The sequence below is a fragment of the Mesoplodon mirus genome, assembly GCF_964341445.2.
Source record: "Mesoplodon mirus genome assembly, chromosome: 8".
Lineage (NCBI taxonomy): Eukaryota > Metazoa > Chordata > Mammalia > Artiodactyla > Ziphiidae > Mesoplodon > Mesoplodon mirus.
In genome coordinates this window covers 87,464,055-87,752,412 of record NC_138984.1, presented here as the reverse complement: position 1 = coordinate 87,752,412, position 288,358 = coordinate 87,464,055, and the positions used below count along the sequence as shown (strand labels likewise).

The following is a 288,358-nucleotide window of genomic DNA, read 5'->3' as shown; positions in this document are numbered from 1 at the left end:
CCAGAACTGCAAGGAAATACATTCCTCTCTTTAAGCCACCTATTCTATGGCATTTTGTTATGGCAGCTCTAGCAAACTAATACACATACCAATCTAAGGCTTTACTTTCCTGTTTAAACACCAGACTTAATGTGTTCAATATCTGCCTAATTGAATGTTTAGGGAGAAAAATGCCATTTGAAAGAGCAGCACTTTGGAGACAGGCCCCACTACCACTCTTCTTGGTCCTATAATCTTCAGCAAGCCTTTTAACTCTTTGGAGCCTCAGTTGCCAGACCTGTCCAATGGGCTTAACACACAACTTTAACACACTGATCTATGTCGTAGGAGCAAGAGCTGCACAAGATCAGCTGATTTTACTGATCACTTCTTCAAGTAGAGCTCTTCCTCACCTTATGATGGGGTTACATCCCGGTAAACCCATCGTAAATTGAAAATATTGTAAGTCCAAAATGCATTTAATACACTTACCTACCGAGCATCAAGCCTAGTCTACCCTACCTTCAATGTGCTCAGAACATTTCCATTAGCCTACAGTTGGGTAAATTCATCTAATACAAAGTCTATTTTAAAATAAAGTTTTGAGGGACTTCCCTGGTGGTCCAGTGGTTAAGACTACACTCCCAATGCAGGGGCCCCAGGTTTGATCTCTGGTCAGGGAACTAGATCCCACATGCCGCAACTAAGAGCTCTTATGCCACAACTAAAGATCCCTCATGCGGCAACGAAGATCCTGCATGCTGCAACTAAGACCTGGTGCAGCCAAATAAATAAATAAATATACATATGTTTTTTTTAAAAAAATAAATAAATTGTTAAAAATCAAAGATAATGGGTACACAAAAAGAAATTGAAAAACATGAATACATAAAACATTAGAGGCAATACCAACAATATCTTAATTTGATAGTTGCTTGCAATTTAACTCTGTGGAGATCATAGCTACAAAACAATCATGACGCTGATTTTATTGTGGCTCTTTTTTTCTTTCTTCTGATAGTGAAGATTATTGATGTATGTTAACCAGATTTATAACATTAAATTTAAAAAGACATTTGGATGATTTAGAGGCGTTTTTTTAGAGGCTTTTCTTAGAAATCTATTTACAAATAATAATAATAACAAAGCTTTAGACCAAGGTAATCTATCAAGATGAACTATCTAGAGAGAAAGGAGAAGAAAAACAAAATTAATTGAACTTCCTATATTTTCTAGGCCCTATGTTCAGCACATTACATGTAGTATTTTATTTAGTCCTCACAACAATTCAGTTAGCTAGGTATTATTATCCTCATAACATTAAGCCTATATTAGGGGCTAAAAAATTTGTTCATGATCTCCCTTTTCAAAGGAGGAAGAACTGGAGTTCAAAATCAATGTCTTTCAGTTCATGGTCCATGGCTTCTTAGATTTTTTTTAATAAATGGCAATATGGTGATCATGGTCAAAATAAAGATTATGATCTTAACCTTGAGGAATCTGCGACCTCAAATAACCAAATATATATCATCAACTTAACATTCTAAGATGGTGTTTCCCAGGCTATATGTAGAACAATAGTCTTTGTTAATTTTCTATGTTTTTAAAAAATTGTTCTATGGTCAACTATGTTTTGGTAAGTGCTGCATTTTACATCCCCTTCTTGGAGACTCATGGTGCTCGTCACCATATTAAGGGCTCAGAGGAAGATCTCCCTTTCATCAGGTAGCTCCAGTATTCCCAGAAACACACTTTGGGAAACCCTGTTCTAAGGCAGTGTCTAACAAAGTCCAATTATAGGAATAAGACGGATAGCTCTGTTGTTTAGAGGAGGGAAAGACAGATTGTGAGCTAACGGGTTTGGAACTGGAATTTTATCTAGGCCTAAGGGTCTAGACAAGAAGACGATCCAGGAAGTGAAAGGTATTCTCCAAATAGCATGAGAAAAGACCTGTTGGTGGCACAGAAGGGCATCAGCTTGGCTGAAGTAAGGATTGTTTCTGGGAAAGAGCTGGAGGAAGTGAAGTTAGGTAACCAGAGTTAGAGCATGGATGCCTTTGCAGGCAGGTCAGAGGACACTGGAATTTTCCCTGTAACAGGGTTACCAATGACACCTTATCAGTGCTTAAGGCTCTACAGTTTTCAAGGTGCCCTTTCCTGTCTTATCTCATACACATTATCACAACAAGGGACAGACGGGTTAGGAGGGAACTGGAGGAGTGGGGTTTTGTACTCAGACTCCCTCCTTCCTATCTCCCCATGCGGAGAAAGGAGTTTATAAGGAGAGAGCCCTTTACCTTTGGCCACTACAAGAACATTCTGCAACTTCAAGAGTAAAGGATCAGTAAATTACACATTACTTGATTATCTCATTTAATTATTATTTCATTAATTCACTCACTACAGCACTGTGAGGTGTTGGCACTTCACAGATGAGGAGACTGAGATTCAACGAGTTAAATAAGGTGTTTAGACGCTCCGGAAGCCCAAGCCAGGAATCACAATCATGACGAGAGCAGAGGCAAGGAGAGGAGTGACTTACAGGTTTGTGGAATTAAGGGAAGAAATCAGGGGTGAAGAAAAGACTGGAAAAAGCCACGTAGAAAAGGAGCTAATTGAGTATAAGGGGTTCTGAGAGGTGCGGGGAGGCTGGGCAAATGAGGGCATAGGTGTGGTGAATGGAGAGTTCCTTGTCTAAGACTGTGAGCAAAAATGAGGGCTAATTCGAGGGAATTATCCTGAGCTAGAGAGGAGAGTAAATGTGGGAATCTCTGGTTGGCCTCAATCTAACTGGCCAAGGAGGAGGTGAAATAGTCCACTGGGATAGAGGAGGCGTCACCAAAAGAGGAACAGGAGATGATTTGCCTATGAAGCTAAACAGCAGGATACCCTCACTAGCAATGCTCTCCAGTCCAGAATGTAGTGATTAGTGGGTCTTGTTTTCCCAAACTTCCAGAAAAGTAAAAGAGATCTAGGGGTTTGTGAATGATCCTGGGATCTCATAACATCCTAGGCCTGCCTGTATCACTGCATCATTTACACTCTGAACCAATATCCCTGGCTAGACTGATAACTTATCTGGCCTCCACTAGATCAACCTTTTGGGCATCAGGGACCGGTTTTGTGGAAGACAATTTTTGCATGGACGGGGGTTGGGGATGGTTTCAGGATGATTCAGGCACATTACATTTATTGTGCACTTTATTTCTATTACTATTACATTGTAATATATAAAGAAATAATTATACAACTCACCATAATGCTGACAGGAGGTGGAGTTCAAGTGGTAATGTGAGCGATGGGGAGCGGCTGTAAATACAGATGAAGCCTTGCTCGCTCACCCGACACTCACCTCCTGCTGTGTGGCCCGGTTCCTAACAGGCCACAGACCAGTGGATTGGGGACCCCTGCACTACATGATAAACTCCTTGAGAAAGGGACCCTGTCTTAGTTGACATGCAAGCCACGATGATTTGTGCTATGTCTGGCAGATAGGAAGCATGCAATGAGCATCTAAGGATGGAGAAAAGTCGAAGAAGGAGAGACTGGCTGACCCTGGGGTCAAGACTGGATAAAGTATCTGAGCTGCCCAAGAGGGGATTCCTCACTGAATGAAAGGAGAAAGCTCGTGGTCCGAAGGGAGATGAAATTGCACTGGAACCAGCTCACACTAGCTCCTAAGAGTAGATTTTGCATCTCTTCCCAACTGCATGTCAGTGAAATTATATTGGCAGCTTAAAATCAGCAGTGGTGTGAGTATTTACACCATGGTAATTGGCAAATGCTACATATCAGGGCTTCTTTTTTTCTGAAGAGGTGGCTGTTAAAGAGATATTGGCACACCACTGTATAACACCCAGATTCGTCACAGGTGGAACAGTAGAAGTGATGATTAGAGACTGCAAACAGTGAAGGAGGCCTCCGCACAAGACAGCAGCCCCAGGTCGCCTCTGCAGAGGACACACATACCAAAAGAGTCACCCAGAACCAATTCTCATGCTTTTGTTTTTAAGGGCAGGGGTCAGAGGAGCTCCTGTCTTGCTATCTCATCTCTTCTGTCTGTTATTATGACACAAGGAAAGTGTACAGATGAAGAGGAGGAGTAAAGTAAAGGCAAGCAGTATAAAGACGAGTTGGTTTACTATCACCTTTAATTCTCTGGGGAATTGTTTGGGTTTTGGCCTTTAGCTTTTGCAACGGGACAGAAATAAGAGAATGCTCTTGGGAATGTGCACATGCACAGACCAGAGAAAAGAGGTGATATAGACAAGACTTTAAAGGGACACATCTGATGCCCTCCTGTGCTTAAGCGCTGTAACCCTTTGGCAGGAATGGTTGAAAAGTGTCTACACCCCCTTACCCAATACAGACAATATTCCAAACTTTTTCTCACTACTCACCCAGCTCTATGTAACCCTATCTCAGTCATGCACACTAGCGTGGACTCAGAAATCAAAAGAAATTAGAGCAGAACCAAGAAAAACTGAGTTGTGGATCATACAAGGTTTAATGAAGGTTCACAGTCCTTCCCAGGGACCATCTTCAGTCTGATAACTGGGAGCTACTACGTGAATGAGTATAAGCTTTACATTGGAACAGCCAAGGCCATTCTGTGAGAAGTTAAAGGATTTTTATGCTTATCAATTGATTGTCAGAGCGAATTCTTGTGCCAGCAGCACACATAGGAACTGAGACCCAGTGACACAGCAGCATGTTTGTGGTCAGACCTGGCTGCTGGAATTTTTCACTACTGTTGTCCTAGGCACATATTTTATGTGCAGATAATTTTGAGTGAAAAATAAAATCTCTCTTCAAACAAAAGAATGTTTATGTTCAAGAGTGATAAAAAAGAAGTTATTAACCAGGAAGTGTACATGATTAAAACAAGGCAATTTGGTGCATAAACCCAAGAAAAAATTTGCATATCACAGGTAGTTCACTTATAATAACTCTTGAAACCGACATGGCTATTTCGATTTAAAATGGACAGTCTGAGATTTTCTCCTTCACCAATTTAATTTAAAATTTAAAAATGCAATAAATATTTCCAAGGAAAGTATGAAATTGAATCAAAAATTATACCAGAGTTAAATTTGACTGTTTAAAAAAAATCAGTGGATAGTTAATAATCCGTGATATTTAGAGCTGAAAATCTGACATTTGTTTATTGCACTTCTGTTATTTGATGCCTAAGCAACATATGGTATGTACAAAATGTATTATAAGGCCAGAATAACACACCAACTTTTAAGTTAATATAATCTAATCTACTCACTCACATTCTCTACCAGTGTTTAAATGTTCATTGAGTTCCTAAGGAAAATTAGGAATAAGTAGAATAGCAATTCTTATTTCTGGACTTTAAGAGTGTTTCAAGTAAATAAACATTAAATTTTGTTTGACAGATGAGAACTCTAGTTAAGTGATATGACAAGGCTATTCAAAAGTTTGGGTGAAAATGTTTAAATGCAATGATGAATTAGTGGTCCTGATTTTTATATCCCTACTCAAAACACTAAACTTTTCTTAAGGGGTAGAGTTTGAAGATTAAATTCAAAATGGCACAAATTTGATTCTGTGATTCCAATTCCTATCATGTAGTCTAAGAAAATAATTCTCAAAATAGAAGATGCTTCATGCTCATAGATGTTGATCCAGCATTATTTATAATCTAAAAGTGTTAAATGACTAAAACATCCAGTGATGTTTGGGGAGGTCATCTTGAATATATCAGCGCTATGGGATGATTTGTGAGGGGTTCTTGCATAACTGAGTCACATACCTGGGAGGTACCAGGCCCCACTGTGAAGATCATGGGATCTGGGTCATTTCTCCAAGGATGCTTAAAAAGGTCAAAGACAGTATATCTTTTCTCTTTTTGAGATAGCAAAAGGTGATATTTTGATGTCTACAGCCACCTCTGATTAATTCCACTTGTTAGTTTTAAAAGTATAATCAAATAAGTCTACATAATTAAGAGGATGCCTGCAACTTTTGCCAAAATGTCAGTGTATTATAGAGCTGACTCTAGTTAACCAGAGAAAAGGGAGTACAGAAAAAGGTAGTAAACTTCCTGTTTTCAAATTGTTTATGCTCCTGTTAGGTTAGCACACTAAATTTTTTTAATGGTAAACATTGGGAAAAAAAATCATTTCAGGGTGCTTTAAAATACAGTATAAATGAAACTCATCAACACTGAGAGGCTTTCGCATAAAAGGGCTAATCAAAGGCAGGCAGTGTAATCCAGGCCCGCGCACCAGGGCCGGGGGGAAGCGGTCAGGACTGCACAGAGCTCGCTGCTGCCCTGTTTCTGTAAAGTTTTAAGGGACGTGAACAAAGTACAGCCCTCGTCCAGCCAGTGACATGTTTGCTCACTTCATAATCTGCTTCCTACATAAGCTGTTACTGAATGGAAACCAAATGGACGCGCAGCAAGTCTGTGAACAGATGGCGCTTCTGTGTGATGAGAAAAACTGAGCGCGGAGGGACAGCAAGTTTAAAAAGGTGGCTCTGTCCCCCTCCCCCACCGTCGCCTAGCTCCCTCTTCAACCTCCTCGGGTAGCCCCGTCCTTCTCGGCGGCTCCTCCCACCTTTGTTAGGATGAAAGACGTTACAGGTTAGAGAGAGAGAAGATGATGCTTAATCCTAAATCCCCTTTGTACGTTTCAGTCGGGCTCTTGTCTCCTCAAGTAAAATAAAGAGGCAAAGGCAGCTGGAAAATGGCAGCGAGGCCATACACAAAGAGCACCCGGCATATGGTGCCCTTCCCTTCTCCCAGACTGGTTGAGCCTCCCTGGTCATGCTGGGGGCTTGTTCTTAAATATCATTTGGATGCTATTGTTTGTCTGAGGCCCAGAAAAATGTGACTGTCTTGCTGAGCTGGAGGGAAGAAGAATCTAAAAAGGGTTTATGGAAATGCCTGGAAATTTTGCCAAGATGTCAGTGTGCTAATTGTATGTTGAACTACATCTGAGGCAGCTCCATCTCTATGTATGGGTCTGAAAGTGTGTGTGTACTTTCTTGTTACCCTTTGGTTCTTCTTGCCTTGTTTTGGATTAGGATTCTATAGCATCACGGTAAAAGCGGTGTGGTATGTGTTATAATGAGAACATTCTGCTAGTGACAATAACCACACAAATCACATTTTCCAGGGTAGTTCCTATTTCAAACATTCTGTTTCTGTGCATCTATTTGGGACTCTCCTACTTGTCAGACCATATGTTGCCCAGGTTTTTTATTCCAAAAATAGATGGTCCCTTGTTTATTATGAAACAAGTATAGAGTAGGCATGAATAAACATTGTGGAAAGGAAGGGAGGGAGATATGAATGAGTGAATGAATGGATGAAAGTGCTATACTAGGAGGTGTCAGGAGGCTTAACTAGTTGTGTTAGCGCTTGACCAAGAAAAGTAACCCTCTGTGTCTTTGGTTTCTTCACCCAGAAAATGTCTAGTCAAACCTAATGTATTTCTGAGACCCATCCAGACCCAAAAATCTATATTCTAATAAAAAAGGACTTCACCCAACATTCTTAGCCTCTTTTTCTGAGCTCCTGGTCTGATGACTTAATTGTGACTAATCAGATTTACCAGTCCTCTACACGAACATAGGCAATGACGTTTAAGTTTCTTTATCTTATGGTAGGCGGCAAGTCCAAGACTGGAAGCCACTCAAAGAACAATCTATAATGGCGGGGGGATATATGCAGAAACTAGATGATTTAGTCTTATTGTGTTTCTTTAAGGGGAAAACAACTATTAGCTTTAAGGCAGAGAGGATGCCAAGGTGTAGAGGCAAAAATTAAAGGAAACTTAGAAAAGAATTTGAATAGATGATTTAAGAATAATATACTAAGTGAATCGAAAAACATAAAAGTGAAACATGAGCAATTTGGGGCTTGCATGGGACTGTTCTATAATGAAGACAAGACATCTGAATTTATGGCCAAGGGAAGAATGCCTTGTAGTTAACTGCATGCACTCAAAATGTGGTCCAAGTTATAAAAAGAAGAATTGAGGGGTATTTTTGAAAATAATTTTTATTCTAATATTTAATTTTGCTAGAAAGAGTGTTGTAAATTAAATACAATAGTTAAATTAAAGCTGGTAGATATGTAAGCAATGCATTCTTTCAGAGCCCAGGGTTTCTTAAGGGCCCTCCAAGCTGGGGCAGGGTGAGAAGCCCCTGGCAAAAGAACCAGCAACTTCTCCTCTCAGCACACCCTTGCCCCCAGCAGGGTGAAGAAGATCTCTCTGAGAACTAGGGGGAGGAGAAGGAAACCAGAGTGGGAGCAGGGGGGAGAAACCTGGGTCTGGGAACAGTCAGGGAACATCTCCCAGAAAGGCCTCCACGGTTCTAGTACATATGGACCAGAACACCAATATTGAGTAGTGTATGCTATTTGCTACATTAGCAACATAATGAACTCTTTAGTTACTTTTTAGTTAACTTACTTTTTTTTTAAAGCATTTACTCTTTTATTTATTTATTTATTTATTTGCCTGCACCGGGTCTTAGTTGCAGCACGTGGGATCTTCAGTTTTGGCATGTGGGATCTAGTTCCCTGACCAGGGATGCCCACTGGACCCACCGCCAGACAAATCCTGTAACTTACTCTGTTTTTATTTGACACTTTGTATTGATCAGTTGGAAAACAGATAAGTTTATTCAAGGGGATTTTTTTTTTTTTTAGAATTGATAATTTTTTAAGAGAGAATGAGAAAGAAAGAAAAAGGAAAGAAAGGAGGAGGGAAGAAAGGAGGGAGGAAAGGAAGAAAATGTGCTACAACCCTTCCGTCCCCCTGCGTTAAAAGCTTCATGTTTTTTAAATCCAGGCTCAGTGTATGGTTTCTCACTAAAATCCTGGCCTGTGGCCCTGGCCAGGAGAGTAAACTGCTGGTCACCAGAACATAATTCTGAACTTGTTCTTTAATATCTGTTGAAGTTCCCAGGGCAGCATCCAGGCATAAAACAAAACAACCGAGTTTTTGTGTGGCACTGAAGCAAGGCAAGGAAATAGTCCTCTGCTACTCTCCACTCCCCACTTCCTGCCTCCCGGGAGCCCCCTCCTTGCTTAGAAAAACTCAACAAAAAGAGAAAATCTTTTTTTAAAACATAAGCCTATGTTAGTCCACATTAGACTTTGCACAATTTTACTAGCTCTGCCATTGATCTAAGTGTCTATTCCATCTAAAATAATAATAATAATATCTATCATGTATTCAGCACTTAACATGTGCCAGGTAGTGTTCTAAGCACTCTACATGCAACTCCATAGGGAAGTTAGCAAATATTAGTCCCATTTTGAAGATGGAGAAATTGAGGCAAATGAGGTGAATGACTTGCCTGGGTCACAAGACCAGGATCAACCATAGGCATTCTGGCTGCAGCATCTATTTTCCTAATCAGGGAGGTTGAAAACTTTTTGCAGGAATTAAGCCTCCTATTTTCTCTTATCTTCTTCTTGGTAAACCATACAGAATGCTTCATCTCTTCAATGAAATCTGGAATCATGCAAATATACAGAGTAGCTCAAAGACATTCAAGTCCAAGAAAGCTTTGGAAGTGCATATTTGTTCATTTTAAAGGACTTTCAGCAAAAAATTGCTAGTGTTTTCATCTCTACTCCCATATGTTTAAAATAAAAAACATTTATTAGAGCAGGTCATTCAAGTAAGATACACATTTTTTTAAAAAGAAAAAGGAAGGAAGGAAGGAAGGGAGGAAGGAAAGCTCTCCTGAATGACCCAGAGCCATTGTCTGGGAAGAAAATGATAACTAGGACTACAGATATAAACAGTTTTTAAAATCTCAAAAGAGTGTTTGAATTTAGTTTGGATAGTTTTTTGGGGTTTTTTTTGTTTGTTTGTTTGTTTTTTTGGCTGTGTTGGGTCTTCGTTTCGTGAGAGGGCTTTCTCTAGTTGTGGCAAGTGGGGGCCACTCTTCATCACAGTGCGCGGGCCTTTCACTATCGCGGCCTCTCTCATTGCAGGGCACAGGCTCCAGACGCGCAGGCTCGGTAGTTGTGGCTCACAGGCCTAGTTGCTCCGCGGCATGTGGGATCTTCCCAGACCAGGGCTCGAACCTGTGTCTCCTGCATTGGGAGGCAGATTCTCAACCACTGCGCCACCAGGGAAGCCCTTGGTTTTTTTTTTTTAATTTTATTTATTTTTAATTTATTTCTGGCTGTGTTGGGTCTTTGTTGCGCACAGGCTTTCTCTAGTTGTGGTGAGCAGGGGCTACTCTTCGTTGCGGTGCACAGGCTTCTCATTGTGGTGGCTTCTCTTGTTGCAGAGCACAGGCTCTAGGTGCACAGGCTTCAGTAGGTGTGGCATGCAGGCTCAGTAGTTGTGGCTCGGAGGCTCTAGAGCGCAGGCTCAGTAGTTGTGGCGCACAGGCTTAGTTGCTCTGCAGCACGTGGGATCTTCCCAGACCAGGGCTCGAACCCGTGTCCCCTGCACTGGCAGGCAGATTCTTAACCACTGCATCAGAGAAGCCCTAGTTTGGATAGTTTTTACATCTACCTTTAATCAACAAGTATGGTCATTGTTAGCATTTTGGAGTATTTCCTCCAATAAGCATTAATATTTCTAATCACAACCATATTGCTTACATAATTTAACTTCCAGATTATGAGTGGGTTGTTTTTGTTTGGGGGGAGGGTTTTGGAGGATTGTTGTGCCTTATAAATAGCCCCCAGAGCCTTGGGGGAAAGTAATGGTATTAATGCATCAAAAGAAAGCACCTATAATACCAAAAAAGCAAAAAGTTCCATGAAGAAGTTAGTTTTGATTCAAGAATAAGTCCACATTTAATATGCTTTACATTTCACTGTTTCTCATCCACAGAATGAACATCTGTGGCACCAGAACAGCTTGCCAGGAAAATAGCTAGATTCTAGTTATTAAACAAACAAAAATCCAACCAAGTAAGAGTTCTGAGATCATGAAATTGATGCAAAAAAATTAACCATTGGGAAAGTCTAAGTTTTAAACTTTTCCCCCAATGTTTGAGCCTGTGGTCAAAGATACAGCTTAATTTGATCATTTCCTTTCTTGAGTTCCTTAATGGGTTTGGTACAATACAACCACTAGCAGAATATACATAGCTCGATGAACTTATTTAAAACATCTCAAGGTGCTTGTTAAATTGGAATGGAAAAAAGAGGTCAGTACGGTCTGAAATCTCCCTGTGGAATGCCTAATGTGTGGGATGTTCATAGAATGGATTGATAATTGTGTTCAGGGGCATCCACTTTTTTTCTTGTCTGTCCCCCATTACAGTTTGCATGATCTTTGTCACCTGTGACCCATGTGATCCAGGTAAATGTATGTGACATCATGAGGTTGTAAGTTGGTGGGTGGTATGACGTAACCCAGTGGTTTCTAACCCTAGCATCTTGGTAGAATTGCTGGGTGAGTTTCTTAAAAATAATGATGCCCTGGCCCCAGCCCAGACCAATTTCTTTAGAATTTCTGGGTGTGGAACAGGAGCATTGGTGTATTTTTAACTCCCAGAGGATAGGATTGTGGAACCCAGTTTGAGGCACACTGATACAGAGAATCCACCCAGGCTCTGGAGCCAGCTAGTGCTGGGCGCAGAGACTGGCCCTGCCCCTCATGAACTGTGCAAATTTGAATCTTGTTTTCCTGTCTGGAAAAGGGGATGATAAGACCTACTTTATAAAGCCACTGTAACTATTAGATGATAAAATATGTGGAATATGCTTGGTAAATAATAGATACTCATTAATGCCAGGTCTCTTCTTCAAATTTTGTCCTACTCTGAAACAAATCTAATTTTGCTGAATTATTTCAAGAAAGTAGCTCACATAGCCAATGTCTTTTCATTCTGTCCCCAAAACTGGCTTTTTGAAGCTGTGGAGTCCCTGGCTCAGGAGCTTGTCTGGCGGGGCTGTTCAAAAACAAGGCAAGTGTGAACACCATATCCATAGGCAGTAACGCTGTCCCATGCCACACCATAGGAGGAACAGAAAAGTCTGCTCTTGACTATATCTCTGCAGATATAATGTGTAGACTTCCCCCCCCTTAGGAAATGACTCCTTGAAGCAGCCTGGAGGCTCCCTGTTGGATGACTTGCTGAGTCGTAAAGGTTCTGGTGTCCATTTCCAGTGATATCCTACAAACGTGTGGAGCAATGGGAATCTGATGCAAGGCATTTTCTTTAAAATAAGATACATAATGTGGTCTTAAGACCACAACAGACCTCCTCTTAATGACCTGGAGATATCCCATGAGCTCTGTAAGGAGGCACAGAGGGAGTGAACGTTTGCAAGTGCGTGCTGCAGCTTCATTCTCCTGGCAGCCCCACCCAGGGGTGTGTGAGCAGGAAAAAGTCACAAGCCCTTCTCCTTAGCGCTGCTCTTTTTCCATCTTCAAGTCTTCAGCAGACTTCTGCCCACTCGACATTCTAGAAAGGACCAGTAATGTTGTTGACTTCTGTGTTCACTTCAGAACGAGGGGAAGAATTATTCTTATTTTTGTTATCATATTTCATTGGCCTAAATTAAATACTCTCCACTCTTCCTTAGTGTTCATTATTTTGCCATGGAACAATGTATGTTTGGGGGTTCAAGTCTGGATTTTCACCAGTCAGAAAAAACTCAGAATGTATCCTTGAGGCAAAGACAGGAAACTTCAGCACAAACAGTGATGGCAACTGCATCAAAAGAAGGCCACTGGGGCTTCCCTGATGGCGCAGTGGTTGAGAGTCTACCTGCCAATGTGGGGGACACGGGTTCGTGCCCCGGTCCGGGAAGATCCCACATGCCACAGAGTGGCTGGGCCCGTGAGCCATGGCCGCTGAGCCCGTGTTTCCGGAGGCTGTGCTCTGCAACGGGAGAGGCCACAGCAGTGAGAGGCCCGCGTACCGCGCAAAAAAAAAAAAAAAAAAAAAGGCGGCCACTGGGTTCTACTTCAAATAAGTCCGCATTTCTTGTTACATCTGTGGTGCATTGCGGGACTGAAATCTGTAGCTTTTCAACATAATATGTGTCTAGATCAAACAGTATTAAATAATCATTAAAATCTGCTTTGTCCTTCTTGAAGAGCTGCTCATAGCCTCACATTGTGCTGTGTATTAATGGAACGTTGGATATTATATAAAATGTGAATTGCAACTGTCTTGTGTGGTAGACAGTTTACTAAAGTATTATCCAGAACACATGCTATCTGATTTACTAACTTATTATCCATTAAAAAAATCCCTGGGTAAATAAATGTGTAACTAAAAGAATTGTTACTCTGTATAATCAGATGAATAGATACAAACAGGGAAGATTGCTGTCATTATGTTGTATATTGTGCCAAACAGATGCACATGATTTTTTCAAATAGTGTGCTATATCAAACTGCTTCCTTCCATCTAGGCTTTGCTTTTATCAATAAGACATTTCATATTTCAAATCAATCGTTGTTTTCTGAGAAGGCCATTCCCCCTCCCCTCCTTCTCCTCTCACCCTCCTGCCTTTCCCCCCTGCCCCAAAGCTTCCAGCCAATGGGCTTGGCAAGGAAGAGAAATGACTGGAAACATCGGGTCTATAATGCGTTGCTAGTGCTGGGTCTGCCCTCACCCCAAGGAGCATGTCATGCCCCAGAGAATGCTGGAAACTCAACACAAATCACAGTGACTGGAAAACGAGTCCTTGGAAGTTTGCCAGTTGCCCCAGATAACTGCTCTGACAGAAATGGGCTAAACTGCATCAACAACATCTGTGTTTTGGATTCTTGGGTAGATGACAATGGTGGTGGGGCTGCATGCATCTACCCATCCTGCAGCCATTCTCCCATTGGCGCACATATCTTAGGTGACTGGTAGGACTGCTAAGGCAGTGGTCATGGGCAGAAACGATAACTGGCCCTTTCCCTCTTTCTATCCCATCCAACCATTCCATCCATCCCATCCACGCAAGAAACCTTCTTAGGTACCTAGCACATCAGGCAGCATGCTAGGAATGCTGAAAGACCCCCAGAGACTTGCTAGTGTGGCACCAAGTAGGATATGGAATAATAAAAGAGATGTTCATGTATGAGATGCTTCTGGAGCACAGAGGGGGAGCACTTGACCCAAATTGAGGCCCAATTCCTGCACTAAGAGTTGGAATCAGGGAAGGAGGTAAGCCATGAACTGAAAGAGTTGAAGATGTCAGGATAAATTTCAGAGCTTGGATTTGGCAAAATGGGTAGAGAGTGTGGCATTTACTAGAATAAACAAGAAGGATATGGCAACTTCCGTGTCCTCAGCCCCTCCTATGGAAAACTACCCACCAAACACTTTTTATTTATCTTTTATTTTATTTATTTACTTTTTAAAACATCTTTATTGGAGTATAATTGCTTTACAATGGTGTGCTAGTTTCTGCTCTATAACAAAGTGAATCAGGTATGTGTACACATATATCCCCATATCTCCTCCCTCTTGCGTCTCCCTCCCTCCCACCCTCCCTATCCCACCCCTCTAGGTGGTCACAAAGCACCGAGCTGATCTCCCTGTGCTATGCAGCTGCTTCCCACTAGCTATCGATTTTACATTTGGTAGTGTATATATGTCCATACCACTCTGTCACTTCATCCCAGCTTACCTTTCCCACTCCCTGCAAACACTTTTTTTTTTAAAAGCACCTTTATTCAGATTAATTCACTTACCATACAGTTTACCCATTTAAAGTGTGCATGTTAAACGATAACTAGATTTATCATGGTGATCATTTTGAAATGTATAGAAATATCAAACCACTATTTTGTATACCAGGAACTAACACAGTGTTATAGGTGAATTATAATTCAAAAACAAAGAAACAAACTCAGAGAAAAAAAGGTCAGATTTGTGTTTACCAGAGGCAGGGGGTGAGTGGAGGGGGGATTGGATGAAGGTGGTCAAGAGGTACAAACTTCCAGTTAGTATAAGATAAATAAGTACTAGGGATGTCATGTACAATGTGATAAATATAATGAACACTGCTTTATGTTATGTACAAAAGTTGTTAAGAGTAAATCCTGAGTTCTCATCACAAGGAAAAAAATTTTCCATTTCTTTAATATTATGTCTATATGAGATGATGAATGTTCACTTAAAAAAGAAAAAGACTCATAAGCAACCACCATAAAGATATTTTAAAAAACCTTTGAGCTAAAAAAGGTAATAAAAATAAATAAAGTATACACTTTAACAGCTTTTAGTGCATGCACAGAATTTTGCAACCATCACTACAATCAATTTTAAAACATTTTCATCACCCCAAAAGAAACACCACACCCCTTAACTATCATCTTCCAATTCCTTACCCACCCCCAGCCCTAGGCAACCACTCATCTACTTTCTGTCTCTATAGATTTTTCTATTTTAGACATTTCATAAAAGTGGAATCATACAGTATCCGAACCTTTACAACTGGCTTTTTCACTTAGCATGAGAATTTGGGTTGTAGAAACACTCTTGAAGAAAGGCAGCCCAGGGGTCCTACCCTTGGCCACAGCTGACTGGATTGGATCCGACCCAAGCGTAGCAAATCCATATATACTGGTCAATAACCAGTAAGGTGGTCTGGCAAGAAAGGATGTGCTTGGCAATCAGATTCTCTCCAATCTGAGCTGCAAAAGTACTGAGAGAATGATTCAGTAGGATTCAGTGGCAACAAGCAGCGGGGAGCTGACGATGGCAGGATGCACAGCGCTTCCATGAGCTAGAGTCAGGCTGTGAGGGGTCAAGGCAAGCCAAAGTTATGCTGGAGCAAACTCTATAGTCAAGGTGAGGAAGAGGGAAGTTAACAGAAGCAATGAGGTAAAAAGAAAAGGATGGGGCTTCCCTGGTGGCGCAGTGGTTGAGAGTCCGCCTGCCGACACAGGGGACACGGGTTCGTGCCCCGGTCCGGGAAGATCCCACATGCTGCGGAGCGGCTGGGCCCGTGAGCCACGGTCGCGGAGCCTGTGCGTCCGGAGCCTGTGCTCCGCGACGGGAGAGGCCACGACAGTGAGAGGCCCGTGTACCGCAAAAAAAAAAAAAAAAAAAAAAAGGAAAGGATGCACAGCATGTAGGGTGGACCAGCTACTCAGTAACAAGTACAGAATCTGGCAGACCCTGGAGGATAGCTGAGTAAGGTTAGCAATGGGGACCAGACTAAAAGCATCCCAGCTCCTGCTGTTTATGTTCCCAGAGCTGCTCTGGGATTCTGCTTTTCCTGATCCACTGTGGTTTCTCTTCTCCTGAAGCCTGGTTTTGTTTTTGTTTTTTCAGCTTTAACAGGTTCTCTCACGTATGTATTTTTACAATAAAACCATCTTTACCTGAAATGATACGAATAAGCTTAAAAAGAAAAGCAGCTAAGCGGGATGAGGGAATAATGAATTCAGTACAAGATGCGTTACATATGAGGTGTGGGGCTCCAAGCTGAGTGGGTGTTGGGAATATAACTGCATAACAGGAAGGTGAACAGAGAAAGAGAAGCCAGGGAGATGGGTGAAGAACCAGAGATGGTGTTTGGGGACCAAAGCCACAACTCTGGCGTCATTATGCTCCGGCATAGATGCCAGCAACTTTTGCAATATGGTTGCTTGGGTCTTCATATATTTCCTCCACCTGCTTAGAAAAGCAAAAGGATTTCCTCATTCTCAGCTTTGATTTCCATTTAACTCAATGAACCTTTACTGAGAATCAACTTATACAAGTTGATATTATGGCACTATACCATACGGACTATCTATCTGGCAGGGGTTAGAGGGTGGGGTGATTAGGTCCCTAGACTCAAGGGAAAGGAGAGAAAGACCTAGTGTTTATTGTGAGCTTACTGTGGGTCAGGCTTGCACCATGCTATTTATCTTATTTAAACCTCTCAACAACCAATGCAGAAACCATAAATAATCACTGGCTAAAACCAGACAAAATATGGCTTTCAATCCTAGCAGCATCAGTAAGTAACCGTGAACCCTTGCTCTAATCTCCACTGTAGAACAGGATAAGAATATAGGCCTCGGGAATTCCCTGGAGGTCCAGTGGTTGGGACTCCATGCTCTCGCTGCTGAGGGCCCAGGTTTGATCACTGGTCGGGATCCTGCAGGCTGCACGGCACAGCCAAAAAAAAAAGAAGAATATATGCCTCTCGGGCTGTCATGAGTATTAGATGAGTGCCCCAGACTGAATGTCTGTGTCCCCCCTAAATTCAGATGTTAAATCCTAGTCCCCAATATGATGGTAGTTGGAAGTGGTGCCTTTGGGAGGTGATGAGGTCATGAGGGTAGAGCCCTCATGAATGCGATTAGTGCCCTTTAAAAGAGACCCCAGAGAGCTCTCTCACCACTTCTGCCATGTGAGGACACAGCGAGAAGGCGGCGGTCTATGAACCAGGAAACAGATTCTATCACCAAACACGGAAGCTGCTAGTGCCCTGATCTTGGACTTCCCAGCCTCCAGAACTGTGAGGAATGAATGTTTGTTAGCAAGTCTCTGGCATTAGCAGCCCAAATAGACTAAGACAACGAGGTAAAATGTGTACAATTCCTCGTACATGGTGAGTACTGAATCACGGGAGCTGTTATTATCATCATCATTACTGTCCACTGGCGTGTGAGGGGCAGGCCGACTTTTAGCCCCAGATTTGCAGACTGCATACTTGTCCTCTACATCTTACTACAGGCTCTGAGGGTAAGAGACGGATCTGCCAATAACCATAAGACAAGGCAAAGCACAGGGCAGGGGAGGGTCAGAAGAACCCGGTTCCAGCCCTGCCATCTCTTCCTCCCTCTTTGTGTCAGTCACCCGCCCTCGGCCCCTCCACCACTCCCCTCAGTTCACCTGGATGTTTACAGCACAGCTGACTCTGCATGGAAGCATTCTGTGGACTCTAAAAACTATTGTGCAAAGGTTACAAATTAGGGTAATTGGGAAAGACCAGTCAAGTTAGGCTTTGTGAAAGACTTCTGGATATTCCAGATCGACTGTTCATGCAAGTGCACACTTGGAAGGGACCCCGCTGTAAAGGCTCATCAGCCCCCACCCTACTTAGGCAATAACCCTGCAGCAGGGAACACCTAAATTGGGTTCCAGGGACTTCCCTCGTGGCGCAGTGGTTAAGAATCTGCCTGCCAATGCAGGGGACACAGGTTCGAGCCCTGGTCCAGGAAGATCCCACATGCCGTGGAGCAACTAAGCCCGTGAGCCACAACTACTGAGCCTGGCTCTAGAGCCTGCGAGCCACAACTACTGAGCCCACGCGCCTAGAGCCCGTGCTCCGCAACAAGAGAAGCCACCACAATGAGAAGCCTGCGCAACACAATGAAGAGTGGCCCCCGCTCGCCTCAACTAGAGGAAGCCCATGCGCAGCAACGGAGACCCAACGCAGCCAAAAATAATTAAATTAAAAAAAAAAATTGGGTTCCAGAGTAGGTAGAGGGAGTGGCTCCAGAAGGTGAGCAACGATGTCAGGAGGAGAGACGTGTGAAAGGCAGAGACAAACGCCCACAATCGTATTGCTCATCTCCCTGTGGGTCTCTCTGAAGGAGCCCAGACCGCACAGCCCCACAAATCCCCTTCTGGGCCATCTGGAGTGTTGGTGCCATCTGTGGTCATCAAACTGACTGAAACCCTCATAATTAGCCACAAACTTGTAAAACAGAAAGCCAGGGAAAAGACCACATCAGTGGAAGTTGCCTTTGGAGATGAATTCAGACCACCCAGAAAGGCACTTAATTCTGCAGAGTTCAACAAATGTTACTGCACAACATTTTCAACAACCAATACTGAGAAGTAAACCCAAAATCTGACCCTCTAATTCTGAAACTAACAAAAACCCACTGAAACAAAGAGAGTAGACAAAATAGATAGTTATGCGCACTTAACACGCAACATACACCATTGGCTCAAAAACACGTTTTAATACTCTGAGGTGCAGAGACCTGTTGTCTGAAGGATTCCCCGGATTTGCTGTGATTTGGTGAGTTGTATTTATAGAGGTACCATGGGCAAGGAAAAGTGTTAGGATGTAGTCCCTGCTGTCATGAAGTTTACATCCTAGTTAGGAATTCATATAAAACTACAGCAACAAGGCAGGATATAATGCGTGCTAAGCTGCGCGATCCAACCAAAACTGTTTAGCATTTGGCAGCTATCAGTGAAGGCTGCAAATATCAGTGAAGGCTCCAGAAAGGAGCCTGAATTTGAGCCAGAGCTTGGAAGAGAAGACCTTCCACTTGGTGAGAATAAGCACCTGGCACATAGTAGGTGCTCAACCAACATCTGCTAGATTCATTCAACATTGCTGAACAAGGACTTGCAGATGGGCATGCGCAAGATGGATGTCCAGTAACATATCACAAACCCCCGTTTCCCCATCTTCCTTCTGATTCACCTCACCAATATCCCCAAGGAAAGGCATTCATGGTAATACCATTTCTACTTCCAAGAGAAGGAGAGGCAGGGATCTGGGGAAAGACCAGAAAGGCTCTTTCATCCCAGAGGACCCGATACTTCAACCACTGTTCCTTATAGCTCTTTTAGCAAAACCTCTGGCTGTATGCTTTCCAACTTGCACTGTTTCATCAACGCCAGTCCCTAACCACCACCAGCAGGCATTCTGGTTCCTGCTGCTGCTCAGAGAAGCCTGTATGTCCTTGCAATCTGTGGAATCCCTGTTAAGATTCCGGATAAATGTCCTCAACAATTAAAATTCATTCATTACATAAACTAAATCAAAACAAGACCCTTGCAGTTTTGCACATGGAAAGCACAGAGAACCATGCATGCAGCTAATCCATTAAGTAAAGCGGACAGATAAAAACACACAGAAGTAGCCACAGGACTAGTGTGGTTTATAAACCAAATACAAAGAGAAAGGAATATTGCCTCCTCCTGTCGTATGATTTTTGTCAGTTTTGTCTGTTCATAGACAAAAGTTCACAACTTACTTTCCACATAAACATGTGATCAATTTCCATCTTCAGAAACACAGGTTTTAGGAGCTCTGAATGTATCTGAACATCTGGGATTCCCAATGCAGCCAGGATCCACATAGATGTGTAGAACTGAAGGATCATCACTTTACGGAAGAGGAAACTGAGGCCCAGAGAGGCTAGATGACTCATCACAAATCATAACAACAGGGAATTCCCTGGCGGTCCAGTGGTTAGGACTCCATGCTTTCACTGCCAAGGACCAGGGGTTCAATCCCTGGTCGGGGAACTAAGATCCCACAAGCCACGTGGCATCGCCAAAAAAAAAAAAAAATCATAACAGTTAAATTCAGAGCCAATCTGCAGAAACGCACAAGTTTCTTCACCCCTAGAACGTGGCTCTTTTATGCATACTCAGCATTTCTCAAAGTGCGCTCCAGAGAACACAAGTGCCCGGGGGATAGGTACTGTCTGGAGAGGGGAACAAATATTTCATGGTCAGATCAATTATGGAAATGCTGTAGTAAAGAAAATTAAGTTGTTTTTTTCACTTGTTCATTTGAAGTGGTAACAAGCGTTCTTGCCAGGAGAGGTGGGGAAGGGGGGAATGCATGGATAGCGGTACAGCCTTTCTCAAACTCTATAAGGCAGAAGTTTTTTTGTCCCCGAAATACCTGGAAACTCCCTAGGGACACTGTCATGTGGAACGTTGACACAGCTTGGAACAAGCCGCTGGAAGCCCGGCTGCTTCTCAGATATTTCATGGGCTGGAATGGTTTTTATGTGTCTGCCTTTTGTGGGGCTGCCTTTCTCTCTCTGCAGAACCTTCTACAACAAGCACAGAAGACATGGTAAGTGGAGCCTCTTGGCCCTGATATAGTTACAACTGAAGGGTTTTCTGTGTCTCCTGCTCAAAAAAAATGAGAGCAGCAGGGACCCAGCTGTGACCCAGAGCTGATGGAGGGCATCGAGAAATGTGGTTCATTCCAACGACTGGCAGCTTGTACAGCCCGGGAGGCTCCCCCTACCAAATATGTCTTTGGCGTGTCCCATCAGACCGCGGTCCTGGTCCCCAAGAAACAGAGCTGTGTCCAGGGGCAGAGGAAGGGAAAGAAGGAGGAAGAAGACGCTTTTTCTCTGATGCCTTTGTAAGACTTTGGTCACTGGCTCTTAAAATGTCTCTTTTAGCTCTGTTGCTATAAAGGTATTAACTGCTCTCCTCGTCCAGAGCCCATGCGAAAGGAGACCTCTGTTTCAGGTTCAGTGACGTCACTCGTGGGTCTTCTTACCGACCTCTACGACCACAGAGCTTTCAACTCCTTGGAAAGATCTAGACTCGGTGAAGAGCTTTCCGGGACCACTGACGGGTTTCCGGAGCTAGAGCTCCCCCTGCTGGCAGCCAAAGCGCTTCGTAACGCCGTCCGGCGTTATTTCATTCCTGCAAGTGCTGAAGCCCTGATCGAGTGAGCTTTCAGTCAGCCACTCTATTCTCCTATAGTGGCTCTTTCCAAGGACTTGAGCTGACGTCGGTGTTCAGCCATTTGTGATTCTTACTTCCCCTTGGCTATCTCCCTTTTACTGAAAGATACTCCAGTTTGCCCAGCCTGGATCGAATCGAGCTCCTCTGGACCGGGAAATTAGGTTTGGGAAATTTCCCAAATTAAAACAAGGTCCTTGTAGGACAAGTTTCTCACTAATAAAATTACATTTTCAAATATCAGACCCTTTGCATTGCCCATCTAGATGGAAGAAAGAAAAAGAAGGAAAGAAGGAAGGGAGGATGGCAGGGAGGGAAGGAGAGAGAGAAAGAACAGCCCTGCTTTAGTATCATGGGGAAAAGACATGTCTAAAAAAATGTTTCCCTTAATTGGGATCCAGGGGATGAAGGGTGGAAAAATACCTCAAGAAAGTTGCCCTTAGGAGTGAAGTCTGCTGCACAAACTTTGGGAATCTGGTTTCACTCTGCTCGGATTGCTAAGCCTTTCCTTGCTATAGGACCCTGTGGGTTTCTGTCGAATAGAAGAATGAACAGTGAACATTCCCTCATTTCTAAGTTCATCTTCAGAGACCAGACTCTCCAGGATCCCTGGTGGCTGAGTAACTTCATGTCCCTATTTGGCAAATTCCTGCTAGGTAAAGCATTAATAGACACTATCCTATTTTAAATTGAGAACTCTGTGCATCTTTTAATTTCCCAAATAGAAAGATGAAGGGAAGGTTCAGAACTGAGACAGTCTGAAATGGACCTCTGGCTTTATGATGTGTGATAGGGGCAAGGTTTTCTGCTGTTTTTTTTTTTTTTTCAATCAGACGATGACTCATTATGATCATTGGCACAGAATTTGGAGGCTCTTTATGACCTAAGAATCAGAGAGTGTGTTTGCTATGTTTCCTTCCTCTAAAGGTGGAATGTGTGCACATTTGTGGGCTCATTGAAAATAAGAAATGGAAAGACACCAAATGCAAAAACCTAAATAAAAGCATACCTCCTTCAACCCACTGAATAATTATTCAGATTTACAAAAATGAATAACAAGGGAGCAAATCTTCATTTTACAGAAGGATGCACCATGGGATTCCTTTACATTTCAAGTTCCCCTGATGCATAAAACATATGATTAGATTTACAAAACTTGATTTACACAGTTTTTTAGGAAAACATCTTTGCAGAAAGATTAGGTGTGATTAGACGCAAGAGCTCTTCTCTCAGGAGGGAAAACAAATGAGCTTAGCTAACAGGAGATGGTAGAGTTAGCAACCCAAATCTCTTTATGCCATTTGGGAGGGCTGATTTCAATTTTGTGGAGTTCTTAGAGATTTCTTAGGCAACTCCAAATGACTGCTTACAGGGATGGGAATAGTGCTCCTCTAATGGCCTGCCTCTCACACTGGGTGGGGTTCAACCTTTTCTGATCTCATGAGTTCTAGAAAAGTCTGAACACGGCAGCTGGGAAATGGTGGCATGGGGCCCCCTGTGAGGCAAAGCACTGCTGGTAGAGAGAGAGAGACAGAGAGAAACAGACAGAGAGACCTGCGTGGCATTGAGAGTATTTGGCTGAGGCTAAAAGAAGAAATGTGTTCTTCTAAATTAATTGGGTTGTTCCAGGGAGGTCTAAGAAGACTCTCAGAGCCTACAGGATACAGCCGGGTTTTCCAGTTGCAATCTCCGTTATTTCCAAAGACCTGTCTTCCCATGAAGTCTTGCCATGTACAGGGCAAACAGTACAGCCAGGTAGGTGATGGGCAGGATAAGCTCTCATCTAGTTCCCTGGATGGTCAGAACTCACTCTATTATTAAATTCAGATTCAGGATAATGAGCCATTCTAACCTTAAAGGAAAAACAAGATTCAATTCACATACTCTCTTTTCTAATAAAGAAATACTACCCTGATCCATTCTGAAGTGTCTAGGAATTTCTGTCACATTGTGGTCTAATCCCTGATCTGCCTTTAGCCTTCTGATCTGAGAAGGAGCCATGAGAATCGATATCCACATTCCTTTCTCTCCCTTTCATTCTCACCACGGTCGCACTTTAGGATGGTTAGGAAAGGGAGCGTTCCCTTTCTTTCTTCTCTCTCTTGGACTCAAAGCCACAATAACATTGAAAACCAGTGCAGACGTCCACTTCCGTCTCTGTTCATGCTACAGTATTTGTTTATGATTTTGCCCCCGTTCTGATGATGCAGCACATTTACTGCTCGTGAATATTTGATACTGAATTAAACCATTTGTCATTTGATTACATAAAGAACATAATTCAGTTCAGAGCAAACCATTTGAAAGAGAACTCATTATTATGATACCACGATTTTATTTTATTTTATTGAAGCATTTCGATTGTTAAATAGACAGGTCTTTCTTTTAATTTTTTTTTTTTGTCTAAAAGATGAAACCCTGCCTTTTACTTTGCAAACTGCATTACTTGATTTCATTTAAATAGGGAATAGTTGTTTTCTAAAATATTAAATTGTTTAATTTGGGACAAGTGGAATAATCATGTTTTGCCACAAGACAGAGCTTCAAACATTAGAAAGGGAATGTATGCCCCCCCACCCCCCGTTTTTTTTAAATAAAGGCCAAGTTAGTATTTCATAACAATTCAGCTAAAAGAACCAGCAGCAGCCAGGTTAGAATGTCTGTCAATGAAGAATCTGTAATTGTGTTCTGTGCATATTGTTTTAATGATACAGATTCATTTAGGCATGCAGGGATGCATTATAAATGTTGGGCCATTATCAACGTGACTGCCACAACAGAATCGTTGCCTTGTGCATCTGATCAGGGCACCTACTGCGAGCGATGATGACAACAACTGGGGTTTTGGTAGGTGAGCTGCACAGGCAGCGGGTTCTTGCCCTCCCCACCCTGTTTGGTGGCGGCTTCTCGCCAGATTTCCAGAGATGACCTAGCTGCACAGATGAAAGACTGCCTCAGGGAGGCCTGACCCTGCATGCTCTGTTCCCTCAGGTAGAGGCGGACTTCCTGACGGTGATATTGAGCAGCCTGTTCTACAGCCTGCGCGCCCATCATTGGTGAGGGGACACCACCGGCAATTAGTAAATACACAGAGATGCTCAGAGGGAGGGGTCCATAAACACGCAGAGATGGGAAATTGTTCGCAACAGTGGCAAAGCATTTGTGTTCTTCTCAATGTTCATCGATGTCACTTAACATAGCTATTTTCTTGTTTGATTTTTTTCTCTTCCCTTTAAGTTGACCAAAGCAAAGCAGGAAATGGCCTTACAGCTGTAAAAAAAAAAAAAAAAAAAAAAGCCAATAAAACAAATCAAACTAAATAAACCACCCTTTGAAATCATAAAGATATTTGCTTTTATTTTCAATAATTGATAAGACGTAGCCACATATGAAATTTTGATTTAGAGAACCAGTTCTCAATATACCATATCAGTAGCAACCATCCCCAAATATTTTCCTTTCCTCATGTTCCTCCCTGTAAGAATATCTTTTGCTTTTTTCCCAGGACACAAATTGCTTTTAAAGGTCCAGCGTAATATTCTACATGCCCAGCATTTGCTGATTCACGTTCTAATATCGAACATTTTTTTTCATCAAATGCTTCATTGGGTGTATAATTTAGATGAAACCATCGTCACATATAACTAGGACAAACTGACCCCTGAATGCTAACCGACTGTATAAGACACCAAAAATATTTAGGATTCCTGTTCTTGCTTACATTTGATAAGTCTACTGTATGATATTCTTTAAAAACTTCCAAAAGCACATGAGCTACATCTGATATTACTTCTAGAATAGCAAGTGGCTCTCTGTAACTTTGTAGAGGATACAGGCAGTCCTCTGTATCCTTGAGTTCCACATCCATGGATTCAACCAACAGAGGACTGACAATATTTCGGAAAAAAAAATCCAGAAAGTTCCAAAAAGCAAAACTTGAATTTGCTGCACACCAGTAACAATTTACATGGCATTTACACTGTATTTACAAGTATTTACCTGGCATTTACATTGTATTAGGTGTTATAAGTAATCTAGAGATGATTTAAAGTATATGGGAGGATGTGCATAGGTTACATGCAAACACTACACCATTTTATATAATGGATTTGTGCATCCAAGGACTTTGGTGTCCCCTGCGAGTACCGAGGAATGACTGTAAGGGAAAGACGACACCAGTCAAATTGTGCTCTCTCTTCAATAATCTGTTTCATGTCAAAAGTTACTGTACATGTGTTTGTGATGATTTTTCCTCTTGATTAACTTTCTACAGTAATCTGTGTGCATCTGCATTGATCAAATATAATGCCCAGATCATCACAATTTGTGTTTTCATATTAGTTCCCCATTGTTGATCAAAAGGCAGTGAACTCTAAGGTAGATTTTATTTGTTAAAAGATTAATAATAACAAAAAGCTGAAGTCATGCAGTTGTTTAAGTGAAGTGCCATGTCTGCACAATGGTATTGCATTTTTTGTTTGTTTGGTTGGTCATTTTTGATCATTTGAGGACCCAGTGTCCTTAGCTGTAAAATGAGGACATTGGATTACATGGTATCTAGGTTTCTTACAATTCTGTTTCAACTTAAGGGTTGGTTTATAGAACAAAGCTTGTCATTTTAGGGTAAAATAATTTAGGCTAACTCATGTGCGGTCTCATCAGCCACCTGGTGTCACTGTCAGATTACCTGGTGGGTGTTGCTGACCTCAGAAATTTGGGGGCAGGACACCATTCTCTGGGTTTTGATGTTGTTATTGTTGTTTGCTTTTGGTTGTTGCCTTTTTTTTTTGGTTTTCACTCAAGTACTTTGATTTCTTTCCCCGGCCTTCTTACTGTTTGTTCTCTTTCTCTGTTTCTCTAACACGCACAGCCTCCCTCTCTTTTCCTTTCAGGACCCCTGATTCCCGTTTCTAGCTTGCTTGCCTGCCTTCTTCTCCCCAGTCCTCACAAGAGTTTCCTTCTCCGACTTTCTGTTTATTCACCATTTCCCTCAATTACTTGTTTCTAAATCACTTTAGATCCAGGGGCTCCTGAAAGGATTCTCTAGGGGCTCAAACAGGGCCAAGGGTCCTTCAAAAGATAAAGATCGGCCCAGGGAGGAGTCAAGTTTGTCTCCCAGAGGTCACCTAAATGTGGAAAGACCCAGACCTGTATCTGGTCTCCTCTGTGGGCAGGTGAGGGCTTCCCAATGCTGCTGAAGTCACCAAATTAGTGACTGGCATAACCTGAGCATGTCATTCCCACTGACCAACAGAGACGCGCCTTATTGTTCATTGTAGTCCTCCCGTCACCGTGAGTGGACAGATCACCGCAGCCTCCCAGCCAGTCATCCTTAAAAGAGCAGCTTTCAGGGAAATGCAAACCCCTCAGAGACTAAAGGTTAATCACACCAAGATTCAAACTGCTTTAAGTCTCAGGAGAAAGTATGGCATTTAAAAAATATAGTGAAGTTGGTCATCAAAGGATGTAATGGTAGAGGCCAGCACCCAAAGAGATGAAAGAAGCACTTTCTAAAAAATCAGAAAGCTCCCCTACCCCATTGTTATTACTGGTATTTGGTATTGACCATGTTTTCTACCTACACCCAAATGTGGACAGGAAGTGCTATTTCCTACCCTGTTGGTGCTTACATGGCTGACAGGTCACAAAGCCCAGAAGACTTTCCTCTCCACCCCTGCCAGCACCTGGCCTTTCAGATGCATATATAAGAGCCTGTCTTGATTCACTGGGTAACTCCCATCATGAACTCCAAAAGCCAATGCTTGTGCATGTAGGAAGCTTGCATGGGTAGGAATCGGTGGCAGAGATCCTTGGACTTGACTGGAGCATATAGAGACCGAGGCTCAGTCAGAATCCTCTTCTTGAGATCCATGCTAAACAAAACTCTCCAGAGCTCTCAGCAACTCTGGATCAACTAAGTGCAGCAAGCATTTGTTAAGGACCCACTCCAGGCCCAGACCCTGAGGACGCCTAGAGGGGCCAGCCTGGCCCAAAGCTAAGCTCCTACAGCAAGCTCTTGAGATCTAGAACCACGTCTGCTCAGGTCAGAGGAGCCCCACCACCTACTAGACATGGCCTGGTTTGCCATGAGCAGGAGACTCCCCCAGGAGCACCTTGGGGGCCTAGGAATGTTGTGAGAATGCAGGGTCAGCGAGGAGAAAAGTGACTGCTTCCTGCAGGTGCCGTGTGGACTTGAGCTGTCTGTCAAAGCATTTTCATCTCCACATGCAACTTGTTCACTACGTATCAACTCTTGTGTATTAGCTCAGGAAGCAAGCCTGACAAGATGATCTGAAAACACTTGAAATTGGTGCCATCCCTGAAATTAATGAGGGGTAAAGCATCTCGAGGGGACATCCTATTTGGATACACCCAAGTTCATCCAGGTAGTTTCAGAATCATAATAAACACCCTCGGTGAATCCGTTATACAAACCCCTGTTCCGGGCTATGCCAAATGTAGACCCTACTCTGGATCTTGTGGAGGGAGGAGATCTGCCTAATTCCTTTTTGCTTCACAGTACACTGCGTCTTCTCGTGCAGGCTACCAATGGTCACAGTAAAGCAACTAGAGAAAAGGTACGAAATATTTAAGATTTCTCTTAAGAGTTCTCTTAAAGCTGTTGGCAACACTAGAGAACTTATGCTAAAATTTTTGCAGACGCTTTTGGGGTTCAGACCAGCTTGCCTTCTTAAAATAAACAAGCCTCGGGCTTCCCTGGTGGCGCAGTGGTTAAGAATCCACCTGCCAATGGAGGGGACATGGATTCGAGCTCTGGTCCAGGAAGATCCCACATGCCGCGAAGCAACTAAGCCCGTGTGCCACAACTACTGAGCCTGCACTCCAGAGCCCGCATGCCACAACTACTGAAGCTCACGTGCCACAACTACTGAAGCCCACGCACCTAGAGCCCGTGCTCCACAAGAGAAGCCACTGCAATGAGAAGCCCGCTCACCGCAATGAAGAGTAGACCCCGCTCGCCACAACTAGAAAAAGCCCGTGCGCAGCAATGAAGACTCAACGCAGCCAAAAATAAATTTATTTAAAAAAAAAATAATAATAAAATAATCTTCATCAATGTGCGAGCTGAGGTTTTCTTTGCACTACACGATTTAGCTATCTCGTGTGTTTTTATGGCAACCTCCCTCCCACCCCTAGCCCCACCCCACCATTTATCACGTCATCTTATCATAGTCTCTTTCTAGGAGACGCAAATAGCACACTAATGTTTCCTTTTGTTAGGGTGAGTTGTCAATCTCTTCAGAAAGGGAACAACTACAGACAGCTCTTTCTTTTGATAATCTTCCTGACACCTGCCTGAGCCCGGCTGATCCATCACAGAGAGCCTGGCTCCGCGGAGAGGCACATGCCGACAGTCAATCAGTATGGATGTCACTTTGTGTCCATCAAGAAAATATGTAAAGTGAACTATCTTGTATTTTGCGCTAGTAAATAGCGTTCCTTTTTATTCCTAAATCTTGTCTGTTTTTCATAGGCTGACAGTACAAACACAACACACAGACCTCTGCCCTTCTAACACGCAAGTCTGAAAGCCGTCCTCTTTGTGCAGTTTCCGGCTTATTGGTGTACTCTGTTATTTTCCATGACGAGGGAGGGGGAGCACAAACATGAAGACTCAGAACGCCGTACTCTGGGCTCAAGAGCACCTGGTTAGATTCAGGAATGCTGGACTTGGTGTGAAACTGCTACTACATTACATCATCAACCATAAACCTTCCAGCCACCGGAAATCCTCAGAGACCACAGTCATCAGGTTGTAAATGCAGAACAATCCAGAGAACTTGTAGGAGAAAACTAGGAATATGGAACCAGAAAAATAGAATGCAGTCATTTCTCTAAACGAGTTTGATACATCAGCCTAGTTGCTAAGCCCAAAACTTTCTTTTGGAAACTTTTTTCCATGTGGGGGGAAGAGAGGAGGCATGTGGGAGGAAGGAGGTGGGGAGGCTGGGAGGGAAGAAGGAAAAAATAGGTTTTATAGTTACATTCGTGTGCTGGGTAGGCAGGCCAATCACTGGCTGTGGATTCCCCCATTTCTTCTCTTCTGGGAATAGAAATGGATAAAAATAACCACCAACTGCCAATTGCGACTGGTTAAGATCTGTGGCTATAATTATAACGGGACCTGTGAGACATTTAGATTCAATATACAGGCTTGTAAATAGAAAAATCTGTAGGAAAACCTAGATGTCCATTGATCAACAATGGTTAAAAAAATTATAGGGATTCGTGCTATGGAATCTTCTACTGCCACTCTAATGAGGTAGATCTTTGTGTTCTGCCATAGAGATGTGTCCAATACATGTGGAGTGAAAACAGCTTTTTGCATCATGATATGAATAATGCAATCCCATATTTTATTTCTAAAGCATGATACAAATGCCAACTATTAACAATGGTTACACCTGAGGTAATGGGACTGTGAGAGACCAAATTTTATTTTTTACATTTCAGAGGTTTGCTTGAATTTTTTTCCAAACAAGTCTTTTTTTGCATGGCTATTTCTTTTAAGCCTATAAGAAAATTTTACTTTCACTCATACATAATCTAGCCAGGGAGGGTTTTAGGAGAGAAACTTCATGTGCCTCATTGCCTTGGAGAAGAGGCTATGTGTATTTTATATATATATTTCCCCCTGGTGGGGGAAAAATTATAATGGAAAATCCATGTTTAAAAAACTCCCAGGCAGGGACTTCCCTGGTAGCACAGTGGTTAAGAATCTGCCTGCTGGGCTTCCCTGGTGGCGCAGTGGTTGAGAGTCCGCCTGCCGATGCAAGGGACGCGGGTTCGTGCCCCGGTCCGGGAGGATCCCACATGCCGTGGAGTGGCTGGGCCCGTGAGCCGTGGCCGCTGAGCCTGCGCGTCCGGAACCTGTGCTCCGCAACGGGAGAGGCCACAACAGTGAGAGGCCCGCGTACCACAAAAAAAAAAAAAAAAAAGAATCTGCCTGCCAATGTAGGGGACACAGGTTCAAGCCCTGGTCCGGGAAGATCCCACATGCCACGGAGCAACTAAGCCCGTGCGCCACAACTACTGATCCTGCGCTCTAGAGCTCACGAACCACAACTACTGAGCCCACTACTGAGCGCCTAGAACCCATGCTCCGCAACAAGAGAAGCCACCGCAATGAGAAGCCTGCGCACGGCAAGGAAGAGTAGCCCCCGCTCGCCGCAACTAGAGAAAGCCCGCACGCAGCAACAAACACCCAACGCAGCCAAAAATAAAAAATAAAAAATAATAATTTAAAAACTCCCAGACTTTCCTCTCCTTGGCTGAAAAAAATAAGATTTTGGTGTGCTCTGCCAATGCTAGTGAATTGAATTTGTTTAAATGGAAGAGAAACTGGTTCTTCTAGGCTTCCCACAAAGATCTAGGGATTCCATGACAAAGAAATAATAATCCCTGTGGCTTCTAGACTAAAAAGAACTCTGTAGAGTCAACATAAACAAACATCCTAATAAAACCCCCTTTTACTTTAAACACATATCTCTGAGAATTATTTTTCTTTGTCCTTTTGAGTGAAAATAAAAGATGTCTTTAAAAAATAAATAACTGACCAGGAAAATGAACCCGATTTGAAAATTCAACGAGCGTGCCAACCCACAGCACTGGAATTTTGTACAAGACTCTCACTCCTAATAAAGAGAATGGAGTATTTCACAAAAAGCCTGAGGTCGGGGGCTGAGAGACCAGGCCAGTGATACTCACGGATTAGAGCAGAAAGAAACGCACTGTGCGTATTCATGGAAATGCTTTCTAGTCAAGGGGAAGGGGTGACGTTACAATAAGGATGGAATCAGAGGACTTGAGCCAGATACCTTTTTTTTTGCCCCTGTAAAAAGAATGATCTGTGAAGATGTGAAATCCGATGAGAATTTTTAAATGACTTTTAAAACCTCATGACATGATGTGTGGACCCGAACATAACTTTCTGTCTCCTGCTCCAAGACTGGGCTAGATTGGGACTACTACATTAACAATATCTGAATAAACACACACACACACACACACACACACACACAGTCCTTTAGCATGTGCTGAAAGATGAGTACACACAAGAGAAAGAACAAATGTGGAACAAAAGAGATGGATAATATAAAAATGTAGAAGCATGTAAGAAATACTCACACTCAACAGTAAAGGATTACAAAGCCTTTGGAATAAGTTTGCTCATAAATGTTACCCTAATGGCAATTTCTAAATATAATCAAAAGGGAACAATGCTAAATGTCCATCAGTAGGAAAGTAGTTTACAAATTATGCTACACCTAATAATGGGATGCAGCCATCACAGATGATGGTTTAGTTTTAGATTTAATGACATAGAAAGAATATGAAGTGATAATTATGTAAATTATATATTTGTATATTATATAAATGTGAGATCTTATTGGTATTATATAAAGTGAATTTATATTTTTTATTATATATAAATGTAAATTTTTTATTACATAAAGTGAGAAGATTGGATCACAATACTATATGAAGAGTTTGGTTTCTTTTTGTAAAAATGCCTGCTATACATAAGCAAAGCATAAAAAGTGTAATATAGAGAAAACAGTCTAAAATGGGATACATATATTATATGTGCTCAGGAAGGGATGTCTGGTATTGACTAGGAGGGGACACAACAGAGTTTGCTATGGTACAAGGAATGTTTTGATGTAGGTGGTGGTGATATGGATATATACTATTAAAAAAATTTTTTTAATGTTGAGATGTGCATTTATGATTTGTGTACCTTTTCATGTGTATTTTATACCTCAATGTAATAAAAGAAAGAAAAACACAGGACAAAGGTATTAATGATACTATCTTTGGAAAATATGGTTGATGCTTATTTTTCTTGGTCTATCTTTCTATTACTTAAATTTTTTTTACAACAATCACATACTTCTTTTATGATCTGAAAAAAATAATAAAGCAGTTATTTTGAATACAAATAAAGCCATAAAGACCATGATCATAGTGATTTTTCAGAATCAAGCTAGAGCATCCCTCTGCTAGACTCATTTCTTTATTTGTGGGAGATACATATTACCCATATCGTGATTTCCATACATTGTACACATTTTCCCCCATCCCAACGAAATCAAGTTTTCACTTTGTGGTTAAAAGGTGTAAGTAACATGGAGACCTCATCCTCCTGCCTCATTAGGAAAACATCCAACCAAAAAAGGTCAGAAACCAGAGCAGTGTCCAGCCCGGGAGGGAAGTGAATGAGAGAGGAGATGAAGGAAGGCCCGTCTCAGATTCCCGCAGCTCTGGCCTACAAGTTGAAGGGCTCCGTTGAGGTGTGTTGCTGTGTACGTGCCAGGTTATGTTTATTTCATGTTCTGAATGATTCCTTTTTAACCTACCAAGTATTTATAGCCCATAGAAACTCAGAGATGAAAGTTTTTCCAATGTGCAAAAGCCACAAATGACAAATTCTTGTTAGAGTGGCCAAAGCCAGGAGGGCTCTCAAGCCCGCGTGTGTGTCTGTCCGTCTGAAGCCCCGTTCATTACGACTGAGCTTTTCTGGGCTGGTCCTCAGTGGAGAATGGGTGACCCTAGGAGACCATTGCGACCACTGTGTTGTGAGCTGAAGGAGAGCCATTGAACACAACAAAAAGGATGCTTCAAGGACGCACTGCAACACAATCAGAACCATGCCACAGGCTCTGATGGCTAGGAGGTGACAGCAGGAGTGACACAATTAGGGACAGGAGTGGTTCAATTTAGGGGGAAAAAAAGCTCACAGAAGTATGCTGTTTTCGGGACAAAGAGGCCGAGTTCTAAAGTACCCCCAGTAAGCAGCTTCCACAAAGGGCTGACCATGTGCCTGTAGCAGATGGCCTTTAAGCCACACTCAGACCTGGTGCTCTAAAGAGTTCAGGGGCAGCAGGCTTGCAGGCGAGGGAGAGCGGAGCTGCGTGAGGATGCACGGGTGCCCCGGGTACCAGAGACAGGCCAGGCCAGACAAAGCTGCCCCTGGCAGGACTGGTGAGTCTCCAGCCTGTGTCTCTTCTCCTCCTGCCTCTTCCCCGTCGCCCCCCTCCCCACAACTCCCCACTTTATGCATTCTGAAAGGATAAGCCAGTTCAAAATGCCCACGTCTCATTTGTTCAGCCATTTGGACTACAAAGCTCAGTCAACCCATCAGTGAATGCTTTTCCTCTAGACAAAATTCTTGGAAAATAAGAGCTTTATCATCTTCTGGAAGTCCGGGTTGGAAAAAGCTACGTCTTCCCTAGCAGGAATACTAAAGATGCACACGATACCCTCATCAACAATGACTCATATCAAGAAGAAGTAGGGGATGATGTAGATGAAGACAAAATGGAATAAAATACGTGTTTAACCAAATCGTTTTCCTGGACTGTAGTAGCCCAGGTTAATCCTTTATAAATATATTCACAACCCACTCATGACAAATGAATCTCAGCCAGGCTTTGACGTGCTCTTGGGATAGGAGCGATGAGGAATCTCTTCAGCACTTCATCTTTTCCATGTTGCTCTTGAGTTTGGGGACGAGGAGTTCAGGGGTGGCAAAGATCCAACTCGACATACTCTAAACACTGACATCTTTGACTTCTGGGAGGGCTCTGGGTACACATTTTTAATTTTTCTTGCAGTTCTTGCAGGTAAGTTTCCTTCTGCAAATGTGAGTGCTGGGTGCAATAACATTAGTGAGAGGAATATACATGCATCTTTTAGAAAAGATAAACCCTGTAAATCCTATCAGTTTTAGGAAGCAGACTTTCTGTACTAGTAGGCACAAGAGCAGTCTGTCTTGGAAAAAATATACACTTCAGACTGACCACTCTTTAGGCACTCAAAGAATGGTGTGTTGGACTCAGGGCTTCTGAGTGCGGTTGTGCAGTTTGCGTACTGAAGAAATCTCAAAGAAACTATAATGTGCAAGCTCATCTACCATACGTGGAGGTGTTGCTTGATGCTAACAAAGTAGATGAATGTTTACTTTGGGATACTGTTATCCTAAGTCAACATAAGTACTTGCTCTTCTGGTCTTCTCTACGCCCTGACTCGGGTATAATGGTACTGCTATGCCTTCACATGCCTCACCTTTGTCCAACTCCCCAGCAGTCCATCTACCACCGAACAAGCACTTGGCTGTCTGCACACCGCCACAGAGCAAGAAGCTCACCAGCCTGCCCCTCAGTAACAATAATGATTATTTCCACGCACTGATTTCTACTACATGCCAGGACCCGTGTGTGCTGAGGGCTTTACGGATGATGTTATTTAGGCCCTTACAACGAACACAGAGAGGTCGACTGGCCCTGTCTTTCTGACCCCGGAAGTCACGTTCTTCATGTGATGACTACGGGATCCCCTCTTCCCTCCATCCCTCTGACCTTCCGCCAGTTCCCACAGGCTCAACGTGCTCTCCTGGGCAGGAATGCTGCTTCCTGTGCCTCAAATGCCAACCCCCCCCCACCATTCCCCTCCTAACTCCTCATCTTTTGAGTTCTCAGCTCCAATATCACTTCCGCTAAATAAATTAGGTCTTTCCCTCCCCAGCACTTACACCACACGGACACTGCAGGTTAGTTTGTACTTGTGCTTGTTCAGTGTCTGCACTGCTCACCGCGGGCCTCACCTCACCTCACGGGTGCCTGGGCCTGGTACCCGTACTGCTGGGTGCCTGATGCCGAGTGCCGGGCACGCAGGAGGCTTATAAACATCTGATGAAGGAATGAATGGCCGAGGGCTTACGCAAGGCAGATAACACTCCTCTTCAAATTGCTTCTAGTTTAGCCACATGCGATTCTAATTGTGATGAAAACTCACAACTGACACTGACTCCTTCCTTCATTTTCTGTCGGGGGCTTCAATCCGTCTCCCTGAGGAGCCCCTGGCTCCCTGCTGCTCTGGTCTCCCCACACAACCCTCATCTTGTCCCTCCCCACTATTTCTCCCTCTCCAAAGAGGGCTTCTTGACCTTCCCTGATGATGAAATTCCGGCCTCACGTCCCGCAGGGCAGCATCTTTCCTAGGTCCTCTGGTAAGACGCAAGGCTGCTCACCGTTTTCAATGTTAGTGTGACTCAGTCCCACCACTAAGTACAATATTACTCATTAGTTTCGTGTACCATAATCATATTATAGTGATATAATACACTGTGACAATCTTGATACTTTCGTCTGACGAGCCAACAAACCTGACAATTTCATTTTAAGGCATCTGCAATTTAAAGAAAAAAAATGTACACTCTAATGTCATTGCACCCTCCCCACGAGAGGAGGGGCTGGACCCACTTGGAGTACGACATTCAGAGATGCTGTCAGAATTCTGAAAGTTAAACAAAAATCCTCTGGGTGTTACAAGTGAGAAGACAAAAGCAGCCACCACCTGAATAGATAGTTGTCACTCCAGACGACAGCCTGCCTGCTATTCAGAGACGTTACTTTGGAGAGGGACACTGTGCTGAGGCTTCAGCGGGCGTTTCTACTGGGTACCTGACTCCAGCTGCTGGTGGGTGGGAGACCCTCACTCAGCGTGGCTGGTCCCTCATCGGCAGGCCATGGTTCTGTGTCTGGGGAACAAAGGCTACCATAGGGACCTGACATAGTAGCCCTGTTATGGAGTAAGGCTAGTATCCATCGTTTATATTAATCCAGAAAACTGCAGTACAAAGCTGTGTTGAACCATACCTTGTTGGATATTTAATGTGCCCACTTAACCCTGTTGCTGTATTTTTTTAAAATTGTGCCTACCGGGCTTCCCTGGTGGCGCAGTGGTTAAGAGTGTGCCTACCAAAGCAGGGGACACAGGTTCGTGCCCCGGCCTGGGAAGATACCACATGCCGCGGAGCGGCTGGGCCCGTGAGCCATGGCTGCTGAGCCTGCGCGTCCGGAGCCTGTGCTCCACAACGGGAGAGGCCACAACAGTGAGAGGCCCGCGTACCGCAAAAAATAAATAAATAAAATAAAATAAAATTGTGCCTACCACCAGATCAATATATTTTCTGGCTTTTTCACATATAGACTTTCAATCAAAATTAATTACTTGCATCCTTTAAAAAAAACACTTAGCTCCATGCTATAAATAAAGAGCAAAAATTCTATCTAGTTCTGAGCTTTCAGAGCAGGAAGAAACCCGCAGGAGCTTGTAAAAACCATCAGCTGTGTTTGCATTAGAGCCCAGGCTCAGCGGCTGGTTTTGAAAGCGCCGAGCGGAACCTGTACCTCAGCGGTCAGAGTCGAGCCCCCAGACTTGAAGGGCGGCGTGTGTCTGGAATCATTTCCCAGCCTTAATAAGAAGCTCTGTCCTTCCCAGGCACAGATTAGTGCTCCTCTGTGACCCCAGCACGCCGGCAACTCCAAGTCGCTGAGATGATGCTCACCTTTGGGAAAAGAATGCTCTAATCTTGATCCTGTTCCGACGGCTGCAAGAATCCTCCCCCCCACCCCCACCCGGGTTGCATGTCCTTGGTCTTTTTTCTTGTTTGCTTTTGTGGTCTGGGTACACTGCTCCTCTCCTGCCTGGGTGAGGGAGCGCGGAGCCTGTGGGGCTCCCTCCCTCGCATCCTCATCTGGGTAGCAGGCTTTTTCAACCCCCAGTCCTTCTTCACAGGTAGGAAGCACATCACAACTCATTAGTAATTTACTGCTACAGTAATTTTTATAATTACTGCCAGGAGGCCTCATTAAATTTGATCTAATGAATAAATATTGTATTTTTCAACGTGATTACCAGAACAGCTTAAGCTGAGTGCCATAAACAATTATTTTCCTCACTACTCAGGATGTCGGTGACTATTGATTTTTATTTCATAAAGAATTTACTGTAGTAATACTAATATAAATGACTTCAGGAATAGGCAACGTCCCCCATGTCAATTCACAAGCAGCATAGAGCCCCAGAAACAGCCAGAGGGGAAGAAGGCTGGGAGTCAGAAGGAAAGAAAAATCTGTCTGGAATATAGAGGTTGGCTGAGTGTTTGTGGCCAGCTGGGGCGAGGTGGGGACAGGTTGGTGCTGCTCTGACTTCCGACAGTGTACGGAGATCAAGATTCCTGACATGTGGGTATGGAGCTCCCCGGCTGAGCTATACTGCTGGCAGTTGATTTTTGCATATTATAAAATAGTCAATACATTCTGCTCAGTTACAAAGTAAAACATGAAAACCAGGCTCTGATGGGGGACGACTCACACCAAACCCTACTTGCTCATTTTTGTTACTTCACGGCCACTGAATATCGTGTGCTTTCCTGCTTCATTTTTTTTCTTGGTTTCTAATGTCATGGACTGGAATTTCACACCTTCACTAGCGGGATGGCTATTTCCCTATATCTTCTGCTTTCTATCCCACTCGATACCCCCTCCTCTTCATATCTAAGCTACTATGAAACATTGGGATTCTCTGTGAATTTTATTACTCTTTCTGTAACCGAAACATGAATTTGCTGCCCCAGGTGACCCTCACCTGTCCGGGCTGGCTCACTGCTCTCGCCAGACCTCTCTTCCACACCAGAGCAGTCATCCTCAACCCTGGCTGCACATTAGAATCATAGAGGAACTTTAAAAATATGCTGGTACCCAGGCCCTACCCCAGAGATTCTGATTTAATTGGTCTGGGGTAGGGCATGGCTTCAACTCTTCTTTTTTGAGCTCACCAGATGATTCTAATGTGTGGCTAGGGTCTAAAACCACCGCCCAGGAAGATAAAGCAGACGAAGGCAGGAGGTAGAGAGCGAGTCAGGAGCCAGAGCTCCACGCCCTGTGGGTAGTTGTTATAGGCTGAACTGTGTCTTCCCCAAATGCGTATGTTGACATTCTAACCCCCAGTACCTCAGAATATTACTGTATTTGAATATAGGGCCTTTCAAGAGGTAATTAAGGTAAAATGAGGTCATACATGTAGGCTCTGTCCTTATAAGAAGAGAAGATTAGGACATCGGAGAGCACAAAGGGAAGACCGTGTGAAGATACAGTGGAAAGATGGCATCTACAAGCCAAGGAGAGAGGCTTCAGGAGGAACCAACCCTGCCAACACCTTGATATTGGACTTGTGAGAAAATACATTTCCATTGTTTAAACTACCCAGTCTGTGGTACTTTGTTATGGCAGCCCTAGCAAACGAATACAGTAGTTTTCACAGATTGTGGAACCTAGTGGCTAAAAGCAGAGATTCTGGAGGTGGAACCCTCCTCAAATCCAAGGCTCAAACCCAAGGTCTGTCACTTACCAGATGTATGGTGCCTTGATGTTTTGGTTACCTATTGCTGTGTATGAAATTACCTCAAAGCTTAGTGGCATAAAACTACTCTTTGTCACATTCACCAGTTCTGTGGGTCAGGAATGTGGACAGGGCATAAAGGGGGCAATTTGTCTCTGTTCTACAATGTCTGGGGCCTCAGCTGGAAGATTGGAAGGATGAGAGCGACTCATCAGCTGAGGGCTTGTTTTCTCACATGTCTGGTGATTGATGCCAGCTGTTGTGCTGGCTGGACCCTAAGTTGACACTATTAGCCAGATAACCTACATGTGGCTTCTTCATGGAGCCTGGGCTTCCTTACAACATGGTGGTTGGGTTCCAAGGGTGAGAATCCACAGGGAGAGAGACATTAAGAAGCGTTCCACCTTTCTAAACCCAGGCAAGTCATGCAGCAGCAATATATCCACAGCATTCTACTCATCAAGTCAGCCACAAAGGCTTGCCCAGGCTTAAGGGGTGAGGAAATAGACTCCAAGGCAATGGGGAAATAAATGGCAGTGTTCTGGAAAAGCAGGTGGGACCAGAAATACTGTTGTGGCCATGTTTTGGAAAATGCGATCTGCCACACTTGGACAAGTTTCTACCTCTTTGAACCTCTGTTTCCTTACCATTAAACTAGAATGATGTAAACTAACTCATTCAGTTGTTGTAAGGATTAAAATGGCAACTTTAGAGCAGAGCCTGGTACATAGTAAGTGCTTAGGAAATTCTAGTCTCTCCTTATATCTGGGCCAATGTGCTTATTCTGGTCAGGCCTCGAGGGATGATGAGGATGTAGGGAAGAAAGGTCAGGAGATCCAATATATTAGTGTCTAAAGTTGCTAAATCAAAAAATATCAGGAAAAATATTGAGATATGGAGGTCATTCCTCAAAAGTTACAAAAACTGGAGTTAAAAGTGATTTCCCCCTAGAGATCAGCACTGGGATTCTGGAGAAGTGGAGAAAGGCACCATTGCTTTCCATTATGAATCCTTCAGAACTATTTGATTGTTTTAACCAAATGCATGCGTTACATTTATTTAAAAAAAAAAAAAAGGCCCATGAAAGACATGCCAAAAGTGGCTGTCCGAAATAAATGTAAAGAAATTACTATTACTCTTTATTTTTATCGTGTATTTAAATTGATGTTTTCTAACAGTGAGTCATTATTATGGAATTTAGATATTTTAAAAATAGAAAAAAATTATATGAAGAGTATGATCTTAGCAATGTTAACAATACTTATGTTCAGCACCCATGAGTAATCTAATTCTCAACTGTGGTTACCTGTGAGTAGCAGGATTATGGGTGATTTAAATTATGGCATTCTAATTTTATATAATAAGTGATTTAAAAATATAAGTAAGAATAAATTTTTAAAATATGATGACTATAAGCTTATTGCCCATATCTCTCTTTTTTTGTGGTACGCAGGCCTCTCACTGTTGTGGCCTCTCCCATTGCGGAGCACAGGCTCCAGACGCACAGGCTCAGCGGCCATGGCTCATGGGTCTAGCCGCTCCACGGCATGTGGGATCTCCCCCGACCAGGACACGAATCTGCGTCCCCTACATCGGCAGGCAGACTCCCAACCACTGAGCCACCAGGGAAGCCCCATATCTCTCTTTTTTTCTCCTCCCCAACATACCAGTCAGCATTTTAAAATGTAGTATTATCCATGGTTAATTAAAGAGCAGAAACTTCTTGCTAACAAGACAGTGTTGAAATCCCTATATCAAGATGGATGAAACTAAGGAGGTATTAATATCCTTCAGCATGAAGGCCAGAGAGTAACTGTTAAATCCAAAGAATTAGCACAAATTATCAAGGATGCACTGGTGAGAAAACAGTTTCCTTAAAAATAATAGTAACTTCAGGGCTTCCCTGGTGGCGCCGTGGTTGAGAGTCCGCCTGCCAATGCAGGGGACACGGGTTTGTGCCCCAGTCCAGGAGGATCCCACATGCTGCCGAGTGGCTGGGCCCGTGAGCCATGGCCGCCAAGCCTGCGTGTCCAGAGCCTGTGCTCTGCAACGGGAGAGGTCACAACAGTGAGAGGCCCGCGTACCACAAAAAAATATATAATAATAATAATAGTAACTTCAATATACAAAAACGAGTTGTATTTCTATATATAAGCAATAAATAATCTGAAAATAAAATTAAGAAAATAATTTCAATTATAATAGCATCAAAAAGAATAAAATATTTGGGAATAAATTTAACCAGGGAGATGCAAGACTTGTACACTAGAAACTATAAAACATGGTTGAAAGAAATTTTAAAATACCTAAATAAATGGAAAAACATCCCATGTTCATGGATTAGAAGACTTAATTTTGTTAACATGGCAGTACTCCACAAATCACAGATTCAATGCAATTCTTATCAAAATCCCAACTTCTAATTTTGCAGAAATGGATAAACTGATCCTAAAAATCATATGGAATTGCAAAGGACCCCAAATAATTGAAACAATCTTGAAAAAGAAGAAAGTTGGAGGGATCACATGTCCCAATTTTATAGCTTACTACAAAATAGCAGTAATCAAAACAGTGCAATCTTGGCACAGGATAGACATAAAGATCAATGAAATAGAAATTAAGAGTCCAGAAATAAACCCATACATCTCTGGTTAACTGATTTTCAACAAGGGTGCCAAGATCATTGAACAGGGGAAAAAAAGTCTTTTCAACAAATTGTGCTTGGACAATTGGATATCCACATGCAACAGAATGAAATTGGACACTTACCACACACCATATACAAAAAATTAACTCAGAATGGACCATAGACCTAAATGTAAGAGTTAAAAAGCATAAAACTCTTAGAAGAAAAACACAGGCATAGATCTTCATGATTCTGGATTTGGCAGTGGATTCTTAGATACAACATCAAAAGCACAAGCACCTAAAGAAAAAAATCAATAAATTGGACCCTATGAAAATGAAAACTTTTGTGCATAATAGAGTACAATCAAGCAAGTAAAAAGACAGTCTGGCAGTTACTCAAACTCTATATCCTAGAAATTCCACTCCTCGGTATATACCCAAGAGAACTGAAATCAGGTGTTTAAACAAAACCTTGCAAATGAATGTTCATAGAAGCACTATTCACAACAGCCCAAAGTGACACAAACAAAATATCCATCAACTGATGGAGAAATTGTGGTATATCTATAAAATGGAATGTAATTAGGTCACAAAAAGGAATAAAGTGCTGAGAACTACTATAAGGTTGAACCTTGAAAACATGCTAAGTGAAAGAAATCAGACACAAAAAGCCACATATTGTATGTTCCCAAATGTCCAAAATAGGCATATCCATGAGACAGAAAAGCAGATGGGTTCTTATGGACTGAGGAGAGAGAAGAAGGGGAGTGATTGTTTTAGTGACTGGTTTCTTTTGGGGAGTGATGAAAATGTTCTGGAGTTACATAGTGGCAATGGTTGCACAACATGGTGAATGTACTGGAAGCCACAGAATTGTACACTTTAAAATAGTTAAAATGGTAAATTTTATGTTATGTGAATTTTACTTCCATCTTTTTTTAAAGTTAAGAATAAAAGTGACAAAAAGCTAAACACTAGGCGAAGACCCAATGAGCTTGATATTAGGTTGTTTCCAAAACCCAGTTTTCTGGTAAAGCAAAGTAAGTTGCAATCAAACCTCTCTCTTACCAGGGCCAGCTCTCCCCAATTCTTAAGAATCCCACATCTCACTTTGCTGAAATCAATTAATAGAGTTCTTGGTGTCTGCCCTAATCATCCTTTTCTCCCTCCCCAACACTGAAAAGTAAGATAAATAGAATCTATCTTCATAATTTTACTTAGTCATTTAGTTTGGTAGCATCTGTTTATCATGATTTACAGAAATCTGACTGGCTATGAGAGTTGCAGGGAGCATTTGCATGAAGGAATTTTATTTACATATTTTTCTCCTCAAGCACTAGGTTACTCAAAATGGTCATGTCGGAAATTCAGGCAAGCTCCAGTGGTCATTGTTACTTTTTTAAAAGACATACTGGAGGGTCTTCAACAAGTGAGAAACATTTATAGCTATACAATTTAGAAGACAAACTTGAGGACCAGTCTATTAAAAAATGTGTAATCAAATAAAAATAAAACTGAAATACTGGTTCCTACTGATATGGCTTGCCTACTAGGCATGTGAGAAGAGAGAATTTGACTATCTTAGCACGAGCTCACAGAAGAGTCTATCCTTCAGTGTTTGAGTAGGAGAGAAAACCACTCTCTATAATATCTTTTTCTCTGAAACCTCAAGGCTTAGTTCCATGTTCATACATGTGAGTATATTTCAGAATTCTTTGTATAATAAAATTAATCATGACTCTCTCCCATATGTAATTAAGTAAAAAAGGCAAGATAAAGAGAAGTATGTAGTGAGTAGGATACTATCATTTAACTGAGAAGGCAAAAGGAGGGTACATATATATATACGTATTTGCTTATAGTTCTGAAAATCAGAGTATAAGTCATAAAAAATTTTAAGATGTTAATCTAGAGAGGGAGAGAAGGATAAGGGTGGAAGGATAGGAATAAAATTTAGACTTCACTAAAAACACCTTATTTTCTGAGCTTGACTTTGGAAACATGTAACTGTTTCACATCATTACAAGACAAAATTAAATCCTAATTTTTTGAAGAGCAGTCTTTAAAAGCAAAAGCAAAATAACACAAGTAAACCTAACAATGTATCAAGTTGGTGGCTTAACGACATTAAGAGTTTAAGGGCTTCCTTGGTGGCACGGTGGTTAAGAATCCGCCTGACAATTCAGGGGACACGGGTTCGAGCCCTGGTTCGGGAAGATCCCACACGCTGCGGAGCAACTAAGCCCGTGTGCCACAACTATTGAGCCTGTGCTCTAGAGCCCCCGAGCCACAACGACTGAGCCCACATGCCACAGCTACTGAAGCCTGCGCGCCTAGAGCCCATGCTCTGCAACAAGAGAAGCCATTGCAAGGAGAAGCCTGCGCACTGCAACGAAGAGTAGCCCCCGCTCACCACAACTAGAGAAAGCCCGTGCACAGCAACGAAGACCCAATGCAGCCAAAAATAAATAAATAAATAAATTCATTATTTTAAAAAAAAGAGTTTAAAATTACTTTAAAAACAGTAATATGTACCAAAGGACTGACGAAAACAGAAAATTACCTTCAACTGTTTTCAGTAATAATGTTAATATTTAAGTAAAATATTGGTACTATTATTCTGACACCATATATATATTTATATATAGTGATGTTACTAATATATTTATATATAAATGCTAATACATAATTGCTTATATAGGAGCACATTTACACATAAGTACACATAAGTTGTGTGTATATGTAATACATAGATAGATATGAAAGAAATGTGTTTTGAAAACAAAATACTTTGAAGGAATGGTTGATTCTAGGTTTAGGGCAGAAAATGTGTAAGATAAGCCTGGAACATTTTGTCTTACCAGCAAACAAAGGAAACTATCAAAGACCACTGGGGTCATATCAGAAGGATGCAGGAGTCTATGACAAATCTCCCAATGGGCCAAAATTGGGCATCAATAAGAATAATAACTGCTATGGACTGAATCACATCAAATATTTGAAAAATCCAAGAGTTCATGTGATACTTAAACAAATAAACAAAAACCCTTGGTAGGCACCATTAGAAGATACTAGAGAACCAATTCTTGATCCTGAAGACTGGTTAAAAAAAATACTCAAGTCCTTAATACACCTTTTATGTAATATAAACTCTACCTTGTGTAATTAGATACTTGAGGGGAAGTTTCCAGTTGATTAAGGAAGAGAGAATTTACAGAAAATGTTTATCAATGGCCACTAACAGTACAAAAAGGGAGAGAACAGGATAGTAAGAGTCTTCTGATGTCAGTACACAATATAAAGTACTGTTGTTGCATCTGAATCAGATCAAGCTTCTAGATAACAGAGAAGACAGAGGAACATATTAAATGACACCATGGGGCTGCAATTAGTAAAATGTGGGAAACTCTTTGGGAAAGATGACTTTTTTCAACAAATAAACAGCAAGGGGAACAAAGGGAGGGGAAACCTAATAATTAAGAGACATTAATATATAAATGAATAAGAGTCGAGTCCTGAATTCAAATAAACCAATTGTATAAATGGAAGGTGAGGGGTGGGATAGTGAAAATTTGAACACTGATTGGATATTTGACATTAAGGAACTCTTGCTAACTTTATGTAGGTGTAATAATGATATTTTATTATGGTTCTAAAAAAAGAGTCATTATCTTTTAGAAATACTGAAGTGTGTATGAATGTCATGTAATGTCTGGGCTTTTCTTCAAAATAATTCAGTGGACTGGGGGTAGTAAAAGAGTATAGATGAAACAGGATGGGCCATGCTTTGATCACTGCTGAAGTTAGTGATGGGCACACACAGTGGGGGAGGGTCTCTTCTCTCTTTAAAAAAAGTTTAACTTCTACGCACACAATTTTTGCCACCAAAAGTTTTCCCCCAACAAATGGATAACACTCAGAGCTACTATATCTAAAATTATCTTTTTGTAGCTCATTTATAGCTCAATAATACAAATTCTTTACTCAGTAGAATATATTCTTTAAAGTTAGTATAATGAAGTAAAATGTATTTTTCCCATAGAAAAATACATTACTAGAAATACATGATTCTTAGTGAATTGACCATTGCAGCTTCATAGAAAGCTAAGCATTATATCACAAAGAAAGGTTACACCTCATAGGGGTTAATGCTGGGATTGACCAACTCTTCAATGTTGGGATCTATCCATTATTTCTCCTCCACCATGACTTTAGTTCTCTCCACCCAAATCTCAGGAACTTTCCTGCCCAGAACCCTCAACTCATCTTTTGATACATATTTAGTGAACTTTTTTCTTTTCTTTTTTTTTTTTTTTTGCCACGTGGCTTGCGGAATCTCGGTTCCCTGACCAGGGATTGAACCTGGGCCATGGCAGTGAAAGCCCGGCATCCTAACCACTAGACCACCAAGGTGCTCCCTTAGTAAACATTTGTTGAGTACCTAGTACATGATAAGGGTATTCGGATCAAAGATGGTCTTGCTCTCAATGACTTCAGTCTTAATGAGGGGAGAAAGTGAAATAAACACATAACTATGGGTGGCTGGTATTATATGTTATGATCAAGATTATGTAGCCCTATCAAGTATGTAGCCTGGTCTATCAGAAGTCCTCAGGACAGTGTTTGGTTCTAATATCTCTCTTCTCTGGCTAGAAAAGCAGGCATGGGCTCTTGAGTTTTCATAAGTTACTTAACCTCGCTGAGTCTCCTCATCTCTAAAATACCTGCTATGAAGAGCTAACGTACATACTGTACTGAGCACTGTGTCTCGTACCTAGGAGGTGGCTCAACTAACTCTAGTGTCCCTCCTTTGGCAAATATTTATCAATATAATGTTGGATTGAGCATTGCTGCAATCATGTGTTATCAGCGGGTACTTTCATCTGACAATCAACACTCCCAACAAACCTTCTAGGCACAGGATTACGTTAAAAAAAAAAAGTTTCCTATTTGGCAGACTATGCACATTTGCAATCCTACAGGTTGAGTTCACCTACAATGAGCCATGCCTCCCATTTTGGTGTCTAGTCAAGTAGCTTTCCTCCTCTCTCCCCACCCTTGGGCTACACACAAGTTCACCTAGAACTCTGTGCTACAGTCTAGGGCTACAGACCAGCCCCACACTCTCCAAAATTCTCAGCCTCCTACCTTTCTTCATCCTTGTAACTAAGAGTTACCACACTTTCTAGAAATCTATTTTGACCAAAGATTTGGGCATAACAATACTAACAATAGCATTACTCGTAATATCAAAAGATTGTTAACCACCAAGATACCCCAAAAATTGGGGAATTGTTTAAGTAAAATATGGGCCATTCAGATAAACAAATACTATTATAGAGCCATTTTAAATGTTTTGACATTCTTAATGCTATAGAACTTGCATATAGAGTACAATTGCTACCATATAAAACAAAATGCAGGGAAGATTGAAAAAAAAAAAAACGTTAGTGACTTTTAACCTTAAGTGATGTCTCCTTTGTTTCTGGCTTTTTGCCTCAAACAAGTCTTTCATCACCTGGCTATTATTATGAATAAAGGTCTCTACCTGGAGCACACCAATTTCTCTACAGCTGAGCCCATACCTTATACATTGGAAAGCAAAGATCCCCAGCTCCCTCCCGCCATTCCAGGTGTTAGTCCATCCTCCACTATCTCATAGCAATGCCTCCTTTGGAAGTTCTCACCCTCTTCTCCTCCTTCCTCAACCTTGTAGTTAACTAAGGAGTCTTCTAACCACAGGACTTTAATGCCCTGCAGTTAAGAGCCTCATGAGTTTCTAACATCTATGCTGCATGAGCCAATACCTACCACAGTAAGCAGACCCTTTTTATCCGCAGTCTTGCTTTCCTCGGATTCAGTGACCCAAGGTCAACCTTGGTCCAAAAATACTAAATGGAAAATTCCAGAAACAAACAATTCAGAAGCTTTAAATTGTGTGCCATTCAGAGTAGCACAATGAAGTCTCGTGCTGCCCTGCTTGTCTGCTCCTGACATCCAGGGTCACGGGAAGGAGATGATCAACAGTGGCCTAATGCTACGTCTCAACGCCCGCTGTCATTCACCTCACTTCAGCTCATCACGTAGGGCATTTTATCCTCTCACATGGCCATCAGAAGGGTGAGTGCAGTAGAATATTGTAAAAGAGCGAGTGTGCACATTCACCTTTTATTACACCTTTGTTCTACTGTATTATTAGGTGTGGTTGTTCATCTCTAACTGTGCCTAATTTATAAATTAAACTTTATCATAGGTATGTATGGATAGGAAAAAGTATAGTATACATAGGGTTTGGTGCTATCTGTGGTTTCCGGCATCCACTGGGGGTCTTGGAACATATCCCCCAGGGATGAGGGGGGCCTACGGAATCCTACCCCCAGCCCCTCCTGACCACAGAAGCCCTCAGCCCCTCCCGGCCATCCTGTCTCCCCACCAACAGGGTTTCCCCATAAGCCACCTCGGCCGGTACTGTCCCAGCACCCAGGACGCCCTTGTTCTCACTGCCACAACCTGATCCACAGCCCTTTCCTCTGCTTCTGACTCCTAAGGCTGCCCGAGTTTTGCTTAGTTACCAAAAAAAGAAAAAAAAGGCTTCTCCCTACAATACTCTAGTCAAGCTCAGCCACTTTAGCTGCGTGGCATTGGGCACTTTTCTCAACTTCTCTGGATTTAGTTCATCCTTGAGCTACTACCCCACAAATGTGCAGTTAACATTAACACAGAAGTCACATATGCTCACCTTTTATTCCCCTCAGGACTTGTTATCACTTTCCTATCAGAACCTAATCCTCTGCAGCCATGCTCTAAATCCCTGAACCTGTAATCCATTCCCCTGGCATGCAAATAACTCAATTGTCTACCCGACCTTGAGCCATCAGGAGCTCCCTCTCACTCCTTTTCTGAAAGCAAAATAAAACACAAATAACCCCCTCAGTGCAGCACCTTCTAACTACTGCCTTTGCCCCTCCTATGAAACTACTAAAGTCTATTATAGTTTCTATTTCCTTTCTCAACCTCTTAGTAGGTGAAGATAAAGGTGGATACCATCTCTACCTCTGGGAACCCAGGATGGAGAAATACAAAGGCAAATTCCTGAAGCATAAATATCCTCACACTACTTTTACATCTAATTGTCCAAACTGGAGTTCTCTCAACTCTAAGGATGGTGTGTGGAGCTTTACAGTGGGGTGCATGGGAGAAAGTAGAGGTTCCCACAGTCAAGGCTGAGAGAGCAGCAGACCTGCCCATCAACGCTGTAAAACGCCTACTAGTGAGAAAACGCCAACTGCTTTTCCTCTCTTCATTCCTACAGAACGTTACTTTTAGGTTTTTGTCTTAGTTCTTCCACTAGATTGTAAATCCTTTCAGGGTATAAGGCTTCAGCATCTACTGTTGCTAGCATTATTTTTAATGAAAACCACCTAAATGCCACTTCATAATTTTAAAACATGGTAACACCAAAAATGTTCCAAACGACGACCAATTTCGATTTACTCCAAACATATAAGCCTCCCAATTGCATCCCTAAAAGGGCTGGGTTATAATTGGGCTTCTTAAGATACTAAGAGTTTATGAAAAGAAATGTCAATTTCTTTTGGACTTGTATAGAATACAGTTACAGTTGTGTAACTTCATTTATCTTGGTCTTCTCCCCAAATGTATGTGGTGTAAACGTGGTTTCTCAGATAAGTCTAGAGCAAGAGTCAGCAAACTTACCATAAAGTATTTCAGGCTTTGTGGGCCACTATGTCACATGCTTTCTTTTTTTAAAAACTCTCTAAAAATGTAAAAGACCATACTTAGTTCATGTGTCATATGAATATAGGCTGCAGCAGAATCTGGTCCCCAGGATGTAGCTTGCCAACCCTGGTCTAAAGAATCGGGTATGAGAACTTTTGAACCATGCTTTTTTCGTCTTTTGATTCTCTCAGTTCTGGAACAGGTCTCAAGGCACAGCGTGCCTGTAATAAATATCTGAACGGTTGATAAAAGCAAGCCAGGTATTGTGAAATCACTGTTGGTTCTTGGGTTGGCAAATGGTCAAAGAAAAGAAAACAACATTGTAAAACCTCAGGGGCTCGTATTTTCTATCTGGTGATGTAGCCGTCTTAGCCGATTCTGATTCACAGCTATCAGGCGTATCACCAAGCCAGGCCCTGTTCAAAAGAGCTGGCCCTTGACTGTCAGAAACTTAAGCCGAAGTGTGTGTGTGCAGGTGGGGGGTGGGGTGGGGCCTCTCGAAAAGGCAGAAATGGTCTTTTGTTTAAATAGGAGGAAAAAATTAGGACTCAGTGCAGTAAGATTGAGCATCAAAGATTTTAAAAAAAGCAGACAAGCTAGAACAAAATGTTTTATTATTAAAATAAAAAACTTTGTATAAAAGCATAACAGATCAAATGCTCTATTTACATTTATTGATTCAAGGTCCAATTACGCACGAAACACTGCACAGGCACAGCTACGGGCTGCAGACGCGAAGCAAAATGAACACAGACACTTAGATTCTACCTCTATTGAACAATTTGATTCATGCCGAAACAGGCGGAGGGACAGACATGGACTCTGCCCAGAAACTAAACTGGCAGAGATGTCAAGTTAGCAAACTGTTGAAAGTCACCCTTCTCCCAAAAGGCACTTCTCAGTGTTATAAAAGTGCTTCAAACCTGAATGTGAGCCCTGTGCCTGGCTTATAATTTCTTCAAGAAAGTAAAAACTGCAAAGAATTGTAGCTGAGTATAAGTATCAATTTTCCATGCAACATAAGCAAGAATTTATTTGAAATACCTTACGTTATGAACTGAAATCAACTTGGCAAACTACAGTTATCCTGAAGTTTTATTCCATGAATTCAAGTCGGCCTGTTCCTAGAGGCTCCCCGTCCCAATTCCCCAGGATGGCTTTTCTACAATGATTTCAAGCGTAGCACTGCCCGAGAACCTCTGGGTCGTGACCGTGTGGGCCAGATGCACTTGGTGGAAGAAATCAGCAGCAACTAAGCCTCAACTGTGACAACTTGAATAAGCACAATACATGGAATATTCTCCTGAGAGGCCTCCACAGTCATATACTCCACTTGCCAAAAATCACCTAATTTTTCCACATGGTTTTAAGACTTTTGTGCCTTGATTCTGTTAAAAATGTCAGCGAACACTACATCAGACCCAGTGTTTTCACGTAAGCAAGTTAGAGGGCTAGTCTCTGGAAATCGAGAGATGTAGTTAGTTAACACTACTACTGTGTTTCTAAGTGCTTGGTTTTATGGGTGGATTCCAGGGCTATTTCAACACCAATTCAATCAAACATGCTTTCATAAAATTATCATTTAAAAAGGATTCTGAAACTACCACTGGAGATAAAGAGGGGGATGGCATGGGATGAGGGGTGGGGGGAAATGCAAAGGAGAAACTGCAGGAGGGCAGAGTACAGCGGGCACTACACCCCCATGACGCCCAGACACGCATGCATGTCTCATGAGGTTAACCTGATGTGCCTATAAGACAGACTGATCATCAGAATTCTTAAACTCCGGTTTCAATCACATGACAAAATTGAAAACGTTAAAACAAGGAAGGTTTGTGAAGTGGAAGGCAGGTAGTGGATCTTCCAATTATTATGCTTGCATTTCAAACTCCTGTTTTAGACTGAAAGAGAAGAGGGAACATGTCAGGATATGGTTTTCGGCCTGAGAATTATCTTCTGAAAACTAATTCCAAGAGACACACGCACCCCAATGTCGACAGCAGCACTATTTACAATAGCCAAGATATAGAAGCAACTTAAGTGTCTATCGACAGAGGAATGGATAAAGAAGATGTGGTACATATATACAATGGAATATTACTCAGCCATTAAAAAGAATGAAATAATGCCATTTGCACCAACAGGGATGGACCTGGAGATTATCATACTAAGTGAAATAAGATAGAGAAAGACAAATACCATATGATATCACTTACATGCAGAATCTAAAATATGATACAAATGAAAACTTATTTACAAAACAAAAACAGACTGACAGACATAGAAAACAAACTTATGGTTACCAAAGGGGAAGGGAGTTGAGGGGATAATAAATCAGAAGTCTGGGATTAACGGATACAAACTACTACATATACAATAGATAACCAACAAGGTCCTACTGTATAGCACAGGGAACTAAACTCAGTATCTTGTAATAAACCATAATGGAAAAGAATATGAAATATATATATATATATATATGTATGTATGTATAACTGAATCACTTTACTGTATACCTGAAATACAACATTGTAAATCAACTATACTTCAATTTTAAAAAAGCTAAAAAAAAATAGTCTTCTGAGAGCCTAATTCACTCTTTTAAACGTTTCTATCGAGTTATAACACATCTTAAGTGTACAGCTTGAATTTTACACACGCACGCCCACGAGGGTCACCATCACCCAGGTGAAGATATAAAATGTTTCCAACGCTCCCCGACTCCCCATGTGCCCCTTTCTAGTTAATACCTGCACCCTCCTGCCCTCCATAAGACCACTATTCTGACTTGTACCATCTTTTTATTAAGATACAAAAATGAATGTCAGATTTGGGTGTAGAAGAGGGAAAAAACAGCCCTACCTTTTCAAGTAAGCATGCACGTTCCCGAAGCCGTGGTACTTGGCTAAGTACACGAGCACCCCAGTTGCACACCGCCCGTCTCTCTGCCGACAGAAGCTACAGTTGCAGATCCCGCGACAAGGTGGGCAGTGCCAGCTCTGAATAAGCATGAAAAGGCACCATTAAGTTAAACCTCATGCCGCCGCTTACTTATCTACTGTTTCACCTTTAAGGTGGGCATGATCAATTGCATTCAGATCTTTTTAGTTATTAAAAAACTCGTGGGCTTCCCTGGTGGCTCAGTGGTTGAGAGTCCGCCTGCCGATGAAGGGGACACGGGTTCGTGCCCCTGTTCAGGAAGATCCCACCTGCCGCGGAGCGGCTGGGCCCGTGAGCCATGGCTGCTGAGCCTGCGTGTCTGGAGCCTGTGCTCCGCAGCGGGAGAGGCCACAACAGTGAGAGGCCCGCGTACCGCAAAAAAAAAAAAAAAAAAAAAAACTCGTGGGCTTCCCTGGTGGCGCAGTGGTTGAGAGTCCGCCTGCTGATGCAGGCGACACAGGTTCGTGCACTGGTCCGGGAAGATCCCACATGCTGCGGAGTGGCTGGGCCCATGAGCCATGGCCGCTCAGCCTGCGCGTCCGGAGCCTGTGCTCCGCAACGGGAGAGGCCACAGCAGTGAGAGGCCAGCTTACCGCAAAAAAAAAAACCAAAAAAACCCAAAAAAACCCTCTTAACATGGTTAACATCCATTAGTCATGCATCACATTCCCTTAGGAAATCCCACAGAAAAAGTTCCACAGCCACTAGCAGGGCTAAGTGGAGAATGGACTTCCCCGAATTGCCGGGTCGGGAGCACTCCAGAAGGGCTCACAGCTATCTAGCACCAACACTCTGAATTCATCTGCCTTCCCCGAAATGAATGTCCCACGACACTAAGGGCTCAATCTCTTTCTGGCCCTATCAGCTCACGACAGACTCTCGAGCCCACAGGACCCCCCGCTACAAGGCACCTACTGGGTCTAGCAGAGCATCCCTGACTTCTTCACCGTAACGGTTTCGAAGGCAAGGCCCGCAGAACTGGCCTCGAACGCCCCAGCACTCTGGGTTTCTGCAGTTTGTCTTGGTATCCATAGTTTTCTGGCGGCACTGATGACAAGTCGATCCCTGCAAATAATAAGCAAATAAGAACCGAAAACAAAAACACTGCTTTTTGTAGACAAAATACTTAAAGAACGTCCTTCTTTGGGAATTCCCTGGAGGTCCAGTGGTTAGGACTCCACACTTTCACTGCGGAGGGCAAGCCGCACAGCCAAAAAAAGGATGAATTTGACTACAAAAAAAAATTTAAAGAATGTCCTTCTTTGTGGGTAGTCTCGTATTTTCTCTTTGAATCCTAGTTCACATCTATATACACATGTATACAAAAGGACATGAAAAGTATCTCAAGCATGGTGATTTCATTCAACTGGCAGACGCAATACCTTATGTTATCAAAACTATATCAAGAAAAGATCTGTTTATCTTTAGCACACCACCATATCCCCAGCACCTATCTATGTAGGCACACGTTAATAGATACTTAGGTTGAATGAATCAATTTCTAAATTAAGAGAAAAGATTTAATGCTACTGAAGACTAAGCAACTACTACTATTGCAGACTTACTAAGCTAAATCCCAAGGATGCTACAAAACTCTCTTACATGAAAAAAACACACAGGCACACATCCCGTACGCTAAGATTGTTAGAACGTTAGCAAAATGTCTCTCTCACAGAGGTATACATTTCCAGACATCATTTAGAGGCTCTGACCAATGAACGGTTATAGATCTTCTCTCGAGAGTTGTTGCAGATGTTGTCCAATTCTTCCTCCGTGATTTCGTCCACTGGGCGAATTATATGGGGAAGGGTCACGGATCCGGGGCGACGACTTCGGGGCATGTCATCTTCCTGCATAATGAGAAACATGGAACAGAGTGGTCTTCCTGGCTCTCGCCAGCTCTGAATCTCAAGATACTTGCTTTGTCATTTCTTCAGAGAATTCAAGCTGGAAATCATTCTTAGAGCTTACGGAGAAGGGGAGAATCCTACATTTACTAAGGATCATGGGACAACATCATGGAAATGACTCCTACAATTAAGAAAAGCCCAAGATAATTTTGATCCTCTCGCCTGCTACCAAGAACCATCAAAATAAGCCGATGTGGGCTTCCCTGGTGGCGCAGTGGTTGGGGGTCCGCCTGCCGATGCAGGGGACACGGGTTCGTGCCCCGGTCCGGGAAGATCTCACATGCCGCGGAGCGGCTGGGCCCGTGAGCCATGGCCGCTGAGCCTGCGTGTCCGAAGCCTGTGCTCCGCAATGGGAGAGGCCATAACAGTGAGAGGCCCACGTACCGCAAAAAAAAAAAAAAAAAAAAAAAAAAAGCTGATGTGACCTTAACCGTTCTGGAGCCTTTGAGACGAACATTAATACGGATCATTGGTGTTGAGGGTGTGTGTGCTCCCATGCTGTGTCCATGATCCTGGGCCCAAACAGAAGAGAAAGCATAAAAGCGGAGAACTCACGTTCATGTAGCCGGCCACGGGCTTCCTCTTTCTCACCAACATGTACTTATCCTCCTCCTCCTCGTCCTCCTCGTCCTCCTCCTCCTCCGTGGGCAGGGCACTGTGCGACCCAAGGACCCGAGACCTTGACCTGGTGAGAGGACGAGCTCTCCGCTCAGGGTTTCTCCTGCAGGAGACACCTGGGAATGTGCGCCTTCGGGGTGTCTTTGGACGCTGAACAAAACACAGAGGATTGGACCCGTTTATTCCACAATGAGAAGTGGCACCTTCTCCTGAACCAGGCTGTCCTTTAAGTAAAAGGAGTACTCCACTTTCCGATTTCCTTCATCCTCTCTGTAATGCATGGAAAATGAGCCCAGAAATGATACAGCCATTGTAATTTGGCTTTTGTTAACACCAAACCTGGTTTCTCTCAAACTGAGGGATGATCTATTTATTCTTTACTCAATAAAGATGTAAGAAAGAATCTCGTTCTCCAAATAAAAACCTTTTCTACAACATCTCTTGAGCCCTGAAACATATTCACTGTTCCTATACTGCCCAAGAGAGAAACGTATGTATGGTTTTCCTTGTTCTATTCTTGCTCACAGAGAGGCGGGAAAGGAAATCTTTCCTTTTGTACCACACCAGACACACCAGATTCCCCTGGGTTGCACCAGCTTAGTTTCCTCAGAATATAATCACATATATTAGGCCATGACTTGGTTAACAAATTGTTTTTTCTTTCTTTTTTTTCATTCTCAGATTTTAAAAACATCCATTACCATGTAGGAGGAATCTGCCAATGCCGGGGATACAGAAAAAACAATTTTCGATCTTTATTTCCTACCCCTGACGGTCTTAGGTTTACTTGGGTGGGAGGAAGAGAAACAACCAATCAAAAGAGGTTTGAGGAACTTCCCTGGCGGTCCAGTGGTGGAGGCTCCGTGCTTCCACTGCAGGGGGCGTGGGTTCGATCTCTGGTTCAGGAACTAGGACCCCACATGCCACGTGGGTGGCCAAGGAAAATGGAGGGGGGTGGGGTTTGAGCCCCACAGGAGCTCGGCATCAGGGGGCAGGGGCACCCCTGGCCCAGGGTGCAAGGAAGAGGTCCCAGAGATCTATCAGAAGCTTTCCTCTATCACCTCTAAGTATGTCTACAAGACCACATGAAATAACGAAATTGGACTTTAAAACCAGACCTGCCCAAAACAGTACCATACAAACAAGGATTTGTACTTACTGAACTGGAGCCTGGCAGGGAACGCCTTCCAGGGAAGGAGCCAGGAAAGCTTTCTAATTCTGACATTAGTTTTGCAAGCTAAAAAGGGAGGAAATTAAACAGAAGTTACTGGTTTAGAATAACTACTGAAAACAAGTAAATTCTGGAAATCACAGTAGCACGTTTCAAAGAGTTTCTGATCTCCCCTATACATCTACCAAGACTTTAATAGATTAAAAAAAAAGAAAAGTTAGTTTAGGGAAAGAAACACATTTTAAAACATATGTTATGAAAATTTCAGAGCTACATGGAAAATAACTCTTATGACAAAGATATAAGCAACAAGTGGCTTAGAGAAAAGCTGGGAAGGGTGAGTTCTAATACATTCAAAGTCAGATACCTACCATTGCTTTGTTTTGCTTTATATTTAAAGCCCTTTTCTCCAAAAAATTCATGCCACTTTCATCTTCTGAATCAGAATTGCAATCGGTCACAGAATTCTCTGAGGGTTCGGGGGGCACTGCTCTCTCGTTGGCTGCTCCCCTGGTGTTTCGAGTTGGAAACTTCATGGCCACCCGGAGAGGTCCGGAACTTCTGCACTGACTGCGGGTCCGACAGCCCGCGTGGTCTGTCTGCAGCCTCTAGTCAATCAGAACGAGTGAGGCATTAATGACTTGCTGATAGTTGCACAGTCTGCAAGAGTATGACCACAAAACATGCCTTTGGAACAAAAAAAGCTTCAGGCAAATACATTTGCACTGAACACTTTAATTGTCAAGTTTAATTGACAGCACTGGGTAACAAAATCAAGAATTACAAATAAATACAACAACCTGAGTGTAGTTTAACTCGGGGAGCCTACCTGAGACACATTGTTATAAGCCACCTTCACAGTCCCTAGGCCAGCGATTCCGAGCCTTTTTTTTTTTTTTTTTTTTTTTTTGCGGTACGCGGGCGTCTCACTGTTGTGGCCTCTCCGGAGCACAGGCTCCGGATGCGCAGGCTCAGCGGCCATGGCTCACGGGCCTAGCCGCTCCGCGGCATGTGGGATCCTCCCGGACCGGGGCACGAACCCATGTCCCCTGCATCGGCAGGCGGACTCTCAACCACTGCGCCACCAGGGAAGCCCAAGCCATTTTTTAAATGTGAAAATCCCAGCTCCCTTTTTCATTTCTTTAAAAATAGAATCTTTATGCATTTTTTTTTTTTTTTTCGTACGCGGGCCTCTCACTGTTGTGGCCTCTCCCGTTGCGGAGCACAGGCTCCGGATGCGCAGGCTCAGCGGCCATGGCTCACGGGCCCAGCCGCTCCGCGGTATGTGGGATCCTCCCAGACCGGGGCACGAACCCGTATCCCCTGCATCGGCAGGCGGACTCTCAACCACTGCGCCACCAGGGAGGCCCTCTTTATGCATTTTTAAAAGAATTCCCCTAGGAGTAAATATGTGTGCTCTCATAAATATGATTTCAATGCTTATGGCAATACTAAACTTTATTAAAAGATGTCTCAATGCTCTGTACTACTTTTTAAAAAAACTAGCAAAATATATGTAACATAAAATTTTTCACTTGAACTATTTTTAAGTGTACAGTTCAATGACATTAAATACATTCACTGTTCTGCAACCATCACCACCATCCATCTCCAGAACTTTTTCATCTTCACAAACTGAAACTCCATACTCATTAAACAAATACTCCCCACTCGCCTCCCCCTCAACCCCCGGCAACCACCATTCTACTTTCTGTCTCTATGAGATCTGACTACCTCCCTCTCTTATCCACTTTTTGTAAGCCTAAAATTTTAAAAATCTGATTCCAAAAGTAATATGTTTCCATCATTTAAAATGTATGAAAATTAGCCACTGGGGAAAATGCAAATCAGAATCACAAGACAGCACTTCCCACCCACTAGCAGAGACAAATCAATAAGTACAGCAAGGATGTGGAGAAACTGGAACCCACACACACGCTCTGGTAGGACTGTAAAATGGTGCCGCCACTTTGGAAAACAGTCTTGGCAGTTCCTCAAAAGGTTAACCATACAGACTATATGACTCAGCAATTCTACTCCTACTGAAGAGTATGTATGTCCATACAAAAACCTGTATGCACATGTTCATAGCAGCATCAGTCCTAATAGCCAAAAGGTACCAACAACCGAAACATCCATCAACTGATGAACGGATAAATAAAATGTGGTATATTCACACAATGGAATATTATTCAGCAATAAAAAGATATGAAGTACTGGCACATGGAAGAACCTTGAAAACATTATGCTAAGTGAAAGAAGCCAGTCACAAAAGACCACATATTGTAGGGTTCCACTTCTAGGAAATGCCCAGAATAGGCAAATCTATGAGAGAAAATAGATTAACGGTTGTCAGGAACTGAGGATATTGGGAAAGGATGCAAAGTGACTGCTGATGGGTACAGGGTTTCTTTTTGGGGTGATGAAAATATTCTGAAATTGACTGTGGTGATGGCTGAAAACAAACAAAAAAAGAGAGAGGAAAAAAATACCACCCATAAAGTCCCAGAAACGGAAGACCCATTTTTTAACATTCCAAAATCCCCACCACTTTTTGTACTCTTCATATATTTGTAGTGTGCATGGGTTGAAAGATATAAAATGACAAAACTTTTATCAGTTCTTAAGCCTTTTAATCAATTGGCATTTTATCAATCGCAACAAATAGCATCTACAAAGAACTGAAACATTGCCCAGAAATGATTCAGGCTATAGACAATGTTGGGTGACATCCAGATTCGCAAATCAGCCCCTGCCAGTAACTCCAATACATACTGAATTAGACCAACATCACCTCTTAGAGGAAATATTACATTATCATGAAGTTAGACGGGGATAAACACTCGCTGGTCAGGCGTTCTCACTTATGTCAGTGCTGCTCAAGTGTGGTCCCAGGCAGTGGACCCGTGTCAGACCACAGTGAGCTAAAAGGCACGCACCTGACTGCAAATCAACAGTTTGCCGAGAAAGTCTTTCTAACAGAAAAACGTGTGCAGAAGTAACCAGCATGCTCAGGGACAGTGGGACCAAGGTGCAGCAGCGGCAGCAGTGTCCTGAGCAGGACAACAGAGGCTAAAGGTAAGACAGCATGCACAGGAAAAGCCAACAAAGGAGCAAAAGTGGAAGCAGGCAGGGCCCTAATTGTCATTACCTGCACTTAAGCTCCTGCATGGGCGTTATCACAGGCTTTCCAGATGCAGGCACAGATCCACTACAGGACCGACATTTACTGAAGGCCTACTCTGTGTCAGGCCCTGGGCTGGGCACTTGAACTTAAATGTGAATGTAGCTCATCTTGAGGACACGTGTGCTTCCTCTGATTAGGCTGGATTTCTGTAGCAACAGAAATCTGCAGGCGGGCCAGTTCTATCTTACCAGTTTCCAAGATTTTCAGAGACTACAAAAATGGTCAAGCTTTACAAGTAGAACTACATTTGCAAAAAACTGCTTTAAGACATGAAGAAAATACTCTTAAAACTTTTTAAAAGATCAACAAAATCTCTGGCATGACTAAAACGAAAATCATAAGAAAAAAAAATTTTAAGCAAGTATGTCATGCCTCTAAATATACCTTATTTCTTGATATTGGTGAAATTCTCGAACTCACCATTCCATCTTGTATCTCACTCTCTGAGAAACCGCAAAACGATTCATCATCAGAGTCGGCATGAAAAATACTGGCCAGTTCGTCAGTGACATCTGGCCTTGGTTTCTGTAAAAATCCACAATGGTCTAACACATCTTGCACCTCACTTTCTGAAAAGCCGCAGAAAGATTCATTATCAGAGTCCTCATAAAAAACATTTGCCAGTTCTTCACTGATATCTGACCTGAATTTAGGTTTCTGTAAAATAAATAAATAAATGTGGTTGTGCATTTTTTCCCCTTTTTCAAGAACCAATTTTCCATAAACCGTGCAGAGAGCAAATCACATTTACGAGTGCACTACAAGAGAACAGCTTTTGTTACAAAGAAAAATGGTTCAGAGGTTTACAAATGATTTCTGAGTTGTTATGGCAAATCATCAGGCATGTTAGGTTAGGCGACATTTCAAAAGGATAGAATAAGTAGCTAATCTACCTCCAACAATTACTACCTAGAACCACAGCAAAAAGTGAAATGAAATTACAGTGCATACTGTATTTTCATAACGGCTGTATAGAAATGTAAGCAAAAAGCAAGCAGTTTTAATCACGCACAAAGCAGTTGAGGCATTTTGAGCACGGCAGACTCCATTCTGTTTATTCGCAGGCAGCACTTACTGTGTTTGCAAAATTATCAGAAGCAAAGCTGTCACAACTATCATCAGAGGATGACGAGGTTTCCATGGAAATTAACTTCACATATCTGAATTTCTTGAAGTTCTTCTTTGCTCTGCGATCCTTTTGCTGCAAACAGAAATGGCAACACTATTAAATGGGTTGCGTACCGCAGAATCTAACGAAAGATATCATTTTTGAGTTGAGTGGGTTCAAACAGCACTGAGGAGATATATCCATTTCTTATACCCTACACAGAAAAAGGAGGGTTTGCAATTGCTACAAACATTTTTTCAAAACCAGGTAATATCCTAAAAAGAGATCCCTGTGAAGGAACATTATAATGACAACTATCAATTTATTCAAATATCTGTAGAGCTACCCCTTTACCCACCTTAAGAGCCCCCAACTCTTAACATTACTATACTGAGCTCCCAAGGCATTAAAAGCTAAACTCCTAAAATCTGCCCTTAAAAAAAAAAAAATTAAACTGTACTTCAAAAGTACAAAATGGTAGAGTGATTTCTCTCCCTCAGCCAAAATCAAGCTAATGAGATCTTTCTATGTAAGCTTTGGGCTCTGTACTGTGATGCTAATTTCCCAAACTGTAAAAACTGGGCAGCACCTCTACTTCGAGATGGCAGGCTTTCAAACAGGCCTGTGCCAATCAGGAGGGGTAGAGTGATTTCAGCACAAGTCCTTACAAATCAAATATATCGACCCAGTGAACAAATGTACAGGAGCCAAGTTAAAGGTCAAACAGTCCTCCAAACCCAGGTAGAATGCCTGATTCCACTTCAGGGCTCTATTAGGCTGGCCAGACATTCAGCTCTTTCTGCAGTCCCCTTGCTGCACAAGTCTTAAGTTTTTAGAGGTCCTTTCATAAGACACAAATGGCCTGTGGATATGAAAATGCAGCCTTCCTTCATGAACACTGAATAGCCTGACACTGCTCATCAGAATATGCAACTGGCATCTATCTCATGTAAAAAGATGGCAGTTTCTACCGTTTCTTAATATTTAATGAGATTTCTTAAATGTTGTATTAGTAGTTCCTATATTTTTCTCTTCTGAAGTATAGCCATGGAGTAACAGAAGTGACTCCTTACACTGAAAACTTTTGAAAAGGCAAGCTCTGCTAGTGGTCCCACAAAAATAATGCCAAGATGTGAGGTGAACAGAACATTCTGACCTTCCTTCTACACTTAACATTACGCATTTCTCTTGCAAATAAAATTATTTTCATGATGATGGGACCCAACCACCCAGTACTCCTCAACAGACTCCATTCAATCATCTTAGGAAGTTTTAGTTTTTTGTCCTTTTAGAAAGGCAGGAAAATGTGGTAATGGGTAGAGGTACTACCTATTAAAGGAGATCTCAGAAACTCCCCATTTTCCAGATGAGCAAATTAAAGGCTCCAGGGAAGTGAAACAGATTGCCCAAGATCACAGGGTTGGAAGGAGTCTGCGGTCTCCTAAAACAGCAAAGCTCCTTGCACTACTGCAGGAATCATCACCATTCACTCATCAATATACCTGCCAGCAGTCAGACGCTCAAGACAAAGACAGCCTCAAGGGAGGCATTCTTTTGGAAGCTCGCAGGGAAATACCTGTTGAGCTTTAACTAGTCACCACATGCCAAGAGTTAGTTATCAGGCAAATGTATATCTGGAGGAAAAGACCTAGAAAGAAGCAAGGCAAATGATCATGGTTGAGATGGGCTTTCTTGGCAGATAGGTAATAACTAACACCACTTAATAGGTGTTTTTTTGTGCCAGGCACTAAGTATGCTTTCACATTAATTCCTTGCAGCAAAGGTGGAAACTGAGGCTCAGAGCGGTGAAAGGAACTATTCAAGTCCTACGATAGCCCGAATTTGAACCCAGGCACGTCAGAGTCCAAGTCCAGCTACACATGTCTTTCTTCATGCGGAAAGCCAATGCCCAGGTCCATTCAGGAGAGCTATCTCTGAAACCACGCCCCCAACACGCCCTCTCCCACCCACCCCCCAGGGAATCCCAGCCTTCCCACGTGGGTCCCTTACCCATGATATTTATTTTAAGCGTGTCACTCTCTTCCTTTTCACCCAACCCCCACTCTCTAACCTCTTCTGGGGCAGACCCTCCGTTCCGGTTTCCGTTAGAGCAGAAAGTAACGTTCCATCAGGGCTACATCCTGCTGCTGAGAGGATGGTTGGGGGGTGGGGAAGGGAGTGGGACATGAGCAAACGGTCGGCGAACCTTTCAGACCAAGTCCTTCCACTGCACTAAATCACCGCCTGGGACTGGAAATGTCCCCTCAAGTGTGCATAACCCAAGTTCTAAAGAGACCGATTTGCAAGACCTTTAAACTCCAAACTCCAAACCCTCAGTGGTTAGAAGCGCCTGCCGGCATGGGTGATGCAAAAGCGGGCGGGAAGCGCGCCCAAGGACCCCCAGTGCGCGCGGGGCTGCGCGCGGGAAAGGGCCTGGAGGCTGCAGGGCGGCGCTCCCCTCCGCGCCCCCCGGGCAGGGCTGCGGACAGCGGACACAATGGGCCCCCCCGGCCAGCCCCCAGCACACGTGCACCTCGGGCGCACGTGGCCTCGAGCTCCCCGGGGCTGCCAACCATCCTGCAAACCTCTCAAATCTCCGGACCGCCCGCGCGCCGGGTGCACACGCCCGTCGGGGGCAGCCCCTAGTCCCCGAACTACCCCCAAGTGCACAAAATCAGGGGCTTGCCTCAACGGGCGCCGCCCAGGACGGCCACCAGTTGATAAGGGCACTCCGCCGCGGAGTTGGAAGGGGTTCCGCCCGTGCCCAACACCCACCGCGCCCATCCCGCGCCTTCGCCCGTCTAGCCTCACCGGCACGCGGCGAGCATCCATGCTGGCGGCTGGCGCTCGGAGCGCTGAGAGCTGAGCAGCCGCGCGCGCCTCCGTCCCACCACGCAGGAGCCGGAGTTCGAGCAGCGCGGGCCGGCGGGCGGGGCGTTCAGAGCCCGGGCTGGAGGGGCGGGGCGCGGCAGGCTTTCCCGCGTTGGGGCGCAGGTCCTGCCAGCTATGGTAACGGTCCACCCGCGCGAGAGACCCACTCGGCCCAGGAAAAAAAAGCGACCCACCCAGCTACCCTGAAGTCCTGTGATAGCCGTGCAGTCCCCTAAAATCCTCCTTGGAACTGTGGTGCCTTGGGAGCCCGAGGACAACTCTCTTTACGTAGCTGCATGGTCCCGAGCGAATGGCGCGAAAATGGGTCGTATTGCCCCGGGGTTAGCAGACTGATTTGCATGAATTCCGGGGCTAGGAGAGGAAAAGTGAAGATGGGAGTAGTGGAGAGCTGCGCCGGCCTCCGCATTTAGCACTTTCCCTGCGGTGTACGGTTTACGTTATATAAAATAAAAATCAAAGAACCAAGCACGAACTCCACCGTTTATCAGCACTGTCCCTAGATGTGGCACCTCTTATCTGGTAACCGCACCATTATCTGAAGCAATAAAATGAGTTAAATCCTGATCTTTCTTTCCAGAAAGCACGGGAAGTTGTTTCATATAAGACTTGTGGTTTTGAAATGAGAAAGGGCTACTGTTAGTTAAGACTTATCTATGGGATAATAAAGTCTAGAAATTATAGAAGAATGGAAGCTAAAGACTGTATTAATGTGGTTTGGAGTTAACGTTCTTCCGTCTAAATTTAGAATTACCTAAGTCAGAATGAGCGTGAGATTTTTCATTGCCCTTTGAAACGAACCTGACATTACGACGAAATACAGTGTGAGGCTTAAAAAAATTTTTTTGTAGAGAACGGGGAAAAAAGTTGTTTTTAGAAGAAAAAGTAAAATAAATTTTGTTGCTTTAAAAGATCTTAATTATAATCTTACGTTTAAAACAAGTGCTTTAAATGAAGCATTCGCTTTCTCCTTCAAAACTTCTCTTGGGAATATTCCTTTGCAGGGAGAGAGCATGCGTGAACACACTGAGTTCCTCTCCGGGTATATTGAATACAAAAACTTGAGAATAAGCCATGCACGAAAACGTGGATTGGAAGAATCGTTAAGGACTTGATTGGAGCCTTTCTACTACACGCCTGATCCATGATCACTCTGCCACAGAGCGAGGAACAAAGAACTCACGGTCTGGAAGGTAGGCGCCAGGAGAGGTTGTTGGTCTGTCTGGCGAAATTCCTGGCAGTAGCGAGCCCTCAATAAATATTTGTTGAGTAAATAAACGACTGCATGAATGGTGAATGAACTAAAATTGTCGTTAGTGCTGTGTCCTTGGGAATACAATTTTGTGCCACTAAAATTAAACATGAGAATTTGGAATTGTTAAACTACATAAAGTAGGGGAAGATTAAGTCACTTTGCCTGTTGATTCTGATAAGAAAAGTATTAGTCTTCCTGGGGCGCCAGAATATAGTTTACATATTTTTTAAGGTTAAGATCACTGGTCTATTAGTCTTTTTAGTAATCAGGAAAATGCAAATTAAAACAGAGATACTGTTTCACTCAGACTGGCAAAAAATTTGAAGCCTGTTAAGACCAGGTGTTGGTAAGGATATGAGGAAATCCCTGAAATGATGTTATTAGTGTAAATGTTTCACTTGGGAGGGCAATTCAGGAATATTTAGCAACACCACTTCCAGATATATACCCTAAAAGTTTTTCATGCTGCAAGTTAGAACCCATTGGCAAATTGTGAAATCAATTTAGTGGGTTGCAACTAGCATATTTTCTTCTTTCTTTTTGAAATAGAATTTTAAAAATAAGAGTAGTGTGAGCATTGTTTCCTGAAGTACTTGTGCCTGTCTGTGTGTACGCTGTATAAAACGCGTACTTCTTACTGTGCTTCACCATCAACAAAGTTTCCAAGATACTGTCCTGGAGAAGGTACATTATGAGTCTTGTGCTGATGCTCTCTCCTTTATTCGTTCAGCTGAGGCTTGCCAACACCCATGACACCAGGCACTATTCTGAGAACTGGGAGATACAGCCCAGGAAGTTTACATTCTAGTGGAGGAATGGAAGTAAACTATAAGATAATTTCAGGTGTGATAACTTCCAAGAAGGAAAAAGTAGGATAGAGGGATAGGAAATGAAAGAGGTACCAATTCAGAAAATAGAAACAGGAAAGGAGGTGTTATCTGATCAGGAACCTGAATAAAAATAAGGGAGGAAGCCATAGGAAGATGAAGGAAGTACTGGTGTCAGGCAGAGTGAACAGAAGCCCAGTAAAGGACTATACTGGACTACAGAAAGCTAGGGAAAGAGAGGGTGAGGGGTCAGATCACATGGGGCTTCCCTGGCCATAGGAAGAGGTTTGGATTTTATATCAGGTATGATAGGAAGGATTCTGATGAAGAAAAGACCCAATCAGACTTCATGGGCTGTGTGAACTGTAAACTAAAGGGGGACAAGAGTGAGACACTTAGGAGCCCCTGGAGGAAAAAATGATGGCTTGGACTAGGGTGATCGTGGGATGGGGGGAAGTGGTCAGATTTTAAGATGTATTATTTTGAAGGTAGAGCTAACCAGACCAGAGGAGTGGATGGTTCATTCACAGTAGTATTTGTGTATCGTAGTGAAATATTGCCAACAACCTAAATGGCTCTCAGAAGGGAAATGGAGACATGAACAGTGGTGTATTCATACAATAGAATTTGAAGTGTTCAAAGGAATGGCATAGCTTACTTGCATCAAGGTAGGTAAATCTTAAAGTTGAGTGGAAAAGCAGATTGCAAACATTTCTGTAACGTGTACCCCTTATGCAAATTTTAAACACAAAACATACATAAGTTGTGAAAGTATATAAAGACATGTGCAGTTGGAATAGGATACAGGTTAACTCTGAGGAGGGAAAGATGAAGGAGGGGAGGGGAGGGTCTTCAATGTATGAAGCAAATATGGCAAAATGTTAAATGTGCATGGTAGATACATAAGTGTCTTTTATATTTTCACTTTCTGTGGGATTTTTTTGTATCTGAAACATTTTATGATAAAAAACTTTTTAATTTCGAAACATTTGTTATGTCAGTCAAGATATATATTGTAGTGTTAAATATGCAGTCCCTTTATAGGGTCCTATAAATTGGAATACGAGTTAGTCTTGTAATTTTAGCCATCTCATAAAGGTTTTATGTCACTATGTTAATCATATATGGGTAAATATGTTCATTTTGAATGAAAGACACAACAAATGAGTAAGAATGGAAATTCAGTGTGCAGAGATGAGGGCGCAGCCAGAGCAAAGGTAATAGGTACATACCTGACATTTCATAAGCACACACCTGACATACAGAGACAGGATCTGGTACGAGGGCTGTAAATACAGCACATACTCAGTAACTACCTGTTACTAGCCAGAATGATTGTAGGAGGAATGTTAAATCTGTAAAACATTCTAAAATACCAATGTCCTGTTAAAGAGCTTTGAACTCCTCAGGCTATTATGAACTTTCAGGATGGTTGTGTGCTGTCCCATAGCTTTAATTCACTTTGCACAAAGAATTCCATTTCTTATTATTAAGTATGATACTTGACCCTGAGGTTCTGAGCACTAATAACAAGGTGAGCTGAAGTCAACCTTGACCTCTAGATGTTTGGTTAGATGGATTTCAAAACAAAGCTAATGTCCCAGTAGGTGTGCCGCTCCAGTCCCACACACCCTTCCTTCTTTCAGGCAATGTAACTTGAATGCAAGCTGCTCTGTAAACAAGAGACCTTCAATAGCTGCCACACACCCAGGAACAAAGGGCTGGGGAGAGTTGTCATTGTATTTGTGGATACAGGCAGGTTGCAGTCTGTCAGGTGACAAATCTTTATTTTAAATAACCCCCTAATTATCGATGTACATGACCCCCCTCTCCCCCCCCACGCCTGCTTTCAGGATGCACAAAGGCAAGAAACCCAAAAGGTCTGTTACCCTTCTGCTGCCAGAAGCCACTCTGCAGGAGGGCCCAGCCCATGACCACCCTGGCTCAGTCAGATCCACAAATCCTACCCCTCCAAACCATATTGGTATGTTTGCTTTTAATCATATGTCAACACCATTTTAAGTAGGTCAGTTTGCTGACATCTGACACCTGATGCGAGAATGGACTATGGAAACATGAATGCAAACCTGGCCATTTTTAGGGAGAGGAAATATTTGTTTTCTCATGGATAAGCACTGTCCATTGTGAAATACTTGATTGCTAGTGTTAGAGCACCATTAAACACTGGATGAGATAAAGTCAAGTTTTAATTACTGAATCAGTCGGTTCCAACATTATGGACACTGAATTATAACTACAACCTAACTCTGCCTACATTTTTATGATCCAGACTCCCCTTTAGCTTGCTCTCCTTCCATAAATTATTTAAAAATGTGCACTTAGCAAGGTTTTTGTTTGTACTCAAGAGTTTTTGGTTTGTTTTAAATTTGATCATCCCCCCACATACACTGGAAACAACTGGAGTGTACCAAAAAAAAAAGGTGTGAAAATTTTCTGGTTTTTGCTACATAGACAACTTATTGTAAACTGTCCTAGTTGTGAATTTTCCAGATCATTGATTTCTTCTTCAGATCTGTTCCTCTTAAACAACTCTGTGGAAAGAGAATTGCTGTAGAGAGAGGAAGTTTAACTGTTAGCTTAAAGGAGACTTGAGGATTGACTATAGATTGGTTAAAAATTGAAGATATTGGTCAGGGCCCCAAGGAAGAGCCTAATCTGAACACTGATCCGTAGAGTTCAAAACCAGTCCACCAGCAGTCCTTAAAAGTTAAACAGAGAATTACCATATGATCCATCAATTCCACTCCTAGGTATATACCCAAGAGAATTGAAGCAGGGACTCAAAGAGAAACTTGTACACCCATGTTTGTAGCAGTGTTATTAACAATAGCCAGAAGGTGTAAATCATACAAATGTCCATCAACAGATGAATGGATAGGGGAAAAAATGTGGTATATACATACAATAGAATGTTAGCCTTAAAAGGAATGAAATTCTGATACATACTACAATGTAGGTGAACCTAAAGAGCATTATGTTAACTGAAATAAGCCAGACACAAAAGGACAAATATTATATGAAGTACCTAGAGTAGAAAAATTCAGAAACACGAAGTAGAATAGAGGTTACCAGGGACTGAAGGGACAGAGGGAATTAACGTTTAACGCATGCAGAGTTTCTGTCTGGGAAGATGACAGAGTTCTGGAAATGGATAGTGCTAATGCTCACACAACACTGTGAATGCACTTAATGCCACTGAATTGTACACTTCTAAGCTGTTACAATGGTAAATTTCATGTACATTTTACCACAATTTAAAAATAAAACAATAGCAACAACAACGGCGGCGGCTCGCCAAACATCTGGATCCCACGAGGACTCGTGGGGTCGGGTTAAAGGCGCCGGGAGTGAGGAGAAAAACCACGGTCCCATCCCACCCCCTCCCAGATTTCTAGACAGAAGAAAGTACCGTGGAACATGTGATAGAATTATTGAGAGTCCAAAAAGTCATCATAATGCACAGCTCCTTTTTGCTACAATAGTGTTTCAAGATTGCAATCTGGGGGGACTTCCCTGGCGGCCCATCGGTTAGGACTCGGCATTTCCATTGCAGGGGGCACAGGTTCGATCCCTGCTCTGGGAACTAAGATCCCACAAGCCGCACAGCAGTGGGGGGGGGGGGGAAGATTGCAATTTTTTTAATAAAAATAACTTTCATGATCAGGACACATAATATCCATAACTCACAAACATGTCCTCTCTTCATGGGCCACCAGGAAGAAACAAGGAGAAAACACCCAGCACTGTCAGTCTGGCCGGGGTGTACAGAGATCCAGCCTTGGGAGAACCAGCATGCCTATTCCTTGGTGAGTGTCACCCAGTGTTAAAGGAAATGACCCTGACAGATACTCAGGCTAGACTGGGAATCTCCCGGAACTATGGATTTTTGGCCCAAAGGGATGTTTTGGAGTAGGACACAATGATTCCACTCAAACGGTCTTTAAACAGCTTGATGAAACTTGTGCCTCCTGGGGTTGTAACTCAGAATGGACTGCTCCCTTTGGCGTTTATTGAAAAGATTTGTAAAAGTGGGCGGTGGGAGAGGGGGTTCTTTTCCTGTCTCAGCAAGACCAGCATCTGCAACTACAAGTACCACCAAACATCCTCATTAATGACTGAGGAGATGATGAGGCGGTGTGAGTAGTACTGGAGCACGGAGCTTTGCCAAGTAGGACTACCAGGCAGTGGCACAGAAAACAGGCACCAACAGGTGCGATACAGACGATTTAATGGCAACCAAGGAGATCACAGGAACCCGCTGGGCTAGAATTGCAAAGGCCTAAGGAGTTTAGGTTGTATCCTGAGAGCAATAGGGGTTTGAGCAAAGGAACAATAGAGTAAAAATTTGCATTTTAGAAAAATCACTCTGGAAGGATAAAGAACGCACATGAAGGGGACAAGGAAGCTGGATGCTGGGGAAACGGGAAGCTATTCCAGCTATCTAGGACACAGAATGATGAGGGCCTAAATTAATATTGTTCTGGTGGGATTAGAGGGAGGGGTGAGCATAAAACAGGATGTAAGAGATATTTAGGAGGTCAGAGAGAACAAGAATATAACCAGTGGGAGAGGAGCATAAAATGGTAGGATTAAAAAAGAGATTTAGAGCGCTGTCGCTAAAAGAAAAATAATCTCATTGATGTCCTCGAAAAACAAGCCAATGAACTACATTCATGATGCTCTGCAAATTTGGAGATATATTTTGAAAGCTATGTGAAAAATCAAAAACCATGATTATAATTCCAATAATCAAATAGCAGTTAGAAGTAGAAGTGCAACATTGGTCCTCCAGTTGAAATTATATAATTACTAGGGTTATAAAAAAGTATAAGAGATCCCACATTAGTGTACTTTGCTCTGTCCATAGATATCCACTACGTACCTGGTGTTTTACTAACATATATTAACATAAGGCAGGAAAATAGGGGATCTGGTTTTCTTGGGGCAAGGCTCATGGTTAGCTGATCTCGTCCCTATAATTACTTTAATTCTTAGAAATTTATTTTTTAAATTTCCTCATTAACTAATAGATACTTTTATACTTAATATACTTACATACTTTAATACTTTCATACACTTTAAAAAGTAGTTAAATAATAAATATCTAAATAATATATCAGCAGTGTTGATGGTGGTTAAAGGTACCATTTATTCCATAGGTTGTAGAATGGCAAGAAAGAATTGTAGCAGAACTAGAGATGAGACGATAGTGCCAGGAGGTTGTGAACGTAGACCGAGAAGCACCTTTGATATTGCTCCATGATACTGTCTCTTGATACAGTAGTTATGATTTTAGGAGCTTTATTTTAAAAATTAGGAACAGGAATATGAGTTTCTGACTAGAAAAGTAATATTTGAATCATGTTGGTCTGGGGTGTCTTTGAAACTACACAATGGAAAAAGTTATGTGCTTGGCAGGCTCAATAATAATAGCTAAAATGTACTGAGCACTTACTATATGCCAGACATGTACTCATTTAATCCTCACACCAATCCTATAAGGCAGGCTTGGTTCATTCTCTCTATTTTATAGATAAAATACAAAAACTGAGAGAGATCAACTAGATCAAGGTCATAGAATGTGTGGTGAATGGCAGAGCTGCTATTTCAACCCCGACAGAGCCCACATTCTACTGTTATATTGTACCTGACAACATCTGAATACCCAGCCCCACCTGCTTAAGCATCATGTTTGATACCAGGTGATAATGTTCCCCTGCTCCCAGCCACCACAGATTAGACACCTGAGATAGGGGCCGCTGATCCATAATACCTTAGTGGTCCCATATACATACATTCACATACACAGGTGAATTTAAGCCAGTCATTTTCTTCCTCTTAGCTTAGTTAATACCAAGAGATAACACTGGCCAATGGTGGGATTGAAGGCAAATAAATGATGCTCTGAGTCCACGCAGACCAAAGATTACTATGAACCAATGTTATGAGGAAGCAAAAGAGACCAAATGGCCAGTAAGAACAGAGGGTTGCTTAGGGAAGCAAGAAGAATTATCCAAAACTCAAAAATTTAGAAACTGTAAAAACTGCCTGTCTTAGTTCTAACAAAGATACCATAGACTGGGTGGCTTAAACAACATTTATTTCTCATAGTTCTGGAGGCTGGGAAGTTCACAATCAAGGTGCCAACCGATCTGGTGTCTGGCAAGAGTCTGCTTCCTGATTTGCAGATGGCCCTCTTCTTATATCCTAACAGTGGAGAGCAGAGATAGAGAAGCAAGCTCTCTCATATCTCTTCTCATATCTTCTTCTCATATCTTTTCTTCTAATGGCACTAATCCCATTCATGAGGGCCCCATAACCTAATTCCCTCCCAAAGGCTCCACCTCTAAATACCACCTCACTGGGGATTAAACATCAACATACGAATTTCAGGGGATGGGAGCCACAAACCTTCAATCCATAACATTGGTTTCATAAATTCCTAATTGGAAATTGGTAACGCCTGGTTATTCTAGTTACTGTCTTTCAAAGTAAGCATCTGGGGGCTTCCCTGGTGGCGCAGTGATTGAGAGTCCGCCTGCCGATGCAGGGGACACGGGTTTGTGCCCCGGTCCGGGAAGATCCCACATGCCGCGGAGCGGCTGGGCCCGTGAGCCATGGCCGCTGACCCTGTGCGTCCGGAGCCTGTGCTCCGCAACGGGAGAGGCCACAGCAGTGAGAGGCCCGCGTAAAGCAAAAAAAAAAAAAAAGTAAGCGTCTGAAAGATCTAGTCTAGTTTGTAACCAGAGTTGTGATGGCAATCCCATTTCTAGGATAAGAGCTTGGTCAAGCTGGGTCTGTTTGGACTCCTCTTTTTCAGATTAGAGACTGGAAGGCTGGGTGTGGTGTTGTATGGGAATCCTGTGGCTGCTGTAAGAAATTACCACAAACTCTGTGTCTTAAACAACAGAAAGTTATTCTCTCAGTTTAGGAGACCAGAAGTCTGAAATCAAGGTCTCAGCAGGACTTTGCTCCCTCCAGAAGCTCTAGAGGAGATTCTGTTCCTTGCCTCTTGTAGCTTCTGATTGCTGTCCTCATTCCTTGGCTTATGGTTGCTCACACCGGTCTCTGCCTCCATCTTTGCATGATCTTCTCTGTGTCTGTGACTCCTCCTCTTGTGTCTCTTATAAGGACGCTTGTCATTGGGTTTAGGGCCTACTTGGGTAATCCAAGATGATCTCATCTCAAGATCCTTAACTTAATTACATCTGTAAAGACCCTGTTTCCAAATAAGGTAACATTTACAGTGTTCGGGTACTAGGACAAGGACATATCAATATTTGGGGGGAGGGGGAGCACCACTTCTTTTCCTCCTTTGTTTTCTAATTTATGTTTGATGGTTGAAGAAAAAATTATAACATGTCTAATATGGGTCTAAATTTACGTGGTGGTAATATTTAAAATAATTATAAAATGGGAGCGTAAAGGGATGTAAAAAGAAATAAAGTTTCTATATACTTCACTTGAACTGTTGAAATGAAAACACAAGCAGATTATGACAAATTAGGTATAATAATGTATACCTAGAGCATGCAGTACTAAAGATATACAAAGAGATGCACTATAAAATATTGTAAATAAGTCAAAATGGAATTCTAAAAAATGTTCAAGTAACATGGGAAAGCAGAAAAAACAAAATGGCAGATTTAAGCCCTGATATATCATTACATTAAATGTAAATGGCTTAGGGGACTTCCCTGGTGGTCCAGTGGTAAAGAATCCACCTTCCAATGCAGGGGACACAGGTTGGAACCCTGGTCGGGGAACGAAGGTTCCACATGCTGCACACACCACAACCACTGAGCCCACGCACCTCAACTAAAGAGCCCACATGCTGCAAACTATAGAGCCCATGCGCTCTGGAGCCCGCACGCCACAACTACAGAGCCCACGCACTCTGGAGCCCACGTGCCACAATGAGAGAGAGAAAACCCACCTGTCACAACTAGAGAGAAGCCCACATGCCGCAACTAGAGAAGTCTGCACGCTGCAATGAAGATCCCGCATGCCACAACTAAGACCTGAAGCAGCCAAAAATAATAAATAAATGTAAATGGCTTAAATAAATCAATTTAAAAGACAGATTGGCAGAGTCGATTCTTGAAAAATAACCTAACTCTATGCCGTCTATCAGAAACTTACTTATAATAAATTATCAAATGAAAAAAGATACAGCATGCAAACATTAATAAAAGTAGGAGTGGCTATATTCATATAGATAAAGGAGACTTCAAAGTAAGTAAAATGAACAAAGATGGAGAAGGACATTGTATAACAATAAATAGGTTAATCCACCAAGAACAGTAATCCTAAATGTGGATGCACACAACAATAGAGCTGCAAAATATGAGAAACAAAAGATGATAGAAATGGATGGAGAAATAAACCCATATTATAGTTGGAGATTTCAACAATCCTCACTCAATAAGTGATAAAACTAGACAGAAAATCAGCAAGGATATAGAAGAACTCAACACCACCAACCAACAGGATGTAATCAACATTTATATAACACTCCATCCAACAATGGCATAATACACATTCTTTTAAAGTGTCCAGGGACTTCCCTAGTGGTGCAGTGGTTAAGAATCCGCCTGCCAATGCAGGGGACACGGGTTCGAGCCCTGGTCCGGGAAGATCCCACATGCCGCAGAGCAACTAAGCCCATGTGCCACAACTACTGAGCCTGCGCTCTAGAGCCCACGGGCCACAACTACTGAGCCTGCGTGCCACAACTACTGAAGCATGCACGCCTAGAGCCCTGCTCTGTAACAAGAGAAGCCACCGCAATGAGAAGCCCGTGCACCACAACGAAGAGTAACCCCTGCTCGCCACAACTAGAGAAAGCTCGCATGCAGCAACAAAGACCCAATGCAGCCAAAAATAAAGATAAATAAATAACTTTATTTTAAAAAAGAAAGAAGGGCTTCCCTGGTGGCGCAGTGGTTGAGAGTCCGCCTGCCGATGCAGGGGACGCGGGTTCGTGCCCCGGTCCAGGAAGATCCCACATGCCGCGGAGAGGCTGGGCCCGTGAGCCATGGCCGCTGAGCCTGTGCGTCCAGAGCCTGTGCTCCGCAACGGGAGAGGCCACAACAGTGAGAGGCCCGCGTACCGCAAAAATAAATAAATAAATAAATAAATAAATAAATAAATAAATAAAAAATAAAAAAGAAAGAAAAAGAAAATAACCTAAATAAAATATCTAATGGATAGATTTAAGATTGGAGATGATGTCAGAATATGTGAGCATAAAGATAGATGATTAGAAATTATCCAGAATAAAGAACAGAGAGGAAAAAAGATTGGGGAGAAAAAAGGAAAAAGAATAGAAAAGGGACTTAGTGACCTATAGGAACAATATAAAAAATTCTAATATATGTGTAATCAGAGTCCTAAAAGGAAAGCACAGAGAGAATGAGGCAGAAAAAAATAGTTAAAGGAATAATAACTAGAAATTTCCCAAATTTATAGATTCAAGAAGCTCAGCGAACCCCAAGCAAGATAAATACAAAGAAAACCACATCTGTGATGTCCTTCGTAAATTTTCTGAAAACCAAAGATGAAGAGAAAAATTTTAAAAGCAGTTAAAATATATATATTATATACAAGAGAATGCAAATGACCACTGACTTCTCATCAAAAGTATTTGTATTTCCAAAGTCTGTGTTTTAGCATAATGCAATTTTAGCATAGTACCAGCTAGAAAAGACAGTATAAGGATCATGTCCATGACATGAGGCCCTTAACAGAATTATCAGGATTTTTTTCTTCAGTCCACCCTTCAAAATAGGTCAAAGAACCAGTTACTCCACAGTGAACTGACTAAAACCTACTTACTTCAGAAAATAAAACTGTGCCTTCATTATATAAATAAATAAATATTAGCACCAGGTGGTCATACCAATCCTTAAAAAGCCAGGGTAAAAAGAACTGGTAGCAGAGAGTTTAGAAAAAGGAGAGCTGATTAAATTGTTTTATCATCCTGATAACCCCTTTTCTAATCTCTTTTCAGTGCTGCCTCCCTGGGGGTTTATTTTCTTTATATTCTTCGGATAACAAGTGTTACTTTCCAGGTGATATCGACCTGATCTAGGACTAGAGTCAGATGACTTAAAAGAAAATTTATAACCCTCCTCAGGATCAAGATCAATGTAGGAAAAAAAAAGAAAGGTAACAATAGACATTACTGAAATTGAAGTTTCATCAGAGACATTCAAACAAATGAACTTATAGATGTATTTTAAAGCTACCTTCACAATGGTTGGAAATAGAAAGCAAACATCAAATAAAAAACATAAATCAAAAGTGGAATTGAACAGGTTATACTGATTCTTATAAAATTTAACAACCTATAAGGATAAAAACATCTTAGGGAACCAAAGATAGAATCTCTTAGGATGGCTGTATTCTCAACAACATTTTACATTAAAGTTATAAAACCTGATTCTTACAATGGCACTGGACTGAAGGTCTTAAGCCTTTGAATTCTCTAATCTCTATTTCCTGTCCTGACTTCTCTTCCTAACTCTAAACTTCCATTCACCAGTGTCTCATGGTCACAGGAAGTATGTTACTGAAGGGCATTTTCCTAACTTCAGTATTCCCAGCACTGTTGTCTTATGTTTTGCCATAACTGTATAATCCTTCTACTATTACTTATTAGTTTTCTTTACATTGACTCACACTTGTTTTACTTGTATAAAAATTAAAATTATAGCTACAGTTGGAAAAACTGTATAATTGGCCATCAATAAAATGATAGATGGATAAAATATGAAACATGATTATTAAATTCTCACTAGATTGTATTGTCTTCTAAAGTCTGAGACATGATCTCTTGGACAAAACAAAAAGTGTGATGTTAAATATTTACAACATCAAACTGAGGCTTTCTCATTGATATAAGAAAGACTTTTAAAGGATAAAAAGAGAACTGAGAGTTATGGTGTTGATAATGGCAGAATAACCAGCACTAGAATAACTCTCCCACAGATAACAGGCATAAACTGTGGATAAAATGTAATTAAGTATTTGAAGATACTGCAGAGGGGCTGAAGCAAGCAAAAACTGGAGGGGCCTTCAAGCCTTAAAAGAAGGGAACTATACTCACTGGATGAGATCCACTCATACAGAATGTTCCCATGTCTAGGGGAGCTAGAAGAACTCAAGCAGAAATCTGCAGTCTTACTGGCTTGTGGTATCAGACTAAAAAGCTAATAGAGGAACTAAAATTGAATAGTAACAAGCATGATTTCCCAAACAGAAGGAGGCAAAGGAGAAATAGAGGAACAAAAATCAGCTGAGACAGATAAAAAACAAATAGCAAAAATAGTGGAATTGAATTAATCACACCAATAATTACAGCAAATGTAAATGGACCTAACAAACCAACTAAAAGACTGGAATTGTCCAACTGAATAAAAAAGGAAGACCTAACTATGTGCTATCAATGAAAGACCCCCTTTATTTTATTTCATTTTTTTAATTTTTGGCTATGCCACATGGCATGTGGGATCTTAGTTCCCCGACCAGGGATTGAACCCATGCCCCCTGCAATGGAAGTGCGGAGTCTTAATCACTGGACCTCCAGGGAAGTCCCCCTGGAGACTTATTAAAGAGACCCACTTTAATACAGGACAAATTAGACTTCGAAACAAAATGTACTACCAGAGATAAAGAGGAATATTTTATAATGATAAAGGGATTGTTTCACCAGGAAGACATATCATTCCTAAATGTATATGAACCTAATAGCAGAACTTCAAAACACATTAAAAAAAATCTGACATAGACCTAGAGTCTGTCATAGAGAGTGAAGTAAGTCAGAACGAGAAAGACAAATACCGTATGCTAACACATATATATGGAATTTAAGGGGGAAAAAATGTCATGAAGAACCTAGGGGTAAGACAGGAATAAAGACAGACCTACTTGAAAATGGACTTGAGGATATGGGGAGGGGGAAGGGTAAGCTGTGACAAAGCGAGAGAGAGGCATGGACATATGTACACTACCAAACATAAAATAGATAGCTAGTGGGAAGCAGCCGCATAGCACAGGGAGATCAGCTCAGTGCTCTGTGATCACCTAGAGGGGTGGGATAGGGAGGGTGGGAGGGAGGGAGACACAAGAGGGAAGAGATATGGGAACAGATGTATATGTATAACTGATTCACTTTGTTATAAAGCAGACACTAACACACCATTGTAAAGCAATTATACTCCAATAAAGATGTAAAAAAAAAAAAATCTGACAAAGCTAAAGGGAGAAATAGAGAAACTCACAATCATAGTTGGAGATTTTAACATCCAATCTCAAAAACTGATAGAATTAGACCAACACACACCCACACACCAAAAAACTAGGATATGGAGAATTTGAAAAACACCATTAAGCAACTTTACCTAATTATATAATTAACATTTATAAAACATTTCATCCAGCAACTGTAGAGTAGCAGAATGCATGTTCTTTTCAAGTGCAAATGGAACATTCATCAAGATACACATTATTCTAGGTTATGAAATAAGTCTCAATAAACTTCAAAAGGAATTGCCATTGTACCTAGTCTATTCCCTGACCACAAGATAATTAAATTAGAAATCAACATCAAGACATCTAGAAAAGTCTCACATATTTGGAAATTGAACAGAACAGCACACATCTAAATAATCCATGAGTCAAAAGAAGAAATCACGAGGGAAAAATGTTTTGAACTGGATGATGAAGAAAGTACAATGCAGGTATCCCCTACTTTTCGAAAGTTTACTTTACAACCTCTTTGCTTTTACCTGTTTTCCACACTGGAAAGAAAGCCAAAGAGAATTTTCACTTTTACAAAAAAAAAAAGGTGAAAAATGAAAATAACGTACAGCACTTATTTTGCAGCCAGCCTGCAGCCACCATTATAGAGGTGGCACTGCCAACCTCCTTCCCCGGGAACTACACTCAGCATCTCAGCATCAAGCCGCCACAGATTTGAACTGTGTCTGTGCTTTATCTCAATTTATTTTGTGCACCAGTTAGCAAGAAGTGTTAAGGTAATTGCTTTTTCACTTCATACCATTTCGACTTACGAAACGTTTCATAGAAGCGCTCTACTTTCAGATAGCGGAGGGGAAACCTGTATCAGAACAGGTGAAATGAAACAATGGCAATAGAAATCGGAATGGTGATTGCCTGTGGAACGTGGGGATTACCTGAAAGATGGCACCAAGGGATGACATGTTCTTCAATTAGGAAAGATGTGACTTTATCAGACTGTTTTTGAGGAACAGTGGTTCCATCATATCCTGTGACTCCCAGTGTTATATCTCCAGCCAAGACCTTTCCTCTGAACTCCAAACTCGTATATTAAATCAGCTACTTGATGTCATTTTGAATATAACATGTCATAATAGATCTCCAATTCCCTCCTCAAAAAGCCACTCATCTCCAGATCTTTCTGCCTCAGTAAATAGCATCATCATCTACAACTGATCAAGCTAAAAACGAAGTGTTAGTCGATAGTCCTCTCTATCCCTTGTTTCTCCCTTCTAATGTGTCACCAAATACTGTTGCTTTACTTCCACAAATATATCACAAATCCATCCACTTTTCTCCATAGCCACTGCCATTGTTCTAGTCTATACCATCCAGATCCCTCTGGATACTCCAGCGACTTCCTAAATTATATATCTACACAGAAGCCAGAACAGTTTTTAAGAAAAGTAACTTGGATGGTTCTCCTGTTTAAAAAGATGCTTCATTAGCTTTCCACTGCTCCAGCCCTGCCGAACTCCTCCATCTCACCCTATACCAATGGCCCCCCTTGCCCAACGTGATTCAGCCACGGGAACCTCAGACTCATAACCACCTAGAGTTCTTTCCACAGGCTATTCTGTCTGCTTGAAAGGACCTTTGTACTTTGATTCCTTCTCCGCCTTCAGGTCTAAGTTCAAATGTCACCTCCCCTAGGCCCTGTATTACATTCAGAAAGCCCTCCCCTCAACCCTATTATGTTCTATGTCAGGACCCTATTGTCTTCACAGCCCCTCTGAGAATCTGAAGTTTTCATGGTTATTTGTTTACAATCTGTCTCACCCACTACTCCCAACATACACACACACATATCCAAAACCTACCTAGAATTTAAACTTTAGGAGAGCAAAGACCCGGTCTTTTTTTTTTTAATTTATTTTTGTACAGCACGTTCTTATTAGTTATCAATTTTATACATATTAGTGTATACATGTCAATCCCAATCTCCCAATTCATCCCACCACCCCCCACTGCTTTCCCCACTTGGTGTCCATACGTTTGTTCTCTACGCTGTGTCTCTATTTCTCCCTTGCAAACTGGTTCCGGTCTGTCTGATTCATGGTCCTCATCTTAGTACCATGACTGATACAGGGGTTCAGAACATGTCACCCTAAAATATGCCACTCTGGCTTTTTTTTTTTTTTTTGCGGTACGCGGGCCTCTCACTGTTGTGGCCTCTCCCGTTGCGGAGCACAGGCTCCGGATGCGCAGGCTCAGCGGCCATGGCCCACGGGCCCAGCCGCTCCGCGGCATGTGGGATCTTCCCAGACCGGGGCACAAACCCATGTCCCCTACATTGGCAGGCGGACTCTCAACCACTGCGCCACCAGGGAAGCCCACTCTGGCATTTATTTTGCATTAAAGGTACCGGAGAAACAGCCAGTGCAAGGACACTCTGACTCTCCTTTGTCCCCTGAAAGTAGGAGATAAATCTCCTGTGATAAAAAAAGGACTAAAATAATGCCATTTTCAGCAACATGGATGAACCTAGAGATTATCATACTAAGCTAAGTAAGAAAAAGAAAGACAAATATCATATGATATCACTTATATATGGAATCTAAAATACAACACAAATGAACATATCTATGAAACAGAAACAGACTCACAGATATAGACAACAGACTTGTGGTTGCCGAGGGGGAGGGGGGAGGGAAGGATTGGGAGCTTGGGATTTTTAGCGCAAATTTGTGTGCCCGACGACGCAGAGTGAGGCCAAACAAGCTGAAACGTCGGACTTTGGAACACAGAAAAAGGTTTATTGCAGGGCCATGCAAGGAGATGAGTGGCTCAGCCCAAAAAAAAACCCCGAGCTCCCCAAACGGTTTCACCAAAGCATTTTTAAAAGCCAGGTGAGGGAGGGGGTGTCGCAAGATATGTGATCAGCACATGTAAAATTCTCTAACTGGTTGATGGTGAGGTAACAGGGTGGTGTCACAGGGGTTAACATGATCTATCCTTAGGCTCCAGGAGGCCTGGGGCTATGTTGCTCATGGTCATCAAGTAGTTAACATCTTCCATTTGGTGGGGGCTTTTCACATCTGTAAAACAGCTCAGGAATGTGCATCAAATACTGTTATCCAGCTACTTCAGAGAGGAACTAAAGCAGAGGATATGGGGGGAGGTTATCCCATAGGCTCCTGCTCTGTTAGAGGATGAGCAGATGCAAACTAGTAGATATAGGATGGATAAACAAGGTCGTACTGTATAGCGCTGTATATTCAACATCCTGTGACAAATCAGAATGGAAAAGAATATATATATATATATGTACAACTAAGTCACTTTGCTGTACAGCAGAAATTAAAAAAAAAAAAATCTCCCCTGTGAAAGGTACCTTCCCTGTACCTGGAGGGTAGAAGGCATCCTCACCACAAGATACAGGGAATCTAGGGCCAAAAAGTCTAGATAAGCAAATCTTGGTACTTCCTCACCATTTACTACTTCTAGCCCAAACCTGTTTGTCTTGTCAGTTCTTCACAAATTTATCGTTTACTTTGTCTAAAAGTTAGGAAAGCTTCCTGCTCTGGTCACGTCTTTCAGTCTCTTATCTTTGTGGGGCTTTGGTATATAGGAACGGAATTAAATTTTCCTCTTGTTAATCTGTCTTTTTATTACAGGGGAGTCTCATTCAAGAACCTAAGAAGGGTAGAGGCAAAATTATTTTTCCTCCTCTACAGTGATGTATAGCAAATGTTGAATAAATTAAGATAACACCTGGGGCTGCCAGGACAGCTGAGAGTTTCTTGGTTATAGGACTGATAACAAACCTATTCGGACAGTCTCCTTTTTGTTAAAACCTAGCAAGGCTTCTTGCCTTTCAGTGAAAAAGAGGCTACGTTTGTCACTTTCATTTCTGACAACTGTAAAAAGGAGAAATCACCCCACACAGCCTGGGAGGGAAAATAAGTCTCCGGACTAGGATTTTGTAGGCTCCTATAGATAGGGAGGGGAAGAGCGAAAATAAAAGATGGACAAAGAATGAGGCAGATGTATGGAGCGGCTGAATCATCTCCCTGCCTGTGGTCCCACTGCCAACTGCCCACCCACCGACCCAGATTCTTCCCGGTCAGCGAGCGATTTTAACACACACACAACCACATAGTTCCCCTATTTGCAATAACTCAGTGGCTCTCCATCTGCTACTGAATAAAAATTCAAGAATATCAGCCCAGGGCTTCCCTGGTGGCGCAGTGGTCGAGAGTCCACCTGCCGATGCAGGGGATGCGGGTTTGTGCCCCGGTCTGGGAAGATCCCACATGCCGCGGAGCGGCTGGGCCCGTGAGCCATGGCCGCTGAGCCTGCGCGTCCGGAGCCTGTGCTCCGCAACTGGAGAGGCCACAACAGTGAGAGGCCCGCGTACCGCAAAAAAAAAAAAAAAAAAAAAGAATATCAGCCCAGCTCCCTTACGTATTGGTTTTTATTTGTTTGCCCTTTCCAATGACCGCCTGTTTTTCATTCCTTCTTAAAACTCCCACCATCTACTCTATCACTTGGTGTTCTTTTTTCCGTTTTCCAAGACTTGGCTACATTTCCCCAGGAGCCCATGTAGCCACCTTTACAGGCACTCTTTCTCACTTCCTCTGCCCAAGCTAAAGATGTCGGTGTTCCTGGGGCTTGTTCTAGGTGCCCTCCTCTATCCACACACTCTCCGTGACCACACCCAACATGCTTGCCTCTTGTCTCTCCTTTCCTCCTCTACTCACCCTTTTTTGGGCCAAGTCTTTAGAGTTAGGGTGTGTCTTTCTCTTTAAAAGAAAGGTGAACAATTTCACAGGCAGTGAGGGTAAGTGACACCCAAGAGCAGTATATTTGTCTATACCCTTTCTCCCTACAAGCTGGGCCACCCTAGAATTGGCAAAGGCTCCCCCAACCCAGCTACAAATATCTCCCTCTACCCCCTAGTTTTTTTACTTGGCCCCAGGCTAACTCCTTTTCTCAGAAGGTGGGCCACAAATAGACAATGAGAAACAATAGGTATTCTTTTGTCTTAAGTGGTTTATTTGCATTTTGAAAAAACTTCCTTCCTACCTTCCTTCCTTCCTTCCTCTGTCTCAAAGAGCTTTTGTCTCACCAAGAAATGTTCTCTGAGAGGTCACTTTCTATCTCACTTTCTAGACTTGGTTAGGTGTTCCTTTTCTGAGCCCCATCAAGACTTGTTTTGTCTCCCACTCTCTCCTCCTCACCACAGCCATTAAGATCCTTGAGAACAGGGACTTAAGTGTTCCCAATGCCTAGCACAAAAAAGGCAAGGGAGTTTCATTTTTGAGTGCAAACTCTAAGAGATTGGTAGTGGTTGCCTGGAGCACTGAGAATGGCCACAATCCTGGAGGGGTAGAGAACAGCAGCCACCCAACTCTAGAGCTTAATAGGAATTGTTGGGGCCCAGGGTAGGCTGCCCCCAAATGTGCCTCAGTGGCATATTCATTGTTTTGAATTAAAGTTACTTAAGAAATGGCCAACACAGGAGGGACATTCTGACCCTCCTTTCTCTCTCCCTGAAAGCAGGAAATAAATCTCTCATGTGAAGGGTATACTTCTGATAGGGATTGAGCAGGATAATCAAATAGTCAGCTTAGAAACCCCACTAGGGGACTGTAGATAGAGAGGGAACTTTAGGGGGCTTTGGGAGACCACAGCAAGATTAATGGTCACTCAAGAAAGTAATGGGAAAATCCTGAAACAATGTGGGCTTGCTTGACTCATGAAGCACAACAAGTCACTTAGCATCAAAGCCAGATTGGCTTGCTTAACAACAAAATCAAGCTAACTTGATTAGCAACAAAATCATGCACCAGAAGCATGAGACATGTCCCAAAACAATAAAACAATGGTGGCAGGCATGAGACCTACATCCTGCCCAGTGAGCTCAGTGAGTTAATGACCCTCAAAACATGCTCTTTGACCCCTAGGACATGCTCTTTGCACAATTCCCTAAAAACAATAAAACAATAGTGAAGAATAAGACTTACAACCTGCCCAGTGGTGTCATCAAGTTAATGATCCCCAGCACATGCTCTGTGCACACAAAAAGTCATTTATAGAAAGGTGATGTTTCAAAATGAAAGACCCTCATGGTACTGAAACCTGAAATAATTTTTCCAATGTGCCATGACAGTCCTGACCTGACCATGTAGGGACAAAAAACCCAACCTGGAGGAGGAGCTGATGATGGAAACGTGATGTCTACTCAAGAAAGATAAGGAAGGTCTTCTCCCCCCGCCTTCCTTTGATTATAAAAATGTAACCCACTGGGCTTCCCTGGTGGCGCAGTGGTTGAGAGTCCGCCTGCCGATGCAGGGGACACGGGTTCGTGCCCCGATCCCGGAAGATCCCACATGCCGCGGAGCGGCTGGGCCCGCGAGCCATGGCCGCGGAGCCTGTGCGTCCGGAGCCTGTGCTCCGCAACGGGAGAGGCCACAGCAGTGAGAGGCCCGCGTACAGCAAAAAAAAAAAAAATGTAACCCACTAAGTACTCGGGGCAGCGCAAAGCTTGCCTGCCTGCTCGTAAGCCTCACAAGCGTCCTATTCTAATAAATCACTTATCTATCACTTGGCTTCTCGCTGAATTCTTTCTGTGCTGAGACATAAAGAGCTGGGCTCCTTGGAGCCCACAGAAATGACACCCAACGGTTTCACCCCACCTCTCCCTTCAATTCCACTATCCCCCCTTGGGGCTACTTATTTACCAACCTCCAGGTGACCAGGGATTTGTCATTATCCTCAGGAACTTTTACGCCGGTGCAAATGACTCATCTAACAGTTTACCTTCAGATTTCCTCAATCAGATTCTCTTGATCTCCAAATTCTTCTCACACCTCAGAACAGCTCTGTTCTCAGAATGGTCGGCTCTAATAGCATGACTCAAGACCACTCCTGTCCTCTCTCCAGCTTTCTCACTCCCTTACTTCCACAAGGCCTGCTTTATATTTTATCAAACGTGCTGTCATTTGACTCTTTCTTTTCTTGCCCTCTGGCAAGTTGGTCAGCACGGATAGAGCTTTCATCACTGGCCTAGACCTCACAGTCACTGCTTCACTTTCTCTCACCACTAGCCTAAGCGCCTCACCCCCTTGGGCGGCTGCCCTTAAGACCTCGTCTGGCAGCTGAGCACTGTTGTAAAAGATCAAAGGATGATGAAACTAGTCCTCATTTTAGATGTATGACGGCTAATTTAAGCTAGATTTTCAATGCCCTTAGTTAATGCTTTATAGGGTTCCTAAGTCAGTTCCTTCATTAAATCCCAGCAAGGCTTACCCAAACCGCTCACTCCTTTTATCACACCTTTTACTCTACTCTTACCTTCTTTTCTGGCTGAGGATTCCGCCTCCTACTTCAGGTAGAAAAAAGATGCAACTTCTCGCCTAGTTTCCACCAACAAACAGTTCTGCGGTTTCATCTATTCTCAGTTTACCTCCTTATCTTCTTTTGTTCGAGACTGTTTTTCTATCTGTGGTTTAGATCAGTGTTCTCTGAGTGTGGCCTGTAGCTTTGGCCAAGGGCTTGGAACTTGTTAAAAATGCAAATTGTGATTAGCCCCGCCCCAGACTTGCTCAATCATTCACTCTAGGGATGGGCCCAGCAGGCTGTTTTAACCAGCCCTCCAGGCTATTCTGAGGCGACTGAAGTTTGAGAATTACTTTTTTGTAAACTTGCTCTTTCGTATATCTGCATTCTCTTTTTTCGTGTAATATTTCCTCTGGGCATTTATTCTGTTAAAAGAAAAAGAGACGACAGGCTCCAAATGGAGTCACCTGAGCTAAGCTCCACATCAGCAAACCAAGACTCCGTACCTAACCTAACTGCAGTTTCTGCCTCTCCCAGGAATGTAACCTTTAGCTAGCCAGTCTGGAATTGCCTGGTCAGTACTAATGAGGTAATCCACCGGGTAGAACCCTTCCATCCCACGTGGGAAGGTGACCTTGCCTGTAACAGTGCGTGCTTTCCTTATCCCTGCCCCTTTCTACCCTTTTGTACAGCTCCTCGGGGTTCCTCTCTACCTGCCTATCAAGATGCTGCCCTGATTCATGAACTGTTGAATAAGCCAATTAGATCTTTACATTTACTCAGCTGAATTTTGTTTTTTAAGTTCTAAGGAAATCAGCTAAAATCGGGTCATGGTTTTATACACACAGATGTTCATTACAGTATTATTCATAACGGGGAAAAATTAGGAACAAGCCCAATGTCCACGATGGTGAAATTCTTAAGAATGGACAATGGCATATAAGCAGCAGTTAAATGATGTTTATCGAGTATTTTTTTTATTATACAGGGAAATGATTATGCTATAATGTTAAATTTAAAAATTTTAAAGAAAATATGAAGTTGTATATAAAGGCTGGTTTACATGTTGGCTTTAATACCAGCAATGATCCATGCTCCCTTCCCACACCACTAAACCCACAGTAATGGGTTGTTGTTTGCTGGTTTTTAAAAAGAGAAAACCACAAGATCAAAGAAATTGGGAGAGGAAAGAAAAGCAACAACATTTTACAAACTGGAAAAGAAAGGGTGGAATGGGAACCATCTTAAGAAAATGGATTCCTACAGCAGAAACTAACACACCAAGCAGTTATACTCCAATAAAGATGTTTTAAAAAAAAGATTAAAGCAAACAAACAGAAAAAGAAAATGGATTCCTTTTACAGGGCAGAATTCCCCAAAGACTCAGAAATTGGCAGCTTCATATACCTTTCTGAAGAGGGGTACAGGTGAGCTACAAAAAGGAGGAATGGTTGAAATTCAGTGTAAGGAGAAATTGGAGGCCCAGGCCCCTCCCCCACTGGAACTCCCAAGTGGCTGCCTCTCTCCCGAGACTGAGGTTTATCACCTGCAGAGGTTAATATAAAGGGCTTCTGAAGTGAGGGACTCTAAATTGAAAAATTGGTGATTAATAACCGTTCACATGTTGAAGATCAAGGCCCCCAGCTTGTACCCCAACTTGGCTCCCAGACCTCTGGCCACCAGGCATGAACTGTTGTGAAAGGAAAATCAAAATGAAGTTGGTATCATTAAGAGAGCTCTCCAAAATGTAGCTGGGCAGCCACTAAGGAGGTGTGATTTATGCACAGCTCAACCTGAATGGAATCTGACCTTTTGACCTGATGAAGGCATCCAGAACACCTGCCAGAAACTCAAAATACTGTACTTATCAGACCCTTACCCTAAAATAACTCATGACAGTCCAGCTACTTATCAGACCCCTACCCTAAAACAACCTGTGATTCCTTAAAAACAAATATATTCTGACTCAAGTCAGAGTCCATCACAATTCTCACCAGGCAACTTTTAACAACGTCATGACCTTTTGTCTTTATAAGCCCCTGACTCTTTCTCTTCCTCACAACACTCTTTTGGGGTTACCTGAATCTGTGTGTCCTGAATTGCAATACTTAAAACCCCAAATAAACCATTCTGATTTGCAGCTTGCTGTGTTTTTTTTTTGTTTGTTTGTTTTCAGTTGACACTCTCCATGCAGGGAAAAAGAAAAGTATCTTCTGGGTACTTGTCTAAGAAGTCCAAGAGAGAAGGACTGACCAGGATTCCTCCAGAAAACAGCCCAGCTAGATCACCTCTATTGGTGCTGTTCAACTTATGGTGATAATACTTTACTGCATCATGAATTTATTATGGTAGGTTGTGTCCACAAAATAGAAAAGAAAAAATGAGACTGTATCACATATAATAAAGGAAAGTATTGTCAAAGTATTGTGAAGCTTTTAAGACACACACACACATCCACATATACAGGGTCATTATGTAAAATGCATTTCTTACTGTTCACTTGGTGAAAACATGTAGAAAACCACTGCACTACGGTGAGATCACAGCTAATAGGCTACACTCAAGTGTTCAGAGCTTCCTATCAGCTTTTCTTACTCTAAAAGATGGTACTGGAGGAAAACATGTAATATGAAAGAGACAGAAAACAGAAAAATAGAGAAAAAGCAACTTGGTGAAAACAGAGACTCTGGGGGGGGATATAAACATTGGGGAAAAAAAGACTATATTAGTATCTGCAGATATGAGAAGATTTTAAACAGAACAGATTGCTCTAAAGAGGGAATGTTCAGAGCACAACAAAAGGAAAGCTTTTCAAAACAAACAAAATTGCAGAAATGAAAACTTTACTATAAGTGTTGGATAGATTTGAGGCGACCTTATTCACCTTTGCATCCCTTTCTAGCACCACATTCTGCACAGATCAAATGATAATGAAAGATTTGTTAAATGACTGACTCACTGAACTAATCACTATAAGTTCAGAGAGGTTACATGATTTGCTTAAGGTCACGTGGGTAATTTGCAGAGCTGGTATTGTAAACCAGGTCACCTGGCTGAAAAAAAATCTTTCTACCACACCAGAATAATGCAATAAATAGCTAAATACTTAAATATATTTTGTTTCATGAAGCACGTGTTTTGTTTGCCTTTTGACATGTGGTAGGAAACAGTAGGCTGAGCTGGTGTGACATTTGAACATTGGTGTTTTTATCCTGAAAAATCATTACTTCAGTCAAGTTGATAGTATGAGCTGATCTGTGCCTGTTATTTTTGTGGAGTTATTGGATGGTCAAAGGATATTATCAATGACCCTGAAGAGGAGAGAGCTACTGTCTAGTGAGAGAAGACCAACCTACAGAAACAATGAGATCATTTTAACACTTTATTATATATTCTGTATTAAAATCAAGTGATTAAAAATATCAAGTGACACAATATAAATGTCAGACTGTAAGTGGTACAGAAATTTTTAGGAAGGAAAATCAAACTCTCTGTGGCCTGGGTACTCAGGGAAGGCCAGAAAGTCACTTGGGAGTTGTCACCTAGCCAGGTACCTCCTACAGATGAGAGGCAGATGGACACTGGGGCTACCTCTGCAGTCTTTAGATAAAGCATTCTGCAACTTTGCAGCTGAGGCTAACGTTGGGCCTATACTCTTTTTTCTTTATAAAAATTTTTTTTTCAATTTTTATTGAAATATAATTTATTTACAATGTTGTATTAGTTTCAAATATATAGCAAAGTGATTCAGTTATACATATATATGTATATATATATATATATATATATTCTGTTTTAGACTCTTTTCCATTATAGGTTATTACAAGATATTGAGTATAATTCCCTGTGCTATACAGTAGGTCCTTGTTGGTTATCTATTTTATATATAGTAGTGTGTAGATTTTAATCCCAAACTCCTAATTTATCCCTCCCCCTGCCCCACTATCCCCTTTGGTAACCATAAATTCATTTTCTATGTCTGTGAGTCTATTTCTGTTTTGCAAATAAGTTTATTTGTCTTATTTTTTTTAGGTTCCACATATAAATGATATCATACGATATTTCACTTTCTCTGTCTGACTTACTTCACTTAGTATGATCATCTCTAGGTGCATCCATGTTGCTGCAAATGGCATTATTTAGTTCTTTTTTGTGGCTGAGTATTCTCTTTTTCCATACCGGATGTTTACACATGGTTAAATATAATGTCCACATACTGTTATTAACTTTAGACATATGAAACTCCTCCTCTATAACCCCCAACCTGTCACAACCAACAATGTGATTCTCAGAGTTCTGGAAGTTTATTAGTATAAAAAATTAGACAAAAATATTTCCACATTGCATGCAGCCCATCACAAAGTATTTCTGCTGATCCCTAATTTTTTTACGGGTAGAGAGCATGGTTATTTTCTTCCAATTTATTGATATGAAATGGCAGGAGGTCTTTTTGGCTCAGGTTTTTTCCTCTCAATTTCCAAATAAAGCAACTTGTTTTTTCTGGCTGGGAGTCATAATAGTAATTAATAGTAATTAGGTCAGAGGGCATGTCACTATGGAAGTAAAAATTCAAATGAATATCTTTGAAGCACATCCTTAGTATCTTTGGAGTCGGGTTTGTGGAAAACACAGGCTTAAAAGGCAAAGGTTTGATCCTCAGCAGTATCACTTACACCTGGCAACAGAATCATCAGAGGTGCCAGGCACAGAGGTCCAGGTTTTGAGTGATTAGCACGGGAGGCGGGGGAGCTGTTGAGGGAGGAGCAAAGAATGTCTGAGAAACTTTGTGCCCTTCCATCAGCTCAGCAAGTTTCTAGATAATAGCCAGCGAATGGTTTTTTGGTTTTTTAACTTATTTTTTTTTGGCTGTGTTGGGTCTTTGTTTCTGTGCGAGGGCTTTCTCTAGTTGCGGCGAGCGGGGGCCACTCTTTATCGCGGGGCGTGGGCCTTTCACTGTCGCGGCCTCTCTTGTTGCAGAGCATGGGCTCTAGGCACGCAGGCTCAGTAGTTGTGGCTCGCGGGCTAAGTTGCTCTGCGGCATGTGGGATCTTCCTGGACCAGGGCTCGAACCTGTGTCCCCTGCATTGGCAGGCAGATTCTTAACCACTGTGCCACCAGGGAAGTCCTCATATCTTCCTTTTTTTAATTAATTAATTTTTTAAAATTGAAGTATAGTTGATTTACAGTGTTGTGTTAGTTTCAGATGTACAGCAAAGTGATTCAGTTATACATATACGTGTGTGTGTTTTTTTCAGATTCTTTTCCTATATAGGTTATTACAAAATATTAAGTATAGTTCCCTGTGCTATACAGTAGGTCCTTGTTGTTTACCTATTTTATATATAGTAGTGTGTATGTTAAAGATATTAGATTATAATAAGTACATTTTTAACTAAAAAAATGATACAAGTAATTCACCCTCATTTTTGAGGTATTATACAAATAAGCAAAACAAAGATAAAATACAAAGCACCTGCTATCTAATCACCCAGAGACAAAATTAATATTTTATTGTATATCCTTCCAGATGTTGTCTTTTCTCTTTCTCTCTCTCTCTCTCTGTCTCACACACACACACACACACACACGTGGGTTTTTTTAGTTGTCTTTTTTAGGTAATAATATTAGATTGGAATAGTGGGAATCCATTAAAAATTTACAGAATTTTGTTCAATGTACTGTCGACTAAAAAAATATTCACAACCTAAAAGTTGAGAGCTATGTTTTATTCAGCTGGAATTTTTAGGACTTCAAGCCCAGGAGGCAACATCTTAAGCAACCCTGAGAGAACTGCTCCAAAGAGCCGAGGTGGGGAGCCAGGAAATATAGGAGTTTTGCAACAAAGGGCAGGTGGTCTGAGCATCAAAAGATTACTGTTAATTAAAGAAAACCAGATATGTCAAGTTAAGGAATTTAGCGCTTTTCTATTTATGGGAAGATGCAAGAGTCTAGATTCACTGAAATCATTCCTTTGATGGCACCTCAGCTATCTGGGGCCAGTATCCTGTGTTTTCATATCCTGAGTTTCCTCAGAGCTCACCGTGGGGACTGGCTGCAGTCTAATGGCTATTAGCTGGCAGGTATTCTTTTCCTTCCTGAGTTCCCTCAGGGCTCACCAGCTCACCATTGGCTGTGGCTGCAATCGCTGATGAACTGTGACATCCTTAGCTTGCTGATATGGCAGGCAATGTTCCACTTATCGGTACCAAGCCATCATGGTATGTAGTGTTCAGGAACATACAAACTTGTACAACCAAGTCCCGGATATACAACCCTTTAAAAATAGCCAAGGCCTGGAGGCAATAAGTATATTTATTTTGGGGTGGGCAGAAACTGACTGGATTACAAAATTTTAAGGAATTGAAAAATTGGCCCACTACTAACCCAGTCTCCTTAAAACAATATAAAAACAAAACAAAGAAAAAGGCTCGGGAGAATGGTTTAAACAAAGAAGATTAATAAAAAGACTAAAACAAGTAGCTGGAATATAGTTTTATTGCTTCTTTCTCAGGCCTGGCCATTTTAATTTGAGTTTTAAGATCTAATAAAATACTGCTAACAACGATGGTAACAGCTATAATCTATTGAGCCATTGGCAGGAGCCAGCTACGAACTGGGCACTACATATAGGCCCTTTTGTATTTTTTGTTTGTTTGTTTTGTTTTTGTTTTGCGGTGCGGTACAGGCACAGGCTCCGGACGCGCAGGCTCAGCGGCCATGGCTCACGGGCCCAGCCGCTCCGCGGCATGTGGGATCTTCCCGGACCGGGGCACGAACCCGTGTCCCCTGCATCCCCCTGCATCGGCAGGCGGACTCTCAACCACTGCGCCACCAGGGAAGCTCCCTTTTGTCTTTTAAAGATACTTAGTTCACTCCTTTTATGGAGTAATCTTAGTGAAGTAAGGGCTAAGCACTCTGCTTTCTAAGGTAATGTAGGGGAGGTAAAATAATTACCCTCTACTCTTCCGAGTTCTTGGCTAAGACCCCTCGTCCTCATAATAAAGACAGATTAACAGGAGAAAAATAAAACGATTTTATTACGCACATTCATACTGGAGCCTAAGATTTGAGACTCAAAAGGCAGCCAAAAGGCAGTCTCTTACGGTTGAGACTTAAATGCCATCCTGATCTAAGGACAGAGATGGGAGCTGGGGATTCAAGGGGGAAGTAGTTCAGTGGATGGTGAGAAGAGGAAGGTTTGGTAAACAAAGGTTGTCCGCCCCTGCAGGTAAGCCTCTCAGCTGAAAACGCAGGCCCCCTTTCTAATGTAAATTTCTTTATAAATGAAGATTTCCCTTTACCAAAGGGTAACTGCTACTGTTTTCAGAGCCTTCTTTGCATCTGCAGTTTCTTTAAAATAATCCCCTCAAAATAATTCTTATAACAAAGAGACAAATTTTGGGGTGGCACATTGAAGCTACCCTTCAGTAAGGAGAAGAAAAAATATTCCCAGAATGACCTCTTAAAAAAAATCGATTTTCATTTTGTTTGGTTTTAGTCTTTACAGTTCTATTTACTTTGGTAAATGAGCCGGTACTTTCAGTGGTGGATCCAACAACCAGAAGAGCTAAACTGGGCTCCTCCTTAACCTCAAGCCAGCCTGACTTCAGCACATTTACAAATTTGCCCAGTGTTAAAGGTCAAATCCTGGAAGTGCAGAAAGTGGTGGAATTTATTTTCCACTCCCTAGCCTGTTAATAGTAATGTTTTGGTTTTCAAATGCTGCAATCAGCAAACTCGGGAACGATGATTTGAAAAAGAGAGTGTATTGATAATCATTGCGTTATTTTTTATGTTTTTGTGTTCTTAATCATTTGTTTTTAAACTAGAATCAATGTAAAGTCACTCTTTTCAATCTTGATACAGCATCAGTGCTAGGGAGCTATAGAACAAATATATCTTTTAGATACGCCTAGATTTTTTTGAGTAAAATAACTTGTTAACAATTTGAGATACGCCTCTCATATAACAGAGTCAGTGACAGCGGGGATGGGGGGAATAGCTATCTTCTGAGAAATTCTCTTTTAAGATTTGCATAAAATTAAAGAGGGAATTTTCCCCAATACTATAAATTGTATGCTTTTCTCCTGTTAATCTGTCTTTGTTGGTTTAATTTTCAGACCCAGCCAGGGACCCTAAGAGGGTCGAGGGAAACTTTTTCCTCCCCTACAATATTCATTCTTTTTATTCTGTAGCTATGATGGCAGTCAGTCTTACAAAGACAGTGTTGTGAATGGGACCACAGTAATCTGAATTAAAGACTAAACTTAAGCTCCAATTTGGATAGCACTCTAGATTTTTCTAGATTTCTAGGGAAATCTTTTCACCTCTGTAGAACAGAGATAAGGGTGTTCAACGCAGGGGTGTTGCCGGCCCCATTGTGGCTTGGCTGTAAAGCATTGCATAAAGGGAAGGCATTGTTACATTTGATACTTTTCCTGTCTGTGTTTGAGAAACCTGTCTATGTAAAAATGATGGATTGAGAGGGGATGAGGAAGGGTGTTTTCTTTCCTGGAACCTAAGGAAGGCAACTCACAGCAGAACACTCTAAAATACAAAGGTTTCCACCAGCATGGAAGCTGTCTTTTATTGAGAACCAAATCACCACAATCATATCCCAAGCAAAATGAGCTGTCTCTCTTTAAGGACAACAAAAAGCTCTCGAGATAATGACTGGACAAGTATCATTAATTCATGATTCCTGTAATAGACACAATAGCCTGATTCAGGTTGAAAGCGTCACCCTTCAGGAACACTCAGCAGCCTTTCATCCTGAAAAGCTGCCCAGCTAAAGAAACTTACACAAGACAAAGACATGGGAAAAACAAAATGGTAAACAAAACAAAACTGAAGACAATTCAAGATTTGAGGAGTCTAATCAAACATTGAACAAGATAATGTTTATAAAGCACTGGGCACATAGCAAGCTATAGTAAAATTGTGGTTATAATTATTGCTACTACTGAGAATGGGAGAGAGAAAAAAGACAGGAAAAGGAAGTTGGAATACTATGGAAAACAATATGGAGGTTTCTAAAAAATATATAGATTTACAATATAATCTAGCAATTCTACTTCTGAGTATATACCCAAAGGAAATGGAAACAGGCTATTGAAAAGATATTTGCATTCCCATGTTTATTACAGCAGTATTCTCATAGCAAAGATACGGAAACAACCTAAGCATCCATCAACACAATGGAAGAATATTATTCAGCCACGAGAAAGGAGGAAATCCTGCCATTTGCAGTAACCTTGGATGGACCTTGAGGACATCATGCTAAGTGAGATAAGTTAAGACAGAGATAGACAAATGCTGTGTGATATCACTTATATATGGATTCCAAAAAAGCCAAATTTGTAAAAACAAAAAATAAAATAGTGGTTAGGAGGGGCTGAAGAGTAGGGAGATATGAGAGTGTTGTTTAAGGGTATAAACTTGTAACAAGTAGTAAATAAGTCCTACAGATCTAGTGCACAGTACTGTGAATATAGACAACAATATTCTATTATATTATAATCATCAAACTTACTAAGAGACTAGATCTCGATTATTTCAACTACTAAAGAGAAATGATAATTGTGTGACATGATAAAGGTGCTAATTATTATCACAATGGCCATCATATTATAATATATAAATGTATCAAATCAACATGTTGTACACCTTACATTTACAATGTTATATGTCAAATATATTTCAATTAAAAAAAGAAAAGAAAGTCACAGTTAGGTGATCCAGGTAAGCAAGGAACTGACAAGCCTCTGAGGGCAGGGAATAGGAAGGAAGACAGGTGTAAAAATCTCATCCTGGCTCTGTCACCATCTTGCTGTGGTCTATTTTTTTTAGTTCAGTTACAGATAACTAGGGATCTAAGTTCCGTGCACTCGGCCTGAATAAGTCACTTCCTGTCTTAAGTAGCTCACAGATTTCTTTATATTTCAGTGCCTTGTACCTACCATCTGAAAATTAGTAGAGTTGACCGAAATCAGTGTTCCTCAAACTTGAGTAATGTATGGTATCCTTTAAAACAAAAAGAATTCTTAAATTCTGCCAGTATTACTAAATTATTTTGGTTATAATGTTACTTACAAATAAACACCACCACCCAAAAAAACTCCTTACCTTATAGTTGTCATTCAACTAACTATACAACCCAAACAAATTTACAAACTAAATGTAAATAAAATCAAGATCCACAGACTTAGGAAATAAACTTATGTTTACTAAAGGGGAAAGGTGGGGGGAAGGGATAAATTAGGAGGTGGCGATGATCATATACACACTACTACATATAAAATAGATAACTAATAAGGACCTACTGTATAACACAGGGAACTCTACTCAATACTCTGTAATGACTTTTATGGGAAAAGAATCTAAATAAGAGTAGATATATGTATAACTGAATCACTTTGCTGTACACCTGAAACTAATACAACATTGTAAATCAACTATACTCCAAAATAAAATTTAAATTAAAAAAAAAGACATTCTGGGGAATTCCCTGGTGGCCCAGTGGTTAGGACTTGGCACTTTCACTGCTGTGGCCCGGGTTCAGTCCCTGGTCAGGGAACTAAGATCCTGCAAGCTGCACGGCATGGCCAAAAAAAATAATAATAATAATAAGGACATTCTATAAAGATAAATAAATAAAATAAAATAAACATTTCATTAGATATGAAGAATGATGTTTTTTGAAGTGAAGTTTCTGTCTCCCTCACGAGTACAGTGCCCTCAACTACACAAATTCTGTCATCATCCTCCTCTGTTCAAACAACTGGAAAACCAAACTATTAGGGGAACCACTGACCAAAACCACCTGCCCTGGCCAGGCAAGATAGTAGCCACTTGCATGAGTTATCTTACAACAGGAGGTCCTGAAAAGGAACCCGGAACTAACAAGCTACCACCAATGGGGAGAATTCGGGAAAGGTCAAAAGGAGAGAGGAGACTCCAGTCCTTATATCCTACCAACCTCCCAGAATCTTCCTCACTGGAATCCATCTTGGCTGAGCGATGCACGTGCCACCAGGAAGGACCCTGAGTCAGAATGATTGGCCAGAGACCACCCGGAAACTAACCCCAGCACCATAAAACCCGAGACTGCGAGCCACATGGCAGAGCAGTTCTCCTGGGTGCCCCTATCCTGCCGCTCTCCACCCCAGCACTCCTTCCCAATAAAGTCTCTTGCTTTGTCAGCACGTGTGTCTCCCCAGACAATTCATTTCTGAGTGTTAGACAAGCGGCCACTCTTGGGCCTTGGATTTCCGCAACAAAACCACTGAATGCAGTGGTTTGGGCATAAATGCAGTTCATTTGTATTATTAGGTTTTCCTTTTTTATCATTAGGCCACCAAAATTATGTTAATCTGATTTAGCATCAACAAAAACACAGACTCAGGCCCTGAAATTGTACAGCAGTACATAGGTTTGAGGAGGCCAAACAGGTAATCCAAAATACACTCATATTTTTATTTATTTTATTTATTTATTTTTTGCGGTACGCAGGCCTCTCACTGTTGTGGCCTCTCCCGTTGCGGAGCACAGGCTCCAGACGCGCAGGCTCAGCGGCCATGGCTCACGGGCCCAGCCGCTCTGCGGCATATGGGATCTTCCCAGACGGGCATGAACCCATGTGCCCTGCATCGGCAGGCGGACTCTCAACCACTGCACCACCAGGAAAGCCCCATTTTGATTCTTTGATAGAATAAGACAGTGATTTACTATAGTGGCTTAAATTTAAGGAATGGTCATTATTGAGTGTGTTACATCAAATGGAGGAGCTAGTAATTTTTAGACTTTTTTTAGACAAAGACAAGTAATTGGGTAAGCTAAGTCTTGGGAACTTCAAGTTCAGAGCCACAGGTCCCCCAGGCAAGGATGAAATGCATACAGTCAGAGGAAGGGGTGGTATACAGTAGGAGCCAAAGAAATGTCCAAGGAGCAAGGAAAGAACTATTCCCATCTCACAAAATAGAAGCCTTCTCTTTTTCCATTTTATGTTTCAATCTCTTTCTTTCCAAATTTCTAATTTAGTCCATAGGGAAATAATTCCGCCTACTTCTGACACTTGTTTCTGAACTGACAACGGAAATCAGAGAGAACGCAGGGCCTGTGCCTAACTCACGAGGACCCCAGCAAACTTTTGCCTGACCGAACTGAGCATTAAAATTCCATAAAACAAATGCTTTCTCTAAACTACCATAAAATCCAGAGGGAAATGACACAGGCCTGATAGAAGAAAGAGAAAATGTAATTGCTGGAATATTTTGGTTTTAGAAGCATTTAGTCACACCTAATCCACAATGACTCTCCCAATCTCTATGGAGACTTAAGAGGTCCAGCTATACCAAAATAAAATAAGTGTTAACTTACAACTGCTGGACCTCACAGACACCAGTTTCACACATGATTAAACATTTCACAAAGCACTGCTTCTATGAGAACAGGGTAGGGAAGAGCTTAGGCTGGGGACCTTGAGTGCTGCCTTGCCTGTAACTGGCTGAGTGACTGGGCAGACACTTCACCCTTACAAGCTTTCGTTTCTTCATCTGTAAAATGAGGACATTGAACTTTGGGAGACGGTCTTCAAGATGCCTTCCTGCTCTAACACTCCATTGAAATCTGCTCAGGTTCAAAATTTAGGCTGGGAGAAAATATAAGACAAGCAGAAAAGGCAAAGCTCAGGAGAGGTGATATCAATTTATAATTAGGGAGTCCAGAGATTTTAATGGTGTCTGTGGTAGCCAACCTGCAAGATGACCCTGTGGTTCTCACCTCCTGGTATTCACACCCTTGTGTCATCTCTCCCGTACGGAATAGGGTGACCTGTCTAAACAGCAGGATATTACGGGACATGCCTCAGTGTGACGTCTGAAAAGACACTGTGGCTTTCACTTTACCCTCTTGGATTTTTCTCTCTGGGGGAATCCAGCCACCATATCATGAGGATACTTAAGGCATGTGGAAAGGTCCACACGAGGAGCAACTGAGGTCCTGTGCCAACAAACAACTACATGTGAGAGAACCATCTTGGAAGCAGAACCTCCAGCCACAGTCAAGCCTCCAGATGAGTGCAGCTCCAGTGAACATCTTGACTGATGCTTTATTAGAAACCCAATCCAGAACCAGCCAGCTAAGCCATTCCTAAATTCCTGAACTACAGAAACTATGTGAGATAACAAATGTTTTTTCTTATTTCAAGCCACTAAGTTTTGAGGTGATTTGTTACATAGCAATACATAGCTGTTAGAACATCTATAAGAAAAATACAGTTGTTCTTGTAGAGTGGTTATATAACATGCACTGGCTATCTCACCTTCATTTCTTAATTTATTCACTCATCAGAAAATTTATTCTGTTCCAGACACTGTGCAAGGTGGTAGAAATTCAGGAAAAAATGAAGTTTCCTATCTTCAAGAAGCTCATAATTTGGAAAGCCGGGGGTGGCAGAGGACGGTGGTAAATCATAAATGCTTATAACAGATGCCACTTTGATGTCTCTGCCTTAATATCGCATTTTCTGTTTGTGCCAGAGTTTTGAGTACACACACTTTGGCTGTGACTTCAGTGGTCGAAGAGAATGCTCATCAGTTACTGCTGCATGACTGTTTTTGGTTTTAATAAAAGTGATCAATACCATCAACTCCCCCTTTAAATGCTAATGAATGCTTTAACACAGAAGATGCAGACATACAGTACACTGCAGATTAAAATTAGGCACAAAATTAAATTGCTTACCCATAGCAAAGGAACCAGTTTGGACATCTTGATAATCAGCCACAATCAGCTGACAAATCTTGAACTGTCCTTGCACTAAGGCTAAGCCTTCCCTGTCTCAGCCAGGACAGGCATCATCTGGCATCAGGAGCGCACCTGGAGCCCATGGGTATGAGAAAGGAAAACTGCCAAGTCAGACTTTCAGTAAAACTTCATGTACTTTTAGAAGCAGTCACAGCAGGACTATAGAGGGCACTGGTTTTAGGAACAATTGATATTTATTAAAAATAATTTTAAAAAAAGAACTTTGTGGGGAGGTCCCTAGTGGTCTAGTGGTTGGATTCTGCACTTTCATTGCTGTGGCCTGGGTTCAATCCCTGGTCGGGGAACTGAGATCCTGCAAGCCTTGCAGTGTGGGCAAAAACGAAACAAAAAATCCCAGCAAACTTTGGGTTTCTGGAAAGGAAAGCCATATAGTGAGATTTTATAAATGTCTAAAAGGACAATGTCTGTGTGTGAATTTCTTGAACATAGGTAATATTTCTATTCTTTTTTATTCCTGTGACACACATTTCTTGAGATTTGGTGTTTATAGTGCTATACAAGGTACAGAAATTAAAAGTGGAAAATGAGCACAGTTTGGGCTTCCCTGGTGGCGTAGTGGTTAAGAATCCGCCTGCCAATGCAGGGGACACGGGTTCAAGCCCTGATCCGGGAAGATCCCACGTGCCACGGAGCAACTAAGCCTGTGTGCCACAACTGCTGAGCCCGCATGCCACAACTACTGAGACTGTGTGCCACAACTACTGAAGCCCGTGCGCCTAGAGCCCGAGCTCCCAACAAGAAAAAGCCACCGCAGTGAGAAGCCTGTGCACCACAATGAAGAGTAGCCCCCGCTCACCACAACTAGAGAAAGCCCGCACGCAGCAACGAAGACCCGACTCAGCCAAAAATAAATAAATAAATAAATAAATAAATAAATAAAAAAGAAAAGAAAATGAGCACAGTTCACTATGATCCAAGGGGCTACTTCTTGGGAAAAATAGGCTGGCCTTTCCCTTGGAGGTCTTGGCACACCCAGATTCTGCGCTCAGTGATAAGCCCCCCAATTTTTTTCTTTTTTTTTTTTTTTTTGGCCACACTGCATGGCTTGCAGCATATTAGTTCCCAGACCAGGGGTTGAACCTGGGCCACAGCAGTGACAGCACTGAGTCCTAACCACTGGACTGCCAGGGAACTCCCAATAAGCCCCCAAATTTAATCATTGTCTCAGAGTTGTTCTCAGGGGCCAATTCATATTAGCAAAGCTCACAGAGACTGATGTAAAAATCAGTCAGAATGGCCTTTTTTTTTTTAACACTAGAAATGTAACTCTAAAGTGGATTGGAGGGGACTTCCCTGGTGGCACAGTGGTTAAGACTCTGTGCTCCCAATGCAGGGGGCCTGGGTTCCATCCCTGGTCAGGGAACTAGTTCCCACACGCATGCCCCAACTAAGAGTTCGCCTGCCACAACTAAGAGTTCTCCTGCCGCAACCAAGACCCGCTGCAACCAAATAAAAAAAATAAATAAATATTAGAAAAAATAAATAAAGTGGACTGGAGATTCCTGTTAAGGTCACTTAATGAGCATGGGATTAGTACAAGAACTTAGATGATTTGATGGCTTGTTAGCCTGATTAATATATTAATCAGGGCTTCCCTGGTGGCGCAGTGGTTGAGAGTCTGCCTGCCGATGCAAGGGACACGGTTTCGTGCCCCGGTCTGGGAAGATCCCACATGCCGCGGAGCAGCTGGGCCCGTGAGCCATGGCCACTGAGCCTGCACGTCCGGAGCCTGTGCTACGCAATGGGAGAGGCCACAACAGTGAGAGGCCCGCGTACCGCAAAAAAATAAATAAATAAATAAATAAATATATATATATATATATATTAATCAATTAATGCATTCATTCAATAAACAGACTGAGTACCAACTATGTATTGGAGATACACTGATGATCAAGATAGGTGCAGTCCCTGCCTTCATAGAGCTGATGGTCTAGTGAGGAATACAGAGAAGCAGACTTGGGGACAATTTTAACAAAGGGAGATACATCTGATTAACTACAAGGTCCTATGTGAACACATGAAGAAGGGCCTGGGGATCAGGGAGGGCTTCCTGGAGGTAGTGAGGTCTTAGCAGAGAGCTAAATGACGACAATGCAGGGGAAGCTGGGTGGAGAGAGTAGAAGTTCTGAAGACAAGAGAGAACATGGCAGCGTTTCAGTTTGATTGCTGTGGGGAGAGGCAGACAGTGATGCGGAAAAGGTAAGCAGGAGTCCAATCATATGACTGTCTCCACAACAGGTTTATATTTCCCTAACCAAGTGGATTCTCACATCTGTTTGGAAAGGGCTCTGCGGACAATATATTGTCCTGCTTACTGGTATCCAGGATGATTGGGCAGATTATGCCCTGTGTGAAGGCCTGGTGTGGATAGTATTGCTAACCTTTTCCTTTGTGGGGCCGACCGCCTCTGGCTGTCCCCAAAACCACCCCCTAACCCTCCCACTGCCTCTAGAAGACTCATGCTCTCTTTGGATGGCCTCATGCCTCCGGTCTGATTTTTAAACACGTTTTTCAGGTCTGGGAGGTATTGCGATGTTTGTGGCCCTTCCATTGATGAATTCTTGGAGGTTAGTTGTATTTTCCTACCATCAAGTTCTTGGGCAGCACAGCACTGTCCTCACAGAGCACCTTCAGGGGAGTGGGAACACAAGGGTTAAGCAATGGTGCAAGGGACTATGTGATAAAAGGCCCCAAGAGGAGTCCAGAATGGATCAAGTGGCTGGAACTGTGGACAGAGGCCTTTGGGGAAACAGGATGTCAGCTGGACCGTGAGGGCTGAGTGAGATTCATCTAGGTGGTAGGGAAGGAATTTCTTTGGGAGAGTTGAGTAAACTGAACATTGGTTATGGAGAGTAAATCTTGATTTTAGTTTTGAATGAACCATGAGGTCACAAGTCTACTTTATTCCTTAACTCTCTTGATTTGCTCATGCATTATTTGGCCAGCCAGTGAGTCAAAGGGAAAGGAAAATTGAATGAGGGGTCACTGGTGCCTGCTACGCTAAGGCCTTGACAATTTTGACCATGGATCTGGCATTTTTTTCCACCTCCTCAATCTCATATACCAGTTCCAGGAACAGCAAATAGACAGAGCTGGGTCCAGATCTTATGCTCTGACTTCCCCAGGCCATCCTGGCTTAACTGCAGCTTCTCAAATCCAAGTGATGGCAAGAGATTTTTTTTTTTTTTTTTTTTTTGCGGTACGCGGGCCTCTCACTGTTGTGGCCTCTCCCGTTGCGGAGCACAGGCTCCGGATGCACAGGCTCAGCGGCCATGGCTCACGGGCCCAGCTGTTCCGCGGCATGTGGGATCTTCCCGGACCAGGGCACGAACCCGTGTCTCCTGCATCGGCAGGCGGAGTCTCAACCACTGCGCCACCAGGGAAGCCCGGCAAGAGATTTTATAAGCCTCCTCACTACAGCGTCTCTAGTTTAAAATTTCAATGATGTTGCATCCTGAACAAGCTGGCACAACCAAATCATGGTTGTAACTGAGCAGTTTCTGAGAGCCAGAGTTTCAGAAGCATGCCATGTCTACAGCAACTTGTTGAGGTGAAATGCTAAATTATAGAGAAGATACTTAGAAGGCTTATAAACTATTTGGTATTTCTGAATTGGAATAGTTGCAGTTAAGTCAGAATGCTCTGAGCTGTGTGCAGGATGTTTTGACCCCGCCATTTTGAATTATTGGACATCCTGATCTTGATGTTTTGACCCTAGGACTTTTTTTTTTTTTTTTTTTTTTGCGGTATGCGGCCCTTTCACTGCTATGGCCTCTCCCATTGCGGAGCACAGGCTCCTGACGCGCAGGCCCAGCGGCCATGGCTCACGAGCCTAGCCGCTCCGCGGCATGTGGTATCTTCCCAGACCGGGGCAGGAACCCGTGTCCCCTGCATCGGCAGGCGGACTCTCAACCACTGCGCCACCAGGGAAGCCCTGTGAATACTTTTAAACATGGCAATTTAGGGACTTCCCTGGCGGTCCAGCGGTTAAGACTCCGGGCTTCCAATGCAGGGGGGGTGGGTTCCATCCCTAGTCAGGGAATTAAGATCCCGCAGGCCACGCTGCGCAGCCGAAAAGTAAAACAAAAAAACCATGGCCGTTTAATTTGTATTATTTTTATGAACTACATTCAGGAATTGGTTGAAAATAATTACCAGGTTATGTTTATTTCTAAAGTATCCTTGATAAATAATCTGTAGTTCTCCTTTACATATTTGGCATTATTCAATTACTCAGGTTAGTTCTATAGAATTGCTAGTCTAGTGACTGTGCAAAGAGCAAAACATCCCGCTTTGTCTGGGCAATGCCTGGAGTGATGACTGCCTCGTTGATAGCAACCAGTATAGACTCAGCTGTTCCAGACTTGATCAGAAGCCTACGAGGGTCGACCACATCACCCACACATAGAGGTGCTCAACTCAAAGAGATACTTTCTTAATTTATTCCTACTATAATTTTTTTCTCTTAAAATATCCCTGGTGCATTTTTTGGTGGTGTTTGTTGGTGGTTGTTGTTATAAACTCAGCCTCTTGCAACTGATTTAACTTGATGGAAAAAAAAGTCCCGTTCATCCTTGCTCTGCCCTTGACTTACATTCATCTTTCAACCTGGCAACCAATTTGTGGTGAATAAGCATCATTAGAAAAAAAAATAACATCCACTCTTATTACTTCTTTACAACCAAGAAGCAGACTCCAGATGTTCTTATTTTGGTTTTGGCTGGGGGCATTGAGGTGACAAGGATTTTTTCATGAGATCTTATGTAGTGGTCAGTTTTATGCACTGTTGGAATAACCTCTCATGATCAGCTACTGCACTAACTAGGGATGAGGTCATTAAGTCATTTTACTACCAGGTTGGATTCTCTAACAAATAGCCCAAGAAAGCAAGAAGAGGGGAAACAGCATGAAACAAGCAATCACTGGCATAATACCTTTTAAACCAGAGTCTTAAATAATTCCCCAGAATGCACATTTTGTTTTATAATTAGAGCCACACTTTGTGCTCCCATCAGAGTGACCCAGTTAAGAATATATTCAGCTACTTATCCAGAAATTCTTTTTTTTTTTAAACAAATTTATTTATTTATTTATTTATTTTTGGCTGTGTTGGGTCTTTGTTGCTGCACGCAGGCTTTCTCTAGTTGTGGTGAGCAGGGACTACCCTTCGTTGCAGTGCGCAGCTCATTGCAGTGGCTTCTCTTGTTGCGGAGCACAGGCTCTAGACGCACAGGCTTCAGTAGTTGTGGCACACGGGCTTCAGTAGTTGTGGCTCGTGGGCTCTAGAGCACAGGCTCAGTAGTTGTGGCGCACGGGCTTAGTTGCTCTGCAGCATGGGGGATCTTCCCGGACCAGGGCTCAAAACCATGTCCCCTGCACTGGCAGGCGGATTCTTAACCACTGCGCCACCAGGGAAGCCCTATCCAGAAATTCTAATCAAAGAAAATATTTTATTGCTTATTTGGAAGCAGCATGCTATGAAGATAGCATACTTTGTATTAGCTCACTTTAAAAAAATTAAACATGAACAAAGGACAAAGGGAAAAAAATAATTGAAAACAGACTGTGGTTGATACAAGCTTCGTGAGAAAGGATCACAGTGGAGCTTAAAACCTTAGAGAAGTTGGTTATCCATGGTGGAAAAGAGGACCTCGGTGTCTGATGTCACCATTTCCCATCTCTTTTGCTGGTAAATGCAGGTGGCAAACAATAAGAGTTAGACAACTGAGTTGTTGGATTGATGTTTAGGTCACAGCTTCCCTCGCAAGTAAAGGTCATTTCCTATAACCTAGATTTTAATGCTGCCCAAATGCAGTTTCCACCCCCAGGCCCCAAGCACTGTATTAGAACAGGGCAGCTACTCTGGGAATATACGCATGTACTTGAAGACTGGTTTCTATTAAAAGAGACCTCTCCCAACCCCCCCGCCATCCCCAGAATTGCCAGTGTGTCATGTGGATTTCTACAGAGCATTGAGAATCCTATCCAGGCCACAGGACACTTGATATTCAGGGTTAGTGAATGTTGAACAGAATCTCAGAAGGTACTGAAAGTAACACTTATTCATTCATTTGACATATAATATGTTCGTTGCCACCTGACCCTTTTATTTTTTTTTTTGTGGTACCCAGGCCTCTCACTGTTGTGGCCTCTCCCATTGCGGAGCACAGGCTCCGGACGCGCAGGCTCAGTGGCCATGGCTTATGGGCCTAGCTGCTCCGCGGCATGTGGGATCTTCCCGGACCGGGGCACGAACCCGTGTCCCCTGCATCGGCAGGCGGACTCTCAACCACTGCGCCACCAGGGAAGCCCCCACCTGACCTTTTGATTTGTAAAAATATGAATTTCCCAAGCTGGATCCCACAGTTCCTGTCCTAAACTGCAGGCAGTTTCCGCCCACCCGTACCATTCACCTCTTTACCCCCAGCTGCTCACAGCTTTCTTGCTACACGGATGGTATTTACTGTCTTGCTCTAACAGGGTGTTGGTAATTTTAAATTTCTCTGGCTTTTAGCTTGTGATGTTATCATCCCATTCTGTGTCTGTTTTCTTTTAGATTTTAGAGTGCTGACATCCCAAGAGGACTTTATGGACCGTTGTTTTCCCCTCTTTGCTCGTCCTTTGGCGAAATATAGAAAATGATATTCAAGGGCAGTCCCTGGGAACTTTGGGAAAGAAAGAACCACAAATCTCCTAGGCAATTGAGATCTTTGGTTTCTGATGAGTCTTAAGGTATGATATATGGCATCATAATCAACATTAAGTTCAATACCTTTTTTATTGCCTAAAAATGACAAGTCAAATCAATTTGGCTCTGACCGTGAAAAAAACCCAAATATCTTACTAAAATAAATACTAACCAGCAGTGTGGAGATTGGGTAAGGCAAGTGAGGCACTTGCCTTGGGCACAAAATTTAAGGGGGCATTAAAAAAAAAACACCTCAGTAATCAAGATAAATGATATTTTAATGCAATATTTTTAAAAGAGAAAATTCATGCAAAAATTACATGATGAAAAAAATATCAAAATTCTAAATACAGGAGCAGTAACAGTGCCTTGTCAAGCTATATGGGAGCCTTAGACAAAAGGAAAAATCGGTAATACTTACTCTGTCTTTATGTAGAATTTCGATTCTTTATCACAGTTATTTTGCATTAATTTTCATTTATTTAAATATTACACTAGAATATTATTTATCTTGATTACTGAGCTTTTTGATTCCTCCCTTAAATTTTGCACCCAAGATGAGTGCCCCATGTAAGTAAGATAAGTTTTTCCATTTAACCTCACCCTAGTCTAGGCCCTGCTAACCAGAACAGCGACGGCTAGGGTAATAAAATGGTATATTCCCGCCTCTAAAGATGTTCATTCAGGGAAATAAAATATGTTTGGTTATATTTAAGTCTAGTTACTTACATTGGACAACCAACACCTATAATGTGGCCCTGTTTTGACTATAGTCTCACTTAGAAGGTATTTCCCAAATCCAAAAAATGGAAAGGTTGTCTTTTTGTTAATTCTGTTGGAAGGCAGCACATTAGCAAAATCCATTACGTTAAAAAAAAAAAACGTGCTAGGAAAAGCTCAACTAGTTCAATTCATCAAAAGTTTCTCCTTCCACGGAAGTTTCCTCTGGGTCTTTCTCTGTTGGTCTTGGCAGGAGAGGGCCTGTGGGGTTTTCTCCGGTATTCCACCCTCGTCCATCCCCCTTCGCTGACTTTGCTTTCCTCTTCATTAGCTCGTGGGTCAGTGTCTGTGTGCAAAGGCATCCCTGGGATGGTCCTGGGTTGATGGGAGGCATTTGGGCTTCTCTTAAAGTCAGGTGACTGATGGGTATTGAATGCTGACTGAGAAACCCTGCAGAATTTTCCAGAGTATCTTTCTCTTGAAGGAGTGGAATGCTGACTTTTTCCACTGAATCTTCCTCTGAGAGAAGAATTGAGCGACAGGCTAGCATGATTGTATTTGTTCCTGCTTCTACCTGAGTATCGACCCTTCTCTAAAGAGCTGTCAGTATTAAGACTGGAAAATTCACTATCCCTGGAGTTGAGATGCAGAGAAGAGAAGTCTTTGGTCAGTCCATACTGAGTAGGAGAGGAGCTTCTGGACTGGTTTATAGGTGTTATCTGTTGGTACTTAATGGGCACCTGGGTCCGTCTCACAGCAGCAGCATAGGAGTCCTGGTCATTGAGATAGGGGAAGAATTGTGACCCCAGGATGCGGTTGCTCTGGGAGCGCTGTAAGGAGGTGTTGGATGTAATCTGCCGCATCCTCAGAGTATCCAGCCACTGGCAATCAGCACCTGCGGAAGAAATGGAAATGCACATCTTTGAAGCTACAGTAAATCTGTATGCCTAATTCATAAGCCTGTCTCAGGATACTTCAAGCCTATTTGGGAAGCTCAAAGTTTTACCATTCACAGACATTCTAGGCTAGTTATAAGGACATTTCCTTTATTATTATAAATACTTAAAAAAAAATAAGGACATTTATACTTACCGAATTTACGCTATATGCTTGGCACTGTTCCAAAGGCTTGTCATATAGTATCTCATTTAACCCTTCAAAAATCTTCTCAGGTCAACACTAATAATATCATTCTAGAATTGAGGAGACCGAAGCTTGAGAGGTGAAGTCAATGGACCCACGGTCACTCAGTTAATAATCTCAGGTCCTTCTGCATCTAAATCCCATCTTGTTCCCACTTAGCCATATTGTCACTTCTAGAAATTGCTGTTTAAGTGTCTTTGGATGGCAGAGATATGTTTAGTAAACAAAAGGCTTTTTTTTTTTTTTTTTTTTTTGCGATACGTGGGCCTCTCACTGCTGTGGCCTCTCCTGTTGCGGAGCACAGGCTCCGGACGCGCAGGCTCAGCGGCCATGACTCACGGGCCCAGCCGCTCCACAGCATGTGGGATCTTCCCGGACCGGGGCACGAACCCGTGTCCCCTGCATCGGCAGGCGGACTCTCAACCACTGCGCCACCAGGGAAGCCCCAAACAAAAGGCTTTTTGACAACCAGCACTTTTAAATCCTCAAGAACCCTAAATGCAGATAAAATAAATTGGGTTCTAATAGTTGCAACAGCTAGACATTGTTTGGGAGAAAGACAGTTCATATCTCCAGAGGAGAGATTCCTGAGGTTCAGGAATAAGAAATGTTTTCTGCATGAAAAATGAAGCTTCATGGCAAACAGGAAGAAGTTATGGTAAAAGAAAATGGTTAATTAACAAGAGCCATTTAGTAAGCTATATTTCAGTAAGTAAGCAAGTTCCTCACACTTAAGATCTTCTCTGTCTTCCCAAGGGCCTGAGTTGCCCACATTCTTGAGTTCCCTGGTGTCCTCATTGAGCTACTCTGGCCGTGCTTGTGCCAATGGAGCTTCTGGAGAGGAACAGAGCATGCTCACCTCCCTCTGCCAGCAAGCAGCCTCCCTCACTGCTCTGCACAGGTGACTCACGCCTCTCAGGTGAGGGACGCATCCAGATACAGGCGACCTCCTGTGTTCAGACACTCCTCACAGGCTTCATTCAACCACCACGCACCTTCTTCCCTTCATTTGGACTTCTCTGAAATCCTAGCTTCCAACAGAACCCTGATTTTGTTCAGTGTCCAACCCCCTCCATGGAGCCACGTGCATGGGGGAAGCGGACCACATCTGGCTCTAAGGCAGACTTTGATTAGTCCAAGCCAGACATAGCGATGCCATGGTTAGGAATGCACAAGGTGCTCAGCTCTGGCCATAGCAACCTGAAAGGTAGTCTGCAGGGGGTTTCTAAGCAAGTCTTTCTTACTCCAAAACATGAGAGCAGGGAAGGTATTGACCTCTCATTTCCTGTGGGCCTTATCATATCTTTATGTGATGACCGTGAACACGAGAAGAGCTAGGCTGAGGGCAAAGGCAACATATTGAGGATGGCAGAGTGGAAAGAAGGAAAGGTTCATTTCTCATCCTTAACATGGTTCAGCAGCTTATCTTACTGCACCTGGAGCCCGGCCTACCTCTGGACTTCTTGTTATGGAAGACAATAAATTTTATTATAGTTAAAACCGTGTTGTTGGGTTTAGAGTACTGCCCAGGATCCTGGGCCCCCTGGCTGGTGGGCGTTTAAAAACACCTAGTCTGGGGCTTCCCTGGTGGCGCAGTGGTTGAGAGTCCGCCTGCCGATGCAGGGGACACGGGTTCGTGCCCTGGTCCGGGAAGATCCCACATGCCGCGGAGCGGCTGGGGCTGTGAGCCACGGCCGCTGAGCCTGCGCATCCGGAGCCTGTGCTCCGCAACGGGAGAGGCCACAACAGTGAGAGGTCCGCATACCGCAAAAAAAAAAAAACAAAAAAAAAACACCTAGTCTGGGGCTTCCCTGGTGGTGCAGTGCTTAAGAATCTGCCTGCCAGTGCACAGGACACGGGTTCGAGCCCTGGTCCAGGAAGATCCCACGTGCTGTGGAGCAACTAAGGCCGTGCACCACAACTACTGAGCCTGGGCTCTAGAGCCCATGAGCCACAACTACTGAGCCCGCGTGCCTAGAGCCCGTGCTCCGCAACAAAAGAAGCCACCGCAATGAGAAGCCCGTGCACCACAATGAAGAGTAGCCCCCACTCGCTGCAACTAGAGAGAGCTGGGGTGCGGCAACGAAGACCCAATGCAGCCAAAAATAAATAAAATAAAATAAATTAATTTAAAAGCAACAACAAAAAATGCACCTAGTCTGCTTGGCAAGCGAGTCCTTATAGTGGAGGACACAGAAGCTAGACTTTCATAACTCAGGGACACTAGCCATCAGGGTACTTTGTTTCCATGCCACCAAAGAACCTTCTGTTATGGCTTCTCAGGTATATTTTCTTATTGGGAAGAGGCACTGATCAGAAAACATGTGTTTCTGGTTTGTTGGGGAGGTATGTTTCTCACGGTGAAAAGTGATTTGCATGGGGTTTTATGTAGCCATCTCCTGCACGTTTGTTAGCCTGACTCTGGGTTGTATTAGTTTCTGGACCTGCAAAGGTGAAGGTCAGAACTTCTTCCCTGAAGCTAGCAAATAATGACCAGTTCAACAGCAAGTCAGCCTGCCTTCCTCTGTTACTTCTAAATGGTTTCTTTATAATATCTGTAATTACTATCACCACTACCCAGCATATGTATTTCATGTTTTCTCTTTCTCTATCCTTCCTTCCTTCCTTTTATTTTCCTCCTCCCTCCCTTCCCCTATCATTTTTTTTTTTTTTTCCTCTCATTTTTTGGCCGCACTGCACAGCACGTGGGATCTTAATTCCCTGACCAGGGATCAAACCTACACCGCCTGCAGTGGAAGCTTGGAGTCTTAACCATTGGACCGCCAGGAAAGTCCCACCCCTATCATTCTTATGCTTTGACGGATCCATGGTGTTCAGGACTCAAGAGGTTGCCCCAGTGATAGCAGTGATTCTACAGGAAGGTTTGTTGGACATGAAAGATGATTCTTATCTTTATCTACGATTTTGGAAACTAAATATATATGTGTATAAATATACACACATATTTTTATTTACCAATATAAAATAATCACTAATTTTCATCTTTTATGGTAGTTATCCAAATATTGTATTTTATTATAATATGCCCCTCTTTCCAAGCCCATAAATACTACTTTCCATATAATTTGTGTATAAAACCAATATTCTAAAAAAAGAAGAAGGAAGTATTATATTAGAAATCTATATCAATTCACAGACTGGCCCTTACCCCTGGTCTGAGGATTTGACATTTCCGCTTTGGAACATGTCTAGTGCACAGCTGACTTACTTGAGTCAGACCTGCTTCCAGGGTTGCCCTCTGAGTTGGGGAATAACGTCTGGATGGCAAGCTGGACAGCTTTCACTTCATCCTGAGGTTTTGTTCTACTCCACTGAATTGAATGGATGTGCTTAGTGCTTTTCGGAGCTCTAACATCACTCTGTAAAAAAAAAAAAAAAAGGGAGCGAAACCCACAACCAAATATACACACGGTTTTTTTTTTGTTTTGTTTTGTTTTTTGCAGTACGTGGGCCTCTCACTGTTGTGGCCTCTCCCGTTGCGGAGCACAGGCTCTGGACGCGCCGGCTCAGCGGCCATGGCTCACGGGCCCAGCCGCTCCGCAGCATGTGGGATCTTCCCGGACCGGGGCACGAACCCGTGTCCCCTGCATCGGCAGGCAGACTCTCAACCACTGCACCACCAGGGAAGCCCCTATACACACGTTTATAAAATAGGAAGGAAGGAAAACCAGGTTATCATATCCCTTCAGTGTAACTCCTTAGAACACTATCATAATGCATTAGGTAAAATATTTGCATGGTTTGCCTGAATATGGTAATCTGATTAAAAGAAAAATTTTAACCACTTTATTCCTTAGTGGACTATAGTAGTTAAAAAGGTGGTTGTCTTCTCTAAGAATTTGTTAGTTGGCAAATCTCAACTTACCTCTTCATTTAATAAGTAATGATAAACAATGTCTTTTGTTTATAGTAGTTGAATTCAGATATTTTGTTGAATAAATAAAAATCTGACCACTATTTTGCCCAGGACTGCCTGTGATCATCCTGGGTAACTGGGTGAGTGTGGGTAGGTTGGTGGGACTAATTACCCCCATGGGAGGGTACAGGGTAACAAATGCAAAAGTGAGGCAGGATAGAGAATTAAGAATAAGGATTAGAAAAAGGAGAGGACGCTGGATCAAGACACACCACTTTCTTTGTCCTGTGCTCCCCTCATCACCAGGTGTCACAAATCAGACTAGATTGAAGAGCCTCTCAGGATTTGATACGGTTATGAAAATATATATTTTTTAAAATCCTGAAGTGACTGTTACAGACACAAGTAGCATATCGTCATGGAGCCTGAGAAGGAGGAAGAAGGAGAGGAGGAAGAGGCAGGAGAGAGAGAGAGAGAGAAGGAAAAACTTGGTGAGGTGTATCTCCAGAACTAAGGCAGGTAGAGATGAAACTTGGCTGTTACGACTGTCCAGTTACTAAAAGAGGGCTTTTCCTTAGTAGTGGGGGGTGGGGGTGGGGGGGCTGGTCAACAGGCTCTAGAATAGTCCAGATTCCAAGTTCCTCAAGACCAGTCAACTTCTTTTTTCCTTCTTTTTTTTTTTCAGTCAACTTCTTTTATTTAGGTTCTGTGCCCTGCAGGCAATGCTTTGACAATTAATGCTCTTTCTCAGGTACCTCATCCCTGACAGGCAGTGCACCCTGGCTGATTAGGATAAATCATTGCTGTTGTCCTAATTGGCTTCCAGCAACGGGTCACCATGGATAAGCGGACTGTCCAGGGTTTGGATTTCTCACGTTAAAAAGCCACACCCTGGGGCTTCCCTGGTGGCGCAGTGGTTGAGAGTCCGCCTGCCAATGCAGAGGACACGGGTTCATGACCCGGTCCGGGAAGATCCCACATTCCGTGGAGCGGCTGGGCCCGTGAGCCATGGCCGCTGAGCCTGCGCGTCCGGAGCCTGTGCTCCGCAGCAGAAAAGGCCACAACAGTGAGAGCCCCGCGTACCGCAAAAAAAAAAAAAAAAAAAAAAGCCACACCCTGGCAGCTCAGAAGACCATCCCAATGCAGCAGCGCACAAAGTCCCCTTCCAGGCTGACTTCCCTCACCTTACTGCTAGGAAGGGAACAGATAGAACAGGAAGAGTGGAAACTGTATTCACAGTCAGAGGACCTGGGTGTGACTCCACCGACTCTCATTGACTACCCCAAACCTCGGGACCGCCTTTCATCTCTCTGAGCCCCTTTTCCCTAGCTGCCAGGTGAAGACAATGCTCCCTAGTTTTGATTATTTGCACAAGGTTAACGAGGTAACACAGGTGTAAGCTCCTCTTACAGTGCCTAGGTCATGGCAAATACTTATTAAACGTTTCTTGGGTGAATAAATGAGTGAATGAATGAGGGCATGTCCTATTAAGGGTAGCTGCATACTAATATCTCCATGGGTTCCAAGACTCTGCTATAACTGTTTCCCTCCACCCCGTTCCCCCAGGGTTTCTCTACCTCGTGAAGCAGATTTTCCCACCACCATGAAGACCTTGCTGATTTTTAGAACATAATTAGATCATTTAAAGCAGCAGACTACTTAAAACACCCACTGGCTTCCCATGTTGCTTACAGTAAATCCAAACTCTTCACTGCGGCTCCGGAGGCTCTATGCTCGGCCCCGCCCACCTCTCTAGCCTTGTCACGCCCCCTGTGCTTCAGGAACTTGCACTTGCCCTTCCTCTGCTGTTCCTTGTTGCCTCCCCCTCAGAGGAGGAGCCTTCCCTCACCACCCAATCTAACGCCCCTTGTCTCACTATTTTCTGGTTCTCACTTATCACTCTGAGATTACTTATTTATCATCTATCTCCCCCCACTGGAGTACATATAAGCCTTGAGAGAATAGAGATTTAGTCTATCCTAATCACGGAACGTTACTCGTTGGTAGGTATTTGCTAAATATATGAATTTTAATAGCACATTTTTCTAAAGTATACGTTTTTCTATTTTTCCATATATAAAATATGTGGAGTCTGGTTTTGATAGTAGACCCCCCTTACCCCCAGGTGGTAGTAGAAGTTGCATTCTGTGAAGAACTGCTGATCTACCTTCACCCCTCGACTCTAAGCACCAAGAAGGCAGAGCTCTGTTTTGGTCACTGCTCCGTATCCCCAGTACCTCACACATGCATACGTGGTATGCAGAAGGTGCTCAATCATTAACTGATGAATGAATGAATTACTACCTCAATCTCTAGGCAAGTGTATCCCATTCTCAATCCTTCCCAACACTTCGTTAGAATAATTGTATTGATCTTCCCATACTCATGTTGGTTAAGTAGTTTCTCTTCCAATAAAATTTAAGCACTCTGAGGGAGCAAATAAATCCCTATGGAGAAAATGATGGTGAAGCCAACAGGTGCCCACCCCCTGCCAAGCTTACCTCATATGTGACTGTGCATTCTACAGTCTGATTTTCCATTATTCCTATAATCCACTTCTCCATTACAAACGGGGGCTGAAAAAAACAAAAGTTAGGATGGGTGTAGTGCCATCATACAGCCTGCCCTGCTACAGCACAGGTTTCTTGGAGGCCGGCTGTGCCGTACACAACTGGCAAATAGGGCGTGATTCAGGTTATCATGAAAGCCATGATGTCAGATTATTAGGAAACTCATGTTGGTTCACATATGATTACTCACAACATGCTAACGTCTAATGTTTGGGGGTTTGGTTTCATAAGATATCCTTTCCTATGTTTGTGAACAGCTAATCTTGTCTCCCACAATCTTCTCTTTTCTGATACATCACTCAATCCAATCATTAGGTCATTAACTCAAGCTAATGGCTGGAAGCCTCAGCGGAAAGCTTTCTCAACATTAAGAGAAAGACTTAACAACCTTAGAAGACCCTAAAGTGACTTTCTTGGGTGCAAGCAGTGGCTGGTTTAGCGGCTTCATAACCACCCTGCTTTCTGGCTATATCAGGCTACCGAGCAATGCTGCAGGTGCAAATGAAACTGGGAAGACATTTCTCCACTATATTAAAATAAATGAGTAATAAAGAAGCCTATGCCTTGGATCCTATTTTAAGTTTGATGAAAATGGTCTTTATTAGAAGTGAATCTCCACTCTCTTCCCACCCCCCAACCCATCATTCCAGGTTTAAGGCTGCAAATGACTGACTGGCCATGAGATAGGCACAAAGCAAATGTGGTAGAGATTTAACTGGGCTTTTTTTTTTCTTATCAAGAGAAAAACAAAGAGATTTTTATTAACATGTATACCTCATGTATACACAGGAGATACCCAGGGAAAAATGAGTAACTCAAAGAATTCAGGATTAAATGCCATCTTTATAGAGAAAGGGGAAGAGGGGGATGTAGGCCTCTCGGAGGAGAGTAAATGATTTTTAGGAAAGATGAATGGGCCCTCAGAGGGACAGACGGGAGGTTTGTGACAAAGTTTGTCTGGGTATGGAGTCAACTTCTAGTCTCTCCTGTGACAAGAATCAATCTTCTCTGTTTTTTTTTTCTTCCTTAATTAGGATTTTTATTATTTCTGTTGATGTTAAAAAGTTCTACAGATTTTGAATGGCCCGCCCCAATCCTGTTTTTCCCATAAGCCCTGTTAATGTTGCTGCATGATTTTGCAGAAGATATGGTTCCTCTAGAATGCCTATATGGCCTTAGAGCAGAAGCACCTGTATTCAGTTTTATAACTCCACCCCGTTCTTTTTGCTCTGAGTGACTTCCTTCCGTTATCAGGCAATGACTTGCTTCTCAGTGACACTGAAGCCACTAACAACTGGCGGCAACCAGAGATGGCACAGGTGGGGAGGAAAGAGAAAGTGTGTGTCCAGTCTCCAAGATACCAAAACACAGTCTGTCCCAACAGAATAAGGGAAAGGTGAAAGCAGATCATAACCTTTGTGATAAATAACATAACTTCCAGTTACTCAGGGCAATCCAACAAGGAATATGTATATGCTTCTAAATTAAAAGGACTTGGGTGGTTAGCGATCTCATGCCTGGGAAGCGAACACATTAGCAAGTCTAATGCTGTGGCTTTGAAGACTCTTTTCACTTCCCCACTTGTGTTTGTACCATGGCTCTCTGCTGCCAGCCCCATTTTCCTCACTGAAACCAAATACGCAGTCAAGAGTGTACTAGAGTTAATGGCTTATGTGACATTTAGGGTGACTGTCCCATTAACATCATGGTTATTCACCTGAGTTGTTGACCTTCTACAATTGAAGTCTTATATGTATTTTTTCAGTATTATTGGACAGATTTGAATTTTTCCATTTTGAAGAGAAGCTAAGCATTTCTCTAAGACTGTCTTCAGTGTTTTAATGGGCGTGCTTGTACCATTGACCCCAAAGTAGTAAGATGCTCTCTGGCCACTCTGGGAATTCATAGGTGTGAACTCAAGGAAGCCATGAAGACTTCAACATGTGCTTCATGAATAATCTCATCTCAGTTCTTCAAGAAATTCAACAACACCAAGAAAGCCTTTCTCCTGACAAGTTTTTAAAAGTTGAAAATGACCCAAAAATTCGAGGTAAATATTTACATCATTAGCATTTTCTTTCCTTTAATAAATGATGGAATACACATAAAGAAATGTAGAAGAAAGTTAAAAAAAAATAAACAACACTTTTTTGTCGTACTTTTTTTTTTTTTGTCGTACTTTTTAGTTCACACAGTGTAAGTGGAATTTTAACAAAAAACTATTATGATCTCAATCTGCTAAATAAAATGTTCCTTTCAACAGCCAGCTTGAGGTTGAGCTGGTATGAGCATCACAAGCACAAAAGCACACTGCTGGGGTATTTTAATGTCTTTGTTTGACATCTGTGAATTCAAAAAAGCTTTTAAGCAGTAAATAGAACTCTACCTTTGACATCTTTAAAATCTCTGCATCAGGTAGGTTAGTGTTGAATGTCACATCTTTGATGGAGGTTATTGCAATTTCATCCCCATCCATTTCCATATACATTTTCCACTTACAATCCTGGAATTAAAAGAAAAATTATAGAATTTGAGAAAGTAAAACAATTTTTTTGTCTCAATGTTTTATAACACGTGACGTATTCTAAATGAAGTATAACTGGAGTGTTTTTTTTTTCTTTATCAATAAAAGGACATGAAATTAGATCTCTCTCTATATCTAAATAATTCCCAGGTGGGGCAGTCTTGAAACACCATTTATCAATCTAAATGTTCTATTATAGGAGTTGCAAACTCCACATCCTAAATGAGCAAGGCAGATAAAAATGAATAAAGCCAGGCAGTTTCATTACAGAGCCTTAAATTGTAATATTTCAAAATAGAAATTTACATATTAAACATTGTAGGGATATTTTTCCATTGACCCAAAGAAATGTGGTCTTCCCACTTTTTTTGAAATATAAGTCCCTCTTGATCTACCTTTCACTTTTCCAGTGTTGGTAATGACATGGGTTCAAGAAATAGCTCCCTTTCTTCTTAACAGGAAATGTAAGGATGTACGGCAATGCATAACTGGCCCAAGCATTGGTGGGGGGGGGGTCAGGGGAAGGGTTAAGGGACTCTTGGGATCTAAAGGGCAACTGCCCTACAGGGACAGCCACCACTCAGCTTCTGTTGATTTTTCCCATGTGGGAATATGAGTCTAGTCTTGCTAGGTCCTTTAATGATTTATGAAAAGTTGGATATCTGATTCCTGTATGAAACCTCTTGATTTTTTAAATGATGGTATGTTAATTAAATTTTCAGTAGAACCACGATGTAATGAAAGAGCGCTCTACACCATTAGTCACCAGGGGAATGTAAATTAAAACCACAATGAGATACCACTATATGCATACCAGGTGGCTAAGACTGATAACATCAAATGTTGGCTGTGATTTGGAGCTACTGGGTTGTTGGTTGGAGTATAAAAGGTAAAATCACTTTGGGAAAAGTTTTGGCAATTTATTATAAAACTAAACATATATGTACTCTATGACACAGAAATTCTACTCCTAAGTATTTACCCAAGTAAAATGAAAAAAGACTTGTACAGTATTCTTCTGAGCAGTTTTATCATACTAGCTAAAAAACTGGAAACAGGCCAAGTGTTGACCAACACTTTCATAGAATGGAATATACTCAGCAATACAAAGGAACTAATTATTGATGCATGCAACAACATGGATAAATCGCAAAAGCATTATAGCGAGTGAAATTTTGTATAAAAAGAACAAACTAAGGCTTCCACTTACATGAATTTCTAGAACAGACAAAACCAATCTACAGTGGAAAATATTCAGAAAAGTGGTTGCTTCTGCAGATGGGGACTGACTGGGAAGGGGCATGAGGGGACTTTCTGGGGATGCTAATGCTCTATAGATAGTGGTTTGGGTTATATAGGTGTATGCATTTGTTAAAACTCAGCAAATGTATACTTCAGATATGTGCATTTCTTACTGAACTCTAGTATACTGAAGTATTTAGGAGGAAGTGTACTCGTATCTGCAAATTACTTTGAAATGCATCCAAAAATAAAGATTGATCGATGGTTAAGAAGATAGAGGGATGGACAGATATGTAATAAAGTAAGTAGATCCTGATGCTTGAATCTAGGAGTTGAGTATACAAGAATTCCTATAAAATTTTTCAACTTTGCTGAAAATTTTACATGAAAAATTTACTAATAAAAATGTTGGGGTATAAACATTGTGTATGCAATTAAAAGGAAAAAGAAACCCATGTGCACCAAATTTGACCCCTGGATCATAAATTCATCTTCTTTCTTATATTATTTGAAGAATGAAGGATTCTGAGAGATTAAGGATAAAGCACGGACCACCTTACATGCTGAAACCAGAACATGCTCTCACACAAGCAGACCTGGAATGTTCCCTGAGCAAGCTCGGACACAATTATTATGGAAGAACGCTAACAAAGGGGCTGCTGAAAACCTGTTGGCTTCAGTAGGAAGCTGGGGGCGCCCCATGTTTTAGGAAAGCTTCTGACGAATTGCAGAACCAAGAAGGGCCCAGGCCTGAAGGGAGGGCCCCTCTTTGCCCAGCCACATTCACAAGATGGAGAGCCAATTAGTGAAGGAAAAGGTCTATTCAATAACATGAAAAACTAGCTCTTGGCTAACACAAGTCAAATTAGTTGCTCAGAATTGACAAATCTCTCAGTATTTCTTTGTTTTGGAGCCACTGCTACCCTGGCAACGTGAGCCCTGAGATAACTGGGCAGGATAATTATTCTTTGGAGTCATGACTGCTCTTCTCTGAAATAGCAAGAGCCTCCTCAAGGCAGTAGCTGGAATAAAAAGCCTTCTAAGACAAGTTTACTTAGTTCTGTTTCTTGTGCCTGGCAAGTTTTGGAATGAAGTTAGTCAAAAGCACAGTTAAAAGACCTTGAATTGTGGTGCAAATGCCCAATCCCCTCTGCTTCACCTCCGTGACCTCAGGCCCCAATCAGACCCTGCGGAGGACAGGCTCAGGGGAGCTCTGCGTGGAGAAGGGTCTGACTGGAGGGAACCCAGGCTGTGGAGTGCTTACTATACTTTTGGCATCTTGCTGGGTACTTACACTGTGCTCTTTTATTTGATATCCATAATGACCCTGCAAGTTAGCTTTATTTTCCCATCAGGCAAGTGAGAAAAATGAGGCTTAGACAGATTAAGGAATTTTTCTAGGTTTTCCTAGCCAAGAAGTGGTGGAGGTGGGATTAGAAAAGCACAAGGCTGGGGACTTCCCTGGTGGTCCAGTGGTTAAGAATCCGCCTTCCAATGCTGCAGACGTGGGTTCAATCCCTGGTTGGGGAACTAAGATCCCACGTGCCATGGGGCAACTAAGCCCGCGCGCCACAATTAGAGAGAAGACCCAACACAGCCAAAAATAAAATTAAAAAAAAAGAAAGGGGCTTCCCTGGTGGCGCAGTGGTTGAGAGTCCGCCTGCCGATGCAGGGGACACGGGTTCGTGCCCCGGTCCGGGAAGATTCCACATGCCGCAGAGCGGCTAGGCCCGTGAGCCATGGCCGCTGAGCCTGCGCGTCTGGAGCCTGTGTTCTGCAAAGGGAGAGGCCCACATACCGCAAAAAAAAAAAAAAAAAAAAAACGACAAAAAGAAAGGCACAAGGCTGCTTGGCTCCAAAGTTGGAGGAGATACTAATAGGGAAGGGCAACTGGGAGGGTGGCAGGACAGACTCATTGGATGGTTGACAGAGCTCCAGAATGGGACCAGCTATTAAAGGAGCAGGACCAGAGATGACTTTGCTAATATAACCAAAAAAGCAAGTGGTCACAGGTCCTCCCCTAGGCCCCAACTTCTTTGTTTCCTCAAAGTCCAATGTGGAGAAACAGGATCTAGATATAGGGTTACAGACCTTTTATTTTTTTAATTCTTTTCCTCTTAGCTGAAAGAAAGCCTTTTACCTGAATCATAAAAGACGCTGTCTTCTACAGAAGCCATAAAACTATAATCAGAGAAGTGATAAGAGGGGCATTATCCATTCATTAAAAAGTAGACATTGATTGTTACACAGATGGGAGAGAAAGAAAGGAAATATGCAGCGTTCACCCAAATTATTAATTTAATGTGTTCACCCAAATTATTAATTTAAGGGTATGTATGATTTTATTGTTGTCTAGTTAAGAAAAGTAATCTACAAATAAAGTAATGGAATTCTTTAAATTCTACTCAATTTTAAATTACCCTAAGGTATTCCTGGCATTTCTGTTACTTGGTGAGCCAAAGGTGTCCAGAAGCATTCTCCACAACCCCCAGGATTTAAACAATTTATTGAATTCCACAGGACCCCACTGCAGATGGGATGCTGCCGTGTACGGAGCTCTTCACCAACTGATCATTGGAAAGGTTTTCATATGAATAAGATGAATTAAATCATCAATAATATCACTAAAAATAACAATTGTGCATATTTATGAGCCTAATATAGAATTTTACAAGCACAATTGCTAGCTTTCCAGCTTCTTGGTAATGATACGGACCAGATAGTGGGAATAGACTCTGATTTAAAAACCATTCACTTTTACCAGGGTGAACTATTGATTTTGGCTTGATGTGAATGACAGAAATGTGGGTATTGATTTTTGAATGGGAAACATTCAAGAGTTACTTTGAACGTCTGCGAACAACTCTTGATCTTGACAGGCAGAAATCAAAAGCAGACAGCTCTGTATTCTGAGAGCCCATGGGGGCCCTGAAGGACTCCTTTTCCAAAACGATTTCACCCCTGGCAGTCTGCAGTGGTTCTGTTATTCACTTATTTGGTTTAAGGTGCTGAGGATTCCTATTAAAATGGAAACAATATAGGAAAGGATCATCACTGAGCCATTACTGGGGGAGCAAGACAGGGGCGAGGCGAAATATCACAAGTTTAAAGTGCAACCACCTGAGTTGGAATCCCAGTTTTGCCACTTTCCCCACAACCTCAGCCAAGTTATATAACCTGTCTGAATCTTAGTGTTCTTTAATGACGAGTGGGTGGTTGTATCTGGACTAAATGAGATAATGTAAGTAAAGTACCCAGCACTGTGCCAGAGCCAAATTAGGAGCCCCCAAAGTAGTGATTACTATTGTTACCAATACAGGTCACCAACAGAGCTCCAATCTGTTATTACATAAGCCAGCCCGTCATCTAGCAGTCATCTAAGAGAATGGGCCAGAAGGTAAGTGAGGCAGGAAGGTTCAAAGAGTGCCTAGAATAGGGACCTGGCCAGAGTGGACAGGCTGGATCAAAGCATCTTCCTTGGGCAGGAGTTCGGGGATCCAGAGGGCACTGACGGACACTGGTGCCGGGGATCAGTGTTGGAAAAAAGAAGGTGCAGCCAAGTGGCAACACAGCAAAGACTGCCTTTATGAAATAAGTAGAAGGAAGAAACTTACATCTTCTTACATACATGGATTAGATAACACCAATACTGCCCTTTCCTGTTTCAACAGATCCTGATGCAGCCCTACCAACAGAAACCAGATGTCCGGAGGGACAATGGCTGTGAAATGTGACTGACAGCCAGAGAGCCTTATCTTGGATGAGGAAACTAAAGCACAGAGGGATGAGGTAATTTGACCAAGATCACACAGAGAGCAAGTGGTGGAGTTCAGAACTAAACCAAGGGGGCCCACTGTGCTATGAAGAGCAGGTTTCCCCTCTGTCTTTTCTGAATCCTGAACTTTCCCTGTTATGGGTTAACAAGAATAGGAATTATAGTACTTTCCACCTTCCAAAGTCAACGAGTGGTCCAAATTATCTTGGTGAGTTCCTTTATAGGACTCCACGGCAGAGATTGAAATACTCAGTCTCTCCAACCAGTCCAACATAGTCAATTTCCCCCTCCTTTATTGAAAAAGATCATTGTTAAAAGTGTATATGGTGCCATTCCACTGCTTGTAAGCTCCTTTTCTTGACTGATTGGGCCAGGATCTGGAATCACAAACACTTCCCTCCAGTCCTGGCTTAGGCTTTGTGGCTAGGCAGGACGGCCACTCTCCAAAGCAGAAACAACCTTCTCCCATCTGTTTGCACAAGCAAAATCATGGGGCAGGTCCTGACTACCATGGATTTTTTATTTCATAACTAGATTCCCACCCAAGAGGACATTCCCACTTTTCAAATTTGTACCTTGCACATCTTTAGGGAGTGCTAGTTACTAATCTATAGGGAAAAGGCAGTGACACAGCAGCCTTTGGGGAAGTTCTTCGTTGAGGCTGAATAGCAAAAAAACAGCTGTCCAAACCTTTCTACTAGCTAGATAACTGCCCCTCAGTGCAAATCTATAAGAAACAGATGAGATTCTGTTGGGGAGAGGGGAATTTTTGCATTGGAAACTGATGAAAAAAATGACAATTTTGTTGAGTGCCCAGGATATGTACCATTTCAGCTGCTGAAATACCTGGATAATTTTAGGAGCAAGTGTGTGGTTAATGCAGGATGAGGACGCATTCCGTTTGAACTGCTTCAGCATTGCCAATTACGTGATAACATTTTCTGAATTAAGATTACTGGCCAAGTAAAACAGAAACTCTTACACTGTGAAGTTAACATCCTAAACAACACTCAGTTAATGCTAACTTAAATATCTCTTTGTGAGAAATCACTATTACATTCCCTGCAGGCTGTTTAAAATTCTTTGGAGTTCCAGGCTAATACATGGGATGCCAAACATACACATCCCTTCTCCCTTCCATAAAAAGAAAAAAAAAGAAGAAAAAAAAAAAAGGAGGAAGGAAGAAAAGAAATTTAAAAAGAACTAATCAAGATAGAAGTAAATTTTCTAAATAGAAAAAGTGATTGAAGTTAGCACAAAAATTATACTTAAATATTACTTTTTAAGTTCTGGGCAATTCAGAAACAGCAACCTCTCTTTCAATTTTTTTTTTCCTACCAAAATTTTATTGCAAACATGAACATTATAGATAAGCCTTTAAAAATCTAGGGCCAAGATTATTTAGGACACTTGAGAAGGAAACAGACCTCCACATTCGGCTTTCAGGCTCCTATAGATGACCATTACCTGAAGGTTACAGACAATAACATTTTTTTAATGTATTTTTTATTGAGGTATAATTTGCACACAATAAAATATACAGGTTTTTTTTTTTGTTTGTTTTTTTTTTTTTTTTTGTGGCCACACCACTCGGGCACGCGGAACTTCCCCAACCAGGGATCAAACCCGCGCCCCCAGCAGTGGAAGTGCGGAGTCTTAACCACTGGACCACCAGGGAAGTCCAGTGTACAGATTTTTAAGTTTACAGCTCAATTAATTTTAACAAATGTGTACACCAATGTAATTACCCAAACAGGTAAGATATTCCACTAGCCTAGAAAATTCCCTCATGCCCTTTCCCAGTTGATAACTCCTCCACAACCAGGGGCATCCACTTGTCCAATTCCTACCGCCCTAGATTAATTGTGCCTGCTCTAGAACTTAATAAAATTGGGATTTTGTAGTATGCATGTATACATGTCTGGCTCTTTTCACTAGGCATAATGTTTTCGAGATTCTTATTTAATCCCCACAGGTTTACCCTGTTATATATAGCACTGCCCCCATGTTACAGATGAGCAGACTGAGGCTCAGAAAGTGTAGAGATTTGCAGCAAGTTAACTTAGCTGCACTGGGCATGCCCAGTCTAATGGAGGGGACACTTGTTTTTAAAATCCCCATCACCACCCTACCCGTTCCCCATGACCAGAGAAAAGTAAAATCACCAGAGAATGCCCAGGATTCTAGCAGAGAGGCCCTTCCACCTTAAAAAAAAAAAAAGGCCTGTACTGGGGAAACATTTTAAAATCTAAAATACAGAGGTCAGAATAAACTTTTTAAGATTCAAGAGGGGGGAAAAAAGGGAAACAGTCTCATAGCAGGCGACTGACTATTTTGAAATGTAAGAAGTCATACAAGATGAAATAAAAATACGATAGAAATGTTGGTCATGCTGCTATTAAAAGTAGTAAGATGTTGATGATTTAGGCCTCCGAAGGCTCCTTTACATGCGTTGCTATTATCTCGCTCAGCTGCTGAAACCTGCTGTTTTAAAGGCAGGAGACTGGAACATCCCGAGATAGCACCTGGGTTATTTATCATTATGTATAACCCTGGTACACTCTATTTTATTATGCTGCCTTTAAAAGGAAGATAATGCAAGTATGGTTAATTTGTTTCTCTTCTTTATCTATACAGTGTCGTGACCCATCACGGCTTTGTCCCACGAGATTTGTTTTTCAACCCAAAAGAAATCCACAAGAAACTCTCCCTAAAAATTCCATTAATAACCTCTTTCAGCGCATATAGGTTGCAGGGTCTGGAACTAAGAATGTTTTAATCTCTCCAGCAAAACAATGTCTCATAATGATGTACAGGACTATTGCTGTACTGATGAAGAATCATACATAATTCAGCACCTTTCACTTGGCACCACTGTGATGTCCTCATTAGCCATGGCTCACAGTGTCTGTCAGATGGTGTCCATGTGAACGCAGGCATTATATTGTCTTTGAGATGTGCAGCTGCTTCCATGACACTGCCAGTATATAAAAACATGACGCCAGTTTGTTTTATTTAGTGCTAAACCTTCCAGTTTGTAAAAACAAGGCTGACACAGAGCCTGACATGAGGCAGTGAAAATAATTAGCTCTCATTTTCTCAGCCTCCTATTTCCTTCTCCCTGCTGTGTTCTCTTTCCACTAAACCACCACATGTCAGTCGAAATGGGAGGCAATTAGTGGGCTCATTTCAGTCCCCACAACTGTGCTGAAAAGAAAGTATTTATGATGGCACAATGAACAGCTGAAAGATTAAATAACATTTGCCTTTTGAAAAGAAAATGACTTCTAGCTAAATGGGCAATTTTTGATTATTCTCAAACAAGCTTAGAGTAGTTGGTTTTTAAAATACAAGAAAGGAAAATGAGTCATTTTTAGGTGAAAGAATCAAATAAAACTTGACACAGTAATGCAAATAACTGATGTTTTATTGCAAAATATGTAAATGCGTTATACCCTTAACAATGGCTTGTGTCTAAGGTCAGGGCAGACTGGTGCCAACTAGACACCAGTGGAGATAAGGTTGTTCTGTTGCCTTCTGGGGGGTTGTTATTTGAGTTATGCTTGAAAAAAGGACTTTAGGGATGATGTTAAAATAAAGTGAAACAAATCAAGTGAGATACACTTTCATATGATGCATCACACACTTGACTACCTGAAATGGTTCAGATGTTAGTTGACATGTTTGGAAAGGGCTTATTTATTTATTTATTTTTAAACTGTATTTGAAATTGGGAGGTACAAGGTATTCATCTTGGAGAAAAAGAATAGTAGGTCTTCCTCTTGATTTTTGAATAAATAAGAATCTATTCTATCTCAGACTGGGTTTCTTAACCAATATAGAAAGTGGTCTCGCTTACTTAATTACTGCTTAAATGTTTTTAATACTGGGAAATGGGCTGCAAATAAACTTTCACCCAGGACCCTCAAAATACAAAAACAGTTCTTCTACCTACTAAATTCTCCTCCTACCTCCCATGTCTCCAGAAATGACTCTAAGAAATACAATTTTTGTTTCTTTTTTTTAGAAATAGAGTTTTTGGGAAAAAAACCCTAAACTGTCCTAGTTAGCAGTCATTGTTTATTCTCAATCCAAATCCTAATGTTATGTGGTTGTCACACATCTTTGCTTTCCTAACATAGTGCTTTTAATTTCATTCCAAATAATCTGTTCTTTTACAGTTGATTATTTCCAAGATCTAATTTTTGGTTCAGAATACACAAGTTACTGTGAGTTATCAAGGCCTTCTCTCTGCAGAACTTACAGTGATTCCCAGAGACTTTTCAAAACCTGCTTCTAAAAGTAAAGATCTCTGTTATTATCAACAACTGCGCCTGTCATCATAAAGTTGCCAGTGATGGCTGTTACAACCGTTTTAAAAGGCAGTCACAAATTTAAGTTCTGTTTCTCTGTTTGTATAATAATATTCTTACTTCCTACAAACTCAAATCCTAACTTGTGATTCATACACTGTGGTCAGTGTAGCTGTATGATCCAATAGCCACCCAAGGGGATCTAAGCCAACAATGGGTTCATTGGGAGCCTGGAACACTCTCTGAGCTAACTACGCATTTTAATATAGCTGGAAACCAGCAATAATGTGTTTGCAATTTGTTTAAACCTATGTTTCATCAGGTATACTTCCTTGCTACTCATGATTTTGAAAGGAATTCATAATCTTGATTAAGAAGACTAAGAATGATCCAATCTGTGCTGGAGCCAGCCTCATGAGCTGATTGCTTTCATCTCTTCCCAACTTCAAGTTCGGTGATGTCACATTGGCAATTTGAAATTGGCCACGGTAGGAGTATTGACGACATGGAAAGCTGCAAACACTACAAGTCAGGGCTGTTTCCCCAGTTATTAGACATTTTCTGGCAGGCCATTTCTACACATGACTATCAACCCATCAGCAAGGATGTACTGGACGCCTCTCCCAGTTTTGTTTTAGTTCTATAGGAGGCTGCCTGACCTGTTTGACGAAGCACATCACCAACGCGAATTAGAAATCAGCAGCAAGTCATGTAGTCAAGTTCTGAATTGCATTTGCTCCTTTGCTGTCAATTAAAATTTGTATATCTTACAGAACCCTACCGCTGCAAGCTTATATACTGAGGCACACAAACACATGTGTGTGTACATGTATCTTTCCCCCCAAAAACAGTTGGTCATGGGAAATAAACCTCCCTACACTGAATTTTTCATAAACGCAAGACATATCCAAGTAAGGCAAGGCACTGCCTTTTAGTTCTTCCGAAATGTACAAAAGGTGTTGACTTTTTACTTCCTTACAAAATCCTTTGTGCCCTGTTATTTTATTCATGTTTATCTATCTATTTATAAAAACTCCACAATAGGAAAAAAAGCCCTATTTGGCAGTTTTTAATATTTATAGTGCTTTGAGAAAGGGCCTGGAGATTCAATTAAGTTTATTAAATGCCACATTTTATAAGCAATCTACTAAAGACATAAAAGCACAATAGTAAGTGGGAAGTATTTGTGAAAAGCAGCATTTATAACCTATAGCTGAAACAACTGGAGAAGCAGAACTATTGACTGAATTTCTTCGGGTGGGGAGTGGGAGAAGGGGGCCAGATGCCAACAGTGATGGACGTAAGGAGGGAGGCGAGCGGGATGGAGAAGCCTTCTATTCCGATGGGGGCAGTTAGTGCTGCTTCCACCCTTTCCAAATGTCCCTCTTATTTTCTCTACCTGGTTCGCTTGCCCCTTCAAAATGCCTCTCGAAAGGAAACCAGAAGAGATGGTCATCTGGAGGGAGGTGGCTGGAGTCTGGAAGCCAGTCTCTAGTTAAGGATCCACTGGAGCCAGGGTGTCGTTTCCCAGGCTTCTCCCCTAAGCTCATCTCTTCTCTACAGCTGGTGATCCACTTAGACCCAAGGGAGCCCAGCTTCAATCAGGTTTCCTTGCCTCACTGGGGAGAAAAGGGACTAAGGACACCAGAGAAAAGTCTGTGACTGTCCAGCACACACAAGGAATGAACGGCTCCTCGGAGAGTTCCCTCCTAACTCTGCTTTTGAATTTTTATGACACAAAGTCTCAAAAGGACCTCGGTGAGAAAACTCCTGGGTGAGTTGATAGTTTATTCCTTGGCAATTTGAGAATCAATGTTCCTGACTGGTGAGCTTATAAGAGATATAATAATAAACTCTATGCAGCTGAATATTTCAATATAAAAGGGTGGTCGCCACCCTGGGGAGTGCATGAAGCTGCCTGAGATTCCGGAAGCCGCTTTCCTTGTGTAGCAAGTCAAAGGCCTTAGATTACAAAATGCAAGGCACTTTCCACATGAAACAAAAATAGTGGTGGTTTAGTATTAACTGACCAAAAAAAGTGTTTGCCTTTTTATTACCAATACACCTATTTTGGGGGATGATGATACTTTTCAAAAAGAAGCAGTATGACACCATAGTTGAGCCCCTGGGCTGGACCTGCCCCTAACCAGGTAGGGACTCTGGGGGAGGAACTTTTCCTCTCTCCTCCTCAGTTTCCTCCTGGGTCTGATACAGGGATACTGTTCCCTATGAGGGTGGATTGTAACAATTACACCAGAAAAATGTTTGCAAAGCACTTGCCACAATGTCTGGCTGAGGTATGAAATAATAATAATTACCATAAGCATTTCAAGCCCTTCGCCCAGGAAACTTGAGCTGAGAAAGACCCAATTTCTGCCAATACCACTGTCAACTTGGAGGCTGCCTCAATGTCCATTGTTATTCAAATTAATAATTAACTGTACTCTTTAGAAATGGGTCAGGTAAATGGGTAAAACTCATTCTCAACTTCTTATTAATTTAAATTTTCAGGGAACCCTTTTGTCCAATTATTTCCCCTGCCAGGTTGTCTCAAAAAAGGAAAGGAAAAAGGATGTTTGTTTCATTTGTGGATGAATTCTTGAATTCCATATGGTGCTGGTGTCTGGTGAGGGCCTGGTCATCCCAAGGGGTTGGGGGCGGCAGCAGAGACTAAGTTCATGGGCAGGGGGTCACGCAGGTGCTCTGGACTACTGGAGCAGGCACAGGCTCCCAGACGTGAAAGGCTTTCCTTGGTCTGGTGAATCAACCTCACTTATGTGCCATTATCCATCTAGTTGTAAAATGAGGCTAAAAAAAGAATTTAATCTGAATTCTCTGACCATAAAGGTTGACAGGTCTTTCTTACAAGGAAAGGCTTTATTTTCTACATATATTTGTATATTTGTGGATAAGGTCACATTTCCATTGTTTCCTCTTAGTAGGCCAGTTACTGAAACAACAAACCGATTTTAAGTGGTAGCTAACTGGTGGTCCTTTTCAGAGGCAATGGGAAAACACAGCTACTATTTTCATGATAAAGGCACTGTCATACATTATTCCCAATGGCTGCCGTTAGAATATGTCTTTCATTTTAATTGTAAAAGAAAAGGTGAAATGGTCAAGCGAATCTCCCTGATACACAAACTCAGGTTTGGAGAGAACTTCCAAAACCCCAGTGTTCTCGTGTAACTTATTCTAGTCATGGAGACAGGGTAAAGGCTTCATCTTTTCTGTGAAGATGGGCTTATGGGAACTCAGTTAATTGGGATTTTGAGGATGACCTTTTTTCTTGGGTTCTACCTTGAAGGGTCAAGGTAACAAGGTTTTCATGTGGGGAATTTAAATTTCAATTTAAAGCACATTTGTGAGAAGTTATTTCAAAATGTTAGGATATAGTCTGACATAATTGGGTTGTTTAGACCTGGACAATAATTTACTCTAGGATTATTTTGTGGAAGTTTCCAGATGGCTTAAATATCTTGGGCCAGGTATTAGAGCTTAGCACATGTTTAATATATAGGTGATGATGAAGATGTAATTTCTGGTCTCAGCTCTGTCCTCTTACCCTAGGCTGGTAACACACTTTCTCTAATCAAGGATGACAATACCATGTGCCTTATGCATCTCACAGAAATGCCAAGGGGGATAAATGAGATGACATGACGAAATAACTTGAGCTCTTCAGAAAGAAGGACTCTCTAAGCATAAGTTTTAAAACATTATATTCAGAAAATTATTTGCAAACGACCATGAGCCTCTTCGAGCCCACATTCAAAACTCATCCCTTCCAAAAAAGCGTTTCCTGGGAATTCCCTGGTGGTCAGGACTCCGCACTTTCACTGCTGAGGGCCCAGGTTCAATGCCTGGTTGGGTAACTAAGATCCTGCGAGCCGCGCGGCGTGGCCAAAAACTTTTTAAGAATTTAAAAGAAAAGAAAAAAAAGCTTTTCCTGATTAACCTCACCCATTCCCGTCACTTCTTCACTCTTTTAGCACCTTGGTGTTACATCCGCATTGTATATTTCACTTTTTTTTTTTTTTTTTTTTTTTTTTTTGCGGTACGCGGGCCTCTCACTGCTGTGGCCTCTCCCGTTGCGGAGCACAGGCTCCGGATGCGCAGGCTCAGCGGCCATGGCTCACGGGCCCAGCCGCTCTGCGCGCGGCATGTGGGATCTTCCCAGACTGGGGCACGAACCTGTGTCCCCTGCATCGGCAGGCGGACTCTCAACCACTGCGCCATCAGGGAAGCCCTATATTTCACTTTTGATCTATTGCATTATAATGTCATCTATCCAGCTGCTCACCCTAGAAACTGGGTGCCGTCCTGGGTCCTCCCTATCACCCCAACTCCAGCTAGTGACACAGTCTGATCAGTTCGGTCTGATCAGTTCTGTCTCAGTGTCCCTGGACACAGGGCGCTTCCATGGCACTGCATAGCCTCAGCTCCTTGTCCCTTTTCACCTGGTTGTCTGCACCGCCCCACACAGGACTTTATCTCTCTATCCCGAGCCCTTTCCAATTCATCCTTCTCTGTGCTTTTGAGAGATCTTTTTAAAACGCAAATAGAAACCTCTCTACTCCCTGCTTAAAACTCTTCAAACTCCTTAGCTCAGCACATAAAACAGTTCTTTTTCTGGTCTCCAGCCACCATTCTGGCCTTAACTCTCCCCACACTATTCCACCTGCTCCATGTTAAAGTCGCCCCAGAGGGAGCGATGCTTGAGTTGAGTTGTGAGGTCCTATAGAAATCAGTCCAAAGAAGAGCTGCTTGTGTTTTCCTGGCTTCTGAGCTTTTGCACATGCTGTTCCTTTTGCCTTCAGTGTCTTCTCCCTACCTAATAATTCCTGATGGTTTTCAAATTTTAGTTCAAGTATCACCTCTACCAAGAAGACGTCAAGATCCTCTTCTGACCCCTTTCTACATCAGTGCTCATCCACTGTGCTTTCATTGAATGATATGCATGATGTTGTAAAAAATGCATCATTCTGTATTAAAACCATTCATTGATCTTGTCTATTTCTTCCCATAAACTATGGGTTCCTTGCAAGGCCATACTATACTTTTTTACTTTGCATTCTGAGCATCTAGCATTGAGCCGGACACACAGTATGTCCTCAGTAAATTTCTGCTGAGTGAACGGATGAAATTATTACTCTGCATGGGTGACCAAGGATCAGCAGATAATCGAAAGTTGCAGTGACTTTAGGCCTTGCTGATAACCAATGACTCAAGAAGTCTATACCATCATGGTCAAAACCAGACCACTATATTTGGTCTCCAATATAATTTATAGCTTCTGATTTTTACTAACTATATATATATTTCAGTTTTCCACATTAACAAGTCATTTCTTTGTTAATTGAAAATAATTTTCTTGGTTGAGATTACTCTTGACAAGTCTTTTTCAGGAAAATTCTTCCCTCTTCTTTTACCCCCTCCAAGCCATAAAAATGTTTAAACACAGAGTTCTCATAAATAAAGTGCCATAGAGTTGAGCATACCAAAGAAGGCAAATTAAAATGTACTATTTATTTACCATCAGATGGACCTGGGGTGCCCACAGCTACAGAATCTCAGGATTGGAAGGGCCCTTGCTTATTTTGGAGAGGAACTTACTCTCCTGCCCCGCTTTCTGGTAGCTGCTTCGAACAACAGGAATGAATAGACAGTGACCCGTTCACAGAGGGAAAAGAAAAGTGTTCCTATACCAGACACCTGGAGTCAGAGCAGCTTTCACTCAACCAAGTTCTGTGGCCCAAACAAGGGACGTTAAGATTTCCATTCAGCAAAAGCATCAATATACCTGCAGTGGTGCAGGTAAAACACTCTGTCCAGTGTCTAGAAAGAGCATCTTTTTAAAAAAATAAATTTATTTTATTATTTATTTATTTATCTTGGCTGCATTGGGTCTTTGTTGCTGTGCACGGGCTTTCTCTAGTTGCGGTGAGCGGAGGCTACTCTTCGTTGCGGTGCACGGGCTTCTTATTGCCATGGCTTCTCTTGTTGTGGAGCACGGGCTCTAGGCACACGGGCTTCAGTAGTTGTGGCACGCGGGCTCTAGAGCACAGGCTCAGTAGTTGTGGTGCACGGGCTTAGCTGCTCCGCAGCACATGGGATCTTCCTGGACCAGGGCTCGAACCCATGTCCCCTGCATTGGCAGGCGGATTCTTAACCACTGCGCCACCAGGGAAGCCCAAGAAAGAGCATCTTTTGAAGCCCCTGGTAAAACGAACCCTTTGCAACAATTTCCAATCATTCCCAAGTGCTGGTTCCAGGAATGACCTGGGGTAAGCATGGTTTAATTAGTGAGGGCCGGTGGGCCAGCTGAGCCCCACCAGCTCTCCCAGAGCAATGGGCTCATGTTGTGAGGAGTTGATTTTACAAGGTCTCTTTGCAGCATCAAAGGAAAGGTACCAACAGTGCGGTAGTTAAGAGTTTGGTTCTGGGGTCAGAGGGGCCTGCGTCAGATCCGTCTTCTGCTACTTGCTAACCATGTAACCCTTGGACAAGTTACTTGGCCTTTCAGAGCCGTAGTCTCCTTATTTGTAAAATGGGGGAAAATAGCACCTACACCTGAGTCCTGTATGCCTGGAACACGAATGGTCAATGAATAGACGTGATCACTATTACTGGCTATTCATAGTAATCCAAAGTAACACAAACCTATTATGATTCCAATTCATATGACACCTAGCCCACGTAATTTGCCCAGACTCTAAGCATAACATAAAGTAGCAGCCTGACTGAATGAGATTTGGTCAAATGTCCTGCCACCCCATTTAGCACTGATAATCTAGGTTTCCATTTTGCCTACAGTTCCATTCTTGCTGTTGTTCTACTCTTGATATTATAAAAGGGATTCCCCTTAAAAAACAAAGAAACTGGAATCAGGAAGCTGTGATGCCAAGAAGCATAAACAATTACTCTAGTGTCCGTGCCCCCGACCTTAACACTCCCCACTGCCCACCATGGTTTGCAGTGCGTTTCCTTGAGGGTTTGGGTGGCCTCACACAGGGCTCTTCAGCTGAATGAGAAAGATTCCTAGATTGGCTTACAGAGGCAGCTGGCAGCCTTTCAATTAAATTCTATTTTATAAAGTCTATAAATTTACTCAGAATCATGTTACCAGCTGGTAGGGGGTATATAAAACCACAGAGTTCCAGGAGAGAAAAAGAGTAAATTAGACTGAAATTTATCCAAAGGATTTAAAATATGATTTACCTGTAGGCCAGTCCCTGGTTTCAAGTGAAAACCAAAAACAAGTTCAAGGTTCACTATTTTTTCCTCATTTTCTTCAGGTTCACCTACTGAGTCCTGAAACAGAAAACTAAGCACTGTTTATACTACATAGTGTTTTTACTTTTACTTCTCATGTAAAGGAGATGATTTCCCAGCACTAGTTTTTCCATTCTAATCTATTGCTTAATTTTTGGTTATTTTGGATTACACTACAAATTCCAATTACTAAAAGCAAGAGAAATGACATATTAAGCCTTTGAGAACTTTGCCAAATGATTTGTCTCATGCACTACAAACTGAATGTCACCATCTTACATTTTTCACAATGCATCTTGCATTGTGCAATTTTACCCTAGAAATGCACTTCGTCCCTGGAGATGCACAGAGACTTCATCTTGAGAGTTTCACAACACTCAAGATATTTATACCCTAATCCCAAAGAAGAATTATTCAGTTCCTAGAGCATCTGTGGATAGAGGGCCAAGCAGAGAAACAAATGAATCTTGGTGGGCTTAGAGATGGAAAACCAGAGTTGTTAGTGAATGAGGAGAGTTCTGTATATTGTTTGCAAGTATCTACTAATTTTATAACAAACTATGCCATATGCCTTTAGACTATATTCAAAATAATATGTTAAATATACTAATATGTTATTCAAACAATGAAACTCCTACCCCTCAATGCAAGTGGTAATCCAGAGCTTAGCGTGTGAATTCCTTCAGCGGCTTCCACGTCGGACAAAGGTCTCCCGAGCCAGGTGGGAGGCCAGAGGTCCTCACCTACAATGTTAGCACTTATATCCCCTAGCCACTAAGGTGACATGTGTTGTTCTTATCATGACCGTATTGTTAATATTTCAACTTACAGGGAACAAGGTTGTTCCATTTATGCACATCCTCAGCTTCACTCAAAGGGCCTTTTGTTGGACAGATATGATTACATTTCACTTCAAACAACGGTTTCCGACATTGGCAAATTTAGGTGTGGATGTGGCTGGTACATATGTCAATAAAAGTAGCATATTCTCAGTAAGAAAAACCTTCCTTACCTTAATTAGTGGTGGGAAGTGAAACAAGTTTAGGTAATCGTGGGTTAACTTCTCAATGGCTGACTGTAAAAAAAAAAAAAAACACAAGAAACCCACGTGACTTTATTAATGATCCGATAATGCCAAGAAAGGATTAAAATTATTGTGCACATATAAAGGCATTCTTTATTTACGTAGTTCACAAAATACCTTGGGGATGTTAATATCCAACATCTGTTGAGAATAAACCTGGTTGTTCAAAGTATTATAGGTAGTTTATAATTATTTAATGGAACAGGAGGATATTTTAAAGATGTTTAATCTCAGAGTAAAAAATAAATAAAACCGTTCTTCAAATACCGGTAGAGTACAGTAGTGATAAGTTAATATTCTAGTGTACAGAATGCAGTTGTCACCCCGAGTAATTGTGGGAAAAACAACAAAGAACATGTATATCACCAGAGGCTCTCATTAGGGCTGAAATCTCACTAAAGGGTTTATTGCATTGAAAGGGCTTTTCTGTGGGTTTGTGGCCAATGCTCCCTCCCCCAGTGGAGGACAAAGGACTCTTAAAGGAAAGGAGGACAATTTAAATTATGATTCTTGTTTATACTCATCAGGTATAATCCAGCTTTTCTGTGAACTGAGCCTATCACATAGAGAGTAAAAACGTACCGACATAAGAAAAATTAGATGCATTTTTAATAAAGTGAAATGAAAGCTGTTGACACATCATCCAATAATGAGCACTTATTGGATGTTAGGCTCTATTCCTTCTTCAAGGCTCCTCCACAGAGGGCTTCCAGGCTCGGGTGAGGAGGAGGCCCAGACAGGCTGAAAGGAACAACCAAGTAGCAAAGGGCAGGTGGACAGACCGTCCACTTTGCAGTTGTATAATCTACCATCTGTAGGCTGAGAGACTCACTCGTTGAGTTGAGAAGGTGTACGACAATGCCCTGCCTTCCTCAGTGAGATAGCAGAGAATGGAGGGCACTTTCTCACCCTCAGGATGCGTGTGTGTGTGTGCGTGTGAAGCACTGTGACAAGGACCAGGCGGGCTTTTCCAGTCTGGAGGTCCCCTTGCAGCGTCCCATCCTGAATGGCCCAGCTTGAAGGATTCTTTATACCCGTTGGCCCAAGAGTATATGCAGGATGCTCCCAGACCTCCCATGGAAAGGTCCGTTTCCATGACCCTTTCCCCTTACTCTTTCCCTCTCATGTAAACTTATTTGTTAGAAGTACCCAGGACCCAGCTGAGTTTAAGAGAGTGTCACCTGTGGGCCAAGCCCCCCACCCCTGTCCACCCCTGGGGTGGCCACTGTAATAGGGCCTTGGCTTTGGCAGAGGTGGAGGGCCCGCATGCCTGACTCTTGAGACCCACCCCCCCAGGGACTGACTGTCTTTCTGTGCACACACAGAGTCTTCCAGGAGGGAGTCTCCAGTCCCCGGAGATGCTGGCTACGCCCCTCCTTTGGAGTTCAGGACAGACACTCTGCTCCCAAATGCCAAGACTCTGAAGTAAGAGAAGTTGTATATACATGTTTTCTCTCTTTTCTGGGATGTAAATTCCTTAAGGGCAGGATTCTTTGTTTCTTCACAGGCCCAGGACTGTGATCAGTAGGCATCCACTGGATTTGCTGAACCATAATCAGTAAGTCTGGACATCACTTGCTCTAATGATACCAACCAGCACAGAGGGGCACTTAGACTGTCCTAGGCTGGGTCTGGGAATATTTAAATCACCGAGGCTGTTGAGGAGCTACCACAACTCGATACCCCTTTTCCTCCTGACTACTCCTTAAGGAATAAGTCCTATTTCAAAGGCAGGAGAGGGGAAGGGGAGTTGGGAGCATCTCTTTGGCATCTGCTAAATGGGACAAGATTTACCAAATCTCTCTCTTTGAACCCTGGAACTTCTCTGTACCAGAGAAGAGAATTTTTCCTACTGTAGCCCATCTAAGCCAGCGTTGCTTTTCAGGATGGATTTGCCCACAGCTGGAGGTTGAGATTAAATTATTTACCATCATTTAAGGTGTATGTTTATGCATGAGGTTTCCTGCCCATCTTGTGAGAGGGAGCAGGTGGTAGGTTAAGGCTAAGTCATCATCTAAAGGGTGCTGAGGGGCTTTAAGGATGTTCCTTATGTGGATCCAGGGCCCATAGGACAGAAGTGGATGTGTTCTCTTTGGACCTCAGGGAGGATTTCCCTGAAAAAGCCTGGTATCAGTAGCTCCAACTGAGGCAAAGGGGAAAGTTGTTGGCAAGTTGGTAGAGCCTTTGTCAAGATGTGGATTTGGAAAAGAAGTTGCTTTTTCTACATTTCCTTCCCTTTTTAAAAAAAAAATATTTATTTTATTTATCTATTTATTTTCGCCATGCTGGGTCTTAGTTGCGGCCTGCGGACTCATAGTTGGCGGCATGCATGCGGGATCTAGTTCCCCGACCAGGGATTGAACCCGGGCCCCCTGCACGGGGAGCGCAGAGTCTTACCCACTGGACCCACCCGCGAAGTCCCTACATTTCCTTCTTTATTCTATTTCTCTTCTTTCTAACCTGTGCCCACCCTTCCATCTACCCACACTGGGGTTGAGGAGGTTTGGGGCGTAAACTCGATTTCTTTGTAAGATTTCTCTTGAAACAGACCCCTGAATAATAACAATGTGCACACAGACGCCAGCAAGTGTTATTTGGTTTGAGTAACTAAAAAGCAAAACAAAACAAAGAAACAAAAAACCAGAACTGGTTGCTAAACTACAAAAACAGCAACAACATCAAAAACAGAGGTTTAGGGCTTCCCTGGTGGCGCAGTGGTTGAGAGTCCGCCTGCCGATGCAGGGGACACGGGTTCGTGCCCCGGTCCGGGAGGATCCCACATGCCGCGGAGCGGCTGGGCCTGTGAGCCACGGTCGCGGAGCCTGTGCGTCCGGAGCCTGTGCTCCGCGACGGGAGAGGCCACGACAGTGAGAGGCCCGCGTACCGCAAAAAAAGAGGTTTAGCTTTGAAAGTGTTTAAGGGACTTCCCTGGTGGCGCAGTGGTTAAGAATCCGCCTGCCAATGCAGGGGACACGGGTTCGAGCCCTGGTCTGGGAAGATCCCACATGCCGTGGAGCAACTAAGCCCATGCGTCACAACGACTGAGCCCATGTGCCCCAACTACCAAAGCCCGTGTGCCTAGAGCCCGTGCTCCACAACAAGAGAAGCCACTGCAATGAGAAGCCTGTGCACCTCAAGGAAGAGTAGCCCCCACTGGCCTCAACTAGAGAAAGCCTGCGCACAGCAACGAAGACCCAACACAGCCAAATAAATAAATAAATAGATTCATTAAGAAAAAAAGAAAAGAAAGCTTTCAAGACTGAAGTTCTGGGGGGAAATGTTAGGATTTCCTGAGAAAATGAGGGATAAGAGTACACATAAGGTGGTGTCTGTTCTGGGTAAAATTCGGAAGATTGCAGACTGAACACACATTCCCATGGTTTTAGGTGCCATGGTGGCTCAGGCTTCACTCAGTCCATGGACACATTCTGGCATCGTTAGGGGGCCCTAATGGATATCCAGCCTCTCTGGCCTCAAAGCAAGTTGCCTCCTGCTATTGCCGGGTGGGCTGGCAGCTCTGCAGGTGCACACGGCCTTAGTGTCACATGACACTTCTTCCCACACTGAGGCCTCTCCACAGGCAGAGCCCTCCCGCCAGAACACCTCCTCCCCGCACCCTTCACCCGCTTACACCTCCTGGCCCTTCAGCTCTCAACTCCATCATAACTTCTGCACCTCAGCCCAACCTCAGCTCTCCTTTGTGGCACTTCTTACAGCTGCCATGTTACCATTTTTGCATGATTAATGACTGTCTTCTCCACTAGAGACTTCCTGAGGGCACAGGGGTTCTATGCAGGTGTATCCATGTGACTTCTGCTGGACCAGGTATTAACCCTTTGTTCTGGGATTATGAAGAAGGAGTGGGGGTCCCATGGGGGCAGCAGCTAATGATCAGCTGGTATGAAGTATTTCCACACTGTGGCCACCAGCTCAGCCTCTAACATGACACACAACCTGCTTCACAGTAGGAGCTCAATGAAGATTTGCTGACTGAATGTTCTCCCTTTCTGAGGTACCTTTAAATGGATGATATGCCCCTTGGAGACGATGCCCATGTCTTTCAAGTCTTCTTCCTCGAGAAGAAGCAGTCGCTTTCCTGTAATGTTGTTTTCCTTAAACAAGTTCGCATACACGGTCATCTCCTCTGAAGTGTCACCTGAAGGGAGTGATTAGAAGACAGAATAAAATTAGACTCAATCACATCCCAAGCAAAGTTAACTCCATGAATTAAGAAGGTAAGTTTTTCCACTTGCCTTTTCTGACGAGCTGCTGAACCCAAAAATACTGTGGAAGAGAGGACATATATGGTTTTGAAGATTCATTCATGGTCAGTGGCCAGACTTAACAGTAAAACACATAGTTTTTCAATGGATTAAAGTACCTTTAATTCTTGCTCAACCACAAAGGGAAGACAGAAGACTTTCTCTTTACTGTTTTACAACTTCAAGGTTTCAAATTGGAGACATCCTCCCTTTGGGGGTCTTGGACCCTTGAGGGATCATTGGTTTTCCTCCTTATTTGAAAGATATTTAAAAATCCTTTCAAGAAGATTCTTACTTATGATGCTTTTTCCATTCATGTGCCAGTGGTCCCCTGGGTTGTTGAAGGGCACTGGTTTACCCAGGAATTGTATGAGTAAGAGGGACCACACGGCAGTGGACAGAAAGATGGATAAAATGCGTCCTCTGTTCTAGGCCTGGTCATGAAGTAGCTTTGTGGCCCAAGACAAGTTCAAGTGTGGAGCTTCCTACACAGAATGAGGTTGGACCCAGCAACCTCAGTCCTTGAACTTCCCTTGGCGTGTGTTTACCGTAGCGTCTCACACTATCCAGGTGAAGGGAGACAGAATGGGGGGCCACACCCAGGCCCACCAATTCTCTAGGGAGCCTTTGACCCTGGAATTTTATTTAAATGGTTTGAAAACCACTCAACCTCAGAGCAAAGACTAAAAATAGCTTTTAGAGCTCAGTGCCTTTTAAAATATTTCTTCTCAAAGGAGAAGGGCCAACTTTGCAGCTGGGGATAAAGGGATTATATCCAGGCCTGTGAAGAGGCGAGCCTAAGTCCTCTGTCCTTGTTAAGCAGGGCTGGCAGGAAAGTTAGAATCACCAGGACTCAGGGAATGGGAAATAGAGGCAACTGGTGCCAGCATACTTCCCCTGCAGAAGCCACAGAGATTAGCTTATCTGAAAGCAGTATTACTTCACCAGAAGACCAAGGGCTGGGAGGATGTGCCCTGGCCCAGAAACCAGTTGAGTCTGGTAAACCGTCCAGAGACCTTCCCAAGAGTTTCTAATAATGAGTTTGACTTTGGGGTACCTAGTCTATTTCCTGGGGTGTGGGCCTGCTGAGGCTGGCATACAAGCTTTTATTTTTTCCTTTTTCATTTAATGAAACCCTGAACTTATAAAATGGACCTGGACAGGCATAAACCCCTGAGGTCTCTGACCAAGAATTCTTGGACCTGTTTTTCACTTAAGGAAACAGATAGAGATAGAACAGGCTAAGCAGGATTGTTCCTCAGGGTCTCTACCCAGACTGTAGGGTGTGGGATTTCCTTTGGACTTAACTAGTCTGTTCACATCCTCCCCCAAACATGGGGCTTCTCCGGCTCCTGCTTCAGAGAATGCCTGGGAGCTCAGGTCTACTCCTTCTTGGGAAGGTCAGAGTAAAGATGGTAAAATGAACAGAGCTAAGGCACTGCCTTTACCAGTTCTTTCCCCACCATGGTTCAAGTCCATTCCTGGTCTTTTGGGAAAACTTAAGATCAATTTTTTTTCCAAGTATGTTTATTTAGTATCCTGGATCCCCCCTTTAACTGGTATTCATTACTGTATTCTGGAATACCTTTCAGAGCAAATAGGGAGGTGGAATCCTCTTGTAAGATTTGAAGAGATACTTGCTTTGCTCGAGGCCTTATTTTAAATCATTACTGCATTAAAAATAGAAAGACATGGAATTTGTCAACTTCTCCTACTTAACACTTTCCTAAGGCCCAAACCCCTCTCCCTGTTTTCTTTTTTTTTTTTTCCCCTCTCCCTGTATTTTTAACTTGTGGACAAATTTATGAACTACCTGCCCAGGTTAAATGAGGCATTAAAAGAAGCCGCTTACCACATCCTCTTCTGTCCAAGCACCAATCTCAAAGGAAGGCAGCAGCTGCATGGGAAATATGAATGAAATGGAAAAAAGAAGGAATATTATCACTGTCTTTTTGGTTTATCCCCACTTTTCAGTATTTTAGCTCTGGGCTGCTGCTCTGGCTTGGTTCCTCCCGCAGGTGGCATTGAATGGAAACCAGTTTTCCCAACCGTTAAGGAATTTCTCAGGGTTCCAAAGATGTTGCCCACAGAAGCCAAACCACCTCTCAGTAACAATTCATTGTGCTTGGTGAGCCGTGACAATGGGACTCTGCACATCTTGGGATTTTCTGCTCTTTGTACTTGGCACGCTGAGAGTAGTTTTACCTCCCACGAGAAGGCCTTGGCAGTCAAGGAATTTCTGACGTTTGTCAGATACCAGAGCCGTCTTCGGAATTCTCAGTCAACACGAAGATCGTTTGATCATTAATGAAAATTCCAAAGCAACCACTTGGTAACCAGATGTTTTACATGCTTATTTTTAGAGGGGAATTTCTAAGTGTTTAAATGTCTCAGTTGCACTATATTTTTAAAACCAAATATCAGAAGGACACGTAAAATTGGAGCCGTCCTAAGGAACCCAGGTTGCAGAGTTGCTCTAACTAAAACTAAACTAACCTAACCTCCCTCCCTGGCAAGTATACAAACATGAACGACAACTTTGCAAGAGGACTCCTGCCTGCCCATTTTCAGAGCCAAAGGGCTACTCGCTTCAATATATGCTCCATGGCCACAGACTAAATAAATACCTACGTAACGGGAAGAAAATCTGTGTCTTGTGACTTGAATTAGTTTGCTATAGCCATTAGTTTTAACCAACTTAACTTGCCGACATGGTTGGATTGCTCCTGAGGCAACATGGCAAAGTGTCTTTCAACCCCTGTTACAAATAGTATTTTTTGTGTGGGTGAGTTGAAAAAAAAAGAAGTTGGATTTGGTTACTTTTACCATTAGTGTAAAAATCAGAGGGTTGGGTGAGTTAATCCTTCTAATCTGCAGGTATTTTAAATTCACATGCTCAAAACCTTGCTAGGAAAGGCATGCCCCTGCCTTCAAGGAGCTTTTAATTTAAGGGGGGGTGGGTAAAGTAGGTATGGATTATACCTTGGGAGGAGTTCAAGGCCACCTTCATTTTGGTTTCCTCAGTGCCCAGCAGAGTGCCTGGCACACAATACCTGGTAAATTTTTGTTGAACAGTTTGTTGAATGAGTAAAACTGAAGGGTGCATTTACTATGATGCTAAATTCTCTGGTATAGAGTTCAATGTCTATGGCTATACCACGGAAAAGGGAGGGTTTCATACACTAACATGGGGGATGGAAGGCATAGTGGCTTGAGCTGGCACAGCAGGGCTAGAAGAGAGGTGACTCCTGGTGAGAAGCAACAAGGCAAGACACTGGCAGTGGTGGAGGCGGGACAGGAAGGAAGGATGGGCACGGCACGTTTGCCCAATGGGAGCTCCAGATACAGTGTGTGCATGTCCAAGGATAAAGGGGAACTGCGGCCAACTCTAGGGGGCCAGGCAGAATTATTTAAAAAACCCACTAGTTACAGTAAATCTGAATGCATAGAGTTTGAGACCTACAGATAAGTTGCAAGGGTATAAATCGCTACCACTCTATATGTACTCCGCTACCCTCATGTGCTCCGATTCCCACAGGACTGCCCTTTCCCTCTTCTGAAATACCTGGTGTTTGTAGTCACATGCACTCACCTGCTTTAATAATGTAGGAACGAAAGTGACTTGAGAAATAGGATCTAAAGCTGAACTTGATCAAAGAAAATACATGACAAGTTTTATTTCTTCACGGGGCAGCTGGATACAGCTGCAGAAACGTCATTCGCTTTTCCCATCACAGAATCAAATGTGAAATAAGGAACTTGTTTGATTAGTTTAAGAAACAACAGACTGCTTTACAGAGCCGTTTAAGGCTGCATCAAGGCTGGCTTTTAGAAGAAGTGAGGGTGTATGGAATGTTTTGATTTGTATATAATTCCCAAATGTTGTGCTGAGCAAAATTGATAAGTATTTCTTGAAAAAGGTTGTAAAGGAAACAACTAATCAAAACCAACAGGGCTTCCCTGGTGGCGCAGTGGTTGAGAGTCCGCCTGCCGATGCAGGGGACACGGGTTCGTGCCCCGGTCCGGGAGGATCCCACATGCCGCGGAGCGGCTGGGCCCGTGAGCCATGGCCGCTGAGCCTGCGCGTCCGGAGCCTGTGCTCCACAACGGGAGAGGCCACAACGGTGAGAGGCCCGCGTACCGCAAAAAAACCCAAAAAAACCCCCAACATCTTTGGTTTTCATGTCAGAAGGAGAGGAGAAAGAGTTCACTTGTGCTCTGAGGGTGGTTCACCAAGATGACGCCAAGGGAAAGGCACTGGATTCAGTGTGAGACTTGCTCTGGCAGGATTCTTGCATGCTGCTTGCAAAGATTAGTGAGAGGAAGGCTGGAGCCAGGCACTGCTTCAAGATGGTTTGAATTTGGCAGAACGGGGGAGAAGAGTTAATACCTCCAGCCACAGAGCGGCTTCCTGTTTCCTCTATGTCTGCTGTAACTTGTTACCATTATCAGTGTATCTGCTATAGGGTGAGATCTAAGCTTTTCTGTCTCTCTTTGGGGATAAAAAAAAAAAAATCCACCTTGTGACTGCTCCATCACTTTACAAATTCATTATTTACATTCCAATTGATTTCAGGAGAGAAGCTCACACTCATGGGCATGCGTGTGATAATGACTCCTTCAAAGGTTGTTGGGAATCCAATCTAACAAAGCTCTGATATACACAATAACACATAACAAAGGGATTTACTGTCAAAACGTTTATTGCAAAATGGAGTCTTAAAACAAAGGAAAGCAAAGAAAAGTTCACATCAAAATGAAATGTATGACACCGACTTGGATTTCTGAATACATTGTGGACTTTGTGTCGGAATATCAAATTCCAACGATGAAGTCAATAACTGAGTAGTCTTACCACACAAGAGTAAAATTTAATCTTCCATACAAACACGATACAAGATTTTGGCATAGGACTTGCTCAGAGTAACATTGCGATAGAATAGTTGAGAAAAACGTTTTGTTAAAAAAAAACCAATAAGGTGATAATGCCATCTATTCAAAGCTCACACTCAAAGAATATAAATATTTTCTATCATTTAGTACAAAAATTTTAAAACAGTGCAAAAGCAATATGTGCAGTGTATTGTATCTGACATTAAAAGATCTATTATTCTGCACACTATATAAAATAGTTAATGTAGGTGCCTGAAACTCTAGCTCTGAAGTAAATAATCACATGCCAGAAAGCTCCTCACAGGCCAAAGAGTGCAAACTAAGCTGGAGTCTGAGGAAACATAGCTAGTCCTCCAGATGTCCTGGTAGACGTTCATTTCTCATCAGAGAGGCTGCATCTACAGCTATCAGGCTATGTTACAATCAAAAGAACAGAACAGATTCTTCTCTCTGGAAATGCTTAACATCTAAACGGAAAAACAGTCTTACCCCAAAGCAGCAAAAGGTACCTGATTATAGAAAAATTATGCTTTATTATGTATGCGGTATAGTAGACTGCTAGTTTCAAAAGGCAGCAACAAGTCTAGTGTATCAAAAAGAAGGATCAAGATTTAACTCAGAGTAAGTTTTAAAATTATCTTTCATGAAATTCTGACCACTCCAATGAAACCTCTAAGAGCAAAGTTGTGTACATCGTAGTGCCATGAGAAATCGTTTTAGATCTCTCCCAAACCTTCCCCCACCCCAATTCCTTGATTTTCATGGGGATCAAGTTTGAATTCCCCAGCTGGTGTTAAAGTCTAACAAATATTAAAAAAAAAAAAAGTCTAACAAATCTACTGCATATTAAAAATCACTGGCTAATAGAAAGAAATGAAATTGAGTTATTTTGTAGTGAGGTGGATGGACCTAGAGTGTGTCATACAGAGTGAAGTAAGTCAGAAAGAGAAAAACCAATACCGTATGCTAACACATATATATGGAATCTAAAAAAAAATGACAAAATGGTTCTGAAGAACCTAGGGGCAGGACAGGAATAAAGACGCAGACATAGAGAACGGACTTGAGGACACAGGGAGGAGGAAGGGTAAGCTGGGACAAAGTGAGAGAGTGGCAGTGACATATATACACTACCAAATGTAAAACAGACAGCTAGTGGGAAGCAGCCGCATAGCACAGGGAGATCAGCTTGGTGCTTTGTGTCCACCTAGAGGGGTGGGATAGGGAGGGTGGGAGGGAGATAGATGCAAGAGGGAGGGGATATGGGGATATATGTATATGTATAGTGATTCACTTTGTTATACAGCAGAAACTAACACACCACTGTAAAGCAATTATACTCCAGTAAAGATGTTAAAAAACAAAAACAACACAAAAACTGATCTGAAAAGTGAATTAAAAGTTGTATAATTAACATCTTCATTAGAAATTCTGCATATGGCTAATAAATATTTCTTTTAAAATTTAATAAGGCTAATAATAGAGTCTAAAGTCTTCTAAATCATCTTCATAGATCAAGTGAAACCACTTTAAGATTCTGTTTATATGATGCAGATTTCAGGGATGTTCAAAACCCTAGAAAGACACTGATTTGGAACAGAAACTAAAATAGCCAGAGCCATATAGTAATTATCTATAGCCCAATTTTAGGTTAGAACATTTCAAGCTTATCACTGAGGTTATCAATTCTGCTGTGTCCAAAATCTCTGCAGTTTCTTGATGGCAGAGTATTGAGCTATGACCATCTCTGGAATTTCTGTGAGGAAAATGGCAGCATTTGAGAGATTAGAGAAATATTACCTGAATGATGGTAAACCTAGGTCTGGGTTATTACCTTTCTCTTTTGGCCTTATTTGGCTGCTTTTATTAATGCACCAAAACCTTATGTATAATCATAATAGATCTAATTATTATTATACATTTTTATTTAATGTAAATTTTTAAAAATGTCCATCCCATTCATTTCATATGTTCTAAATTTATTTCCGGTTATTCTCAAATGAGAGACAAGGTTTACACTCTTTTTTTTTTTTTTTTTTAAGGTTTACACTCTTACATAAGGTGCACAGATCCCAAAATCAGCTCACAGAGATTCCATTATGGGTAAGGCCTTTCCTGACCACACTTCAAAGTCCACAATATTCCCCTATGGGCCTCATCCTTCCCTGCTTCATTTCCCAGCGTGCACTTATCAAATGTTTACTACATGATGCATTTGTTCTGTTTGTTGTCCATCTCCGCTTGCTAGCCTGTAAGCTCCACAAGTGCAGATTTTCATCTAGCTGTTCCCTAGAACGGTACTGGGCGCAAAGGAGGGGCTCAATGAATACTGGTGGGATGGATGACTTTACCTTGACCTGGGAAGGTGTGCAATGACAGGCTGTGAACTACCTGGTCTCTGGCCCTCCTTCAGGTTACGTGGCGCAGAGCCCCAGGGCATGCTGGGAAGTCAAGAGCTGAAAACCATCCCCTCTGCTCCACTCCCAGATCTTCTGCTTGACTGGCTCGTCTTGAATCAAGGAGGACTCCTCCATGTCTGAGTGCAGACAGGATGCCTGTTCATGTTTGCACCTGTTTGTCACCAGCAATATACTGTGCTGTGTGTGTATCTGTGTCTATGTTGGCATAGACACAGGAAGTGTTATCAGATTGGGTATGTGGGGAACTCATCTTCTAGGGGAAACGTTTACCTCTTCTTTCTGTGTTTGCCTGGTCTGTGGGTGGTAGCAAGGCCTGCAAACACCTCAGACTAGCTAAACCTTGCCATGTGCCTGGTCTTCAAAGGGCGACAGAGTAGATCGGCTCGTGCAGCTTACGTTCTAAAGATGTCCTCTTTATCTTCCCTGAAAGCTATTCACTTTAACTTTCATCTCATCCTACTCAACAAATAGCACTTGAAATTGATAGTTTCGTTTTCCGGGTTACAGAAGCCACTTATTTTTCAGTCTCTTTTCACTGGCATAGTTAACAGTAGCTAACATTAACTGACCACTTACCATTGGCCTGGTACTGTGTTAAATGCTTTACATGTATCATTTTATTTAATCCTCACAACAATCCTTTAAGTAAGTACTATTACCATTCTCAAGTTAAAGGTGAGCAGACATACAAGTTAAATAATTTGCCCAAGATTGCACAGAGATTCTGAATCACGATCTGACTCCAGATCCTTCTATTTATCACTATTCTATACAGACTGGTCTACATTTCACACCCAGAACTTTTTTTTTTTTTTTTTGCGGTACGCGGGCCTCTCACTGTTGTGGCCTCTCCCGTTGCGGAGCACAGGCTCCGGACGCGCAGGCTCAGCGGCCATGGCTCACGGGCCCAGCCGCTCCGCGGCATGTGGGATCCTCCCGGACCGGGGCCTGCATCGGCAGGCGGACTCTCAACCACTGTGCCACCAGGGAAGCCCCCAGAGCATTTTATTAGTAATGTTTCTCTAAATAAAGCTGGCACAGAGTACTGATCATTTTGTGGTATTTTCCACCCTTAATGGGGATTGGAAGCATCTCATGCTTCAAATTCCAGGAGGCTTTTTATGATCAAATATACTTGGAAATAGTATTAGATAATATCTATGATGATATCCTTTCTTAAATCTTCTATGGGCTTCCCTGGTGGCACAGTGGTTAAGAATCCACCTGCTAATGCAGGGGACACAGGTTCGAGCCCTGGTCTGGGAAGATCCCACATGACGCGGAGCAACTAAGCCCGTGTGCCACAACTACTGAGCCTGCGCGCCACAGCTACTGAAACCCGTGTGCCTAGAGCCTGTGCTCCACAATGAGAGAAGTCACTGCAATGAGAAGCCTGCACACCGCAATGAAGAGTAGCCCCCGCTCGCCGCAACTAGAGAAAGCCCGCGCGCAGCAATGAAGACCCAATGCAGCCAAAAATAAAATTAAAAAAAAAAAAAAACCTCCATAAAAAGAACCACCCAAAGTACTTTGGTTTAATAGTCAAATGAACGGCACTGCTTTCAAATTTAGACTGAAAAAAACGTCTTTCTTTGTTCTTTTGCCTTTCTGTATGTACATAACTACAAATGTTTTGTAGTTTTTTAATAGAGTGTTTTATAGTTTAAACAAGCTTTGACCATTCTGTGATAACACTCTGAGAATATCTCTCTGGCTAGCTAGGTTTTCAGAGCAGCACCTACATTTACTTCTCTTTAACACTAGCATGGCTGAGTCAGGGTTAAAAAAAAGAGAAATCTGGAAGGCTAGATCTGCTATAAAAAGGACCCTTCATTCTGCTCTTTTGCCTAAGTAAGGACAGCTTATCTTTGCTATTCTTTTTATAATATTTAGTTCCGTCTTTAAAATATCTCTACATGTATTTAGAATCCAGGATTCTCATGCCCCTCTGGAAAACAAACACACATGCATACACCCCTACCCCCGTATTAACACTCACACTGCCTGAAGTGTGATCCCTTACCCTCTCTTTCTCTTTGTATAAAGTATAAGCTAAGCCTTAGATGACAGTGTGCTGTTAAGAAGCTTCTAGAGCGAGCACTGGTATGAAAGTGCCACAACATCTGCTGTTGGTTTCAAGTTAGAGTATTTCTCCTGCAAACATACTACTGAAAACATCTCTTGGGTTTTACTTTCAGTAGTTGTGCTATTAAGTATTAAAAATCCTCAGCACTTAGGTATTTCTGGAGAAGTATTTGTTAGAACCTCCTTTCATTTCAATTTTTTTATTGTTGGATTTTGTAGTCACTATCAATTATTTCTGACAGTATGGTGTATTGCCATAAGGGAAAAAAACATAGTATGTTACAAGAAAATCAAGTGTCAAAGAAGAATTAGGAGTTAAGAGTGCTTGTTCAAAATGTAAGTTTTTTAAAGCAACTGAATAAATCAAATCAAATCAAACTATAATGTATTCGTTTTTAAAAAGCCAGAATGTCATTAGTTAAAAAATGCTATATTACATATAGAATCACAGGTTTCTATAATCAGGCACCACATTTGCTGATTCATTGAATAGACCTTTTTGGCTTCATCCCCTCCCCCCTTTTCTGTAAGCAAAGACAAATCAAAAGTAAAATCGTAAAGAAATGACTGTCATATAAATGTGATTGGCCTAAAAATGTAGTGCTTGGTTTTCTACCTCCTTACTGGTTTTTGTACAGACTGAGATAACACGTTTCTTTTGTTTTCCCGGACATTTTCAATTTTATTACTTTGCTCTCTGCTTTCATTCACTATCGTTATCCATGTCATTATCCTCCTCATCACCGTCATCATCACCATCATCATCACCTTCTGACAAGTCAAAATCACTGAACCCCAGGGCCATGTTGACCTTCTTCCCCCTTCTCTTAGATGTAGTTTTGGAAGAATTCTGCTTGGCTTGCATGTTTATCTGCATCCCAGAATGCAGCACAGCTCCTGCTTTGTTCATTGAGAAGATATCCCCAAAGCCCATCAGCATCATGGCCTGCAGACTTTGGTTCATGCCATGGCCCTCCCCGTTACTTGTTGCTGTGATCTGACATGACATCTCTGCACTGTTTGACTCCTCTGTCTTAGATTCAAAGTAAGACTCCTCAGACATTCTTGCAGCAAGAGGCAAGAGAAGCTATCAGGAGGGAAGAAAGGATAGAAGTAAAAAGAGAAATTAGGACCAATTTATGTCAAGGAAACAGATACCACAAAATCAGTGGGTGCTGCACAGAGGTAAATGATTAGTGAAATAAATGAATGTAAGGGATTATTTGAGAATTTATTTAATGGCAGGTTTGGCTCCAGCGTGTTTACCATAATTGATAAATGACAGAGTAAATCACAACCAAAGGTTTGCAAAGCACCACAGCAAGCCAAATTTCAAATAGGAAGGAAGTTGTAAGTTTTAAGCCCTCATTTTCCTTAAAACAAAGTAGTTTTTAGAATTTCTCTCAATTTTTCCCAATTTGACGTTCATATGGGAAACATTTAGTTAACTATTATATTAAAAGAGAAATTAAGTAGAGATTAAATCTCGAGTTAAAAAAAATAAACAAGAAACCTTGGACCAAAGAAGAAAAGCTTAGAGGAAGCATAAAAACAGTTTAGCAGTCAATTGGGAGATTTGGGTCATTAGCTACCTTTTTAGCTAGATTAAGTATCTATAAACTAATAAACAGTCTGGAATTCACTTGTCTTCCTTTATTATTTATTACAGCCAGATATAATACTTGTTATCCAATTTATGAAATAATTCACTTGTAAACAAATTCTAGATTGTCTCTAACATTTAAGTTATAAACAAGTATGTAAATACATGTGAAAACTGGGAGGAAAGGAAATTAGTATTAATTTAGATTGTTACCTTTGTCTCTGTTCCCTACAAGTTTCCTTCTTTTAGCAGAATTTTTTTCTAGGAATTCTTCTCAGAGCGGATACAGACATTTATTTTCAATCTTACATAATTATTTTAAACAGCCGACCTATTTCCATAAATGTTGTTCATTTCAGGGGTAAAACTGTTAGGATCTCAAAGTGTTACTGCCTCTCCCTTTGAGAAAGAAGCAAATTAAGGCTTATATTTTGATGCTGTTTAAATAAGGGTAAAAAAGTAATATAACTCTGGGATGACCTTCATATTCTGCATGTAAAGGTACTTTTTAGGACCAATTTCCTAATTTTTAAATTAAAGTTGGAATCAAGTTTTTTTTAAAAAAACTATCTTAACTCCGTTAGGAAAAGACCTCTACAGTCATTAGTTCAATCAGAACTTCATATAATTCAACTAAAAAGCAGAAGTTACATGGAAGAAAGAAATTGTTTTAGATCCTTTAACGCCGGAAACGGGCTATTACTTTCCTTGCAGTCAAATTTCCCAGCCTCTCAAATTTGTTTTCAATTGTTAGATACTCTCAGGATCTCTTTGCTGCTTATCTATTTTATTATTTCATAGGTCTTTCCTCACATTATGTTAAGATCTCAACAAATGCCTCTTAAATAAGCTATTATTTTTAAAAGAAGTAAAATTTCTACATCAAGCTACAACAATCATTAAAAATAAACATCGTTCATATTTGTGTATGGAAAATTCACCTTCCCAAATATCTTTAACTAATGTTTTAATTTCAGGAAAGAAAGCAGTGTCCTTCCTTGAAATAAATGCAGTAATACAATTTTTTATGACGTTACTTAAATATTAAATTTTATAATTAAGATGAGGCTACACAGAGAAAACCTCAATCTCCAGTCGCTTCCTTTTAAAAAAGGTTTATTCTATCAGTCTCTCAGAAACCTCATTTAAAGTCAACTAGAAACTGATGTGAGGATAAAAGAAAATACCTACTTATAAAATACCTGAGCACAAACCTTTCCTTCAGAAATACCAGCTCTATGAAGAAGAGACGTTAAAAGCAAGTACTGTACAGAAAGAAAACTTAGCCTTCATAAGTAAAAAAAAGGAAGAAAATCTCATTGAGATCGTGCTGCATGCTGTCCATTGTTAGATGGTAGCCTTCAGAGCAGTTCCTTTACAGAGTTTTCTGCATTTAAAACGCAAGCATACAACCCACTGTGCACTCAGAGTTTTTCATCATTTATTATATAACTGCCTTACTAATAGCAATAATGTGTGCAAGGCAGCCCATAATTTCTTGGCAAAACTAATGCCAGTAAACTAAAGAAAGGCTCTAAAGCATACTTTAATGGGTCCTTTAAAGTTTTTTCTTGAAATGCTACATTTAGAAAGAGTCAAGCCATGCAATGCTTTATAGCTTAAGATTTCAATGTACTTAAAAAATCCCCACAACTCTCAGACTTCAGAAGATGGCCGTATTTTTGCCTCTCATCAGCTCTGGGAGAAGCAGTGTTCCCTTGAAGATCCTTAAGGTAATGCTTTCTGAGTCTGCCTGTTGGTACCAATTCAACCAGAACAGGAAACTTTCCTTAACTTCTTTCTTGAGAACCAAGTTAAAATTCACTGAACTTATAAGATGTGGTACTGTTTTAATGTCCCATGACAGTCTTATGCATAGAAATTCAGTTCTTACTTTGGGATTCCCTGGATAACCAAAGTCATTTTTGAAAAAGTTAAATCTGATAATAAACATTTAACTTCACTGTATTTTCCTTTTTTGGAAATCAGGTTATTTCTCCACATAAATTGGAAAAGGAGGCAAACTATTTTATTCTTTAGACACTGGAAAATACTTTGCAGTTGGGCATTGGCTGCTAAATGGAGATTAAGACTTTTAAAAATAGGAAAGTTTTTTGAAGATCACAAAGTGAAGGGCATTTAAGAATTTTTTTTGGTATAATCACCATAGCAACTATCAAAAATGAATTTAAAGTACATAACAAGTGTATTTTAATCTTATTATTACTTGTGATCTTAAAGTGGACATAATATTGCCCATTAAACCCCCTGGAAAAGCCAATGATAAATTTATACTTAATTCCTAAAATAATAAATTATTTAAAATAGGGAAGAATGCTGAAATTTCACTAGACTTTAATATATCATGTTAACATATAAGCTCATGGTAAGTATATAAATAGCAAAATCCTTACAAAGAATTTTTATCTTAGTCCAAATACAGGACTTGGAAAAAAACCAAGATATTTTTTGGTGGAGTAAATACTGGAAGCTTGTCCTGAGAGAAGTCTTTTTCCGATCTTTTGCTGCCCATGATTGTGACCCTAAATTGAGCAAGGAATATTAATTCTCGTCATTTATAGGTCATTAAGTTAGCTCTCTTTTAGAAGGAAAACTCGGTTAAGTTCTGACACATCAACGACTTTCTCAGACAGCTAGCTGCCTTGGTATAACATTTATTAATTACCGATGGACTCTAAAGAGTTAATCAGCCTTGAGGCACAGGCTCTGGGGATCTAGCAGATGGTGTGAAAATACACTGAATTTTATTTTTGTAATTCTAATATACAAACACACTGACAGAATAACAGTTCTCAGAGAAAGAGCCAGAAATAGGCTAAGCTTTCCTTCTAAATTTCTGGCATTTTGTTAATTGAAAAGAGATAGGAGCGCTACGGGAGTATAAATGTGGATCCTTTAATGTAGAGGCACAAGGCAGGAAGTGAGGAGGCAGCGGGGGAGGGGGGAGGGGTGCCATGCTGCCATGCTCAGCCAGCCTCCTAAGTGCGGGATCCGTGAACCCTGCAGGGAGCACTCACCGGGGTGTTGGACTGTTCCGTCAGCTTTTGCTCCCACATCTTTAGCCGTCTTTCTCGTTCTTTGAGCTCCTGCTCTTTAAAGCTGAGGTCACGTTCTAGTTTCTTCAGCCTCTCAAGAGTTGCTTCAATTTCACACCTGCACAGGGATATAACTCGTTTAAGTCTCAACTTTGCTGAAGAGGTGTTACATGCTGAGGGGTCCATCACAATGCTTAATCAAAGGAATAGGCTAAACCTGTGCTTTGAAACCAAACAGTAAACGAGCAGAGAATAGGAAATCTTTCATATCCTTCAAAATCACCAGGTAGTTTCTAGCTTGGAAACATAAGCTCAGAATACTTTCTCAAAGCAGTGAAGAACCACTGGGTGGGGCCTGAGCTATGGAGCTGGTGTCTTGGTTTAGCCATTTAATAAATGCTTATGGTCAGGAATTCCCTGGCAGTCCAGTGGTTAAGACTTGGGCTTTTGGGACTTCCCTGGTGGCGCAGTGGTTAAGAATCCACCTGCCAATCAGGGGACACAGGTTCGAGCCCTGGTCCGGGAAGATCCCACATGCCGTGGAGCAACTAAGCCCGTGAGCCACAACTACTGAGCCTGTGCTCTAGAGCCCATGAGCCACAACTACTGAAGCCCGCATGCCTAGAGCCTGTGCTCCGCAACAAGGAAGCCACTGCAACGAGAAGCCCGCGCACTGCAACCAAGAGTAGCCCCCACTCGCCGCAACCAGAGAAAGCCCGCATGCAGCAACGAAGACCCAACTCAGCCAAAAATAAATAAGTAAGTAAGAATAAATTTATTTTTAAAAAAAAGAAAAAAGACTTGGGCTTTCACTGCCGTGGACCCAGGTTTGATCCCTGGTCGGGGAACTAAGATCCCACAAGCCGCACGGTGCAGCCAAAAAAAAAAATGCTTACGGTCATCTGGCTCTATTATATATTATCTCATCTTATTCTCATTACAGCCCCAAGAAACAGGTACTAATCTCACAAAGAGAGAGATGGGAAAATGACACTCCAGTTAGATGATCACTGTCACACCACTAGTAAGTTCACCTTAGCCTGTTCACTGAGTAGCTCAAGTAACTGACTGATTAACTTGACTCGGTCTCCTCAGTTGTACGGGGTGGTAGTTATCTTCTATCAGGGCTCCACAACTTGCCTGATCCTAATAATTACCTGGGCAAAACATACAACAAAACATAGATTCCTAAGACCCTTCCTCAGAGCTCAGGATTCAGTAGGGCTGGGTAGGGCTTAGGAATCTCCATTATCTGATAAAACAGCCAGGTCGTTTTTTGACAATCAGGCAAGTGTGGGAATCCTGGGCCAGATGAACTCTAAGGTTCCTTTTAACTCTAATAATTTTAAAAGCAAGTTAGCTTCCTCCTTAGTCTCTATGGGCTGACCAACCTCACCACCTGGAACAATATGTCCAGTTACAGAGACCTGTCCTTTATAGAGACTGAAATTGGTAAGACGGCTCAGGGCAGGTTTTTTTCTCCTTCAGGGCTGTCATCATGTTTAAGTCTAAATGTATGCTCTGAGAGTGGGAAGTTCTTCCCCTTCAGTTTCTGAAGAGCCTGTGAGAAAAGCAACGGTAATGAGAGACTGAGAGAAAGAAGAAGAGACCGAGAGGGAGGGAGGGAAGCAGAGCGAAGGGTGGACGGAAGGGCTAGCGAAGGCGCAGAGAGAAGGACGCGGAACAAGGGACTGGAAAGAGAAGCCGGTTGGAGATCAGCTGCTGAGCCAACAGCTGCTCCCACGCGCCCCTGGGACACACCTACACGTCCGACTGTGCGATCCTGGTTGGGACTTTGACTACAGAAGGTAGATGCCCCCAGATCTAAGTTGATGACTGTATGTCACCAAAGTCTGCCTTTTTATGTCCAGGGAAAATCAGAATAAGTGGACAGCTTATCCCAATGCCCTTGTAGATGAGAAGCAGATAAAGGAAAACAAAAAGGTTCTGGGTATTAATTGGCAAAACCCAACTCCGAGAACAGCTACTGAGGTGTTTCTGGACTTGGGCTCCATGTTTTACTTCCCTGGCTGTCTGCAAAGTACCTCAGAGCAAGGGAGGCGGGAAAGTAAGTGGAAAAGCCTCTGCTGTCAACCCCGTCCCTTTTTATTGGTGCCATCTGAAAATTATAAAGCCAGGTAAGTCAAGTCACACTAGAGTCCCTAAGGAAAGGCAGTAAATCAGTCATCTTTCAAAATGATGACTGTATCCTAAAATCCAAATTTTATCCCTGATATTTCAGACAAAATATGATGCCCATTTATAAATAAGTGTTTTTAGTTTTCACATGGAGGATTAAGGAAAAAAACACAGTGTAGAAAACCTTAGGTTAAAACTTTTGTAACAAAAAGGAAAGAAAGAACGAGCCATCTTCAATAAATGAGAGGGTGAGAAACGGAGGCAGCGGAGCTGGGCACACCCAGTGGGATACGGCAGGGGCCTGGGCTGCTGCCCACGCGGTGCTTCCACCAAGCCCCGTCCCAACTCTTCTGCCAGGGAGACTGAGCTCACTGGTGTTCTTTTCGATCAGGGTAAATGGCCAACGCATTCAATTTCACTTGTAATTTAAGCCAAGGATTCATTCATCTCAAGTTCCAGCTCTGGGAGCCCACTCTGATTTTGAGCCCTTCTGGAAAATACATCAACAGTTAAGTAAGCTAAGTAAGCTGAGAGCTGTCGCAGAAAAACAAAAACTGACTGAGTAAATACGCTCCCCAACGAGGCTTTCCCAGACACCCTGGGATCTTAACAGCAGTGGTCGAGGTCCTACACCACGAGAGATGTAACCCAAACCTGGAGGGCAACACAAAGACAGTTGCTCCCCTGGCTGTTCCCTCTGTTTTTCTTGATGCACCGTTTTGCATCAAATGCATTGGCTGATGCACTTATATAACCCTCCTGTTCTAAAAATATAGTTTAATATGTTTTAAGTTGATGAAAATTTTCCACATGTCCAAAACAGGCAATAAACTATAATTGTCTTCTTTTACTAGACAGAAACTTACTTTGAAATAAAAGATTACTTCATAAAAAGTTATATAGGGGGCTTCCCTGGTGGCGCAGTGGTTGAGAGTCCGCCTGCTGATGCAGGGGACGCGGGTTCGCGCCCCGGTCCAGGAAGATCCCACATGCCGCGGGGCGGCTGGGCCCGTGAGCCATGGCCACTGGGCCTGCGCGTCCGGAGGCTGTGCTCCGCAACGGAAGAGGCCACAGCAGCGAGGGACCCGCGTACCGCAAAACAAACAAACAAACAAAAAACCCCAGTTATATATATATTACATGAGAAATAGATAATATATACATTACATTTAGTGTTATATATTAAATTATTTGTGCTAAAATCCAAATCACAAAGATTAGTTTTTTAAATCTCTGTATTCTGTTTTTAAGAAGGTGTGCCAGAGTAAGAATATTTTGATCACCAAGGAAGAATGCAACCAGCAGAGTGTTTTACCAAGAGACAGAGACCCTGAATGCGCCATCACAGCGACATGAGGCTCGCTCAGTGGAGGTGACCACAGGCCTGCAGACAATCACAAAGGGCAACAAGAACTGAAAACATGACCAAGAGGATGACACATTTTCTGTTCTTAATGCTCGTGGCCACTATTGCTAATAAGTCAATAGGAGGAGAAACAAGGTGAAGATGTGATGAACAAGGAAAGGTCTGACACTAGATTTCTTGCCTATCACCTATTAGGTAAAAGGAAAGGACATAGTTCATGTGGTTTTTAATAACCCAGTTTTAAAAAGAATTTTCAGAATAATCATTTAAGTTTCTAAGACTAGATGTTCCATCTGGTTTATGTGTAGAGGAAGCTCCACCAGCAAACAAGCATTTGCCAGAAACACCAGAGCAGGACAGGAATCCGACTTCACCGATACTTGTTAACTTCTTACACACACTTTGGACCCTAGACGCAAGGTTTCAGACACCAGATAAAAGTCAGGGGAAAGAGAGGAGTGGTCTGAATGTGCTGTCCTTTGAAATATCCAGATGACCTGACAAAACATTTCCTTTTTTTGGACACTTGGCACGTTGAGTGGGATAGTTGTTTTGCCCTAATCATCACTTAAAACCATCATGCCCTTGGGCCTCCCTGGTGGCGCAGTGGTTGAGAGTCCACCTGCCGATGCAGGGGACACGGGTTTGTGCCCCGGTCCGGGAAGATCCCACATGCCGCGGAGCGGCTGGGCCCGTGAGCCATGGCCGCTGAGCCTGCGCGTCCGGAGCCTGTGCTCCGCAACGGGAGAGGCCGCAACAGTGAGAGGCCCGCGTACCGCAAAAAACAAAACAAAACAAAAAAAACCCCATCATGCCCCTGTGATGCTTCTCTTTGCTAAAAGGGAATCCAGTGGAGGGCATGACACTGGCCACAAATTCAGGGACAGCACTGCACAGCGTGTGTGCCACAGCAGGCCCGTGGGATCAGACCACCTGGGTGTCAGCACTGGTTCTGTTTCACATGGTATAATCTTGAGCAGGTGGTCCAACCTGTCCAGGTCTCGGTTCTTGCACCTGTGATGTACATAGTAGGGTTGCTATGTGGATTAAAAAAGATAATCCAAATAAAGTACAAGCATCTGGTTAAGAATGTGATAAATGACAGCTGTGTTCGTTATTGTTACTCTAATTAATAATATTATTATTCCCCACGTGTTTAACCAATTGCCAAGTTCAATTAAAACAGCTCTGCTGCCTCTCCAACTGTGGTTTAGTGCTTCAGGTAAAGATATACATTCTTTCTCCAGCTCTCAGGATTAACGAATTCCGGAAAGACAGCCAATGAGGAAGCCCCCTAGGCAACTGTTTGCCTTTTACTCAAATACATTAATGTATTACCAATTTTATTTCTCTCATCTTTTTAGCTTGAAGAATTAAAAAAATAAATTTGTTATTCAACTAATCCAGGTTTATTATACAAAATAAAGATATACACATAGAAAACACTTGCCCATAATCTCATTACCCAATGATATGTAACACTGACCTTTTTATACTTTTCTCTATGTGCACATACATGTACACATAAATGTGTTTATTTTAGAATAAATGGAATCATTCTGAACAGACTGGACTGTAGCATCCATGTTTGAATAATTTATCAGATCTGTAATATAATGAAAGGCTCCATACTATTTTGTGTGTGGGGATATCATAATTTTCTAAATCATAGAAACCACAAAAAAACCAAATCAATCTTTTATTTCACTTTAAGCTCATTTCCAGTTTTATAATTCTAAAGGATGTGATAAACAAATGTCCATACATTCTTGCACAACCTTCCCATTTATTTTCTTAGGAATGAAATGGCAATGGGAGAGGTGTCTGATCTATATAGCCAAACTGTCCTCCAAAAGGTAGTATTTTCCCACCAGCGAAGTATGAGGAAGTTTATAATACTGGATATTTTCATGATATAAATTTTTGCCAATCTGATGAATAAATTATGTTCCCTTTGATTTGATTGCTAAATGAGGTTGAATACTTTTCACATGTTTATAGGTCATTTGACTTCTTTTTTTGTGAAATGCCATTTCAGGCCCTTTAATATGATATTTTAATTAAAATGTTATTTTAAAGACAGAAGTGGTGGTTTTAGAGTGTGATCTGGGGACTCATGAGAGCTTTTCAAAGGTTAAATTGGTTTTCAGTATAACATTAAGACATGATTTACCTTTTCTACTCTCATTCTCTCACAAGTGTACAGACTTTTCCACAGGTTTCATGACATGGGATAGTACCATAGGCTGAATACAGAAGCAGGATTTATTATTGTCTTTTAAATGAATCAATAACTACATATTTAAATTCTTTTCTCAGTTCTAATTTTGAATGTGGTAAATACTGACAGATGTAACTCATTTAAACAAAAGCCCTTTGGAGTCCTCAATAATTTTTCAGAGTGTAATGGAGTCCTGAGACTAGAAACTTTTAGAACAAATGATCTATCATATAGGAAAAAAGTTGTAACAGTATGGCATTTGTCTTATAAATTTACTGACGGTGGGTATTGCTTTTGGTCTTATGGAGGTTTTACATTTTTATATAGAAAATTTACCAACTTTCCCCCTATTTTCTGATTTTGTTGACATACTTCAAAGACTCCCTATCTCATGGGTATTAATAGTAGTATTAAAATCCTACTAATCCTTTGGCCAACAGATCAAACAGCAGTTCCTCAGAGAATCCCTTTATTAAACCCTCAGACTAGATTAGATTTCATGGTTATATACACTCAGACGTCCAGTAATGTTCTGTCATAATACTTATCAAAATGGTAATGAAAGTTCTTCGTATATTTTGTTTAGTAATCCAATACTGACCCTCCATGTGCACTGGGGCTGTTCTGCTCATCACCAGAGCCGAATACCTAAAGGACACCTTTCCCCAGCAGAGGTTTAATGAATATCTGAATGAATGAACGTAAGAAGCACATTTGTCAAAGCAAACAAATTAACTGACATATTTCTATTCTCTTGTGTAATACTGTGATGTCTTTTAATATTATTACCACCGTGGTATTTCCTTCTCCAAATATTTGTTAACTGCGGTATTCAAGATATGTTCTAGAGGCTGCAGTGACAGTGAGGAACAAAAAAGATGATCTGACCCTCTTACATTTTAGCCAGCGAGACACACATTATTAAACAACAGACTGCAGAACTACTTATTAATTTCAACTGCAGTAGAAGCTATGAAGGAGATGCTCTCAGGGCACATAAAGTGGGACCTCAGCTGGTCTGGGGTCAGGAAACACCTCCTTAAAGGAGTGCTTTTTTTCAGCTACTATCTGAAGCAGTAGTAGGAAGAGCTAAGTTGGGTTTGGGCATCAGGGCTGGTGTGCCGCTGAAATGGGATGAATTTTATACAGAAGAAACTGCATTTGCAAGGTATGAGGGAGAAATATGCATGTGTTCAGGGACCAACGTCAAAAATTAAGGAGTAGAATGATGCTCTTAAGATGAGGCTGCTGAGGCAAGAGCACAGAGGGTGTCATGAATCTTAAGTATTTTGGCCTTTGTCCTAGAGGAATGGGAGCCCCTTATACTGATTTAAAAGGGGAGTGATCTGATTAGATTTGTGCTGATCTCTTACTGTAGGAAATAAATATTACTTACATGTTTTGTTTTGTTAATTATTTCAGCCCAGAACAAAGTCCCTCATACACACCTAGACTCCAGCAAACAGTATTACTTTTGTATCACTAAGTAAAAATTCATTTTAACTGACTGGTCCTAGAGATTCCCAAAGAATAAAAAATAAAGAAGGTTATTGTAAAACACCAAACAGAAAGCCCAAAAGAAATGTGTAATCACAGGAGTAAACGATTGTCGTTTTTTAAGTGCCTGCAGTATTCATTTGGCATCGGCAGGTGGCGCAAGGCGTCACATTACTGCCATAGCTAACAGGATCAGAGATGAGTTACTTAAATCTCTGCTGAGTCAAGGAGGAATTATGTCAGCTTCCAAACACGCTATTTATATTCATGCATCATGTGACCCGGCTCAAATGTCTCATCTCGGGCTTACTTCTTCCACTCACACAATACAATTCTCTCATTACTAAGTTTGTTTACACCTGAAAAAATTTAATAGGATTTATAACATCAAAAGCTTTCTTTTAAAAGTGTTTTTACAGCCTCCTTCTCTCTTCCATCAACAGATACAGCGCTCTGCATATTTCCAAGCAGACAGTATTTTTATTTCTCACTGGACAGAGGCCAAAGTTTCCTAACACAGTGTAAACAGAGGAATGTCAGGTAACCGTCTTCTATCTCAGAAGATACTGTTTTAATATTCTTTCTAAATACTTAGACATATGATAAAGCAACAAGCTTAGAGGAACACTCTTTGCTTACATATGAGATGGAGGGCCTATTCGATCTCCAAAATTTTCTAACACAAAAAACACACAAAGTCCGCCTGCCGATGCAGGGGACGCGGGGTCGTGCCCCGGTCTGGGAAGATCCCACATGCCGCGAAGCAGCTGGGCCCGTGGGCCATGGCCGCTGAGCCTGCGCGTCCGGAGCCTGTGCTCCGCAACGGGAGAGGCAACACCAGTGAGAGGGCCGCGTACCGCAAAAAAAAAAAAAAAAAAAAAACCCACAAAAAAGCGCCCCAGTTTCTAAGGAATCAGGACTGTCATCAAGTTTCCAGGTTCTCTTCCTGGCTGATGCTAGTCATGATCCCTTAAAGTCGGATGATGTGACTCGGATGCGAGGCACCTACCTCCACTCTGCTTTATTGTGCAGGAATGAGTTACACTGGTCAGGAAGGTTCGCGTCATGCGACATGGACTCCAGGATTGAAATGATTTGCTTGAACGTTGGCCGTTTCTGAAGGAGAAAAAATAATCACTTGTTGAGACATAAGAAAGTAGATCTTTAAGAGAAAATCTACAGGTATAGTAATAAGGTCAAGTCACCTTATTACTATATAAAATAAAATAAAATATGATGTAATGTCCCGATTTAGTTATTTTACATCTGTCAGACTGCTCAGGTTTAGGGAACCATACTTCTTATTTTCAATCAGTTATTCATAATAGACTCAGATGTCATTTTTCTATTGTGTGCCCTAAGGTTGGAATGATTATAGTATTTTTCCAGGTAAGGAAAGTACTAACTATAATTCTCTCTTTTGGGTATGATTAAGGACTCCTAAAAGGAATAAGTTAAGTCTTTAAAAAAAATCTATGCGATAGGACGTCCCTGGTGGCGCAGTGGTTAAGAATCTGCCTGCCAGTGCAGGGGACACAGGTTCAAGCCCTGGTCTGGGAATATCCCACATGCCGCGGAGCAACTAAGTCTGTGCGCCACAACTACTGAGCCTGTGCTCTACAGCCCGCAAGCCACAACTACTGAGCCTGTGTGCCACAACTACTGAAGCCCACGCGCCTAGAGCCTGTGCTCTGCAACAAGAGAAGCCAACACAATGAGAAGCTCGCGCATTGCAACGAAGAGTAGCCCTCACTCACCGCAACTAGAGAAAGCCCATGTGCAGCAACGAAGACCCAATGCAGCCAAAAAAAGAAATCTATGTGATAGGAGCTTCCCTGGTGGTGCAGTGGTTAAGAATCCACCTGCTAATGCAGGGGACACGGGTTCGAGCCCTGGTCCAGAGAGATCCCACATGCCGCGGAGCAACTAAGCCTGTGCGCCACAACTACTGAGCCTGTGCTCTAGAGCCCATGAGCCACAACTACTGAAGCCCACACGCCTAGAGCCTGTGCTCTGCAACGAGAAGCCACCACAATGAGAAGCCTGCACACCGCAAGTAGCCTCCCACTCAATGCAACTAGAGAAAACCCGCGTGCAGAAACGAAGACCCAACACAGCCAAAAATAAACAAATAAATAAATAAATTTATTAAAAAAAATCTATGTGATAAAGCAAGTATAGTAAAAGTTAACAGTAGAGTCTGGGCGATGGTTATACCAGTGTTTACTGCAAAATTCTTTCAACTTTTCCATATGTTTGAAAATTTTTATAATAAAACGTTGGGGGAAATCTACTTATTAATCTGGCAGAACTTACAAAATTTCCTAAACCAGTTGCTCAGAGAAAAATTCCCCAATTTTAAAGCTATCATAACTTCACTGTTTTCAATGTTTATTCCACATTAAAACTAGTTTTGATGCTGGGAAACTCTCAGGTACTGTTTACTAGAAATTGAAAAAGGAGTGGTTAGATGTATTTCTTTAGCTAGCAAAAACTACCCTAGTCTATCTCTTTAGACTCTAGCCAAGACTGAGACAAAAGGTTTAAACAAAAATGGAGAAAGATAATAAAAGGATGATGTACATTCTCTCTTCATCACACCTCATAATTATACCATTTCTGAACAAATTACCGTTGCAGCAATTAAAACATGCATTTTAATTTAGGAGCACAAAAACAAGAAGGAAGAATGTTGAGGTGGCTTGCTCTCAGGACTTGAGTGCTTCCTACATTAAGAAAAGCAATTTTTCTTAGGAATATAAAACTGGGATATTTATTCTGAGTTCTCCCATTATTGTTCTCTTTCAAGGGTGTGTGTGTGTATGTGTGGGTGTGTGTGTTTTAAAAGAGGGCGTAAGTAGCTAAATGTCACTGATTGTACATTAAGCCTTGTAATAAGCAAAGAGAAAAGTGCCTTAAGTAGGAAATTTGAAAAAATTCTGTTTGTCTTCTTTGAATTTGTTCCCATTTTAATTTCTCCCACCACGTGTCAAGGTTGCAAAAGGAAAAATGTTTTAATTGTTTGTACAGGAACTAATTATATAATAAATATAGGATTTTCATTTTTCGTGGAAAAGCAGCAGGAGGAACTGACAAATTTTCAAAGAATAATATTGTTCCCTACACTTAATCATTCTTGAGATAAGGTAAAACTTTTTGTAATTGGATGGCAAGTATCCCTGAAAAAATCTTAATTTTATAGTTAGAATACGCTCTCAGATGGAAATTATCAAAGTGAACATTTAGAAGGTAGCAACAATGTAGAATTTTGTGTTAATATTTAATGAGTATTCTGGTTACAGAATACAGCATTTGGTCTAGGATCTTCCTCCCAAGCGGTTTAGGTTCCTTTTATGTATTACGTAGGCTTTGTTTACTTAAAAAGGCACAACCAGAACAATTTATTAAGCATCTGTATACATTATTTGTTAATTTTGTTTTATATATAAGGAATATCAGTCTCAGAAAAGTATGAATTGCCCAGTATCACACAGGAAGCAAGTTACAGAACCAGGGTCTATGCTCTTAAACACTTCAAAATGTTTTATCACATGACGGTAAGACATTACTTCCTATCAAACTCAGGGCTTTAACTATTATTTTTTTCTCCTTTAGAAATATCATTTTAGAACTTGAACCAATACCCACCTTTACTTCCTTCTTTTCTTCAAAAAAATTTTTTTTGAACACCTGGTGGAAGCCACTGGAATGATCTAACATTTATTTACCTAATAGCAGCTTTCTCTTGTATACATTTCTACCTCCTCATTACAAAATAACGTATTTCTATAGGTGAGCTGAATATTTTAATCTATGTGTTAATACTCTAGAGTCTAAGGACTGAAAAAAAAAGAAATAAAAAATATTTTAACCAACTATTGCTCTATCTTTGGGCATAGAACTGGCACCAACTTCTGGTTGAACTGCTATATACTTCTAGCCAGAGAACTAAAATGTGCCTCTCAGGGAAATAAACCTTGGTCTGGCCACTTGAGTCAACAAAAAATTGTGCATCTACTTACTACATTTACGGAAGATGCTATAGGGAAACAAAGAAAAGCTAGCTCTATTCCCTCATGGAGCCTGTAATCCATTTAGGAAGAAAAGATACTTTTAAAAATGCAGGGCTTCCCTGGTGGCACAGTGGTTGAGAATCCGCCTGCTGATGCAGGGGACACGGGTTCGTGCCCCGGTCTGGGAAGATCCCACATGCTGCGGAGCGGCTGGGCCCGTGAGCCATGGCCGCTGAGCCTGCGCGTCCGGAGCCTGTGCTCCGCGACTGGAGAGGCCACAACAGTGAGAGGCCCGCGTACCGCAAAAAAAAAAAAAAAAAAAAAAGCAACAGCACAAGATAAGGCAGTAGCCCAGACTATGGTTTTGGAAAAGAAGTAGTTAGTATGGACGGGGGTAAACAGAATAACCAAGGAAGGCTTGATGATGAAGTAATCAGGGGAGAAAAGAAAAGAAGGAAAAGAACATGTTCAGGGAATAAAGGTGTTAAGGTGTGTCTAGAGGAGAGCAATGAGAGAGTTAGAAATGTGAGCTGGATGAATAATCAAATCAAATATAGAGGGCATATATTATTTGTATCAGAATAAAATGCCATGAATTTAGGAAATAAAATTGATCTTAAACATTCTTCATACTTCACGGGGCTAGAACACAAGATTCCTCTGACCCTAAAAAAGGGTCAGCTTACTACATGTTAAATAGAGACATGCCAGCTTCATGGCATCAACTCTGGACCTAATGTCCTTGTTGTGTAGGTGTTTACACTTATCATTTAATTAATACACCATAAATGTATATTCTTAGAATTTTAATTAACATAGTACAGAGTTTCTGATTAAGAAACTCAAAACCTGCTTTGCATACTGAAATATAGTTAAAATTACAGAGATCTAGTTGCATTCATCTAATTCAGCACACATAACTTCAGGTGAAATTTCTACTTGAGTATCAGTGAGAAAAATACTACAAAAATTACCAACTGGGCCACAACGGACATATAAGTGGTAGAGTATGAAAAGGGCAGTATTTTAATAGTATAAAATAAATGTGCTACAGAAAGCTTGCAAACAGCCACTTACAGTTTCCACTGGATTAGTTGCAAAGTGCAGGCATTTCTCTTAATGCTTAAAAATCCCCATATTCTAAAAAATCACACACTAAAATAAGGCCTACACAGGAGCAGGACAGACCATTCAAAACCTATCAACTTTGTCATAAAAAAACTAATGAAACAACAATAAACCTAAATAAAAATACTAACAGTTTGAAAACTGTTAAATTCCTTAATAAAAAACAATACTAAGTAAATATAGGACTCTTTAAAATAGGGTGAGGGTAGTTTGATGAACAGGAATGAAAGCAGATGGAGGCTGCTGGTTCACCAGGCCAAAGGTGAAACGCACAAGGCTGGGGAGAACCAGCAACAAACTCTTCCAAGACAAAGCACCGCTCATCCCAGCCAACAGGGAGCACGTGGGGCAGAGGGACCTCTCGGGTCCATGTCTCTTGCTGTGCTCCTGGCTGCACTACTGTGCCTGGTGTTCAGCTGTTCTCACTTGTGGTGTGGAACAGTGTGCTGAAAACCACTACTCATGATTCAACATGAATTCTGCGTGATACTAACACAATCCCCATACTCACCAAGTGTTACGAGTTACTCCCACTAGACAAAACGCAGGTTTCCGTATTGGTGAATTCAATCAACCCAAGTTCGAACAGGCTATTGAACCCGAGGATGGTCGGGGGGTTCCTGACTCAACTACGCCATTTGATATACGGGACTTGAGCATCCGTGGATTCCACTGGGGTCCTGGAACCAACTATACCCCCCACCCCCCACCCCATACCGAGGAATTGCTGTATGTTATCATCATTCATTCTTCTTGGGGGTCATACAGGAACTGTGTTTAAATAAGGGAGAAATTCCATTCTTAAGTCTTTCTTTTTAGATCTCTATTTAAAAGGTCAGTTTGTAATATACCTATTTCCATGAAAAACCGGACAAATTTGAACTATAAAATTTTAGTTCCTTTCTTGAGTGTATCTCTTTTATTATTATTATTTTAATTAATTAACGAATTATTTTTGGGCTGCATTGGGTCTTTGTTGCTGCGCACGGGCTTTCTCTAGATGCAGTGAGTGGGGGCTACTCTTCGTTGCGGTGCACGGGCTTCTCATTGCGGCTTCTCTCATTGCAGAGCACGGGTTCTAGGCACACGGGTTTCAGTAGTTGTGGCACGTGGGCTCAGTAGTTGTGGCTCGCAAGCTCTAGAGTGCAGCCTCAGTAGTTGTGGCGCAAGGGCTTAGTTGCTCTGCAGCATGTGGGATCTTCCTGGACCACGGCTTGAACCCGTGTCCCCTGCATTTGCAGGCGGATTCTTAACCACTGCACCACCAGGGAAGCCCCCTATTATTATTATTATTTTTAATATTTATTTATTTTTGGCTACACCGGGTCTTGGTTGCGGCACGAGGGATCTTTGTTCCAGCATGTAGGATCCTTAGTTGCGGCACTGCGGACTCTTAGTTGCGGCACACATGCGAGATCTAGTTCCCCGACCAGGGGTCGAACCCCGGCACCCTGCATTGGGTACGCAGTGTCTTACCCAATGGACTACCAGGGAAGTCCCTTGAGTGTATCTCTCTTATTCCAATATTTAATCTGTGAGGATCTTTTTTATTTTTTATCTTTTTATTATGGAAAATTCCAAACATATGAGAAAGTAGAGAGAACAATATAATGACCCTCCATATACCTATCACTTCAAAAGTTATCATGGATGACAGTATTTAATCTATACCGTCATCCATTTCCCTTCACTTTATTTTGAAGCAAATCCAAGACTCGCCTATCATTTTACCTATAAACATTTCTGTATGTATGTAAGAGTCTTTTAAACAGATCTTTGTGGGGAAAGGAAATGAGCCATTCATGCTCGAATGGGATAACCACATGAAAGCCTTAATTTTTGGAATTTCTCCAACTCTATTGTGATAGCTTAAAAAACATCACTGAAACTCCACAGGGAGTGCGTATCAAGATTCTCTAGAAGGGCTACCTTTGCCTGGTGTTTGGCCAGAAAGGCAATATGGTGTAGTGGTTAAGCACAGGGACTCATGTCAGCTGGCTTGGCTTCATCCTCCAGCTCCACCACTTACTAGCTGTGTGGTCTTGAGAGCTCACTAATTAACCTCTGTGTTCATGTGTAAAAGGAGGATAATAACACTACCTCGTTCACAGAGGTATTCTGAGGAATAAATGAGTTAACATACACAAAGTGCTTGGAACAGTTCCTGGCTTACAGTAAGCACTGTGTGCTAGCATCTGTATAACATGAAGGTGCAACAGTTACTATTAAAGATTAAAAACAAGGTAAGAAAATTCTTTTTTATTGACTCAAGAATGCCAGAGTGCTGTAAGAAAGACCCAGTAATGACTTCTAGGGATCAAGACAAGTGGATGTCAACAGAAAGCCTTCACAGTCAATCTGGGGCTCGGAAGAACAGCAACCCAGCTTTGCTTTGTAATGAATTTTATTACCCCAAGTTTTAAAAAGTCAAAGCCCAACAAACAAGTGAAATTTCAGAACAACAACAACAACAAAATATATGTGTGTGTGTGTGTGTGTGTGTGTGTGTGTGTGTGTGTGTGTGTGTGTATACCTTGGCATCAGCTTCCCAACACTGATGTAACAGTTCAGCAAAACTCTTGGGGCAACTGCTTGGAATGGTTAATCTCTGTAACAGGGAAAGAAAAAATAAATCAAACTGAAACAAAACAAAACAGAAGGATTTTCTCACTAAAGGAAGGAAATTCTAATTGAAAGGTATAAAAGAGTTAATTTAGTAGCATAAACAAGACATAAAATTTAAAACTTGCATTGATTAATATGTGACTGGCGAGAATTTACATTTAGGTTCATAGCATCTAATCTCTAAAGACACTTTACTGTTTTCCTCCAAAGAGGAATCACAGTGGGTGAAGAAATAGGGTTCAGCACAAGTGCAACAAAATATAGAATCAAGTCTAAAAGAAACCAGTACGAGAGGGGCAAGTTGGAACTTAAATACTAAATCTAAACCACACATCTATCACTGTATTTTTATAGGCAACTATGAGGTATGCAAACAGGCCAGGTAACTAGGAAAACAGTTCAGCTTTGGCAATAGGTGTACAACTTCTGAAAACATCTTGAGCACAGAGATAATTTTAAAGAAGTGTACATTCTCTCAGCAGCAAATGAGACATTCTGAATGGATGACTCATTATGGCTTAGTTTTGGTCAAATGCATAAACTATAAGGACTTGATAGAACAAAGATTATAATGTGAGGATTAGTCTTGTTCTAACATTGTACAGCAGTGGTTCTCATAGGACATGTAATGCCCCCAGGGGCAGTTTACAGATCTACAGAGACATTTTTGTTTTAAAGTCTGGAGGGTTGCACCTGGAGCAGGTCAAGAATGCTGGCCATCTTTCAATATATAGTAAAGCCCTGATTAAAATTCTCCTGCATTCCACCAAACTTCAAATGCCCCATGTGCATTCATGTGAGTAAAACAAGAAAACAATGAGGCTTATAATTTTCTGAGCCTTAGAATCTGATTTATAAATAGACTATTTTAAAAAATATTTTAAAAATACACCGAACATTCTATGAATGCAACTACTAAATAAAATAAATCAAGGGCAGATTGATTTTTGCATTATTCATAACCTTACCAAGATTTTGGGAAAATGTTGCCTACAACAGTGTTGCTCATGGTACTGGAATCATTAATACAACCCATTTCTACTCTGCATTTGTAGCTGTTGAATTCTATTTATCCATAGGTGGAAGTATCTAAAACTTCCATTATCACCTCTACTGTTGTTATGCCTGAGCATTTATACATTGCAATACATATTTACTTCTTCCTTATATTACATTTAGAGCATCATGTTGACTTAAAATACAATGTTGTACTACCTCTGAATTTCATTTCAGGGAAGAAGATGAAGCATTAACATAGTTGTTATAAAGAGAGCATTGGATGTGATAGAGCTGAGAACCTCTGTACTAAGAAGATTTATTTTACAGTATTTTTTGTCGAGAAGTTTTGCAAATAAAAAACTGAAAACAACTTAGTTGGATTTGGGGGAGGCTACGTATAAAACTAGAAAAACAGTTGCCTTGGCAAGAAAACAACCTATATTTGGAATAAAAATAAAAATAAACCAAAATAAATAAAACTTTAAAGCAAAGTAAAAAAAAAAACAAACAACTCTCCAACTTAGAGGCTACACTAAGCATTTTTAAACTTCTGGTCTTGTGATTTCACAGAATAGAGCAAGATGTAGTAAATGGTACTATTATTTTACTGTAATGCAAACTGGGAACCTTTTGATGACGGTCAAGAGGAAAATCATGTGTTTACTTAAAAAAAAAAAGTAAGATGGTTGGGGATGGCAACTAATGAAAACAGACAGTGACTGCAATTATGTGACTGAATGCACTCCATGTGTGATGAAAAATAAGTTTTTCATAAAAGGTAACATTTTCAACATAACTTTAGCACATTTTCCCAAGAACTGAAATGTGAACTGGCTGAATATGGATGTTGATCTTTTCTTACTGACAAACTTTTTAGATACCACATGTAAGACATTATAAAAGGAGACATAATTATTTTAAATTATCTGAGATGGTCAAATATCAGTTAAATCTAGACTCAGACACTTCATGTAACGGACTATTTTGGTACACTAAAAAGTACTTTAAAAGAGAATCTAAAATATTTAAGTCCTGATTATGTAACTGTGGGCATTCCTAATTCATTAAAACATCCTGAAATAACCAGATATTAGCACCAGGTTTGCAACACTACTTAAAACTTAAATATTTTAAGATAAAACAGTTTCAAATTTAAAATTAAAATATTTCCTAATCACTAAATTAGGCATGATATTTTTTAAAAAGATCCTATTCTTTTTTGCACCATTTTCAACATAAGATGCAATAATTATTTTTTAAGTCAAGTTCATTATCTTTTTTTAAAGTGTAGTCAAGAACAATGGATTAAGTTTTTGAGGATTTCTATGTTAACAAAGAATAGTAATTTTGCTACTTAGAATAAAACACATTTAAGCATTTATAAAGATAGAAATTATAATGCCAGAACATTCTGAATGACTACTAATTGAGTTTTATGGAAATCACAAAGGCAGATAGACATATCTGTAAGATTTTAAAAATGTATTAGTAATACCCTCTTAATTTCATGCTTCCTATGAGTTCACTGTTTGCTTTGTAAAGTTTAACAGTGCTTTATGGATTCTAGTTTCAATAGGATTTAATAATAGGAAAAATGATTGTTTGAAGACCTTATTTCATTATTAAGGCTTTGGAATCAAAGGTCTTCAGATATAATTTTTAGAAAGTATCGATCTTCCTATAGATGCAAAAAGCAATCCTAAATGGTGAAACCAAATAAGGTCTAGAGTCTGGTTAACAGTAATGTATCAGTGTCAATTTTCTGGTTTTGATACTATACTATACCTATGTCTCACCAGTGGGGGAAGCAGGGTGAAGGGTACACAGAATTCTTTGTAATATTTTTGCAGCTTCCTATGAGTCTAGGATGACTAGCATTCTAGTGTGACTAGCTCACATTTAAAATGTCTCTCTGACAGTTTAAACATGTCATCCTTTATTTCAATGAGGCCTCTTAAAAAAAACTATAGCTTTCTCTTTTCAACTCAATAGCCCAAGGTATTCCAGAGTAAAAATAACTAAAATAAAATAACTGGAATTTGAAGGGATTTTTATAAATTATATTTATGTCAAAGTCTCAATTTTATTATAAAATAAAATAAATCCTTGGGAATTATTTTAATGCTATCTCAACAGAATTTGTTTTGGTAATAAGTGCCTCCATTTATGAGGTAGAATGAAGACATTTTCTTGAATGATGACAATGGAAACTACATTTGAACTTAATTTCCATATTCTGATAAATGAAATAAATATGCAGAATGAGAACAGACAAACCAATATCCTTGTAATACCCAATTTTCATTAGGTTCGTTAGAAAGTTGAGAAAAATTATTTCACCGTGTGGGTTTCTTTCAAATGACTATTTCATTTAATAACTATAGTATGCGAGGCATTTGAAGAGTCTCCATCTGTTATTAGCTGATCATGAGATCACACCATGGACACTCTACTTTAGGGGATTCCTGGGGAGAAAGGGGGAGATGGCCTCCTCATGTAGCCTGCTGAGGAGATTCTGAAGGTTATTTATGGGGGACTCTCAACCCTCAAGTCAGCTACTCAAAGGCAGCTTCTAAATTCATTTTTCTCTTTGTTTTTAAAGTGCTTTAGATTCACACCTTTTCTACCCTCCTTTAAATGAAATATTTAAAAATATTAACTACTCTGTCTTATACATATTTGGAGGGTCCAGTCAGCTTTTTAAAAAAATTTCCTCCTAGTTTATCTTGAAATGATACAGAGGGAAACAATGACATTGAGCGTTCTGCTCCAAAGTCAACAGAAGGTCAATAATCTTCTTCACTCTATTTGTCAACCCAGAACTACACGTCTAATCATCTCACTGGCAAAAGAAACTGAACAGAGTCAAGTGGGTTCTCATACCATGAGATAATCAGTTACCCTGTGTGTGAGGTCTGATTTAATAGCACACCAGGAATAACCATCCCATTTAATTAAAACAGAACAGCCTCTGTGAAACAATGAGTAAGACACATTCTTGAATATAACATCTTTCTATTTTTCTTAAATTGGCAGCTCTCTCCCATCAAGTTCAGCTACCATGAACATTTCATCCATTCTCAATGGCTCAGGAGGACAAATTAATAAGGTAACCATGAATTATGTGATCTAAAATATGGAAACTTGGTTTCTCTCAGTCAATAGCAGCTTTCTGATTGATCTAGTTTGCTCCTGCACTCACGCGGGGAGCAGATCAATCTAATTCTTTTAAAGCGTTAAAAAGGGAATATTGCTACATATTCACCGTTTTGCAAATTATTTTACCCTAAGGCTGCGCCCTTCCCTTTTGTGAAGGGCACAGATAAGATGTGGAAATGAAGAAGTTTTGTGAAATAAAGTTGTTTTGCAGCGTTGCAAAGACAACTGCGTGCTTCCATTACTTGATCTAACTTCTCATAATACCTTGATAATGGATGCTTCATCCTTATGCTGAGAATTTCCATGGCTGTGCGTTTCAGTCACAATTTTAAACCTTTCAAAATGTATTTGCTGTCTTTGATATGAATGTACCATGTCCTCTGATGTTGGCTCATAGGTCCAACTAACGGAAAGCCTCAATTTGTGGGAAGAAGAAAAGCGAGGCTGGGGACACAGCACAAACGGTGTTTACGCCACTGAAGTTCTTTTGAAATGGAAAGGCTCTGCATGAAGAAGGGAACAGTTATGCCACTGCCTCGCCAATTCCAGTGAGGAGCTCATCTTCAATGTAGTGTTCAACGTAGGTGGCAAAACTGTAATTTTTCCCTTTTTTGAAACTATTTTTTCTTCTTTTATTTTTGAAATTCTCATCTAAGCGACAGTTTCTTGTACTATAGTGACTCCTGCTGGGAGAGGTAAGTTGAAGTAGCTGAAGGTCTCTTACAGATATATCAACTCCCGGACAGTAAAAAAGATGTCCTAAACGCAGGAGATGGAGTTAAAACTGTTCCCCTACCTTGGACGCAATGGCTTCTTTCATCACTAAGAACAAACCCCTAGGTTTTACAATTGAGACTGAGAAACTAGTACAGCACTTGTACAATGTTTGATCTACAGCATCACGACGTGAAGCTGCAACAATTAGATGTAAAGGGTCCATTCATGAGGAATAACATCACTTTGACCCTTTGTGTTAGCTCCTACTGCTAATCTTTCCATAAGCGTGAACTTACTTTCAATTTGAAGAAGATGAAAAAGTCTTTTGCAAAACCCCAATACTGTTTTCTGATCTATGTACCTGAATGGAGAATCGCAGTCTTACCTCGTTTTTTTCCACTACAAGCCAAGCTACTTGTAATCCTTCCAGACCTTTAAAGGGGGCCTCCCTTGTTAGCATCTCCCAGAGAACCTGGAACAAAAAGAAAATGGAATTTTTATCCTTGTACTTCATATTTTTGGTATATTACTGAAACTTTAACATTTAACTGTATCCAGTTACCAGGCACAACCAACTCCATCTGTAGAAACTTGGGCAAAATGTATATATTCAGGCAGAGGACTTCTTCCATATATTTTATATATATATACATATTTTAGTTGTTCTTGTTGCTGTTCTTTTTTCATATTAAAAACAAAATATCTGGTTTAGGAATTAGAATATCTAGAGCCAGGCTTAAAAGTTTATGAAACCAGTGGGCCTCAGTGATTTAACTTCGTCTTGTAAATTAACAGAATTCTCATGTATCACCACAAACTAGATTTTATATTTTGTTGGTCAAAACTCTTTGCACCTTCAATCTCTGATAAATTGCTCTATAAGATAATAACTGGGATTCAACCATATTTTCAAAGGTTCAATAATGGTCTCATAAAAAAAAAATATCGAGCGCCAAATTCAAATCACTGGCTAAACCACTTACTCCACAATGGTAGGTACTCGCCAAACTGTAACATTTAGATTTTGTGCTCTGGAGGAATCTCTCTCAAAATGAGTCCGTCTAAGGGATTCATTTTCCTCCACCTACCACATAATTTATTATACTATATTCTAAAATGTAATAAACGCCTTATATATATACATATATATAGGCTGTGTATGTGTGCGTGTTCATGCGTGTACAAATTTATGTTTGTGTTATCTCTCTGCAATCCTTGAGATTAGCAGGATTAATAAATCTGTACTGGAATGCCCAAACAAAGCAAACTGATGCTGGAAATGCTGAAAACAGCCAATGATTTTGTATTCTCTTTAAACTCTGAGTAATGGAGATTTTTACATTCAGTTTCTTTCTCTATTTATACAAAGGAGTATTAAGATTTGAATCTACCAATACTTTTGTGAAGTGCAAAAACAATTATAATTTTATCAATAATAATCGTAATAATAACAACCACTATCATTTATTGAGTGATTATGTTCCAGTTACTCTGTTAAACCCTTTTGGTATGTTATCATGATTAATCTCAATCCCATCAGAGAGGTATCATTCTCATCGTATAGATGAGGAAACTAAGGCTTAAGGAAGTTAAATAAACTTGCCCAAAGGCACTGAGTTATCAGGTGGCAGAGCTAGAATATGAATTTGCTCTCTCACCCCTGAAGGTCAAGGTCTTGACCACATGTAATTGTAGAGAGGGAAGAGCTACAGTATAAGAGAGAATGCAGCGGGCCCTAGTTTCGGTATGGAGCCACGGCAGAAGCGGCAGAAGCGAATTCAGCACCTCTGATTTACGCTTCTGTTGTGCTAAAAACAAAAAACCCTTTCTAAATAAGAATGTAGATTGAGGATATATACACTATTCCAGGGAATCCAACATCCACTATTTCCTCAGCCAGCGCTCGGTCTTATTGGAGCCATAACATGTTAAATGAATTCTGGCTAATACGAAGATAATTAGCAGTAAAATCAGGGAAACTGGCAGATGCTGCTCAAGCAGGAGGAAAAGAGATTCACTGAAACCTCTTTGGGCTTTTAATCAAGTGTGTCAGGTACTTCTTTAGAAGAGCTACTGAATAATTCTATTTGAGTCACAGAAGTGCTTAGGAGAAGGTAAGGGGCATCCCAGAAGGGGATGATGCCAGCAAACACTGAAAGTAAAGAAAGGGGGCTTCCCTGGTGGCGCAGTGGTTGAGAGTCCGCCTGCCGATACAGGGGACACGGGTTCGTGCCCCGGTCCGGGAAGATCCCACATGCCGCGGAGCGGCTGGGCCCGTGAGCCATGGCCGCTGAGCCTGCGTGTCCGGAGCCTGTGCTCCGCAACGGGAGAGGCCACAACAGTGAGAGGCCCGCGTACTGCAAAAAAAAAAAAAAAAAAAAAAGGAAAGGGTGAGAACTAGAATAGGTGTGTGGTAACCTGACACAGGGCGGCACGGGGGTGGGGTGGGGGACAGAGGCAGCAAGAGGGCTGAGCAGGAAATGAAGCCCCTCAGTTTGTTGCAATCACCACCCTCCCGTGGTGGGACTGGGGAGGGGAAGGCGTATGAAGGGCAGGTAAGTGAATGGATTTGGCATTCCTAAGGAGAATGGGAAGAATGACTGCCTCAAATAAATCTAATGCCCTGGACCCCAAAACGTCTGGATAAGCAGCCTTGCACCCCTCCTTTTGGAGTCTGGCCTGCCTGCACAGTACACTGCACGTGTGCACACATGCACAAAGGCGGCCTGGGTTTGGTGGGGTAAGATGCAGAACCAAGAGCCTGGGGAGTGACACCAGAAAAAGACTGATGTCATTCTTTATCCCAAAATATTCAGTTGGAAAGTGTCCAAAAATCTAATAAGACCCGAGTTATATTTCTCCGAGGGTTCTAATCCTGGAAAAAATAAGATAGTTTCATTCTACTCCCTCTCTGGGTCTCTAAAGAGCTACCACAGCTGAAGGAGCCACTTGATGGATGTGAAACTGGCAAGAATGGCAGGGACGGTGTCCTTAACCACTGGGTCCTGAAGCCCAAATGAGGTCTTTAGTTTAATTCCAGGATCGGCACATCTCAAGATTTCCTATTATTTATTCACCATTCAGAAATGTATCAAAAAAGTAGTAGGTGGTATGAGATAGGACAACAGCTTTTTCTACTGAACAAAATGACATGTGGCACAAAAAATGTAACTTTGTTGAGGAAGTCACTTAGAGGTCAAAAAGTATATTAAACTATGACTGAAAATATCAGTTATGGAAAATGCAGGCCAAACATTATTGTGATCTTTCACCTTAAAAATATTTTCCAACTCATTTTATATTGAGACATCCCCATGTTTAAACTGGGTTCACAAGGGAAATTTCTATTTTCAGTTTACAGAAGAGAAACTTGGACAAGGCTGTGTACTTTTCCTGCCTTTTCTTTTACAAACAATGGAAAGCCATTACCTGAGCCGGGCTGGTTCTGGAACAGGGCTCAGAGACAAGTGAGGCAGTGATGCTCGCTCTTAAGCTACTCTATTTTCAAAGCTGGGTTTGGCTGAGAAGCTTCTGAGAAGGTAATCCTTTCTGCATTGTCATTAGGAGAGCTTTGTTTAAAGAGTGGCTAGGTCTTGAGTTCTCAGAAGGCTAATTCTTCAATGATTTTGGCTCTCCTGCAAGTCTTTTCTTTTTTGTGGATAATATCCTAAACACTCCTGGTTTAGTCCTTCAAGAGAAGTCACCAGAAGGGGGTAGAAAAAAATCTACTGCCTTATAAAACAGAAACAATTGCCTGCCTAGCGAAGCTTACCAGGGCAGAAGCAAGGATCACAAGATCCATTTCTGGCATTTCACCAGCACGTTTATTTCAGGGCTATACAAGGCTGGCTAGTCTCCTCATGTGTTAAGAAGAAACGGAGGTTAATTAAACTGGGGAGGGCTAGGGACTTTGAGACTATGAAGGGCTAAATTCTTACAGCAAGTCTGAGAAAGAAAAATAAGAAGCAAACATATATTGGGGTTTTGGGGATGGGTTTCAAAAAAGGGACACCTGTTTTTTATGTTCTTATTCATCTGCATGTGACTGCTCTGTGGGTGGGAGATCAATTAATGGAACAGGCTTTTTTTTTTTTTTTTTTCTCGGTACGCGGGCCTCTCACTGTTGTGGTCTCTCCCGTCGCGGAGCACAGGATCCAGACGTGCAGGCTCAGCGGCCATGGTTCACGGGCCCAGCTGCTCCGCGGCATGTGGGATCTTCCCGGACCGGGGCACGAACCCGTGTCCCCTGCATTGGCAGGCGGATTCTCGACCACTGCGCCACCAGGGAAGCCCCGGAACAGGCTTTTTAATGAACCCTGGTATGTTTTCTGCAAACAGATGCACCTACTGACGAAGGAGTTCTGGTTACTCACCTGTTTTGAAAGGACATCAAAAATTCTAAATGCCCGCATTGCTCTCCTAGATAGATATCATTTCCAAGATTTATGCACTATAAACTTCTACAGCTAACATGGCCCCTACCTTAATAACTGTCCTCTACTGCTCTTTTAGGGAGTACCTACTTTGGACATGTAATGCTATTTTCATTAAAAAAAAACCACTTTGATTGTTTAAACAAAAAGGCTCAGTAAAGCATGCCTTGTACTTTTTCTTTCACTAATGGTGTTAATTGACAGAACTATGGGAAGGGGTCAGAATTAAATAAAATCCTGATTTGTCATTTATAACTAAATGAGCCCATGTGCACTTTTCTGAATGGAATTCTGCTGATGCAGCTATGGGGTAAGAATAACCAGCATTCCGAGTAAACCCCTCTCTTTAAGATAGCAAAAGAGTAGCCCCTGTTTTAAAACTAACATGCAATGGGAAAGAGTGAGAATTGTGGTCTCTTATCAGAATACTAGGAACCGTTCTTCAGCCATGTGGCTTGTCTTCCAATCTGGAATAAGAGGGTTCCACAGGGGTCTCAAATGTCAGTCCACTACAGATGGCAGAGTGGTTTCACCGGTTTTAAAGAGTTGTAAAAAACAAAAGAATATGCAACAGAGACTGTAAGTGGCCCTCACAGTCTAAAATATTTACTACCTGGCCTTTATAGAAAAAGTTTGCTGGCTCCTGTTTCCACAGGATAAAATGAGACACTGGCCCCAAGGAGCAGGCAAAGTAAAATGTAAATTGCCCTAAGATGGTGTCTAGCACAGTGCCTGACACAATAAATAGATTTTTGCTTAAAAATGAGGAACATAACTTCATTAAGAGGAAATAATCTCACAAAAAGTCTTAAATCGCAACAAATTTCCCCATTTTCAGACTCCCCAGCAGATGATTTGTAGGATGGTTAGAACGTAGTAACTTTTGACATACGGGACCAGCTTTAGAATATATTTCTTCAGGAACTTTTGTTTTTTTCCCTTTCTTTTCATAAGAATTATTTGATCACTGTCTCAAGTAGGTTATAGCCTTCATTCTTAGAAGCACACAGAATTAAGGAAAATTAGGTTTTTAACCTGATGCTACTACTGTCTTCCAACTTTCACAGTTCTAGCCTTTCATCAAAAACATATATATCATTCATGAAATGATTTTTTTCAATAGCCAACAAAACTGATATTATATTAATTTGGTATACATAAGATGTAGTAATGATTTTAAAAAAGCTAGCTAACTGAAACCAGCCCAGAACTTACTGAGGCTAGCAGTCATTACCTAGAGACTGATGAACTCTAAAGAAAAAGGAATGGGTTTGATAGTGTTGGTCTCCTTCTGTGCTATCAGCTGTCACCTTCAGTTGAAAACACAGCAGTTCAGGAAGAAGAGGCATGTTGATTTGGTCTAAAGTTAGACTGCTTTTTCCCCATTATTATGAAAGTCTCCTTTTAAGAAGTTATAAAATAGAGAGGCAATATGATCAGGAGATGAGAGGCGAAGACAGGGGGTTCCAAACACTATTTTGGACCTTTTAAAGGAAATACAGCATTTTTAGGGATAAAAAACTTATCCTCAAAAAAGGGCACCAAACAAATTCCTTCGTCCACCAAGGAACCTCCCTGCCCACTCTCCCCTCCCCGCCTCTCCTCCCCCATTGCCCCCACTTCCTTCTCTCTGCTAATTCAGATACAACTTATTCCTCAAGAATGATCCATCTCAAAACTCCTCCTCTTGCAGCTTCTGCTCCTTCACTGATTCATTCCTGTGGTCTCTATTCCTTGAGCATCCCACCTCCCGACCTTGAGCATCCCACCTCCTGACTGGCACATTATTCTGTTCTTGTAACTATGTTGCTCTGCTGGTATTCTTATGTGAGACCTTAGATTCATGCTTCAGATAGCCATTGCAGCAGACATGGGCAAGGCTATGTGCCGGATGATAAGCACACTTTCTTCTGTAGTCTCCAGAAATTCACTAATCAGTTTAATGGTTGACATTTCCTGTTAATTAACTCATTTGGCAGATCCATTGGTGGTTTTTGAGCAACACATGACAATGAAGTCCTCTTCCACATTGTGTCCACTGACTTACAGAGATATTCTACAGACATATGTCCACCCAGGAAGGCACTCTCCACAGGAGGGCATCAGGCCCAACACTATTTTAGGTTTCATCTAAATTTGCTTCTTGCAGATGGCACTGGCTTCTTCTCAACACAGGACAAAATAACTCAAATGCATAAAAATGATCAAAGTAAACCTTCTAGTAATTAGAAAATATTCTCTCTGTTGCCACTGCTCTGGGCATTCCACCAGAAACAGCATCATTGTTTTAAAACTGTGTTAAATTGTCATACCCCGCTTCTGTAAGTTGTTTGCTTTTTGCATGTCCTTTAGCAAAAAAAAATGAGAAATGAACTCACCACACCATAGGAATATGTGTCACAAGTTTCAGACACAGGGAGACTCTGGATAACTTCTGGAGCCATCCATGGGAAAGTTCCAACCAAGGACATGTGCGTTGTGTGGTTGTGGAACCGAGAGGCACCAAAATCGCAGATCTGAGAAAAGAGAAACGAGTATCAACTTTTTACTCACTGACTAATAAAAGAATTACCAGTCACAAAACCTACATCTGAAATTAACGAAATTTTTAAAAATTAAAATAAACAGTCCTACCTTCAACACCCCATCAGCAGCAATAACAACTAAAAGGAAAAAAAAAGATAAATTATGAAACTCATCTAATTTGAGTTATACTGAAAAAAATTATAAACTTCTATTTCTATCTTCCATATGGCATTATGAAAGGTAAAATCAAAGTATTTACTGCACTGAAGATTTTGTAAAAAGGAGCTGACATTAAAATAAAAATACAAAACTAATTCTATGAGGTGCTGATTTAAAAAGGCTTCAAAACACTGGTTTAAATTAAATGCAGTAGCATCCAGCAAAAAAGGCATAGATTAGTAGTAGTCAAGAGAACCACATTTTTACTTGGGTTCTGCCACTAGACTGTCAACATGATACTGAGGAATAATTAGCATTATTACTTCGTGGTATATATGGTTTTCCCTCCCAGTTGAAGAGTAATTTTCTTGAAGGCAGAGATAATACTCATTTATTTACTTATTCATACATTCATTCATTTAACAAATATTTGTTGAGCATATACTATGGGCAAGGCCATGTACTATGTTCTAGCAGAGGAAGGTGAGCAAGACTGGCATTGTCTCAGCTCTGGTAGAGATTACAGTCTAATTGTAAAGACAGTTAAACATCTATAATAAAGTGGGATAAGTTCCATGATGAGAGGCATGGAGACTGCCATAGGACCAAAGAGCAGTCTAATAAGTCAAAGTGTAAGGAGGTTGAAGTTTCCTGGAAGAAATGATGCTATGCTAACCAGAAAGAGGAGACCTGGGGGAGGAAAGCAGTTTTCCAAGCAGAAGAGTGAGCTTGTGCAAAAGGTCAGGAGCAGAGGAAAAGGCATGCAATTTTGGAGAGCACAGGCCAGGTCCAGAAGAGCCTTTGTGAGAAGTGGAAAGGCAATGAATGATTTTAAGTGGAGGAATGAAATGGTCAAATGTGCAGAGGGGAACGGAACACAGGTAAGGAGATCACTGTGTGCACCAGTGCTGTAGTCCAAGAGAGATGAGGATGCCTGCACTAAGGCTGTGGCAAAGGACAGGAGAGAAGTGGACCGGGTTAAGAAACAGCTAGGAAGCAGAATCAACTGGGCTTGGATAATTGGCTATGCGGGAGGAGGAGGAGAACTCAAAGAGGAAATAAAATAGAGGCAATACAGCATAATGGTTAGAGCAGGAACTCTGCAATCGAACTGTAATTCCTTTTTATTTGATTACTGGATTAGGCAACTGGTATTGTCGCTCACTGAGAAGGGAATGAAGGGATAATTTTTTGGGGGGTAGGCAGAAGATGAAAAGAGCAACTTGGACACAGTACATTTTAGGGTCACACAAGATACGTATGTGAATATGTTCAATAAGCAGATAGATATATAGTTTTGGAGCTGAGATCTATTTGAGAGTGTTAAGATGTAGTTGGGGCTTTTGTGGGAGTGGGCGAATAAGAGCATAAGAAGGGAGAAGGCCAAGGGCAGGATCCTGAAGAAATGTTTCTAGCCTTTCCTTTGTAAGCCACACAGTGCCTTGAACATGGTAGTTTAGCAATACTTATTAGCTGTTACTAATGACTTTGATAAGTGGAGAAAATAACCTTTGCATGATCCAATACACAGAAATAGCCTAAGGGTAAATTTGATACTATATATAATAAGCTATACGTTTTTTCAAATAAAAATATAAATATTGTTAATACTATATTCAGTTATTTAAAAAGTACTTCTACTACTTTTTTTTGATTTTAAGATTAATAAGTGTTCATTAAAAAAAGTTGAACATTATAAATCTGTGTAACTTAGGGCTTCCTTGGTGGCGCAGTGGTTGAGAATCCGCCTGCCAATGCAGGGGACATGGATTCGAGCCCTGCTCCGGGAAGATCCCACGTGCCGCGGAGCAACTAAGTCCATGTGCCACAACTACTGAGCCTGCGCTCTAGAGCCCATGCCCCGCAACAAGAGAAGCCACCGCAATGAGAAGCCCACGCACCGCAAAGAGGAGTAGTCGCCGCTCGCCACAACTAGAGAAAGCTTGTGCACAGCAACGAAGACCCAACACAGCCCAAAATAAGTAAATATAATAAATAAATTTAAAATAAATAAATAAGTAAATCTATATAACTTAGAAAATGAAAGTCCTACTATTCTGTCTCCACCCCCCCAAAAAACTGTTAAAAGTTTGATCTATATTGTTTCAATGTGTATGTGTTTTCACATCAAGTAACTACACAAACTGTAATTTTTTTTTGGCTGCGTTGGGTCTTCGTTGCTGTGCGTGGGCTTTCTCTAGTTGCAGCGAGCAGGGGCTACTCATCGTTGCGGTGCACAGGCTTCCCATTGCGGTGGCTTCTCTTGTTGCGGAGCAAGGGCTCTAGGTGTGCGGGCTTCTGTAGTTGTGGCACAGAGGCTCAGTAGTTGTGGCTCGCAGGCTCTAGAGCGCAGGCTCAGCAGTTGCCGTGCATGGGCTTAGTTGCTCCGTGGCATGTGGGATCTTCTCGGACCAGGGCTCATACCCGTGTCCCCTGCACTGGCAGGCAGATTCTTAACCACTGTGCCACTGGGGAAGCCCGCAAATTGTAATTTTTTTTTTTTTTTTTTGCGGTACGTGGGCCTCTCACTGTTGTGGCCTCTCCCATTGCGGAGCACAGGCTCCGGACGCGCAGGCTCAGCGGCCATGGCTCACAGGCCCAGCCGCTCCGCGGCATGTGGGATCTTCCCATACCGGGGCAGGAACCCATGTCCCCTGCATCGGCAGGCGGACTCTCAACCACTGCGCCACCAGGGAAGCCCTATAATTTTTAAAAATGGGAACATTCTCCATTGTTAGTCTTCATAATGACATCTTGGATAATTCAACCATTCTCCTCTCATGGGATATTTAGGATATACTGGTAAACTAGATTAAAAGGAGAGATGTTAAACAACTTATTTAGATTGAAATTCTGAGCAAGAACTGAAAATGTACAAAGTCATAAAACTCTGATACTTCCTACTAGATTCTTTATTATCTCCTAATGACCTCCTGCTAGCCAATATATATTAAAAGTGTTTAGCTCCAGGAAGCTTATGTCTAAGAAAAGCCAAAGGATAAGTGATGAAACCTAGAAAAGGGCAAGAACAATCAGCCAGAGTGAACTGTCAGGGTCAGGGTGCTGGTCCAACCTGGACTGCTGAGGAGTGGCAGCTGCCGACAACTTCCCCTTCTCCACCCCCACAAGCATCAAGGTCCTGGGCAGCTGGTTGGATTCCTGAGTTCTCTTCCTCCGCTGACCAGACTACCCATTCTAAGGATCACACTATTAGCAGTTACCCATTTTAACTGCAGTGATTTAAAGATTTTCTAAAAATAAATTGTTTTCCTCCTCCTCCATACTTAGAAGAATCACTTAGAAAGTAAAAAAATTAAAGCATGTGAATGAATTGATAGCAAGATTTTTTGGTTTTAAGTAGCAAACTCTGAAGCAAACTCTGAGTGCTGGCTAGATAAATAATCCCACTGCCTTTTCCCATTAATTTGCAAGCGATATAATGGACAAAGCATTCTATTACCACTCCTAATTGAAGGTAACATCTAATCCTGCCATTTAAAAGTGCTCACTCTCTGAATTATAAAATACAGGATCATATATAAACTTTAGGAAGTAGAGAAGAAGAAAAAGAAAGCTCTTACTTTCCAAACCTGTGCTGATCATTTTTGGGCGCTCCTTCAGGTAATGTGAGTGACATAAAAAATTTACGCCAAATAACTCAGGAGTAACAAGAACAAAACTCCAAACTGCTAGTACAGAGAGCCATCTAAAAATAGAAGACTAGAAATACACAACTATGTGCTTTGACCAGCAATACCTGTTTTAGAAAATGATTCTACAGAAATAATTAGGGATGTGTTGAAAATTTCTACTGAGAAGTATTAACTTCAACATTTCTTATCATAGAAAAAATAATGTAAACAACCCAAATGTCCATATTCTGTGCTACTTATACAGTGGAATACTATGCAGCCTCTTGAAATAATGTGGAGGATTTTAACATTTATTAATAGAGGAAAGATTTTCACAGTATCAGCAGTGAGTCAAAACAGCAGGTTACAAAAGATATGGAAAGCATGATGCCTATTTCTATACAACGGTGCATGTATTTTATAATAAAATAGGTAAAATAAAAACATATGACTACGTTACCATTTCTTGACTTGAGATCTCTGTGAATCACCTTGACAGGAGCCTCCATATGTAAATAGTGCATTCCTTTTTGTACAAAAAGGAAGAAAGGTCTATTAATATAATTTTTCAACATTGCCTCAGTATTACCTTTCTATTTTAAACATCAGTATTACTTTCCAGATTTTTGCAAAGGATTTAATAGCAAAATCTAAATTCATATGCTCTGTTCTTCCATGGTGGATAAAATAGGGACAGGATATGCCCACTTCAAGAAAATTTATACGCTAAGAAAAATTTATGTGCTTTAACCTCTTAGAAGTTGGAATTTTTTCTTTTCTTTTTTTTTTTTTTTTGCGGTACGCGGGCCTCTCACTGTTGTGGCCTCTCCTGTTGCGGAGCACAGGCTCTGGACGTGCAGGCTCAGTGGCCATGGCTCACGGGCCTAGTTGCTCTGCAGCATGTGGGATCCTCCCGGACCGGGGCACGAACCCGTGTCCCCTGCAATGGCAGGCGGACTCTCAACCACTGCACCACCAGGGAAGCCCAGAAATTGGAACTTGATTGTGGATAAAGCTAGTGTCTTATAATACCCAGTAAGGACACCTTAATTTTCTGGAGTCTGCATGAAAATAGCACAGATACCACTGGAAGAAATGCTCCAATGACTAAGATATTCTATACTACCAGCTGCCTTCTAAATCAGCCAAAGTTCTGACCAAAAATTTCAGTTTTCATTTGCATGTCTGCAGTTACCCAGTGCAGCTTGGTTTCTCAGTACTCATTCCAGTAAGACCTTGGGAGTAGAGGTGGAGGAGGGGTGGGGAGAACTGGTTGGATTCATTAGTTGTGGTTGGTAAAGGATTTGGGGATCCTCAGATAGAAAAATATACAGTAGTTACAAAATATTTTATTCTTACAAGGATAAATCTTCGAGATAATCTATATTTAAATGTACTCCAAAATTCTCTACAACATATTGAAAATCAGGTTATTTCAGTAAATTGGATGTATATAGAATTTTATTATTTTGAATTAAAAAATGACTCTTTCCCAGTATTTATACAGTCTATCCCCTTAGAATAAAGAACAAGAGCATTTTCTACTGAAACATTTCCTCTCTTTATTTCTCAAGTTGTCTTTTCTAAACAATGGAATAGCCCCTCACCCCAGTCAAACAGGTTCCTTTGGTTAATGAACTATCTATTGAACAATAATTTAATAACTAGGCCTTGGTTCTTTTTTTCAGTATATAGAAAATTTCAGTTTTATAAAGGCTAATTTTAAAAATAATCTATTATTTTCTACTATTCTGATTATTATATAGTGAAGAATCATGAAAGAACAAGGAAAAATTTCAAAAAATTTAAACTCTTACCATATAAAGATATTACTGAAGAGTCAACAAAAGTATTAGTAATTTAAATGATCTTAAACAAGATATAACTGGAATAAAAGAAATATTTCTTCTAATATTAAGTTCTACATATTCTAAGCTGTGAAAATTCAAAAGCTACAACTCAGGAAACTTTTAATAATTTTTATGACAGAATTTCATAGTTACTTCTCTTTTTCTTTAAGAATCAAATTCCTGAATAATTTTTCAGGTAGAAACTATTTAATTACTATTAGAGGTAGACCTAGATCATTTCTACATTTGCTGACAATAAAGAATTTCAAAAAACGCTCAAGCACAAAAGCTTTAAATACAGGCACTTTTCTTCCTCATGGCAGATATTACGAGAAAAAGTATTGTAACTTATTTGTGTATAACATATAGTATACATTTATAGAATATTTAGTGTACATAAACAGTTGTGATCAAAATCATATAAAATTCTATTTAATGTGTTTTTATAGAGCTATCTACAATTCTGTCTGCCTTATTTTTATTGCAAAAAAATAGGAATGCTGAAGAATATTTTCATCAATTTTAAGATTCAGAGTTTCCTAAAAAAAGATTTCACAGGAGTCACTGGGGAGATTTGGAATCAATGATGACCATTTGGAGATTGGATCCTGGTTTATTTGCTTTAATTGTTCCTTTTACCCATTGTTGACTGACTTGTAGCAATCTCAGATATACTGGCTGGTCTGCCCTCCATCCCTCTTCCCACCCAGAAAGAAGAGAATCTTTTTTTTTTTTGCCTTTTAGGAGATTTTCTCTTTGCAGTGATGTTAAGCAATGCCTATTTCAAAATGCACGAATCCACTCTTATTTGAAATGAATTATTCATCCTTTGATTTCTCAACATCTTGTTGCTTCAGTGGCTTCAGTCATGGTCAAACTGAAGGGCACAGCTGAATTCAAAATGGAATCAACAAAAATCAAGCCTTCCTATTTCATCTCCAAGTTCTACACATAGCTTTATCAGAGAGGGTAGAAGTCATTCTGAAAGCATTGATTTCTTCTTCCTTTCGTAGGCCATTTTAAGTATTAAGTATTACTTGTGACTACACATAAACAAGTCTCTTCTCTGCCTCACACTTCTCCCCTGAGTCCAAACACATTAGAACTTGCCTTTCAGATTAATTCATCAGCCACCAAAAAGTGATTTTATTACCATGTGGTTCTGGACACTCCCATTTTCTCCATCCCTATTTTTTACCTCTAGTTCCAGTGTGCTATTTAGTCCTGTTCTTTTTCTTCCTTGTCCTTCTGATACAAAGTGCCAGGGCTCTTGAGAAACCACAGGAATGACTGAGCTGATCTGGAGCCAAAGGACTTGCCCTACAGACAGGGACTGTTGCAGGGGAAGGGACCAGGAGGGACGAGGTTTACAGGCTGGGGGCCAGAGAAGCTTAAGTGGAGGGTGTACAGCTGGAAGCTGAGTGACTGGTGTCGGTTGATTTGTTTGCTGTCTATCCATCCTAAGTGCCATTAAGTAATAAGATGGGTGTAATTGGCTGAGCACCCTAAATGCAAATGTCTGTAAGGTGAAGTGTTTTAAGTCAAGGACTGCTTGTATATGTATTTACATTTCTGTAAGTGTATTTCCACAATGCTTCAGGCAGTTTCCAATAATAGCACATTATCCTGCTTACAAACAGGTGGCCTACTAATATGCAGAGAAGTAGCTATGATGTTACATGAAAATGTCTTGAAGAATGTGAAATTTTAAGGCTGATTTGAGACGTCTGATGCATGAATATACAATTAAGTTAATTAACACAGCCAAAGCCTTAGGTATACCATCCTAAACATAGAGCTTATTATTCTTATAAGGTAATGAAGTATCACTCAAGCAGCAGCATTTAGCATGAAACTTTTTTTTTTTATTTTCACTTTCTCCATTTGAAGAATTTGGCAGGTGTTGATGAAACTTAAAGCAGACAAGATAATTCCCCAAAGGAAAGGCTATTACTTTTGGAAGTCCCTGTGTGACTTCCCAGTGAAAGCAAAGTATGAGTTGCTTTCCTTATTGGATGCTAAATATCCCTTTATTTGCTTTGTAAAGAGATGTTGGTAGAGATTGGAGCGGCAAAATGCAAAGGAGTTAATTGCTCCAGTAAAATTTGGAAAGACTTGCTTTCTAGGGGTTGCTAGAATACAAACGTAACCATCAGCATTCATTAGATTAAGTTGTTTCCAAAGCAACTTTGACAGTTATAAATAAAACTCAGAAACATTCAGTTAGGAAAATGGAAAATAAAAAGATAAAAATAAATGGAATTTAAATTGCTTTAGAAAGCATTTGTCTATGCAGGAATTTATGAGGGAAAACGAACTAGGTACCTTGTTTAGGCATATTGTGTATTAAAAATATTTCATTTCCAAGGGTGATTTCCAAGTTTACATTAAATACAAAATAAAATCTGAATTGCTTTTGCATGGCAGGATAAATAAAAAAAATTTTTGCAAGTGGTTACTATTTTTAGCATATTATTATGTATCCGAAATGAGTAGAACTAATCCTACAGTAAGTCATGTTTTCTGGATACTGCATCTAAGTAGAGACTTGCAGCACACCAGAATTATAATCTCTCCATTTAATGTATCAAACAAGCTGGTCAATTACAATGTCACAAAATAGGGCAAAAATGCTGCCTTGGAGCCACTGATTTTGTTGGAACTTGGTTTTTGGTAAAAAAAGAAAGGAAGGAGAGCAAAGGAATGAAGGAGTAGAAAGGCAATGATCTAAAATATTATGTGCACAGTAAGTTGCAACATTCTTGCTACTCTTGGTCTGAAAAAAGAACATCTTAAGATACAGAATAAGAAATCCTCTGACTAAAGTCACCATGTCAGGATGCTCTCCATCGATTCTGTAAGAATACACGAAGCGTTACCTTTGGCTACATCAGTGGCCCAGGTCATAATGTGATCCATGTCCATCTCTTCACTTCTGTTACTGTTAATGTAATCATAGAGTGATCCCAGAGAAGCATATTCTATTTTCAAAGGAAACATAAGCATATAATTAAAACCAAGGCACATTTCAGAAATAAGACTTCATAGTTTCATTGGGAAAATGTGTTAAATAATTTAACAAAAGGCATTAAAAGTTTATAAAAACTGTTCCATGCTGTTTCTAAAAGTTTCTAAAAGTTAATGTCATCCTGGTAAGAAATCTGTCAAAGACAAGACCACTAACAGAATGAATAATAAAACTTGAGCTGACAATTAAATCCAAAGACATTCAGATGGAATTCAGAAACACAAGGATGTTGCAAGAATGTATTTGAAACAAAGGCAGGCATGAATATAGGTATTTCTTCAAAATTTGTTATTCTTATGAGATAAGATTAAACACATAAGTCAGAGGGTTTATGTGACAATGCAAGCAAATCAGTATTTGTTGCATCAGGATTTAGAAAGAGCCCTCAAATTTGAAGCACAAAAGGCCAAGAGAGAAAATTCCTTTAAAAATGGCTTTGAGATATAAATTCTCTATCTTAAAATTCACATACTATAAGTGTACAATTTGATAATTTTTATGATCCATTTTCAGTTTACTTTTGTGTATGGTTTGAGGTGAGGGTCTAAGACTTTTTTTTTTTTTGCATGTGGATTTCTAATTTTCCCAGCACAGTTTGTTGAAAAGACTATCCTTTACCCATTTAATAGTCTTGACACTTTTGTTGAAAATCAGTTGACCATCAGTGCAAGGTTTTTTCCCCTAAATTCTTAATTTTGTTCCATTGCTCTATATGCCTGTCCTTGTGCCAATACTGCACTATGCTAATTACTGCAGATTTATAATAAGTTGTTTTTTTTTTTTTTTTGCGGTATGTGGGCCTCTCACTGTTGTGGCCTCTCCCATTGCGGAGCACAGGCTCCGGACGCGCAGGCTCAGCGGCCATGGCTCACGGGCCCAGCCGCTCCACGGCATGTGGGATCTTCCCAGACCGGGGCATGAACCCGTGTCCCCTGCATTGGCAGGCGGACTCTCAACCACTGCGCCACCAGGGAAGCCCCATAAATTTTTTTTTAAACATCTTTATATAATAAGTTTTGAAATGCGGCAAAGACCTTAAACTTAGATCTTTCTTAAAACTGGTTTGGCTATTCCAGTCTTTTGTATTTCTATGTGAATTTTAGGATCACCTTGTCAACTTCTTACAAAAAAAGTCTGCTGAGAGTTAGATAGGAATTGTTTTGAATTTGTAGATCAATTTGGGAGAATTGCCTTCATAACAATATTGAGTCTTCCAAGCCACGAACATGTAATCTTTCCATTTATTTAGATCTTTATTTTCTCTCAGCAATGTTTTGTACTTTTCATTGCACAAGTCTTAACACCTCTTATGTTAAATTTATACCCAAATACTATTAAATTTATACCAAAGTCTATTCTTTTTTTTTTCAAAGTACTATTCTTTTTGATAGTACTGTGAATGGAATGGTTTTTTAATTTCATTTTTAGACTGTTCATTCCCAGTATATAGAAATACAATTAATTTTTGTATATTAATCTTGGATCCTTGTGACCTTGCTTACCCTGTTTATTAGTTTTAGTAATTTTTTGTGGATTCCTGGGGTTTCCTGAGTCTTAGAGAATCATGTCACATAAGACAGTTTTACCTCTCCCTTTCCAACCTGGATGCCTTTTATTTTCTTTTTCTTGCCTGATTAAACTGACTAGAACCTCCAGTACAATGTTGACTAGATGTGACAAGAGCAGAACCTCATGCCTTGTTCCCAACCTTGAGGGAAAAACATTCCATTTTTCACCTTTAAGTATGATCTTAGCTGTGGGTTTTAATAGATGCTATTTATCAGGCTGAGAAAATTGACTTCTTTTTTTAGCCTGTTGAGATTTCTTAGCGTAAATGGGTGTTGCAGAATACCAAATGGCTTTTGTCTTTTATTCTATTATCTATTATGATGTTTTATATTAATTGATTTCAGATGTTAAATCAGCCTTACATTTCTGGGATAAATTCCACTTGGTTGTGGTGTATAATCCTTTTTATTGGTGGCTGGATTCAGTTTGCTAATACATAGTCAAGGATTTTTGCATCTATGTTCAGGAGGGACAGTGGTCTGAAGTTTTCTTATTATGTTTTATCTGGCTTTGATATTAGGATAATACTGGCCTTATAGAATGAGTTGGTAAGTGTTTCTTCTTCTATTTTCAGAAAGAGTATGGGAAGGACTGGTGTTATTTTTTCTATAAACATTTGATAGAATTCACCAGTGAAATCATCTGGGTCTGGCGTTTCATTATGAAGATATTTTGAATTATAAATTTAAATTTCTTTACTTATAGTTCTGGTCAGATTTTGTTTCTTCTTCTTCTTTTTTTTTTTTTTTGCGGTACGCAGGCCTCTCGCTGTTGCGGCCTCTCCCGTTGCGGAGCACAGGCTCCGTACGCACAGGCTCAGCGGCCGTGGCTCACGGGCCCAGCCGCTCCGCGGCATGTGGGATCTTCCCGGACTGGGCCACGAACCCGTGTCCCCCGCATCGGCAGGCGGACTCTCAACCACTGCGCCACCAGGGAAGCCCACTTCTGTTTCTTCTTGAGTCAGTTTTGAAATTTTTTATCTTTTCAGGGACTTGTTCATTGCAACTAAATTGTCTCATTTGTTGGCATAAATTTGGTCATAACACTCCCTTATAATCCTTTTAAATTTCTGTAGGGACTGTAGTGCTATCCTCTCCTTCATTCCTGGTTTTGCTAATTTGTATTTTCTTTTTTGTTGGTCAGTCCAGCTAAAAGTTTGTCAGTTTTACTGATCTTTGCAAAGACCAAACTTTTAGTTTCATGGATTTTCTCTATTATTTTTCTGTTTTCTATGTTATTGCATTCTGCTCTAATCCTAATTATTTCCTTTCACTGGGCTTGCTTTGGGTTTATTCTGTTATTTTTGCAATTTGTTAAGGTTGGAGCTTAATGATCAACTTCAGACCTTTTTTTTTTTTTAACACAGATGTTTAAAGCTATAAATTCCCCCCCCCAAGAATTACTTTATCTGCCACCTACAATTTGATATGCTACATTTTCCTTTTCTCTCTGTCCAAAATATTTAAAAATCCATTGTAGTTTCTTGACTCACTGGGTATTTAGAAATATGTTGTTTAATTTCCAAATATTTGGGAATTTGCCAGGTTTCTTTCTTGCATTAATTTCTAACTTAATTCTATTGTAGTTGGAGAAATTTTCAGTCCTTTTAGATATATTGAGATTTATTTCATGGCCTAACTTATGTATGCTAAAGAATGTTCCATGTGCCCTTGAAAAGAATATGTATTCTTTGTTGGGTGGTGTATTCTATGTATGTGAGTTAGGTAGAGTTGGTTGAGAGCGCTTGTCAAGCCTTCTATATCCTTGCTGATTTTCTATCTAGTTGTTCTCTCAGTTACTGAGAGTGGGGTAATGAAATCCATTATTGTTAAACTGACTATTTATCCTTTAAAGTCTGTCAGGTTTTGCTTCATGTACTTTGAGAACCTATTGTTAGCTGTATATACATTTACAATTGCTGTATCTTCCTGATATGCTGATCCTTTTACCATTATGAAGTGACCCAATTTATCTCTAGTAATATTTCTTTTCTTAAGCATATTTTGTCTGAAATTATGATAGTTACTCCAGTTCATGGTTATTGCTTGCACGGTAGTACAGAATTAAGGTTTCCATAGATCAAAGAAAAGACGGTCCACTATTGTATCTTTTCTTTTGACTTTGGAGATTGAGATTCTAGTCACCCCATTTCTTTGTAGATCTGGGAGAAAGATGTTCACTTCCCTTCCAAGGGAAATAAAATGCCAGCTGCCTCTTGGACTCTGTTCCAGGTCTTATAAGCAGATTTTAGAAAATCTTCTCTGTGATGAGAAGTTTTAGCAAACACACACGCACAGGTGCACACATACGCATACACACTCTCACCCAGAAATCATCAATTCTAGTCCCTTCATTCACGTATGAGAAAACTGAGACATAGATCATCAGTGAACCACCTATGCAGCTTTGGCAGAATCAAGACAAGATTTCATCTGTCAATTCCTATTCTGGTGTTCATTCCATTCCATCACTCTGATAAATTATTCTTTCAAGTCCTCAGTATGAGTGACAACAGCTGCCTGCTGCAAAAACCTTTTCTATTAACAAGTACACTCAAGTTGGAATAGATTCAAGTCATTCAAGGTTCCCCCCTCAGAACCCCAACATCTGAGAAAGACAATGAGGTTCTAAAGAGAGGGAGCTAGCTAGGCGGGGTGATCAAGGTGTGTGTGCCTGTCTCTCTTTCTGCCTTAACCTTCCTGTACTAAGACTTATTTGTGTTCATTTCAAGAGGCAGGGCAAGTGCTATCATCCCCCACCCATCTGATCTTCCACACTCGACTCAGTTCGCGTACGCATGTCATCCCTCAGCATCTGTGGGGGCTTGGTACCAGGACCCCTTGCAGATACCAAAATCCACAGATACTCAAGTTCCTTATATAAAGTGGAGCAGTATAGTCGGCCCTCCACGTCCGTTGGATCTACAGTATGCTCATAGGCTTCTTGCATACAAGAAGAGGAGATTCTGTATAAAATCAAATTGAGAAATGTATTCCACTGTAGTTCTACCACTAGCTGGGTAGCCTTGGGAAAGTACTTAAGCACTTAAGTAGCCTTGGGAAAGTACTTAGTTTATGTGAAATAAAATTACTTTATCTCATAGGGTTATTCTAACTATTAGATGAGATAATTTATAAGGAAGTACCTAATCTAGTCCTTTTTACTGAGGGTGTTTTGTTATTTTATATAAAGACAATCCAAGTCCTTAACACTACAGTAGAAGAAGAGAGGGCTAATCTTTTAAGGTTTTCTTGTTTGCTTTGTTTTGATCAAAGAACTGCCATGATAAAGAACCTGGTCAAAGTTACATATTGTAAAATTGAGCACTATACTTATCATAGACCTGAAGTTGCTCATTGGATTATACAAATATGAGTATAAAGTATTAAAAATATGTGCCTTTCTGTGTTTTTATATGGCAAAATTTTCCGTGTGCTCCTTTTTGGAAAGGGTATTTCCATCAGTTATACACTGCTGCTCCAAATTATGTGATAATTTAGATCAAGGTCATTATCAACCCAGATGACCAAATCTGAAGAATATTCTCATGTCAGAGGCCTTGAAGAAAGAATACTCTAACGGGATTAAAATGCCTTGCAAAGAATTATAACATGAATAGCTCAAGAAATCTTAATTTGTAAAAGGTCACAGAGTTACAAAAAACATCGCTCATTTCAACTAATTAAATGAAATTTTAGTTAAACGGCACCTTTAAATATTGGTACTGCAGCTGCGAGTGCATTTAAATAGCATTTACGCAGATATAATTAGCACAATTAAACATGGGTAGAAGTGGAAACACCATTCTTAATTATATTGATATAATCAGTTTTATTAATGCTTTATAGCAACAAAAGTGACATCTGACAGTAGCACACAATTCATGACAGAACCTAATATTAAGCATTTTAGCATATTAAAGAATCTAAAGCTAGGTAATTGGGGGAAGAAAAAAGTCAAATAGAGTTCTTACCTGTGACGATACCATAGTTGGGAGGTTCAAGAATTACTCCATAAAACTGGATGATGTTTCTGTGACTGAGGACACTGAGTATTTCTGCCTATACAAAAATCAAATACAAAATTGCATAAGATTTCACGTTTATAAAAGTCTCATAAAATAGGTTTCCTATTCAATTTTCTTTTACATACATTTACAAAGATGTATATGTGCTCAACAAGTATGTGATGCTGATAAAACTCTGTCTTTGGCAGCACTCTTGACAGATTAAGAATTTATATATTGAAGCTTTCTGAAAAATTTAAAAAAGAAGTGGGGTTGAACTGGCGGCAGAAGAGGTGCTTACTGGCAAGCTGGCATGACTGACAGTGGAAGGGGATGACTAAAGAGGGGAGATGCCACATTTATTTACAGTAAAAGCCCTCTTCCTAAAAGTCAAATACATTTTTTCCTGCATAATATTTCTTTTGGGAGACTGCAACAAGACTGAACTTCTGTCGGTTGGATGAGTAGTCATGACAAAATTACGGCAGGGTTTCTTAACTATTGCTGGAATAGATTCAGGTAATACCTATTTATATTATTTATCTAACCATTTATTTAAAATACATTATTGCTCTTGTACTGTATGCAAAGTACTGTAAAGGACAGACACGTGGATTTTTGACCTTCAGTGGTGATTTGATAGGGAAGCCATACTTTACACTGTGAAATGTGTTAATTATTAGAAAACTGTACTGCAGAGTGTCATGGTAAAAAATACTGTTTATTAAACTTAATTGTTTTAAATTTATTTATTTATTTATTTATTTTTGGCTGCATTGGGTCTTCGTTGCTGTGCATGGGCTTTCTCTAGTTGCTGCAAGCGGGGGCTACTCTTTCGTTGGGGTGCACAGGCTTCTCGTTGCAGTGGCTTCTCTTGTTGTGGAGCACGGGCTCTAGGCCCATGGGCTTCAGTAGTTGTGGAATGTGGGCTCAGCAGTTGTGGCTCACGGGCTCTAGAATACAGGCTCAGTAGTTGTAGCACACGGGCTTATGGGATCTTCCCGGACATGGCATGTGGGATCTTCCCGGACCAGGGCTCAAACCCGTGTCCCCTGCATTGGCAGGTGGATTCTTAACCACTGCGCCACCTGGGAAGCCCTAAACTTAATTTTTAAAATGAAAAATAAAAGAGGTACCACAGTGTATATCTGCTAATGTCTACAGGAGGATGTTCTCTAGATTAAGTAAATCACATGTAGTCATTAAAATTTTATTGCTTTTGTGGAGTTAAAATATGGCTAATCAAGAGTTAAAAGTACAATTAAAGAAAGTCAGCAATGAATAAAAATGGAGAAGCCTTGGTCATAAAGGAGACTCCCCTTTGGGAATTTGCACATTTGTTATACATTTTTCTTTTCATAGTAGGAGTTGTGTTTTCATTTAAAACGCTGTGAAACTTGTTTTGAAGGTGGTGTGACTAGATAGAAAACAGAAGCTTGAGGGTTGACAAGGGGTCAATGTGGGAACAAGAGAAAGGAACATTATTCGTGATTGGATGAGACATTTATCAAGGTTGATTTGACAGTTTTTTCTTTTAGTAATATAGGTGTTGAAGGGAGCCATCAAAACGATTCCTTAACATTCACTGAGCATCCACTGTGTGTAGAGGTTCTGTATTCATCAAACAACCTTCTCATAGTTTAGTTTTCCAAGTAGAAAGAAAATGCATTGAGTAATAAATACAATTATTTATCCATATGACAATTCTATTTCTCATTAAATAATCATAAATGACCTTGGTTGTAAAAATAGAGTTCATGTGAAGTTTGGAAATCATAAGCCCTCTATTTTTTTTTAAATTAATTTATTTTATTTATTTATTTTTGGCTGCACTGGGTCTTCATTGCTGCACGCGGGCTTTCTCTAGTTGTGGCGAGTGGGGGCTACTCTTTGCTTCAGTGCGCAGGCTTCTCATTGCAGTGGCTTCTCTTGTTGCACAGGCCAGGCTCTAGGCACGCGGGCTTCAGTAGTTGTAGCACGTGGGCCCAGTAGTGGTGGCTCGCAGGCTCTAGAGCACAGGCTCAGCAGTTGCGGCACACGGGCTTAGGTGCTCCGCGGCACGTGGGATCCTCCCTGACCAGGGCTCGAACCCGTGTCCCCTGCATTAGCAGGCGGATTCCTAACCACTGCGCCACCAGGGAAGCCCCAAGCCCTCTATTTCTAAGTGGCAGATCAACTCTTTTGTGAGTAAAGCGTGAGAGTTCAATGTGAGGAAGCATTAATGTTGGGACTAGTATTGGTCAAAATAGGGGACTGTTATCCTTTGGTGTGTTTTGGTATATTCTTTGGAATATCTAAATCCTGTGACCATTAAAAATGTTTGTACCAATAAAGAATAGATACAAGAATATTCTGAATCCTTGGAGAACCTTTTTTAAAAAAAATTTTATTTATTTATTTTTTGCTCATTGGGTCTTTGTTACTGCACGCAGGCTTTCTCTAGTTGCAGCGAGCGGGGGCTAACTCTTCGTTGCGGTGCGTGGGCTTCTCATTGCGGTGGCTTCTCTTGTTGCAAAGCATGGACTCTAGGCACGCGGGCTTCAGTAGTTGTGGCTTGCAGGCTCTAGAGCACAGGCTCAGTAGTTGTGGCGCACGGGCTTAGTTGCTCCACGGCGTGTGGGATCTTCCCAGACCAGGGCTCGAACCTGTGTCCCCTGCATTGGTAGGCGGATTCTTAACCACTGTGCCACCAGGGAAGCCCTGGACGACCATTTTATAATTCAGCACAACATGGGATTTTCAGTGTTCCAGCTAGTTTTCATGCTTATGTTTAAGATATTGACAAATTATACCCTGGAGAGAGAATTTATCTTTTCAGGTATTGGTAAGCATGTCTAACAGCTCTTTAGTAGGCATATGCTAATGACAAAACAACAACTATTATCTTGTGTCCCTTTGTTGTGCTCGTATTTTAATTTTTTTACAGTTATAAAAAACTTGCAGTATGATTTGCAAGTAAAAGACATTTTTATGGAATAAGACTTTAGGTTCCAATTTAATAAACTAAGAATTTGATTTAACATCTTGAAAACAACATGTTATTTTATTTTTTATTTTATTTTTTTTTTTTTTGCGTTATGCAGGCCTCTCACTGTTGTGGCCTCTCCCGTTGCGGAGCACAGGCTCCGGACGCGCAGGCTCAGCGGCCATGGCTCACGGGCCCAGCCGCTCCGCGGCACGTGGGATCCTCCCAGACCGGGGCACGAACCCATGTCCCCTGCATCGGCAGGCGGACTCTCAAGCACTGCGCCACCAGGGAAGCCCACAACATGTTATTTTAGAGTGCTGTACTAGTTTCATGGAAATGGGCTAATAATAAGCAGAGGTAGATTAAATAAATAAGTGGTATTTGCAATAAATGAAGGTCAAGTGACACCATGTTAGCAATTCAAACAAGCTCCAACAGAAATACCTGGGATTAACTGAATTACTAAAACCTGTACTTGTAGCAGCCAGTAACTGATAGCAAGCGTATGTATTATGGAGACTTGCCTTTATAGGCACCTGCTTGCCAACAGTTCATTAATGGAAATTGCTGAAGTAAGTATGCAGCAAATAATTTTTCCTTAGATTGTTGTTTTCCACATTTAAATTCTGGGATACTCTAGCAAATGGCCTGCACATCAAAATAATGGATTAGTGGTTTTAAAAAGTTCACTATTAAAAAGGAAACATAACAATGACGAAGGCTAAAATAATGTTCCATTGTACTGAAAAATGTAAATATCTTTTTACACTATTAAAACTAACAAAAGAATTATTTTTAGTACATATAATTTAATGAAAGTTGTTTATTTCTGTTGTATTGATTTTATAGTTGCATTTTTATTTAACTGAAAAATTGATTTTGATTTTATGAGCTATACACAATAAAGAGTTAATTCTTAGGTTTATGTTTACTCAAGTTACACTGAAATAATAATTTTAGTCAACACTGGAAGTCCAGATGACTTTATTTTTCTACACAATGTATTTACATTTCTGTTTGCAAAATGCTATTGTAAGAACTCTAACAGATACTTGTATGCGGACTCACAGCGGCATTATTCACAACAGCCAAAAGGCAGAAACCACCCCAGCGTTCATCAAGTGATGAGCAGATAAATAAAACATAGTATATAAATACAATGAGTATTATTCGGCCATAAAAAGGAATTAAGTTCTGATACTTGCCACAACATGGACGAACTTTGAAAGCATTAGGCTAAGTGAATAAGCCGGGCACAAAAGGGCAAACATTGGATGATTCCACTTATATGACATATCTTGAAGCTGGCAAATTCACAGGTTAGAAAGAATGTAGATTAGAGGTTACCAGGGACTGGAAGAGGAAGAAATGGGGAGTTATCACTTAACATGTAGAATTTCTGTTTTGAGTGATGAAAAATTTTGGAAATAGATAGTGGCGATGGTTGATTACAACACTGTGATTATAGTTAATGCCACTGAACCATACACTTAAATATGGTTAAAATGACAAATATTATGCTGTATGTATTTTACTACAATAAACATTTTAAATGTCTTAAAAATGTTATTCTAGACTTTTGCAGAGATGAATGATCATAATCTATTTACTAATCATCCAAGAGTTACACAACCCAAGGTCTAAAGATCTTTGGGGTAAATAAGTAGTTTTCCAGATTAGGAGGTGAGGATTTAAGGAAAGACTGGGACAGACTACAGCTATTTAAACTCACGCTCAAAGATTCTCCATAAAATAAAGGATCCCAATGTGACAGACAAGTGGAGTAACCACAGGTCTATTCATAAAAATGTCTAGTAGTAATGTCCTTATCAGAGCACACAGATGTCTATACAGCTATTGGTGTTTGCAGTAAGATATGTGACTGCTCCCACTGTTTCCAATCAGGGCTGGTTTCTTCTTCCCTCCCTCCCTCCTTCTTTCTTCATAGGAAAACTTATCAGGGATTTGGGGAGGAGGTGGGCACTCTGTTAATTTTCTTTCAACTGGCATTTCTAAGCATTTATGTGGGGAGATGACCTATTAGCTCAGTTGGCCATGTTTACAGAACTCGACGAGCAGGTTCCAAATGGCTGATCCAATCAGAGAGAATAAGAGAGTCTAAATATCATAATTTAACTAAATTTACTAAGTATCATAATTTAACTAAATTTAAGTTTGGGGGTGGTTAAGTTTTAACATCCTTCCTTTAAAGTACTTTCAACAGTTTTATAATAAGGTTTTAAGTTAATTATTATCTTCATCTTCAGAGCAATCCCTTTCCCTCTATTCAAAACTTTTTTCAACCTAATCCCAAATTTTAATTTGTCTCTTTAATTTTGGAGAGCTACCATAGAACCCTTAAAGATTCTATGAGTTTTTTTCTTTTAGTTGAAGTATAGTTGATTTACAATATTGTGTTAGTTTCAGGTGTACAACAAAGTGATTCAGTTATATATATTTTTTCAGATTATTTTCCATTATAGATTATAAAATATTGAATATAGTTCCCCGTGCTGTACAGTAAATCCTTGTTGCTTATCTATTTTATGTATGGTAGTTTGCATCTGTTAATCCAATACTCCTAATTTATCTCTTCCCCTCTCTTTCCCCTTTGGTAACCATAAGTTTGTTTTCTTTGTAAGTCTGTTTCTGTTTTGTATATAGATGCATTTGTATTATTTTTCAGATTCCACATATAAGTGATACCATATAATATCTATCTTTCTCTGTCTGAATTATTTCACTTAGTATAATATTCTCTAGGTACATCCATGTTGCTGCAAATGGCAATATTTCATTCTTTTTTATGGCTGAGTAATATTCCACTGTATGTACGCACACGTGCGTGTGTGTGTGTGTATATATATATATATATGCCTCATCTTCTTAAACCAGTGGGCACTTGGGGGTTGTTTCCATGTATTGGTTATTGTAAATATTGCTGCTATGAACATTGGGGTGAAAGATTTTGTGTTTCTAAAGCTTGTTTTACATTTTAAAATATTCCATTGATACAGTCTGTATGTATTTATGTGATAACATATTAAAAACATATTAAAAATAAAAGTTGGGTTCACTTCTTTTTGTGAAAGAAAGATACCAATGACACTCTACTTATCACTATAAAATCAAAGCAGTAGTTTATGAAGACCCATATCATGAGGCTGGCAGGCTCTATTTACATCTTATATTAGGAACAAGCTTTCTCCCTGGTTGTCAACAGCTCTTAGCCGCTACACAACAGCAGGACTGTGTCTCACAGGGTCCATCTTTCTGCCTGTGATGTGGTTCTGACCACAAAGACAGTAGGTGTAAAAAATATCCAAGGTACACTTCTACTGTCCACGAGTGTCAGCTGCTCCTCCTTGCCCTCTAGTGTGTGGGATTTAAAACACTCCTGATTTCTGGAGGACCCTGATTTCTGAGGTCCTCACCAATTCCAAGATTCTATGATTCCATCAGAGTATGACAGTAAAAGAAAGAAAAGTGGCTCATCCAATCCTTCAAAAGGAAGCAGTCTCCTTACTGCACTGTGCATTCAAGGTCAAAGGCTCTCTCCAAAGACAGCTCCGTCTCCAAAGTATCAATCTAATCCAGGATCAGTATAGTCCCCCAAAGTTCAAGAAGATATGAGATGAACCCACTTTTTTTTTTTTTTTGCAGTACGCGGGCCTCCCACCGCTGCGGCCCCTCCCATTGAGGAGCACAGGTTCCGGACGTGCAGGCTCAGAGGCCATGGCTCACGGGCCCAGCCGCTCCACGGCATGTGGGATCCTCCCGGACCGGGGCACGAACCCATGTCCCCTGAATCAGCAGGTGGACTCTCAACCACTGCGCCACCAGGAAGCCCGAACCCACTTTTTTAAAAAAATAAAAATTACACATATAAGAAGAGAGATGGGGAAGAAATAAAATAACATATTGATTGTGGTTATCTGTAGGTAGCAAAAAGAATCATAAATGATTTAAAATTTTTATATATGTCCCAAATTCTTTACAATAAGCCTCTATAATTTTTGAATCAGAAAAAGTAATACATGCATGTTATATGTAATATATATGACTAGAGCATATAAATATAAAAATATTGATTTGCATGGAAATTCTGATTTTTCCCTAGGATTGGGTCAGGAAGAGATAAAACTCTTTCCTTACCTCCCCAGAACTACCTTAGGTATATAAAAACTAGTTTAGTTAACCTCTGAGCTATGAGTTTTTCTTGATATGGCTCCAGAGCAAACTAGTGTTCGCCTGGGTTATTCTTGAAGAAGGCCATGGGCTCTGAGAGGCCATGAGACAAAGGTGCTGGACACCGAGTGCACCTATTCAGAGTCTGGCTCAATGCTTTATTAAATGATCATCCTTCCTCTCCCTTCTGACATTTGCTCCTATGGCCCAGTGCTCTCGAGGGAAGCCTTCCCTACGAAGCTCATCTTGCACCATGTCTAGTATAATACCACATGAGGGAGAAAGGTCAGATGCTTTATATACTGGAAGTACTCAATAATATCTGAAGGGTGGATGAACAAATAGTATTTGATGATAATGATATCAAATGTGTTTAAGTAATTGCCATGGTAAGAGTTCATGTTAGGTAAATGTTTACTCTGAACAGGATAGTAAGAAGATTAAAATGCCTGTGGGTGTGGCTTTGCTTTAATATTCATTCTGTTCTTTTACATGCATAAGGGTTACTTAAGGGTATTATTTTATAAGAATGACAATCAATTATACAACCATAGTAGAAGCCACATGGAAATTTATGTTCACCAGCTCATTATTGATTTGAACTTTCAGAATGAAGACTTGGATGGCTACAAGTTGCCTCTTGCAGGCTCTGCCGTCCACGACAATCAAACAGGCAAAATTTCTTGACCGCCCTTCCCTGTTTGGCTATTCTCCAAGCATGCCCTCATTGCACTTTTTCAGATTCAGAACGCAGAGGCTTGTTTAGTCTTAAACCTTCCAGTTCCAGTTTTCTACCCAATGCATTTTACCATTTATATTTCCAAAACTCACCTCTGCAAGTAAGCCAGCTTCTTATCAAGTCCACACTTTCCATACCCACTGTGGCAGACACTCCTCTACCACACACTGAAAAATGGAGCCCTGATTCTCAGGAGTGGGGCTACATTTCACGAAGGTTTCTTTCTGTAGACTGAATGTGTTCCCCTAAAATTCATATGTTGAAACCTAACCCCCAATGCGATGGTATTTGAAGGTGGGGCCTGTGGGAGGTGATTAGGTCATGAGGGTGAAGCCCTCATGAATGAGATTAGTGCCCTTATAAAGGTGACCCCAGAGAATTCTCTCACCCTTCCTTCTGTCCTGTGAGGGCACAGCAAGAAGATGGCCATCTGTGAACCAGGAAGTGAGTTCTCACCAGAAACTGAATCTGCTAACAACTTGATCTCAGACTTCCCAGACTCCAGAACTGTGATGAATAAATGTTTGTTTTTATAAGCCATCCCACCTTCAGTATTCTGTTACAGTAGCCTGAATGGACTAAGACAGCCCTCTTCCTAGGCTTGGGCTAGTATCACAAAACTCTACAACAACTGAACCAGGCCTCTTATGAACAGGAGGGGTTTGAAAAGACAACGCCACTGGTCTTCTCAGAACAGCACACCTCTTATCATTATCCCCACAGAGCCCAGAACTATCGGACTTAGCAGTGGAATGTAAGGGAAAAGGGGAAATTCTTGATTTAAAAACTCCTAAGACAGTAGTGTGTTTACAAGTCTATAAGGTCAAAATATCTGGCTCTTTCAGGCAAGAAATGGGTAGACCTTCCCTTCCCTTTTAACTCTTTCAGGCTCTGATTATAAAGATAACTGAGGCAGAATGTTCACTCTCAGTAATCAGAAGATTTACATATCAGATCACAAGAACCAGGGTCAAGAAAAAGTTGTTTAATTCATTGCATTTTTACTCCAAGAGTATCATGGCTAGAGGCATTTTCCTAAAATAAAAATTTGATTCTTATATGTATGGCAAGGTGGAAAACCAGCCCCCATTCCTCCTAAAAACTCAGTGCTATAGAACAACTTTAAAAGTAGGCTTGGATGATTCTCAATCCTGTATTTAATCACCAGAGTAATACCCAGGTCATGCTCTTTGAGTCATTTTCGGCTTAATGAGACTCATTCAATAACATGACAAGCAGCAAACCTCTCAGTTCTGTACATTCTCTTTCAAATGCTGCCCTTTAGGTATTCAGGGAAATAAAGAAGGATAAATGAACTGAATTCAGGTTCCATAATATAATACAGCCTATATTCCTCATGACATTTGATGTCATGAAATCTTTTCATTGTTAGAAAAATGGCTAGAAATACTAAGAAGGAAAAATAAACAAGTCATTCTGCTCACTCTTCATGAACAGTCAAGATGGAGCCATGTGGGATGCATTACAAATGTCACCGGTACTGGGAAGTCTAAATTGCTCAATGGTTTTCCTGATGGGTTGCAGCAGACTCACCACATGCAGCTGCTTGGACAGCAGCCTAGGCTCCCCTCCAGGGATCAGGCTGCTCTCTAGTTAAGTACATACCCAACTAAGGGCAGACTAACCTGGCAGGATGGAAGGGTGACTAAAACTGAATGAAATAAATAGTGAAGATTTAAGGATAGGGATTTAAGAGATATCTCCAAGGCATAAAAAGGCTAAGAGACTTTAGATTCTTCATGCTCACAACAGAATGTCACTGTGATGACATGAAAACGTAAAATATATTATAAACAACCTGTATTCAGTTTGGGTGACAAAAGCACATTCAAGCACCTACCCTTCCACTAAACAACTTATGTAACTTGGTCAAAGAGATCACTTGGGGCTAAAATTACACAGAAAAGCTCCCCAAAGAAAGCCCTTGAATAAGACTTGAAGTATGAACTAATGAAGGATTAGGTTTTTTTTTTTTTAATGAAAAGCAATATAATTTAATCAAAACCTAGATTAGGCGAGTGAAAATGTAAATTCTAATTACAAAATAGATGGCCCTGGAGCCACCTGGTCACCCTGGACCTTGTTTTCTTCCTAGAAAACTACTTGGTTGGACAAAATTATCTTCCAGATTCCTTCATGCTCTAAATTTCTTTCCATTTCTATAAAAAAAATTGATGCATTATTAACAGTACTTTATTCAGAGTGGGTGCTCAATAGATATTTGCTAAACTGAACTGAGGTAATTAACTGTGGTGTGTTAGGACATCCTCTGGAGTCAAACAGGCTGAAGCATGAGTCTTGGCTATGCCACCAATAAGCTGGGTGACTTAAAGGAAGTTATTTAACCTCTCTGGGCCCGTCTCCTTAAGGGAGAACAGAAATCCTACCCCAGTGTCTAGCAAATACTAGGTGCTTATCCAATGCTAATTCCTTTCTCTGAAGGCTTTCCCCTTCCTTTTTAATCAGTTCATCATTCAGAGTCAAGTCAAGCTTACGAGCAAAGATCAGATCTCTTCCAGCAGTGGATTACACTTTCGTAATTGGTTTGTATTAGTTAGCTTCATGTATTTATTATATTTGACTTTGTTTATCTGTGTTTTTACCTAAATATAGCACTTTAACATTTCCAAAGCACTTATGTTATTTGACTCTCACAAATAAGTTAGATATTTTTATCATATTTAAGACTTAAGAAAACTGGGTCATTGATTTGATTTGTGCAGGCTCATTTTTTTTCCAGGAGCCTAGTAAACGTCAGTAATAAAGTTTGCAACTAGGTCTTCTACTTCTGCCTCTTTTTATAAATTTCCACCCCCCTTTAAAAAAAAGTCTAATAAAATATGAGTCCTTTCATCTAAGTATGTATTTTTAAAAATTTATTTATTTAGTTGTTTTTATTTTTGGCTGTGTTGGGTCTTTGCTGCTATGTGTGGGCTTTCTCTAGTTGCGGCGAGCGGGGGCTACTCTTCATTGCAGTACATGGGTTTCTCATTGTGGTGGCTTCTCTTGTTGCGGAGCACGGGCTCTAGGCGCATGGGCTCAGGAGTTGTGGCACGTGGGCTCTAGAGCGCAGGCTTAGTAGTTATGGCGCCTGGGCTTAGTTGCTCCGTGGCATGTGGGATCTTCCTGGATCAGGGTCGAACCCGTGTCCCCTGCATTGGCAGGCGGATTCTAACCACTGTGCCACCAGGAAAGCCCTCTAAATACTTTTTATTAAAAGCTGCCCTTGCTCAAAGAGATTCCAGTTTGCAGACTCCTGAATAATAACAGCTAGGATGTACTAAGTGCCTAGTATGCCAAGCACTTTATGTAGACTGCTTTTGTTTTTTAATGTTTCCATTTTTTTTAACATCTTTATTGGAGTATAATTGCTTTACAATGGTGTGTTAGTTTCTGCTTTATAACAAAGTGAATCAGCTATACACATACATATATCCCCATATCTCTTTCCTCTTGTGTCTCCCACCCACCCTCCCTATTCCACCCCTCTAGGTGGTCACAAAGCACCGAGCTGATCTCCCTGTGCTATGCGGCTGCTTCCCACTAGCTATCTATTGTACATTTGATAGTGTATATATGTCCATGCCACTCTCTCACTTCGTCCCAGCTTCCCCTTCCCCCTCCTCTTCCATTTGTTTTTATTTCAGTTTGCGATCTTCTTCTTTTATTTTGAAATGTTTTATATTTGCTGTGAATACATTTGCTAATGCTATTTAATGACTTAGATCAATCTAGAGAACTAAAACATAATATAAATGTAATTTTAAAATGCATATTCTTTTGAGCAGAGGTACTTATTTATCTTTATTTTGGATGTATGTAGTATGAAGAAATTAAAGAAATGGAAGGGGTAGTTAAAGAACTTAATGACAATAATCATATTTTAGAAAGGTGAGTAATGCAAAAAATCATTCTACCTGGTGATTACATATGCAATTGGTAGCCTAACCTTTTAAATCCTCACAGCAAACCATGAGCGAGGGCCCTTCACTATCACCCTTTACTAGGCACAGAGAAATTTTAAAATTTGCCTAAGGGCACAGAAAATGGCAAAGCCAGGTTTTTAACACAGGTTATCTTATGTCAAAGCTCTGCTTATAATCACTAAACCATCCCACTTTACTTTATAAACCTAATTTGAATGCAGAATGGAACGCTAGTTTATAGAACATCTGAAAATTACAATAGGCCTAGAAAATTTAGAAGTGTGAGAAACAACTCCTCATCAACTCCCCCTTAGGGCCTTGGCCACTGCCCCCACTGCAAGATTTCCATACCTTCCTGACACTCAACTGTGCAGGATCAAGTCAAGAACCAAGATCTAATTCCCGCAGGCACTAGGCCGTCAGGCCAGCTAGGAACAACCAAATTGATAGCTAATAAAACCAGTTAATTGCACAGCATGAAGCACCCTCTCTCTATGCAAAAATTACATGGTTAGGAATTTTGAGCGACTCTCACAATCTGATTAACTAAGTGCTTTATAATATTACTCTACAGTGCAACAGAGTTTGATTATTTACATCCCATAAGAGAAATGTTTGCTACATTTATTATGGAAATCTGAAAAATCATTTAGAGGAATTCAGGCAAATTTAATTTTTAAATAGTCTTGAAAAGTCCTTTCACATCTTGTAGACTCCAACTAGACAGTATCTTGAATACTTGGATTCTTCAGCTAAATTAATGATTTCACTATTTCTGGGCTCTGTCAGCATACTCAAACAATAACTAATGACAAAGGCAGGTGTGTGATATCTGCCAGACTACTGAGTGAAAAAAAAGTACCAAATTCCAACAAATATATAGTAAAAATAATCTGGAATCATAGGCTCTTAAGATCATTTCTCCCCTAAAGGTCTGATGAAGAGATAGCCTCCACTTAAGCAAACCCTCCAATACTAATAACTATCACCACCTACCATGACAGTCTTTCCTTCCACTAACCTTCATGTTGAAATCTAAGTCTTTCTTTGTGTTCAACAGAGATGGTGAAAGATAACATCTGAAAGCTACTTTTTATATTACATACATTATACATTTTCCTAAGCCTAAAAATTTTAATTCTTATCAATTTCTTGACATATCTTATTTTTCAATTTTGGGGGTTTATCTTTACCTAAGTTTATGCAAAGACATCAGTGATTCGGAAAACATACTTAAATAATTGGTATTAGGTACAGCCATCTGACTGAATGTATTCACTTTTCAGCCCAATATTGGGATATGTCGTAAACTTGGTTACCGTGGCTCTCCTCAAAACCATCTTTATATTCCTCCCATCTAAAAGAAATTTTTTGATGTTCTTTTTAGTTCAATCATATAAAGTTATAATTTAAGTATAATGGTCTTAGTAAAAGGAATATTTGTGATTTTCCTGAACTGGTTTGTTTTTATCCCATTGCTCAACAATCTATCATGTTACATTTTTCAAGTTGATTGCTAAAAAGCTTAGACACAAATTTGTTGCCTATATCTAGAAAGTACAAAGAACCTCATGAGTGTGTTTTTATCATACTAACTTCATTCCTGTTTTCATTTTGTTTTTCTACAATATTTTCCATTTGCCCCATTTTCCTACTTTAATTTTTTTACATCTCACAATTTGCATTTTTATTAGCTGCCTTAAATCTTTTTTTTTTTTTTTTTTTTTTGCGGTGCGCGGGCCTCTCACTGTTGTGGCCTCTCCCGTTGCGGAGCACAGGCTCCAGATGCGCACGCTCAGCGGCCATGGCTCACGGGCCCAGCAGCTCCACGGCATGTGGGATCTTCCCAGACCGGGGCACGAACCCGTGTCCCCTGCATTGGCAGGCAGACTCTCAACCACTGCGCCACCAGGGGAGCCTCTTAAATCGTTTTGACAACAAGGTCATACAATAAAATAGTATTCTGCAGTGTATCTCAAATTGGAGCCCTCAAGATAAGATGCCGGGGTCCACAGATAGATCCTTGGCAGCCCATCAAGTGAAAACTCAAAGAAACACTGGTCTAGTCGAAGGGTTACCTCTTGGTTACCTATCTGTGCACACAGATACTATTTCCTTAGCTTTTTCTCCTCCATCAGGCTTCACCAGCATTCTGCTTTAGCAATTTATGACAATCCCTTAGATCCTTCCATTACCCACCCATCTCAAACTTAGAAGCCCCTCCTTGACCTTAATCTTTTAGCCTTAGTCCCCTTAAACCTGCTCTTCAGTTGATCACATTGAGGTCTCTAGTCCCTTAATTCCTTTCAGTTTTTCCTTTCTAATCAACTGGGTTCTATTGAAAGAAACAGAGATCCAAAATAGCAGTAGTTTAAAGAAGTAGTTTATATTGTCTCAAAACATGAAGGCTGCACGAAGCCCAATATGGCAGCCCCACAATTACCTCTGTCCCACCATCCTCCCTTAGCACTGGTTGGCATCCTCAAGGTTACCTGATGGTCACAATACAACCCCTGAGGTCCCAAGCCATTAGATTTACATTCCACGCAGCAGGAAGGAGGAAAGTGCATAAGGGCAACCTCTTAGGTCAGCCTCCTTTAAAGAGCTTTCTCAGCAACCTCATCCAATGAGTTCTGTTTACATCTCCAATTATTGAAAGCTAAAAAACTGTAGCAGTAATTTTGAGTATCTCCAGTTTGCTCCCTTTTTTCTGGCTGCACCAGGCAGCAGGCGGGATCTTCCCCAACCAGGGATCGAACCCGTGCCCCCTGCATTGGCAGTGCGGCGTCTTAACCACTGGACCACCAGCGAAGTCCCAGCTCCCTTCTTCATTCTCTGTTCACCCAACAAATACTTACTGAGTGTCTATGTGCCAGGCACTATTTTTTTGGTGCTGAGGATAGTGATGAACAAGATAGCAAAACCCTTGCCTTCATGGAGCTTACAGTCTGGCAGAGGAAGACAGACAATGATGATATCAAGTAGTAAACAAGACAACCTTTATGAATCAGCTACAATAAACCTCGACTATTTTCATGTCCTTAAGCTACTCTTGCCTTTTTCAGTCTCAGATTACTATGACTACTCTACACTGGGGAAACAGGCATAACTGCCTTCAGTATTCCTTCCTTATGCTTCCTGCCTTTCTATCTGCCTCTGAGAAAAAGGTATCCTTCCTCCCCCAGACCTTACCCTGACACCTGTGCTCTTTATATCTCCCCTTCTTCCCTCAGGACAGTATGATCCATCAATTATATCTTTCCCGGAGCCTTCAATCTCTTTCTAGTTCTATCCTCTAGGCCGAAAAAATGCTTGAGTTTCATCTCTCCAAGAAACAAACAACCGGGCTTCCCTGGTGGCGCAGTAGTTGAGAGTCCGCCTGCCGATGCAAGGGACACGGGTTCGTGCCCTGGTCCGGGAAGATCCCACATGCCGCGGAGCGGCTGGGCCCGTGAGCCATGGCCGCTGAGCCTGCGCATCCAGAGCCTGTGCTCCGCAACGGGAGAGGCCACAACAGTGAGAGGCCCGCGTACTGCAAAAAAAAGAAAAAAAAAAAGAAACAAACAACTTTCCTTGACCCTCTCTCCTTCTCAAACTACTTTCCTAAACATCAAAATGTCTTGAAATAATACTTTACACTAAGTTCTGTTTCCTTGCTTTCTATTCACTTCTTAATCCAATTATATTTGGCTGGATTTTTATTCTACTGTTAAAGTTTACCTAACTAACTCTGAATTCTGATCTTTTCTTTTAAATACCCTTTATAGCTTCTGTTTTGAGTTTTTAAGTTAAATATAACCTCCCCTTAACAGTCTGATACTGTCCTTAGCATCTATACCTGTGCTATATCCTGGTATGAATGAAAACAAGAATGAGACACAGGCATTCTAAGTTATTTAAAAATAAAATAAACCCCTACCATCAAGACTTACACAATATCAGGGGAACAATAAAAGTGCATAATAACAAGATGCAACACAACCACCGTAAGAAGTATAAAGTGTTGTGGAGGACCCATGTGGAGATTAGGTGAAGCTGGGGGATAATGGAAAGCTTCAACTAGACAATGCAGAATGAATTCAGTTTTTTGTTTTTTTGTTTTTGTTTTTTTGCGGTATGCGGGCCTCTCACTGTTGTGGCCTCTCCCGTTGAGGAGCACAGGCTCCGGACGCACAGGCTCAGCGGCCATGGCTCACGGGCCCAGCCGCTCCACATTATGTGGGATCCTCCCGGACCGGGGCACGAACCCGCGTCCCCTGCATCGGCAGGCGGACTCTCAACCACTGCGCCACCAGGAAAGCCCCTGAATTCAGTTTTGATTTATAGCTGGTGAAGGTTTGGCATTCCAAGCAAAGGGAATAGCAAGAGCTTTGGTAGAGACACAGCATGGGGCAGCACATTTGAGAAACAGAAGCACTTTTGTTTGGTTGGAACATGGAGTATATGTAGAACACAGATAGGTAATGGACCTGCAAACCTACAGTAACATGACAATACATGCTAAGCTGATTTTCAGGTTGAATTTCAGTAGGAGAGACTCCTAAAAAGTAAGAAAGCATATTAATGTTTAAACAGACCTTCCAGCCTGGCCTGCAGAGGTAAAAGAATTATTAGTTTACCACTAGTTGGAATTTAAAGGTCACCTGCTCCAACTGTCCTTCTAATGAAGGAATTCCCTTAGTAATATTTTAAGAAATAGGCATTCCACCTCTGACTGAACACTCCTAAGGACAAGTTAACACCAGGAAAGCAGTGATGTATTGCTGGGAATTTGGAAATGACTGACTTAAACAGGTGGAAGCAGAGATATGCCAAGTCCCTCTAAAGTGAAAAGATCCTTTCAGGCCAGCAGTGTGGGAGATAACTTGATTGAAAGTATTGACATACTTAAAGTTCATGTGTGTGCACGTGTGTACACATGTATATATTTGTGTAGCTAGTGGTAGTTACGGATGGTCAGCCATAATGGGGACACGGGTTCATGCCCCGGTCCGGGAAGATCCCACATGCCACGGAGCGGCTGGGCCCGTGAGCCATGGCCGCTGAGCCTGCACGTCTGGAGCCTGTGCTCCGCGACGGGAGAGGCCACAACAGTGAGAGGACCGCGTACCGGAGGGGGAGGGAATAGTTAGAGATAATAAGCACTGGCAGGGAGGTTTGTAAGGCATAATAACTTCCCCAATGAGGCGGGTCCTGTGGGAGGGTAGATAAATCAGATTATCAGCAGAATGTAGTAGTAGAACATATTCAAATCCCATTACTAACTCCTCTTGTTCTGAGTCCACACTCACAAAGCAATGTCTCACCTATGAATGGAAAATTTTAAAATTAGTAAGTTGACTTTATTCTTCAGTTGCAGTCAAATATGTTAGCATGATTTAGCACTGAGTCCACTCAACTCTGAAATTTCTGATCACATAAAGCAGAAGCTACCTGAGACTTCTCTGGTGGTCCAATGGTTAAGACTCCGTGCTTCCACGGCAGGGGTCACGGTTCGATCCCTGGTCGGGGAACTAAGATCCCACATGCCACATGATGCAGCCAAAAAAAGAAAAAAAAGAAAGAAAGAAAAAGCAGAAGCTACCTTACTAGTGAGCTATTTGGGCAGCTACCAGCTTTCCCTAGAAGTTGCCTTCCTTATATCCTTGGGAGCCTTTGATCTCTTATAGTAGGAAACTACTTTTCAAGATAGCCTATTCTGTTGTCTCAAATTACTTGAGTTGACCTATGTAACTTCCTGTGTTCCTTGAACTTGCTTGCTCAGATTTTTATGTCATTTCCAAACACCATCACACCCCAAATTCTGATTTTTCTCTTTGCTTGAAGAGTCAGTTGGTGTCCTTAATCTGACTGTGGCTCTATTTAATACCTTAACATTGATACCTCTGAGCAGAAAGAAAAAGAGTCCCTTTTCCTTGGCATTTGATAATGGTACTTAGTGATACTGTAACATTCTTCCCACACCTGTTGACTGAAGCAGTGTTTGTGTAACAGGATTCCTTTTATTTCATGCAACAACGCTTAGAACCCTGGAGAGATCAGAGACAGGCCTCAGTTTATATTCTGAGTGCCCTAGGTGCAACTCTTCTCATGCAACAGACCATTATCATCACTAAAAGTCTCAGATAAAATAATTCAAGATTTTCTGTATAATTATGCTTATCAACGGCATATGACCCTCAAAAGACAAGAATCATTTTGCATGTAAACAAATATAAACCTGGAGATGACACGTTATATATCAACAAGAGCAACACTTCTGGGAACCCGAGACCTTTGTTAACAAAACACACAGAAAGTCATTGCTGAATATAGCCGGGATGGAATAGTGAGCCCAGAGACACAGGGTCTCACTAAGTAGTGAGGTCCAACAGTGAACCCAGAGATAAAGAAGAAAATAAACCAGAACATCAGCATGTTTTCCGAAGAGTTGGATAGAAGATTGTGGGTTATGAAGCATGAGAACATACACCTTGTTAAGGGCCTAAAGAAAGCTATACAATTTTCTTTAAGGCTGGGAGAAAAGGACTTGATACAGATGAACCAGCTCCCATAAATACTATCATTTTATAATTCTTTTGCAATCAATGAATGTCATAACTTTTGAGTTTCAGAGGTTGAAAGCTGAATACACCATCACTCACACACTACTCTACCTAATACTCATGCAGGGCTTCCTGTGTATTAACACTGTCTCATCACTTTACAGACATTAATGCATTTAATCCACAAAGTAAATACTATTATTACCCCCAGTTTATCTCTAAGAAACTAAAGAACAGGAGGCTATGTATCTTGCTCATGGTCAGACAGCTGAGAAGCAGTGAAGCCAAGATTCAAACCAGGCAGTCTGGCTGTACAGCCTGTGATTTAGACCATGACACAGTACTGCTTCTCTCACAAATGAATGTCGATAGATGTACATGCTCTATACACGTACACAGATGTGCATGGACACACATTTCTATATATTTCATATAAATGGACAAACTCACCGGTGACAATACATATGCTTAATATAGTAAATACTCTAACATATTTATTTGATCTGGGTATGGAAAGAACTCCAGAATCAGAATCAAGAGACCCACGTTTAGTCTTGGTTCTGACACTTGATGGCTATGTGATTTGGGGCCTCAGCTCAGCTAATGATAAAATGTCAAAATGTGGAGGTAAAAAGGACGAAATGAATGATCTAAAGTCCCTTCAACTCTAACATTCTGACTCAAATCGGATTTAATTGGTATGAGGTGGGACCCAGGCATGGGTGGGTCTTAGAAGCTTCCCAGGTGAGTCTAATGTGCTCTGGCCTGGAGAGTGGTTTCTGTGGCAAAGCTACACTGTAGCCTCGTTACTTTGGAGTCGGAAACCCTGGGGCTGAATTTCAACTTTCTCATGTGTGAGCTGTGTGGCCTTGCGAGTCTCTTAATGTCACTGAGCTTGCTCTCCATCTGTAAAACAAGAAAACCAGTATCTACTTAAAGCAGCTGTGAGGGCCAAATATGCATAGAAAGTACATGCTAGGCACCTGGTTTTCCTCAATGAATCATTCCTAGAGTGAACAAAGACAAAATTTTTAGAAGATATATAGAACTGGACTCAGATACACGGAACATCAGTTAGAACTATGAAGTGCTGGAAAACAGATGCAAAGACTGACAGCAACAACATAGTGAAGCTCATAAAGGAGAGAATACCTGTCCGGCCACAGGTCTGGGCAGGCGAGTGACCACAAACCAGAGAGTCTAGTGAATACTGCACTGGAAGAGTGTGAAGGCATATGTCATCCTGCAACCACAGCAGCTGGAAGAATCTCTAAATCCAAAGACCAAAATATACCAAGACGACCACAAGTTGTTAAGCCTAGTGCTTCTAATTTCTAAATAAATCTCTTAAAGTCCCCTACTATTTTAAAAATAAAGTGCCAAGCTGAAGGAAAGTGAACATAACTTCTCTCTTCCACACACGGGGTAAGGAGTCCAGCTTACCGTCATTAGCCTCACAATGACTGCATTTGCAGAACGAATGTGAATCTGGTGGGGCAGGTCTTGTGTTTCTGTCCTCCGCCTATTCTCAGATCTCTGTGTCAGAGGTCACAGAAGAGCACACAATATACCATTATTTGTTTTCAAACAGCTGCCTGTGGCCCTGGCTGTCGTTCATCATAATGAGGTTTCTGTTGTGTTAGTTTCATCAAATGAGCCCAGTATACGTAACTGTATTCTCCAGTCAAACATGGAAGGACTACTGGCTCAAGGGCAATGGGGGAAATATTGTTCAGTTATTTTTCTAGGAGAGAACACGGATCACAATGATCTACTATCTGTAAAATGAGGATATTATCTCTCAGCTCTCTAAAGGCTGTTGGGAGGATGGCCCAGAGAGCAGCGCCTTCTTACTGCGGCAGCACGGAGAGGAATACAGGTGTGCGGCATCAGGAATGCAAGGACTTGGGTTTTCGGTTCTGGTTTTTCACTAACTCCCCTGTGTGCCATACAGCAAGTTACTTGGCCTTTCAAACACTATAAATCTGTGGAATGGGGGATAATAAAAACTTTAAACTTTTTTTTTTTTGCGGTACACGGGCCTCTCACTGTTGTGGCCTCTCCCGTTGCGGAGCACAGGCTCCGGACGCGCAGGCTCAGCGGCCACGGCTCACGGGCCCAGCCGCTCCGCGGCATGTGGGATCCTCCCGGACCGGGGCACGAACCCGTGTCCCCTGCATCGTCAGGCGGACTCCCAACCACTGTGCCACCAGGGAAGCCCTAAACTTTTTCTTCTGGAATAATTTTTAGGTTCAGAGAAAAGCTGTGCTTCGGATTCCATTTAGAGTCATAGAAAAAAAACAGAGGCCCTGTAGAGCCCTCGACCAGTTAATATCGTACATTACTATAGTACATTACTATTAACCAAAACTCCAGACTTCGTTTGGCTTTCACAGGTTTCTCCATGAATGTCCTCTTTGTGGTCTAGGACCCACTCCAGAGTTCCACATTACATTTAGCTGTTAGGTCTCCCTAGTCTTCTCTGGGCTTCTAATAAGAATCAAATAAATGTGAAAACACTTCATAAAATGAAAAGGAGTATTAGAATACATTTTACTACTGTTAGGCATTCAATGAGTCCAAGCATATAAAGCACCAAGAAAACTGGGATGTATTAAGCTCCCAATATGGGTTATTAGCGTTATCATTATAAATATTTATACATATCCTACAATGTGGCCAGTTCTACATGTCTTCAACAGCTGCATGGAGTTCAGAATTCCTCTACAATTACAGATTTTTCTCTGTAAGAAGCCAGCTTTATAGAGACAGCCCTTGACCAAATCTTCAAAAACACCTTGCTCTAACCAAGTGAGTTAGCAAAAGCAGCTCAATCTAGCAGAGCAGGAAAGACAAGAGACAGAGTGAAGGCAGGGGAGGCATCAGTGGAACCTCAAAAGCCACGCAGGTTTCACTTCATCATCAATCTTAGTCCTAGAGCTACACAGCTAAAGAAGCCATGAAGTTCAAGAGGGACCATTCCAAAGAAATCAGCAAAGCAACCAACACTTATACATTTCCTGTTAAACAATCTGCACAGTTTCCAAGCACCATGAGGAAGTTAGAAAAGATGACCTGTGGTGAGAGGGAGGCAGGAGAGTGAAGCTTTCTTCACCCGTCAGTGCACTGAGCTTGCTAACTTGCCTGGGAGAAAGCTCAACCAGAGTCCATGTTACTCACATAACCCATCTCAACAATATCAGGAAATAGTGAATAAATTCCAAGTTGCTTTAGAAGAATAAAACAAAGGAAACGTTCTGGAGTTGAACATGTACTGAAAGCCACTAAACATCCTGCCTCTCACTGCATAACATGTTACTAAACAGTGTTCAGAAATTTTTATGACCCAAGAACCAGGGAGGTACTATGACCTGTTTTTTAGCAGAGAGGCTAACATGTCCTTAAGGATGTGTTTGTCAAACGCATTAATATAATGTAACGTTAGCAAGCAAAAACTACAGAGTGTGTGTGTGTGTGTGTTTGTGTGTGTGTGAGAGAGAGAGAGTGATGGTGGGCAAATAGTTGAGTGGAGGCATAAAGAAGAGTGAAATAAATACTTTAATTGTAATAAATAGCATTTCTTTTCAGCTTTCCACATTACCTTCTGGAAAACCATGTTAACAAATATAATCCAGGAAACTTTTTAAACAGTCTTTTTTGAAGCCAGTTATAGAATGCCTCTTGATCAAATTCATATTTCAGAAAGATTAGGATAATTCTTCATGAAATTTGGTGGTACACTATTTTGGGTGAAAAGTAAAAACTGGCAGTTGCTGCTGGTTGCATTCTATTTTGTTTAGGGTAGCAATGTCCCCAACCAAAACTTTCATCCCCCAAGCCCCCTTATAGCTAATGTGACCTTATAACAAAATTCTAATAAGATGTAAGGAGATATTACTCACACACACAAAAAAATGAAGTTGGACCCCTTCCTCACACCATACAGAAAGATTAACTCAAAATGGATCACAGACAAAAATGATGAGCTAAAACTATCAAGCTCTTAGAAGAAAATATAGGAGTAAATCTTCATGACCTTGGGTTAGGCAGAGCCGTCTTAGATATGATACCAAAAGTACAAGCACAAAATAGATAAATTGGACTTTATCAAAATTAAAAACATTTCTGCTTCAACAGGCTTCATTAAGAAAATGAAAAGACAACTCATAGAATGGGAGAATGTATCCATAAATCATATATCTGATAAAGGGCTTATATCTAGAATATATACAAACTCTTATTACTTAATAATAGAAAGACAACCCCATTAAAAAATGGGCAAAGAATCTAAATAGTTCTCCAAAAAAGATATAAATGGTCAATAAGCATACAAAAAAATGTTCAACATCATTATTCATTAGAAAAATGCAAATCAAAACCACAATGAGGGACTTCCCTGGTGGCGCAGTGGTTCAGAATCTGCCTGCCAATGCAGGGGACACGGGTTCAATCCCTGGTCCGGGAAGATCCCACATGCTGCAGAGCAACTAAGCCCATGTGTCACAACTACTGAGCCTGCACTCTAGAACCCGTGAGCCACAACTACTGAGCCTGCACACCACAACTACTGAAGCCCGCATGCCTAAAGCCTGTGCTCCACAACAAGAGCAGCCACCTCAATGAGAAGCCCACGTGCTGCAACAAAGAGTAGCCCTCACTCGCCACAACTAGAGAAAGCCCTCGCATAGCAATGATGACCAAACGCAGCCAAAAATAAATAAATTTAAAAATAAATTAATTAATTAAAGTAAATTTTTAAAAACACGATGAAATGCCATTTCATACCCACTAGGATGGCTATAATAAAAAAAGACAATAACAAGTGCTGGTGAAAATGTAGAGAAATTAGAACCCTCATTCCCTTCTGGTGGGAATGTAAAATGGTACAGCCACTTTGGAAAACCATCTGACAGTTACTCAAATAATAAATATATAGTTACCATCTGACTCAGCAACTAAAATTAAAGAAAATTAAAAACATATGTCCATACACAAACATTCATAACAGCATTATTCATAATAGGCAGAAAGCAGAAAAAATCCACACGTCTATCAACTGATGAATGGATAAATAAAATGTGGGATATTCATACAATGGAATATTATTTGGCAATAAAAGGAATAAAGTATGTGATATTGTGATTTATAATTAGAAATATGTATTTGGTCTTCGTTCCCATTTCTGGCACAGAGCTCCTAAAACCCTTGGAATTCCCTAAATACTGAGAGCAAAAAAGGTACCTTTTGTTATGTTAATGAGGTGTCTCTTAGAAAACACCTAAGGATGGCAGCTGGTTGCCAGGAGCACCAGCCACCTGCAGGGGCTTTCAGTCCCATCCCCCTGACCTCCAGGGAGGGAAGAGGGGCTGAAGGTTGAATCAAGCACCAAGGGTCAATGATTTAATCAATTGTGCCTATGTAATAGTCTCCATAGAAATCCAAAAGAACAGGGTTCAGAGGGCTTCCAGGTAGATGAACACATGGAGGTGCTGGGAGAGTGGTATGCATGGACAGAGGATGGAAATTCCACATCCCTTCCCACATACTTTGCCCTTTGTTTTTATTTCCCTAGAGAGGGATGTTTAAAATTTACAAATATAATGATGGATTTGTCTATTTCTGTCTTTAGTTCTGTTGGTTTTGTTTCATGTATTTTGAAGCTTAGTTTAGTTATTATTTACATACTCAATTATGATTGTTATATCTTTTTTTTTTTTTTTTTTTTTTTTGCAGTACGCGGGCCTCTCACTGTTGTGGCCTCTCCCGTTGCAGAGCACAGGCTCCGGACACACAAGCTCAGCAGTCATGGCTCACGGGCCCAGCCACTCTGCAGCATGTGGGATCTTCCCAGACCGGGGCACGAACCCATGTCCCCTGCATCGGCAGGCTGATTCTCAACCACTGCGCCACCAGGGAAGCCCGATTGTTATATCTTTTAAGGAATTGACCCTTTGGTCATTATTAAATCAATATCCTTATCTCTGGTAATATTCTTGGTTCCTGAACCACAGTACCTTTATTATGCTTTCCAGTTGTGTAAGATATCTTCATCTTTTTACTTTCAACAGATCTCTAACATTTAAAATACATTTCTTGAATATAGTTTATAGCTGGGTCTTGCTTTTTTAATCCAGTTTGACAATCTCTGACATTTAACTGGGGTGCTTAATTCTTTTATACATAATGTTATTATATATGTTGATCGCTTTAAGTTTACTATACTGTTATCTTTTCCATTTGTTCCATTTGTTTTTTGGTCCTCTTTTTCTCCTTCCCTGTCTTCATTGTGATTAATAATTTTCTTTTTTTGGTATTTCATTTTCATTTCTCCATTGGCTTTTACACAATACCTTGTGTGTGTGTATGTGTGTGTCTGTGTGTGTGTGTGTGGTTGCTCTAGGAATTCAATCTATACCTTTATCACAATCTACTAGATTTAATTTTGTGCTACACATAAACTGTAAGTAATTTTCTTATGCCCCCATCCTTTGTGTCATTTGCATTATGTAATTTAATGTACATACATTATAAAATCCATAATATGACAGAACTCTTCCTCTAAACAGCTGTCTTTTGAAGAAATTAACAAAATAAAAAGATTGTCTTTTATATTTATCCTCATATTAAAAATTACCATTTCTTGTAGTGCAGATCTGTGGGCAACTAACTGTCTCAATTTTCGTTTATCTAAAAATGTGTCTACTTCACCTTCGTTTTTAAAGAATACTTAACTGGATATAGAAATTCTGTTGACAGTTCTTTTTTTCACCCAGCACTTTAAAAACGCCTCTGGCCTCCATTTTTTCTGAGGAGAAATTACCAGAAATTTGTATTATTTTTCTTCTTTATGTATGTGTCATCTTTCTCTGGCTGTTTTTGCTATTTTTCTTTTACCTTTGATTTTTATCAGTTTAGCTATGATGTGACTAGGTGTAGTGTTTTTGGTTTTGATTTTTGTTTTTAATTTATCCTGCTTGGGGTTTGCTGAGCTTTTTTTTTTTCCACAGCTTACCCTTCCCCCTCCCCATATCCTCAAGTCCATTCTCCAGTAGATCTGTGTCTTTATTCCTAATTTATTTAATTTATTTATATTTGGCTGCATTGGGTCTTTGCTGCTGCACGTGGGCTTTCTCTAGCTGTGGTGAGTGGGGGCTACTCTTCGTTGTGGTGCGCAGGCTTCTCATTGTGGTGGCTTCTCTTGTTGTGGAGCACAGGCTCTAGGCATGCGAGCTTTAGTAGTGGCACGTGGGCTCTAGAGAGCAGTCTCAGTAGTTGTGGCGCACGGGCTTAGTTGCCCTGCGGCATGTGGGATCTTCCCAGACCAGGGCTCAAACCCATGTCCCCTGCACTGGCAGGAGGATTCTTAACCACTGCACCACCAGGGAAACCCTTGCTGAGCTTTTTGGAGCTGTAAGTGTATGCTTTTTACCAGAGTTGGAGAACTTTAAGTCATCATTTCTTCCAATTTTTTTTCTGTTCATCCTCCTTTTTTTTCCCCCTGGAATTCCAATTACATGTATATTAGATTGATTGATATTGTCTCATATTACTGAGTGTTCAATTTTTTCAGTCTTTTTTTCTTATGTCCTTCAGATTTGATAAACCCTATTAATCTGTTTTTACATATACTAACACTTCCTTTTCATTTCCTAATCTACTGTTAAGTCCCATGTAGTAAAATTTACATTTCAGAAAATGCAGTTTTGCAGGTCTAGAATTTTTAGTTTCCATTTCTCTGCTGAATTTCCCACTCTACTCTCTCATTAGGGCCATGGTTTCCTCTAAGTTCTTGAATATGTTTATAAAAGCTGCTTTAAAGTCTTTGTTTGCTAATTACAACATCTGGGTCAGCTTACAGTTTGTTTCTTTTCAAACATTTTCATGTTTCTTCACATGTTTAGTAAATTTTTATTGTACATTGGCCAAGAATATAATTTAGTATAATAAAGAAAAGGTAAACAAATGAATACTATTTAAACACAAAGTATAAAGGTTATTAAAAGGAATGAGGTAGCTCTATATATAGTCACATGGTACTTCAATATACAAAGCTAAAAATTCAAGTTGCAAGTTAGTATATATGTAACAGCATGTTCCAATTTTTTTTTTTTTTTTTTTTTTTTTGTTGTAAGCGGGCCTCTCACTGTTGTGGCCTCTCCTGTTGAGGAGCACAGGCTCCGGATGCACAGGCTAAGTGGCCATGGCTCACGGGCCCAGCCGCTCCGCGGCATGTGGGATCTTCCCGGACCGGGGCACGAACCCGTGTCCCCTGCATCGGCAGGCGAACTCTCAACCACTGCACCACCAGGGAAGCCCCAATTTTTTAACTTTTTATTTTGAGATAATTGTAGATTCAGAGAGCTCAGCTCGGTGTTCTGTGATGACCTAGATGTGTGGGATGGGGGGGGCATGTGGAGGGAGGTCCAAGAGGGAGGGGATGTAGGTATACATATAGCTGATTTGCTTCATTGTATAGCAGAAACTAACACAACATTGTAAAGCAACTATACTCAATAAAAATAATAATAATAATACAGAGAGATCCCATATATTCTTTACACAGTGTACCCTAATGGTAACAACTTGCATAACTACAGTACAAAAACATAACCAGGAAATTGACATTGATACAATCCACAGACCTTATTCAGATTTCACCAGTTTTATATGCACTTGTGTGTGTGTGTGTGTTTAGTTCTACACAATTTTATCATACATGTATTCAACTGAGCTCCACAACAGTCAAGATACAGGCAGTTCCATCACAAATTTCCCACATGATTCTCTTTTTTGGATGATCTATTTTTTTATGGGGTGGAGACAGTATTAGCATAGTTATAAATGCAGAGAAAAAATCAATCTGTTAAGTCATTCATAAACTGAGAAGTTTTAGACAATAGGATTGTAGGGAGGAGAAATTTTTTGCCTTTTTTTACTTTCTACTCTACTGTAATGTTTGATTTTTTTTTTTACAATGAACATGTATCACTTTTTTTTTTTTTGCATTGGGTCTTTGTTGCTGCATGCGGGCTTTCTCTAGTTGCAGCGAGCAGGGGCTACTCTTCGTTGCGGTGCGCGGGCTTCTCATTGCAGTGGCTTCTCTTTTTGCAGAGCACGGGCTCTAGGCGCGCGGGTTTCAGTAGTTGTGGCACGTGGGCTCAGTAGTTGTGGCTCGCAGGCTCTAGAGTGCAGGCTCAGTAGTTGTGGCACACGGACTTAGTTGCTCCGTGGCGTGTAGGATCTTCCTGGACCAGGGCTCGAACCCGTGTCCCCTGCATTGGCAGGCAGATTCTTAACCACTGTGCCACCAGGGAAGTCCAAGTATAAACTTTAAAAAGAGGCATGATACTGAAGTGTATAAAATACAGTATTTAGGACTCTACTTTTCTATTATTAGTATACTATACCCAATTGGGTTCTTCACTTAAGTATGAACTAGTCACTTTAATACTAGAAAGAGATTCCAAAAAACAAGAAAAAATTTTTAAAAATTGACAGAAAACTAAAAAGCTACAATAAATGAAGCTATATTACTTAAAATTAAAAGTTAGGGGACTATCAAGTACTTAATAAATGTCATTTGGTAAGAGTTTTCTGAGGAGTATAATTTTAATGTTGTTTTCTAAAATCACATTACAGTATTACATTATTCCTTTTATTATTGGCCAAAGATGTACTGTTAGCACTTGGTAGAAACTCAGAATAACTCAGAGAAGAACTTTGTGATGGTCACAGTTTTCCAAAGGTGAAGTGGATTGTCCCAGAAGGTCAGTGAGTTCTCCATCTAGTAATCATAATTCAAACAGATGCTAAATGTCCATTCGTGGCAGAATTTTGAAGAGGAGAGCCAGGCATCAGAAATATGGTCAGTTAAGGTCTTTTTCAAAGCTGAGATTCTATCGTAGGTAAAGAGTATTGGATCCAGACCCCAAAAAAACTAAGATTAAGCTCTGGTTTCTAAGGTATAATTTTGGGAGTCACACTGAAACTGTTTCATCATTTTGTAAATGGAATGACATAATATAACAGTGCTTTGTAATTGGTAAAAGCACTATCTGAATAATATTATTTATAATCATTTGAGGATAAAGCAAGGGATATTGAGTTAAAACCTTAACAGAAGTTATTTAAGCCAGCCATTAAGCAGACTTCTGAATGGTAAGGATTACAGAACCCGTTTTCCAGAGAGGTGGTGAAATTTTAACATGACATATTATTCTCAGTCTCTGGGATGATTTAGATATAGTCTTGATTGCAAACAAGAAGTTGAATTGTGAGTTATGTGGCATGATTTCTTAGTTGCTAGAAATACTAGGAAGAAGAAGAGCAAAATGACCTTTTACTGCTAATGTTAAAGTGTTATCAAACACTTATCATTCAAGCGTATTTAACCTTCTCTCTTATAACAAGCATAGTGTAGGCAGTTTAACGTCATTTGAAAAATAACAGATGCAGTAGGAACTTGACAGTGCGCTCCTGACAAGAGCTCCAAAGATGCAAACCAAAGGCCTGGCCCCTACAGCTGAATTTATTGCTACCCAGTATAACAGTTCTTAACTTCAAATTACTGATTTTTAAAATGGGGGTTTGGGATTGTTGGACTAAAATAGCTGTTAAATTTTCAGTTTGAGGGACTTCCCTGGTGGCCCGGTGGTTAAGAATCCATCTTGCAATGCAGGGAACACCGGTTCGATCAGTGGTCGGGAAACTAAGATCTCACATGCTGCAGGGCAGCTAAGCCCGCATGGCAACTAAGCCCGCGTGCTGCCACTACTGAGCCCGCACGCTGCCACTACTGAGCCCGCGCGCCACAACTAGAGAGGCCGTGAACTGCAACTACTGAGCCCATGCACTTTGGAGCCCATGCACCACAACTAGAGAGAAGCCTGCGTGCTGCAACGAAAGATCCCACATGCTGCAACTAAGAGCCAACACAGCCAATAAATAAATATTTTTTAAAATTTCATTTTGAATATTATATTAGGTTTCTGAGATAACAGACCTTTTCACAATTATGTGAAAACCTACCTATTAAGCAAAACCCCTACCACAGTATCAATCCTTTGTCATCTTTCAAATCTCCTTTCTCTTATTATACTGATGAGACTATCTACAAAACAGCCAAATCTTTATCCATCCATAATCAGTTCACAACACACAAAAAAAGAAAAAAGTCCCATAGTTCAAAGTCATGCACACTCTCAGATTTTAAATATTCTCTCTAAAATGACAAATACTTATCAGTCTATATATCTTTTCAAATAAGCTACTTCTCTGAAATAAATGAGGATTGTTAAAGTACAAAGAAATTGCTATGTAATTGTTTAAATAGATTTTTGTAGGTTGGTTGGTTGAAGGGCACTTTTATTTTCTTTTACTTAAACCTCGCTGCCCAAGAGCTAACAGTCCTAGTGTCAGGACGTTTTATGTGGGTTACTATGTAAGTCACAACTTTATGGAGGAATTTTTTAAAAATTTATTTATTGTATTTAATTTTGGCTGCATTGGGTCTTCGTTGCTGCATGCGGGCTTTCTCTAATTGTGGCGAGCGGGGGCCACTCTTCGTTGCAGTGCACGGGCTTCTCGTTGTGGTGGCTTCTCTCGCTGTGTAGCACGAGCTCTAGGCGCACAGGATTCAGTAGTTGTGGCTCGCAGGCTCTAGCGTGCAGGCTCAGTAGTTGTGGCGCACGGGCTCCGCGACATGTGTGATCTTCCCAGACCAGGGCTTGAACCCGTGTCCCCTGCATTAGGCAGGTGGATTCTTAACCACTGCACCACCAGGGAAGCTCTCAAGCTGACATTTTAATTAAGATGGATGCTTCTGTCTTCTGGTGCCTCCATACTGATGCTTGCCTCCCCAAACAGAGAACTCAGGATATCTGTAATTCTCTTCTCTACACACCTGTACCACCCTGTATGCCTCAATAACAAGGTGACTATCAAAATACAAAAGATTTAATACAGCTATAATCACTATTCTTTAGGCCAAGTGTTTTGGCAGATTTCTAGATTCTGAGAGTAAATGGGGAAATTTACATATAAATTTGATGGTAAATGATTATATTTAAAATATTAAAATATAATGAAGAGCTTAATAAAATCTAACACTTTAACACGACCCAGCAACCAACCCAGGAAATCACGTTTTCCCATGCAAAGTTCACAAACACAGCTATGGATCCATTTCAGGTTGGGAGAGAAATTGGGAAGACCAATCTTCTGAATATTTTCACAGCTACTGCTCCTGAAAAGTGGTGCTCCTTGTAAAAAAAGGATAGAACAAAGATCTTAATGTTGCAGGTCTGAAAGACATCCACATCAAAACCAGGTATAGTGGTCCCAACCCGAGCAGCTGGCAAACTGCAGGATGGATGTGGGCACTCTTCTGCCTAATAAAATCTGAATCAAACACTTTGCATCTGATTCTCCATGTGAGCTTTTTATGCAAACTTCTAAAGTGCAAGGAATCCTGGGGTGGAAGAGCTATTCTGAGAGATTTCACATAGTTCATGTAATTAGGGAAACCACTTCCTTTGATTTTAAGTGTTCAAAACAGCTGAATTTCTCCTATCAAAGGCACTCTGTGATTTGGGTCACCTCTTTTACTTTCTCTTTCATGTTTCTCAGGATGAGAGGTGAAGCTGGAGAGCACATTATTTAGGGGAAAAAAAAGATCGTGCTTTTTGTTTTAGAGATTGAACTTACACCATTCAAAAGACTGTCATTTAGACTCTCCCTTTCTTTCTCATCCTCTGTCTCTTTCCTTCCCTATCGAGGGTCTCTGGTAGCTACAGAGAACACAAAACAAAATGTCAGTGTAAGGTGGATGGAAAACTGTCATATTGTGTGTAAAAGGATTCTAATGTTCATGTCTGGGTTTAAAATATAATTAGAAAGAACTGTAATCTGCAGGCTCTTGATCTCCATATTATGTATTTTTGTTGTTCTAACAGTTGAAAGACAGAGAGACAGAGAAAGACTGGAGAAAAGGAGACCATTCCCGCCTCCCAAAAAAGCACAAGCCACCAGTAGCAAAGAGTGTAAAAGAAACTACCACCCTGTTCTTTTCCTATATTCCTGGAGTATCCTTTTCCCCGAAAAGTAGAACACTGGCTATGCAATGAGGTAGTTCATACTGCTTTTGCTATACCTAATCTTAGCCCTGGATGCTGTTGAGGCTTTCAGTACAACGTATTCTAAAATACCTTGGTCAGCTTAATGCATAGTTAGGTTTGCCAGTCAAAATACAGATTAAAAGAGGTAAAAAATAATTCACCATTTACCAGCCACTTTGATGTCCATATTCCTACTGAATGCAAAGCAAGATGAACAATGAAGTATACGGCACAATCTCTAAGATTTCAGTTATTTACATTTTAGTTAATTAAAATTCCAGATGGTTAACAAAACTAGTAATATTGTCAGTCATATCAAGGAAAGAGGGTTTTGAACCATATGGATAAAATGTGACAAAATCCTCTAAAGTGACGACAGTCCCACTTGTATTCATTATATTTGATCTTTACAATTCAAAGGAAATACAACTAGGCAGGAGTTATCCCCATACTATAGGTGAAGAAACTAAGTTCCAGGGAAGTTAGCGGACTTGCCCAACATCCCAGTTAATAAGAGCAAAGTAAGAACAGATCTAGAACTTTAAAAGGAGAATAGGGCATGATCTTCAATTGTTCAGGATCCTAAATTTCTCTTATCACGGTTTGAAAATCACATTAACTTTTCTGGCAAATATATCACATTTTAACTCATAATAAACCAAATCTAAAATGTCCCTCCCTTAAGCCATATCTTCCTCACCTTCTGTCTACACTTAGCTCTCCACAGTCTACGTATAAGATTTTTCATTTCCATCTGTTGGCTCATTGCTCTCATCCATTGAAATCTTTTCAGGTTCTTGTTCTTACCAAGCCTTTTCTTTTTTTTTGCGGTACGCGGGCCTCTCACTGTTGTGGCCTCTCCCGTTGCGGAGCACAGGCTCCGGAAGCGCAGGCTCAGCGGCCATGGCTCACGGGCCCAGCCGCTCCGCGGCACGTGGGATCTTCCCGGACAGGGGCACGAACCCATGTCCCCTGCATCGGCGGGCGGACTCTCAACCACTGTCACCAGGGAAGCCCTTACCAAGCCTTTTAACATGTCAACTACTTTTCCTACTATCATACTAACTGAATCAGATGCTACCTAAATTATTAAAGTAAGTGTTAAGAAGGATGTGAGTAAATGTATTTAGTTTAATTCCACAAGGATTAAATGCTCTTTATGTTTTTATGTATGTGTAAAAGCATGTACAAATTCACCTAATTTGAACATGGAAATTTTAATTCAGTATTTTTATTTCAGTACCAGATAAACTTTGCCTTCCAAGTTGTAATCCATCCTCTTTATTCCTATCACTATTATTGCCCTTAGCTTATTTTTTATCCAAAATGTATTGAACACTTACTGTATGCCAAGCATTGTACTGAAAACCCTTAATTCCCTCAAAGGTACTCTGCAACAGGTCATATTAGTATTCTCACCCTAGAATGAGGAAATCAGGGCACAAAAAGCTGGTTGAAAGACTAAGCTAGTCAAGTGGTTGAACTAGGGATTCCAAGAAGAGTCTGACTCCAGAACCCACACTTTACACCACTGCCTCTGTACTGAAGGTATCTATTTACAAGTTCATCTCTCCTAGTTCAAATATAAGATCCCCATGGGTTCTCCAACTTCCAGCACAGTTCTGGCATATACTAAGTCCTTAATATATGGCTATATGGCTTCTGAATTAAGTTGAAGCCATAGCACACTAAGGATGGAGAGGGTTCTACAGCCTAAATAAAAGGTTTTTAAAAGGGCATCATAACTGTCTCCAAATATCTGAAGGCTGCAGATGGCGGAGGTGTCAAACCCAATTTATATGGCTCCAGCAGACTGTACTAGAACCAACGGGCAGAGTTAAAAGGTAGCAAATTCTAACTAAAACCAACAAAGGCCTTTAAAAGAGGGCAGTGCAAAAGAAGAAAGGGTGTCTTAGTGTAAGTTCCAATTACCAGAGGTATTTAAAGCATCCAGATAACCAGATGATGGAGAAAATCATCCCATAATGAGAATCTCTGGTTAGAGGAGATCAGTGCTTCCTAAATGCCAATGTCAGTACACTGACTTGTTACATCAGGGGTAATTATTTAAACACACACACACACACACACACACATGCGTGTGCACGCCTAGGTTCTATTCTGGAACTACTAAATCAGAATTCTTGGAAGTAGGGTCAAGCTATGTGTATGTTAACAAGCCCACCAGGTCATTCTGATGTGCAGACAAAATTAGGAAAACGGGACTTGTGAGATCCTTTTCAACTTTTAAGTTTCTATAATTTTATGAAGGTATGCTCTCAACTGCCTCTTCATTTTATGACCGTATTTAACATTCTCAAGCCCTACAGATGCTATAGTCCCCAAATGCCCTCACTCTGCATCAAACTCTAACCTTGTCTCTCCTTCCACGAAGGCCTTTCTGCTACAGTTACTGTGAGAGAGCTTCCTCCAGAAAGTTAGTGTCAATTTGGAGTTTCCAAATTGTGCATCATCTCTCTACATGTTACCCAATCTGTTTTCAGATCGTACCCACTTTTATTACTGTGGATAAAAATAATGACATCAGCTCTATGGGTAAAGGACTTAAAAGTTTTCATTGCTTTACTACTATACAGTCTTCTAAAATTCAGGATTTACATGTAAATTATGTATTCTTCGCCAAACTTGCCCTCTTAAAATAGTCAGATAGTTAGGTAAAGCATTTCAAAATATTGCTCCCTAAATTCTATGTATCTCCATCACTTGCTTAATAGAGAAACACTTACTGAGGACTCTATAGAAATGAGCCACAGTTTTTTGGGTTTCCCTGGTGGCTCAGCAGTTGAGACTCCTCCTGCCAATGCAGGGGACATGGGTTCGAGCCCTGGTCCTGGAAGATCCCACATGCCACAGAGCAACTAAGCCCGTGTGCCACAACTACTGAGCCTGTGCTCTAGAGCCCATGAGCCACAACTACTGAGTCCACGTACCACAACTACTGAAGCCTGCGTGCCTAGGGCCCATGCTCCACAACAGAAGACACCACGAGAAGCTCGTGCACCACAACGAAGAGTAAACCTCGCTCGCCGCAACTAGAGAAAGCCCGTGTGCAGCAACGAAGACCCAACGCAGCCAAAAAAAAAAAAAAGTTAAAAAAAAAAAAACGAGCCATGGTTTTCAATCAATAAATATTTTTGAGTACCAACTATAAATAAAGTACCACTGGGAGCTCGGAGAAGGAAGAGATAAAAAGAGACACAGTGTATATTTCTAACATTTGTTTAATGGTTACTATGTGCTAGGCAGTGGGCTAAATGCTTCTTGTGTTATCTAATTCCTTAAACGAGCCTATGAAAGAGCTACCACTGTTATCTACAGTTTCTAATAGAGTGAGATTTAGTGGTTAATTAACTTGCCCTGGGTCACAAAGCTAATAAGTAGAACAGCTGAGATAGATTCAAACGCAGGACGACCACCTCCAAGCTGTACTTCCACCCACTACAGGACGCTAAGCCTGTACTTCTAACCACTATGCTACACATCCTGATGGGGAGAGGAAAGTCTTACAAAAGCAACCTAAGTGCTCAGTAGAGATGTAAACAGACTTCTGTGAAAACAGAGGGACATTTTAACTCCCCTGGGAGGAGGGGAGGAGAGGAAGAAGAGCTTTGAAGGAGGGGTATTTTAAGGACAACTGGCCTCTAACAGGCTGGGAGCACGTAGAAATGCACTTCAGCTGGAGGCAGGAAAGCGCATTGCCCATTTGGAGAACGTCCTGTCCTCTCATGAAGCCACACAGCCTGCATGTGTGGAAAGTAGCATAAGAGGTTGAAGAGTTTTACTGGGGGTGAACTTTCTTAAAGGGGGCTAATGTTATATATTTTTTTAAGTGTGCACTTTAAAAAAAATCTTATTCCTTGTATTATTTACTTATTTATTTATTTAGGCTGAGGGGCTTGTGGGATCTTAGTTCCCCAACCAGGGATCGAACCCGGGCCCCCTGCAGTGGAAGCTCGGAGTCCTAACCACCGGACTGCCAGGGAATTCCCCAATGTCATATTAAGGAGTTAGAATTTATTCTATAAGTAATGGAGAACTATCAAAAGTGTCTGGTGCAGAAATGACATGATTTGACCTGGTGATTTTTTTGTCTGTTTGTTTGTTTTGGTATCCATATGGTAGATGGATTAGAAAGGGAAAATAGATACTGGAAGGAGAGGGAATAATGACTTGTATTAAGGGAAGCAGAGGTGGAATAAGGGAACACCAATTCCAAAAAATCTTTCTACTGTCAACAAAATGTACATGGTTGAGAACACAGCTAGATGAACACCCATTTCCTTAGGAGCCCTGTCCTTCCATTCCAGGGAACTTGTTTTGGAATCTATTCGATTAGAGATGAGAATTCCACTGGGGAGTGTTGGGGGTGAGATCAGGGATACCTCCGGGAAACCCGAGAATTAGAATTAGTCCTGGTTGCAAACTGCTCTTAGACACAGGGGAGGACAGGAAATCATATCAAACTAGTTAGCTGCCATCCTTACCACTGCTTCTGTTCCATCTTATTAATTCTTAAAACTTGTTCCCTTCCCAAATCTTTGCTTTGTAATCAATCCAAAGGCTACCTGAGGGTTCACAGTACTGAGAGCCTCTGAGCAGACCCTCGGAGAACTTGCCTCCTGCCACCTTTCTGTATTTCTACATTTGATTTTTTTTGAGTTTTATTCTTCTTTGATTAAAATATTTTCTCTTAAGAGTATCTATATGCCACACAGTTTCCTAGCTGAAATGAAGAATTCTGCCTAGCTTTTTGGCTTACAAAACAACAGACAATATAAATTAACTGTCATTAATTGATACTCATTTTGAAAGATTGATGATTTTGAAAACAAGTATTTGTATATATAAACAACTAGTTTAATGGTTCCTATCTCTAAACAGTTTATTTTTCACTTCATCTCAAGATGAAATCATCGAATTCCTAAGCAACTCTTTCCCTACCTCTATCACATTAGGTATCCATGGCAACATGTCCTGAAAAATTGGTACACTGTGACATTTCATTGTTTAATGGAGCACCTAATGTCAATTACTATACATGCAACTTTACATGTGTATGTATTATTCAATCTCCTTTAGATTCTATAAGACATATACCATAGTCTCTGAATTCCCTGGAGACAATGCATTATCTCCTCTGGGGTAAAAACCAGAGTAGAAAAACAAAATGAGTGTATACACAAGGATGACTTGAGACCTTTGGGCTGCCGCTGGTTCTGCTATTTCCACCAAGTTAGAACACACAGCCAAGGATTTGATCTAGGCAGACAAAAACTCTGCACAAATGCCACTACCATGTGAAGTAATTATCATCCCTAAGAAATTGCATACACGTTGTTTTCAAAGGTGCTGATAGACAAGTCAAATTCTGTTTCTGACAGTATCTTATTTGTTTTAGACATAGCCACATGTTTCAGTAGAGTTGTGTCAGGTTCTAAAATCTTGTCAAACTCTGAATCCCGGTGCACTTAAAGTTTTTGTTTTACCCTGATGTGATGATACTCCAGCAGCAGTAACAATCATCAGCCTGACTTTTTCTCTCATTGACGATTTCATTTTATCTCCTAGATAGGTGGTGGCAGTGAACAGAAATGCAAAGCCCGTTCCACGAGGGCACTTGCCTAGCAATGCGCTCAGCACTGTCCTAGCCCCGTCATACCTGAACTTGGTACCTCGGTCAACTAGCACGCTCTGGATGGGGTCCAACAAACTCTTGTGTCATATTTAATTCTCTTTAGTGAGTGTGCATTTAAATTTTAGAACTGGAAAGATTCTAATAATTCTATTTTTTAACACTTTCTTTTACAGAGGAGGGAACCAGAAAGGTGAAGGGACTCATTTCAGAGTCTAGGATAAAAATATGAATTCCACTCTCTCCTTGACAGCATTAAAATATCGATGTAGCTTCATAACCCTTTGTGTGTGTGTGTGTGATAGTGATGGAAATTCAGTGGATATCATCTCAAAGCAGTTCTTCATTAGGCAAATATATATTGTCTATAAGCTGCTTTATTTTTCCATGTCAGTAATTATGGATCGAGATCATCGTTTTCCATAGCAGCTTAATTTTCACTGAATGGAAATACCAGAATTCGTAGAAACATTTAGATTGTTTCTAATTTTTCATGACTATAAAAACATCACTGTATATTTATCAGATGTACTTGTTTGCCCATAAGCTCAGCACATATTCTTAGTTGGGAAATGCCTGGGTCAAAAAGTATGCCCATTTTGATACAGAATAATACACAGATGCAATTTAGAAATATGTCAGCTTAAGCTTCTACCAATAATTTAAGAGTATCCATTTCCCCAGCCCCCTCAATAGTAGTGAAAATTTACATATGTTTTTATCATCATCAACAGTAAATAGTCTATTTTTGGTGAAATGTCTCTTCGTGTCCTTTTTATACTAGTGTATTTGGCCCTACTTTAGTTCTTTACCATGTTAGTTATGTGGGTTTCAATTCTAATTTCTGATTATGTATAAATTTTGAAAAGGCAATTTCAACTTAATTTTAATAAGTCAAATATAGATAAATCATCCAGTAAAGTGGATCAGTCCCAGATCCCTTAATGAAAGCATTTGTGAGAGCACAGGTGAAACAATTTGAACATAAAACATATAGTCAGAGCCCTGGGCTCTGATTCTAGCAGGCTACCTATAAACCAGATGATCTCAGGCAAGTTATTTAATTCTCTGTCTCAGTTTCCTCATATGTAAAACTGATACTGACGTATTTCATGGATTCTAAGATGTACATTTATTTCTTCAGATATCACTGAAATCAAGGTTGTATTGCAGCTGGCGGTCATCTTGCAGTTTTCATTGGCAGCATTCTTAGTGGTGCATAAAATAATGGCTCATTTTAAACTGAAGGCATTTTAGATTTGATGAGATGTGGTAGTGCCTACCTCACAGAGTTGTGGTGGGAATGAAATGAAATAACAAATGTATGAGCTTACCCTCCCTAGTAAACACTCCAGAAATGTTACTATTTATTGACATAGTGTCACATATTTCTGTAATTCTGTTTTCAATGTTTAAGATTTCTAAAACTGAGTTGAAGAATGTTTACAGTTCCCTGAAGCACATTTTATTATAAAACAGTTGAAAATTTTTCATTTTAAAATTATCACAAACAGGTTCTTGTTTAATGGAATTTAAAGGAAATTTTATTTGATCAGGAAATGATCTATCATTTTGAACTTTCAGGAAAGAATCAGCCCACTAAGATCCTAAAATCATGATATTAAACACAGTCTCCAAATAGCTGTGGGAGAAATAATGCAAAGAACAGCATGAAAACTTTTAATTAAAGTCAACGTGGGCTTCCCTGGTGGCGCAGTAGTTAAGAATCTGCCTGCCAATGCAGGGGACAAGGGTTCGAGCCCTGGTCCGGGAAGATCCCACATGCTGCGGAGCAACTAAGCCCATGTGCCACAACTACTGAGCCTGCGCTCTACAGCCCGCGAGCCACAACTACTGAGCCCGTGAGCCACAACTACTGAGCCTGTGTGCCACAACTACTGAAGCCTGCGCGCCTAGAGCCTGTGCTCTGCAACAAGAGGAGCCACCGCAATGAGAAGCCCGCGCACCGCAATGAAGAGCAGCCCCTGCCCACAGCAATGAAGACCCAACGCAACCAAAAATAAAAAAATAAAATTTAAAATAAATAAAGTCAACATAACCATGTTTTCCATCTGCTACTCTGTCAAAGGATCTTTTGCAGATGCATAAACCCAAACCAAGCTGCTTCTTGAGAGCTGCAATTAGAAAACTACCATGAGGGCTTCCCTGGTGGCACAGTGGTTGAGAGTCCGCCTGCCGATGCAGGGGACACGGGTTCGTGCCCCGGTCCGGGAAGATCCCACATGCCGTGGAGCGGCTGGGCCCGTGAGCCATGGCCACTGAGCTTGCGCGTCTGGAGCCTGTGCTCCGCAATGGGAGAGGCCACAGCAGTGAGAGGCCCGCGCACCACAAAAAAAAAAAAAGAAAAGAAAAGAAAAGAAAACTACCATGAGAAGAAACACTGGAGAGGGCATCAAGGAGGCATGTGAGATAAACCTAGTATCAGAGGAAAAAATAAAACTTTCCCTTGTTATTTCAATAGTTTCCATAACATTTTTGCCTCTAAATTAATTCATTATATTTCTCTTGTTAGAATCAAAAAGAAATTTATAACTAGGTGTGGGAGGTCTTCAACTAGGTACGCTTCAGTTAAGAGAGGTCCAGTTGTGTATGCGTATGGTGGAAGCCAGGAAGGTATGGATTCAAATTCGAGTTCTACCACTTACTATGTATCTTGGGGCATATAAATCCACTTCTCTCCATTGCTTCACCTGTGTATTGGTAGTAACCCCTAACTCACAGGGGTGTTACCTATGCACACAGAGTGCTGGTATAAGGGAAGAGTTCAATAAAGGATTGCACATATTATTATTAGTTGATCTGTATAAATGATGGGGCTTCTGACTTCATCTCTTAATGCCTTTGTCCTAATTTAGGATAAACTTTACTAACATTATATTCCAAACTAACATAGACATTTCTGTATCCCTGTCCCCATGCCCATCTCATTTAGGAATTAGGCATTTTTTTAAAAAAAGCTTCCCCAAGAAAGAAGGTCTGGTTTGTTACTAAAGATGTACATTTTAGCTTCTTCTCATATTCATACTAGTTTCCATCATCTTTCTTCCCCACCACTCTCCAAAATGTAAACATGCTTGTTTTTTGCTGGGATCCTAAATTTGAAAGATGCTGCTAATTCTTTTTTAAAGGTCACCTTTTAAACAGAATCCTCAGAAAAGCAAAATTTCTGTTTCTAAATAGTTATCAAAGTATTTTTCTTCTCTTTCCCCCATTGTGAATAGCAGAGCAAGTCTTAAGGTGTGAGAGAGTAGCAAGTCATTATTTGAATTATTTAAATATCAACGGAATGTTTAAATGAGGGAGGAAATGGAATGAGGAAAAGGGAATCCAACCTCTGGAGAGTTTACCATCAGTGTAGATCCATCTATCCATCTCTTCCTTCTTTCTTAGACTCGCTGAGGTAATTAGAAGGAAATGACCACTGGGTGGTCCTCTGCAGTGGAAATGTGCTTTCTTGTTCCTTGTTTCATTCATTTCGTGATCAAAATCCTGATGTTTACTGAGTGGTCATACTGCTAATCCCTATTTCCTGGTGCATGTCCGAAGAAAACCACAAAACCAACCCAGATAGGATTGTGGTTTGACATGAAAATAAATGTCCATTCCAAAACCACCAGGTTGTCACATAAGTGAAGGATCCTGGTAGGCTCTATTTCATTTTCTAAAATTCAGAACGCACAAACCTCCTACTTGTTGCAGTGGCCACCACCAGAGTTGAACATGTGGATGCTGCCTATCAATATTTATCCTGTTTTTCTAAGCAAACCCTACTACCCAAAATAGTCTGCGAGAGCACCTGCAATCCGAGCACTTCTCATTCTCCTTCCTTCTGTACTGACAGTAAGAACAGGAAATGAATACTGTCTCTGTAAAGAAGCTTGCTTTGTTCCTTTGGACCATCACCACTGGAATATTACAACATTATCTCTTTCTTGCCCATGCCCGCCATTCTTTTCCCTGCCCCAACTATAAAGTACGAAACCCCAAATTCTATACCCTAATTGATATAAGCCCTATATAAGTGCCATGGGCAAAAGCATCACACAAAGCTCTTTTAAACAATATATATTTAGAGACAATGCCTCATTCTTTGGATTAAACACATTAAAATTCCATAAAGAAATGTAATTATACTGCTTCCGAGCATTTGCTTTTAATCATTCTTTGAGGTATAATTTTCTGTTCATTTATAATGTACAGATTACTGCAAAACAGAAATGGAAAGCATACATCCCTCAATCTAGAAAATTAAAAGGAAATAAAGAAAAGAAAGCTTTCTGAGAAAACTCCTCTCTGGAATGAAATGCATCCTCTCTTCCACTCCCCAGTGTACTGACACTTTTAGTGTTAGGCAAGAAATACTAGTATATAAAGTTCTATTTTCAAAGAACATATCTGAAATTTAACTTTGTTTCCTATTCAAACTATGATGTAAAAACTTCTAAGCAGAAAAACACAAGTGAGGTTGCTATAAACGTAATCTGAGATCCTTGTATTGCTGTGATGAGAGCTCTCACCAAGCTAAAAAGCCATAAAACAATCTATGTTCTTTAGTTGTGGTCTCAGGACTCATGGATGGAAGGCTGACATACACGGGCAAGAATTTATTGCACTGAGAACGTTCTTTCTCTTAGGAGGTAATATACGAGAGATTCTACAAGGGATATATTTAAAGGCGGATTAAAATACACATCTTCCACAAAACATGTAAACTAAAGACTAGGCAGTTGATTTTCAATATAGGAAGAAAAAATGGTATCATTTCTTCTCAGACTGACCTAGTACTTATAAATAAGTGCCAGTTATGAATTAATTGCCTCTCAGTTAATTCTGCACCCACACTTTGCCCTCCTTTGTAATACTTGAGCTGACCCCCATAACCATTTCTCCTTAATCGGTGGGTGTGGTTTCAGGCTTTGTGAAGGGAGGCTCTGGAGGGTCAATGCAGGCACAGCAGAGGAAGGGGCGTCTCTTTCTTGCTCCTCGGTGCTTCTTCTCCCTCTTTCAGCACGAATCCGGGGGCACTCATCCTTCAGCAGGCTTCTCTGGCACCCCAGCAGCTGGCTTCTTGTCACAAGCTCTGGAAGCCACACCCTAATGGGCAGCTTCCTGCCTGCCAGCTCTGGCCCACAGGAAACCAAGCAGGTGGCTTTATGTTCACCAGCTCTGGCCCACAGATAACCCAGAGAGGGGCTGCGTGTGGGAACGACTCCAACCCAGGGCGCTACATGCAACGTCACCAGCACCCCCGGAGGTGGCTTCTTGTGAACCAGCTCCAGCCCGTGGAACCACCACGAGCTCCCCTATCACCCATTCACAGCTACAGCCCCGCCCACGGGTCTCAACCATAGTGTGGTGGATGGGACCTCTTCCAAGTCTGCTCCTTCCTTGAAGACTCTCCCTCAGCTCCAGAGTTAGTGGCTGCTGTTATTTCTGTACTCCTGAGTCCGTTTTACCCCGCTGGGTGGTTAACCGCCTTTTACTAGTCAATAATTCTCTATATTAACTTTTCTGACTGACAAAGAGCTGGTACTGCGTGTGGTCCCAGGTCACAGACCCTGAAAAATAAGTTTTTAGGGTTAGCTTGGTCACGAACGTGGACTGCAGTGCAGTGCCAAGTTCCCTGTCAACGGGAAAGAGGATGTCATACTCCATGGCAGAAAGAGGTAGCAACATTAATCATGTTATCACCTGTGGTTAACTGAGGTGAAGCGCCAATGGAAACAAGGCCTGGAAGCCAAAGTGTCTGCTGTCCTTGACCATCATGGCAGTAATGATGAACATAAGGACTGTAGGGTAGGATGGGTTCTTTTGAGGGCAATGAGGTAGTTACCAAGAGAAAATGATGAGCCAGGTCCTTTAATCCCCAGCGCAAGTCATGGTCTAACAACCAAAGAGCTTCCATAGCAGCTCTAAAAGGATGTTTTATTTCCAGTAGCCACAGGACTACTATTTCCAGAAGTTAAAACCAAAGTCTATTGTGTATGTTGCTGAATTACAACATCAGTTGATTTCACAACCTCACCAAGTTCCTCATGTGTAAGTTAGTGTATTGATTGGGAAAGAACTGGACCTGAAGCCTGGAAAGGGGTACATCTGATTAGATTTAAGACAAAACTGACCATTTTAAACCCCAAAGACACTCTGAGGCTCCCTTGCCTATAAAAGTAGCTTGCCCTCCTATGTCTCAAGAGACAAGCCTTCTTTTGCTGGAAAACTTTTGCTGGAGAGCCTCACCTACAGTACATGCCTTATAAGGGGATGCTCATTGTTCTCAAGATTGACCAAAACCACTCATTGTCCCCAAATCTCAACATGCTCCAGGTGGTCAGGGACACAGTATCATCCAGAAGTAAATATATTACAGGCCAAAAAAACCTGCAAGATTTTTGTTAATATATATGGGAAAAACCCAGGGAATGTGTGTAGGAGTAAATATCCAAGGTGTTAGACAGAGGAGGGTGGGAATATATAGATCAGGTTGATTTCAGAGATATGGATGCATTTACTAGAGATTCCAGATTTAATATGTTAGCCCATGAAGCTGGAAGTGTCTCTAACAGTTTACTTGATTGGTTGACTAAAACTTGAACCCCGTGGTAGCCTACATGTAATGAGGTTGAGATGCTAGAACCTCCCTGGCGTGATGTGGAAGAAGGAATCCAAAGGCTTAGGAAGAAAAGAATGTTGGAGTTGATTACTACAGGCAAACTGCATACACACCCACCCTAACCAGATCTCCTGAGGAGGACCAGAGACACTCCCTTCACTAACAAGTTGAAAAGTACATTGGTGAAAGGAGCACTGCATCGCTGAAAAACTCTGTGGCTACTCTCATTTGTAGACCAGGTATGACCGCAGGAGATGTCACCATTGAGACAGGCTTTCTGATTTCCTTGGTGATGAAGGAATACAGGGGTTGGCAGAGGCCAAGCAGCAAGCACTTAATGCCAAAGACAAGACTGGTGCATTTACCATAAAAGGCAGCAGGGATGTATGGATAACCAAAATGCTTAGGGATACTGGGTGTCCCTAGGAATGAAATCAGTGTGGAATCTACTAGAATATTACATGATCTATTAAACAGAAAAATGTCTAGGTCTGGCAACCACTAAGTCACCACCAGGGAGTCAAACATCACACCCAGTTTCTAGGCCTAGGCCGGTTTTCAGACCAGAGCCCTCTGATTGAAGGCAAGTCCAGGTGTCCTTGAGAAAGAGCCCTGCTGTGTTGTCACAGGCATAGAAAATCCTCCTCTGAGCATTCACCAAAGGGACCTGCTGCCATTTACTACACGGACAGTGCACTGGGGAAAAGGAAATGCCCAGTAGTTTCAGAGATTATGAAATACTAGCTCTGAATCAATACTAAGTTCCCTAGAGCAGGCTGACTGAGAAAGAAAATACATGAGCTCAATTTATAAATGTTTCTGTGTGATAACGCTCGTACCGACTACAAGTAGATATCTGCAGCCCCAAGCAGGGATAATCCCCAAGGAACAGGTTTTAAGGAAAACCCTCCCAGTGGGCAGAACCTGGACGGTACATCTAGCGACCCACTTTGTCTGGAAAGAGAGACGGCCCGAAGTATGAAGTTATACTAACTCATGGGTGATGGCTTACAGTTTGTCTGAATGATCAGCGACTTGAAAGGAACAGGATTAGAAGACTGATGACAAAGAATTTGGGGGGAAGAGGTAAGCTGATGGATGTCTCAGCTCAGGCACAGACTACGTCCCATATAAATGCTCACCAAAGGGCATCCACCACAGATGGGGAGCTCAATAATCAGATGCACAAAATTATATGCTCTGCAGATGTCATTCAGCCTCTTTCCCAGCCACTGCAATGCTAGCTTAATGGGTCCGTGAACAAAGTGACCGTGGTGGCAGGGATAGAGACTCAACAACACGGACCTCCCCCTTAGCAAGGCTGAGCGAGCGGTCAGCTGCTGCTGTGGAGGAGCAGTAATGTTCCTGCCAGCACAGCATCCTCACCAGCTGCCTCCCGGCATGCCTCATTCACCATTATCGCACTCCCTTCGCTATACTGCACTGCTTCTGACGAAGGAAACCACTTCACGACAAAGGAAGTGCAGCAACGGGCTCATCCCCATGGAAGTGACTAGTCACACCATATACCCCCTCACTCAGAAGCAGCGGCTCCAACAGAAAGGTGGAAGTGGCTTACTGAAGTCTCAGCTAGGTCACCAGTTGAGAGACAACGCCCTAAAAGCGTCTCTGACGTAGAGGATGAAGTACACGCTTTGAATCAGAGACCACTGTGCCCCCTGTGATGGAATACGTGGGTCTGGGAGCGGAGAGTGACTCCTATCGCTCTTATACCTAATAATCCCCTCAGAGGATTTGTGCTCCCCACCACAGCAGCTCTGAGCTCTGCTAGTTTGGAAGCCTTAGTCCCAGAGGGTGAAATTTTCCCACCGGGGGACACGTAATAATGATTCCAGTGAATTGGAATCTAAGAGTGCCACCTGGCTATTTTAGGTTTTTTATGCCACGGAACCAAAAAGTAGAAAAAGAAGTTCCTCTACTGATGGGAGTGATTGGTCCCAACTACCAAAGAAAAAACTTAGGTTGTTGCTCAACAGTGGGGGAAAGGAACTCTGTTTGAAACCCAGGGGATTCTATCAGGTGACCCCCTAATACGTCTATGCTCAATAACAAGAGTTAATGAAACACAGCGATAACCAGTAACAGGCAGGACTACTGAGGACTCAGAACCTTCAGAAATGAAAGTTCAGGTCACCCCACGAAGTAAAGAACCCTGAACAGCTGAGGTTTTGGCTGAGGGAAAAAGGAAATCTGGGGCTTCCCTGGTGGCGCAGTGGTTGAGAGTCCGCCTGCCGATGCAGGGGACATGGGTTCGTGCCCCGGTCCGGGAAGATCCCACATGCCACAGAGCGTCTGGGCCCGTGAGCCGTGGCCACTGAGCCTGCGCGTCCGGAGCCTGTGCTCCGCAACAGGAGAGGCCACAACAGTGAGAGGCCGGGGTACTGCAAAAAAAAAAAAAAAAAAAGGAAATCTGGAACGAGCAGAGGAGGAAGGAAGCCAGAAATCACGACTAGTTAGAGAAATGAGGATTGTAAATGAGGATGGGAGGAGCTTTGTCCATTTTTCCCTTTGCTTGATATCAATATAATTATATCTATATCTGTATAATATATGTACACTTATTTGTGTATATTAACTATTTCTTTCTTATCTCTTTTTCTTCTTATTTTTCCCTAGCTTATGGAGGTGCGATTGACAAATAAAAATTGTATATATTTAAGGTGTACAACATGATTTTTTTTTTTTTTTTTGGCTGCGCCATGCGGCGTGCGGGACCTTAGTTCCCTGACCAGGGATCGAACCCATGCCCCCTGCACTGGGAGTGCAGAGTCTTAACCACTGGACCGCAGGGAAGTCCCCAACGTGATGTTTTGATATAAGTATACATTATAAAATGACTACCACAATCATGCTAATTAACATATTTATCAGCTCACATAGTTACCTTTTGTGTTGCATGATGAGAACACTTGAGAGATCTAATCTCCTAGCAAATCTCACATTATTATTAATAGTCACCATGCTGTACTTTAGGTCTCCAGGACCTAATTCATCTTATGACTGAAAGTTTGTGCCTTACACACAACTTCTTTATCCATGCATCCATCAATGGACATTTGAGTTGCTTCCATATCTCAACTTTTGCGAATAATGCTGCAGTGAACATGGGAGTGCAGATATCTCTTTGAGACAGTGATTTTATTTCCTTTGGATATATACCCAGAGGTAGGACAGTTGAATCATATGGTAGTTCTATTTTTAACTTTTTTTTTTTTAATTTAATTTTATTTTTTTGCTTTATAACAAATTTAATCAGTTATACATATACATATGTTTCCATATCCCCTCCCTTTTGCGTCTCCCTCCCACCCTCCCTATCCCACCCCTCCAGGCGGTCACAAAGCACCGAGCTGATCTCCCTGTGCTATGAGGCTGCTTCCCACTAGCTATCTACCTCACGTTTGGTACTGTATATATGTCCATGCCGCTCTTTCACTTTGTCACAGCTTACCCTTCCCCCTCCCCATATCCTCAAGTCCATTCTCTAGTAGGTCTGTGTCTTTATTCCTGTTTTACCCCTATGTTCTTCATGACATTTTTTTTTCTTAAATTCCATATATATGTGTTAGCATACAGTATTTGTCTTTCTCTTTCTTACTTCACTCTGTATGACAGACTCTAGTTCTATCCACCTCATTACAAATAGCTCAATTTCCTTTCTTTTTATGGCTGAGTAATATTCCATTGTATATATGTGCCACATCTTCTTTATCCATTCATCCGATGATGGACACTTAGGTTGTTTCCATCTCCGGGCTATTGTAAATAGGGCTGCTATGAACATTTTGGTACATGTCTCTTTTTGAATTATGGTTTTCTCAGGGTATATGCCCAGTAGTGGGATTGCTGGGTCATATGGTAGTTCTATTTGTAGTTTTTTAAGGAACCTCCATACCGTTCTCCATAGTGGCTGTACCAATTCACATTCCCACCAGCAGTGCAAGAGTGTTCCCTTTTTTCCACACCCTCTCCAGCATTTATTGTTTCTAGATTTTTTGATGATGGCCATTCTGACTGGTGTGAGATGATATCTCATTGTAGTTTTGATTTGCATTTCTCTAATGAGTAAAGATGTTGAGCATCCTTTCATGTGTTTGTGGGCAGTCTGTATATCTTCTGTGGAGAAATGTCTATTTAGGTCTTCTGCCCATTTTTGGATTGGGTTGTTTGTTTTTTTGTTATTGAGCTGCATGAGCTGCTTATAAATTTTGGAGATTAATCCTTTGTCAGTTGCTTCATTTGCAAATATTTTCTCCCATTCTGAGGGTTGTCTTTTGGTCTTGTTTATGGTTTCCTTTGCTGTGCAAAAGCTTTGAAGTTTCATTAGGTCCCATGTGTTTATTTTTGCCTTTATTTCCATTTCTCTAGGAGGTGGGTCAAAAAGGATCTTGCTGTGATTTATGTCATAGAGTGTTCTGCCTATGTTTTCCTCTAAGAGTTTGATAGTGTCTGGCCTTACATTTAGGTCTTTAATCCATTTTGAGCTTATTTTTGTGTATGGTGTTAGGGAGTGATCTAATCTCATACTTTTACATGTCCCTATCCAGTTTTCCCAGCACCACTTATTGAAGAGACTGTCCTTTCTCCACTGTACATTCCTGCCTCCTTTATCAAAGATAAGGTGACCATATGTCCGTGGGTTTAACTCTGGGCTTTCTATCCTGTTCCATTGATCTATCTTTCTGTTTTTGTGCCAGTACCATACTGTCTTGATTACTGTAGCTTTGTAGTATAGTCTGAAGTCAGGGAGCCTGATTCCTCCAGCTCCATTTATCGTTCTCAAGATTGCTTTGGCTATTCGGGGTCTTTTGTGTTTCCATACAAATTGTGAAATTTTTTGTTCTAGTTCTGTGAAAAATGCCAGTGGTAGTTTGATAGGGATTGCATTGAACCTGTAGATTGCTTTGGGTAGTAGAGTCATTTTCACAATGTTGATTCTTCCAATCCAAGAACATGGTACATCTCTCCATCTATTTGTATCATCTTTAATTTCTTTCATCAGTGTCTTATAATTTTCTGCATACAGGTCTTTTGTCTCCTTAGGTAGGTTTATTCCTAGATATTTTATTCTTTTTGTTGCAATGGTAAATGGGAGTGTTTCCTTGATTTCACTTTCAGATTTTTCATCATCAGTATATAGGAATGCCAGAGATTTCTGTGCATTAATTTTGTATCCTGCAACTTTACCAAATTCATTGATTAACTCTAGTAGTTTTCTGGTAGCATCTTTAGGATTTTCTATGTATAGTATCATGTCATCTGCAAACAGTGACAGCTTTACTTCTTCTTTTCCAATTTGGATTCCTTTTATTTCCTTTTCTTCTCTGATTGCTGTGGCTAAAACTTCCAAAACTAGGTTGAATAAGAGTGGTGAAAGGGGGCAACCTTGTCTTGTTCCTGATCTTAGTGGAAATGGTTTCAGTTTTTCACCATTGAGGACGATGCTGGCTGTGGGTTTGTCATATATGGCCTTTATTATGTTGAGGAAAGTTCCCTCTATGCCTACTTTCTGGAGGGTTTTTATCATAAATGGGTGTTGAATTTTGTCGAAAGCTTTCTCTGCATCTATTGAGATGATCATATGGTTTTTCTCCTTCAATTTGTTAATATGGTGTATCACGTTGATTGATTTGCGTATATTGAAGAATCCTTGCATTCCTGGAATAAACCCCACTTGATCATGGTGTATGATCCTTTTAATGTGCTGTTGGATTCTGTTTGCTAGTATTTTGTTGAGGATTTTTGCATCTATGTTCATCAGTGATATTGGCCTGTAGTTTTCTTTCTTTGTGACATCCTTGTCTGGTTTTCGTATCAAGGTGATGGTGGCCTCGTAGAATGAGTTTGGGAGTGTTCCTCCCTCTGCTATATTTTGGAAGAGTTTCAGAAGGATAGGTGTTAGCTCTTCTCTAAATGCTTGATAGAATTCGCCTGTGAAGCCATCTGGTCCTGGGCTTTTGTTTGTTGGAAGATTTTTTATCACAGTTTCAATTTCAGTGCTTGTGATTGGTCTGTTCATATTTTCTATTTCTTCCTGATTCAGTCTTGGCAGGTTGTGCATTTCTAAGAATTTGTCCATTTCTTCCAGGTTGTCCATTTTATTGGCATAGAGTTGCTTATAGTAATCTCTCATGATCTTTTGTATATCTGTAGTGTCAGTTGTTACTTCTCCTTTTTCATTTCTAATTCTATTGAGTTGAGTCTTCTCCCTTTTTTTCTTGATGGGTCTGGCTAATGGTTTATCAATTTTGTTTATCTTCTCAAAGAACCAGCTTTTAGTTTTATTGATCTTTGCTATCGTTTCCTTCATTTCTTTTTCATTTATTTCTGATCTGATTTTTATGATTTCTTTCCTTCTGGTAACTTTGGGATGTTTTTGTTCTTCTTTCTCTAATTGCTTTAGGTGCAAGGTTAGGTTGTTTATTCGAGATGTTTCCTGTTTCTTAAGGTGGGATTGTATTGCTATAAACTTCCCTCTTAGAACTGCTTTTGCTGCATCCCATAGGTTTTGGGTCGTCGTGTCTCCATTGTCATTTGTTTCTAGGTATTTTTAAATTTCCTCTTTGATTTCTTCAGTGATCACTTCGTTATTAAGTAGTGTATTGTTTAGCCTCCATGTGTTTGTATTTTTTACAGCTCTTTTCCTGTAATTGATATCTAGTCTCATAGCATTGTGGTCGGAAAAGATACTTGATACAATTTCAATTTTCTTAAATTTACCAACGCTTGATTTGTGACCCAAGATATGATCTATCCTGGAGAATGTTCCATGAGCACTTGAGAAAAATGTGTATTCTGTTGTTTTTGGATGGAATGTCCTATAAATATCAATTAAGTCCATCTTGTTTAATGTATCATTTAAAGCTTGTGTTTCCTTATTTATTTTCATTTTGGATGATCTGTCCATTGGTGAAAGTGGGGTGTTAAAGTCCCCTACTATGAGTGTGTTACTGTCGATTTCTCCTTTTATGGCTGTTAGTATTTGCCTTATATATTGAGGTGCTCCTATGTTGGGTGCATAAATATTTACAATTGTTATATCTTCTTCTTGGATCGATCCCTTGATCATTATGTAGTGTCCTTCTTTGTCTCTTCTAGTAGTCCTTATTTTAAAGTCTATTTTGTCTGATATGAGAATTGCTACTCCAGCTTTCTTTTGGCTTCCATTTGCATGGAATATCTTTTTCCATCCCCTTACTTTCAGTCTGTATGTGTCTCTAGCTCTGAAGTGGGTCTCTTGTAGACATCATATAGATGGGTCTTGTTTTTGTATCCATTCATCCACTCTGTGTCTTTTGGTGGGAGCATTTAGTCCATTTACATTTAAGGTAATTATCGATATGTATGTTCCTATTCCCATTTTCTTAATTGTTTTGGGTTCATTATTGTAGGTCTTTTCCTTCTGTTGTGTTTCTTGCCTAGAGAAGTTCCTTTAGCATTTGTTGTAAAGCTGGTTTGGTGGTGCTGAACTCTCTCAGCTTTTGCTTGTCTGTAAACATTTTAATTTCTCCATCAAATCTGAATGAGATCCTTGCTGGGTAGAGTAATCTTGGTTGCAGGTTTTTCTCCTTCATCACTTTAATTATGTCCTGCCACTCCCTTCTGGCTTGTAGAGTTTCTGCTGAGAGATCAGCTGTTATCCTGATGGGGATTCCCTTGTGTGTTATTTGTTGTTTTTGCCTTGCTGCTTTTAATATGATTTCTTTGTGTTTAATTTTTGACAGTTTAATTAATATGTGTCTTGGCGTATTTCTCCTTGGATTTATTCTGTATGGGACTCTCTGTGCCTCCTGGACTTGATTAACTATTTCCTTTCCCATATTAGGGAAGTTTTCAACTATAATCTCTTCAAATATTTTCTCAGTCCCTTTCTTTTTCTCTTCTTCTTCTGGAACCCCTATAATTCGAATGTTGGTGCGTTTAATGTTGTCCCAGACGTCTCTGAGACTGTCCTCTGTTCTTTTCATTCTTTTTTCTTTATTTTGCTCTGCAGCAGTTATTTCCACTATTTTATCTTCCACCTCACTTATCCGTTCTTCTGCCTCAGTTATTCTGCTATTGATCCCATCTAGAGTATTTTTTATTTCATGTATTGTGTTTTTAATCGATGCTTGATTCATCTTTAGTTCTTCTAGGTCCTTGTTAACTGTTTCTTGCATTTTGTCTATTCTATTTCCAAGATTTTGGATCTGGGAAATAGAATCTTGGATCATCTTTACCATCATTATTCTGAATTCTTTTTCAGGTAGACTGCCTATTACCTCTTCATTTGTTAGATCTGGTGGGTTTTTATCTTGCTCCTTCTCCTGCTGTGTGTTTTTCTGTCTTCTCATTTTGCTTATGTTACTGTGTTTGGGGTCTCCTTTTTGCAGGCTGCAGGTTCGTAGTTCCTGTTGTTTTTGGTGTCTGTCCCCAGTGGCTAAGGTTGGTTTAGTGGGTTGTGTAGGCTTCCTGGTGGAGGGGACTAGTGCCTGTGTTCTGGTGGATGAGGCTGGATCTTGTCTTTCTGGTGGGCAGGTCCACGTCTGGTGGTGTGTTTTGGGGTGTCTGCGGACTTTTTATGATTTTAGGCCACCTCTCTGCTAATGGGTGGCGTTGTGTTCCTGTCTTGCTAGTTGTTTGGCTTAGGGTGTCCAGCACTGTAGCCTGCTGGTCGTTGAGTGAAGCTGGGTGCTGGTGTTGAGATGGAGATCTCTGGAAGATTTTCGCCGTTTGATATTATGTGGAGCTGGGAGGTCTCTTGTGGACCAGTGTCCTGAAGTTGGCTCTCCCACCTCAGAGGCACAGCACTGACTCCGGGCTCCTCAATTTGGGATGATGTGTTGTCTATTCATGTATTCCACAGATGCAGGGTACATCAAGTTGATTGTGGAGCTGTAATCCGCTGCTTCTGAGGCTGCTGGGAGAGGTTTCCCTTTCTCTTCTTTGTTCTCACAGCTCCTGGGTCTCAGCTTTGGATTTGGCCCCGCCTCTGCGTGTAGGTCGCCGGAGGGCGTCTGTTCTTCGCTCAGATAGGACAGGGTTAAAGGAGCAGCCTCTTCGGGGACTCTGGCTCACTCAGGCCGGGAGGGAGGGAGGGGCACGGAGTGCGGGGCGAGCCTGCAGCGGCAGAGGTCGGCGTGACGTTGCACCAGCCCGAGGCGCGCCGTGTGTTCTCCCAGGGAAGCCGCCCCTGGATCCCGGGACCCCGGCAGTGGCGGGCTGCACAGGCTCCTGGAAGGGCGGTGTGGGCAGTGACCTGCGTTCGCACACAGGCTTCTTGGCGGCGGCAGCAGCAGCCCCAGCGTCCCACGCCTGTCACTGGGCTCCGCGCTTTCAGTCGCGACTCGCGCCCGTCCGTGGAGCCCCTTTAAGCAGCGCTCTTAATCCCCTCTCCTCGCGCACCAGGAAACCAAGAGGGAAGAAAAAGTCTCTTGCCTCTTCGGCAGCTCCAGAGTTTTCCCGGACTCCCTCCCGGCTAGCTGTGGCACATTAGCCCCCTTCAGGCTGAGTTCTCGCCGCCAGCCCCAGTCCTCTCCCTGCGCTCTGACCGAAGCCCGAGCCTCAGCTTCCAGCGCTGCGCGCCCCGGCGGGCGAGCAGACAAGCCTCTCAGGCTGGTGAGTGCCGCTCGGCACCGATCCTCTGTGTGCGGATCTCTCCGCTTTGCCCTACCCAGGTATGTGGGGAGTTTCTTGCCTTTTGGGAGGTCTGGGGTCTTCTGCCAGCGTTCAGTAGGTGTTCTGTAGGAGTTGTTCCACGTGTAGCTGTATTTCTGGTGTATCCGTGGGGAGGAAGGTGATCTCCGCGTCTTACTCTTCCGCCATCTTACCCGGAAGTTATTTTTAACTTTTTGAGGATCCCTCCCCCATAACTGTTTTCCATAGTGGCTACACCCATTTACATTCTCACCAACATTGTACGAGGGTTCCCTTTTCTCCACATCCTCGTCAGCACTTGTTATCTTTTGACTTTTTGCTATCAGCCATCCTAACAGGTGTGAGATTATGTATTTCATTGTGGTTTTGATTTGCATTTCCCCGACGATTAGTGATGTTGAGCATCTTTTCATATACCTGCTGGCTATTTGTATGTCTTCTTGGAAAAATGTCTATTTCCTCCATGTTTTATGTGCAAGTTGTTAGGGGTTAACTTTATGACTTAGTGTTTAGGTAACAGAGTATTCAGTGAGACTACAATGGAGTTTGAGGAGAGATTAATAAGGTGAGCAATGGATACAATGACATTTGGGAGTGTGTACCTCCTTATTTTGGGGGAAGGGTGAAAACTTCTTCACTTGTACAAAGGACAGGTGCTCTTGATTGGTAAAAGCACAGAGTTGTTTCATTATTATATGGAAGTTCAAATGTGCATAGAGGTTGTACACAGAAGCTGAGTAGCCAACGGGGTGAACTGTGCCAGTTACCAAGCAGTTGCTTCTCAGCACCATTATCTGTTGTTTTGTCCTTCCTTATGATACTGGAGACAGACCCTATAAACATTTTTCTTTTGCCAGCTGGCACAACGTTAGGCTGTCAATAAAGGGCACTGGAGAGCCACTGCAAGACATGACAGAGGAGGGGCCTTCCCTTCCTGTTTCCTGTGTGATTTTTTTCCAGTGGCTACAGTTGCCAGCAGCATATGAGACACCCAATGTTACTCACCCTCAAGTGTTTTATTGGCACCTCGGTCAACCAGCTTCAGCCTGCCAGCTCCCCAGCAGGTGGCTTCCTACACACCAGCCGTGGTACCCCTGAGAACCATCACTGGAACCGCAGTGGATGGCTTCTTGTGAACCAGCTCCAGACTGTGACACCACAGCAAAACCCTCCACCACCCAGAAGCAGCTACATGCTCTCCGATGAGGTCTAAATTTCTCTCCCAAGTCTGTTCCTTCCTTTGGTATTCTTCCTAGGTTCAGAGGGAGTAGCTGCTCCCTATCTTTGCTATTCCGATATTCTTTAGAGACTTCTATTAGTTAATAGTAGTTGACCTTGGGCTTCCCTGGTGGCGCAGTGGTTGAGAGTCCGCCTGCCGATGAAGGGGACACAGGTTCGTGCCCCGGTCCGGGAAGATCCCACATGCCGCGGAGCGGCTGGGCCCGTGAGCCATGGCCGCTGAGCCTGCGCGTCCGGAGCCTGTGCTCCGCAACGGGAGAGGCCACAACAGTGAGAGGCCAGTGTTCCGCAAAAAAAAAAAAAAAAAAATAGTAGTTGACCTTTTGCTAGTTAGTAATTTTAATATTGAGTTTTCACTGTTCAAATTACTGGTGTAGTTTCTGTTGCCTGACTGGACCCTGACTGATATAATCTGCTGTTTTGTACTGAGGCATCTCTTATATCATGGTTTTACCCACTGGACAGGACCTACTAACCTTACAAATGGTATGTTTTTCAAACTTAATTACCATTATTTTGATAATATTTTAAGTAAATAACAGGAAGAAGCTGCAATTTCTTGAATAAAGAAGACAGTTTGAAATCAAGCCCTACATATATGGTGATGTAGATGCAAAACATGGTGGTGAACAGACATAACTACTACCAACGTCTAAGTCAGGCCCTGCCATTGAGGACTTCCTCCCTTTTAAGGAACCTAGTTTCTGTCAAACACAATCTCCATTCCCTGCTTTATACTGTAAAATCACTGATTCCAGAAAAAGGTCTTGTGAAAACCTAAGGGAGAAAGTGTGTGGGTGTGTTTGTGTGGGTGTATGTGTGTGGTTCCTGAGTATTCACGGAAACAGAGATCAAAATTAGACACACAGTCAACCCAAGGAACCAACACATAAAATATTTATAGGTTACTTTTTTTACTTGCTGCTTTTCTAAATTGCTTCTCCACCACAAGCCCATAACACGGAGCCAAGAATCTGGAAATAATTTCAAAAAACTAACAGGTCCATAAAACTCTGTGGTCTCCCTGAACCAGACTCATTAATGTTACTAACTAATATCAGATCTCATTCTTTTGGGTACATCTATTTAAAGAAAGATTTTTATCTCCTTAAAGGTAAACAATTCAATAAACTAAGAAATATTCTGATTTGATTGGAAGAAAACAGAATTACAAAGAGAAAAGAGGCGAAACATAATTAATCTTAAGGTCTACTATTGTACATGGCTAGATTTCTCCATCTGTAAAAAAACGGGAGCAAAGATAGCTGGCTTCAGATATGTTTTAAGGTCCCAAATTTTCTGATTCTAATTGTATAAAGAACAGAAAACCCCTTGGGGTGAGTCTCCTGCTGTACCAGAGATTTATTTTATTTTATTAAAAAAAATTTTTTTTTTAATTTATTTTTTGGCTGCATTGGGTCTTCGTTGCTGCACGCGGGCTTTCTCTAGTTGCTTCTCTTGTTGCGGAGCACGGGCTCTAGGTGCACGGGCTTCAGTAGTTGTGGCTCATAGGCTCTAGAGCGCAGGCTCAGTAGTTGTGGTGCAAAGGCTCAGTTGCTCTGCGGCATGTGGGATCTTCCCGGACCGGGGATCGAACCCGTGTGCCCTGCACTGGCAGGCGGATTCTTAACCACTGCACCATAAGGGAAGTCCCCCTTACCCAAGATTTAGATACCGTACTCTTGTTACATCTCTCCATTGACCACTCCCTCAAGCATCCACCACCCCATTCCCACCCTCTTTTACCTTGACAAATGGCAGGAACTTCACTCTAATTGAACAGGGAAGGCCTTTATATATATCTTAGATGTTTTCTTAACATACCTCAGGGGAGAGTGTCTCTGGTATTAGATGCCACAAGAGAGTAACAAAAATTTCCATAGCCAAAAATGATCTATGACTGTTGTCCCACTCAGAGACATTTTCTAGATGAGCACTCCTTTACGCTACCCTAACATCTGTCCTATCCTGTACTGTGTAATCTTGGAAATTATTAACCAATTCTTGTGCAACTAAGGATATTGAGGTTACAATTTTATTGTAAAAAACAAAATTTTATTAAGTAAAAATTTTATTAAGAAAATAAATAGCAAAATAGTTGAGGCATATAAGAGCCTTGGTATTTTTTTCATTTATGGGTAAATCATCAAGGAGCCAATTCATATAAAATTTTATCTTTTTATTGCTACAAACTTCATCATTAAAAAAAAAACTCTCTCATCAATGAAACAAAAAATTAAATTTATCAATGCACTTAACACTCCTCATATTTGGGGAAAAACTTTCAAAAGAGGCAGAAGCCTTTAAATGGAATGGAAATGTCTGCAAATGTAATATTTTACTATGCATAAAATGTTACATGTTTTATTTCTTTCACTATCATAGAAGCAAATCAGTAAAAACAAGAGTAATATGCAGTCTGATCATTCCAGAATCTTCAAAGGAAGATTTACTTTTTCAGAGTAGCTTTCCTTACAGAGATAACTGAGGACAGGAGAGAGAGCTTCATGTGGAAAAAGAAAATGGAAAAGAGACAGTGATCTTTTCATTATCACTGTTCTTGGTTTTCGTCTCATTCCTTTATTGCCACATAGGACAGAAACCAAAGAGTCACTCCATTAACACTTTGCCACATAAAAATATAATCCATGCCTATAGTTTGGGAAAATGAATGGAGATAAGGAAGGTACCGCTATCAAATCAGAAATAATTCAGGAAATATGATATTTGTAGTTTGCAAAGCTGCTTCTTGCTTAAAGATACATTTCAGCTCATGACTTTTTTTTTTTTTTTTTTTTTGCGGTACGCGGACCTCTCACTGTTGTGGCCTCTCCCATTGTGGGGCACAGGCTCCAGACGCGCAGGCTCAGCAGCCACGGCTCGCGGGCCCAGATGCTCCACGGCATGTGGGATTTTCCCGGACTGGGGCACGAACCCGTGTCCCCTGCATTGGCAGGCAGGCTCTCAACCACTGCGCCACCAGCGAAGCCCTCAGCTCATGACTTTTACATTTTGTGTTTTTGTATTGGTACTTTACATTTCTGTGCTAAAAGTCCATTTCAAGAACAGAGTTCAGTATGTTTGTTTGATTAGGGAAAAAATTCAGTGAGGAAGTTTAAAAGTTTACCAAGAACATATCCCTTCTTCATAAGAGGCACTCTTGGCATTCTTAAGAGATTCAGCTTAACATTCCTTAGTCCTTCAGATATACTTCACAGATAAATTTTTTTTTTCTTTTTTTTTTTTTTTTTGCAGTATGCGGGCCTCTCACTGTTGTGGCCTCTCCTGTTGCGGAGCACAGGCTCCGGACGCGCAGGTTCAGCGGCCATGGCTCACGGGCCTAGCCGCTCCGCGACATGTGGGATCTTCCCGGACCGGGGCATGAACCCATGTCCCCTGCATCAGCAGGCGGACTCTCAACCACTGCGCCACCAGGGAAGCCCCACAGTTAAATTTTTAAACAGACTAATTCTTCTTTTTTAAAAAAAAAAACTTTATTTATTTATTTATTTATGGCTGTGTTGGGTCTTCGTTTCTGTGCGAGGGCTTCCTCTAGTTGCGGCAAGCGGGGGCCACTCTTCATCGCGGTCTGCGGGCCTTTCACTGTCGTGGCCTCTCTTGTTGTGGGCACAGGCTCCAGACGCGCAGGCTCAGTAGTTGTGGCTCATGGGCCTAGTTGCTCTGCGGCACGTGGGATCCTCCCGGACCAGGGCTCGAACCCGTGTCCCCTGCATTGGCAGGCAGATTCTCAACCACTGTGCCACCAGGGAAGCCCTAATTCTTCTTTTTATTTTATTGATTGCATTGTTAAATACTAATGAAAACTGCATCTTACTAAATGAGGCATAATTATAAAATCATAGTACTGATCTTTCTGAATCTTTTAGAATTAATACTCCCAAATGAGCTTTGCCCTCATCAAAGAAGTCATCAGTGTCACCAATCAACAACAGGACCCAGTTTGCTCCTTTTTCAAGGAAGCTAGAAATCTGCATTTTCATATAAAATCATCTAAATTTTAAATGTTGACAATGAACTTTTTAAAATTAAAATACTGTGTAGACCAAACACAAAATACCTGTACGACAGAAATACGCATGAACTACCTGTTGGTACCACGTTTAACAGTGACAACCCTGATGGACTAGCACACAGCTGTACACAGTGGAGCTGCCCTCTCTACCTCCCCAGTTCCCTCCACTTCCCATTGTGCTGACTTTACTCCTTTAGATTACCATATGTAGACTCTGCAGTTTGTAGCCCTGATTTAAAACTACAGGCCCTGCAATTCCATTAGCTGGGTTCCTGAGTGTTATAAACATTTGTCCTCTGATGGCAGGTTTAATTTTTGACACAGTCAAAAGTTATTAAAACTAAACCTGTGAATACATATGTTAATGTCATTTGCCCATTAAGAAAATAGTGAACACTGAGCAAGGTGATGCACAGATGCACAAAGCCATTGTCTTTGTCTTCAAGGAATAGGTCAAGGAGATAAGAACAAAGGGATTTAACAGGATTAAAGAGGTGAACACTGAAGTAAGTGCACGGTGGGAAACCTGCAGGCCTGGAGGCAAATGAATCCAAAAGGGAGTGCTGAGGTTGGAGAATAAAGGCTAGATGCCGTGATAAGGATGAAGAAAAGCAGAGCTGCTGAAGACTGGGTAAAATAAATTATGGGCAGAGAAGGGAAGCTCAGGCTTGCTATTTTGAAGGCAGAGCACTTCTAAGCTATGAGGTTTTACCCATAAGTGGCTGAAGGGAAGTGGAACTAAAAGCCATGCAAATGGTAGTGACAGAAGTCTGCAGTCGGTTCAAGGGTCCTTAAAATGGATGCCAAATTCACTCAGGATGGTTGATGGTCAAAGACAGGACAGAAACAATAACTGAGGCAGGTACTGAAATCAAGGAAGACAGGAATGTGTGCAACATGAAGTGGTTTAAGTAAGTTGCATGGAGAGAGAGTCCATGAAGAGGGGTGGTAGCAAATGAGAAAGCAGGCTGATTTTCTTATACAGCTTACGGACTGATTCAGTCAACGAGGACACCACTTATTTTGATTTATAAGTTGTATTAAAAAAAGAGGACTTTGGGGCTTCCCTGGTGGCGCAGTGGTTGAGAGTCCGCCTGCCGATGCAGGGGACACGGGTTCATGCCCCGGTCCGGGAAGATCCCACATGCCGTGGAGCGGCTGGGCCCGTGAGCCATGGCCGCTGAGCCTGCGCGTCCGGAGCCTGTGCTCCGCAACTGGAGAGGCCACAACAGTGAGAGGCCTGCGTACCGCAAAAAAAAAAAAAAAAAAGGGGACTTTGTTTCTTTTTAAAGTTAAAAGGTTATTGGACTTCCCTGGTGGCGCAGTGGTTAAGAATCCACCTGGCAATGCAGGGGACCCGGGTTCGATCCCTGGTCTGGGAAGATCCCACATGCCACAGACCAACTAAGCCCGTGCACCACAACTACTGAGCCTGCACCCTAGAGCCCGCGAGCCACAACTACTGAGCCCGTGCGCCTAGGGCCCGTGCTGTGCACCAAGAGAAACCCCCACAATGAGAAGCCCACGCACCTCAACGCAGAGTGGCCCCCACTCACCGCAACTAGAGAAAGCCCGCATGCAGCAACAAAGACCCAACGCAGCCATAAATAAATAAATTAATTAATTGATTTAAAAAAAAAAGTTAAAAGGTTATTAGTTTTACTTACTATGCCTCACTTATTACTGAATCAAATTAATATCTTAAAAGGAAGAGGATTATCAAACATTCCTTTAGAGGAGACAAATATATCACACCCCACCCACCCTACCCCACCCCACAACTAGATTTCCTAATATACGAGGATAAGAGAGACATTTACTGTTATCAAATGAGGACCAAAACGGAAAGGTAGTTTTCATTCAAGAAAAAAATTCTGAAGTGTCTTTCTGAAAATGTATTATAGAAGTATCTTATGAACATAGACAATTCAGCTAGGTGAATTGAAAGAACTGTACAGAGGGGCTCAAAAAGAGAAATAAGAAACGTAGGAAAGGTTTCTGTTTGTAGGCACGAATGGCGGGCCTCTCCAGCCGGCTGTGAGTGCTCTTACTCAAGGCTGATAAGGTCACAGGCTGCTCTCTTTTCTAAACTCCTCTCTGAAGGGAAGAGTTAATGGAGAAGCTGCCTCTCCTTCTCTGCAGGCCGTGTGCTAAGATAAACAGGTGTGAAATGTTTTTCTCTGTTTATATGCAGTTCTTAAAAAGGAAAATTTCTTCCTAACTCATCCTGACAAGTGGCTGTGGGTAAACATTCCAGAACCTTTATAAATTTGCTAAAACAAAAAGAAAAAAAAATCCACCATAATAAAGGAAAAAACACATTTCAAATACCACCCAAGTACTGGTTATGTGTTCTTTACAAGTTTTCACCTACAGAACTAATACAGATTTCTCCCCCTTATGATTACCAGATCTGGAGCAATCTAGAAACAAAGGCAAAATTCTAAAGCCCTGTTGGTTAGTAATCAAATGTTCTGTTTGTCTTCCTAAAGAATACTACAAGATTAAGATGTCAAACCCAAAGAAATGTACAATATTTTAACTTAAAATGCCTGCAGTGCTTCTTCAGCTATCAACTCATACCCGGAGAGACTCTTAAGTAGAATTCATGTTTACTTTATACCACGTGTATGCAGAACTTCATGACAGCAAAGAAATTAAGGGGAAAAATTAAGATAAACAAGGAGATTAAAAGTGGGGGCCATGGGTAATTCCCTGGTGGTCTAGTGGTTAAGACTCTGCGCTTTCACTGCTGAGGGCCCAGTTTGACCCCTGGTCAGGGAACTAATCCCACAAACCGTGTGGCATGAAAAAAAAAAAAAAAAAAGTATGCCATCAATGATACTCTAGGGGAGTTGAAGCAGAAAATACCAAAGCATATGAGCATATTTTCAAGGTACTTTCATGATTTAAAACTAAACAGGGTGTGAGTTGCCCATGTGTACAAAACTGACAAATCATAAAGATGTTTTTCCCATCTCCATGCTATAAGATTCCATGCATTTGGTTAGCTTTTTTTTTTTTTTCTGATTATAAAAGTAGCATATGCTCACTGTTTCCCATTTTTCATGGCCATATACAACTCTCAACACATACGCATGTGCCCTTTTCCAATTATTTCCTTAGAACAAGTTCTTAAAAGTTAGAGTGATGGATCAAATAGCATTTCATTTTAAGACTTCTGTGAGTCTCCAAAACTGCCCTCCAGCAGGCTATGCCATTTTACACTTCCGCCGAAAGTCTAAACTTCCCTCATCTTCTGACAGGAGCTGGCTCTCCTCTGCAGCTCTCCCAATGACAGCTAGTCTGTCTCTTTCAGCACTTGCTCCATGGGGCCTGGAGGGGAACAAGGTGTCCTCCTGGCTCCTCACAACCGTTTCCAAACAGCTCTCCCTCCCCTCCCTAAAAGCTGAATCTATGCCATTAGATTGCATCATCCATTATCCTTTACAGTTGCCAACATATACCAGTTCCAGAGAGCTCCCTTTCATTGCTTGATGATTTCAGCTCCTAGCTTACTGCCATTTTCTCCATTTACAATTCTTGTCACATAGTGTAGGAATGTTTACATGCACATAAATGAGCCTCGGACACTTGTCCTCTCAAGTCCTTGAACTCTGCTGCAACAATCTAATCCTTCAACACACCTCAGTAGCATATTCTTTTGGTCACAGCCTAGACCCTGCATGACCAGCAACTGCACCCGTCTGTAATCCAAAATCCACCCATCCCACTTCTTATATGTCCTGCTCCCTCCTTCCCGTACCTGGACTCCAGCAATCCGTCGCCCTACAATCACCAGTTCCTATATCTTTTCATGCCACTCCCTTCCCGGATGTCTTCCTTCCCCTCACTTACATTCCATGGCAATTCATAGAATCCTTCCCTTCAATCCATCCTCAACTCCTCTGTCCTGCTTTTACTTCACTTTACTCAGGAAAACCACAACCGTGAATAAATCCGATGTTCTATCTACTCCACTCCTGCACCTGTTGAGCTGAATATGCCTGGAGAAAATATACACCCTTATCGGTACTCGGCAACCAACTACATTTCCCTATTCCAGTGGTTCTGAAATTTTTGGCATACAGATACTAATTGTTCCAGCACCATTTATTGAAAATATGATCCTTTCTTCCTCTTTTCATCCTCATCTGAACTGCCTTGGGACCTCTGTCAAAAATCTATTGACCAAATATGTGTGGGTCTATGTCTAGACTCTCTGTTCTGTTCTACTGTTCTATCCATACATCTTGACACCACACAATGTGGAAAACTGTAGCTTTATAGTAAGTACTCATATAAGGCAGTAGCATAAGTTCTCCAACATTGCTCTCTTTTCCAAAATTCTTTTGGCTATTCCAGGTCCTAAACATTTCCATATATGTTTTATGATCTGCTTATCAATTTCTACCAAAAGCTGGCTGTAGGTTGTGATTGTATTGAATATATAAATCAATTTCAGGAGAACTGACATCTTGACATATATTCTGACCTATAAACATAGCATATCTCTCCATTTATTATGTCCTCTTTCATTTCTCTCAGCAATGTTTCATAGTTTTCAGTGTAAAGATACTGCACAATTCTTTTGTTAAATGTATCCCTCAGTATTTCATTTTTTTCTGAAATAGAACTTTATATTTTAGCTGTGCTACATAATACATAACTTACCATTTTAACCATTTTAAGTGTACAATGTATTAAATGCATTCACACTGTTGTGCAACCATCACCACTAATCTATTTCCAGAATTTGTTCACCATCCCAAACAGAAACTTTATACCAATTAAACAATTCCCCATTCCCCACAGCCCCTAGTAATCACTATTCTACTTTCTGTACCTGAATTTGCCTATTTTAGGTATCTCAAATAAGTAAAATCATACAATATTTGTCCTTTTGTGTTTCGCTTATTTCTCTAAGCATAATGTTTTCACGATTCATCCACGTTGTAGCATGTATAAGAATTACACTCCTTTTAAAGGAATGAATACTATTTAATTGCATACATACACCATATTTTGTTTTATCCATGCATCTGGTGATGGACATTTGGGTTCTTTCCAATTATTTCATATTTTCTTTGCATTGTAGATGGTATTTTTTAGATGGCTAATTCCTTCCTTGGTTCATTGCCTGTATCAAAAATGAACTCTTGATCTGCTCTCACAAACCTGCTCCACCCATGATTTCCCCCTCTCCCATGATGGCAGATACATGCTTCCATGTCCTCAGTGCAAAACCTTTGAGACTTCCTTGACTCTACTTTCACACAGCACGTCCAGTGAGCAAATCTGGTTAGATCTATCTTTAAAATATACCCCAACTTCAACCGCTTCTGACTGCCACCAGGGCAACCTTCCTGGGCCTAGCCACAAACATCTCTTTGTCTGGATTATAATTTAACTGGTCTTTCTGCCCCTGCCCCATATGGTCTTTTCTCAGCAGAGTAACCATATTAAAAAAAACATAAGTCATTTCACTTCTCTACTCCGAAGCATTGAACTGCTCAGCATTTCCTCCTGATTTAAATCAGAAGCTCTTACAATTGCCTACAGGCCCTATCCCATTTGGCCTTGTTGCCTCTCTGGCCCCATTTCCTGTCTCTTCCCCCACTTCACTCACTCCACTCCAGCCACAACGGCCTCCCTGCTCTTCCCCAACACACCAGGCATGCTCCCACCTGGCATCTGCACGTTCCCTCTGCGTGGACTGTTTCACCCCCGTGTAAGCAGATGGCTCCATCGCTTACTCCAGGCATTTACTCAAATACCACCTTCTCAACGAGGCCTACCTAGACCAGCCCACGTAAACTGGCAGACTAGCCTCATACTGGCGCTCCTGATGCCCTGTACTCTGCTCTATGTTTTTCCTCACTTTTTTTTTTTTTTTTTTTTTGCGGTACGCAGGCCTCTCACTGTTGTGGCCTCTCCCATTGTGGAGCACAGGCTCCGGATGCACAGGCTCAGCGGCCATGGCTCACGGGCCCAGCCGCCCGGCGGCATGTGGGATCTTCCCGGACCGGGGCACGAACCCGTGTCCCCTGCATCGGCAGGCGGACTCTCAACCACTGTGCCACCAGGGAAGCCCCTTTCCTCACTTTTTTAATATAAACTTTTTATTTTGGAATAATTTTAGATTTACAGAAAAGTTGGAAAGAGAATGCAGATCATTCCTCTCACCCTGCTTCCCTTAATTTTAACATATTGCATCACCAGGGTACATGTATCAGAACTAAAAAACCATTATTGGTACATTACTATTAACTAAACTCCAGACTTTATCTGGATTTCACCATTTTTAACACCGATGTCTTTTTTTTTCTTCTGTTCTAGAATCCAGTGCAAGATACTACATTATGTTTGGTCATCATGCCTCAATCTCTTCTGGACTGTGACAGTTTCTCAGTCTTTCTTTGTTTCTCAAGACCTTAATAACCTTGAGGAGCACTGGCCAGGTATTTTGTAGAATGTCCATCATTTTGGGTTTATCTGATATTTTCCTCACGACTAGAATGGGGTTATGGGTTTGCGGGGAAGAGGACCACAGAGATGAAGTGGTTTTCTCATCACATCACATTGGGGTTATGGACTAGCAGCATAGCTTAACACTAACGATATTAACCCATGTCACTTGGTTAAGGTAGTGTTTGCCAGCTTTGTCGATTGTAAAGTTACTAATTTTTTCTTTTCTATACTCTAATTTTTGGAAGTGAGTCACAGCCCATATTTACGAGGCATAAGGGTCTTTATAATGTTTTAATATACCATTTAGTTAGTTGTTTCATTTCCCACATTTGAAGGTAAAGTTCTATAAGGACATGAATTTTGTCTATTTTTTTGTAATCTTTTTGTTTATTTATTTTATTACTGATGTGGCTCCAGTATCTAGAAGAGTGCCTGGCATGTAATAAATATCCAATATTTTTTGGATGACAGAATACAGAAAAGGAGATTTCCTACTAATCTGCATAGGTCATAGTCTCCTACAGCATCAATTGTGCATCTGCCCACCTAGAAAGGTATGTCCCAGGAAAAAAAATCACATATGTCATTTACTCTGAGGTGTTACTAACATGTTTCTTTTCTCAGTGGTATTTGCAGTTTTATTAGGGTAAACAATCTTAAAGAATGAAATTACAATGCTAAAATTTGAGGCATTAGCAATAGGATTAAATAGAGAATATATGTAAATGGCTTGGAATAGAGGCTGTCAATAACAGGAACTCAGGAAATGTTAATTTGCTTATATTTCCTTACCCTACATTCAGGTCTGGGAGATCTGGGGGGTATAGAGGGTCTTCCTTGGAATCTCAAAAACATGCTTATTCTACCTGCTAATAATCTTAAATAGTTTTTGAAAAAAGGCAGAGTATAAATTTTTAATGCTCCACACCCCCAAAGCCAGTTAATATTAATGTCTTGATCTCTTACTAGATCTGTTCTTGGTCTGATCTGCACTTACAGTAAGTCTAACTGGAATCAGAATTTCCCACATATCCTCCCTGTTCTGAGACCAGTACCCTGGCCTTAGCCACAGTTCCCAAGTTTTTCCCAAAGAAGAATTTAGGTTATACTTAGAGGTCTTATTTTGAGATTAAGAAACTATCCTGAGCTTTTTTTTTTTTTTAATTTATTTGGTTGCACCTGGTCTTAGTTGCAGCAGGCGGATTCCTTAGTTGCAGCACGTGTGTTCCTTAGTTGCAGCTCACGGGCTCCTTAGTTGCAGCCGGTGGGCTCCCTAGTTGTGGCTCGCCAGCTCCTTAGTTGCAGCTTGCCGGCTCCCTAGTTGTGGCATGTGAACTCTTAGTTGCAGCATGCACGTGGGATCCAATTCCCCGAGCAGGGATTGAACCTGGGTCCTCTGCATTGGAAGCTCGGAGTCTTAACCACTGTGTCACCAGAGAAGTCCCTATCCTGAGATTTTTAAGGGAAAAAAGTTCTCCACTTTCACAACTTTAAAGATTTGGTCAGCAGCTAATTAGTTTAGGAGAAGTTAGTTTAGATGTTAACCAAACTATTATATTTTAAAATACCTATCGAATGATTAAAATAAAATGAATACATACTTAGGACAGGCTCTACAACTATAGTTCCAATAACAGAAGCAACTAAAGGATGCACTATTCTGCATGTAGTGAGTTAAATGGATTTTGTTCATTAACTGCTTAATATAATCTGTCTTCAAAAGCAGATCAGGGCCTCCCTGGTGGCGCAGTGGTTGAGAGTCCGCCTGCCGATGCAGGGGATGCGGGTTCGTGCCCCGGTCTGGGAGGATCCCATGTGCCGCGGAGCGGCTGGGCCCGTGAGCCGTGGCCGCTGGGCCTGCGCGTCCGGAGCCTGTGCTCCGCAGCGGGAGGGGCCACAACAGTGAGAGGCCCGCATACCGCAAAAAAAAAAAAAAAAAAAAAAAAAAGCAGATCAGCCGGGCCTCCCTGGTGGCGCAGTGGTTGAGAGTCCGCCTGCCAATGCAGGGGATACGGGTTCGTGCCCCGGTCTGGGAGGATCCCATATGCCGCGGAGCGGCTGGGCCCGTGAGCCGTGGCCGCTGGGCCTGCGCGTCCGGAGCCTGTGCTCCGCAATGGGAGAGGCCACAACAGTGAGAGGCCCGCATACCGCAAAAAAAAAAAAAAAAAAAAAAGCAGATCAGCCGTGTAGTCCCCTCCTTCTTGAGCAGAGCCTGCACAAACACTCACCAGACATTTCCATCCTTAACAGTGTATCTGCTGTAATGTAGCTAATTTTACCAAGTGCTATTCTCCTAAAGAATAGTATCGGGGTAGAAGTCATATTTTCAAGTCATTAAGACTGCAACAGTCTCATTTCATTTAGGACACCTTAATTTTTCTCAGGTCATGAATCATGAACATCAGATATTAACACTGCTAAGAAAAAGCATCTTGGATTCCTTTCTTGGAAACATGTTAAAAAAACAAACCAGATAAGAACCATGGCCAGGAAAATCCTGCCTAACAGCCACAGAACAGAACCTTTCATTCAAAGACAAACTAATTTGTTAAGAGCTCAAAAGATCAGCCAAACATGGAGAAGAAAAGGCTAGGAATGAAGTAGGCTAGGAATGCAGGCTGTTCTTTTCTGTAGATTCAGGAAGAGCAAAACCTTCCTGGAAAATCTTGCAAAAGAAGAGAAAGTTGAGATATGATTGCTAGGTTTATTATTTTATTTACTCCCTATGCATTTATTGATTGCTTATGGTGGGCTGGGTACAATGCAGAGCTTAGAAAAAAAGATCAATCGGATACAAATCTTGTGTTCAAGAAGCAGACATATGGAAGGAAGAGGGTAAGATTTGTTCTGTATGGCCCCAGAAAAAGAGACCAGTATCTATGGCTGGAAGTTACATTATAAAGAACTTTCTAAGAATTAAACTTACAAAATTGAACAGCCTGCAACTCACATGTCATCAATGGCAGCCTTCAAACAGAAACTGGTTGTCCTAACCAGGAGCAGGAATCAAGCATCAGTGAAAAAAAAATTGATAAGATGGTCTCTGTCTTAAGTACTTTCATGAGAGTGACTTCCTGTCCTCACTAGAAAGCAGAGAAGAAAATTCTACACACCTTTTTAATACCCAAGTGACATAATTCTATTCTGAAGACAGAGAATTAATCATATCTACTTTAAAACTATCTGAAATACTCACAGGTAGCTCTTCCTCTCCTCCAATTTTTCAGTTTTTTAATTGTTCTCTCTATATTAGGCTTTGTGTTTCTCAAAAATCCAATTCGTGCTTCGTACTATTTTTCTTCTAGCAGCAAAAGCCTAGCTTTGTATAACACCAGTTAGTCAGGATATAACAGCTTTACTGGAATACATTCATTGGTTTGATTTCAGCACAATATTTAGAGGATGGCTGGAAAAAAATTATTAACTAACTGAAATGTTTATTGCCTAATATACTGAGATCAATAATAACTTTAGTGAAAAGCTGAAATAACTGTTGTAATATGTAATGTTACATATAGCAAATTGAAAAAACCTCCACATGCAAGTAAATATGTAATCTAACAAAGTTTTGAAAGGATTAAAAAAATTTTAATGACTGAGGAGCAAAAATAAGAAGGATAGGGGCTTTTTCTTGAAAATAAAACTTTTACAGTCACATAAGTGATCTGAAAATATCCTAGAATGATGTTTGTCTTAATGTAACTGCACTTCACATAACATGATAAGAAAATTTTTTATAATTCAGGTAATTTTCTAAATTCCTCTTGGTCCCAGGGGAAGCCATTCCTATAGCTTTTCATCAGTGTAAGGTTACCTCTCCACAAGGTTTGTGTTACCTTCAGGTATATCAGTAGTATACATTTACTAGTGTAATTTACATATTTGTTCAACATGTGTCCAATTTCCTTTTTTAAATTATTTGTTTATTTATTTTTGACTGCATTGGGTCTTCGTTGCTGCACGCGGGCTTTCTCTAGTTGCGGCGAGCAGGGGCTACTCTTCGTTGTGGTGTGCAGGCTTCTCATTGCAGTGGCTTCTCTTGGTGTGGAGCACGGGCTCTAGGCGCATGGGCTTCAGTAGTTGTGGCACAGGGGCTCAGTAGTTGTGGCACACGGGCATGTGGGATCTTCCCGGACCAGGGTTCAAACCTGTGTCCCCTGCACTGGCAGGCGGATTCTCAACCACTGCGTCACCAAGGAAGTCCCTGTCCAATTTTTTCTATCTCTTTATAGCAGTTCACTTTGGGGTGTCTTATAAGCTCGCAGTAACAGAAATGTCTCATAGAAAAGAGCTGAGTGATGGATAGCTGTTTTATATATATACCTTTGGAGTGGTGACTACATTAATGATCAAATAAAATGATCCATTATTTCATTATTTTAAACTGCTTATTCTCTAATTCAAAGTGATGATTTATGTATGTAGTACAAAATCAAAGCAGGGCATAGCAAAATGCTTAAAATACCTTAAGTGGAAATGGCATGCCAGTCTAAAAAAGGTACAAAAGCAAAGAAATTTATAAAAATCAAACCAATAACTAAGAGTACTATGTAGCTGTAGTATTTTTTTTTTAATTATTTTATTTATTTTTGGCTGCGTTGGGTCTTCCCTGCTGCATGCGGGCTTTCTCTAGCTGTGGTGAGCGGGGGCTACTCTTTGTTGTGGCGCACGGGTTTCTCATTGCGGTGGCTTCTCTTTGTTGCAGAGCAGGGGCTCTAGGCACGTGGGTTTCAGTAGTTGTGGCACGCAGGCTCAGCAGTTATGGCTCGCAGGCTCTAGAACACAGGCTCAGTAGTTGTGGTGCACAGGCTTAGATGCTCCACGGCATGTGGGATCTTCCTGGATCAGGGCTCGAACCCGTGTCCCCTGCATTGGCAGGTGGATTCTTAACCACTTCGCCACCAGGGAAGCCACTATGTAGCTGAATGCAAGTGGTACAGTGACACAGTTGACACAGTGAAGACAGATGTGCTCTATCCTCTTCATAGCTCAGAGAGTAAATGAAGAAAATGTAGATACATCCATACAGGCTATCTTTCCTGGATGAGAATGAGAGGGACATCTACAGCGACATGATCCCAAAAACAAATACTTGACTCTGAGCAAGGCACAGTGCTAGGTGCTGTGAGACAGGTAAGAAGGGTGCTGTTTATAATGTCAGGTTACTTAACCTCTCTGAGCCTTAATTTCTGAGCCATCAAATGGAGATTATAATCTTGTAACACAACTGTGAAGAGGAAGAGGGCAAGGATGGAAAGCCCCTAACCAAGTGATCAGCTCACAGTTGTACTTGGTACAGTGATGCCCAGGATGGTGATAGCATCAGCAACAAAGGCAATGGCTAATGGCTGTTCTGCCCTCAGAGAGTTCTCACCAGGGATGCTGCATACACTTGCGTATACATGCTTGCCCTTCCGCATTCATGCTGAGCCTTGCCATGGATTTTTCCTGCAGGCTGTAAATGTGGCCTCTGACCCCTTCTCAACATAGGTTCTAGGAACCAACAAATTGAAGTTTTCACAAAACATGACACTTATCTGCTATCCTGACTTTAGAGCATGGTTGTGAAGATATAACTGACAGTTAACAGTCACCCAAGTCTTCCTCTGTGTCAAGCACTCTTCCAGATATTTTATACGTGTTAAGTTCTCTAATCCTCTTGACAACCCTGTGATGGAGGTACTGTTATTAGCCCCACTTTTCGGATGAGAAGACGTGGCTTGTTCATGTGAAAAGTTAAGTGGCTACCCCTTGCAGTAATTCTAGAGCCACAAGGCAGTTTTAATCACATGTCAAATTAGTTGTATGGGTGCTAACTGGTATAAATTCAAAAGAAAAAGAGAAAGATTATGCTTGTGTGATCTGAGAACGTTTCACAGAGAAGGAAGAAATTAAAGCTGAACAATGAGTAGGACCTGCTCAGGCAGAGAACAAAGGTATTACAGGTGAAGGAAAGAATGCAGACAAGGTTACAGAAATGGGAAAGCAGGATGGAAGAACAGCTGGACCCAGCTGGGGAGGCAGGGAGAAGGGAAGGTGGTTTCAGGTCAGAAAATGAAAGACAAAGCTGGAAAGTCAGGTGAGAACCTCAGTGGAAAAGGTTTGGAATCTCAGGGCATCTGCCTGAGGTTTCCCGTCTGTCGGCCATTCCTAAGTCTGCCTTGAGTTCATTATGCCCAATGACCTTGCCAAGCAGGGCCTGCGCACAGGTGGTCACCTGAGCACGGTGAATTTAAGGGTCTTGAAAGCCTCTAACAACAACAATCTCTCCACTACCGGTTTCACTAAGTACCTGAAATTCCAAACTGGAGTCAACATACTGATCGTCTATATTTGACATGATTGGCTAGGTACAACCTAAAGCTCCAGTGAGCACCAGAAACACCTGGGAAGCCTGTTACAGCACAGATTGCCAAGCCCCACACCCCAGAGTTTCTGACTCAGAAGGGTTGGGGTGAGGCCCAAGAATTGGCATTTCTAACAAATTTCCAAGTGACGCTTGATGCTACTGGTCCAGGGGCCACACTTTGAGAACCACTGACCTAAAAGAATAGACTGCAGAATGGGTAAATTCTGATTGCAGACAGAAAAATTCTGCATGGGGTTATCTTAAATAATAACTCACATTCCTACAGTTAAAGCAAAGGCGATAATTAATTAATAAAAAGTCAGCTATAGAACCGCAAAGAAGAGGAAAAAGGGTCTCTCAAGGGTTAATAAAATGACAACATTAACTAGTCTTCTAGTGAAGCACTAATTACTATCATGTTGATAAAGTCTGTATAATAAAAGCTCTTATTTTTAGTTTTGAGTTCTGTGTCAATTTCAAGATTGTATTTTCTATCTCACACAGGTATCTCCCCCTTTATATAAAAAGTTACTGAGAGTTCCTGTTCTTATGATCGGTTTTGATATTTTGATCTTCTCTCTTTATGTATAAATATTTATACTGTGGGAAAGTTTTGAAACTTGAATTTATCTGGCTTTCAACATTTCTACAACAATCAAATTTGGTAGGAAAAAATATTTTTTTTTAAATAAAGGAAGCGGGGACTTCCCTGGTGGCGCAGTGGTTGAGAGTCCGCCTGCCGATGCAGGGGACACGGGTTCGTGCCCCGGTCCGGGAAGATCCCATATGCAGTGGAGTGGCTGGGCCCGTGAGCCATGGCTGCTGAGCCTGCGCGTCCGGAGCCTGTGCTCCGCAACGGGACAGGCCACAGCAGTGAGAGGCCTGCATATCACCAAAAAAAAAAAAAAAAAGGGAGTGGGGCCTTGCAGAAGTCAAGGCAATTGAAGAAAGGGCCTCATATTTCACCTTTTGAGGATTCTGCTTCCTTTTCATTCTTTTGGGGAAATAAAAAGGAATCATGTTTCCTTCATATCTCATACTTAAATCCGGTTTCCTACTATCATTAAATATCAACAGATTTCAAGTTAACACAAATGATTGCAGGTTTCCATCTCTCCGACAGAAAAAAGTACCAGGTACAGACATGCCTGGTTCACGCTGTGAAGCTGATGAACCACTCGTGTGGGGACTGCTCTCCTCTGGGTACGTGGTTGGAAAGAGGACACTGGGATCCACAGTGTCTTCCTCTGCCCTCGCCACTCCCTGCTTCAATTTCTGCCTAAACAGTTTGGTTTGATCTCAGCTCATCTGGAATTTACCAAAAAGATACAATAATGGCTCCTTTTCTTACCTTCGGTATATGCCCTTAAGACCATATTATTTTTTTCCTGTTGAAAAGTTTTTTTTGTAACAAAACTAAATAGTGCTCTGTAAGTAAATCTGCAACCAACAAAAACAAGCTAAATTCCCACTGAAAAACCTGTAGCACTGCTATGAGAAAGCAATGTAGAAGTAAACATTAAACATTTTGAAAGCACATATTGAGACTGAAAAATTGTGATTTGTGACACACTAAAGAGGTTTATAAAACTTAATTCACTTGAACATCCTTAGAAAGTGACAAAGGTTGTCAGAGCTATGATTTTTTTTTGAGTTTTTTTTCTGTAAATATATGGGTTACACTGTGTTTACATTTGTCAAAACTTAGTGATACGTGTATTTCATTGTATGTAAATTTTACCTTAAAAGAAAACAGAACTGCAAACACATAATGAACTCTGGTAATGATATGCATGCTGAAGTATTTAAGGGGAAGCTATTGACACCTGCAGCTTATCTTGCAATGCATCAAAATGGATTGATGGATGGAATACATAGACATACATGTGATAAAGCAAGTATTTATGTTAATACAGATCCTAGATGGCAGACATACATATGTTCATTTTTACACTTTCAACTTTTCTTCATGTTTGAAAATTTTCATAATAAAGTGTTATGTTCTTAAAAAAGAAATATGAGATCATCATAGAAAAATATGAAAAACAATGGAAAGTGTAAGAAAAAGAAAAACACAGATACCTGGGATGATATTATATACCTTATTTTGTAACTTTTGTACCACTTAGCAATATATTATGAGCATTTTCCTAGCTCTTTAAGTATTCTTCCAAATGCAATGGAATTCCATTATATAGATGGAGCATAATTTTTTCATCTTTATTGACGTATAATTGACAAGTAGAATTGTAATATACTTAAAGTATACAACATGATGATGTCAATATACATATGTATATTGTGAAAGGATTTCCAAGATCAAGTTAATTAACACAACCATCAACTTTCACATTTACTTTTTTGGGAGGGTGGTAAGATGTAGCATAATTTAAAAGATAATTTGTTGTAGGACACTTGAGTTGTTTCTAATTATTCATTATTTATTTGAGATAAGCAACCTATTATATCCTTCTTCCTGCATATCTCTGATTATTTCCTTAGGATAAAGTCCTAGAAGTAAAATTTCTGGCTCAAAGGAAGGAAACATTTTAATATTTTTGATATATTTTGCTAAACTCTTCTCCAAAACATGTATCAATTTACATTTCTAACAGGAGTGTATCACAGATCATAGCTATCCAGATATATGATATTAAAATTTTAATTAAATGCTCCCATAAATAAAATTTATCTATAACCATTCTTTCTCCCAGAAGAACAAAGGCTCTTTATAAAAGAGTCTACAATAAGCAAACCTAGTGCCCAAATCTTGGTTTCTAAATATCATACTCCCAAATCAGGTACCCTCAATCAGGGCTTCCTGAAGAAATACTTGACTCCAGGAATGGAACTAACTGAGACTGGAACATCTTTTTGTGCCAGGGAGTATGAAAAGGCTAAAAAAATGATGAAGAAGTATCAAAAAGACATAGGAGCCAAATTTAAGGGACTCCTACTTGCTAAATCAGGAAAAATTTAAGCATGAAAGTGAATAACGATAGTAATGAACTATAACATTTTCAATTTGAAAAAGAATCTGTAAGTCTACAATGAAGCAATAAATAAATGAATGAATGAATAAGTGAAAAGTAAGGAAACAAGGAAGAAAGGCTCTCATTTATGCTAGAACCTTTTGCTTTCTACACAGTAACTGTCACAATAATATTTGATTAGAACAAGAATCATCAATGGATGCTAAAAACATTGGGTAGTGTTTGTTGAGGGAAGATATTTACATAACCTCAAAGTATCTACCAATAGCTTAATTATTAATTACAAAGAGAAAACAGGTATTTTACTGGGGAGATATTGAGTGAGTCCCTCTTAATCAAGGGTTCAAAATTAATATCACCTATAATGGGACAAACTGACATCGGAGGTCTTCCATTAAGACACGCCAGGGGCATATATCCTATATAACATTCCTACCAAAACTACATAACTTTGTTTTTGTTTGTTTTTTTTTTTGCATACACGGGCCTCTCGGTGTTGTGGCCTCTCCCGTTGCGGAGCACAGGCTCTGGACACGCAGGCTCAGCGGCCATGGCTCACGGGCCCAGCTGCTCCGCAGCATGTGGGATCTTCCCAGACCGGGGCATGAACCCGTGTCCCCTGCATCGGCAGGCGGACTCTCAACCACTGCGCCACCAGGGAAGCCCCCCAAAACTACATAACTTTAAACTAGGCAAGAGGGAGGGAAAATCAGATAAAGTCCAAATGAGGGACATTCTACAAAACTTTCCAGCACACTTCAAAAATGTCAAAGAGTAAAAGACAAAGAAAGGCAGAGAAACTGTTACAGATTAAAACAGACTAAGTAGATATATCACTAAATACAGTATGTCAGCGGTCCCCAACCTTTCTGGCACCAGGGACCAGTTTCGTGGAAGACAATTTTTCCACAGACTGGGGGTGGGGGGGAGTGGTGGGGGGTGGTTTCGGGATGATTCAAGCGCACTACGTTTATTGTCACTTTATTTCTATTATTATTATATCAGCTCCACCTCAGACCATCAGGCATTAGATCCTGGAGGTTGGGACCCCCCTGAAGTATGTGATCCTGGACTGGAACCTGGGTTGGGGGAAAAAATGCCATAAAAAGCCTTTACTGGGACAACTGGCAAAACTTGAAAATAGACTCGTACAATAGGTAAAAGTTTTGATAGTTGTATTACAGTTGTGTTCTTGGGAGAAGCTAAAGTATTTAGGGATAAAGGAACATAGCATCTGCAATTTACTCTCATGTTCAGTAAAACTAAAATATGTATGAATATATATAAATAATATATAAAGAGAAAGCAAATGTTGCAAAATGTTAATTAGTTATGATTCTAGGGGAAGGATATGCTAGAGTTCATATTACTACCCTTGTAGTTTTTCACTAGGTGTAAAAGTTTTTTAAAAATGAAGTTTTACAAGATATGGAAGCAACCTAAGTGTCCATCAACAGATGAATGGATAAAGAAGATGTGGTATATGTACACAATGGAATACTACTCAGCCATAAAAAAGAATGAAAATTTTGCCATTTGCAACAACATGGACAGTCCTAGAGGGTATTATGCTTAGTGAAATAAGTCAGAGAAATCAAATACTGTTGCTATCACTTATATGTGGAATCTAAAAAATAAAACAAATGGATGAATATTAAAAAAATTAAGTTTTAAAGAACTACCAAGATTTTAAGTAAATGCCATTTTTCTTTCTTTTTTTCTAAATCAGAAAAGTAACATATACTCACTAAACTAGAGGTCTACGAATAAAGCAAAAATAAATAGCATTCCTCTATACTCTCACATAAGCAGAGTTAGAGTTTTGAATATATTTTCTCCACCTTTCACAAAACATATATTTAATCAGATATTAGGTCATTCTTAAAGAGTTCCATGAGCGAGCTACAAACATATTAGTAAATGTTCCATCACTTCTAAAATTCATTGGCAAAAATGACCAAGTGACACAGGACTGAATCTATAAACTGGAAAAAATCCAGAGCTTATTACCTTTATCTTTTCACTGAGAAAACATCTAGCCACCAAGGCAATACATAGTTCATAAAGTATAACAAACATTTACATAAGAAATGCATATTTCCTTTCCAATAACTGCCAACCCCTAGCCAAAATTATTTACACCTTAAATGCATGTTAAGTCAGTAAGTGTGGGGATGCGTTGCAATAACTTACCATGTCTCTTGATCACTGACAGTCACTGATTAAATCAAGCTCCAAAGCTGAAACTGAGTTTCTGTTTTTCCTACTTAGAAGTTTATGAGGTATGCTCCTGCAGTTTACTGTAATCAACTCCAATTCTGAACGATACTCAGGTTAAATATCTACACAAGAGCAGGATTTGGCAGTTTCCAGTTCCTGTTTTCACCCCTGTGCTTTCCTATGTCATTTTCCTGGCTTTGTCAAAGACAGTAAAAAAAGGTATTGGGTATGGATGGAGGTGGAGTGAATGGGTTGCAATTATTGTCGTCCTATCAAAATCTATTTCATGTCTCATAAAGTCTTTCTCACATCCAACAATCACACAAGAACATGTTCACTGTACTGAAGTTGCATGATGCTTAAAAATATTAGCATATTTATACACTTCTTTGAATATAAATTTGATGGAACTGGTTTATTTTCTGTTCTTAGCTGGTCAACTAGAGGTTTCAGAGTTAAAAACTGGAGAACAGGGGGTCTGATCTGGATTTCACCTGCCCCTACTGGGGCAGCTTAACATGTTTCTCAAAGCTCTATTTCCCAACCTACAGAATGGGTACAATGATGCTTGCCTGTAAAGGGCTTAAGAGTTCACTAGATTAAAAAAACTAGGTTCAAGTCCAGAGTAAGAAATGGTTTTCTTATTTGGCTACTATTTAAAAAATGCGTTGATCAAGAAATGAGGGGAAGGAAACTTATTCTACATAGTGCCCTTCGGTTTGGGGCACACATTGGCTTTAAAAGCTATTACTTCTTAATGCTTTCCACAACCTACAGATACCCCAAGGCAGAGATATCTTAGTCCTTCTGACTTGGCTTCAACAATCGGAAACACAGATGGTGATTACACAGTCACACAGCAGTGCTGGGGTGAAATGCCACATAGTGCTTTCCATTTGGGTTTCCATCTCCAATCAATTGCTATGGTTCACTGGCAGCAGTTAATGAAAAAAATGAAATCATTCAGGGAGATTAAAAGATATTTATGGTGCTCGCTTCGGCAGCACATATACTCAAGATATTTATGGAAAAGTTCACTTCAAAAAGATACTGAAAAGAACAATAATAAGCCAAAACAGGACATAAATAGAAATGACCAAAGCAAACTCCAGAGGGTAACTATTAAAAGTTATCAATGCCCTGAGCCCCTGCAGGTCAGCTCCACAACTAGCTTTATTGTGGAGTTTAGGTACCAAACGGAATGTGGGGATAATGTGTCACTTTCCTAAGAAAGATAAAGGGCCTGTGTATAAGTTTTGGGCTTGACTAGGACCAGCACAAACCCCAGACTCTGAAAGTTAAGACCTTTTCCCCATTTTACAACTAGGCCAGCTCTCTGTCTAGCATCTTTATTAAACAAAGTCCATCACTTTGTGCTTCAAGTAGAGGTGAAATGCAAGAAGCTGGTATTGCTTATATTTCAGTGGAAAAATAATGCTTTTTGTTTTTCAAAAGACAACTTCTGAGGACCACAAATTAATGGACAGAAAATGGAAAGGGGACGAAAACTTTACACGCTACTCTTTACTGACCCCTCTTGGCTGACCCAGGGAAAAGCCTGAAGCCTGGGAAGGCCTGAAAGCTCACCTCCCCTGGACGAGAGCTCAGAGAACACTCGGTCTTTCACGCCATGGAAAGAAATCCTCTCAGTTCAGATGACCCCTAGTAAAATTCAACCCCCAGCACACGTGGCATTGATTGCTATTTATGGAGCTCCCAGAATGGAAACTGGGAAACGGCCTCACGGATCAACCCCAAAGGCTCTGCTAGGTCCCTGGCAGCCTGTGACCTCTGACTCTAGGTTGAACAGCTTACGTAAATGTTATCGTGACCACTTCTGATAGCAGGAAAAGACCTTACCTCTTTCTCTATCTTGAGTAGCTTCTTTACAGCCACCTCCTTGTCCTGTGATATCCATTTGGCTCGATAGACACTCCCAAAACTTCCTCCACCGCAGTTTTCGAAAAACTGCAAGTCATCAAACTTAATTTGCACAAAGGAGGTACCGAGAGACGACATCTCATAATGACAAAGTATTATACTTCCACGAAATCTATAGAGGGAAAGGAAAAGAAAGTTGGATTAGAAACATATTAGAATGAAACCTCTGTATTCCACTTTAGCTAATGTATAACAAGTCCTGCAGCACTTCCAGAAAGGGCCTGATGACTTAGGAGGAAGAAAAGCAAGAGTATAAGCAAATCAACATGAAAACACTTACCCTGGCAGCCCATGCAAAATTCAACAGCAACTTGTCCAGACTCTGAAACACAGCTGTCCGCAGAGAAATGGCTCAGATTCCCACCCCCCCACCCCCGACAAAGCCTGCAGCACCACACTTCTGCGGATCCCAAGCAGCTCTGCCGAAAGGCTACTGTGTCACCAGGTCTCCTACCCCAAAGCCCCAACAGATGGGAAGCATGCCCTCAGCAGCAGGCTCGCACAGCTCTCCTGGCATCTGAGGCACGCCATCTCCCCGTGTTGTACTCACTTCACACAAAATATACATAACCTAAGCATCTGAGCATGCTGGCCCAGGAGGGCCCAGATGCTGCAAACTGAACGCGCGTTCAGTGTTGGGATTTCAAAAGCAAGCGGTCAGCTTCGGGATGGGAGAAGATCTGGCCAAGTGTTTTGCAGAAGTGGCTCCCTGGATTGTATCCTGGAGCAGAACTTAATTAAAGAGCAGAAAATTTGCCCTTGATTACAAAATATATTAAGTCATCCAGAGAACTCTGCCAAGAATGTTCTAAAAAAAATATTATGCTTGTTTCCAGAGGAACTGATTACCTCTCCCAGAGATTATTACAGTGATATTTTCTGCAGTCTAAGGAGTTTTACTATTCTCCAGGTAAGGGGTCATTCTTCACACACTATACCAAACCATAGATTAGCAGGAAAAACAAAACAAAAACACACAAGCAAGAAGACGAAGGTCTAAAATTTTGAACCGGCATGAAAAGCAGATGGATAAAAAAGTTTGTATACATATTCTTCCCAAACTGTAAATCAGAATCTTAAAATGAGGGAGCAAAAAGACAAATCCATATGTACAGGACATCTACAAAACAACTCCCCTGGGGTCCTCATAATTGTCAATGTCATGAAAGATTAAAAAAAAAAAAGAGCAGAGAAACTTACAGCACACAGAGGACTTAAATATGATGACTAAATGCAATGCATAATCACTGACTAGATTCTGGATTCCCCCCCCAAAACTACAGAAGTTATTAAGATTTTAGGGAAATCTGAATATTAACTATATATTAGATAATATTATTTTATCCATGGCAAATAATGGCATTTTGGTTTTGTAGAAGGATGTCCTTGCTCTTGAAAGATATACTGGGTGATGTATTAAAGTATGATATCTCCAATTTAATTTAAAATGGTTCAATTCCCCCTCACCCTCCGAAAAAAGTGAATGGGTATAGAAAGGGAGGAAGCAAATGCAGCAAAATGGTAAGAACTGGTGAATCTAGGTGAAAGTTATATGGGCGTTTTACTACTCTTTCCAATTTTCTGTGGAGTTTGATTATTTTCCAAAGAGAAGGGTGGAGGGAGGCAGTTTGCACCTATATAGATTGACAAAATTTCTTCTTAAACAACTTGCAGCTTTGCAGAGTGATGCACACAGTAAGCTCAGAGATCTTAACGTGCAGCTGACTAGCCATCCCATTTTAGGAACATCAGGTCACCGAAGAATGCTGATTTCTTAACAGAAGCCAAACTCAGCTCTACTTTGGGAAGAAGGCAAGAGAGAGGATTGTTTATCCTCTGCAGTTTAAAAGATAGCTTAGAGGCTACATAAATAAACATAGTATCCAGATACAGTCTGTACCTATCTGAGTCAACAACTTACCTTACTTTTGCTTCAATTCATATTTAGCTAATTACAGAAAAGAAGGCAAAAAAAAAAAGGTAAAATTTAAGAATGTGCCAAAGGTAGGTACACAGAACATGCAAATTTGTTCTTATCCGCAAAAAGTTTGTTCAACAGGGCTTCCCTGGCGGCGCAGTGGTTGAGAGTCCGCCTGCCGATGCAGGGGACACGGGTTCGTGCCCCTGTCCGGGAAGATCCCACATGCCGCAGAGCGGCTAGGCCCGTGAGCCATGGCCGCTGGGCCTGCGCATCTGGGGCCTGTGCTCCGCAACGGTAGAGGCCACAACAGTGAAAGGCCTGCCTACCGCAAAAAAAAAAAAAAAAAAAAAAATTTGTTCAACAAACATAGAGAACAAATGTATGGATACCAAGCGGGAAGGGTGGGTAGGAGGAATTGGGAGATTGGGACTGACATATATACACTATTGATGTTATGTATAAAATAGAGAACTAAACAGGGAACTCTACTTAGTGCTCTGTGGTGACCTAAATGGAAAGGAAATCCAAAAAAGAGGGGATATATGTATACGTATCGCTGATTCACTTTGCTGTACAGTAGAAACTAACACAACACTGTAAAGCAACCATACTCCAATAAAAATTAATAAAAAAAGAAAATGTCATTAAAAATTAAAAATAAAGATAAAAAAGTTTGTTCAACAAAATGCAAAACACCACTTGCAAGAGTTCCTCAGTGTTAAGTATTATAGACACTATATTTTTGTTATTCATTTTTATTTTTGTCAAAAAAATAGAACTTTCCTTTCCCCGCCCCCCCCCACACCCAATTCTCTCTTCAGAGGGAACTAATTTCAACTCGCTTAGGGTTTTATTCTGATATTTATATTTCATATGATATTTTTATATCTATATTTCTAAAAATGTCTTTATATTGCTAATTCCTGATTGTCCCATTTTAGTTATTACCTATTAACTTCTCCCTGTGGAAGATAAGGATTTAGTTCTCATACCCCATCCTTTATCCCCTTACATACAAATACATCACACTTGCCCAATCCTCCCAGCATCCAACTCTACTGTAACGTTTGGTTAAGTCAATATTCACTGTTTACAGTAGTCTGACAAAGTAAACATTATTCCCAAGAGTGCTGAGCAGGACTTAATGAATTTTCCTTTCTTGGATAATTTGTTCTTTCTCCCACGGTTACTAGTTGTTCTGCTTTTGTTTTCGTTGTTTGCTTAGCTTTTTATACACCTAAAACGTATTCACCTCATCAAACTCTCCCAAGAACTGCAAAACTCCTCTCAATAAAGTAAAAACATCGGGTAATTTGGCAGGGGTGGGGTGTTCTATTTTCTCTTGGAGACATCCCTGCTATACCCTTCAACTTCAGTCAATCTAGCTGGAATAGTTGCTCTAGGCCAGACTTGACTGGGACTTCCCTTCCCCATCATCCTCAGCATTTCCTTCACCTTTTCCTCTGTGGGAACGCCTGTCCTTGGATCTCCTGGCTTCTCTTTCTTGGTTTATTCCCTTACTTTGACAGTGTACTATCTCCCATTAGCTACCTGAACAGAGTGCCCAGGATGCAATTTTTTGGGAGAATCTGTATGTCTTAAAATGTCTTGATTGGTAGTATGGAATTACAGATAGGAAATAATCTCCTTATAATTTCAAAAGTACAATATTACCTCATACCCATCTAGTTTCTAATGTGTCTGTAGAGCAGCCTGAATCTACTCTGGTTATTAATTCTTTTTACATTATTTTTTCCTTTTTGAAAGCTTTTAGGACCTTGTAGTCATCCCTGGAATCCTGAAATTAATAGGATATGCTTAGATGTGAGTCTTTTTCATTCACTGGTGGGATACTCAGTATACTCTCCGTCTGTGACTCATGTCTTTTAATTCCAGGAAATTTCCTTGTGAGCTTCCTTCACCACTTAGAGCCACTTTTACTTCTTGTCTCTTCCCTCCCCAGACACACAGGAGGACTGATTTGCAGTTCCCAGTACACGCTTTCACATCTCCACACCTCTGCACGGGCTAGTGTCTCTGCTTAGAATGCCTTTCCCTGCCCAGTGATGTCCCTGACCACCTCCTCTGGGCCTCACGAGCAGAGTTAATTCTCCTTCTGTACCACAGCCCCTCTCTTTATCCGTTCATCATTCCCACTTACTTCCCACCAGACTACACATTCCTTAAAGGCAAGACACATTTCTATTTACATTTGGATCTTCAGCACCTACTACGCAGCAAGGTGCATCACACCTTTTCCATTAAAAAGTATGTATTGAATGAATGAATGAATGAATGAATAAATAAACGAATAAATAATTTCTGGCTATTCCTGTTATGCCTTTTGCATCTGGAAAGATTCCAATCAGATTAAGTAAAATCTGAGAACTATAGTTTCGTTTGTTTGTTTGTTTGTTTTTGCGGTACGCGGGCCTCTCACTGCCGCGGCCTCTCCCGTTGCAGAGCACAGGCTCCGGACGTGCAGGCCCAGCCGCTCCGCGGCACGTGGGATCTTCCCGGACCGGGGCACGAACCCGCGTCCCCCGCATCGGCAGGCAGACCCCCAACCACTGTGCCACTAGGGAAGCCCTGAGAACTATACTTTTTATAAGCGCCCCCCAGAGGATTCTGAAGCAAATTCTGATCTGGAAACAGCTGCCTAGGCTTCTTGGGAGACTGAGAACAGTATATTTGGGCTCTTCAGGATTAGGTTTCTCTGAGTCTGGAGGAGGGGGAGAGGAGGAGGAGGAGGAGGGAAGAAATCCTTCCAGAACAAACAGATCTGAACGAGGATGAGATCAATATGAATAAGTGTGAACCCTCTAGTGCAGAGCAAGTCCAGGGAATGTGGATGAACTGAGGCAGGATCAGTCCCATTTGAAACTGACCCAGGGGTGCCAGAGGGAGGCTGACCTCTGAGAAGCACAGTTCTCCAGGATCTTCACCCTGAGATGAGGCAACCAGTCAGCTCTTCCCAGAATCACCGTTACTCATTTTGTGATACATCCTGCCTTTTGGAAACTGGCTATGTATGAACGGAACTATATAATTACTTAAGGGTTTTACTGAGACCATAAAAAATTAGGTCCCATCTGATTACCAAAGAGACTAACAATTCTGGGGTATATGAATACAGGTTTTAACTCCAGTGAGCTTGGCAAAGCATCACGGACATAGCTGAAAAACCTGACTGAGATTCCCATTGCCATCTATGTGACTGTCTGACCACATATATTTACTTTTCCCTTTGAGCTTTCTCTCCTTTAAAATCATTATTCTAAGAGGATCAACTTATGACCAGAAGAATGGATAAACTGAGTTGCTGATTAATCATACTTGGAGTATCTTGGGGAAGACTGCTACCTGATGAAATTATGTTCTAATTTTTCAGGTGTATTCTCCAATGAACAGACTAGAATTTAATAAGAGTCATCTATATAAATGTATTTACATAGTATACCCAATCAAATGATGTTTTCATCCCACCATGTTAAAACAATTGCTTTTACACAAGAAAGGCAATTTTTCTCCATGCAATAATTCCCAGTCCTAATTTTGTAGCATCCTAACTTTGGTTTCATAAACTCTCAAAGCTGTTTTCAATTTTAATGATAAGTATCTATCACAGAGCACTGAAGGGTAAGTTAGAACAGGGATATCACAAAAATGTATAAGAGAGTGTCAGAACTCTGAAAATATTGAAAATCACTAACTCAGTGGTTACATCCAATCATTTGAGTACTTGAGTAGTAAGACTAATTTTTTTTTTTAATTTTTAAAGATTTCCTTAGGAAACTGCCCTGCCGTCCAGTGGTTAAGACTCCATACTTTCACTGCCCGGGCCCTGGGCTCAATCCCTGGTCAGAGAACTAACATCTTGCAAGCCATAGGGCGCGGCCAAAAAAAAAAAAAATTCCTTACATTAAAATTTTAAAATATTTTAAAACTATTAATTGCTGAAAGCATATCTAGTACTATCAGGTAATTATCAAAAGTGGAACTATAGGGAGGAAGAAAAAAAACCTTATAGGGAGTATTATTTTACTTTTTAAAGTTTTCAGCCTTCCAATCCAAAAAAATGGACTTTTGCCCTGGATTTTAAAAAAAGAAAAAAACCCCCACAAATTTAGAATTAGATAGATGTGAGTTAGAACTCTGCCTCTACCTCTCAGTAACCTTGAATCAATCACTTTTCTCAGACCATGGCATTTCCAGGCCCAATAAATGAAATATCCATTCTGTTACCATGTGTCTCAAAATTGATAGTCCAAAAGCTATCAAGTTTGAACAGTATTTGACTTCTTCGATTTAAGTCTCACTTCCAAGTAACAGATATTTCAACACGGACACAGCATGATCCAGGGGAAAGACCCCAGTTCGATAGCTCTAGTAGCAAATCTGAACTGACTAGCTGCCAGGCCTTGGGCAGGGCACTGAGCCTCTCCGGTCTCAGCTTTCTCACTGGCAGTAATACCCATTCTGTGTAGTTGTTGAGAAGTGGGAGATGCTGTGAAAGGCCTTGCACAGTGCCCAGCACACAGTATATAATACTCAATAAATGGAAACTATGGTTCTTTAATTATTTTAAGAAATCTTGATATCATATTTAACTATTTTTTCAGCCTTTGTAGTTAGGTATGCTTTCCTCAATAGTTTTCCTCTCCCTGTTTTCAGAATTGTTTTATATTATATCTTCATTAGTTTTGCAGAACAACTATAAATAATGTATTGTTGATCCTTAAATCCCTATTTTGTGAGCTTCTTTGTGTACGTTTTATTATTTTTTCCTCACTCCTCTAGTTGCTGCTGTTGGTTTTGGCCATTTTTGCAAGATCTATCTTCTTAGTAATATAATTTTCTTTTAAACATTTTTTTCATAAGGAGAATACTTAAGTTATTAAAAGACAATACTTTTATCTTTTGGCACTTTTTAGATACTAGAGTTTCTGGGACCCATTGAGTCAATTATAGCCCTCACTTTGGAAGGGTCTTAGAGTATACATTTCTGTGGTGGCCATTATCTTCTTTCAAATCTTATCTAGTACATATCAAGTAGACTCAAGATACTTGCAAATCTTAATTTAAAAAATTAAATCTACTTATAAAAGGATTAGCTTTATTAGAAAAGAACTTTGGACTTTTTCTGGATTTTTCTATCTTTTAGGTTTATACGGGCCTATTATTTCTCAACTCAGATCCTTTTCTACCCCTAATTTACACTACTCTTCTTCCTCTCTTCACAAAATTTAAAAGTCTATTTTCTGATGCAATATAGAAAAAAAAAATTCATTTGTTTTGTCATGACCTGAATATGACCAAAAAAACCCCCAAAACCCCTCAGTAAATTCCTTTGCCAAACTCACTGCCCTAATATTTATTTATGTTAGTATTATTTCAGCCTTCTTAACACAGATTAGTAAATAAACTAATAAAAATGTGCTTCATCACCATGTACATAAAAACAATACCACTTGGATTGCAGGTCTGCAATTTTTTCTGCAAGTCTTATCTTCAAAAAAATGGGGAAAGCTCTGGTTTGATGTATTTGTTTATAACACCAAGGTCAAAGATTCTGTTCCTGAGCAGGACTGCTGTTCTGCTATGATAGATAAGATCTGTAAGACTAGCTAGAGACTAGGTATGAATAGAACTAACTAGTACTGTGTCTACTGTAGCTACGTCCTTCCTTCCGCCAAGGCTGCTACCAGAAAGCAGACTATCTTGTCTAGAATAGGTTGCTGGGCTCAGTGAAGAGGCTCTTCAGTCATGGATATCTGAGAGAAGCCAACTTTAAGAGTCTATAAAAACAGAAAAGCTATTGTTTCACTTTTTTCCCCCTCTCTCCTTTATCACATAGATAACATAGAACTCCCTAGTTAAAGCACAGGTTAAAATTAAAATGAACTAGTTAAATGAGACATTATTTGTACTTTAATACTTCAGTTAATGAAAAGAGACTTCCATGACATACTTTTCTTGCCAGAAATGTTGTTATGAGAAGCAAAATACAGGAGGAACAGGAATGTAGGGGGCAGGGGCACTTATGCCACAGAAATGCCGTGTGTAAATGTGTCTGTGCTCAAACAGAAGCCCAACTAGGAAACTCGAAGTAGTTACAATCCAGGACATGGGTCACTGCAGGGGCTTCTCGTGTCGAATGATTAGAAGCTTCTAGCGTTGAAGGATTGGAGGCATGAGGAAGAGAATGGGGCCAGAGTCTGACTAAAGCAAAGGAGCATGGAGAGGGCACATTTCTATGGGCTGGCCAGAAGAGGAATACACAGGTGTTTGGGGATACGGGTGAGGGTAGGGGAGAAAGCCTGGTGAGTAAACACGGCTTGTTCAGTCAGCAGGCCCATCCATCCCTAGATCCTGCTGCTACTCAGCTTTTATTTCTACTCTAGAACAGTTTGCTGTCAAACAGAAAGTATCTCACCTTCCTGGCTGCTAACAAACAGTACAATTTTGGACACACCTAGAATAAAGGTTCCCTGAGAAAGGGAAATATGAGAGTTAAAAACTGGTAACCTTGGGGGCCTTCCTGGGGGTGCCGTGGTTGAGAGTCCACCTGCCGATGCAGGGGACGTGGGTTCATGCCCCGGTCTGGGAAGATCCCACATGCCACGGAGCGGCTGGGCCCGTGAGCCATGGCGCTAAGCCTGCGCGTCCAGAGCCTGTGCTCCGCAACGGGAGAGGCCACAGCAGTGAGAGGCCCACATACCGCAAACAAACAAACAAACAAACAAACAAAAAGAAAACAAACAAAAACCTGGTAACCTTGATGTAACATGAAAAAAAAAATGGGGACATTAAAACTAGATAAGACCAAAGGAAGACTCTGTAGTATGTATCACTGAGCCAGAGGCAACGCTATCTGTGGACAAAAGTTACAGAAAGAATTCTGGGTTATCAGAGCTGCCTAATAAGGAAATATGCCACCCTGTTTAGTAGTGAGTCCTCCATCACTGAGAGTGTTGAACGGGAGTGTGGGTAGGAGACGAGGAGAGCAGAACGACTCGTTTCACAAAGATCCACTCCAACCCTATGAGTACACCATGACTAACTGACCTCTCCCTTCCCTTCTTAGGGATACAGTCATGAACCTGACACTGAGAGCCCCTTGCTTGTGGAGGAACACAGTGATCAATGTCAGCAATGGGAATAATGGAGATGACTGGGCACCTCCTAAATTTCTCCTCCCAGACTGGCTGAGAAGGTGAGAGCCATATTTCAGACTTCTATCCTACAACTATCCTCCCCCCTCCTCTTGACTTCCAAAGCAAAGAGCTCTGCTGACCTCAAAAGCCACAGTATGACCACAGGAAAAAAAAAAAACTCTTTGGATGATGATCTACCCCTATTCTTCTCTCAGCATAATTGAATTGCATTACCCCGTGTGGCGGGCTGGCCTATGAAGCAGAATGGTGCAGTACCATTTACCAGAACCAAGACCATGCTCCTCAAATGTGGGTTATCCCACAGGTGGAGTACCCAGTTCTGAGCAGAAGATGTACGAATAAACACACATCTTACATCGGCGATTTTACTTTAAGATTTTACTTTTAAGATTTGGAGGAATAAACTTGCTTAATATCTGTTTGTATTGGTTTGTTCAATAAAGTCAAACAGTACAGAAGACAATGCCAAAGTCACATGAATTTTTAAGATTAAATGCAAGATTTGAAAAAAACTGCTTGCTTACACTAGGGGTATTTATGGCTATACTTACAGATCCCTGAAGGAATACATTCTTCCTCACTTTTGGTAGAAAAGTTTAATAAGCAAAGATTTACTCCATGACCTTTAGGCAGTGATCCTTGCCTTCTCTTTTTGGTTTTCCTCTATGGTAGTCCAGAGATGAGTCCACAGAGAAGAATGCTGGTCCCTGAAGGCAATCTGTGCTCAAAATCAGCTGTAAGAATGGTTCCAATGTTGGCCTTCAAGGTCATAATCTTCCACCATTCCTACAGCTCCCAAATTGTTCAAATATAAATGCACTAATTTTCAGATTCTCCCCCCAAGAATATTACAAAGCTGTGTATAAACACAGAGGTACGCACTGAGCTGCTTTAGAAATCCTTATGTGCAAAGCAGGAGAATAGCTATGAAAACCTCCTAGCCCTACATACACACGTAAGTATGATTTGGGAACAGGGCAGGCTACCAAGGGCAAGCCTTAGCTGGGAACAGGTGAGACAGGCAGCTTTCTCTGTGTATAACTTGAGAGTGTGGAAAACCCCTTCTCTACCACTCAGTGATGGTGGCTAAAGTTCCTGGCACTGGCTCAAGCATTTCCATGTGCTGTCTCATATCCTTCTGCTTATGAAGCAGGGATTACTGTCCTCAGTTTGCATGTGAGGAAACTGAGGATCAACGGTGTAAAAGTTTCCCAAGCCAACTACCTAACTTAAAGTGACGCAACTGAAATTCAAATTCAGGTCTGACTTCAAAGTCATATCATTTTTTCCACCATATCATGTCTTTTTCCCACTATATCATTCTGCCTCCTCCTTTTAAGTTGCCTTTTTTTCTTTAAACAAACTCTTTTCTTATTATAGTAATTACTAGATTGCTTACCATCCACCTAAAGTTCAATCTGAGGCTTTAATGTGATGCTGGGGTTAGGGTGTCAAATGCGTGGCTGCTTTGTTCGCACAGAATCTTCTACTGTGTTGGGATTACTTAACTGCTATTAGGGCATAATCGATGGTTCAGCTGTCTGTAGGAGGGTCTGACACAAAAGCACCCAGGTATCAGTCAAACCAATCTAAGCTCTAGCATTTATAGCTCTCTTTCCTTGACAGGTACAGTTTTTGGGTCACAGCTGGAAGTCTGCTTATTTGTGTGTAGTGGGGCAAGGTTAATAGCCACAAAAGTAGCCTAAATCTTCCCTGCAGTAAGACCAAAAGGTGCCTTAGCTGTTCCTATTACATGTAGATAGACAAGACACCCTCCCTGTCAATCTGTCCTGGGTAGAATAAAATGGAAAACAAATGACCCAAATTGATTTTTATTTCCAGCATCTCTGGATACAGATATAAGGCTATCTTATTCCAAGAAGGCCTATATCACCACAAACATCCTTTTCTGTTTTTTAAAAAAAATCATTGATTCTCTCCTTTCTTTTCTCTGAATCCATCCATTTCTAAAATCAACTGTCCACTTTTCTCTTTCACTCCACACTAATAGTTTCACTCCATGTCTGACCCCTTTTCATGAAACATCGCTGTAATTTCTCCAGTGTTTTCTCTGATGACTAGATTATTCACTCCACGCCCCTGTTAACTCCTGTTTATAATTTTGTAGCCCTATCAGTTTCACTGCTCATTCCGGATAGGCACTCAGCCAATATACTGCCAATAACACTCACTCTTGTGCTAACTTAAAATACACAGCTTAGCCTGCCAAGTTTCCTTATTTGGCAAGAAGGTCCCTGAGTTCCCAAGATCTTTGACCATCCATTTTTAGATCCAAATCCTCAGTGCTTAATAGTTGGATATTTCTCTCTCTCTCTTTAATTTGTCCTTATGTGTTCCCCAAAAGAATAAGAAAAAGAGATCAATCATCTATTTGCTTTCCTAGACAAGAAAAAAATGTCCTTGCCATTATGGTCATTTACTCTGGAATTATTACCACTAAAACTTTTGATATAAACAATATTTTCCAGTTTAAAAAAATTCCCATAATAATCTCAAAAAAGTTATAATAAAAATTAAATTCTGAAGGATTAAAATAAACAGTACACATTGCTCTAAAAGACCATGTTTCTTGATCTTAATTCTCTCTTTCCAAACAAACTAAACTCACATTCATTTACAATCTCCCAAATCTCTCACTATTGTAGCAGGAACGGAAAACAAAGGCTCCACAAATGACTAAAACTATAATTAAAATGCAGCCATCCCATATTTTTTGAAAATCAAAAAACGACATGAAATTTCATTGTGGAGATGGGCCTACTACAAAGAAGACACTAACTGTCTTGGATTGCTTGTTTATTTTTTGTCTAAATGTGTCTGTAGGTTTGGTTCCACTGAATCTTAGCTGTTCACTTCAACGGAGGTCAGGAAAGCAAGAAGGCTCTCCTAAAACAGCTTTAAGGTTAAAATATGGATATACTTTAACAACCACTGTAGCTCAAAAATCATAGAATTAATTCTGTAAGTCCATTCTAATACACTATCATACATAAGAAGCTGTTTATTGTAATATCACTGGAATAGGACACTAAATGGTGTTGCTTTCATTATTAAAGAAACTAACAAAAATAGTAATTAAGTTTCCCCATAAACACTGCTTATCCAAGACCCAGAGGCGCATCAGAAACATACATTTTCAACAATCTAACGATTGCCCCATTTTGCAGGAAATTCAATGTCCTCCGGGCAGTTTTGGATTAAAGTTTGTCTGTAAGCTGTCAGGAGCAAGCGAGGCGTGGCGGCCGCCTCAGCCTTCACCTCCGGCCTGGTGCAGGACCCAGAGCCCAGGAACCCGGGGACGCCACCGGGTCGGCAAAGCGGCCACCCCGACGCCCGCGGAAGGCACGAGCTCCACGCTCCCCGGGGCTGTGCAGGCGCCGCCGCTCTGGGCGGGAGGCGAGCTCCCGGGCCGGCCGGCAGGAAAGCAGAAGTTAGTGGCCTCTCCTCGCACGCAAGCACCTCTGCCGGGAAGCGGCCTGCACCCTGCGCTGATTTGGGAGATTCGAGCCTCGCCTCCCGAGAGACGCCCGGGTCACCCCCGGCGAGGCCGGCGCTCCACGTCCGGGGAGGGGAGCGGCGGCCGGAAGGCGCCGCCCGCCGGGGCCGAGACCACCGGAGTCTCTCCGGCTGCGCCCCACTCTTCCCGGCGCCAACTTCTGCCTGGGACCCGTGCGAACTTCCCGAGCCGCTCCCGGCCGCGCAAGGGCGCGGGAACCGGGGACGCCAGCTCCGGGTCGGGCAGGGGTGCTCCGTGGAGGCCCTGACCCCGGCAGGGCCTGGGCCCGCGACGCCAGGACGAGTCGCGATCGCGGCGGGCCTGCTCCGTACCCTCACCCCCGCAGCCTCCGGCCTGGCCCCTTACCTGGCTCCCGGGCCGGGCGCGAGCAGCAGCCGGGGGCGCCGAGGTCCCGCGCGCGGCAAGGGCAGGGGCGGCGGTCGGGGTTCGAGAGGACTGCGGCCGGCTCGGCTCCCACGCTTTCCGCCCGAGTCAGGAGTTGAACATTCCGCCTCTCCGCCCGCGCCAATGAGGAAGACAGTCACGGCAACAGCACCACCTACCTCCGAGCGCGGAACGGCCGGGCCTCCCTGTCCGCGCCCCACCCTCCCGCCGGCCCGGCCGCAGGGCAGAAGCGCCAGACAGCGAGGCGGGGGCGGGCGCTCGGGCTCCCAGGCTGCACCCCGAGGGCACCTTGCGCCCCGCGCCCTGGGACCCTCCCAGGCCGCCGCACCGCTCAGACCGCACCCCATACCGCGGGGGCGCGGGTAGAGGGGGTGTGCCTCTGCCTCCCTTTGTGCCTTCCCATCTTTTTAACAAGTTAACACCACGTATTCCCTCAACTCATCCTTATCAACAAACATTTACTATGAAAAAGGCGCTGGGATACAAAGACACGGGAGGCTCCTTCGTGCCCTACAGATGTTAATTATCTGCTTGGGAAGGGGACCGCCCGACGTGTACAGATATTTCGGGGAGGTAGGGCTGAAGGCTGCCTCAGTGGAACCATCAGTAGATACCTACGGAATTTTGAGGAAGGGTCATGGTCTGCTGCCCTGGTTGATGACTTTAGCAAAGCAGAATTCAGATGAGACTAGAATCCGCTCCAGGTGTGAGAAAAAGGTGGCAATCAGTACTGGGGAGAGAAGTTATGGTCAGTGGGGAGGACTGCTCTGTGGAGGAAACGGGAGACGAGGTTCTAAAAGTATGGGAGGGGAAGGGTAAGCTGTGACAAAGTGAGAGAGTGACATGGACATATAAACACTACCAAACGTAACATAGATAGCTAGTGGGAAGCAGCCACATAGCACAGGGACATCAGCTTGGTGCTTTGTGACCACCTAGAGGGGTGGGATAGGGAGGGTGGGAGGGAGGGAGACGCAAGAGGGAAGAGATATGGGAACATATGTATATGTATAACTGATTCACTTTGTTTTACAGCAGAAACTAACACACCATTGTAAAGCAATTATACTCCAATAAAGATGTTAAAAAATAAATAATAAATAAATAAATAAATTAATTAATTAATTAAAGTATGGGAGGCATGATCCGGGGCTCACTGATTTAGAATCTTATCATCTATGGACACTAGGGAACTGTGGAAAGTTAGAATCAAAGGGGCGAAGTACGTGTCTGTGGTTTTGTTTTTTAATGGTGATTTCGAGAGAGAGCAGTCCAGGGTGGTTGTAGAATGGGTTGCTAGGGCAAAACTGGGACGCAGCATATTGTCACCACCTGGTTATGCGAGGTGTGAGGATGTGAGTTGGCGTGTACAAAATAGAATTAGGAAAGAAGAAATGAACTTTGGAGACGTTTCAGGAAGAGGCCACAGGAATTGGTGATCCACTAGATGTGGAAAAGAAGAAAGAGAGATGACGCCACGATATCAGACCTGGGTGACTAGAAGAATGATGGTGTCCTTGACAGAAACAGAGATACCGGTGGAGTAGGAGCTGGCTTCCTGTTGCGTTTGAGGTCATGGGAGGAAAAACAGGTAGAGATGCAGCAGTTGAAATATGAAAATGATTCAGAAAAGAGGTCAGGAGGGAAATATAAAATTTGGAGATCATTCATATGGTTAAAGATATGGAAGTGGAGAGATGAGTGAACAGAGGTTAAAAAACCCCACTTTCTGGTTTGTGATTTAGATTAATTATTTGAATTGTCCCTTTGATAAGGACTAGGAACTTTAGCATTGATAGATTCTATTTGGGGAACTGAGAAATTAGGATTGATGAAAACTGTCATGCTAAAAAAAAAAAAATTCCTGATGTAGGTGATGAAAGAATTCCAAAAACCATCTAGCCATTAAAGGGAAAAGTAAGGCTCTTTAGCACAGACCTAGGTATAGGGTGACTCCAGTTATTTTACTTCAAAGGCACTAAATTGTGATGGAAAGGACACTAGAATGGGAACAGAGAACCTGGCTTCTGGTTTTAGGCCTGCCATTTATCAGCTGGGGTATTTTGCTAGACAGGCCTCGGTTTCCTCCTCTGCTAAATAAGAAGGCCCAATTAAATGTTAGCTGAAGGTTCCAGCTTTAAAACTATGAATAGGGGCTTCCCTGGTGGCACAGTGGTTGAGAGTCCACCTGCTGATGCAGGGGACACGGGTTTGTGCCCGGTCCGGGAAGATCCCACATGCCGCGCAGCGGCTGGGCCCGTGAGCCATGGCCGCTGAGCCCGCGCGTCGGAGCCTGTGCTCCGCAACGGGAGAGGCCACAACAGTGAGAGGCCTGCGTACCGCAAAAAAAAAACAACTATGAATAATACTGCTTTAAATTTGGAGCATATGTCATAATACGTTTAGCCACGATCCCCTTCCTTTCCATCCATTCTTTTCTTCATTTTATTTTTCTTCACATAAATTAGGCTAAGAACATAATAACCAGCAGGAACAGTGAATGCTAAAAAGTAGTCTCACAAATATGCTTAAATGATAACCTCGTAGGCACTCTCTTGTCTTCCCAATTAGGTTGCAAGCTCCTTGAGGTCATGTCTTATATTTTATTGTATCTGAAATAAATACATAATAATTGTGTGATAAACTGATTTCTTCAAGTCTTATTTTTCTCTGGTCAACCTGCCTGTTTCCTTGTGACTATACTGATCTCTTTAGGCCCCAGACTTAATAAGTATACTCTGGTGCTTATTCCCATGGTCGACTCTGCTTTGTCAGACTTTCAAATCTTTTTGAAAGCGTATTGGTTAATTCTCACCAGGCAGAGTATAGGTTTACAAATGTAAATAGCAGTAACAAAAGAGACCTAGTCAAACCTCTCTTATCAAGCTTTCCTATTTCTTTACTTCACATGTCTCCATACTAAAAATAGATGTACTTTCAGCAGTAAGGTGACTTAGGAGTCCTTAGCACCCTCTTATATCCAAGAATACCCTCCAAAGTAAACATGCAATGTCAGTAAAAACAGTGTATTTGCTATGCAAATATAGCTTAAAGAAAAAGTCTCCTAGCCCCTTATTCAATCAGATTGTTGTCCCTAAGCTCCTCTAAAATAGAAATTCTGGAACTGCTATCAGTGGATCAGAGAAGTGCAGGCATAAATTCCATTAAGGATGGAAGGAAAGGCAACTTAAAAGGAAGCAAAGTATTCTTCCCTCTCTTTATAGCAATAAGAGCTGTGATGCAAGTACCCAGAAGCATCTTTTCTAGCCATCTCAGTTCTCTATCTTAGATTGTGAGTGATCTGTGTCTGGATCATAACTAAGAATTAACCAGCTTTTATACAAAAGTTGATACTTTACCTTCTGCACACCTCTGGATCCCTGGGAAACGAAGGCATACAATCAAACATCTTTTAAGATATGTAGCCATTACCTTAAGCTGACAAATGAAGCCCAGGTCACTTTTCAAGCTTAGATTTCACATCTAATTTGAGGACTGAAGAATTCACAAGAGTATTTTGGGTACCAAATTTGCTTAGGTGTTCCAGGATATGAAAGGAGCAATAGGGTGAGAAGAGAAATTGGGGACTTTTGCAAAGTTTATTCAACAAGCATTTACTGAACGGCAGGCACTCTGCTGAGCTTTGCAATTATAGCAGTGACCCAGACATGCTCCCCACTGTCACAGAGTTTTCAGAATGCAATAGAAAAGCCATTAAAGATACAAGAAGTGTCCTAAGTGGGCATATATGGGGACCTACAGCAGGACACCTTTTTGG

The 288,358-nt window shown here is 41.3% G+C and overlaps 2 protein-coding genes across 9 annotated transcripts; both read right to left on the bottom strand.

The window, feature by feature from the left end:
* Window positions 1–51,531: 51,531 nt before the first annotated feature.
* CDCA7 (cell division cycle associated 7) lies at window positions 51,532–62,887 on the bottom strand. 5 transcript variants are annotated; one of them, XM_082630985.1, is made up of 9 exons: window positions 62,640–62,887; window positions 59,832–59,957; window positions 59,177–59,413; window positions 55,941–56,177; window positions 55,558–55,635; window positions 54,336–54,548; window positions 53,583–53,720; window positions 52,786–52,935; window positions 51,532–51,929 (listed from the first exon to the last, which is right to left on the bottom strand). In XM_082630985.1, exons 1-9 carry the CDS (start codon window positions 62,694–62,696, stop codon window positions 51,789–51,791), a joined length of 1,377 nt encoding a protein of 458 aa, XP_082487111.1. In that variant the 5' UTR covers window positions 62,697–62,887; the 3' UTR covers window positions 51,532–51,788. The 5 variants fall into 5 exon arrangements, with proteins under 5 accessions (XP_082487111.1, XP_082487112.1, XP_082487113.1 ...); XM_082630986.1 differs by having other exon boundaries at window positions 62,676–62,887; XM_082630987.1 differs by lacking the exon at window positions 62,640–62,887 and adding an exon at window positions 61,367–61,415.
* A 42,168-nt stretch (window positions 62,888–105,055) lies between these two features.
* Window positions 105,056–284,833, bottom strand: MAP3K20 (mitogen-activated protein kinase kinase kinase 20). Of its 4 annotated transcripts, none has more exons than XM_082629816.1 (20): window positions 284,542–284,833; window positions 271,479–271,671; window positions 192,838–192,925; window positions 187,147–187,248; window positions 182,878–182,943; window positions 178,735–178,763; window positions 178,479–178,616; window positions 172,053–172,139; window positions 166,701–166,775; window positions 160,036–160,142; window positions 151,786–151,921; window positions 139,599–139,643; window positions 137,738–137,768; window positions 137,501–137,640; window positions 133,413–133,475; window positions 132,347–132,439; window positions 115,658–115,774; window positions 113,203–113,277; window positions 110,054–110,204; window positions 105,056–106,576 (listed from the first exon to the last, which is right to left on the bottom strand). In XM_082629816.1, exons 2-20 carry the CDS (start codon window positions 271,635–271,637, stop codon window positions 105,876–105,878), a joined length of 2,403 nt encoding a protein of 800 aa, XP_082485942.1. In that variant the 5' UTR covers window positions 271,638–271,671; window positions 284,542–284,833; the 3' UTR covers window positions 105,056–105,875. The 4 variants fall into 4 exon arrangements, with proteins under 4 accessions (XP_082485942.1, XP_082485944.1, XP_082485943.1 ...); XM_082629818.1 differs by lacking the exon at window positions 284,542–284,833 and adding an exon at window positions 271,840–271,923; XM_082629817.1 differs by lacking the exon at window positions 132,347–132,439 and having other exon boundaries at window positions 105,057–106,576; window positions 284,542–284,832.
* Window positions 284,834–288,358: the final 3,525 nt, after the last annotated feature.

Bases quoted from the DNA above. Each gene is read 5' to 3' on its own strand.
- MAP3K20 (XM_082629816.1), bottom strand. From the start codon at position 271,637: ATGTCGTCTCTCGGTACCTCCTTTGTGCAAATTAAGTTTGATGACTTG. The intron at 178,617-178,734 runs GTAGGACTGTTT...CTCTTTTCTCAG, and splicing joins CTGCTGATGGGGTGTTGAAG to ATCTGCGATTTTGGTGCCTC. The intron at 113,278-115,657 runs GTAGAGTTCTAT...TGTTTTTTTCAG, and splicing joins AGATTTTAAAGATGTCAAAG to CCCCCGTTTGTAATGGAGAA.
- CDCA7 (XM_082630985.1), bottom strand. From the start codon at position 62,696: ATGGATGCTCGCCGCGTGCCGGTGAGGCTAGACGGGCGAAGGCGCGGG. The intron at 53,721-54,335 runs GTGAGTTCTCCG...CTCATTATGCAG, and splicing joins CCGTGGCCGGCTACATGAAC to GAAGATGACATGCCCCGAAG. The intron at 51,930-52,785 runs GTAGGTGCCTTG...ATGCTTATTCAG, and splicing joins GGGATGCTCTGCTAGACCCA to AGCTGGCACTGCCCACCTTG.